Below are 288,358 nucleotides of genomic sequence, written 5' to 3'. Positions count from 1 at the left end.
TAGACTAAGCCCTCCTTCACCAAATGGCCTTCTGACATCTAGGTCAGAGGTCCTTGTTCGTCTGTTCTCTGGAGTGTCTCTCCCTTCTGCCTTCCCAGGCACATAAAAAGAATCTTCTCTCACTACAAGTGAGAGTCACACATGTGACATTCTTTGAATCATCTATATTTTACTAAAGATCAGTGAATATCATAAAACTTCCACCACAGTCTCTGAACAAAGTCTGCATACGTTTCCTACTGATTTACTCTGTGTTTTGATCAGATGTGGTAATGCAGACACCATTGTTGTTATACGTGCACAAACAGATCAATGACTTACTGCTTGTTTTCTTCTCCTTCTTTGATTTTCTATGCTGACTGACTTGTTGCACGCCGGTCTGTTGTTGTGGGGACATTTCCACGCCCCGAAACGTGACGCTGAACGAAACGAACTGTAATTGGTTGTTTGACATGTCGGTCAAACGGCCTTATGGGCGGGCCTTGGCCAAAGAAAGCTGCTATGAATTCCAGACCTTCAGCCGTCAGTCTGAAGGTCTGGCTACGCGAGACTACTGTCGCTCTGTCCGACAAGCTACGCCGCTCTCACGCCACACCATGTTCTCACGCAGTGATAAATACATGCGGAGCAGAGAGGACACTGGCACAACGCGCTGACAGACAGGACAGACCAGCTTACTTTTGATATTAAACAAAGTCTCACCTTTCAAATTTGATAATTTTTTTAAAGAAATTTAAACAATAAATACCGTTTTGTGGCTCTTTAATGTGTCTGACTGATCGCTGTAGAGCATTAGTTAAAGCTGCTCGTGTTCATTAATAGCATCAAATAAACATGAATATAAACATAAAAAGGAATGTTGTTTTAACCGCAGAAAGGCGTCAGTACACTTTGTTTTTCAAGTTCAAATCCTCCCATGTTAATCTACTAACTCTCCTGATTGCTTTGTCGTACAAAATGGCGGATGGCGAAGTATGATTGGTCAGATCACCTGTCAATCAAACTCCCTGCGAAGGGTCAATTGTGTGCAAGATGGAGCAGAACTCAGAAAATGAAGTATAACTGGGCATGTATTTTTACTTTAACCTTTACGTTGTCCACACAGACAAAAAATCGGGCATGGTGTGTAGACTGTAGACATCAGCAAATGACACATCACCATGTGGACTGTCCACGAACTAGAGCGGAACGTGGAAAAGGGAACTATAGTTTCGGCTTAAGTCATTGAATCACTGACTCAACTGTGTATTGCTCAGAAACACAATGGTTGATTCTGCTTTCATTGTTTTTCATTGGCGGAGCAAGAAAAGACAAAGTAACCAGCAATATTGTGTATGAAATGTTTATTGAACTATATAAGCAGTGTCACACACGCTAAAGTACAGCTCTATTGGTTGAGTGATATTGCTGAAATAGGATCCATTCAGGAAGTAACAATAACTCGAATCCAACAACTGTGTGATTGAGTAACATCTAATAACCCTGGACTCATCTAAAATGTTCTAATCTTATTCCCATCTTCCAAGATGTATATCGCATTTGAATCGCAATGTGTGATCTATTTTGATAACAAGTATCGATGTACAGTGACCTAATTCTTGTATGACTAATATGTAGACAGTAGAGATGTTCCCTTTAGGTCACATTTATGTGCAAAAAGTAAATTTAGCTTCAAACCTATAGGAGTATATCCGTATATTAACAGTAAACCGTTTGTAAAAATGGATGTTGTTTGCTGTACTAATACACCTTTAGAATCAATTTAAGCTCAGAATATTCAAGGTCGTTATTCATCTTGAGCAAACGGAGCAATCTTCACACACACAACAGAAAGACCTCAATAACGTAGTGCTATCAGTGCTTTAGGTAGACCCTGCTTTTGTCACTTCCACTCTTTCTATTGTGAGCTCAGAAAAGCAGATGAGGAGATATCAGTGGCCCCGAATAAAGACCCCGTTGATATAATTCTGGTTTGTGGAGCCCTCAGTTTAGAGCCAGTTTTTGCACATGCTTGGAGATTCGAGGCTTCGCTTGGGCACTTGCGGACACAAGCAGAGGGCTTTAGAGCTTTAAAAACTAACTAAGTATGAACACTTTAAAAGACACAGTAAAAGTGCGGCCACGTTTACCGTTGTTCAGGGACTACGAACACTTTCCCCACACAGAACTGTGCTTCATGCATGGCTCCCCTATTGACAATTGCACGTGAAAATTCACTAATGTGACCGTGCCTGCAGAACATGTGATTTACTCAAAGCCTGCGCAGATCTTCACGATAGTATCCACAGGAACAAACCCTTGAGCCCTTTTATTCGCATTGAATGTAATAAGCTCTTTTTTTAAAAAGCTCTTTGAAACTCGATCTCAGCGCATGTTGATCTGAGATGCCCACGGGCACTTGAGCACCCACATGAATGCCACTGAAGGAAGTTATGTGATACTATATCTAATATGCAACTACTCCTTCCCTCACTAAAAAAAAACAACTCACATGTATTATATCACAAATGAACTCAGGTCTCCTTAATGCTAAAATAAAGGGGGGAAGTATAGAAGGGGACGACTCTTCAGCATGTAAAATCATTGATAAGAAGCCTTGAGAACTGATAATCTTGGGCCCTGTTTACTCCTGCTGTTAAGATGCACAGGTAGACCAGGGAGACACATTCCCATTTACACCTGGTGTTTTAATCCGTCTCTTTTGTCCACTTTCAAACACTTCTGTCTTGGTTTCTTCGAGGGGAGGGTTTATGGGCTGGTGTTTTTTTAATCTAATGGACAAAATAAGCTTGCGCAATTGACATGAATTCGTCCGGAGCAGACGGACTTCGCAAGACCACGCAGAACGCGGCGGGCGTGTTAGAAATCAGGAATGGCGCGAGAACATTGCGCTTGGTACGTTTTTCGTCTTCAAACCAAACTTGGGTCCTTTTGTGGCTGTTCGAACACATTCGACCACATGAGCGTTTACACTACGAAAGCAATCCGGTCGAATGCGGTGTCGACTACCTCCGGAAGTGGTCGAAAGTGGACAAGCTCAAAGCGCTTCAGACTGCGTTTACACCTGTATTTAGCGTCGTCCGCTTGTGATCCGATCAACCAAAACACATCTCAATAGCAGGTGTAAACAGGGCATTAGTTAATGCTCATGTAGCACCTGTTAGTTAATGCTCATGTAGCACCTGTTTCTTATTTTCTCCTGTTTATACTCTCTGTAAAAAAATCTCTCTATATATATATTTGCAGTATTTCCGTACAAAACTAGGATGTCATGTAAATGGTTTTGTATTATTCTTTGTGTTTGTTATTATTGTTGTTATTAATCAGAATGGCATCGACCTGAATCCACCATTTGGTGGAGTGTGTTGGGACATTAAACTGCTTCAGTCTCTGGCTCTGTTCTTGTTTATTTTTGCGTCAGTGTGTTATACACCCACTTTTTCAAATCCCTCTCCTCTTTCCATTTGTTGTGTCCAGAACAATGTTATTGTGTGTATTATTCCATTGAGTTCCATTGAGCACAGATACAATCCTCCTTCTCTAAAATGGGCTCCTGTTGTTTTGTGTCCAGACTCTGGTAATCTATAAAATGGAGAAAAGACGTTTATTTGTCAGACATACCAGCATCATTTCGAACATAAATGTAGAGGGCTGACTTCCTCAGGAAACACACTGCTAGCAAAAGTGTGAAGACCTTTGGTTTCTAGTGTCTTCGATGTCAAGAGAGATTTGATATCAGTGTGCAGATGCAAATGTACAAAATGCATCTAAAGGTCCAGATAGACAGCACATGTCTAGGTATTTGCTCTATCGGGTTATTTATCTCAGATTATGTGCGCTTACCCTCATTTCGGTTGGTACATCCTTTAAGAGATTCATAATGTTCTTCGCTTTCTTTAAGATCTGTGACACATAAAACAATAATCTCTTAAAACACATCACGAAACAATTACATTTTATAAATAAAAAATAACAGACTAAAATCAAACTAACTGTTTAACAACATGCAGCGTTTGAAATGTACTTTTTATGACCATCATTAATTAATGCAATATTATTGCTTGCCTTTTTCGACTGTAAGATCAGTAGTTTCGGCCTCTTGCATCTCTGAATTATGTCGGTATGAAACATGGAAACTGGAAAATTAGGTTGATGTGTAAATGCTGAAACATCTTTATATGAGTGGAATTCTTGATGACAATGTAAAACAAATGAATGATACCTTGGTTTAAGATGAATGTGTCTCCAGTACAGATAGAGAAAAAGCGCAGATGCAATGACAGCGATCCACATTGCTATAGCAATACTGAGGAGAGGATCTTTGCCTGCGCAATTCTTCTCAACCGTTGCATTTTCTTCAATGCCAGAAACATTCACTGGGGCAATTGAACAAAAATGTAATTAAATAAATGTTGCTCTGAATATTACATAGGCCTAATGCAGCTCTGTTTTATGTAAAAAAGCGTAAAGGTGTAAAATATACATAATGGATTGGAATCAGACCAATTTTATGCATGAAATGAAATCAGTCTTACCTGGGGCATCATGAGACATTGTTTCTGGTGTCATCAAAAAAATTATTTTAGAATTTGCATTATATTGTGGTCCAAATGCATTCAGTAACACAAGAATGCAAATGATATAATTTTTATTTGCACAACAAAGTGTCTTGTTAAAAGTGTGTGGGCGAGGGGCGTTAATGAAGTCAAAACCTCAGTTTCCTGGGTGTCCATTCCTTTAAATGTCCATAGCAAAAACTGAAGATTATTGCCTCGTGACCACACGTTTGACTCTAGTCTATGTTTACTGGGCAATGGTAATTGCAATTAATTAACTGTAAAATGACATATACTTTTAACACAATCAGTGTGTTGTTCCTCTTGACACTGGCAGTGTTAAGATCTTTACACTACCTTACCATAACAATTTGTGTCAGAGATCAGCTATTTTTGAACTATCTAACAAAGAGTGTGCAATAAAAAAGCACACGCATATAGTTCAAATTTATTACATTTAATTTCTACATTGACAAAGTCAATATTCCCAATCATTTGAAAGACTTCCACAACAACCTATGGTTTATACATTCTTCATCTCTGCCATCACCCTCACTTCTATCCTCCTTCCTCATCTTCTTCCTTTCTTACTACGACCTCATTTTCTGATGCACTATCATCAATACTTTCTGGAAAGGGTACAGCTTTTCCTCTGTCTTCTATAAAACGTATACATCTAAAACACAGGCTATTATACTGCCTGCCAGTACTGAACAATAGTGCCAGATACACAGACAATGTACACAGAAAAAATTACCAAACACTTGACCAAAAGCCCATTTAGATGTACAATAATATTTATATGCATTTTCTAGTCTGAAATTAACTCATGCCTTGACAGCATGTGAGCTAATATGCTAATGTCTTAACTTCCTTGTTGCTAAAAATGTCAGGCACATTGCAAATAGATTTTAATTGTATTGGCTGAAGGGGATGTCATATAATATTACTAAAAAAAGTTGTGTTGTTGTTGTTGAATATTATTATTATTATATTTTAAATACATGTAATTTTAAAATATGTAATATTATTTTATAAATGATGATGTCCCATAGAGGCTTAAACAAGTTTATACGTTGGATTAAAAAAAATAAAAGAAAAAAAATAGTTATTTAAAAGAAATGAAGTGGTATGCAAGTGAGGGTGAAAATAAATCTGTGATAATCTAAGAAACTTTTCACATTGTTGTAGAACTTTGTAGCGTGGGAAAACGTCTCAGGTTACAACTGTAACCTATGTTCCCTGAGAACAGGGAACGAGACAATACGTCATCGACGCTATGGGGAAACGCCTCAGGCGTGACAGGTGTCTGAAATCACAATCAAATCACGGCAATCACATTGACCGGCGACAGCCCGTGAATCATTACGTGAATGATTAACGTGCGACCTGGAAGTATATAAGGGCGCCTTGCAAACATGACAAATCATCCTTCGTCTGAAGGGACTGTTTGGTAGGCAGGCCCCGAGGCATGGCAGGGAGACGTATTGTCTCGTTCCCTGTTCTCAGGGAACATAGGTTACAGTTGTAACCTGAGACGTTCCCTTTCGAAGGGAACTCAACAATACGTCATCGACGCTATGGGGAACGATATACCCACGCCGCCATGCTAAGGGGAGTGCATGCCAGGAGGCAGTGACAACTGTCAGAACCAGCAAATTCAAATGAAATGCAAGAACCACTCACCCTCAGGTCACACTGGGCTGTCAGTGACAGCATTCCCTACGGTCATAGCCCAAGCTATAAGCCTAACAGGAGGAACTCCAAATATGTAATCCGAAGGCCTACCTGTGCCTGCTCAAAGGCCTAGGACCACAACTTCAATTTAGAAGGGGTCCCTTCTAGGGAATGTGGCTAGGGAACCCGAGGGAACCCCAGCCAGTCACTATACGGGGAAATACCACCCGAAATGCCACCAGGACGGCCTGACCTGGTGTCACTACGTCGGACACTACAGTCTGGCCAAATTCCTGTCTGTCTGGAGACAGAGCCTCTGGACATTTGCCTTAGGTAAGGCATCCAACCCGAGGGACTGCGAAGCTGGCAGTGAAACCTCAGCCCGGATCTCAGAGACGGGATATCCTGGAGAGTATGACTCAGCATAGTGCTTTAAACCCTTGCTAGAGAGGGGAGTTTCTCTACCCGATCCACGGATCTACCCAGTGTCTGTGTTTGAAACACTGAGGAGGCCTGTGAAGGCCTAGGGGCTGATCTAACTGGGAGGCCTCACGAGAGGCCTACGACCGTCTGACCAGACTCAGGAGTCCAAACACTCATAGAGACCCTCAGTGAGGGGAGCAATGGACTGACTGGTAGGAAACCAGGCTGTAGGCAGAGTAAGAAGTTCCGGGAGGGAACCAGTAGCAGAGGACGAACACTTTAGTTGAGCCAGGGCGCGAGCTCGCTTTTAGCAGCGGCCAAATAAGGCCAGCTGAACTGATAGCAAGCGGCCACTAGCTTCCAGAACCCAGCATCGTTGGGGAACCACTCACAGGGAGGCCTGGCAAGGCCTACTACCTGATAACCACAGTAGGTGGGAGCTCATATTCAGGAAGGCCTGGTGAGGCCTGCAACCTGATAACCACAGTATGTGGGAGCTCATATTCAGGAAGGCCTGGTGAGGCCTGTAACCTGATAACCCCAGTATGTGGGAGCTCATATTCAGGAAGGCCTGGTGAGGCCTGCAACCTGATAACCACAGTATGTGGGAGCTCATAACCAGGAAGGCCTGGTGAGGCCTGTAACCTGATAACCCCAGTATGTGGGAGCTCTCATGACCAGGAAGGCCTGGTGAGGCCTGTAACCTGATAACCACAGTATGTGGGAGCTCATAACCAGGAAGGCCTGGTGAGGCCTGTAACCTGATAACCCCAGTATGTGGGAGCTCTCATGACCAGGAAGGCCTGGTGAGGCCTGTAACCTGATAACCACAGTATGTGGGAGCTCTCATGACCAGGAAGGCCTGGTGAGGCCTGTAACCTAGCGACCACAGTGTGTGGGAGCTCAAAACCAGGAAGGCCGGATGAGGCCTGTAACCTGATAACCACAATATGTGGGAGCCCACATTCAGGAAGGCCGGGTGAGGCCTGTAACCTGACATGTGGAAACTCATAACCAGGAAGGCCTGGTGAGGCCTGTAACCTGATAACCACAGTATGTGGGAACTCACCTTCAGGGAGGCCTGGTGAGGCCTATTACCTGATAACCCCAGCATGTGGTAGCTCATGACCAGGAAGGCCTGGCGATACTTGGGAGCTCACATTTAGGGAGGCCCGGAGCGGCCTACCACCTGATAATCACATTATGTGAGAACATGCCTTCAGGGAGGCCCGGTGAGGCCTACTACCTGATAGTAGGTCAGGCTAGCTGTCCAGTTGCCTGTCCTTTGGGCTTGCCTACAGGGAGGCCTGGTAAGGCCTACTACCTGATAGCCACCGTAAGTGGGAATTCACCTTCAGGGAGGCCTGAGGAGGCCTACTACCTGATAGTAATCTTAAACAACTGGTAGCTATGAGCCCTGAATCTGGGTGACAGTTCGAAGGCGGCCTGTTAAGGCCAGCCCACTGGGGACTCGCCTATCAGGGAGGCCTGGTTGGGCCTACTAGCTGACAGCAAGTCAATCTGCTCCAAGGTACACTGTTGGGAGTCATACCACACCAACAAGTATGTCCCACAATGTTGGGACTCACTTCCGAGGAGGCCTGTTTAGGGCCTACTACCCATCAGTGAGTCAACTGCCCGAACCGCCAAGGCCAGCCACATGAAGTGAGCTGGCCTACAGCGCCCACTTGGGGGCTGCCCATACAGGAGGCCTGCTGAGGCCTACTACCTAATGGCGCAGCCTTCGTTGGCAGATAAGCTGTTTACACAGCGCCTACAGCATTCTGGTACCTAATCACATTGCCCATGGCAGTGTACTCAGCAAGAGCGCTAGCACCCTTTGAGCGAGGGGAGTACAACATACGCCACTCTGCCTCAATGGAGGCCCCAGAGCCAGGGGCCTACCATCTGTAAGCATGGGCGTCAGCTCATGGCAATGCTCTGGCTTCAGGGGAGCGTACTTCGCTAGAACTTTCCGCTCAACCCGAGCCATAGTGGTGCGAGGTAGGATAATACAGAACTGAAAGTGAAGGACTCAGACCTGCCCTGTATCACAGGGGAATACTCTCCACCTCACCCTGAGGTTTACCAGGGTGCGGGCCCGCCAGTGGCTCTAGGGGTGACAGAAAAAGTATCTGTGCTCAACCTAGGGGAGTGGGGCTTGTTTGTGAGCCAACCACCTACAACCCGACGCTCGAGCAGTAGCTCAGCGAGGTGAGTAAAGCCTATACTGGCAGCCCATATCCGTATGCTAGTTCTGCACGGCAGGGTCGGGCAGACAGACCCAGCCTCTTCGTGAGGCGAAAGGCGGCCTAACCCTGCTCAATAAAGACCTTACCCAGGATCTTTACAAACCATGCCTCTGCACCACGCTGCATTACTCTTGTCGCCCCAGAATGCAGAGAAGGGGGCGGGCCTTGGCCTAACGACTCCCATTGGAGGAGGCTGTCATACAGGGATGCTAGGAACCTATATTCACACAGTGAATGTTCAGAGGCAGAAATGCTTAAGCAGAGCGCCTCCACTATCCCTGGCACAGCCTAGGCCAGCTACAGAGGCGGCCCTGGTGAGGGCCAGCCTGCAAGCATAGATCTACCTGAGGGCTCGGAGGAGCCACAGCCTTACTAGAAAAATAGTTATTATTTCATACAACTGGCTGCAGAATCGCTCAGCCCACTGAAAACCCAAACAGAGCTCAAGGGGGCGATGTACTCAGGAAGTCAGACGGTCCCATGTACCGGACATAAGATCTATCTGAAGCACTAGCGTCAGTCTATACTCCAAGATGAAAATCCTAAGGGAGGGAGACCAACTACCCTACCCTGAGGTGGCTAACAGCCCGAGGGCTGAGATAGTCGTTCTAGCCACCTAAAGGGGGACTTCAGGGCCCTAATAATCCAAAAATGTACCTTACATGACCCCATAGCTCTATACAGGGAACGAGGTCTGTAGAGAGATAAATTTTAGTGTTAGTTGCACACAAAATTACTCTTAAAGAAGACCACTCAGCTCACCTGCGGCGTGCGAAGTGAAGACTTACCAGACAGTTCTTTATGAACATGGGGTCTACCACCTTTACATGCCTGAAAGAGGCACTCTCCTAACCAAGCAGAGGCAGGCCAACAGAACATTGTTCTAACCATGAGCCCAGCCTCAGGCCTGATGTAGAAAGCGTCTGGGGAGTCGGGGAAGAGAGGAGAGGGCTAAAAAATAATCACGCCCTCAGGGGGAGGTGATCCATGCCGATGCTGTGTGCAATCGTGCTGGATCACCTCCCTCAGATCCCTCTTCTTGCGGGAGTTGCACCTCTACAGCGATCTACTCCTCCACGGAGGAGGCGCACGAGAGGCGACACTGGCTCTCTGGCCCTGTCTAAGGTCCCCGGACCATGATGGGCCAGGCCCTCCCGTCTGTCTGGGTGTGGATACGGATCTCAGCGGTATGTATTTGTCCTAATACAGCTGAGCGCGCCCTCGCCTCTCTGAACTTTCCAGCCACCGCCTACACGGAGGTGCCAAAAAGCTCAGAGGGCGAAAGCAGCGAATCGAGGAGAAAGACTTTCTCTCTTCTCCCCGATGTCGGCCAGGTTCACTCCGTGGCGCAGCTCAGTAACCGCCTCAGGGGCCCCACCCCCTGGACGAGATCCCCCAGCAGATTGGCCTGGTGTACCTGCAACACCGCCATGATGTGCAGGGTAGCACCGGCCTGACCCGCTGGCGTGTATGCTCTGCCATTCAACTGGCAGGGTTTGAGCTCTCAGTGTAGACGCCTGTCCAGACACGAGATAGTTGCAAACGTCTCGTCAATGGGCGGCATCGACACATACCCATGCTCTCCTATCACCTCAACATCAGTGAGACTAGCCCGCTGATGTCGGTGGACACGGGCAGAGTATGGGTTCTTCCATGTCCTCTTGATCTCAGTATGAGATCGGGAAGAAATGAAAGGCTCACCTGAGCTAGTGGTTTTATGACTGGGGAAAAAACGCTCTCATAGTGAGCGATTTTTCCCCTAACGTTACCATAAAACCACCAGTTCAGCATACACGGGGCAGGGTGGCTGAGAAGATTGATTATCACCACCCTCATCAGCCATCTCCTGTTTGTCCGGAAAAGCACTCACTGCTTAATCTCGTCAGCCGCCGCATCGCTTGAGAGGATTATACCCCTCTCAAGGCGATCGGCGGGCTTCATCTGGGATACCTTTTTTTTTTTTTTTTTTTTTTTACACCCAGACGCTGAGCCCTCTTCTCTCAAGGAGAGGGTCAGACGAGATCGGAGCGTTCTCAAAGAAAAACGCTCGCAATTGTACAGGCAGTTCCCTCAAGAACTGCCTGTGCGCGCTCTTCCTTCCCAGACAGAAAAAGCACAGTTGAAAACACTCAGCCTTCTCAGTGCATTTCATAAATACCTGATTTTCAAAAGCGGTTACAGACAAAACAGTCCCTGAAGACGAAAAGATGATTTGTCATGATTGCAAGGCGCCCTTATATACTTCCAGGTCGCACGTTAATCATTCACGTAATGATTCACGGGCTGTCGCCGGTCAATGTGATTGCCGTGATTTGATTGTGATTTCAGACACCTGTCACGCCTGAGGCGTTTCCCCATAGCGTCGATGACGTATTGTTGAGTTCCCTTCGAAAGGGAACCCAGACCACTTCCGGCAAATTTAGATTTGCTCTGCAAGTGGGTCTGGCAAAGAGCCCATTGAAACCCATTTCCAATCCGCCGAAATCGCGGCACCAATCAGAAACGTTTTACACGATGACGACAGAGCAGAGACGGTGACGCAGATTTTGTACATTACAGACATGGATGCCGCCGTGGAACATCACAACATCACTCGTTCGAATCAGCTAGCGCGTCTGTTTCAAGCGATTTAAAATGGTCATTTTCCGTCGCTCTGCATACGTCATGTCATTCATCGCTCTGATTGGTTTTAGATCTTTCCGACGTCCGTTGGTGACGCCCCTGTGGAAATGAATTGTCTATGGAGCTTTGCCAGACCCTTACCAGAGAATGTCTAATAAGGGGAGAAGGTTCACTCTCGCTACACTTCCGGCTTCTGACTGGTTGCAGTTCCACTCTGATTCCATATGAGGGCGCTCACAGGACGAGTGCAGAATGAATGGAGGTCTATGGAGCTATACCCCTCAAAATCCACTTTTCTCAAGATATAATTTTTTGTCTAGTAATTTGAATGTTGTATTCGAAAGGAGATCCAAAGAAATTGCACATTGCTGGGTGTTAGATTTTTTAGAGTCACTTATTTGCTTTAAAACGTCTTTCAAAATGTCAATGACGTCATACACATCGTACGACCAGAGATACTGCTTTACGGCAATCCTTCAGTCACTGTGGTGCTTTCGCGCTCTGCACTTTATTTTCTCTCGAGGCATCGCCAGCACAGCTGACACAGGTAAACACACGTGCTAGAAGAGTTTCTGCTAGAATACATTCTGTTCCCGCTTCGGATGCCATGATGCCATCAAGCGGTATCTCCGGTCGTAACCAGTCCTGCACTGACCAATCAGCGTTCATTAGCAGAATGCTAGCGTGTTATGGGCAACAACAACTCAACCTGTAAGAAATCGAAAGGACATAAGTACTCGTTCATTCAACTTTCGACCTATAACCCATGTTGAACTTGCCAAACCTACAATCAAATCTGAGATTTCTCAACGGCAATCGGCTGAAAGGGACAAATTTAGCCGTCTAGCCCCATAGACTCCCATTCATTTTGCACTCGGGGGTGATCGCCCCCAGTGGAACTCTGGTGGAACTACAACCAAAATTCGGTACAATAGGACTGAATAGGGAGTGAACAGGCTCTCCGTAGACGGGCTCTGCCCTTACTCAGTTACAACTGAGAGGGTCTGGGTTTTCCCAGGCTAGGAACTTTGATAAGTCTGACCAAACACGCTAACAGAGCGAGCAATGCAAAGATCCGACTCGTAAAACATGTGGAAACAGTCTTAACCTGATTCTTGTAATCGAATGTCTTAGAAATACTTAGGAAATGAAGAGTCTTTTTCACTCGCCCAATACTTTCATTCAACAACTGAAAAGGTGTCTTCTTCAAACAGCTGATCTCGGGTCAGTCACATTGATGCACACGGCAGGCGCCACTGCTCAGCTCTGTCTTTTGTCTGGCTTTCGTTGTGAGCATAATTTCATGTCGACAAATGTATTATACACATTACGTTTACTTGCTATCCCCCAAAAAATAAAAAGTGTTTAACGTGAGGGGGCACCCGGATTTGAACCGGGGACCTCTTGATCTGCAGTCAAATGCTCTACCACTGAGCTATACCCCCATCCGTACAACATAGCTCCACGGATACATACTTAAAGATCAGCCTAGGATCAGTGCAATGGGTTTTCGCAGTGTACATAATGTGTATATATGAATAAATATTCACATAATATATATATATGTTGTCATAAACAATAACATAACAATAACCTTGTATTAAACAACGACCAACAAATATTGCCGCAATCACATGATCACAGTATTTCCGGAGATTGACAGGAAGTGCATTTATGCTGATGATCGTCAAGAAGACTAAACTCGCTAGAAGATGGTAATGTGGAGCTCCATTTTGTTATTTCGTTATTGATTTCATTTTGTTTCATTTAATAAGGTTGTGGTGTGTGTTATTTCCTTGCTACCCATACAGTGTGAAAGTGTGTGTGCATTTGTTGTTAATAAAGCGCTTGTTTGTGTTGTGCAGGCGTTCAAGCTAGTTAGCTAGCATAGCACAATGGTTCGTGTTTGTTTATTTATATTCAAGGAAAGATTACGCGGGCATAATTTCCTTTTAAAAGTCTCGACCTTATATTATTTGCCGGGACAGAAATTAATAATATCAGAATTAATTGTGCCACTAAGTTGCTAGCTTCTAAATGAATTGTGATGTGTCATGGCCTTACTTTCACTTTGTATGAGCCTTTTCTGTTAAGACTGAAAACCTTAATGTAGCGTGGTAACGTTAACTGTCAAACACTCATTCAGGCCACAGTGAACTTCCACATCAGGTTTCTTTTCTGCATGATTCTATAATAATAATGCTATGTGTTTCTGCAGAATACTCGTGGTCTGCGCTCTCAGCTGAAGGACAGTGTTCCTGTCACGGGTCTGTGTCCACAGGCTGGTCCTTTTGGGGTCCAAGACTCTCTGCGCAGAGGGTGAGTTCTGCCCTTGTAAATCTGCAAATGTTTCTTTATGCGTATTTATATTCTAAAGATTTCATTTTTCTGTGATCGCAGGTTCTCTAGTGTAAAAAATGAGCTTCTACCGAGTCATCCATTGGAGCTCTCTGAGAAAAATGTAAGTAGTAAAGTAGTACATTGCCAATATACATGGTTCTTCAAAAGACATCTAAATGTATATAAATACATGTGTAAAACGGAGGGGAAAATTAAAGAACAGACCATATCAAGTAAAATATTGGTAGTAAATGATAATGCTCTTGCTAAGACCTGAAATATATAATGACACAATTTTAAACAGTCACATACATAAATATATTGCATCATTTTTAAATAACATACAATAGCACTGATTATGAAATGCAAACATTATTGTATATGCCATATAGACATCAGTTCATTACCACAATAAGCCTCTGTAACGTTTACAATAGTCATTAGCTCGATAAGTATTCAATGTATTTTTCTAAATTACATGTAGGCTTGTCACGATTGTTTAATCGTCTAATCATGGTTATTTGATGAGAGAACCTCAATAACGTCAATCACATTCTCCCAAAGAGTATAAAAAACACTGTTGTAAAGTATAGTCAAATGTCTTCCTTCATACTCAATGAAGGTTTGTGTGTTTAATCATACTGCATTGTTATATTACAATTTAAAATTTAAATGTTATTATATATGATTCCAAGAAATAAAAAAAACAACACATTACCGGTAGGCTCACACTGTTAGTGGCCTGAACAAAACTGAATTAAAATTGTGACAGTGTCTGACAGTTAATCATCAGCACAAAATTCATGATTGTGATTTATAACCAGCTAGGGCAACACTTAATTTTACATCATCTTTGCTACACATTACATGTACTTTCTATAGTAACAGGAAATTATGCAGAATTACAAGCAACTAACCCTATAGTAAATATGTGGGTTACACTTTATTTTAATGTGTCCTTGTTAGTGTAATTACTCAATTAAGTACTTTAGTAATAGTAATTTACTACATGTACCATATAATAAGGGTTAACGTTTGGTTTAGTTCTATGTAACTAATGGACTGTTTTTTTACTACAGGAACTATATGTAAAATGTGTAACACACTGGAAAATAAGTGTTACCAATGTGTTGTTCACCTTTACTCCTTACTTATTTGTGTAAGTACACTGTAACAAGGACACCTCTAAACAAAGTGTAACGGCTTGTACTGTGAAACCAGTTTCAGCTTAACCAGGACAAGATGAATTTCAACACACTAAGGAACATCCAGGGTCTCCACGCACCCCTCAAACTACAGATGGAGTACAGAGCGGCTAGACAGGTATCGTTTGACACATGCGAGTTAAACCATAAACACCCTATGCTCATCGTGTTTAAACGTTGCACTTGCCTTCGTTCAGATTCAGCGCTTGCCCTTCCTGCCCAGCTCAAATCTGGCCCTGGATACCCTCAGAGGTAGCGATGACACCATTGGCTTTGAGGACTTCCTCAATGGTACGAAGAAACATTCAACACGTTACCTGTCATGCTAGTTGCTTAAGTTCGCTTTATAAAAAATATGATACTGACGATTGCTGGTTGATTTGGACAAGTGATTTTTGTGTAGTATCATATGGTCATATGTAAACATTTTTTCCCCTCAGATCCTATCCAGTGTGAGATGATGGGCGATCCTCACATCATGACCGAATACAAGCTTGGCGTCCTGTGAGGATGGCGATTCAGCACAAGCCTGTAGATTGTGTTATTATATGCATTGTTTGACTGCTGTTTCTAATAAAATGTAAAATTTGAAAGCAGAAATAGTGTCTGTGGTGCAAAACATGACATGTAGCTGGACCTGGTTATGAATCTTGTTTATTAGAAGAACATTGAAACACTGTAAAATGGCTTGGATGCATATGAGGATATTACTTAAAAGTGAAGGCATAAAAACAGCATACATAATTTTGAGAGCACAATGATCAGGGTAAAATACCGATTTTATTTTTAAATCCTCAGGATTTGGACAAATCTGTTACATTTTGGGTTACAGCTTGTAATATTGTTTTTATATGTTGAATATTGTGCGCACTACTGAATTTATTACAATCATGCAAAGCAATTTACACAGATTACAAAATTGTGAAATTATAATGCTAAATCTTCAGGGCACACACTTTAACAACTCAAAAGTTAGCCATGCTTTATGATGCCAAAAATAAAAGGGCAGAATGACGACATTAGGAAAAGTTCAATCCTTTCAGTCCAGCTTTTCTTCCTGGAAGAAATCGGCAGAATTGAGATGTTCCTGAAATTTCTCGTATTGCTAAACGGATAGAAAGAGAGAGAAAAAGCAATCAGTGTGTTCATATACATTTAAAGGAATAGTTCACCCAAAAATTTGAATTCTCTCATTTACTCACCCTTATGCCATCCCTGGTGTAAATGACTTTCTTTCTTCAGATACACACAAAGAAGATTTGTAGGAAAATAATAAATCTAGGAGTCCATATAATGCAAGTGAATTGAGCTTTGGTTGACGCTTGAACACCCACACAGCGATCGTGATGTTCATTCATGTAACGCCAGTGGATGAATTAATGTCTTCCGAAGCGGAATGATAGATGTCCCCCTTATGATCCCTTCAATAAACAGTAAACTGGCAGCAATGATTTATAGTTAAAAAGTTTGTCTTACACACACACACACCTATCGTTTCACTTCAGAAGACACTGGGTCTCATTCACCAAGTATGCGTACGGAAACATTTGTGTGTGAAATCTGTTTATGAACATTTACACAAACAAATCATGATTACATTTTATCTTAAATATATTAAGAAAAGCTGCGTTAGCTTCAGCTGTGAGGTTTCTCTGAATAACGCAGACATGTGTATGTACAGCTGGCTAATAAAAGGACTGTAATCTGGGTCTATATAAAAGGTGTTTAATGTGTGTGAACTGGTTTTGAGAATGATATTTGGCATTGCTCGAGGATCTGGCAAGAGCAACATGTTTGACGAGAGTGAACACAGGCTGTAAAGTAAAGGGTGTGCGGAAAGCCCTTATTTCACATCACTATATCCATGGCAGGAGGTTCATCCTTGAAGTTGAAAAAAACACACGTCCGTAATGCACCGCAGACGTGTGCAGTGTGAATAAGGGGTTATATGGAGATGGTTTGAGTGTGTTTTATGCAAATGACTAACCTGCTCATTGAGCATACTCCAAATTGACTAACAATAGAACGAGATTAAGGCCGTGTGTCCACCAAAGCGTTTTTTCACGCGGCTGGCGTGTTTTTTCAATGGGAGCGTCGTGTTTTTAAGACGCCATGAGCGTAACGAGGTGCTGAGCGTCTTTTTTTTTACAGGTCGCCGAGATTTGAAGAATGTTCAACTTAATTAAAACAGCGCTCATCACTGTCACTTTTTACCCAACCGTCCAATCACAGTGGAGGAGGGGCGGGACTAATACCACACCGACCAACCGTCACATTCTGCTTGTACAACGTCAACAGATGACAACAACAAGCATAATAACAGAACAAAATAATTGAAAATATGATCCAGAGAAAATACGTTACATTGTATCGACATTTTAATATAGAATCAACACAGAAACAAAATATGTGTGAAATTGGATACTAGTAACACTTTCGCGGATATTCCGTATCATAACAAGCAGCAAATGTCTCAACTGCAAAAATACGCTCTCAAGCGCTCACAGCTCGGCGTTTTCAGCTGGCTAAAAACACTTTGGTGGACAAACGGCCTAAGAACAAACTCATGCGCGTACGCACGTGTTGTGAATTAGGCAGAGGTTTTTTGTGAGAAGTTCTCCTGTGCTAGCAAATACGAAATCCACGCAATTATTGGTGAATGAGACCGGTTGATTATCCACTGGGTTCATACGGATTACTGTCACGATTGATGCGTGTGGTTTTTCAAGCGTCAGCCGAGCAGCAACCATTCAGTGCCATTATATGGACTCTCAGAGTCAGGGGTGGCCAAACTCGGTCCTGGAGGGCCACTGTCTCCAACTTGGAGACGACACACAACTTGCCTCAACACACCTGCCTGGAAGTTTCTACTAGAATGCCTAGTAAGACCTTGATTAGCTGGTTCAGGTGTGTTTAATTGGGATAGGAGCTGAACTCTGCATGACAGTGGCCCTTGGGTGAACTATCCCTTCAAATAGCTTTTAAAGGCACATAAAGAGCAGGTTTCCATATTCCCACCTCACTGATCCAGCCTCCATCCTGTAGTTTGGTAAACACCTTGTTGACTGTCTCCTTAACTGGTTCGTCGTCCTCTCCTGTTTCCCCTTCCTGTATTTCCTTCTGAGCTTCTAAAGCTGTACGACACCTCTCAAACAGATGGTATTTAAAGTGCTTCAGGGCATGGTAGACCTCAGTACGACTGGCACAGACAGAGCCAACAAAGAAACTCTGCAATTGTTAACATAAACATTAGATCAAGAAGCATTCTAAATATATCTTCGGACCATTTATGACCAAATTGTACGAGTGAGTTGCATGGAAAACAACCTGGGCATCATCGGGCATGAACTGGTCCTCCTGCAGGGTGTTGTTGTGGTACAACTGGCCAGAGAGTCGCACGGAGAAGCGCCCCGTTCTGTGAAGCTCGCAGGCTTCACATCCCTTCGTCTGGATCCTTACCGTCACAACCCGCAATTTAGGATAACATTCTACCCTTTCCTTTTCATAAATAAAAACAATAAATAAACATGAAAGTATGTATATTAATCTACACCACACCATTACTTTCAATCTTCATATTAAAGAGAAGTGACTAATAGGAAAGCAAGCAATTATACATAGAAATGTGACATCTTTTCATGAAAAAGACAAAGAGAAACACAAAGGGCTTTTATTTTACTTTGTAGCGTTCTTTCCAGCGGCTCCTTTGCTTCAGGTTCTCCAGGCGAGGAAGAACCAATCGCTCATCAAAATGAAGCAATGATGATTTCATCTCTTGGGCGTATCGCTTCGTTCGTTCACCACCTGTAGTCATTGATACAAAGTGGAATTGTTTAGGGTCTGTAAGATTTTTTTAAATGTATTTGATTTAATCAAAAATATGAACATTTTCGTATTCTAATATATTTTAAAATGTAATTTAGTCCTGTTATGTCACATTCTGGCTTCCCAATACGTTACAACAGCGATGATCAAAAAACGTGGACAAGAGTGTCACTCTTTTTGTAAACTTTGTTCAATAGGAGTACCGTATGGTCAAAAATGACCAGTCATTTATGCCGTCCTCACCCGGGTGTTAATAATGCACGAGAGCAGGTGAGAACTGAACAACATACGTTGCTATCTGTGTTTGAACTAAACTCATTTAAGCCATGCTAATTTAAACATTCGAGTACAAGATGAAAAAGAACTTGTATACGCTGTAAGAAGATTTGTGTATACACTCATCCGAAGCACACACACGGAAAGCGTGTATAGCGCAAATATTAAGTCTTGCACTAATATGCCTAATGATCTTGCTGTCTGTGTTTTTAATGTTAATCAAACAACAAATGACAAATAAATCGCTCACTGCTCTTGACTGAATAGCTTTTGTAACTTTAATAATGATTTATCTTTATTTCATTTCTACAGTGAAGATTATATGCAATGTTGTTTTCCATTTGATTACTTTATTCAATTTCTATACCTGAAAACTACTGTTTGATACCTGAAAAACCTGAAAGGCACTGTTTATTGTATTTGTATCTTTGCTTTATAGTATTTATTTGTGTTGTTGCTTGTAGTTTGATTATTTGTTCTTATTTTCTTTAATTCTATTTGACAGTAGTCCTATATTCCCTGAACATAGAGCATAACAAACCGTACCAAAACCATGACCCTAAAACCGTGATAAAAACTGAACCGTGATAAAAACTGAACCATAACGCCCCTAATATATTTATATATATATATATACATACACACACACACATGTATATCCAGTACTAAGAAGAGAAGGAATAAAGTGATGAACATACTGTAAAGTGAACTGAGGAAAGTTGAGTCCAGGACATTGATCAGCAAGGCTTTGACCACCACCTGAAAGTGAGTGAGCTGCGATCCTGTGATAACTGTAACCAGAGTAGAAACAAATGAGATTTTATAATTCATTTCAATTAAACGTTAAAGACACATCTACACATGTTTCCAAACTGCCAATAAAAAACAAAAGCCACAACCACATAGTCTTACACTGGCGTGGAAGGTGAGAGAGAAAGTCCTTGTCTTTGGCCTTCCCCTCTTCCTCCTGCTCTTTGTCATTTTTCTTTTCATCTTCCTCCACAATAAAATCCTTCAGACTGTCATTACTATCAGCGAGTTTCTCCTCCTCGCTGCTGTCTAGAGGGCCGCCATTCTCTTCCACACTAGATTCATCACCAGTATCGTCTGCTTTGCTTTGCTCTTCAACTTTGTCCTTCTTGATCTCCTCTTTTTCCTCTTCCTCTTCTTCTGAACCCTGCAGAAAAAAATAGACAAGGTATCCAGTTCACCAATACTTTTTAAGCAACGCTGTTGTTTTTGTCATCATTACTATTATCATTGAAGATACATTATTATATTTGGTTTGACTACCCTTTGCGTTTAAAGCAGCTTTCGTCCTTGGTACACTTGCAAATAGTTTCTTCAAGCATCTTGGAGACGTTGCCGCAGTTCTTCTAGATTTAGGTGATGATACACAGGGCAACTTTTTGAGCAATGTTGCTGGGCAATGTTGCAGTCAACGGGCAACCAGACGAGACACAGGGCTGATCTAAATTATCCAGATAGAAATGTTTTGCCCATTTTCAATGGGAAAGTGCCCAAGCAACAATCGCTCTGCAAGATTGCCCAGCAACATTGCTCAAAAAAGTTGTCCTGTGTATCATCACCCGTACGACTTTCACACAGTACTGTATTTATAAAAGGAAAGTTATCCATTAAATTGGAAAGGTTTTGATCATTTGTATTTTTTGTTATTTGTAGGTTACCCCCAAACTGTATCAAATTGAGCAGGCAAACATGACATTGCCTGTAGCTGCATTGCAATGTAAATGACATATGTAAAGAGTTTTTTTTTTAAGGACTAAAGAGGTTATGGAGTTAACCCGTGAATGTTTAACTAACAGTTACTGTTTCTCAACTTACCAACGTCCTGCGCCTGCGCCGCGTGGTGCCTGACTTTCTTCTCTTTGACAGCTCCATGAGTTTATTCTTTCTCTCTTTTCTCTTGGCAGCAGCTTCTTTTACCTCTGCCTCTCTCTCCTTCTTCCGCAGAGCCTCGTCCTCGGAGTCCTCCGGCAGCCTGAGCCGTTTTCTCTGCAACACTCTCCTGAGCGGCTCTCCGCCGACGTCGCTCGAGGACTCGCTAGAATCGCTGGAACTGTCGTCGAGAGCAACAGGAGCGCTGGCGGGTCTCTTCCTCGGTTTACGGGACGCGGCGCGTTTCTCGTCCGTCTCGCTGCTGTCGTCTCCGTCACTCTCGCGTGCTCTGTACGAGCTGTCTGAGGAACCGGACTGCTCTTCGGAGTTCTGGTATTCGCTCCCTGAACTGACGCTGGTCGTGCTGCCGTACGAGCCCTCGTCGCTGTCTTCCAGCATTTCATCAACGGGGTTCACGCGCGTCTTTTTCTTGTCAATGCGAGACTTTGGGGGCGCACATTTTCGCCTTAACCCAAAAAGCTTTCCCACGCTTTTCATCATATTGACGGAGGAAAAGTGACACTTGGTTCAACAAGAGAAATATTGTTGTTATTTTTTTTTACTTCATCTATTTTAAGCCAGCTGTTATGTATCTACATACACATGATGAGCAACAGGATGCTGAATGCGCGTGCTGTCAAATTACATTCCGTCTCGTGGATGATTTTTAGCTATTTTTTTCTTATATTAAATCATTGATCCGAGCTTGCAGTTGCAGAAAAAGCCCAGTATATCGTTGTAATCAATATTTGACGAGTGATTTGAATAAATATGCTTATCAGCATGTATCATTCTTCTCCAGTCCGCTGCACGCGCCAATAACATGAGGGGGCGTGTCCGTGTTTTTGTAGATACGCACTTCCGGCGTTTCTCTTCACATCAGCTCGGACACTCGCGCCACCCAAAGACCAGGAGAATAGTTGTAACAGATTTTTATTCGCAAAAATGGGGGGTTATAGTTTTAATTGTTTGAATTTAAACATTGATAACAATATGAGGAAATTGTTTGAGAATAGTAGGCCTGGCTATAGTATAGTATAGTTTTCTTTAAAAGCTTCAAAAATCTTTCCTTTTAACACCGATAGTAATAACAAACTTCAGTTATCTGAACGTTCAGATTCCTATCAGTTCTTAAGGGTTAAATGATACCAATTTTAATGGAGTCAGATTAATAATTGAATTATGCTTGTCATCCTTTTTGTTCGGATTATTGGATGGAAATTAGCAGCGTATGCCTCCAGCCTTACACAACCAAACTGGCTATATAACAGTAATTCAAATTAAAGGCTGCACTGAAGACTTTTAAATACTCTTAAAATGACATGACACTTACAATGATATTTGAAGATGACTAAATGTCTCAGACCTGCACTCCTGTCATACTTTACGTGTGAGAAATACAAAGCACATGTAATATCCAGACCAGATTTTGGAATGACCAGATTTTAATATTTTTAGTAATATTATTTTAATATTAGAAGAAAATGAATATTATATACATTTTCCATGTTTTGAACTATATATAAATGTATATCTGACAGATAGGGAAGGGGGTGCACACATTTTTTTATTTTATTTTTATTCAACTATTAGAGTTTACAAAGGGGTGCACACATTCATTTTCATGAGGAAAGCGACGTCTTTGGCCCTCATGTGGCTGTGAGAGGAAACACAATCACTTCCCTCCAGACACTTCTGCAGGCGAATCATAACCTAATGGCCACTGACCAGCGAGTTTCAATCAGAGAATAAGGAATTGGGAAATTCAAACCTAAAATACGAATATGATCTCATATTTCTGAAGATTGTTAGAAACATCCAATTTGAATTATGAGTCTTGTTAAGTTGTCACAAGGGCAATTATATCTCTCCAACTATAAGGTTTTGAGACAAATAAAAGTCCAACAACACAAACGATTGTTTACTTTAGCAGTGGTTTTATCGGTTTCGAACAATAAGGTTTAAAAAAATATATAAAAATAATTCTGTCCTCCAATGATTTTTTTTAAATTCTGTACTCCAAACTAAAATATCATATTTTTGTAGCTGTTGTGAACACAATAAAACCACACTGAAATGCATTCAGAAAAGAGTTAACTATATATGCCATAAAGGTAGGCTATGTTTTACTAAATGGTTGAAGCATGTTCTAATGAAGGACTTTTTTTTCTGGAAGTTGCACTTGTCTTTTACGTTTGCCAGTAAGAGTTTACTTGGTTGTTTTCTCATTCGATATGCAAATTTGAACGTGTAACTCACACAATATTTACAAAATGCATTAATAGCATATATAAAAAACAAAAACAAAACAAAAAACATTTAGCCTACAATAATTTAGGAATAAAAGTGGAAAATGAAAAATGTAAATAAATTCAACTTGAGTTCAAATACAGTTAACTCTCCTTGGCCCCTATATGCTATTTTTTAGTCATGCAGTTAAACTTTATCTAAAAGAAAAAAGAAAGTCTAAGCTACAAAGTTGAATATCAGATTTTTATTTGCTATAGGCCTAAGGGCATTAATACATTGTATTAATTGATTGAGTTAAAACATTGAAAACAAAATAACAAGAGGAGAAAATATGTCATTAAAGACTGAGAGCAAGTTATAACGTAGACATGCAAATTAAGTTAAAACATGTAATAAAACGTTGCCTGTTATGATGCGAAAATAAATATCCCCTTATGCTTGTCAATGTAAAGTGCCAAAGCACAAAAACATTAAATTGTATTAAATTATAACAAACAAAATATTTTGGGAAAATATTCTTGCAATGCACTTTTTGCTTTAAATAGCTGTTTCATTTGGTTATTTAAAGCTTATGATAAAATTCTTCCATAATTTAGAAGCTAGTCTTTTGTGTGCAGGAAACTTTGTTTTATTTTTAAACAAATAGGCCATGCATTTTTATTAATAACAAAGGATGTCAGATTTAAATTTCTCAACAGTTTCTCAACCATTGTTTTGTTATGACCAGATGTGAATTGCACCATCAGAGCCTGCAGACAGAATGTATTCCCCCTTATGGTCAAAAATGACACTCTGAACGGCATCATCATGAGCTATTAGACTAGACATATGTAAAGATGCCACTTCTACTGTTTTCACAGAGCCATCGTTACTCGCCACTGCTAGCATTCTTCCATTTGGACTGAAGGCCACTTGATTGCTGGGATGAGGCCCAGCGTCTATGGATACCATTGCTGACACATTCCTCACATCCCATAATTTAACCACCCCGAAAGAGTCGCACGAAGCAATTGTGTCACCGGTGGCATTGAAGGTTGCGTGGTTGCATGAATGCTTGTGTCCGTAGAAAGTTTGGGCACACAATCCAGCGCGGGCATCCCAAAGAGAGAGGGTCTTGTCTGCCGAGCAGGTTAGTAGAATATTTGAGAAGGGCAGGAAAGAAATGCTGTTCACAGAGTCAACGTGTCCACGGAGAGTGCAGCGGCAACGCTCGCTATTCAAGTCCCACACTTTAGCAGTGTTATCCATGGAGCAAGAGGCCACAAAATCGCCACAGGAATGGAAGGAACAGCCCCAGGTGGCGTGGATGTGTCCCTCCAAACTGAGCATGCACCGACCTTGAGCGAAGTCCCAAATTTTAACGGTGGCGTCCCCACCTGTGGTAGCCAGGTAACCACCACTGGGATGGAAACTACAGGATGACAGCCAATCAGTGTGACCCTCGCCAGTCATGATCATCTCTCCCTCTGGTATTCCCCATAATCTCCAAAGCTGGTCATCACTTGAGGAGGCTACTATCATTTTACGGGGATGGAGAGCGAGGAAGCTTACTGCCATTGTGTGTGCTTTAAAAGACTTGGAGAGAGAGAAGTTGGCTGATTTGGTGTTGACAGAAGAGAAAGCTTTGATTTGAGGCAAGTAGGGATTGACGCGAGTGCTGGCTGGGAATTCTGAATCCTTAGGATGTTTTGTGTTCTTGTTGGGGTCTTTTATAGCATCGTATGATGCAATGTTGTCACATGGCGGGTGTGCTCCTTTCTGGGGTTTTTCTCTTTCCTGTGGAGGAGGGTTTGCAGCTTTTAGAGCTGTTCGAGTTCCCGGGGAAGAATGCGGGGTACGTAGAGAGTCTGGGTTCTGAACCTGGCTGAACGCTCTGTCTCTCTCCAGACTAACCAGCATCTTCTGTCTCACAGCTGTCTGATACTTCTCATTTAGCTGTCTAAGAGCAGGCTCGTAGGACGCATAGTGTTTCTTCAGCTTTTTTATGTCCTCAATAAGCCTATTCTTCTCTTGAACAACACGCTTGTGCTGCATCCTATGGAAGTCTCTCTCTCTTTGGAGCTTTACAATGGTTTCTCCAGCTTCAAATGCAGCCTGTTTATAACTATCCCGCTCTCTTTGTATGTTGTTTAGCTCATTGTCTAGGAGCTGGTTGTGTGTATAGGCATCAGGTACGAAATCCATTTGGTCTGTTTTAATTAAGCCTTTGTGAATCATCTCAAACCACTCTGTCTGGAAGCAGTCTAGTGTTCTTTTCATGCCCATTTTTACCAGATAATTGCGAAGAAAGTCGTCCACCACTTCAGGTATTTTAGGAACTGGATGTTTGGCTGAACTGACACTCTGTGTTGTGCATTCGGTCTGATCCCGCGCTGCTTTAACGGCAGTTTCCAAGTCCTCTTCCCCCTCAGTTATGCTGAGTTCGTCGTCGACAGACACTTCGTCGTATGTATATTCATCCTCGGAGTCCTCTGGAATTAAAACTTTTTCGAGGTAATATGGACCGTCGACGGATTCTTCAGCTGCCATTTTCACTTCAGCCGCTCTGTTGTGCTTTCCTAAGTTGTTTACTGTTTCCATGGTGAATACGAGAGCGTGACCATGAGAAATGTCCTCGTGTAAACACCGATACCATGAAAATATAATGCCTTGTTGTTGTTTTTCTTTTGTTTTTTTATTATTACCTTTTTACTTATTTAAGATATGAGAAACCTATGATTAAATTAACCATAAAACGGTCACAAACAGTTCGTGTTCAGGCATAAAAAAGCTATAACTTTTAAATAAACTTGACCTTGCATATAAGAAAACATTGTAACTTGGGAATTATTTGTGATTGTTTACTCAACAATCCTTTTCACTTTTTATTCCATTTAAAAAGGTAAATGTGTTGGCTTCATGCAGTAGATGGCGCTCAAGGCGCACTGTACTGAGCGCGTGAACTGAGTTCCACACTAAATCGGTTCTGTTCAAAGGTGTCTTTAGAATAGCATTCTCATTTCTTTCTTTCTTTCTTTCTTTCTTTCTTTCTTTCTTTCTTTCTTTCTTTCTTTCTTTCTTTCTTTCTTTAGCCTATATTAATAGGCGTGCATTTAAAAGTAACATTAGCCTAAATATAATGGCTACAACAATAATACAAATAGGCTATTAAATATTAGGCTATTATGATGATTATTAGGCTATTATTATTACTGTTAGCTATTATAATTAGGCTAGGCTATTATTACTGTTATTAGCCTATTAATGACATTCTGAAGTAGTCAATTTCAATCTGAAATGTGTTGGATAAATGTGTAAATTGTCAAATAAAGCGAAAGTGAGCACAGAGGCTGTGGCAGAGGCTTTTATCGGAGAACCAATCAGATGCGCTGGATCAGTTTTGGAAGCTGAAGCATCAGTACATAGGTCGCCGTGCGCGAGCTTTTGCAGCGATCAGTCAGTCTGAGCACCGCGACGCGCGCGCTCAATGGATTTTTGATTTCTGTATAGCCTTCATTAAAGCCAGAGATATGAGCAAAGAAGCAGAGGGGGGAAATCCAGACCAAACAAACTGCAAATATAAATCGCATCTGTTGTCCTCGTACTGCATCGACAGTATTCTAGGAAGGAAAAGTTCCTTAAAAGTTAAAGGTAAGTCGCTTATTATGATGCATTCCTGTTTTAGTTGTTTTCATGTATTGTGCACTTAATTATTGTTATTATTAACAAACATTATTAACTCAATGGTATTCAAGAGATGAAGCCTCTGCTTTAAATAAGAATTTATTTCTGTAGACTTGAAATAGGCCTATTCATTAGTGTGTAGCAAATATTGTATTACAATTAGCCTAATTAATAACAATGTGCAGTTATATAGGCCTACAGAGTAATTACGTACACTGTAAAATTAATTATGCATGACAACACGTTTTTTTAGGTTGCTTTAACTCATCAAAATAAGTTAAGCAAAGCTGTTAGTTAAACAAGATTCAACTAATTTAAGTCAGTTAATGTAATTTAAGTTGAAATGACTATTGATATTTTTTTTTACAGTGCAGCTTAAATAATGCTCATTAACACATCATATTAAATTAAACTGCACGGACATTATTTAAAAGTATAGTCTTTCCCTGTGTAATTAAATTATATTCTTATCTAGGACCTATAACTTAATTAACCCTATTGATAATAATTTAGATACATTATTTTTACTGACAGCATCACCGAACAGTTTGTGGTCCCTTCAAGCAGACATGCACCTGCCGCCGAAGCTCCGCCGCCCCTTCGCCGGGTTGACAGACTCCTCCACCATTCACACAAACGAAAACGAGGCAAGACTTCTACACACAGCTTGTGAAAAGATCAAAATTACTGAAGCCTCTCTAGTAAGCATCACTCGTGCTAGATCGTATCAGGAACATGCGTCTCTACAGTCCTGCAAAAACGCGTCCAGTCCCACGCCAAGACCGGAGGAGGAAGAAGCCGAGAGAGAGACAAATGTGTCTCCGAATCTATTGGGGCTTCAAGAACGAGACGCATATTTGAAGAATTGTGAGGAAACTACATTATCAGCGGGAAGTGACACTGAAGATGGGATGTTAAAACGAAAACAGAGGAGATACCGGACCACATTTACCAGCTATCAGCTTGAGGAGCTGGAAAGAGCTTTTCAAAAGACACACTACCCTGATGTTTTCACAAGGTAACGGCAACACTCCTGGCAAATAATTTGCCTTACATGTAGATTATCTAATGCTTTAACGTTATGCAATAAATAATAATAAAATTAAGTGATTTATTGGTATGGCATTATCCGTCACATCTTCAAGACAACAGTCATTTTCAGTATTTTAAAAAACACTTTTAAAGTTTAATAAAAAAAAATAAGTTTAGGCATTAATTATACATTTTAATTTATATTTCATATATTTTCGTTGCAATAGGTTGCCTATTCAAATCAGCCGTTTCATAGGGAATGTTTAGAAGGCAAAATATTGAATATTTGCTCACAAGAATGTAAACGAATAAATATCCAGGCTATATTATATTTTTATTTTATTTAGTTAAATTCATTTTCAATGTGAGTAAAAATAGAGATAAAGACTCGACCTCTCTCTCTCTCTCTCTCTCTCTCTCTCTCTCTCTCTAAAGGGAGGAATTAGCAATGAGACTTGATCTTACAGAAGCACGAGTGCAAGTAAGTCACTTTCTGATTCATCTCATCTTTTTCAACATTTAGTACTAGCCATGTTCTCTTTTACTCTTCATGACTGGGGCCACTTAAAAAGCATGTAACATTAACAAGATCACATAATTGGATTCTTAATTCTAAAAGTAACCGTTAAGTCTAATATAGCCTATCCTAAATATTGTTGGTATTTTAAATTACAATTCTACACAATGGCAATAATTCACGGGACAAACTATCGAAAATATAAGATTCATATTGAACATCAGACAGCCTACATACCTGACTTGTGGATTTGTGTATAGAAGCTTATTTCGATACACTGAAAAGCAACGTAAAAATAATATCTATAGGCCTATATGAAGATCTAGTGAGAAGTGGGCAATTAGATATTACGTCAGATAAAAAATGTCCAAGAATAGAAACATTCGTGTTTCTTTTATGTAGCTCTTTTATAAACTAAAGGCAACTTTACACGTGCCTAATTTATTTTATTTTTTTACTAAAGCGCGTTATTGTTCTGTTTATATTAGCACCTATTTTACCACTTTCATCAGAAATCAACCCTCTGTATTAAAGAGATAGTTCTCCCAATAATACACATTTATTTTATCATTGACATTTACTCCTCATAGTTGTTTGTTGCACAAATTTATTTTTTCTACGGAATACAAAATAAGACATTTTTAGAATATTTTTTTTTTCTTCACATTTTGTTTTAAAGAAGACGGAGAAAGTCATTCAGTTTTAGAAAGACATGAGTGACTGACAGAATATATATATATATTTTTAGGTGTTATTCTCAGTCATGACTGGTGTGTTATCAGAGATATGAGATGCAGAAATAATACAAGTTCTGTAACACTGCATTTTTGTGATATCCAAGAATATTCTATTTGAGCCTGTGGTCTATATTTTTCTTTGACTAAGGGAACAATTGGCAATAGCAACTTTATTTATATATAGCACAATTAAAACAACATAAGTTAACCAATGTGCTTTACAATGTCAGACAGAAAAAAATATATATATATGAAAGCACATCAATGGCAGTGGGACAAGATTTCTTTACCAAATGTACAAACTGTTCTTTTTACTTATTACTTGTAACTGACAAAAGCATTGTTTTCCTCTCAAGGTATGGTTCCAGAATCGACGTGCAAAATGGAGGAAACGGGAAAAGGCGGGGGTACAGTCACACACTCTGAGCCTACACTATCCTGGAACCCCCTCTGCTCCACAGTCCTTATGTCATTACCTAAGTGGGAATCCTTTTGTCCCAAACCCGCATCCAGCTATTGATTCAGCTTGGCCTGGCCCCCTCCAAAGACTGGCTCATCCACCCCCAAACTCTGCTTCCCCTCACGGCTTCAGTGCTCTGTTAGGGGCGGCCATGTTTAGACATCCCGCTTTCATGAGTCCCACTTTTGGAAGGTGAGCCTCATCTGCATGTTCAACACAAATTAACAATTAGGTTCCGTTTCACACTATAATTGTCTGTTTCTACATTTCACAACAGACTATTTACAAGCTTAGGTCCAATGGCACTGCAAAGGATACCCCTTCCTGCCATCGAGAGTCCAATTCAACGCTCCCACCTCACCAACAACCTTCTCTCCTCTTCACCAGCCTTACCGTCCCTTCCAACGGTGGACTTCCGTGCTTCCAGCATAGCAGCATTGCGTCTCAAAGCGAAGGAGCATTCTGCTCAACTGACTCATATCACAGCGGCAGGAATAGCTGGAAAAGATGAGTGCTGAGACTCACTCTCACTTGAGAGATCAGACCAAAGTCAAGCAGAAGCACTAATATCTACTGAGTTATTATAGATAAACACATGTCTCTTCAGTCTCTGGAACTTTAGTCTTCTAATAATTCTTTCTTTGTTTATTGCTGGTTGTTGATGAGTGCTGAAAGTTTTTGTTTTCAACAGTTGTTGAATGAAGCATCTAGATATATTCATTCTGTTTTCATAATTGTAAATTGATACAACAAACATAAAACAGCTATATCTGAGCAAGTTAACAGGGCAAGTTGCTTTTACGTGTTACTGTTACACATCCAACACTTTTTCAAGGTTTGTTCTGTAACAGTGTTTTCTTCTACAAGTATACTCTACATAAGACATACAGTATTAGGATATTTTGAAAAAGGATGCACTTTCTGTTCACAGAATAGTACTAAAACAGTTTTGTTATGCTTGCCATGTATTATACCATGAGTTTTATTTATATTTATTAAACTTAGGAGCCATAATTCAGGGATGGAAATAAAATAACCATATGCTCAACTTGATGAATTAGCCAGGGAAATGTTAAGATAATGTGAAAATAAAATGAACTGAATCGAAAATGCTTTGTTTTGTCTTAATTTCTTAGCCTATTTAATGCATTCAATAAATGGACAGGTTAAAAATGTATAAAGACCTATATTGTTCAATTTCTGACCTAAGTGTAAAGGTAATTTTAAAACGATTACATCAGACATTTAAATATATATATATATATATTTTACATTAATTTAATGCAGATTCGGCCAACAAGCAGACGCGTTTGTTTTTAACGATGGCAACAGTTCGCTGATCTGATTGAGCGCTTTTTAATATCTTTATAGAGCCTATTTGAATCGACCAAATAAGTACTAATATAGTTAGGACGAATACGAGAAAATAAACATTTATTTTAAAATTATTTCTATTACCTTCTGTTACCCATTAGAACAAGGGCTCGCCTCTACCGCCATGGGACTTGCTGTGAAGAAAGGCAAAATTTAAAGCTTTAACACCTCCATAGGTGTCCATGTAATCTGGGCATTAATGCCCAAACTTGTTTTCACTATTCAAGCAAATTAAGAGGCTTACGCTTGTCTCAGCTTCCTACTGTCCTTTTTTCTTGTCAAAGGCAGTTGTTAAGTCGATGCCATTCGTAAAAACTTTTCTTTCTTTAAAAAAAAACTAGTTTAACTCCTTTCCAACTAAGCTTCATCCAATTAGTTTGGTGTATACGGTGATTTGTCATCTGATCAGTGAAAAACAGCATGTCGTTGGACCAGCGTGGGACTATGTGTGGCATTTTTGACCTAACATTGAAAGCAATGAATAATATAGCCTATAATGTCCTACTTAAGATCTGAAACGCTATTCAGAAACCACCATTCAGAGGTCTGCCCGTGATGACGTAGGGCTTTAACGCGGTAAAATGTTTGAATGGTCAATTTAAACCACTGATTACCAACCACGGATTAAGACACTTTCTATAAAGAAAGGAACTGAACATTTTTTCGGGGCTTGCTATTGTGAGACCTCTGGTTATTTGGTGACTTGAGGAGGAGTAGAAGGATTAGCAAGTATTACTATGGAAGTGCAGGTGTCTTTATAAGCCTTTTTTCAATCACAAACTGAATCACCTACTGCTAAAGTTGTATGAGAGCCCAATATATTGAACCCAAATTGATTAATTGCATCTAACATATAACTTTATTAACAAACTTTATTGTAAGATGCGATTAATCGATTTGACATCACTAAATACAACGTGTCCCCAATCTCTTGGGTTCTCATACAACTTTACATATCTATATACAATACAGATGTGTGATATATGTGCATGTTTGTGTATATATATAACACATTAACAAATGTCCTGACGAGGGGCAGCTCAGGCAGAACAGGAAGCCTCCAGGGTGGTACCAATGTTACAGGGAACCAAGGAGGTGGTGGTGGCGGCTCAGGAAACCTGGGAGGGACCAGATTCACAGGGAGCCAGGGAGGTATATCAGTTCAGGAAGCCAGGGAGGTGCATTAGCTCGGGGAGTCTGGGAGTGTGGGCGGCTCTGAGACAGCGGACCCTGGGGGCTGGAGCCGACACTGGAGCGGTCTCAGGAGGGCTGGAGCCGACACTGGAGCGGTCTCAGGAGGGCTGGAGCCGACTCTGGAGCGGTCTCAGGAGGGCTGGAGCCGACACTGGAGCGGTCTCAGGAGGGCTGGAGCCGACACTGGAGCGGACTCAGGGGGGCTGGAGCAGACACTGGAGCGGACTAAGGGGCTGGAGCCGACACTGGAGCGGACTAAGGGGTTGGAGCCGACACTGGAGCGGACTAAGGGGTTGGAGCCGACACTGGAGCGGACTAAGGGGCTGGAGCCGACACTGGAGCGGACTAATGGGCTGGAGCCGACACTGGAGCGGACTCAGGAGGGCTGGAGCCGACACTGGAGCGGACTCAGGGGGGCTGGAGCCGACACTGGAGCGGACTAAGGGGCTGGAGCCGACACTGGAGCGGACTAGGGGTTGGAGCCGACACTGGAGCGGACTAAGGGGTTGGAGCCGACACTGGAGCGGACTAGGGGTTGGAGCCGACACTAGAGCGGACTCAGGGAGGTTGGAGCCGACACTGGAGCGGACTCAGGGGGGCTGGAGCCGACACTGGAGCAGACTCAGGGGGGCTGGAGCCGACACTGGAGCGGACTCAGGGGGGCTGGAGCCGACACTGGAGCGGACTCAGGGGGGCTGGAGCAGACACTGGAGCGGACTCAGGGGGGCTGGAGCCGACACTGGAGCGGACTCAGGGGGGCTGGAGCAGACACTGGAGCGGACTCAGGGGGGCTGGAGCCGACACTGGAGCGGACTCAGGGGGGCTGGAGCCGACACTGGAGCCGACTCAGGATGGCTGGAGCCGACACTGGAGCCGACTCAGGATGGCTGGAGCCGACACTGGAGCTGACGTTGGCTGTAATGAAGTGCATAACGGAAGGAGATACTCAAAATAAATCTTTAATCCAGGAATCAAAAATAAACAGGAGAATAACTAAACAACAACAAACACACTGATGTCAAACAAAAACAATGCAAGACAAGGAACAGACAGAAACTGAGGGCTTATGAGAGCAAACAAAGGAGCTGATGATATAATTAACGAGACACACCAGGAATACTAAAATCAATCAGAAACCTAGAAACAAACAGGCAGTGAACAGAGGAGAACAACCTATTAGATTATCAATGAAACTCAGACATGAACAGAACAGAAACAGGTTAAAAACAACCTAGCACTCTTTTATAATATAACTACAGAACATATTATTCACAATATATATCATGCACAGAAAAAAAGCCTCAATATTTAATAAGACTATCAACCTGACAACATTAGGTTACAGCAACAAAAGTCACGTTTAAAGGTTAGATCAGTGTAAATAGGCCCACAACCACTTTTTACAGTGTGATTTCAACAGTCGCAATACCTCGATCCTAAAATGTTTACTTTTCTCTCTTGTTTTCTTGTTGAAATGAAAACTCATTCCACATTCCCTACTAAGAAATGAGCCAAGTCAACCCCACATGTCAAAAAATAAGAGATAGAGAATTACAAATGCAAAGGAACAAAATTCTTTCGAACTTGGAAGAAAACACCACATACGTCTTAAAGCAAAGATATGTATACATGGGGAAAAAAGCATGAAGGATTGAAAAACATGACTAGACAGACTGTAGGTTTTTATTCAAATGTCCTGAAATTGTACATGAATTAGTGCCGCATGGAACAAGTCTTTAAATTTATACATGCCACCTTAACCACTTTCACTGTTTCTTTTATTTCCTTTCTCTTTTGATTTCACAGTCATCTTGTTCACCACCACCTCTTATTGACCGGTTAGACCTACTTCTCCTCGATTACCGCTTTACCACATCTGCTGAACTGACCCCTCGGCTGTCTTTTGAAAATCTTTAACCCCACAGCCCTTTCTGTTTCCCTCAGCAGAAAGTGCTGCATGTAAATTTCCCTCAATCACAGCAATAGCAGGTATCTCCACTGGCTTCACTGTGAAGGGGAGCAATCAGGGATAATTGAGTGCCTTTCAGAGGGAGCCTGGAGCATTCACTCCCATTCAACACCCGTCCATTCACCACATAATCACTCTTTAAACACACCCAATTTTCTGGGGGGCAAAGTCCTGTTATAATTTTGCTTAAGTGTATTCGGAAATCATACCCCCTTTGAGCCGAGATAATTGAAATCAAATCCTTTTCATGGCTACTGACATTTTTTGCGCTGCCAATCCAGTGTAATTAATTGTTGAAAATTGAGCCTGAATATCGTTAAATAGAAGGCCATTATGTTTTGAAAGGGGTGAAATGATCTACCATGCAGCGTGGAGATGTCAACGTGTGCTTCAGTTAAATGTCTTTGTTTCCCATGACTGTTTGCTTTGTAAAGATTAACATAAATTGACTCATAGCATAAGTTTTACTCGAGTCTTAGAGGATGGACCCTTTCTTATTATTTGTTCTTTGAGCACTTCAGATTTCTGGATAAAAGGTGCATTTTCTTCGTGAATGTCCTGTTCTGTGCAGCTGTGCTTATGGCTGTCGCATGATTTACGACTGGACTGCATTTGAGTAAATTCGACATGATTTGCTGTGTGACGATCAGAGTCAAAGTGCTCTGGGCTGATGATATTATTTTTTTAAGTAGGCTAAGTGTACCAAAAAGAATAATATTCAAAATGTTTATTTCATTCTCAATTCTGCATTTCAAAGGGTTTATTTCAGACTTATTAATAATATATATCTCAAAAATGATATCCCTCTTTTTTTTTCACAGTTCGCCATGCTCGGTTTATGATTCTCTTATGCGTATTCATCTGTTTTTGATTGGCTAGAACCACAGTTGGTTTTCAATTCTGATTGCTTTGAAGCTGCATTCTCAGCTCCATCATTCCACTATTCGGTCATTTACTCGTGTTTTCTAGCTTTCGCTCATTCTCTCAGCGGTACCTCTAGTCATTTGAATTCTGATGTGACTCCTGCTGGGTTGAAACTATTGGGCAGTTCGTAGCGAACAGAGCAAAACAAATTCATTATATTGCATCACCATAATGGTAAGGCGATTATATATAGATGGGATGGCTACATGAAAATACTCCAAATGGACCAATCAGTGATCAGCTGACTGAAATCAAGATTTAGATTATGGATCAGGCCAATGGGGCTGATGCCCTGGGGTCTCTAAAATAATTTTGTTGCTCTATTACGGTACTAAGGTTCTTAAAGCGGAAAGACAATTTTCTAGTTTTAGCGTTAACTCTGTGTCTTGCTTCAGCTGGTCGTATCTCAGGTCAGAGGTCAGAACCTCATCACCTTTATGCAATTGTTCCACACAGGAACAAATATCTTTCTCCCCCTCCCCTCGCTCTCTTACCTTCTCCTTCTGCAATCGTGCCCTGTTCTGTGTCAGTTTCCATTATATAAAGTCATTGTAAAAGTGATTGCTAGCCTTTGAAAATCAGTGATGGGAAGTCAATCAGCTTCAGCACTCAAAACGACTGTAGTCTGATTACCTGGCTGAGAGTGTGAAGTGTACAGGGTTAGGAGTCTATGCTCATGCCACGGTTAGTTAACATGTCTCTTTTAAGGCCCTTTCTGTCTGTCAGTGTGAACGACAGAAATGACACACAAAAAAAACGTGGCTTGCTCATTTTGGACTTTAAAACACTCCCTCGTTGGTCAGTTGTCGACAATCATCTTTGCTGTGTAAAATTTGGATTACTTGCAGCAAATTTCTCTTCAGATTTTGTACAGAAATTCTGGCTTTTGTGGTACTGGCACCATCCTGAGGGAACTGATTTAAGGACAAATATGTTGGAAATTTAGTACTGTTATTTATGACAGGAACAACTTATGTCCTTCCCCGTCATTCCAAACAAAGAAGATATTTTGAAGAATGTTTTTGTCCATACATTGCAATGTAGTCCAAAACAACACAGAGTGCCACTGATATGCAAACAAACGCATTTTTCAAAATATCTACTTACGATCTCGTTACATTGAATGACTGCATACAGGCGATGCTCACAATGTCAGTGTTTAGGATTTCTAATTGTCCTGTTCACACAGCAGCTTACAATAAGGCTCGAGTATGAACGTGGAACGGGAGTCAATCCTGAAGCGATACGTATTCGATACCGACAATGACTACATTTGAGTCGTGCGCAGACCGCAAAACTGACGAGAGGTCCGGTGGAAATGTAAAACGCACAGTTGACACACAGCTCATATTTGCGTCTCCTAAAAGTTACCGAACCCACCGACAACTAGTTGTCTAGTCCGTTCACACAGCAAGACTTCGCTGAAAATGCTGTTGGGTTGTGAGTCCTGGATCATAGATTTTTATGACATCACCGCAGACTTCAGCTTCTCTGTCCAATCAAATGCTCTCTAGAATCTAAAGCGTCCCGCCCCCTATGCTATAAATACAACCTGGCCAAAGCGACCGTTGACACGTCACAGAGCAATATGGGTTGGAGATGTGTGTTCGGTTGCTAAACAGCTCGAGTTTTATTCCGTTTTACAACTGTTAAGAATGATATAGCCAGAATTTATTCACACCTCTGCTATTGAATCCAACAATCCAACAGCTCGGATTTGCTTCCATAGTATACTGTCAAGTATGAATTGCAGTCTGTGAGGTAAACTGAACCTATTGGCTATTTGAAAACAGGGAGGAGCCATTCAATATGTCCCGCCTTAGTTTCAGTGGAAATTACGTCAACACATCATACAAAGCTGCGTAGGCACTTCAGTGGGCCTTTAAATGTTATAATATGAGGTTGCAGTGCCAAACAGAGCTAAGCTCATTTTTGGTCAGACAGAAAGAAATTAAGAAAAAATGCAAGAAAGAGGATAAATTCCAGCCAGTGGGTCAATGACTATACCTTGCATACACCATGGCAGATATGAAGCAGGCAGCAAACTGAACTGTATTGAATTAAAAAATCATCTTTTATAGTTTGGTTGTTTCTTCTGTATCTTAATTTATATTATATATTTATATTTCTTACTATATTTTTCAGTTTAAGCATCTTTCTAGATCCTTTTATTTCAACATATAGACCCATTATCCACTATTGCAATTACGACCCCTTCCTCCAGCTTTGCAGGTAATTATGTATCACCGACTTTTGATGGTTGACATTATACATGCTAGACTGGTCTAACCACTGTGACTGAAACACTTTTCCTTTATAGACAGACCACATGTCCATTCTAGTATCCTTACTCTCAGTCCCCCACTGACTATGTCATTCAGATGGAATTATATCTCCTTTCCCAACCACTGCTGCCCAGCTGGTGCCCACGGGCAATTAGCCCAGTAAGCATAATTGCAGTAATTTGTTAAGCGCTATGGCAACCTCCATTTAGGCCCAGAAGTAAATATATGTCTCCAAGTGTGCAAGACGTTTATGGATGTTCAAGACAGACATACATAGGGCTCGGGAATGTACACATTCTAATGTAAATTTGCTTTAGTCCCACTAGAGTACAGAGAACTGCTAATAGGAACAGTAACCATGTGTCTAGTACAGTCAATACCAATGCTGATTAATGAGTGTCTTGTGTTTAGACAGCGTGCTTGTGAAGCCAAACTCACTGTCGCTATGCAAATACAACCAGCGCTATGAAGATTACTTTTGTCTTCTCGTCAAATAAAGAAGGATGTGCTAAGGGAGAAACAATTCGTCTTATAGCAATAGCGCTAGGATGGCTCTCTTTGCCGTTTGTCTGCCAAACGAGAGTAAATGTACAGCCGTGGCCAAAAGTATTGGCAGAGACCAATCATTGTGTTTCATAAAGTTTGCTTCTTCAACTGCTTCAGTTTTAAAGGCTTTTATTTGTAAAAACATTCAATATATGAAAAGAATGAATATTTACTTCTTCAAGGCCACTGCAATTCACTCTGGCATATCAGCTTCTGGGCCAAATCCTGGCTGATGGTGATCCATCCTTGCCTTATCAGTGCTCAAAGTTGATCACAATTTGTCTTTTTGACTTCTGCTTTATCCATTCACCTTTTGAGGATTGACAACAGGTTCTCTATGGGATTAAGTTTTGGTTGAGTTGCCTCCATGGACACGGATCCAAAACGTCAATGTTATGCTCTCCAAAACACTTCATTATCACTCTTGCCTTGTGACATGGTTCTCCATCATGCTGAAAAATGCATAGATCATTACCAAATTGCTCCTGGGTTGTAGGGAGAAGTTGCTCTTGCAGGATGTTTTGATACCATTCTTTATTCCTGGAGTTTTTTTGGGCAGAATTGTGAGAAAGCCCACTCCCTTGGATGAAAAGCAACCCCACACATGGATGGTTTGGGATGCTTCACTGTTGGCACATCACATCACCTTTTCTTCACCGGACAATCGATTTGTCAGACGTCCCAAACAGTTGGAAGGGGGTTTCATCAGGGAAAACAACTTTGCACCAGTCTTCTGCTGTTCAATTCTTGTACGTCCTGCAGGATTTCAGTCTGTCCTTGATGTTTTTCTTGGAGACAAGTGGCTGTTACCCTTCTTTAACACAAGGCCGTTGTCCAAAGGTCTTCGCACTCACACCCACCTGCGGCCAATACTGATCAAGCTCTGCCCTGCCGGTGACACAACTCCGAAGCCGACTCCTCAGTAGGAGACTGCTGGTCCTGACTCTTGCTGGACACTCTGGGACGTCCTGAAGCCACCTTCACTGGAGTTAAACCTTTCTACTTGAAATTCTTGATGATCCGGTAAATGGTTCTTTTCAGGTGCAATATTCTTCGCAGCAATTTCCTTGCACTTGAGACCATTTGGATGCAAAGCAATGGCTGCACATCTTTTTTGGAGGTAACAATTTCTAACACAAGAACACAATGATTCCCTCCTTTTATAGTAATCAATCTACACTTGTAATCCAATCAGAATGATACTGACTTGTACTCGGTCATACTTTCCCATGTGCTGATGATGTGATTAGTAAAATGATGCTGGTAATTTTGTACCAGGGCAAAAAAAAAAGAGAAGAAAAAAAAAGAAGGAAAAATTTGTGATTTTTTTTGTGTGTGAAGTAAACATTTTGGGCCAATGAAGCTTTTTGCAATTATGCATCTGATCACTCTGCACAATAATATAGATAATGCGAATCAAAACCACAACAAATGAAGCTGCAAACACATTACTTTCTTTCTTCTGTGGAACATAGAAGATATTTTGAAAAAAGTTTTAACTCATTTAAGTTGATTTACCTGTTGATTTCCCTGTGTGGACAAAAAACACCTTTTAAAACATCTTTTATGTTCCACAGAAGAATGAAAGTCATACAGGCATGGAACATGAGTAAATGATGACCAACTTTTTTCTGGATGAACTGTTCCTTTAATCATAATTGCTGTATTTTAAATAATGTTGCATACTGCCTAGAACTTTACTGTGAACAATTAAAAAAAATGCTTCACAATACAACACATGTTTTATATTGATTTGCGATGAATCGAGGTTTCAAATTGATAGTGTGTTATGTTAAAAATTACAACAGCTTGTAGGACACTTCCAAGAAGATCGATCAAAAGCATCAGGATATCACAGCATATGTGAAGAGATGGAAAATTAGGAAAATCTTTATCATCAGATCATTTCCCACGGATGAAATGCGTAAAAAAACAATCAGCAAATAAAATATGTATCATGTGGAATGTAAACCAGTTAACCAGTTATCTAAAAAGAAACAGCTGCAATTAAAGACTGACATAATGCACAGTAATATTGTGAAGTTAGGAGCCCCTGGTGGTGAACTTGAAACATTTCAGGCTATGCATGACTGAAAACGAAACACTATTCCAGTGTAATTGGTATATTTTTTTTTCTGTGGAATTCAATGTTTTAGGCCCAGGGAAGGAGATAACATTGAGCTCCACAAAAGTCAAAGCACTTACCTGACAACAACCTCAGATATCACTATTTTGTCATTTTGTGCGCACGCTGTAAAACTGCCCAAAGCTATGTATGAAAGTAGCCTATGAATGACTGCGTATAGGCTATATGTTAGCCCTGTGATTGACTAGCCATCTGTTCAGCATGCTATCAATGGTCCAAGATGCTGGGATAGGCTCCAGCATCCCTGTAACCCCTGTAAAAGTGGTCTGGAAAATCAGCAGTTTAGGATGGATGGATATTGTGTGCAGGAGTGTTTGTGTGCAGTAAACGCCTGTGACGATTGCTACTGACAACACAGAGAGGTTCATGTGTCCATTTGTAGGCACTAGATTAGCACCATTATTTCTGAACAAACACATACCACCTGTCCAAATCCCTCTGCTGTAGAGGTCACCACATGTAAACAAATCACTTCCAGTACCTAACATAGCCTACACACACAAACTTGAAGATAAAAGTGTAAAAAAAGAAAAAAGAACATTAAAGTAAATCAATAAAATTAAATAAAATAAATAAAAAATCGATTAAAATGAATAGATTTTTATTAAATTAAACAATATAGCTACACAGTAATAGAACAAACGAAATAATGTAACAAAATAGAAACTAAATATTTTCCAATTACTATTTTATGCACATTTGCAGAATTTTACAGAATAAATTTGGTCTTTATACATGAAAATATATAGCTGCCTTTTAAATTTTAGGATGGGGGGCCCTTGCACAGGATGATCATATTTGGGTGTCCATGACATCTAAAATATTGCAAACCCCTGCTTTAAAAAAACTTCAAACATATTCAATACTACCTTTCAGCATATCGTGTCATAAACATGCGGAAATTTAAATTTATTATAATTTTGTCACGGGTGGTTGCAGGTAAACAGATGATGAATAAAGTTCTAACACCAAGTTTATTAATAATGTTCCAAAAATGCAGGCAAACAGGCAAGAGCAACACACGAAACGTAGCAACAAACAGAGGAAAAGGAGGAACTTAAATCAGTGATAATGAGGAGATAACGAACAGGTGTGATGATCTGATGAGTGTCCATGGTTGAGTGGCGGGAAAATCAAACAGGAACACGTGATGAAAACAAACTGAAAGTCCATGAAAACCACACAGGGACAAACACAACTGAGTGAGTCTGACAAATATGCTGTTTGATTAGGACAAGGCCCAAACATGGATAAGCTGTTCACCAGTTACTGTCAGAAACAGGATCACAGCACTTTAGAAAAACAATTGGATAAGTCCATGTATACCTTCATGAAAGGATGTTTTTGAATAGCCCAAAACAGAGAGCATTGGCACATTTTTATTTTGAGTATTCAAAAATGGGTAATATTCACAGGCCTATATAATATTTTGTTCTGTCTGCATAACCTGCAGTATACTTCAGGAATGTTAGACTACTGTCTACATGTCTGATTTAAACACCTTTACTGTCTCTTAACAGACTAATGCAGTTATGTTTACAGCCTTTTTCTCTCTGCCAGGACATTGCAGACAGTACGAGTGTGTCTGCTTTTAACTTGACCGATAAACGGAGAATGATATATGAGAGGGATCACAGGGGCAGGCAGTGGAACAAACAGATGTCAGATACTGTAGGCCCACAATCCTAAATAGGTGGAGAGGTTTAACTTAATATATGAACAACACAAATAGGGCATGATGTTAAGGAAACCAAACAATCAAGTCAATTATCATCAGTAAATACATAACTTTTTGTTAAAAGTAACAAAAAGAAAGTCTGATTTATTCTTGTGAAACTGTTTGTTCTGTAAATGAATTAAAAATCCATTCACTGATTCAAGTCTCTGTAATTTTATTTCAACTTCGGTGATTCATTTTAGGGTATTGTAATATTTTATATACCCTCATTTAGATGGTCACTCATTACTTTCACTCAAACCCCTTTGTTTTTGTGCAGTTCTGTTTGTAGTTGCATCTTTTTAAAACCAGTAGCTTTAGTTTAACTAACTAAAGTTATTAGCTGGTGACTTGGTAAGATGCAGTTCCAAAGCAGCTTCCCCAAAACACCTTGAATGTCTTCCAGTTTGAGTGTGACGCTTCTGAGAAGGAGAATAAATAGAGACTGAAAGACAAGCGGTTGGTTGACCGTGGCAAAGTGAATGATTCTTATCCCGTGGTGAGGTGATGTTACTTTGAAAATGCACGACTGACACGTCCTCAACAGATAAAACAGTCACAATGGACTGAAGAATGACACGTTGACACAAGCTCCACATGTCGCTGTCTCAGACAGGAATGTCTACATCCAAAGGGACACTCAGGCTTAAAAGGTAAGCCTTAAAATTATATGGAGAGTGGATGCACACATATTAGATACTTTATTTAAGCATAAAGTTTTTTTTATGCTTTCTGAAATTTTCTGAAAATGTTTCAGAAAATGCTAAATGTGTATGATTATAATCCTTATAGTGGACTAGTACTGGACTAAATCGTACACAAAATAAAGCAACACTGCACATTTTCAGCTGATTGTAAAATTCTTCCAGAGTACGGCAGATCCGAGAACTTCTACCATTGAAAATCTTTTTCAGAGAATTTTCGGGTCATTTCAACACCCCCAAACCCCACAACTACCCGTTTCTTTGTCTATGTCTCTGGCTGAGCAGTAGAAGGCCATTAGGTGTGATTAGGCAGTGTTCTCATGGAACCCAAACCTGCCGTGCCTCCACAAATCCCCAGAAAGCCCCCTCTTATTTAATACAGCTGCCTGGGATAGCAGTGATGGTCATACTGGCATGCTGACACGGACACCTCAATAAATCAAGATGCTTCTATATTTTACTACCACACGACACTAACAATGATCTGACACCCGCCACAAAGAGCAAACATCCACACCGTAGGAATGCCCAGCCCGATCTCATCCCAAGGCGTCATATACTGACGCTTTTGACAAATCGTCTACATCCAACGCACATGGCACCCTTTAGCGTCAATATGAGACGCAGATAGATATGGGCCAGAAGGCGCCTCCTAGCGGTCTAACCCTAACCCTACCCCAGACCTAAACCCAACCATAACCGAACAAAGCTCTGTGCGTGTCATATTGACGCTAAAGGGTGCCATGTGTGTTGGATGTAGACGATTTGTCAAAAGCGTCAGTATATGACGCCCAGCGCCACAACAATTACTCAATAATATTCAGCTTTTTGACTTCAAATTCAGGTAAAATTTAAAGGAACACTCCACTTTTTTTGGAAATAGGCTCATTTTCCAACTCCCCTAGAGTTAAACAGTCGAGTTTTACCATTTACCGTTTTCGAATCCATTCAGCCGATCTCTGGGTCTGGCGGTAGCACTTTTAGCATAGCTTAGCATACATCATTGAATCTGATTAGACATTTAGCATCTCTCTAAAAAAAAATGACCAAAGAGTTTCGATATTTTTCCTATTTAAAACTTGACTCTTCTGTAGTTACATCGTGTACTAAGACTGACAGAAAATGAAAAGTTGCGTTTTTCTAGGCCAACGTGACTGCACTAAGTTTGTAATATCATTGCGCCGGCTGGTACGGCAGCAGTCGCAACATTTCATTTTCTGTCGGTCTTAGTACACGATGTAACTACAGAAGAGTCAAGTTTTAAATAGGAAAAATATCGAAACTTAATACTTGATACTTGATACTTAATACTTTTTTGAAAAGGATGCTAACGGTCTAATCAGGTTCAATGATCTATGCTAAGCTATGCTAAAAGTGCTACTGCCAGACCGGCTGATCGGATTCGAAAACAGTAAAACTCAACTGTTTAACTCTAGGGGAGTTGGAAAATGAGCCTATTTCCAAAAAAAAGTGGAGTGTTCCTTTAAATTTCAAATAACAGTATCAGAGATCTTACTATTCTTTTCACTTTGTGTTTTTTGCGTACTATATATGTGATTGCGGATACAGCCACTGACCTGATTCATGGTCTGATTCAACTGATTCATTCAAAAACACTGATTAAGTACAAACCAACTGACTGGCCTCATAAGTGAGTCATTGAATCAACTCAACTAACTTGTTTAAAAACACTGATTCTTTTGAAAACAAAGCAAGTGACTGGCCTTATGTTCAGACAACCATTATAATAAACTCAGTAAAACTTCAAATATTGGCTTAAGTAGGCCTACTGTAGATAAAAGTCTTACAATCCAAGTTGTAATTTGTGGCCCTTTGCATTTATATGTGGTTTAAAATGCGTCCCTCTTGGCCTCTGAACTTGAGTACCCCTGATTTAAATAGTGTATTATTTTCGTTAAGAATTATGTTATGAAACATACGGCCATGGCAATTCAACCTGCCATTCAACCCTCTGTGTTAAACGCTCACACTTCATTCAATATATATATTTTTGGAGATAATTATAATGCCTTAACTGACATTTAGTATTCACAGCCTAAATAATTTCCATCAACTTCTAGGAAAATGTCAATCAAAGTGACCAACCTTTTACACACCCAGAACTTTCCATGAATAACAAGAGGGAATGAAGCTGTTTGTCATGACTTAACTCCATTTTATCTTCCTGGAAACCTAGAGAGCACTGCCTGTGGTTATGAAAAACCTGTCACTGAATATAGAGCACTATGAGGTGCCATCTTCTTTCTTTCCATACTTGCATAGTTGATCCGCTCATACTTGCGGCAGCTGACCCCAGACCTACAAGGCGCACACACACACACACACACACACACACACACACACACACACACACACACACACACACACACACACACACACACACACACACACACACACACACACACACACACACACACACACACACACACACACACACACACACACACACACACACACACACACACACACACACACACACACACACACACACACACACACACACACACACACACACACACACAACTGATCAGATAATGGGGCTCATTTAACTCTGCACCTGCTCTTCAAAATACTCTAGGCTTAAAATGACACATAGGTAAGATTTCAAAGAGGAAACTTCAATTATAAGCTAGCTAACACATTTATGACTCATCATAGCACATAAACTTACATGGAAAAAAAACATGCAATAATACTCTTTAAAAGATTAAAGTGCTTACTTACCACCTCTTTGTTACCACCTTACTAAACCTGACAATAAATGTCATCCAGCTATGAAGAGATAATCTCATCCATATTTTCTCTGACAGGGTCATGATATTAATGAGGAATCGGAACGATGAATGGTATCATACGGAATAACAGTCTTTATTGTGATCCACAAAAACCATGAGAAATATAAACAAAAAACGCAAACTGAAATGAGAATGACAAGGGAGAAGGGACTGAACAAAACATGGATTTTAAATACAAGATGAACATAATGACTGACAGGTGATAATTATAGATAACCATAGAAACAAACAAGGAGATAATCAGTAAGAAAACCAGAACTGAACTGAGCAGAGAAGCAGGAACTAAACAAAACAGAAGATAAAAGTCCATAACCCGGACAATTATTATATTATACTGTATTATAAAAACGTATACTGTATTACATGGGCAAATTAGTTTTTGTGGAAAACTTGAATTACATTCAACTATTTCTTTCAAAGAAACAGCTGATATTGCATATGTCATCTTCCTGGTAACACACCAGGATATGTTTCTATTCATTTTGATTTCATCACAGTTCCCTGAAACCGGTGGTGCCTTAGGTTGCCTATGTCCTGCACAAGGCTAAATCTAGCTGGTGATTTACTTTGGCAGGTAATTGGGATAATCTGTCCACTAAATGCCCAACGCTTCAGACATGCCTCTGAGAAAAAGTGAGGTGGTTGTCTGCCATTTTGCTTCTGGACAGTAGCCTGCACAAGGCCGTTGACTATGAGCTTGAAGTGCTGACTAAGTTAATTTCAGACAAATGAGTGGCCTACCATGTATTTATAGAGTTGCAAGTGGTGAGTGAGGTGGTTTATTACTCTTAACACCTTATTCATTTAGCACAACAGTTATTTTGGCAGACGTATCAGTCTGTTGTTGACCTCTTTGTTCAAGGACAAGGAAACAATGGCCACATGATTAAATTAATCATATTGCTAATTCAAAATAAGCCATTTTCTTATTCTGTGTTTGAAAACCAAACTGCCTCATTGCATTAAATAGCACTACAACAACTCAAATAAAATCAGATCTTGGATAGTATGATCATGTTTGGTCATTAAAAACAGGTGCACACATGCCAGAGGTGATTGTTCATGCAAAGGAGACTGTAAACTTTTGGACACCCATGGAGAGGGACAGACTAAAGTAGTTCCTTCTCTTGTTTCGTCTTTCTCTGTCCTTTCCCCACTAACAAATTAAGTGTCATGCTTTAACAATGTTTCAAATGTGTCAAAGAGCTCAGAAGCACGTACAAAAATAGATTATGCATAAAACACAGCACATTTGTGAAGAATTGCGTCACTCACAAAGTTTGATATGTTTCTCACCTATTTTTGTTCACAATATTCTTCCATTTCTGTATGGTGGAAACATAAATCACTGAGATCACAAGATCGGCTGCCAAAAGAGGCTCACTACCTGGTATTTGTTTAACCAATCCAAGGTAAAAGTGGTTGTCTGTACTGTTAACTATCTCTGCCAGACGTGTACAAAATTCAGCATATAACTCAAAAATATAGAATATAGACAGATTACCAAAGAGATACCTCACATTATGAAAGGGGACACACTAAGAGGTAAAACTTTAAATCTAACCTGTTTTAAGTTAGTATGTTATGCTGACCTCTGCTGGTCATGATGTGGCTGCACACTCCTTAATTATTTGTAAAGTTACATTCTAAGGGCAGGAAACACTAGCATAGCATAGACGGTAGTTAATTCTGGCCCAAGCCTGCTCAGTTAAACAGGAAGGGGCCATCTGACCAAAGCATACAATGACCAACCACAGTTTTATGTGATTTAAGGGGCTGGTTATATCTAAAATGAATGACACAACACTAGCAGACCATCGTGCAAGTGCATAGTTCACCCAAACATTGGTCATAATTTACTCACTCGCATGTGGTTCCAAACCTGTATGACTTTATGGTTACAGTGTAATCACACAAATAAGTACTGAGTAATAAAAACATGTAGGCCTACATACTATAGGTTTAAGTAGGTACTATAGGTACATGTAGTACATAACAGGTTGATGTAGGCCTACTACATGTACATCATATATGGTTAGTTACTAATTCAGTACAATTTACTCTTATTGCTATCTAACTTGTAACAAGGACTAGTTACTTTGCAACTACATGACAACTAGCAGTTATCAGGGTTATGTTTAAGGGTATGTTTAGACGACAACGATATGCTTAACACTGAGAAGTTTTTCCTTTTGAGTTTTCCCGCGACAACACCATTGTCAAAACGATCCTCAAAACCCTGTATTCTGCTGCCAGGCCATTAGATGGCGATGAAACATTATAGACTGAACACGTAATACGCATGTCCATGACGTCATCGTCTTCGGAGTTTCACGTTTTTGTTGTTTGGACTTCATGGACATGGCCCCCCATCCCTCCCAGGGGGGGCAGTGTTCCGGAAGACACTGAAGCTTCCCCGGGCGCCGCCATTGGCTAGCGGACCCCCACCTGCTGTTAGCATTCCATTGACTCCCATTCATTTTGGCGTCACTTTGACAGCAAATAACTTTACATCTGAGGCGTTTAAAGACACCGTTTGTCCATTGTTTATTTCTAAAGAAACACGAAAATGTATAAAAGGCTCCATTACCTTGTATCTTACGTTATGGCCCCGTAGAAGCAGTTTTTGTAAAAAATAGGCTAACGATTGCGTCATAACCGCGCGACTCGTCGCGCAAGTCGAGAAATTACCGTATGGACAGGCAGAGAAGCTCGCAAGCAATCGGGAGGACGTGGAGGCATAAAGTCAAGGGAGAAGCCCATAGAGAGTGATAAAGTTGCTCCCGCTGCTAGCTCATGGACAGCTAATGCTCACGCTCTCCGTCTCTGCGAGATTCGGAAGGGAATGATTCAGATTTCTCTCGGGCAGCTACTAGAAGACCTACAGGTTGCTCACGTCACATCTACGTCGTCGAGCTCAGTTTGAGCCTGCGCAGTTCGCCTTGCGATCAGGAAGTGAGTGCTTCTAATTGACTTCACTTCTCTCCGTTGAAACCTATGGGGTCGCTGTGTCCAGTTTATATACTGTCTATGATCCCTCCCCCTGATCCTCCACCATTCCACCTCCCGCCTGGACTTTTGTTTTGTCCACTTGATTTAATTAAACATTTTGAATATTTATTTTATCCAATTTTGAATATCCATCAATATCCATATTGATATATCCATTGGTTTAGGATCTGAAACCTAACAAATACATTTGATATATTTTTTATTTAAAAGATGTTCTTGTGCTTTTTCTTTACAATAACTTGGTTTTATATTTTGATATATAATGCAAAAATATTCATACATTTTTAAGTTAGCATAAAGTGAATAGGTCACTATAATAGGCATATTTAATGTCTAGTGTATTACTGTAATGTAGGCCAACTGTTTGGAAATTAAAGTTATTACAAAAGTTATTGCCAACCAAAACTAAATAGATTTTTTAAAAGACAATTATCACAGCAAAAGTTCATATCACCTTTTTGTCCCTGGGCTCAGCATTGTGAAGGGAATGCTTGACATTGTGAATTTCCAGACATCCATCTACTCCACAATGAAGTAAAAAAAATCCAGACAAAAAATAAGCCCAAATGATATAGCATATACAGTATCCACAGGTGACTACAGAAGTCTGACTCCTGACTCCAACACCTTTTATGACTCTCACTCAAAAATTAAAAAACTTCTTCACATTTTCTTATGTAATTGTACACCAAAAGGTTAAGGTTGATTGGCAGGCTTCACAACTAGAATGCATGCAATGCCAGATGACTAAGTATATGCAATCCCAGATGACTAAGTATAAAGGAAACTATGATCCAGGCGGGGCCACCAAAGACAAATGAATGGAAAAAAGAGAGGCCAAGCTAACATTTGCCTGGTTGCAAATTAACCTGCAGTAGGAAGTAAATCCTAATGAATGGACATTTTGCCGTGAATAAAAGATACTAGGAGGTATATCAAATATTTACAATATGTATTTCTTTAATGAAGATAATTACAAATTCAAATATTTCTGCAGTTTACATGTACAGTATGTCCTCAAGATAACAAGCATGCTGGGTGATTAACAAGCTGGCCTACCACAACCCACAGTTGGTAAGGTTTTGCATGTACAGTATATAAAAAGTATACACACCCCTGTAAAAACAGCTGTTTTTCTCCAATGCATGTTGGCCACAATTATTGGCACCCCTAGAAATTCTTATGAGTGAAATATCTCTGAAGTATATTCCCATTCATATTTCAGTTTTTAGCACACCAGGGTGACTAGGAGCATGAAATTGTATAAATGAAGGCCATAACAGAGGCCAAATTCCATTAATCATCCATCACAATGAATAAAACGAAAGAATATAGTTCTGATGTGCAGCAAAAGATTGTCGAGCATCACAAAATAGAAAGTGGCTGTAAGAAAATAGCTAAAGCATTAAAAATCCCCATTTCCACCATCAAGGCAATAATTAAGAAGTTCCAATCAAGATGTTACAAATCTGCCAGGAAGAGGACTTGTTGTCTTAATGCATGGCGAGGAGGAAAGTTTGAGTGGGCAAGGACTCTCCAAGGATCACAGATGGAAAATTGAAGAGATTAGTTGAGTCTTAGGGTCAGAAAGCCTAAAAAAAGGTATCAAACAACCCCTACATCACCACAAGTTGTTTGGGAGGGTTTCAGGAAAAATCCTCCTTGCTCATCCAAAAACAAACTCCAGCATATTCAGTTGTCGGACACAACTGGAACTTCAAACGGGACCTGGTTCTATGGACAATTTAAACTACAAAAAGAGCTTTTTGGCAGATGGGTTCAGTGCAAACAGGTATAAAAAGTAAGCCATGCCCACGGTTAAATATACTGCTGGATCTTTAATGATGTGGCCTAATTTTTTGTTGTTGGAGGTTCTGCACATCTTGTTTAGAGACATGGTATCATGGATTCTAGCAAATACCAACAGATCAAAACCTGAATGATTCTGCTAGAAACTGTCAGGGCTCTGCCCTGGTAGCTTTATCGGTTGTGTCTTTGTTGAATGTTTCCATGTTTGTTTTGTGCTTGAGCACATGGCTTTGTCTTTGTTTATGTTGGCCATGTGCTTCCCTTGTCTTGCCCCCTCTTGAGTCAAGGGCTGCGTTCCAGTCCAAAAGTGTCATGCCCTTCACTTGCCAACTTCCCTCCGTTCACTCAGTACGTCATTGCTTGCGTTGCACGAGTGCCCACTACAGGCGGAAACTGCAATGGGCTGAACTGGAACGTCCTAAGCCCTTGATCACTAGGAATCAGCTATGGAGTTGATTTATTATTTAAAATGTTTCCCCTTTATGAATTTGTTTAATGCAGCATCCAAATGTAATATGGGTGTGTTTGGGTTGCTTTAAATTAAAATGAATATATCATAGAGTTGTTTGTTGTGGTGGTGATTAGACGAGATCTGTGGTGACGTCACAATCATACTGCATTGTGGGACATATATGTGCCTGAAGTGTACATATGAAGTAGACTCGCTCCCTCGGTCAAAATCGAGGAAACGAGAGTGTGTCCATATAAACTTCCCTCGTCCACTTCACGAAGTGGAACGCACTTCAAAATGGCGGCAGGGATTCCCCCGAGGGGAAGTGCTTAGGGAAGTTTGCAAGTGCGTGTCTAAAAGTTGACTGGAACGCAGCCCTTGTCTAGTCCTCATTTCACTAATTGTGTTCACTTGGTCCTTGTGTGCTTCACTTCTTTTATATTGTGCTTCCTTGCTTCTTGTCTTTGCTGGATTGTTGTGTTGCGTTCATGTCTTAGGGGCTGTAAAATTGTAAAACTTTTTATGCGTTTTGGCCGTTCGTTTACACGACAACAGCATTTTGGCTGCCTGAAAACGCAAAGTTTGTGCACGTTTTTGAAAACGGTCTCCGTGTAAACAACAAAAATGTAAATATTTGAAGACGATGACGTCATGCACATGCATATTACGTGTTCAGTCCAGACTCCACAGTTTCTCTTCGCCATCTAATGGCCTGACAGCAGAATAAAGGGTTTTTATTAGTTTTCGCGGATCCGTGTGAATGGGTATCGTTTTAACAATGGTGTCGTCTGTACGAGGAAAACTCAAAGGAAAAACTTTTCACTTTTAAGCCTGTCGTTGTCGTGTAAACGTACCCTTAAACTGTTGTTTAGTATGTTCTTACCCAGGTGTGATTGTCCAAAGTTCTTTCTGTAGCTTCTTGTATCCTTGCAGTTTTTCCTTTGGGGTTTTCTTAGTCTAACTTCTCTTTATTATTTAGCCTTTTGTCTTGTTTTACTTGAGCTATTTTAGTTTTTGTTTGGTTCTGTCTCTCGGATTTATAGATTTAGTTTCTGTTACTTTGGTTTTCTCTTTGATTTATTATTTATCCTGGGTTCACTCTCATCTATTACATAGCTTTCTCCTGTTGTGTACTTTACTTAAAGCGTTTTGTTTAGTTTTCTTCCCTTATATGTATATGTTTAGGTTTTCAGTCACATAACTCTGTGTTTGTCCTGCCTTGTATTTATTTAATATTTTAGTGGTTTTGTTTTTGTGTCTTGTTTCTCCCCTGTTGTGTTGTGTGTGTGTTCGAGTAACTGTCCAGCCTGAGACTACACTGACTGCTCGTTCGCGGGCTACTCAATCCTGTGCCCAAGTCTACTGTCTAGATCTTTGTTGTAAGACTGTCTCTGGACTGTGCAACTGTGACACACTTTATTGTTAATAAAACACCATTCACCACTCATCTCTGCGCTTGGGTCCTGTTATTTCCAGTGATTCCTGACAAGAAAAAAATGGGCTGTGGTTGGGTCTTTCATTAGGACAATGATCCAAAACAAACATTGAAATCAACATAAAAATGTGTCACTGAGCAAAAAAGAAATGCCATGGCCGTCCTAGTTCCATGACCTGAAACCCTATAGAAAATGAGTGGGGAGAAGAAGAACCAACATGGAGCTGGGAACCGGAAAGGATCTGGGGAGATTCTGTATGGAGGAATGGTCTCTGATCTCTTGTCAGGTGTTCTCCAAACTCATCAGGCATTATATGCGAAAACTCAGAGCTGTTATCTTGGCAAAAGGACGTTCCAATAACTGGGTGCCAATAATTGTGGCCAACGTGACCTAGAGAAAAACATTTATTTCATAATGAGATTACCCCTCACTTTCAATTGTTTTACTTCAATGAAAATATAGAATTTTGTTAATTTTTTTAATGGAATATTAAAAGGAAAAACAATGCAGATTTATTTTCACAGCCACCTTTGCTCATATTTATCAAGGGTGTGTGTTGGATAAATACAAAGTTCTGGCATGAAACTCTAGAGTCTAGATGGCACAGGCTAATATGTCCTTTAAATCACATCATTCTCTATAGGGCACAGCTGACTGGTTCCTGCCGTATCAGTAGCCAATGGGCTCGCTACTCAACCTTCAAATACTTAGGTAGCATTTGCCTTAGCATTTGCCTTAGCGCTTTCGGAAACCCTCCATCTTCCCCAGCTCCACCTGTATAGATCTGCTACAGGTAATTCATGTACACTATATTGTACAGCAGCAGCATGTCTTGCTTGCTCACAGCAGCGTGTCTGTGTATGTATTGGCAGTAGCAAGTCCCGTACTTGCTCTGCAGCAGCAGCAATAAAAGCAACAGCAGCGTTGCAGATCTATTCCACCAAGACCAAACATACAACATTATCATATCCATTTACCATGCCAAACACTCAGAGAGTTGTCATGACAGAACTGTCATGCTGAAAGGGGAAAGTTCTCTTTATTTTCAGCTTTCTGGCAGACGGCAGAAGGTTCTGTGCCGAAATCGACTGGTACTGGAAGCTATTCATTATTCCCTCCACCTTCACTAAAGCCCCAGTTCCAGCTGAATAAAAGCAGACCCAAAGCTTGATGTTGCCACCAACATGCTTTACCGTGGGTATGATCAGAGAATGTCTAATAAGGGGAGAAGTTTCACTCTCGCTACACTTCCGGCTTCTGACTGGTTGCAGTTCCACTCTGATTCCATATGCTCACAGGACGAGTGCAGAATGAATGGAGGTCTATGGAGCTATACCCCTCAAAATCCACTTTTCTCAGGATACAATTTTTTGTCTAGTAATTTGAATGTTGTATTCGAAAGGAGATGCAAAGAAATTACACATTGCTGGGTGTTAGATTTTTTTCAGAGTCACTTATTTGCTTTAAAAAGTCTTTTAAAATGTCAATGACGTCATACATATCGTACGACCAGAGATACTGCTTTACAGCAATCCTTCAGTCACTTTGGTGCTTTCGCGCTCTGCACTTTCTTTTCTCTCGAGGCATCGACAACACAGCTGACACAGGTAAATACACGTGCTAGAAGAGTTTTTGAAGACATTCTGGTCCCGCTTCGGATGCCACGATGCCATCAAGCAGTATCTCTGGACGTAATCAGTCCTTCACTGACCAATCAGCGTTCATTAGCAGAATGCTAGCGTGTTCTGGGCAACAACAACAACTAAACCTGTAAGAAATCGAAAGGACATAAGTACTCGTTCATTCAACTTTCGACCTATAACCCATGTTGAACTTGCAAAACCTACAATCAAATCTGAGATTTCTCAACGGCAATCGGGTGAAAGAGACAAATTTAGCCGTTTAGCTCCATAGACTCCCATTCATTTTGCACTCGGGGGTGATCGCTCCCAGTGGAACTCTGGTGGAACTACAACCAAAATTCGGTACAATAGGACTTAAAGGATAATTCCGGTATTTAACACCTTGAGTCTATATTGTAGTTTGTTTTGGATGAACAAGAGTGGTGGACAACATTTTTTTGACAATAGTTCCTCTGTCGAGTTTTTGACTATAAAAGAATTGGCCATGGACCCATTTAACATTGGAGTCAATGGGCATGTCCGAAAATGTCATTAAAACAACCTTTAACATTATTTTTCAAAACTGTGCAAATCACCGAGTGATTAGTGATGTTAGTTGATGTTCCAGAACCAAAAAGTGTTGCGAAATACAGTTTCTGTCGTGTTTTATTCGTCATTTTGTAAAATCCCATTGTTGAAAAAATAGTTCCACTATAGCAAAATAAACGGATTGGAATCATATATTGCGACGATATATTGTTTATAATCATTAACGAACACCACTAACCACTCGGTGAGTTTAACAGTTTTGTAAACGAACATTATTGGCTGTTTTAATGACATTTTCGGACATGCCCATTGACTCCAATGTTAAATGGGTCCATGGCCAATTCTTTTATAGTCAAAAACTCGAAAGAGGAACCATTGTCAAAAAAATGTTGTCCACCACTCTTGTTCATCCAAAACAAACTACAATATAGACTCAAGGTGTTAAATACCGGAATTATCCTTTAATAGGGAGTGGCCAGGCTCTCCGTAGACGGGCTCTGGTATGTTGTTTTTTTGCTGATGTGCTGACCAGCTTTCTCCTTATCTTCTCATCAATTTTGGGAAAAAAATGGTACAAGAACAGCTGAAATTTATTTGGACTTAACCTGAGTCACTTGAAGACAGGTGTACAATTTGACATGCTACATACCCAACTATAAAAGGGTGTACACACTTTTGCAGTAAAGCTATTTTAAGTTTTAGTAACAAAAGCACACAATAGCAGCAAAAGTGTTTTGCAATACAACATGAACACAATAAGTACACTGTACCAAACAATTATTTTTAAGGCAAGTTCATAGTAAAGGCACCTAATATAAAGCGTGACCAGTATTTCTAACTTTGATATTATTTTGACACTCCCCATGTGCAGAAGTTGTTGAGAGGCTTCCAGTAAATAAACAGAGACTCACGACAACAAATAGGAAGAACACAGCACGCAATATTCTTTTAAAACAATACATTTGATTGAGCCTAGAAAGTATTAAAGGCACATGAAAAACAACCTTTGCTCCTTTGCCTCGTCACAAGGGTCAGTGTGACTGGCCAGTTATCAGTACAGGAGTAAAAGCAAAGGCTTGTCACATATCTGGGTGAGTGCAACCAGTGCAAAGCCAAATAAGAGTAAACTAAAATCTCTGCAATGGCGAACAGGAAAAGAAATGGATCCCGTGCTAATGGTCGTGCTGGTCGAGGAGGAGTTCAACCACAGCAACAGCAGCAACGCAAGCGGCCACCTATTAAGGTTAGTTTGAACAACTAATAATATTATAATTTCATAATTTGACTATGCAGCATCTTTGGCTCTGATTTCTGTCAGTATGTAAAAATATGCTGGTAACATTATATATTGATGGTCCACTTTAAACCTTATACTGACTATAATTAACTTTGAAAGTACATGTCAACTTATTCTACTAACCCGAACCCTAACACCTAACCAAACACACAGTTCACTATTACCCTAATGAGAGTTAGTTGACATGTTACTTATACAATGTCTGAAGTGGACCATCGAAGTAAAGTGTAACCGATATTCTTAACCATGAAGAAAATAACTTACTGTGGTGAAATATGTATCCACTTTATATGGAGAAATCTATGAATTGTATGAATCAATGCTTTAAAATACACTGAAAATTAATTTGATGGATATATGAAACCAAAAGAGCAGCACATGGCTTTCGATCATTGGTATTTCTCTTACATAATCTATGAAGTTTGTTATCTGAGTACAGATTCCAAGCCTGATGCCTTCCTCTATAAAGTCACGGCAATTATTATTTATTTGATATACAGCTCATAGTTCATATCCACCAATCAGATCCATCAAGCAGTGGTGTGTGGTGTGGTGTGATTATAACTATCTATATCTGTCTGACAGTGGGGTTCTCTCCTGAACAGCTGATGGTTCTAAAGGGCAATTCCAACATCATAGATTATTGGGAATTTGTGCATACACTCATTCATGCACGTTTACCTGCATATTTATATAGCGCTTGCTCAGCTCCTCTTATCAAACAAGATAATTGCTCAAGGAGGTACGAAAAATCTCATTTGTGCATTTTGCAATCAAATTTTTGTATAGTATTTTAAGGCACGTTTACACAACAATGATGTACAAAAAAATGGAAGAGGTTTTTTTCGCGTACAGACGACAATGTTGTCAAAACGATCCCCGTTCACATGGATCCATGATAGCAATTCAAAACGCTGTATTCTGCTGCCAGGCAGCTTTAGATCGTTTTTTAGACCGTTTCATGTGCTTTACAGGACCTGATTCCAGTTTTTTTTATATTAACAGCCAATATTTCTCTGATAGGCTCTAAGAGAACCAGCCATTTTTGCTAAACAATCCGGCTGTGCCTCGGACACCCCGCAAGACAAAGTGACTTTAGCCCAGGCACGCCGTGGCACTCCAGGTGAGAGAAAGAGTCAAGTGTAGCGATACGGGTAAGAGAAAAGTTTTCATACAAACTGGTGAATCTAAATTGTCCTCAAAGTTTGTTTATTTGTTTTTTGTGCAGCTCATCGGCCCGTGCGAGTATATGCCGATGGAATCTTTGACCTCTTCCATTCGGGTCATGCCCGTGCTTTGATGCAGGCCAAGAATTTGTTCCCAAACACACAACTGATTGTTGGTGGTGAGTCACACTGGCATATGCACAGACTCTTGTCCAGTTTTGCAACAAAACCACATCTACACATCAGGTTAGACGCCGTATTAATTTAACGCAGATGGAAATGAGGCTGTGAGGGAAACAGTCTTTACAATGGGCCATTGTAAAGACTGTTTCCCTCACAGCCTCATTTCCATCTGCGTTAAATTCAATATGGCGTCTAACCTGATGTCAATGGCACACACCGTCCATTGGTCCTAGTGTCACAAACTGCTGACACAGTTAAGGATCCAAATGCAGCTTTATTAGGGCAATCCAGAATCATAATCCATAAAATAGGCAATAGGTCAAAATCATAGACTGTAAAATAAGGTGTCTGTGACATCACCTGTAGGTTTCTGAAGAGCATTCTTGAAGCACAAAGTGGGCGGAGCCACCGTCGCCATCTTGGCAGCACATCAACGCACGTCACTCCCGGATAAACGAAAATGGGCAAAGAGGCGGGATTAGCTGAGGTGACGTGACGGCTAACAGACAGCAGACAAACGGACTTAATTTTGCAATTTACACGGAAGAGATATAAAAATAAAAATAAATCACCCCCCTCACAGTTGTCATGAAGGGCAAAATTAGATATATAGACCAAAACCACTTTTTGTACCATGCTGTAAACATATTTTTTTCAGCTGTTAAGTTAGGCATTTTAACATGGGGATTCTATGGGATTGACTCTCTTTTGGAGCCTGTCTCTAGCGCCCAGTTGACGAATTTCAGTTTAAGCCACTTCCGTGTTGGATTCAAGAGAGAGATCGGAAAGTTGCCGGTTGATCAAAACACAGGGAAGATAATCCAAAATGACTGCAGGGCATAAAAACACAGGCAAACAGGCAAATTCAGGAAACTAGGCAGAAAGTCAAAACCAAAACACAGGTAACCAGAGGAAGCGCACTCAGAAATGCAGTGTGAAACTTACAAGACTTTGCAAAGAATGAGTGAAACCACAGGGCTTCAAACATATCAAACTTAATAAGTCCAGGCAATGGGTTATGGGAAATGCAGTTCATGATAGGAAATCCAAGGATTAGGGAGGAGTTCCCTCTGGTGGCGATCATGAGCACTCCAGCTGGTGGATGTGACGCCTAGATCACTACTTTCAGAACTGTTTTATAGGGTTTTTGTCTACTTTAAGCTTTTTTGTTTGTTTGTTGGAAAGATGTTTTGTCAGCTGAACAATCAGTATGTTGTTAAACAACAGTACAATCCATTGAACACACTTTATTCTATCTCTCCACCTCCCTAAAAGCTGATGTGCAGAAATAAAGCTGAAGACGTTTTGCAAACAGAGACTCGTCTCCATGTTCATGACTCTTCCCATGGACCCATACATTCCTGAGCGAAGGGGGACTGGGATTGTGGCGGCACTGAGAAATAAAGACATCATCTACCACTCTCACAGCCTCGTTTTCCTTCCTGTCAAAACATTTTATAATGGCGCTATCCTGACTAAGGTCTATTAGCTTCATGTCCAAAATTTGGAAAAGCCAAAGGTTTATTTGAGTTTAGTCTATTGTTTCATTGTCTTAAACCATGCCTGATGACTGCTCCATACCTTGTGTGTATCTCTGTCAGTTTGCAGTGATGCTTTGACGCACAAGTATAAAGGCTACACAGTGATGACGGAGGACGAGCGATATGAAGCCCTCATACACTGTCGTTATGTGGACGAGGTGGTCCGTGATGCTCCCTGGACCCTCACTCCTGAATTCCTTAAAAAACACAAGGTACATTAATATTCAGTTCACTGTAGTAGTAAAAAAAAAAAAATATTATTGAATTATGTCCATTTTGCGTTACCACAAAACTTTTCCCCTATTAACATACTGTATATAACACTCTTTAAAATCTTAAAATCCAAAAATTAACACAATTTGTAAATAATTTCATTCCATTATCTCAATTTTTACACAAGTTGTTCTGTTGACTGCATTTGTCAAGTTATTGTATGAAAAAATAATCAAAAGAAATATATATATTTTTAATAAATTTACATTGATATAAGTTTATTAATAACTACAAGCCAACATTTGTTGTCCCAAATAGTAGCAAGCTGCTAATGTAACGTGTTCTGCTTTGGTTTAGTTTCATTGTTCTGGTTTGCCTGTGTTAATTTCCTTGGTTGTTAGTTAGTTCTACACACCTGTTTCTGTTCAGTTGGTTACTCTCCCTTGTATTTAAGCCCTCAGTTTCCTTTGTTTCATGGTCTTGTATTGTTTATGTTAAGCGTGGTAAGCCTATTTCCTGATCTTCTGTCCTGTGAATCTCCTATGTCTTCCTAATGGAATTTACTATTAAAGACTCCTTTTGTTATCCTTTGTGATCCTTCGCTTACAAAAGCCTACACAGCGCCTGCCAGCTACTGAGTGACACCTTAATTTAGACTGCATTTGCAACCCTGTTACCAGTGCTATTTTAGTAGTTGATTTACTATTATAATTTTTGTTAATATTTGGTCATTTTTATATATATATATATATATATATTTGGTTTATTTAGTTTGTTATTTTGCTGTCTCAAATGCTGCATTGACAACTAGCTAAAATAAAACAAGTTTATGCATTTTTATATACCGGTATTTTATTTAACTTTGGTTAATGTTCAGTTAATAACCTTGCCTGTTAAACATTCGGTACCGTTTTCTATTTTTACTGTTTTATTATATTTACACAACATTTACTTTTTTTATTTTTTATGTTTTTGCTAGACACTTGCAAAATCACGTTTTTTTAACTGTATTTAGACAGGATTTTAAACTGTATTCTGTCCAAAACTTTAACAGTGTTGCAAAAATGGCAAATTACATAACTAATAGAATATAAAACCGCTCATTTCAAAATGAACTTGACATTCAGTTTCCATATATTGAAAAATGGGGGGAACGCTCTGTTTTAGGCTATATCATATTCATGGAAAAGTTCATCAAAAAGATAATTGAAAATGTGAATTCATGGTGTCATACCGATTTATTTATTTTCCTGTTCTCCTCAGATTGACTTTGTGGCACATGATGATATCCCATACACCTCTGCTGGATCAGACGATGTCTACAAACATATTAAAGAAGCAGGTAAATACTTTAACAGCAACCAAACTGCACAATTATAGAGCTGAGTCAAAGGACTCATGAGAATAAACTTCTTCTACATGACCTGTAAGGAATGTTTGTGGCTACTCAAAGAACGGAGGGGATCTCCACCTCTGATCTCATCACACGCATTGTTCGAGACTATGACGTCTATGTCAGGCGTAACCTGCAGAGAGGATACACAGCACGGGAACTCAACGTGGGCTTCATCAATGTAAGAAAGAAATTGTATGGCTTCAGAACACTTGGAATATACTAGAAAAGTAGCATTACTTTTATGGTACTTTATATGATCTTTGAAACACATCGCCAGCAAAAGAGTTGACAGGTCATTCCAAAATTTGCTAAATGTATCCTTCAGTGTTCAATGGATGACATTTGGTACGATATGAGGAAGAAGAAATGAAGATGGGATTTACATGTTTAGGTGAACTATTGCAACTCTTTTGATTGACAGGAGAAGAAATATCGTCTGCAACAGCAGGTGGACAGAATGAAGGAGACGGTGAGGACGGTGGAGGAGAAGTCCAAACATTTAGTGCACCGTGTTGAAGAGAAGAGCCACGACCTCATCCACAAATGGGAGGAGAAATCCCGCGAGTTCATCGGAAACTTCCTGGAGCTGTTCGGTCCAGATAAAGCCTGGGTACACTGAAAAAAAAAAAAAAGTGTTGTAGAAACAAATTTCTCTCAGAAATTGATAGTAAATTTCACAAACGATTACAAAGAAATGGCAAGTGACACACTGAATTAAAAGTAAGAGTTTGTACACTGCAATACATTTCATTATCAAGTATTTTTGTCTCTAGTAAAAATATCTAAACATTCTTAAATCAAGATACATTTACTTGATAAAAGATAAGACAAAAAGATTAGTTTTCTAAAAAATAAATTGATACATTCTTTAGAAAACAAGACTTAAAAGGGTTGGTTCACCCAAAAATAAAAATTCTGTCATTAATTAATCTTTATTTTATTTATTACTCTTTAACAAAACTCACATTAAATGTACAGTGTTATTTACCATTTTTCTAATTGATTTCTTTTGTCCTCTGTAGCACATGATCCAGGAGCGGAGTGGCCGTGTTCTCCAGGCTCTGTCTCCCTATCAGTCTCCAAGTACGTCGCCCAGCTCCAGTCCCACCAGAAGACGCTCTACATCGCCTGTCACCCACTGGTCCCCGCTTCCATTCACCGCCACCCAAAGGAGCCTCAGTCAGCAGTAGTGAGGGTGAAAATGAGGAGAATGTAGATGGATGCTGGCTCTACCTCCTGCACATCTAAGCAGGCACCTTCTCATTCTGTTTACTGTATTTTATGCACCAAAATGTTTCATAATTGAGATCTACAATGGCATGCTGCTCAAAGATCCAGACTGACCTCATAATTCTGTAGATGTTGTTTTTTTAAATGCCATGATTTATAATACCATTTAAACACAGAACTGTGCACTTTGTAACTTGTCGGTCAAGTTAAGGCCTGTTCACCCCAAGACAGACTAGAATAACTATGACTATATTAGCATCCAAACCAAGGGACCATAACGTTCTGTTTATTAAATGTCAGCAGCACAGTTGTCATCTGCTGCATTAAATGCTCAAGCTCTTTAAAGTTGGGTTCTGATTGTCTGTTAATGTTTTTAGCATTCATCAGCTTAAAAATTGTATAAGGATAATTGTGCCATTATCATTATAGCTGTGATGTCACTATTCTCACAGAATTAGAGTGATTAGTAAAACTTTATTGTTGTAATTATAAATATATATATATATATATATAACATATTTATGAATTATGTATTTTATTAAACACTATCCCAACTAACAACATGTTCTAAGAATGTTTCGCTAATGCTCTCTGAATGTTCAAATCGTCCAGGTTTTTAAATGTTTTAAATATTTTTTTCTTTGGTTATGTGAACATTTCATTTTGCAAACATTACAGTATTGTTACTTTTAAATGTTCACTGAACATTCTGAAACAAGTAGTAATATTTAAAAAAAAACGTTCCATGAAAGATGTCTAATAATGTTTTTATGCCAATGTTTTGAGAACATTATTGAAGACCATGGTAGTTTATAAAATGTGCATACAGACAGACGTTAAAATCCAGGCCAACGGTCATATTTTCAGTTTTTGATGTGTTTTCCTTGTGACAGAGAGTCGGAGTGCTGTAGGTATTTGGAAATCTAATCAATTCAAGGATTTGGACATTGACTGCTGCTCTTTAATGGTAATGATCAATTTTTTCTGAGTACGCTTGTTTCACAAATGTAGGACGGTTTCTACACAACATTTTATAAATGAGGCCCCAGATAACTTTGAGTAAACATTCTATTAAAGTTACTGGAAGAATGTTTGTTCATAACTGTGAGAGAACCTTGCCAGAATGTTAGAGTTAAAGTTCACCATTTGTCCCAATGTGTTAGAGTGTTTTAATAAACTGATTAGGTTAGATTTAACATGAGCTAAGAAGCACATAGCAAAATACGGCATGACACACTCATATAAGGAACATAACAAATATACTAATTTACGGTGGCCGAGAATTGCTGACAAATTTGATAGATGGATACTCACACTATGTCTACAGGGCAATACAGGAATATTTTGAAACTATAGTGCAAAATAACTGCATTATAAAAGCCTGTATTGCGAGGCATTATTGAAACATTGCTCTCAAGTACACATGCAAACCATAGCATCGACTGCTATAAGATTAGTTGCGAGTCACATGCTCTTACAAATGAGCGTCAATCCATTAGATCGTCAGTGATGAGCGTCAGTGCATTATGTGCATTCTTCTAACAGAAGAATATATAGCAATGCACTGAAATGAAAATATTTTAAAGGTGCATTAAGCAACTTTTCATGTTAAAAATACCAGTTTTCTAACCCATACATGCTTAAACAATTGCCTGATGGGCTGAATGAGCCCTTCTCTGATCACTGAGATTGTCTCTATAATCCTGTAAAGTAAAATAAATAAGAGGGATTCGGGCCGGAATTTTAGACTGGGCGTGACGTCATGCGCGTTCACGGCACGCTCACATAGCTATGTCTGGCAGGTTTGTGTATTCACCGGCATTCTCCGTAGAAGATGGATTGTAAGAGACCTGCTTGTAGTTCATTTCAAACACCAACGTAAACTCCACGTAAGATAAAAAAAGAAAAGAAAACTTTTGTCTAGTGCAACCAAAAGGGCCAAATAGGACTCAGACAGGCGTCGGAATAAGACGAGAGTAAACATAGCAGGCTTTCAACAAATGGAGAGATCTCCGGTCTGCTCTAGGGCTCAAACGGGATTTATAACTTTATTACCTCTGAAGACATTATGAACATTATGATTGTAAACAAAAGATTTGTGGCTGATGCTCCTTTGGTTATGAACAGCTCGTGCTCATGCAAGCGTGCGTGTGGTCCATGAGCGTGCACATCTCTGGCTGCAGTTTCGCTTGCCGCCAGAGGTGGCATAGTTCTGCAAAAACTCAGAATCTTGCGCTATGCTCCTTTAAGCAAAACAGGAAACTGAAAATCACAATTCATTAGCCAAATACCGAAAAGATCCGGGTACTGATGTAACCTCGGTTCCCTGAGATAACGGGAACGAGCATTGCGTGAGAGATTTTGATTGGGATTTTTGAGAGCCTGGTTGGTTCACGTCTGAATTCCACAAACAAATGGCCTTTCAGCCCACCAGAATGGGCGAGGTCGCATTATGTAAGAGATTTTCTCTATTACACTATGAGGAACGGCTGAAAAAGGCGTACCAGCGGAAAATGGATGCCTTCCTGCAAAACCGTAGCCCAGAGACACCTAGTGAGGAGGGCCCCAGGCAGGCAGTCCAGAAAGGGCAGACTCGGCTTCGGTGACCAGAGTCTGAGGGTGTGGTCATTTAAAAAAAAACCTGCCCTGAGGGGTGGGACTCACTCTAGGCCGACAGGACCCGTGCCTGAAGGGCCAGGACGTCCAGGTTGTAGAACCTGATAAAGGTGGATGGCGATGACTAGCCAGTCGCCACACAGATGTCATCCATGGATATTCCACCAGACCACGCCTAAGAGGAGGCCATTCCTCTGGTGGAGTGGAGTGCCACTGACTTGTAGGCTAGCACTATCACATCCACTATCCAATAGGACAGTCTCTGCTTCGTGACTGTGTTGGGACGAGGTGGATATAGCCTTCTGGCCCCTCAGAGAAATCTGACCATCAGGATAGTGTTTCCCAATCGACTGGCCGTGTATACTTTGAGCGTGAACGGAGTGTGTCCGCCGTCCAACAGCTACTGAAGAAAAGAGAGGATGGACTCGATCTCACAGGATATGGGGTCTATAAGCCGGGATGAGCACCAGCCGGTGCTCACCATAGGTGGAGACTGCACAACTCAGGTTGGGGTTGCCAAATTGACCATTTCGCCTGGGAAAGGAGGCCCCTTCTTGGAGGGATTGGGCCTGGCCTGAAAATGCTTCAAATCATGCGGAACATCAGGGGCTGGAGTTTCTATTCCCCTGTGGTGATCTGTTCCGGGACAGAATATCTGCTCCTACGTTAATGGAAAGCTTGTACTGAGTGGAGATTGTCCTGTGCCCAAAGAAGTAGGCATCGTGCCAGTCTGTTCAGTAGACGGGACCTAAGGCCACCCTGGTGGTTTATTTAGGCTACCACTGTCATGTTGTCTGACCGGACCAGGACATGGTACCCCCTGAGCTCCCGCTGAAATTCCTTAAAGGCAGGCAGTTGATGTGCCAGCTGGACAATTTTGAGGGAGCGATCCAGTAAAATCTAGGCCTGCATTTCAGACAAGTCAAGTACTGCCCCCAGGAACGTGATGCGTTGGCTGGGGGCGGACTCCCCTTTGACTCAGCGGGGAGAAATCTGCAATCACGCATTTCGTAAAGGTGCATGGAGTTAGAGACATTCTGAATGGTAGGACTGTATATTGGTGAGCAACCCCCTCAAATGTGAATCTCAAGAGTGGTCTGTGGTTGGGGGCTATCTGGATATGAAAGAAGGCGTCTTTCAAATCCACTCATATAAACCAATCCCCGGTGTGAATCGCGCTCTTGCAGTGAGAGCATCTGTCATTGATGAATGTGGCTTGTGTGGGAGTGGCCTCGGCAAGCAACGTGCTTAGAGGCACGGCATTAAAAAAAAAAAATCCTTTCTTCTTTTTAGAAGAAATTTGCTCTTCTGTGATTTCGCCGGAAAGCCGCATGGGAGAAGCCGTAGACTCCGCTGCAGGAGACTGTTCTTGGTGGCGAGTAGAGGCTTCTCTTCTTTGTCGTCAGAGTCAGCGAGCAGATGTGTCTTCGCGCTGAAGGAGATTAAATCTGACTAGATGGCCATTTCAGTGCGACTTAAATAGGCAGTCGGCCTCGCCTATTCCGGTGGGCTGAAAGGACGTGAACGAATCACGCTTCAGTATATTCCCATAGTGTAAGAGAGAAAATTTCTCGCACAATGCAGGTGAACCGTATCGAAAGGGAACTAAGAAACAAGTTATGTTGTTTCTTTACTTTACCAGTATCACTGCATAAGTAGAAACATATTTGATAGTAATTTTAATTTTATTAATAATTTACACTATCATTCAAATGTTTTGGATCAGTACGAAGTTTTCGAAAGAAGTCTCTTATGCTCAACAAGACTACATTTACAAGATTGAAATGTTATTACAATTAAAAATAACTATTTTCTGTTTAAATATATAAAAATGTAATATATTCCTGTGATGGCAAAGCTGAATTTTCCGCATTACTCCAATGAATCTTCTTCAGTGTCACATGATCACATTTTTGATGATTCAAAAATCATTGATATGCGGATTTGCTGCTCAAGAAACATTTATTAGTATCAATGTTGAAAATAGTTGTGCTTTGATAAATAATCATTTCAAAGGAACAGTATTTATTTAAAATAGAAATCTTTTGTAGCATTATAAATGTCTTCACTTTTGATCAATTTAATGTGTCAATAAAATTGATAATTTCTTCAGAAAACAAAATCTTCCTGACCCTAATCTTTTGAACAGTAGTGAATTCATAATTATTTATATAATTTGTAGCATTAAAATAATTTATCATACACTGTACAAATATATTGTTGGTTTAACTTCAAAAAGGTAAGTAACCTGATGCATTCAAATTTTAAGTTGATTGAAGTTAAACAATTTTGTTAATAAAATGGAGAAACTCAAAATATGTTATCTGAACCACATATATCATCTATGAGATTGATTTGACAAAAGAAAAAAATGTGTGATGATAAATCAGGAAAATATTTTTTTACAGAGTATAAAGCAAATTGCTAGAAAAAGCCACATGGTACATCAAACTAACAATCTACTGTATTCTCCACATAACATTCTTCCAACATCCTTCACACCCTCCCTGATGTAAAACTATTCACTCATTAAAGGACAAGTTCGGTATTTTACACTTAAAGCCCTGTTTACAGATCGTATCTGATGAAATAGAACGGTTAAGATTAAACTTTGGACACATGCTCCTGTCCCGAGAATTTTAGGTTTATTTTGCTTCCCCCCCCCCCACCCCCACAATGGTTGTCTAGGTGCACTGGCAGATTCCTTCCTAAAACACATTAAACTTTCGTTTACAAAGACGTGAAACTCACCGAGTGGTCAGGGGTGTTCACTGATACGATCCCAAAAAGAATAGCTGAAAAAGATGCATTCCAACAGGTTTTATCGTAGTTTTTGTCCAACTCCATTGACTTGTATTGAATGTGCTGTGTGAGGTACGATATTCCTCCGCCGCTTCTTCTGTGTATTCAATGAAATGCCAGGGGTTTGCTTGCAATTGGCAAAGGTGCATTATCGCCACCAACTGGTGTCTATTATTCAAGCTCTCAACGGAAGAATCTGGGTGTGACGCGTTTGGCAAAACAGGTCCACAAAAGCTAAATAAACCTAAAATTCTCGGGACAGGAGCATGTGTCCAAATTTGAATCTTAACCGTTCTATTTCATCAGATACGATCTGTAAACAGGGCTTTAAGTGTAAAATACCAAACTTGTCCTTTAAGTGTGACGTCATACGTCACCACTTCCGGGTCCAAGTGCTCGATCAGATGCCAAAGAAAACAACAAACACTGCTAATATACACTCACAGCGTGTTGTAATACTACCAAAAAATCATGATCCTAACGTTTATCTCCATACCGAAATCCCAGATGGCCAGGCAGTGATTCAACTTTCATAAATTGTTCAAATATTTATCCCCGGAATGCCGTGAGACTGCCATGAGACTACACAGAGACTGTAGTTTTTAAATGCTTACCTTAAAGGCTGTTGAGATAGTATTCTCAAGTGAAACGAGGCTTGCACCCGGAAACAGCATTCCTTACGTCACGACTTAATGTATTATTTTCAGACAGTTAGAAGTGGAAATAAGCAAGTACTAAAAAGGCCTAGAATCAAATTTCCTTATCTGGCAGTGTTCAGTATAGCCTGGCAGCTGTAAGCAGCTAGTTACTGCAGCAGGTATAATAAAGTCATCTTTTGGCTTTATATGTGGATGCATCTCGTGGGTCACTGCTCGGGTTACTCCAGTCATCAGCCTCAGGACCTGTCTGGTAATGTCGCCATGCTGACTTATTGAAGACTGGAAGACGCTCAAAAGATTCACTCGAAAGAGCCTGGAGAGAGCGGAGAGAGGCGACTTTTCTAGTCGAAGCTAATACTCACTGTAATCCAAGTGTCCCACAGATAGAAACGTCAATGCAATTACCTTAAGATGAATTACTGCATCTGTCCCGAGCCCTTCAATCGAGTACAAGTTCAAGTCTCCCTGAAAGTAGCGTGCATAGAGTCTAGAGATTGGCAACCCATAGCCAAATCCAGCCTGCAGAGACAATGTAAACAGGTTGCGTGAAACCACACATACATATAAACACAGACGTAAGCTGTGTGATGGGTATTTACCAGTGGGACAGCAGCTTGAGAGGAGTCCAGACGTGGTGTTGGGGCAGTGGAATACATATAATTGAAGAGACGATCAATCTTTCGTAAAGGGACACCCCCACCTTTATCACTAATCTTAGAAGACAGACACATTAGCATCAAATGAATAAAGTGCACGTGTTTTAAGATTTAAAGCTGAAGTCGGCAAGATTTTTTTTATCATATTCACTGAAACCGACACTATGCTCTGACAGAACAACATAAATTAGTCTGTTTTAGAAAAAACACGCGCTTCTACCTTCACATAGAGCCTGTTATTTGTTTTGCAAAAATCCACCGCTCCCGGTTCTTCTGGTCCAATCAGTGCTGGTCCGGGTCAATCACAGTTCGTGACCACGCCACAGATCCCCCTTCCCCCCTCGCGCACGTTACAATAGGGACTTTAAGCAACAGCAGCTGATGGAACGGCTACGGCAGCCGGAAGTAAACGGTTAACTGCCGTAGCTAAAGAACGCAAAAATCACTAAGCAACAGTAAAGAGTACGGCGTAGGGGATAATTTAATAATTTGACAAAATACAAATAAAGAAAGTGATTTTAAAAAGCAGGAGAGGGTTGCTTTGGGCATTTAATGATATACATAAACAATTACAATGCCACATACCATAAAACATAACATTAATTTTCTTAATCTTTCACGTAGTAACGACTACGGCAAATTGGCTGTTCTCCCGTAGTAGACGGTTACAGTAGAACGTCGCGAAGTAGCAGTTAAAGTCGCGCATGCGCAATAGAACACCAGAATGCCATTGCCGTTCAACCAGAGGCTGATGCTTAAAGTTCCTAATATCACATGCACACGCCTGAAGTTCGCAGGTGTGTTGGATTGTATGAAGCGTGATGGCGGAGAGAAAATCTACTAACAAGCTTCCAATTCCTTGGTTAACAACCAGAGCTAGGAGGTCCAAAACAACCAAGAAAAAGAAAAACACCTGTAGAGATCGATGCTAAAGAGACGGGCGTGTTCACAGAAAATCTGGTGCACGCGCACTGACGAGCATGAACTCGATGGGAGGGTGCACGGAGGTAGTGGGGGAGGGGCATGAGAGTTGTAAACATTCAAAATTTTGGCTCCTGTCAATCTGCCAGACTTGCCGACTGCAGCTTTAAGTAAGTCTCCATCAACATTTATGCTTTTGCGAAATAGGCATGTGTTGAACCTTTATTGAGAGGTCTTCTTTTCCCAGAGTAACCATTGCTTTCACTGGAGGAAGACCCTCACTGTTGTTTTCATAGAGCTCTACCGTTGCCCGCATGGAATTCTGCACATACATATACATAATATACGGACTTCCTCAAATTATTACTTTTTTAATTAAAAGGAATAAAATGACTTACAAAAGCCCCCCTAAAGTGTGATAATTTGAGAAACACCTAATTTAATTCCACTTAAAACGTCACTTAAAAATATAAGCAACTTTTTCGTGACACTTCATTATAGGGTTCATTTTGTTAACATTATTTAATGCATTACATAAAATTATTATTTTTTTAATAGCATTTATTAATCTATCTTGTTAATGGTAATTTCTACACATACTAATAATTGTGTTACAATTTGGAGTTACATTTCTACATATAGATTTCTAAATACATTTTTTATTTTATTTTATTCTAAACTGTTTTAATTATTCTTATTTCTTTTGATTATTTTAATTTCTTCTATGTAAAGCACTTTGAATTACCATTGTGTATGAAATGTGCTATATAAATAAACTTGCCTTGCCTACATATAGTAATGCATTTTTTTATTATTAATATTGAATTTAATTTTAATTAAAATGCATAACATGAGTTATTGTACAATTATCTAGTGATGGTGTTAGCTACATATGTGCCTAAATACCAGTAAACTAAGAAGGTTTTCTTTTTGGGGGGCTTAATGGCCTATGCTATTTGTGCCTGAGCCAATATCTTACCTAATTAGAAAGCGTACTATGTTAGCTCTATTAGTATGATAATTTAGTGTCATTTGATAATTGTCATTCAAAACCCTCTATCCTCCTATTTGTATATGTGAAAGATGAATAGATAACTAGACAGAGCGTGACAGCAAAATATGGTGAGCCCCAGTTGAATGTGTATACATGCGTGAAGCCTATTTCACTTTCATTTGTTCTCATATCCATGATGCTTAGTGGCTGTGTTCTCACAGCAACTATACAAACTGCTTGCTACTGCTGCAGTATAAACACAATAGCGGAACTGCTGATGCTTATATGATCAGTAATTTACTCCTGCATCGAATGCAGGACTGTAAAACATGAAGCTTATTTAAAACTTGTGTATGGTTGCTGATTTAGGAATTAAAAGGCAAACCACGCAATAACGCACAGTGATAAGGAGTAAAAAAAATTTCACTTGACTTAGATGTTGAATACTGGAAGTGCACTGCAAACTGCTACAGCAAACGCTGACCAAGTATTTGAAAGTTGATCCGCAAGCTTATTAGCAACTGATACAGCAGGAACCAGCTGTGGCCTACAGAGAACAACTGCTGCATCCGAAATTGCATAGTATGTATTTATTTTGAATAAGTAATTACTTCATGACCGTTAAAAAAGTATGTTCTATATAGTATGAGTGTGGGACAGAACAAGTGTCCATCATACGCACACTTCAGAATTTCACCTGAAGAAGGAGGTCATCAGGTATTTTTCGCCTACTCTTTGTACTGTGAATTTGGACATACTTCTTTTGTCACATACTGTTTTTCACCTAAATGGATAAATACTCTGAATGTTCTGTTCCAATCTGACTTCTGACCTGTAATGCTGCATGAAACATAATCATACACTGTTCGTTCATCGAACTGGCCCCGACTGAGCCTGGTTTCTCCCAAGGTTTTTTCTCCATTCTGTCACCTGATGGAGTTCCTTGCCACTGTTGCCTTGGCTTTTGGCTTGCTTAGTTGGGGACATTTAATATTCAACAATATTATTGATCTGCCTTACTTCAGGTGGACGATGACGCACTTTTCTTCTAAAAACAAACTTGCTGTATTATTTTCATGTTATCACTGTGAAGCTGCTTTGATACAATCTGTATTGTAAAAAGTGCTACATGAATAAAGGTGACTTGACTTGACTACTATATAGTACTATATGGTATGTGATTTCGGATGCAGCCAATGTGATTGCAAGCAGATTGAGTTAAGGACCTATCAGCCTGTGCCATCTAGAGTTTCATGACAGAACTTTGTATATCTGTCTATTTTTTTCTTCTAAAGTATTATGACTAAACACAAATGAATAATGAATCATAGTATATTTATAAATTAGCTTAAACCTAGATTAATAAATGCTGTAAATGTTGTTTGTCAATTTCTTCTTTGTTTGCACCTAATGCATAAACTAATGTTAACGAAATTGAACCTTACTGTAAAGTGTTACCCAGTTTTCCTTCTCCTTTCAAATGACCCCACTGTCTATTTCTCTTGCCTTGAAGAGCTCAAACAGCATGTGGAAAAGATGAGAGGGCACATAGACCACCTGTATAGGCTTCTTTGGAGTTTTGGCTAGCAGATAGAGTGAGATAAGACAAGAAGGCACAGATAGATTAAAAAAGCAACTATGATCTATTCTTATATGTTATTAAGACAATAAGAGAGATCACATTCTCACAGTTGAATTCCCCGATCTTTAGTTCAGGCGCCATCATGTAGTACTGCTCACAAAGCATCTTTGCTGTCTCATATGCATCTGGAAGGAGATATCAGAATCTTCAAAATGGTTTATGTTACGTATCTGTGCATTTTAATTCTCTTTAACGTACCTCTCACCACTTCAGCAACATTGCAGGCTGGGTCGATGCTTCCGATGTGTTTTGGTTGTGCAAGACAAGTGGCATCGCCAAACAGAAGAGCTGAAACAGAATAAAAGAGCTGCTTATGGCCATTCTTCAGGAGCTTGAGATCCCAGTCCTAAACGGTATCAGGACGTTTCTTCTGTCGTATTTAATTACTTAACATTTTTCCAACATGAATGTGATGTCACCCACTGTGCTGGTTGATGAGCATGCGGAAAGAAATGCGATTGGTGTAGAAGCGGTCAAGGAAGTACTGCACATTGCTGCTGATGAAGGGGTCGAAACCAAACTTCTCTTTATATTCGATGACACCCTGGGCCATGGTGGGCACCACGTCATTGTGCCTGTTCCGAATCTTAATCAGGATCTCTAGGAAGCTGAAGCCCACAATAATACGTTATTTACTACTGGAAGACTTTATTGAGACATCACACTTGCAGTTTAGTAAGAAAATGATACAATCAGCCCTGGTTCACTTAGCATTTTTAACACAGAACTTAAAAATGCAGAAAAAAGGGCTTTTATGATGTATTTTGTGACGGAACTTACCGAAAATCCATAACATTGCTGTGTGCTGGGCTAAAAGTGCTTGTTGTTGTATGTGCATACATATTTTTTTACCAGCTGAGAACTCACAAGAGAACTCACAACAGAGAGCTTATAAAGTATGTAAAGGAGCCAAAAAGGAATTGTAACAAACTGTAATAGACAACGTAGCTCTTATGGCGAGATAAGACATCACATCTCCTTTTGGGGAATTTAGATTGCATTCATATTTCAGTCGTACTGCACCAGAATTAATTTGGAAGCGGATGTTTTTCGGTCCATTTGTTCGGATGGCTGCTTTCACACTTATTCAAATGAACCGCACTAACAGAGCAATCGCACCAGAGTTCGTTTCAATCGAACCAAACCTGCCAAGTGTGAACACACCCATAAACAGGTTTGATCCATTATGCTAAACTAATACTATACTGCAGTGTTTTGGTCAAATGAATAGAGCTAAACATGTATTTTTAGTACAAATACACATCTAATACACTGACCTTTAGGCAAGAAATAAAGAAACATAGTTTACACTTTCCCAGGCAAAATTGTGTTTGCTGAAAAACAGGACAGCACGTTTGCGAAGGTTGGAGACTCACTCATTAAGGATGTGGGGATCCTCTGGACTTCTTGTCTCGTATTCTAACAGCTCTTCAAAGCTCTGGCTGTACCTGATACCAAAAAAATAAAAATAAACGTATTGTATAACACTGGCTCTTCCTTTCTTTATGGTTAAAACTACCCTGTCATTCCTCTCATAACCACTAGGTGGCGTATGTGGCTCAATAAACCACTGTAAAAATGAAAACATAGATTTTATTTATATCTAATTAATAAAAATGAGGCAACAGATTACAAGCAATATTATTAATTAAATTTAACAAATTAGAATTTAGTAATAATTAATCAAATTAATTCCTTAAATGTTAACCATTTAAAATTAGTAAAAATTACAAAATATATGTTATTGCCAACATTGAAGACACCTGATGTTAACAAGCAGAATCACTGAAGGAGAAAACTATAATTAAAGTCATCTCCAGTTATGGAGATTAGTGTGTGTTTTAGTTGGGCTCTTGACCCTTAAATTATTAACTTTAAGTTTTGTTTGGCTGCTGTACATGAGTTATAACAGCCAGATGAACAAAGAGAAAGGGTGATCTGATGGTGTTGGTTGTGTTTTAACATAATCATTATTTCACAATATATTGAACTGAATCACTGAGCTCATATAGAGTCCATTTCATGAGTTAGGGTTAACTTTATTAACTTTATCAAGAATCAGCCTGTGAATCTCAACAATGGTGACATTTATAAAGCATGTTGCAGTGCATTCTGGGTTGCACCAATCAAAACTCATTCATGGCTCCCATCATGCATTGCTGCATGAATAAATAATGAGCTTATGATCAGAGGTGATCTGTTTGTCACCATTGCTGAGATTCATATGCTAAATCTTGATGTCTGTGTGCCCAAATTTTTTTTTTTATATATATATATATATATACTTTATTGATATGATTTAAATTTCATTGAAAAGGCTAAAAACATTATGCAGCTAGAATTAATAAAATAAACCAAACTCATAAATTGGAATCTATATGAGTTCAGTGATTCAGGTCAAATGATTGTGAAATAATGATTATGTTAAAACACAACCAACACCATCAGATCACACTTTCTCTTTGTTCATCATCTGGCTGTTATAACTCATGTACAGCAGCCAAACAAAACTTAAAGTTAATAATTTAAGGGTCAAGAGCCCAACTAAAACACACACTGATCTCCATAACTGGAGATTACTTTAATTATAGTTCTTTCTTTTCCAGTCTAAGACACATTTTTTTTAAAGGGATAGTTAAAAAAAAAAAACTCTGTCACTGATTACTCACTCTCGTCTCGTTCACACCCGTAAGACATCTTCAGAACACAAATATTTTTGATGAAATCTGAGCTTTCTGTCCCTCCATTGACAGTCTATACAACTACCAATTTGATGCTTCAAAAAGTTCTTAAAGAGATCGCAAAACTAATCCATATGTACTGAGCGTTAAGAGATTTGATCGCTTTATATGATGAATTGAATTTAAACATTGATCAGCAAACATAAACAGAAGCTCAATCAAACCTGCATGATGCACAAGAACAATCCTCTTGCGGATGCTCATGTGTAACACAAAAATTAACCTCATTGGTTCTTGCAGAAGTTCAAAAGTTCTGTGTAACACGAGAATGAACCTCATTGGTTCTCATATGTCAAGCGAACATGCTTGAGCTTGCGGTTATCAGATCTGATGATGTGTGAGTTTTTTCCTTGGAAAAAAAATTGCCTCACATTTAGTATACACAGTTCTATGAATATGAAAATTAGCCCCGCCTCCACTCACTCCACTCGTTGACGATCACACGTTGACGTAATTGTTTACAAGGAAGTTTGTGACGTCAGAAACACCAGCGATTTCAAAAGTTTTCAGACTGTCTTTGGTTCACTGAGGGTTTTAAGGACAAAATACTCAGCAATGGTGTTGACAATGCACATGATTTGTCTTAAAGCATATTAAAAACACCACATGGACATATAAACAACATTGAAAGCTTGATTTTCAACACAGGGGGGCTTATGTGCATAAAAGCCTAAATTAAATCTGTTCGTCATATAAAGCGATTGAGTCTCTTCAGAAAATTTGGACTAAACCGCTCAATTCATATGGATTAGTTTTACAATCTCTTTATGAACTTTTTTAAGCGTCAAAGTGTCATTGCGTAGCTGTCAATGGAGGGACCGAAAGCTCTCAGATTTAATAAAAAATATCTTAATTTGTGTTCTGAAGATGAAGGAAAGTCTTACGGGTTTGGAACGACATGAGGGTGAGTAATTAATGACAGAATTTTCATTTTTGGGTGAACTAACCCTTTAAGATCTCAATATCTTTTCAGACAACCAGACTTTTACATATTTTATACAAAAATGGAATTCAAACGGTTTTAAGATGATCACTGAACGCCATACACTTGACATCAATGTTGCATACTACTATTAATCAATCATGGAATAATGCCTACTGTAACTATTTTCAGAAAATACTAGTACAGTATAGTATGCAGTGTAGTATTCCAGGACTTCAGCTTCATCCTGCATTTACGTTCTGCTTTATAACCTATGTGATGCTACTGTCACATATGTATTCAGAACACTCACTCTGAGCACTTTACAACAAACCCAGCCGCTGTTACTCACAGTTTACTCACAGCTCACACTCATCGTCACACCTGGCCACAGGGACGGATGACGCAGTCGTGCCCTGGCCACTGACCTATCAAAACTCCCCCAGTTCTCCGATTTCTCAGTGCGTATGGATTTAAGTGGTGCTCCGATTTCTCGTTGAGCGGGTGGTGGGGGGTAAGTCGGCAGGCCCCCCCAACCCCTATCACCCCCCTCCCACCCCCGGCAGCTTGTCCGGGCCGCCCTTCTTGACTAGTGCCCGGTTGGCCCGTGCGTTTATCCGTCCCTGCCTGGCCCTCACTGAGCCCTGCCCTCCTCACCAGGACTCCACCAGTTTGACAGACGGCTGGCTCTGAAGATTGGGGGGTAACAAGGTAACTTCCCTCATCGTATTGGCCAACCTCACTGCCAGTTCTTTCCGCAGAAACATGTAGGAGGTTTTTTCACATGCATTTTCCCTGCCTGGTTAAACAAGAAGCAAGAACAAGTTATTCTTTGTTATCCAATGATGCGCCTGTTTAGTCTGTGTGCATGAGTGATACAGCAGTATTACAACCATTGTTTAATGCCAAAGATTAGAAAAAGAAAGCAAAGTCATTATAAATATAATAAGAAAGTAGATAATGACCATGAATTGCAACAATCAATCAATCAATCAATTAAGGACACTGAGAAAGAATGTGACACCTCAAAATATATTAACATATAAATTATTCTGTACCAGTAGAAAGGAGATATAAAAAAATATATAAAAAAATAATAATAATAATAATAATGAAGCCACCCAATCGGTGAAATAACACAAATGGAAGTTGGGAATTAGTAAATTGTCTGCACACTCCAGTTTTGTTTAATCCACTAGGTAATATAGGTTCTCTTACGTAGAGTTCTCTCGTACTGCGTCGAAGAATGCTACGGGAAAGTATTTCTTTGTCGAGATTGAAGCCTAAAAATTAATCCTTAATTTTGTAAATATTGTAAAACGCTTTTCTGTAGCATACAACCCTAGGCGGAGCAATATCGCTCACCCATTGGCTGCTCCGCCAGAAAAGCACAGCCTATGCGAGGCCAGAGACGCTGACCAATGAGGGCGCTTCGCGCCCTTCTGCGTCACCTCCCGCCAAAACAGGCGTGGCCTAGGCCTATAAATACGAGCATAGCTGTCTAACACACTGATTTTTCTTAATTCACGAAGCTGCACGCATCGTTGGATTGGATTCGAGCCGCCACAGCCGTTTGGAACAGCACTTCAGCAGGACGAGCCTTCTCTGAAGCCGCCGCTCCCTGCTGCGCTTCTCCGGCGTGGAATATCCTTTTCACTTGTGTGTGTTTTGTGTGTGTGTTCGCCTACTGCGTCAGACACTTTTTCTCACAAAAGAGCAACGAGTGTCTTTTTTAAGATGTCTCGTGTTTCCTGCGGCTCCTGCCGAGCCGCGCTCATCGACGGGGACCACCACGAGCTGTGTGTTTCCTGCTTGGGCGAGGAACATGCAGCTATCGCTCTCGGTGATGGCGGCTGCCATCACTGCGACATGATGCCCATCGCGACTCTGCGGACTCGCCTTGCATCATTCACCGAAGCTGCTAACCCACCCCCTGTAGCGCCGCGCCGTAAGAAGCGCCGCGCTCAGCGGGTCCCGGAACCTCCATCCACGAGGAGCTCGCCGCCGCCACCGCCGCTAGCTCCTCTCAACACTTCGTTCGAGTCGCTCACCGACGGACAACAGCCGCAGCCCGCCGCTTTGTCCGTTATGGAGGACGACCAGCAAGCTGTATCTGAGGGAGATGACGACTGCTGTTCGCTTCTCGCTTCAGAGAGCGAGGGATGGGCGAGCTCCGTGGACCTCCCCTCCCCCGTTGTTCCGGAACGCCGAGGAGGGAAGATCAGCATTGAGGCAGAGCTGATGCGTCTGCTCACACAGGCCGTGTCGAGCCTCGGCCTCGAGTGGTCGACGCCCGAACAACCTGCTTTCAACCGGCTGGATGGATGCTTCCTTTCTGGAGAACGTGCTGCGCCACCCTCCAGACACGCCCCATTTCTTCCTGAGCTTCATGAAGAGGTAGCGAAATCGTGGAAGGCGCCATTTTCAGCCAGAGTACGTACTTCTGCCTCGCCAGCATTCTCCGTAGTGGACGGTGCTCGAGACAGAGGCTACCATGCTCTCCCTCCGGTCGAGGAGGCTGTAGCAACTCACCTTTGCCCACCCTCTGCTGGACGGCGGGCTAAGGGAGTCCTACCATCCAAAGCTTGCCGCACGTCATCAGCTTTGAACGGCCGCGTGTACTCCGCCGCCGGACAAGCTGCATCGGCGCTGCACACCATGGCGGTGCTTCAAATCCACCAGGCCAACCTCCTCCGCAAGCTAGACGAGGAAGGCCCGGGCGCGATCAGTGTTCCGGACTTACGTAGCGCCACAGACCTAGCTCTTCGTGCTACAAAGTCCGCCGCACACGCCATCGGCAGGATTATGGCCTCAGCTACTGTTTCTGAGAGACATTTGTGGCTGACTCTCTCTGAAATGGCGGAGTCGGAGCGCTCGGCGTTCCTCGACGCTCCCGTTTCAGCGACTGGCCTCTTCGGATCTTCCGTGAAGGACTTCGCGGACCGATTCGCCGAGGTACAGAAGACTTCGCAGGCCATGATACATTTCCTGCCAAAGCGCTCCAGTTCCGCAACAGGCCGCCCTAAACAGCCGCCTGCCCGAACTCAGCAGCGCCCCGCGCCCGCCGCACCGGCCCAGCAGCAACAGGCCCGAGAGAGACCACGGTCTCGCTCCGCCGGACGCCGCCCGCCACCGCGTGGTCCTCGGCCCAAGATCTCACTCAAGCCCGAGGCCTCGGCGACATCCTAGCCCTGCTAGGAAAAAGACGGTGTTCGGGTCCCGCTGCGGCCGGACTTCCACCCAAGATTCTCGCTTGTACAGCCCTAAGTTCCGTGTTTGTACCAGTGTATTTAGCAGCCAACAAACCGGCCGTAAAGCCCGTTTGCCTGCACACAAACGCCGTTTTCACGGCGACCCAGATAAATCTAAAAAAGAGTTTAATTTCTGGTGTTCCGGCCAAGGCCGATGGTGTAATGTGTGTAACTGCAATGCCCACCCAGTGCCCATTCATTCACACAAGCACAGCCCCGTTCAACACAGGGTTTGCACACATAAAATCGGCTCATGCCGATTGTGCTTTACATGTAGTGAGCGTGCCCACTGTCCAGTGCCCACAACCACTACACACTGCACGTTCCGCGGTTTCTGTAAAAACGAAACTAACGAACGGTCAGTCAGTACACAAACACAGTGTCCCCGGTGTTATAAATGTGCCCGCCACCAAGCGCCCACGTTTATTCACAAATATAACGAGCCCTATGGGGCTCGCCCCGCGCGCTCTCTCTCAACTCAGAGAGCCGAGCGCGCGCGGGATGCATTGTGTGTTAAACATGCCCCCCGCCTCACACGCCACGGCGTCCATGTTACAGCACACGGTTGCTCTCGTGTCGCCGCCATTTCGCGACCAGGGCCCAGATTACATTCAACCCCTAGTCACACGTGCAGATGCATGGGAAAGACTTCCCGGGGTCTCAGAATGGGTGCTAGAGACTATAAAAAGAGGCTATTCGCTACAGTTTCATCGACGCCCTCCCCGTTTCACGGAGAAAGTCGAAACCACGGTAAAAACAGAAGTAGCACACCTACTTCGAGCCGAAATAGCGAAGCTATTGAGCAAAGGGGCCATAGAGCCTTTATCTCAAGCTCAAAGCGAAGGGGGTTGGTACAGCAGATATTTCCTGGTACCCAAGAAAGACGGGGGTCTCAGACCCATTTTGGATCTAAGGCGTCTGAACAAAGCGCTAGCAAGGCGAAAGTTCAGAATGCTCACGACCAGAAAAATCCTCGCGCAGATTCGCCGAGGAGACTGGTTTATGGCGATAGATCTGAAAGACGCGTATTTTCACATACAAATTGCGTCACGTCACAGGCGATTTTTGAGATTCGCCTTCGAGGGCCGGGCATATCAGTACACAGTCCTGCCATTCGGCCTATCCCTAGCACCTCGTACATTTACAGTGTGCATGGACGCGGCGCTGGCACCCCTGAGACTCCGAGGCATTCGAATTCTGAACTATTTGGACGATTGGCTGATTCTGGCTCAATCGCCTTCAGAACTCGCTCACCACAAGACACTAATACTCGATCACCTCGAGTGCTTAGGTCTGAGAGTCAATTGGGAGAAAAGTTCACTGTTTCCCAGTCAAAGGGTCTCCTTTTTAGGACTGGATCTGAACTCGCTGTCTATGACAGCACAGCTGTCATCACAGCGCAGGCAGGACACCCTGCAAATGGCGAAATCCTTCTGCAGCGGCCATTTAGTGCCGCTCAAGAGATTTCAGAAAATGCTAGGCCTCATGGCTTCAGCCTCAGCGGTACTGCAGCTGGGCCTGCTGCGCATGCGCCCACTGCAGTTCTGGTTGAAAGCGCGCGTACCGCGCCGAGCATGGTTGCACGGTCGTTATCGCCTCAAGGTCAATCAGGAATGCATTTCAGCCCTGACACCATGGAGAGCGTCAGACTGGTACCGGTCAGGTGTAAGCCTGGGGACTTCCTCGAGCCTGAAGGTGGTGTCCACGGACGCGTCCACCTCAGGCTGGGGAGCACTGCTCGACGGCAGACCGTTCTTTGGCCAGTGGCCAGAACGAGCCAAACTACCGCACATAAACTGCCTGTAAATGATGGCGGTGGACTTTGCGCTGAGGCGTTTTTGTCCCCGGATAAAAGGGCACCACGTCCTGGTCCGTTCGGACAACATGTCGGTAGTAGCCTACATAAACCGCCAGGGGGGCGTGAAATCCCGAAACCTATTCAGGTTAGCGGAACGCATACTGGTATGGGCCCAGCACAACCTGCGCTCGTTGAGAGCAATGCATGTGCCAGGCCACTTGAATGTAGGCCCAGACAGACTCTCACGGAACAATGTTCCGACGGGAGAGTGGTCTCTACACACACAGACAGTGCGTCTGCTGTGGAAAACGTTCGGCAGAGCGGAAATAGACCTGTTTGCGAACCAGGAAAACGCTCACTGCCCAGAATTCTTTTCAAAGAGCACGAACGCGCTGGCCAGTGTCTGGCCCCGCCGTCCGCTCTATGCTTTTCCTCCTGTCTCACTCCTGCCTCAAGTGCTGGAGCGTATCGAGGAAAGCGGATGCGCGGTGCTACTAGTCGCTCCGTACTGGACGAATCAACCCTGGTTCCCAGTTTTGATGCGACTGAAGAGTACTGCCCCGTGGCCGATTCCAGTGAGGAGAGACCTCCTCTCGCAGGCCAAGGGCTCGATTTTGCATCCTCGCCCGGAGCTCTGGTCCCTACACGTATGGGCCATAAACGGGTACCCGCTAATCTCCCAAAGGGAGTGTTAGACACGATCGAACAGGCTAGGGCTCCGTCTACTAGACGGCTCTACGCTTCCAAATGGTCGGTGTTCTCTGGTTGGTGTTCAGACCAAGGTCTGTCACCACTTCAGTGCGGGGAAACGGAGATTCTCTCCTTCCTCCAAGAGCTATTGGATAAGGGAAGAACCCCATCCACGCTCAAAGTCTATGTGGCTGCCATATCTGCGTTCGTTAATCCAACGCTTGGCCATTCACTGGCCAGAAACGACCTGGTGGTCCGTTTCCTTAGAGGAGCCAGGAGGTTAAACCCTCCAAGGCCTCCTTCAGTCCCCGTTTGGGACCTTTCTACAGTGTTGAACGCTATGAAAGGGGCCCCTTTCGAGCCTATTCACTCAGTTGACATGAAACACCTGTCTTTCAAGACCGTGTTTCTTTTGGCTCTCGCTTCAGTGAAGCGCGTGGGGGATTTGCAAGCGCTCTCAGTTAGAGCTTCTTGTAAGGAGTTCGGGCCAAACGACTCTGTAGTCGTGTTGAAACCAAAGCATGGGTACGTACCTAAGTCCCTCAACACAGCGTTCAGGGCTCAGGTCATCTCCCTGTCGGCTCTGCCGGCCTCTGAGGACGGAAATAGCTCCCTTTGCCCGGTCAGGGCATTAAGAGCTTATGTGTCCCGCTCCGCTGTTTTTCAACAGTCGGAGCAGCTCTTTGTTTCGTTCAGTGGGCGCTCTAAAGGGCGAGCCGCGACGAGACAGAGTCTATCTCGATGGGTAGTGGATGCCATTGCGCTAGCCTACGCATCTAGAGGTTTGGAATGCCCCCTGGGCATCAGAGCACATTCTACGAGAGGCATGGCCTCTTCGTGGGCTTGGTATAGCGGAATCTCGTTACAAGATATTTGTATGGCGGCAGGCTGGGCCTCCCCGTCTACATTTATACGGTTCTATAACCTAGAGGTTCCTGCGTTGCAGGCTAAACTGCTCTCGGTCTAGAAGACTATGTTAGTGTTCCTGCCCCGCGCTGCGGCCCAGGTCACTTCAATGTTTAAGCATCACTCACTGACAATGTGTCCCATGAGCATGCTATTACCCCTCATATATATATATATATTCATATATATGTTATTATGCCCTTAGAGGCACTACTTAAAGGGATGATGCTATTTTTAGCCGCTCTTCCTATACTTCTTGGGGTAGGCACTTGTATGCCAGGGCGCGCGCGCCCTTAGGTGTCTGTGTCGGTCCAAGAACACACATGGCGGGTTACATAGGGTTCCCGTAGCGTTCTTCGACGCAGTACGAGAGAACTCTACGTAAGAGAACGTACTCGGTTACTAACGTAACCTCGGTTCTCTCTAGGAGAGGAACGAGTACTGCGTCTCATGCCATGCGTGTCCACGCTGCGTCGCTTTCGTGACGAAAATCAGTGTGTTAGACAGCTATGCTCGTATTTATAGGCCTAGGCCACGCCTGTTTTGGCGGGAGGTGACGCAGAAGGGCGCGAAGCGCCCTCATTGGTCAGCGTCTCTGGCCTCGCATAGGCTGTGCTTTTCTGGCGGAGCAGCCAATGGGTGAGCGATATTGCTCCGCCTAGGGTTGTATGCTACAGAAAAGCGTTTTACAATATTTACAAAATTAAGGATTAATTTTTAGGCTTCAATCTCGACAAAGAAATACTTTCCCGTAGCGTTCTTCGACGCAGTACTCGTTCCTCTCCTAGAGAGAACCGAGGTTACGTTAACCGAGTACGTTATATTTCTGTCTTTTCAAACTTTTGACTGGTAGTGTATGGTTGACATCATGCATAAAAAACACACACATTTGGACTCTTGAGATTTATTATAGATAGATTTAATGTACCTAATATACTCATAAAGCACGTATTATTTAGCCTTTGCAAAACTGGACCAGGCTCATGATGTTATAAAGTGATATGTGGGTCAAAATCACCATAAAGTGCCTTTGAGACCTCACAATTTCCTAAATAAAAATCTGAGATTTTCCATTTAACTTAATATGTGTTGTATTAAGGAGACCTTAGGCTGTTAGAAATGCATATTGGTCAAGCTCCATCACTTTTTTATAAATTAACTGCAAGCTGACAATATACGGGCAAACCATAACATAGGTCCACCCTGTCATGGACAAATTCAAAATAGAATAAATACATTTTCATTGCTTAGGGATTATAAAATGTAGATCTACAGAAAGATAATGTGTCCCTTTCCCAGCAAAACATTTTAGTTAATGGTAAAAGTTTTTTGATAATAATGAAATTACTGCCTAAATATGTATTGGTGACAGGGTGGACACAGGCTTGGTGACAGGGTGGACAATGACAGGGTGGACATTTTTGGCTAAAGTTAGCATTTAATTAGCACATGGTGTACATGCAGTTAGCAAAGTCATTCACTGTTGAAGCTGACTGTGCACTGCTTAAAATATATATTTTGAATTTCTGAAAAGTTTTTATATTAATTAATATTTCACAATGACAGGGTGGACATGTTAAGCTTGACAACACGCAACTACAAACACAATATGATGAAAATTAGGAAATATAAGTGTAGATACTTATTGTGTGTGCAGCAGATGTTTTAACCTCCACTGAAGAAAGACCAAATGGGGGAGGGGGTGTCACTGAGAACATCAGTTGGTTTCTTAAAGGGGCGTTAACCCCATAATGACAGGGTGGACGCCAATTTCAGGGACACATGCAAAATGCTTAATATTATTATGAAAATAAAATAGAAATAATCAAAATGACTTGTTTTATTAAATAACTTGTTGAGGACAATAAGTACATTCAAAAAGTGTTTTAATTTTATGTCATTTAACCACTTTTTATACTTACTGAAGTTAGCTGAGCAGCATGTGGGACATTACAAAATCACATATATCCAATCAAAGAAAATGGTATAAAATCAGAAAAACACATTTCAAGAGACTTATCATTGTACTTGTATGTGTGTAAATGTTTGGCCACTTATAATAATACCTCAGAATTTCATTATTTTGCATTATGTTCATGATGACTGAATGATTCTGATGAGGACACCAAAGGCACTTTATAGTGATATTGACTCACGTAACGGCGAGTCTATTTTTATTCAGTTGATAGCAGTGTTGTGCCAACGCTGAGCTTTAGCTTTCACTTGACCTTATATCACCTCAAGGTGAATATAGTCAACGTGTTGATTTAATCACTCAGAATATGTGGTGAAATAAAAACAATGTATTAAAAATGAGACACACAGCAGATATATCACTGATTCAAGTTCAGCACGAGACAATTCTAACGTTACATCAAACATTTTTTTTTTTTTTTTTGCATCATTGGCGGTTCTTTAACTCTAACGGTATGCGTTTATCCCAATGTTTCATTACTCACCAAAATCCAGGAATTGCTTGATTGACATCGGTGAGGGCGAAAACCTAGAAAAATATTCGATTTTGTGCGTGACATCTTTCAGCAAGTAGTTCAACAGTTTCATGTTTAGATCTGTCAACTTCCAAACAGCTCGAGTCGCGCTCCCGCGCTGCGCGTTCACTCATTCAACACTTTACGATCTATTTCGTTTCTATAGCGACAGTTGTGCGCTTGATATCGAGCAGAAGCTTGTGGCTCTCGTCACGTGACATGACAGCGCGTGCTATCACTTGCAGGGTTGATTACACTGGTTGTCTGGATGGATTGAGACATGGATCTGGAATGTAAAATATATACTTGTGCTAAATTCTTACTTTAAGCTTCTATTTTGTGCTCACTTGTACCTTATTATACGGGTAAATCCTTTAATATGAGATAATATATAAATAATTAGTGACTTTGGTTTTGAAGTTAAAAAAACATATTGAAGACAAATTGAATACACAATCAATAGAGCCTGCAGTTGTTGAACAGACTGGGTGGACGTGATTTCACCAAGTACAAAATGTTCTTGGCTGAATCAACATCTTTTTTGATCCTGGAACAACATTCCAATCAACCAATCAGATTTGAGGGACAAGCTTACAGTTTATGTCAAGTTTAGGCTTACAACAAGGGTTAGGTGCTTCTACATCAGTGTTATTCACCTGTCATTTCCCTCAGATTTTAGGGATAAGTTATGGGTCCATTTTTGGACAGGAATGTTGTTCCAAGAGGATCAACTAAATGATCCAGCAACATGTCTTGGCAAAATCAAGGTGACCGAACAGACTGTTAGAGTGAAGCTAACATTGCTTAACTGTTACTAGGCACATATAGCCCTATTTAAGACGTACAGGCTGCACATCAGTATCAAAGCATATACCGGTCCCAAGTAATTTATGCTCATGGTTTAAAAAAAAAAATTAAGTAAGTGTTTCTGCTGCCTTAAAATTAAATGCCTTAAAAAGTTTAATCAACTTGAAATGTGAAGTTGTACTAAGTGACAATTTGGATATTTGAGTTGACTACACTTAACATTTTCATCCAACCAGTGATCTAGCATGAACATAAAGAAACATAATAAATTACTTTTATTGAACTAGCACTTGATATCAGTGGTATTTGCCACTCCGTTAATAAATTGAAACTTATTTGATAATTACAAATTCAAATCAAGAGGCAATGGACCAAATCCAGAATAAACTGCAAAAAGTAAAAGCAACTTATATTATGGTTTAAAATTAAGTAAATAATATTTAAGGAAATAAACAATATCAATAATAAAAGTTGTATGAAAATGAATGCAGACTGTTAACAAATGAGAACATAACACAGATCTAAATGATAGAAGTTAAGTTACTAATTATTAGTAAACAAATAGGAGTTACTTATAAAGGAAATAAAGAGCCATCTTGTAGCTTGAACAGTAACACTAGCAATGCCGAGTTTTGGGTTCGATTCCCAAGGAAAGCAAGAACTGACAAAACCATATGCAATGCATGTCGCTTTGGATAAAAACATATGCCAAATGCATAAATGAAATAAGACATATTTGTAGCGAAGTCAAATGCAGCAAATTTAATGTTAAACAACTTTAGTTTGAAAACATGTTAGGTTAAATCTGACATGAAAAATAGATTAGTTACATATGCTTAAAAAAAATGAATAATTTAATAAGCCTATTACATTAATCCCAAGACATCCTCAATAGCAATTTAGGCGGTTACATAAGAGGTGATACCAAGGCAGTCAATAGAACTTGATATACAGTTATCTGCAATGTCAGCAACCATTAATCCTCACTGAACTACAGATACAGATGATAGAATAAGGGTCAGCTGTTATTTATGACAGTGATAGCCAGTGGAGGTGTTTGTAAATAGGTGGGATTGATAACACTAAGATTCTCTATTGATCTGATGACAGCACACACATCACGCTTTTGTTTGCATAAAAGTGTACATTTGTAACACACACATTATTGTAGTTTGAAATACATAAAATACTGTGGAAACTGTTCCAGATATCATCTTTTTACAAGCTTAGGGCTGAGGTCATTTTATTACCATTTCACACCAATGAGGCCTTTGCCAATTACAAATGTTATGAGCAGCAAAAACTCAAGATATGCCTTTCTCCTCAACATTTCTACTGCTGACTGTCTTTCTCTTTGTGTTATACTATTTTTGAGGTTATCTCCAATCATTATTCTTATTTAATGGGAAGTGTTTGCCAGATGTAATCTGTGTGAAGTCAAGTGTAAAGTCAAATGTGTCAAACAATAGGTGATGCAATAAGGTGTTGCACAATTAGATTTACATTAGTAAAGTGAATCAGAAATATTTTAGATGCTGCATGTGTAGGTCACTAATCAAATATATACTATAAAATAAAATGTATTATATTTACCACCAGCTAGAATGCCACCTGTCATTTTTTGTTAGGCTCCATAATATAAGTCATATAAAAGATCTACAATATGGATCTATATACACATTCATATGTATAAGTAAATCTATATATGTAAATATAAGTAAAAGTAAATCTCCCAGAAACATAACAACCTATTCCCTCTGAGTTATGAACTTGAAGTTCAGAGCAGTTTTAGCATAATAAGGAAGATAAATATATTATATCAGTGTATGACAAATAACAATATGCCTATATCCAATTTTTTCAGCAATTCTCACCAATTCATTGTCAGTAGTTGTTAAAAAAAAAAATTACATATGAAATAAACAATGGAGCTTATTATATCTTCTCACTGGATTTGTTTTATGTCCACAATCTGTCAAACACCTTAAAAATACAGATGTAATATTGTATAACATAATCATTGCCTTAAAGTAAAAATACATATTTTTTAATTAAAAACAATATCAAAGGTACAAATGTTGAAGCTATTAAGCAACAAATGTGGAAAGAAATAAAAAAGGACTTAATGGTATATATTTAGAATGGTGAATAAAGGTGATTGAAGGGACTTTGACCGTGGCATGGTTGTTGGCGCCAGACGGGCTGCTTTTCAGAAACTGATCTATTGGGATTTTTACGGCATGCACAACCATCTCTAAGGGTTTACAGAGAATGGACAGAATAAGACAAAATATCCAGAGAGTGGCAGTTCAGTGGGCGAAAATGCCTTGTTGATGCCAGAGGTCAAAGTAGAATGGCCAGACTGGTTCCAGCTGATAGAAAGACAACAGTAACTCAAATAAGCACTCGTCACAACCGAGGTCTGCATAAGAGCATCTCTGAACACACAACACGTCGAACTTTGAAGTAGATGGACTACAAGCAGCAGAAGAAGAACACACCGGTGTCACTCCTGTCAGAGAAGAACAGGAAACGGAGGCTATTCACACAGGCTCACCAAAATTAGACAATAGAGGATTGGAAAAATGTTGCCTGTTCTGATGAGTCTCAATTTCTGCTGCAACATTCAGACGGGGGGCAGAATTTGGCGTAAACAATATGAAAGCATGGATCCATCCTGCCATCAACGTTCAGGCTGCTGCATGTTGTGGTGTAATGGTGGGGATATTTTGTTGGCACACTTTGGGCCCATATATAATGTGTACAGGCTGCTTTAACTAACACACACACACACACACACCTGTGCCTGTCAACAATAAAGACAAGGATGTGTGCCAACACATCTGTGTCAATCACAACAGATCTAGAGTTACCCATAAAACCAGTTTTGCCTGTCTTTCACAGTTATGAGACAGTCTGGGCATGTTTTCCATATAGGTATGAAACTTGTCATGCCACATTATAGTGTACAGTGAAGCAGAAGGAAACAGAAAAGAAATGCTTTTCAGGTTTGATTCTTTGAGTGGGTTGTTCTCTGGGCGGTGTGGGAACATATGAATTTGATGACCGGCAGGTGGCTTAGAGCTATATGTGGAAACCAAGCCTAAAGTTACATGTTAATCAGCTAAGAAGCTCAGCACACTACAACTGCAGTCTCTCACTATACCACCAAGGATACAAACACTGAACGAGTCCTCTGTTCTATACACAACCAAACATTTCCTGCAGAAAGAGAAAGTAATGTCTAATGGGCTTGGGACATATCGATTCAAGTTATAATATGGGTTAATGGATAGATTAACTGCTCAGAGCTTTTTGCCATAGCCTTCTGTGATGCATGACAATGACGATTCTGTAATAAATCATTCAGTTCAGTAACTACTGAAGAAGACACCTCACAACTTGGAACTTGTTTTGTTTTGACCCCGCCCAGCCTGTTGTGAATGCTTCACACTATGTGAAGCCTGACTCATTCCCACAAATTCTTTTGAGCAATTCCCAGCGTAACATAGGTGGCTAAACTTACCAATAAAGCCACCTGCAAAAACAAATTACATACAGAAAAGAGAAAGATGACTTTCTTTACTAGATTTGCGATGTTGATAACTCTGGAAACGCATTATCATATTCCGTGAAAAGGGTCCATTGAAATGGCTGAATTTTGCCAAGTGAAATTTTGCTGAACATTTTCGCAGGAGAAATGTATATTTACCATTGTTCGGTGAATTTTCATACGTGAAATTGGTTAGGACTTCACTCAACCTGGAATTTAGCAAGAGTGTAAGATTTCCCCACACAGATTTTGTGCCTGCAACTAAACTTTTCTGGAAATTGGCTATTAACTTGTAGCTTGCAGATTTGAATGCTAGAACTCACAAATAATTGTGTAAACTAACTGTAGTAGTAGTGTAAATTTGATCTCATTTACAATTACAGTTAACAATTTTACAAGGTTTTAAGTACAATTTAGATAGGCTTATTGCTCCATCATCTCAATATTATTTGGTAAGTAATTGACTTGAGATCCGCTCTGACCGATTCAGCCAGATTCGTGAACGACTAGTTTCATCGGTTGATCCGATTCAAAAGATCCGAATCAAAAGAACGATTCGTTCACGAATCGAACATCGCCACAGTCTGTGCTGGTTGGATTGCAGTAGGAGCGGTGAGAGAGAGTGAGGTGAGAGAGAGAGAGAGAGAGAGAGAGAGATGAAAATCACTGCCCGGCCACAAGACAGACGGGCCACGCATGAAGAACTTTTACGGCCGAGGGGACATTGAAGGGCTGTCATATCTCGGGTGGATACAGAGAACGCCCGTGGTGTTGTTTAAAGAGCTAACTTACCCACAGCATTTCTCCCGTGTTTTCCACGAAGGGAAGGAGGTGAAAACTACCCGCCGCCATTTTTTTGGAAGTGACTGACTGGGAGTGGAGAGTTAGCTGTAAACTGGCCACAGCTGATTTAGTTTATATTCCCTGTGAGTCATCACCTTCGACACTGTCAGCCCGGACGGCCTGGATACTGTAAATACACCGACTCTTCTCAACTATACGAGCTGTCGAAGGTCCAAAGGAATAAACAAGAAGATAAATTGTTTACACGTTTCTCCTGAATTCTCACTAACTGTTCCTCCCAGGATTGCTGGTGTGGGCTAAGTTAGCCACATTAGCACGCTGAGGATTTCTCTTGGAGTCCAAACCTGGCCTGGTGGACGGGTGAGTTCAACTACACCCTCAAACGAGCCGTTTATCTATTCTTGTCAGGACCTTACAGATGTCTCGTTGCGGTTGTGTCGTTATTTTGTCGTCGTATGAAGTTGGCTAACATTCCACGAACTGCTCAGCTAACGTTAATATGTGGCTAAAATGGCTAAGTTGGATTCTGGTCTACAACTTTTCACGTTGTTTAATGCTGAAACAGCCAAACTGAAAATATACCCTCTTTAAATTAGTCTTCTCTCAAATAGCCGGTGTCACTAATGTGAGAGAGTTTTGTTGCTGGTTAGGTAATGGCAGCTTTATTTGTCCCAGCATGCAGGTTTAACAAACTTGATTTATTTTGGTGAAACTACTTTGGCATTCATAAAACTGAATGTCGAATGGACTGCTCAATTAGTGTTCAACTAACTAACGTTAGCCAAATGTTTAAATTTGGCAAATTTGTACCCTTCTTTGAAGGATTAAGGATTAAACCAATAGATGAGGGAAAACATGATGATTTTTCTTCCTGAAATGTAGGTTTTTGAATTGGCATTAATTTTTTTAACTTATTTTGTCAGTAATAATATCAGTTAACCACATTGTTTACAAGACAATGTCCAGTGTCGCATATTATTGCAATGACACTCCCTCCCAGTTTCACTGCACTGTTTCCAACAGCAGGCTTTGATAACTAAATAAAACAAGCCTTTTAGGGGCTTGTAGTATAATTTGCTTCCTCATATAAATTCTGCCTCTGTTATGACAAGTAATCATTTGATTAAAGTGCTGGTTTATCGAGCTGGGTATTCCCTTGTTGTGAGCCGCATTCAGCGCCGCATTCCTCTTCTCACAGTGTTGACATTGCGTAACACACACTGGACTGGCCAGCAGCTCGTGTACTCTTCTCCATACCTATTTAAAGCGTCATTCATGATAGTCACCTGGCCTAAGGACAATACAGTTCACCTATTAGCGTAGTCACCGCTATTTAATAGACCACTTTCAAACAGCATCGTCTCAGAGCTCAGCCTGAATATCGATCGCCTATTGAATCTGCGCTGCTCTTCCCATTCTTTGTCAATGTGGATCTATCGGTTTGTATTTACGAGATTCGATGTGCATATATGGAGTATAGCAACCATTTGCATGTTAAAATGTCTCTAAATGCATATCACATAGTGTCTGAATGATACGTATTTGTTTATATTGTGCTTAACAAGGGGCATGCGCTTGTTTTTGTGTCTGGTTGCAAGCCTTTCGAATGTGCTGTTACTGCTCGTGCTGTGTATTGAATGCTTAGTGCGTTTTCAAGGATGTGATTGTCTAGCAATTTTGTGTCCCTAAAATGTACACTTTTTTTTGTCCTTGTTTACCTTTGTGGTGAAGTGGCATATTCATGTTCGTGTAATTTTACAAATTTTGGGGGGATAAATTGTTACATATTTTATATAATTTTTTATTTTGTTTGATACTTTTATTAACCACATCTTGCTTTTTTATTAGGCTATATTATAGTAGTGAATAGTGATGTAAAGTGTTGCTAATGCTAAATGTGATCAGTTTAAGCATTAAGGCACGTATTTTCAACCTACCGTGGGATACATTTTAATGATCAATAATGATATTTTCAATAAATATTTTAATAGGTTCTCCTGCTGTAGGCTACCATATATAGTTATTGCAATGGCACGAGTAAGCAACAGCAATTACTTCTCTAGATTATCCATTATAAATCACTTTTTTTTGTTTGAACTCCTGTTCATCAGTTCTCTTTTTTTTCATTGGCGTCGATTGCAAATTCTGATTGTTCTTCGTTCACTTGCCCTTTCTCAATGTTGTATTATCTTTATGATGTGCTTTATTCCTTCTGTCGTTTGCTATTTTGATACTCGTTATGTGTGGAGTAGACTCATTTTCAGTTATCTCTGTAATGGAAACTGAAGTCACACTGCTTTGCCTAAAATATCTGAGATAAATAGCCATTCAGAATTGCACATTTTTTACAACATGTCAAGTTAGGCCTGCTTAATGCTAGGCTATATCAGCCTATTTTTGTAGTACTGTTTCTGTAGAGAGAACTAACATTTCTGGGAATTATAGCATGACAGTCATTTATGAGAGATCATGACCTTGCCGTGATTTGATTGACTTTATCTAACTATTTCACTTTTAATGTAGCCTACATAAATAAGCATCCATATCCGACATACACAGCATATTTCTGTCTCACAATCGCACATAGGCTATTCTGAAATGCCATTGAAGTTTAGTGACGCATGCATTTATCTAGCCAAGCAGATGGGAACTTGATGAGTGTGTGAGAATGTCACCTTTAGAGAATCAAACTGGATACCTGCACCAGGAAGGAGGAACCTTCTGTCATGTGAACACTTTAACAGCAGAGATCTTGATCAATACAGGAGGTTTCCAGTGAAGAACAGTCATGCTGTTTTGCACAAACAAGCTGGAAAGAACACGTCTGATGTTGTCTGGTATCGTTTTGACTCGTGTAAACCGCTTCATTATGACATTACCTGTTAAGAGAGGCAACCTTTTCTTTATCTGATAAACGACTGCAGGGATTTTGACAACGTTGTCTGTCCATAAATGTTTATTAATGTGACGAGGGAACCAGGAGGATGCTAACTCTGTGTTAGCTTGATGACCATAGCCGTCAAACTTGTTGACGCCACATTTTATCTAATCACAGAGGGAAACTTTATCGGGAAATAGCTTGGTCTTCATGCAAAGCTATTGTATAGCTTCAGAAAACCAAGTATGTACTGCACAAGTTGTATGAACTTAGATTTTGGATCTTGACAGCTGTGGTCACCAAACTGGCATTGTAGGGCTGGACGATTAATACAATATTTTTTAAAATTTGGCTTATGAAAACACAATCATCGAAAGAAAAAAAAAGTTTATTGTGCCACATTTCGTTGCTTTCCCTTTATTGCGCGTTTGCCCTTGCAGGATCTGTTGGTGGAACTACATGGACCAGCGAATAGGGATATCACGCTGAAGAAATTTTCACTCCGGCATATAAACTTGTGACCACACCGGGATTACCGATAGCACCAGGGGGAGGGGGGTTATTTTGAACAGGTGCTTGCTTTCCGCTTTTGAATTCGCAATGCGCGTACTCTGTGTATTATTCGTGGGCATTACAGGGAGCTGCTAGCAATATGCGGGGTGCTGAAATCGCTTATGAATGCACGCTCTCTTTTCACTTAAGCTTTTGCGATCGATCACACGTACATTGTGTATAGGGAGCAGTGGTACTGACCGCACATTGTACAAGATATTTGTCAAAGACACTCAGGATATGTTGCGCACTAGGTTGTAGGTGTTACAAAACAGACACTATTAAAAACTGAACGCGTCTGCTCAATTCAGAATGAGCTGAACGAGAGTCGCAGCAAAGATCAGCAGCAGGAGTCAGATTTAATTTATCGCATGACGAGTGAGAGGCGAACTGACTGACAATGGCGGAAGATTTGGTTTTGCTGATTTTCAGTGTTTTTATTCAAATTTTGTGTAAGTTATTTTATATTAGGCCTATTGCATGTATGCCATGCTTGTTCATTTTGTTGATAAAAGTTTTGCGATAAAAGTTAAAGCGAGTTCATTGTGCTGTTTTATGTTTTTCATTTAGAATAATAATGAACCCACCATTCAAGCGATTGCCGCCCCCCAAATAGCCGCTAATTTGAAAGCAAAAGTAAAATGCACACGGCATTTATGAGTGATTTTAAAGTGAGGTGGAAAAGAGGGATGTGTTTAATTTCCTCAAATCCTCCGCCATCGCCCTGCCTGTAGTCTCAGTCTCCTTACTCTTGTCATGTGATGTGACCAGTGAAATCTGACTCCGTCTGCACTGTGCTGCAACGCTACAGCTCGTGCTATATGAAGCAGAGCAGGAGCTTTCAGTTTCTAATTGTAGCGTCCGTTGTCTAACTGTATGGTCGAACACCGTGTAACACCGATCACCGCAGCAAGCCTACAAGCGAAGTATACTTTGGGGTTCGGATACACGCCTAAGCAGTCAAATACACAATGTCAAAATGCCTGTTTTGGCGAGTATTCACATAAAAATCACGTTCACTTTTCTTCAATAATTCTTAGAGGACTTTTTAAAATCGTGAAATTGCACTGGTATCAAAAATGTTGATACCCCAACAACCTTATTTCCAGAAAAAAAATAATTGATGTATAGCGCTATCATAAAATAAAAACTACTCGTATTACACTGACTATTCGACTAGTCGATTAAATCGACACTGCTGGTGCTTAGTCGACTTGGAAATGCTAGTTGTTTACATTTTATTTTGCACATTTAATGTTTTGTTTTATATTTTTTCAAAGGCTACGGTTAAATTACCGTCATGTTAATGTTGCACTTTTCTAAATAATATAGGCCTAGCCTACATTTTAAAATGTATGTCAGAACAGAAAACAAAATCATTTTGCATGCATTTGTTTTCATACCTGGCGGCTTCAGAGAAATGTCCACTCGAAGATGAGCAAGGTGAAGGCACATTTTAAAAGCCTACACAAAATCTTTCCATTTTCTTCAATGTCATGTCATGTAAAATTAGCATATAACAATTAAACTTGCTTGGCTTGTTATACTAACCGGTTAAGAGCGACAATGCAGTATGAAAGGAAGTATAAACTAGTTGACTTGTCGGATGCAACATTTCCGCTTAAAGTGCCTTTATGATGGATTTTTTTTTAAATTAGCCTGTATACCTTTCAAATTATGGGTGTTCAAAATAGTTTTGTGTTTTATGTTGTGTAAGTTTCCGGCTAACTGGCTAAATCCCGTTATTACTGGCTTACTGAAATACCTGCTATCAGCTGTGTACCCACTATTACCTAAAACTGCATCTAATAATGCAGATTGTCTGTCGTTCTTACTACTTTGAGTTTGAGCAAAGATAAAGGATGGAGCAAGATTTGTTTTTACAAACATTTATTTTACATCAGTCATTCACATTAGTGCTGGGCGAACATGTGCACCGTTATTGATACAGTTCCCGCATGTGCACCGCAATACATAAAAAATATACACATCGGTTTGTTGATGGACATACACTTGTAATGCTGATGTGAGGAATTACAGCTGCAACATCTCATAATGTACCTCAAAATGAGTAGCGTATCACTGAGAAACGTCCTGCTCAAGTCGTCCTTGCGCTGGAAGGTCGGGTTGAATAACTAGATCTTCCAATGTTTCATCATCGGACTCGAGCTATTCGGATTGTTATGGTAAAATTTAATTGACGTCATTGTTCGTTATGGTCTTTAGTTTATGGTGTGTACAATCGCTGAGATGTAGGAAGCCTCCGGATGGAGCTGACGTTTAGTTATGGGAATGGGCGTTTTTGTTTCAGACAGAAAAGCTGTATGCGGTAGACTAATCACAACAGACTGAGCTGTCTGGCCAATCAGAGCAGAGTAGCTCGCGGAAAGGAGAGATTTAGAGACTATACAATCCATCGAGTCCTTTGAGAAAATGTGGTGATGTGCAATGTATATTATGAGAAAATGAAACTGTTTTTTGACCTTTGATGCATGTAAACCTGTTGGAGACTCCAAACCAATATTAGAAGCCTTTAATATAGCATAATAGGGCCACTTTAAATGTTTATAAAATTAGTCCTTGTGCACATCCCCAGTTACAGTATTGACCAAAATAATAATAATGATTCTTTCCATAGGCTAATTGAGCAGCCCTATGTTTTTGTATTTTGTATTTACTCATCCTCGCTTCAAGCCATTCTATGTGTATTATGACTTTCTTCTTTCAGCCAAACACAATCAGCGTTATATATTAAATAATAATATTATAAGAAGCACATCCATCATAAAAGTAATCAATATGACTCCAGTGGGTTAAAGGGATAGGCCTAGGTCACCCAAAAGTTAAAATGATTAAAGAAGACCCTTTAATTCAGGGGTCACCAAACTCGGTCCTGGATTTCCGCTGTCCTACAGAGTTTAGCTCCAACCAGGTCCAACACACCTGCCTGAAAGTTTCTATGCCTAGTGAGACCTTGATTAGCTGGTTCAGGTGTGTTTGTGTTTAATTGGGGTTGGAGCTAAACTCTGCAGGACAGCGGCCCTCCAGGACCGAGTTTGGTGACCCCTCCTTTAATTTGTCGGGTCCGAGGTCACCCTTCCGCCGGAACTCGACTCTCTCGTGAACGCTTACGGCCGTTGCCAGAAGCCACTGGTTTTGTATGGATTACTTTTATGATGGATGTGCTATTTGGAGCTTCAAAAACTCGTGCTCTATTCAACACCATTTACAAAGCTGGGAAGAGCCAGGATATTATAACTCAGATTGTGTTCGGCTGAAAGAAGAAAGTCATATACGCCTAGGATGGCTTGAGGGTGAGTAAATTATGGGATAATTTTTATTTTTGGGTGAACTATCCCTTTAAAAGGGCTGTGTAAAGATTCTGCAGCATTTCTACATGACATGAGGATAGTAAATAACAAACTTATTCCTTTAAGGAAACAATGCAAGTATGTATAAGATGAGTTCGAATACCATGGTTAGCCTAGTTAAATGCCTCTGTGATTTGAATGTCAGTGCTGGTAAACACAAGAATACCAAATAATCAACTTAACTCCAAAGAGTAAAAGAAAAGGTCTAGCTGAGAGTTTATTTTTTATTCTTTCAGCATTATAGATTATTATTTATTTATTTATTCTTTGTTATAGTTGGTTTCCAACAGCACAGCAGAAAACTTTGTGTTAGTTATGAAATACTCCCTTTCAATCTATTTCATAACTCGCTGGAACAAACAGATGGCACTGATCGTTCGTTTACACTCCCTGGAAATCTGATATTCGCCAGTCAACAGTTTTTTCTTATTTTGAATCACGCCTGTAACTCCAGTTACTAGGCTAGATGTGATGGATAATCTCTTTTCGACTATTGCAATTTTTAATCTATGCATTTCCTGTTAGTGCTGTCTGGAAGAATGTCAGTATGGTTGCAGTCATTCAGCAGTAGCGTGACCTCAGAGTAAATTACATGCTCCAAAAAAAAATGTATCTGTCCTAGTTTGTTGTTTTCAGTGGTTTTGTAAATCAGCCGGAAAGGTGTTCTAAAAGCTGTTCTTTATGTCTACTCTCTTCTGAGTGTGTCGTTGAGAAATTAACAGCACGTTATGTGATGGGCGATTTAATTGTGGTGTGAATTCATTGCAGAGGTTAAGACCTGGCAAATCCAAACTCTAAATCCACACTGCTTATTGGAGATTAAGGCCCATAGACCCCTCTCACTTATTTTATTTTTTAAAGCATGTTGAAGGGAATTCCCACAGAGACTAACCAGATATCCTGGAGTTACTAGTCTGTGTCCCATACTTTTCTTGCTGAGCTTCTGTTCTGTCATGTACAGGCCTGCAGCACAACAAAATGTTGCTTATGAAAGACCCAGGCCTAAGTTAAAAATAGGGATGCATCGATCCGATATTCAGTATCGGTATCGGCTCCGATACTGCCATTTTTGCCGGATCGGGTATCGGTCGGACGAGGCCGATCTAAATCCGATATTGTCTGTATACTATTCTGTGCTATTGTTAAGCCCCACAAAAGGCACAAAAACATTATAAAGCACCATAAAGTTGTCCTGCACTATATTATAAGTGTTCGGAAGCCATTATATAGTATAATGTGAGATAGAAATGAATATTTAAGTCATTAAATTCAAGATCACGTACACTTTTCCCTCCGCTGCGGCTGTCAGTCATTCTCCATCCAGCATCAAACAGCGCGTCGCGTTCGGTTACGACGGACAACACGATGAACAACTCTCTCCAAGATGATTCAAAGTTACTATAATTATACTTGATCTGTAGATAAAGGTCCATGGTTTTGCATTAAACAACTTTATCTTGCTGGACTTTATTGCTGTACCGTAACTACTTTCTACCGGTTGTCTGTCTCTCACAACACTGCAGTCAGAGCATTATAATTGTTCTTCATGCGCACAGTAACTGACATTTAAAACTGTTAAAATAAAATGCTCAATAAACTATTGCATAGATAGATAGATAGATACTGTATAATACACTACGCATCATATCATATGTCTTTCCTTTGTGATTTGAACTATTCAATGCGGACTCAAAGCGCTGCGCGCTGTGACTCGTGTTGCTTCAAGCGCATCATTCTGCGCTCGGGATGCGCATAAGCATTTTGTGCCGCACTGTACTGGAGCCTTTCATGTCATAATACAGCGACGCAATGAACAATTATTAATAGCCTTTCTAGTTCTGTACTATCCATCATGTTGCTGCCTCATTAAACCGCTATGCTATACATTTAAAACATGTCTCAATTTTATAGTAGGCCTAGGCTATATATAAAATAATTAATATTTTTGATTTTTGTTATCTTGTTTTTCATGAATGTATTTTACAACAATACAAAGAGCAATGTGTAACGTTTTACCAGATTTAGTGTTACACTTATTGTCTCATATTTGTTCCTCACTAAATGTTTTTTTATGGTCAGATTTAATACAATTATTGTGCACTTGTGATTTTTCTAGACTAAATTTTACTGCTGAATTATCCACTAATCTAGTTTATAATAGCATTTCTGTCATAGATTATGATCATATTTTTTTTGATTTGTTGTTTTTCTTTATAATTAAGTTGTATGTATTAAGTAGCCTAGATTGTGTTTAACACACAAAAGAGTGATTATCAGTTCAACACACAGAGTTATAGAAATTCTACTTGATTAAAAAGAAAAAAACTGCCCTGGTATCGGATTGGTATCGGTATCGGTCGATACTCAGAATGTTTGGTATCGGATCGGATCGGTTCTGAAAAAATGGTATCGTTGCATCCCTAGTTAAAAAGCGGCATAGTCTTCTAGTTAAGCGCTCAGCTTTACTTGGTGTACTGCCTGCCACCCAGCATGCAATGCAACCCAGTTTCTTTTTCTTTTTAATGATATATTGTTCTGCTGATCATGACCATGTTTAGTTTAGATAATTTTCACTTTCATTTTGATCTTGTCTGAAATTCTCCAAATTCTCCAACACTGAAATACGGTTGTTGAAGACATTATCTATAAAAAGTAAAGCCTGTAATATAATGTAAGCACCAAGCAGATTTAGGAAGTTGGATTGCAAATGACAGTGTGAAGATCAAAATTGTACATTAGAAATATTCTCTGGTGCATAACAATATTCCCTACAGCCTTATAAATGCTGAGCTGTTTTCTGTTTGGTCCCAGAGGAGCATCAGTAAAGAGTAATTCAGCATTTTTTTTTCCAGTTAACTGTGGAATAGGCTGATGGTGTTTGATATTTATGAAGGGAATTTTTTTTTAATGAACCGAATCAATCAATGAAGTCAACTTGGTTAATTAGGCTTACTCAGCCTTGTGAGGCAAGATTTTGCCCTGTGGGGCTTGTTTGTCTGATTTCAAAAAAGTCATTACTGTACATGAAAAGCTTGGAATTTATGTGAAATATTGACTGTTTTTGCTGTCAGCCATCAAAAAATCTTTTTTTAAAGAAGTTTTTTTTTAATGTTAAAATACTTTCTCCTATCTTAATGTAGATAGAAGTTTAACTGTAATTGATTTTCAATTTCGTTATTGGCTTCCAACGATTATGAAGATATGTAATATGTAAAATGTTCATTGTGCCGCTGCTGCATTCCGTCTAGCACACCTTCCTTTCCTTCACAGCGGCTTTCGAACACTTTGTTCCTAACCAGCCGCGACGGCGATACGCGACGATTCTATTTAAGAAACAGAAAGTATGCTAATCTCAGGTAGGCTACTATTCATGTGCTTTTTTTTAATGTTAAAAGCGTCTGTGTGAGTTTGCATATCATTTTGTGTGTCTTTTATAGCCGTACTGAAAGCAACAATTCACACCTCATCTTCTAAATAAATAAAAGTGAACGTTCAAACTGTCAACTCATTGCTAACAGACAAGTGTATTCTATGACAAAGATTGTTTCAGTATCTCATGTATTTTTAATAGTATTGAAATGGTGTAATAATTTTCATCAATTTGATTATGTACTTATCCATTTAGTTGAGAGTGCCGGGAGCTTGCAGAGAAAGCCTACTCACTCATACTCTTCTGATTGGCTGTGAGTTTTGATTGACTACATCCCATCCCATAGTTGCATCATGTCTGGTGTGGACAGTCAAATTATTTGTCACTTGAATCTTATCGTATCCGTCTGGTTAGGAGATGGTGTAACATTCGCCTCCGTGCCAAATTATTAAAAACACGTTGCGCTGCCCGTGGCCGGGCACGAACAATACACGCGTGTATCAAACCATGACAAGTGAATTGAACGGTTAATTTTTTTCACTCCTGGTCTTAAACGTACACGGTTGAGAAAGAAAACGTGTGTGACAGTATATTGGATCTGTGCATTACCTAGCCTAGCTCTTAAAGTGACAGCAGCCTAATATATCTGCTGCTGTCTGTTTATTAATAACAAACAACAAATGACAAAAAAAAAAATCTCTCACTGGTCTTGACTGAATAACTAGCTTTAATAAGGATGAATCTATATTTAATTTGAACAGTAAGACTGCAGTGTTATTTTACATTTGATTATTCCTTTTTTTTTTTGGTGTAGGCCATTACTTATCTGAATACCACTGTTAGTATACATCTTCTTGAACTTTAAAACACTTTGTCTGTTTATTTAATTTGCGTGTTCGTTCTGTTGTATTTATTTGTCCATTTATTTTGTAATTAGTTTCTTTGTTCTTATTGAATTTCTGACTCAGGGCTCAACAATAAGCACTGCCCGACTGCCCGGGGCCAGCGTAAAAGACACTCGAGTCGGGCGAGTTGACTGAACTGTCACTTGCCCCATTGCGCAAGTGCTGCATCTTCACGGATGTTGATCATTTGCCATAAACGATCAGCCCCAGGTTGAGCTTCTTTTAACTTCAGCACTGTGTAGTGTGCAAGAAGCTGCAGTAGACATGCAGTGGTCAATCATGTCCGTCTAGCACGTTTATGTAGAAAAACATTATAGATAAACAGCGAATTGGCATTAAAAAACGAGTTCTGTTGGAATTGCTTCTAATACTGTCTTTAGAAAATCTACAAATGTAGTTCTCTAAAGGAGAAAGATAATAAATCCCAACATTAAGCGTTTGGTAGTCACCCTCCACGGCCTGTCTTGTGACTCGAGCTTCCCTTCTCTGTTATCACATGCCTAAGGAATACTTTTTGAAGGGCTAAATCTGTTGTTTACCCACAGATGCACTGACTAATGCAGTCACTGCAGGAGTGATCAAGGATAGTGAAAAAGCCAGTGGTTTTAACTGACATCACAATGGACTTTTTGGAATAAGTTTGCTTTGAGCAAAGTGCACAGGGTGCCAATACCTGTACCCTTTCCACACATTTCCAGCCAAAATAATAGGTTCTGCACTTGACCTTTAAGTAGAAATATGTTCAAATATTTGCAGTGAGGATGTGACATGCTAGGCAGCTACTCTAGACACCTTATTGATGAATTCAGTACTGAGTTTTATGTCTGACGGTTGCATAAAACGCAGCTTGTCATGGCATAAAGACTCATAACCTCCCTACAGATGAACATGCTACAAGTGTTATGTTAAAATGTAGTCAGTTGTGTCATCGCTTCGGCTCTCAAGTCCGTGGAAATACCATTTGAATGGAAAAGGGGTAACCTACCCACAATTGGTAGCTAATCAGCTCTTAATGGTTCGTGAATACGCCCAGAGTTTGACTGTTATTCAACACATTGCTTCAAATCCCTCCAAACCTGTATGAGCCTGAAGAGGTGATAAGAATGCAGCAGAGCAGGTCAATGTGAAAGCTGGGAGCACGTCGGCTGTCGTGCTGCGACATTACTGTATTTACAGCCTGTAAACAAAGGTCAGGTCACAGGTCGTTGTTTGGAATTAGTATCTAAAGATAAGACGGGTACTGTGGCCTCATGGTCTGTTCCTGTTTAACAAATCCACAGACGCTCATCTGGCTTATCTTGTATTTGCAGCTCAACCTACAGATTTGTAAAAGGAAAATAAAGCTCTGGGCAGGTAACTAGTGTTGACATAATCAGATTTTTCAATGTGTATCGATCCTGAAATATTTGAAAGTGTTCTGATATTCATTTTCCACAGTATCGATGCACGGACACCAGCTGCGCTTCATCTCTGACAAACCTGCCTCCTTTTAGGCCACGTTCACACTGCGAGCCTTGGTGCTCAATTCTGATTTATTGCTCAGATCTGATTTTAAAATAGCTGTGTGTTCACATTATTGTTTTAAATGTGGCCAATACCAGATTCCAGTGTGAACAGATCATTGTCCTGGACTGACCCGCATGCGCAAAAGAACAATAAAAAGATGACACGCAGCTAGGGGTGTAACGGTACATGTATTCGTACCGGACCGTTTCGGTACAGGACTTTCGGTACGGTGCACAAGTGCACCGAATGCAATCTTTCACGTAAATTAGGCTAGTTTTGTGTGCGGAACATGCGTCAATTCCGAGTTTCCACACGAACATATTAAGTGTCGGAAGTCTCCGCGTTGCACTGATTACATCTGATTAATCGTTTTTGTGATTCAAATACATGTAAAATATTACCATAACATCTGTCTTCCGGTGTGTGGAAATTTGTTTATGTTGCTGTGACAACGAAACCCGTGCAAGCGCGCCTGTGTTAAGAGCGCTGATGCGCTCATCTGTGGGCATTTCCGAATGCCTTCCTGTTAAAAGCGGGCTTTCCACACAAACAAACGTACACGTGTCATTAGTATGAGAAAAAAAAAATTGGATTTTAACTCTCGGGTCGGGCTTGGACATAAATATCGCATAAATGAAGATCACCACATACACGGCACGCTCGCTTTAGCCCAGCCTCTCGCTAGCTAGCGTCACGGCCAATATTGGTTTGAGAGTATTTTATTCAGTGGAGAACTTTGCAGCAGTATTTTATTTCTTATTCTTTTTTTATTTTATATCTTTTTTATTTATTAGCCTAACGTTATATTTTATTAAAAAGTGTGTTTAAAAAAAGTGTAAACAAATTGTTAAAAAAAAGTTTATAGTAAACAACCAGCAGTTTGATGTTTTGCATTTCTTTCCCTTACTGTACCGAAAATGAACCAAACCGTGACTTTAAAACCGAGGTAGGTACAGAACCGTGATTTTTGCGTACCGTTACACCCCTACACGCAGCACATACACTCTAGGGCCTTTCACACTGCGCTTAATCCTGGGGTTATCGTTGTTCTAAACCCCACTTTTAACCGAGCATTTCACACTTTAGCACTGCTTTTTACCCGGGGTTATGAAACCCTGCTCTAGAAGGTGTTAACTCGGCATTGCAGTGCCAAACTTGTACAGTGTGAAGCGATGCAGTGTTAGAATGTTACAACTAGATGCTAGCAACCCACAACCAATCACGTGCCTTATATTCACGCACTTTAGGCAGTCATGGCAACAACGCGCGATGCATATAAACAGTCGTTTCTGTGTATGATAGGAAAAATATCAAAACAGCGATGGAAAGCATTTTGAGTGAAGAAGAGACATCATTCTTACCTTTTTATAGTTCGAAAAGTTCATTCAGAAAAAAACTTTATTACAGTCAGCAATGTGTAATTAAGATGCGCAATGCTAGAGCCTTTATGTAAACGGGTCATATGCTGCATTTGTACAGTGAGTACCACTGACTCCGCAAATATGCAGTGGTTTAGGAATGTGCAGTGTGAACTGGCAATTTATGAATACCCAGGATTAACTGTTAACCCCGGGTATAGTATGAGCAGTGTGAATAGGTGAATAAAGATAACCCAGGATTCCGTTTACCCGGAGTTTAGAATGACCCAGGGTTAACTATTTAAAGTGTGAAAAGCCTACAAGGTACAAAAGCTGTCCCTGGGGCGGTACCTTTCCAAAAAGTACACTTTTAGGTATTAGTACACCTTAGGACAGGCATTAATGCTTCATGTAACTTTAAGATATCAATATACATCCTTTAGGTATAAAAGTGTACCTTTTAAAAAGGTACCGCCCCAGTGACCGCTTTTGTACCTTTTTTTTTCTGAGGGTGTACGAAAGTAAATACAGATGTCAGATGACATTAACTCTTTCCCCGCCATTGATGGAAATTTCTGTCATTTATGAGACAAAGCTTCCCCGCCATTGACGGAAATTTCGGTCTTTCCGGGTTTTCACTTTTATAAGGTAGGGGCGCTTTGACATCATCTGAAAGCGTACTGAATTTCTTGATCAAAAGATGTGAAGTAGCAGCAGAAACGAGCGATAGCATATGTAAGCAGATGCAAATGTAAAATAATGTGATCTTCAACATTAATAGCATACAGGACGTGGTATAGGACTGTACAGGCTGCAGAGTATGTGTGCGGAGTGGAGCGCCAACAATTTCCCCTCCGCGCTCTTAAGCGTTCAATAATCACTCCGATCCAGGTCCACCATTTCCCGCTCCACTCCTCACTTACTGATATCAAAAACACTTCTCCATCTTGACTCCCTGAGGAAATGTGTGGCTAAAGTATTTAAGGATGCTTTAAAAATCTCACCCAAAATCTGTTCATAAGATATAAATACTAGTAGAATAGTTTCAATGTGGTTTATTGGAACATTCCCGTGCAAATGTTTTTTTTTTCCACGACATGCCAAGCTTTATTACATGGTTATCTGCAATCTGCATTAAACGTTAAATATCATTGCTGCTTTTTGCAGTGCAGATTTTGTTTGAAAAGATGAAAATAATGTTTTTGTCAGTTATTTTATCTATGGGTCACTACATTTGTTACAGATTTCTGCTCATTCGAAATCAGATAAAGTAGCACTGTAAGACTGAACGCATTCGTGAGAGCGATTGAGTGTGTGATAAGTGCTACCTGTTTAAAATGTGCTTTCACTCGATCATATTCAGTAGCCTGTCTAGAAGATACAAACAAAACCTGTATTGGATTTAGGAGCACATATGGAAGTTGCCCAAATCTGAATTGAAAAGATCAGATTCCATGTGGTTTGTGCCGTGCGGTCATGACAATAACAGATCTGAGTCACATATGAGCAAAAGGGTTAGTCTACATTTACCTGAGGTCTGAACTTAGCCTTAATCTCTCTTTCATTCGCTCTCTCTTTCATTTGAATAGAGTTGGTGCTACAAGGCCTGAATTTCAGCATCATTTTCCCCCCCGCAGGTTTCGTGCTCACACCCAAAGCGCACACGCACAAACCTGCTTCTCAAACAGCTTGCGATTTCCCAATTGAGTTCTTTTACGCTGCTTTTGCTCTTAAACTGTCAAATACACACAAAAGGTCATGCGTTTGGTCTTAAAGGTCTGTAAGGAGTATTCTGTATTTAATATTTTACAATTGGACGATCCAGTGTTATTTTACATTTGAATACTTTGTTCAATTTCTGTAGTATTTCTGTACCTGAATATTACTTTTAGACCTACCTGAAAAACCTAAAGCACTGTTTATTCAATTTCCTTATTTTGTTGTTTGTATTTGTGCTATCATTTGTAATTTGTTTGTTTGTTCTTATTTTATTACTGACTGACTGTACTTTTTTTATTTTTTTTATTTTTTTTATAAATTCAATTCAAAGATTGAAATCAAGCTGCTGTGTATAACTTAAGCTACTGCACAACAAACACACAGCACAACAAAATTATATATATATAAAAACAATTTAGTGAGCAAACTTTTAGGCTAGGTGAGATTATTATTGTATGGTAATTGATCTCACAGGGTTCCTACGCAGTTCGGAAAAGTATGGAAAAATATTAGTTTTTCAGACCATTACCCCTATTCAGTTAAATATATATATATATATAACATTAATAAATATTCTTATTCTTAATAAAAAATAATTTCTAAAAATAAATGTTTTCATTTTCAAGCCTAAATACAAGTCTAAATTAAAATCTGTTCGTCATATAAAGCAATTAAATAGATTCAGAAAAAAACGATGGTGTGTTAGACACCCAGTCTTCTATTTTTGGTGTGATTCATTGTCAAAACAAAACAAGGATACAACTAAACATTTTTTCAAAATGTCTATAGCTGAAAGCCTGAAATAGTGTATTACATACGTTGATTATATTTGTTTACCTGCAGGTCTCTATGCGTACACTGCCTCCCTCTGGCAGATGAGTAACCAGCGGGGCCTGACGGCCAGATAGTCCCCTGCGAGCGCGGCGCGGCCCCGGCTCGCAGCATGCCCTCCACCAGCAGGGCAGGGAGTCTGAAGGACCCCGACATCTCAGATCTCTTCTTCAAGGAGGACCCCGAGAAGCTCTTCACAGACCTCCGTGAGATCGGTCATGGCAGCTTTGGCGCAGTCTATTTTGTATGTTTTATTTATATAATAGGATTTGTCATTTTAATGCATGCTACAGTACATTATGAAAGATTTGGGAGATTAAATTGTGAAATATCAGATGTGTATCTTGCTCAGGCACGGGATGCGCGGACTGCAGAGGTGGTGGCCATCAAGAAGATGTCCTACAGTGGGAAACAGTCTAATGAGGTCAGTTTTCCTACATTCCAGAGTCATTACATAGTCATCTCATGCAACAGTTTGGTTGTCGATTCAGCTTTTCCTTTTGAGGGTGGGCACAGTGATAGAAATGATTGCAATTACACTTCTGAGACTTTTTTGAAAGAAGCTTCTGATGCATTTATTTGATCAAAAATACAGTAAACACTGTAATATTGTGAAATATTACAATTGAAAAGAACTTTCTATTTTAATATATTATCAAATGTAATTTATTCCTGTGGTGCAAAGTGAATTTTCAGCATCATTACTCCAGTCTTCAGTGTCACATGATCTTTCAGAAATCATTAGGATATGCTGATTTATATATATATATATATATATATATCCTAATGATCCAAAATAAAAGAGAGATATTAATGGAACTTTTCTTTGATCAAAAGTGGCAATGAATAAACACATTTATAATGTTACAAAAGATTTCCATTTCAAATAAATTCTTTCTATTCATAAAAGTATGATTTTCACAAAAATATTAAGCAGCAAAAACTGTTTTCAGCATTGATAATAAGAACTATTATTAATTGTAATCAATTATTAGGACTTGGTATTATTAGTTGTCACAGGAATAAATTAAATTTTAAAATGTATTAAAATAAACAAAAAGCTATTTTAAATTGTAAAAATATTTCACAATATAACTTTTTTTACTTTTTGATCAAATGCTGCCTTGGTGAAAGAGAATTGGAATAATCAAGATTTCATATTTTTCATACAAACTAATATATATTTTAGTCTCTTAGTTTCATACTCACCAACTACTGTGGCTTGGCTCTCAAACAGTGACTTGGCTCAGTATCATACGAGCAAATTAAAGTCAATTGCTGAAGTCACATTAAATCTTCTGTAACACCTCAGATTGAAGTGAAGCACCAATGCCATTCATACTTTAGCTGGTGGCTGCATTTCCTTTGTAATTTCAGATTAGCAGTAATCGGATTACACATAATCTCTGCAAAGAATCCTTCAGAAGCTTTAAGGACTGACTTTCTTTTTCAGGACCTGTACTAGTAAATCAATATGTCCAGTCTGCTCTTGTCAATAGTGGATACAGTGATCCAGTGGAAAATTGAAATACATTGTATGCTTTTCCGGCCAATTTGAAAAAAGACTGTTTGACTTTGCTTTCTTCTCTACTTAGAAATGGCAGGATATCATTAAGGAAGTCAAGTTCCTCCAGAGAATACAACACCCAAACAGCATAGAGTATAAAGGATGCTACTTGCGGGAACACACAGCATGGGTAAGAGCTCTTTCTTTTTCTCTTCTGAATCACTCATTCTCACTATCACTCTTTGGCATGACATGTTAATGAGTGCATAAACACAATTTTAATTTGATCACCTTTGTTCCCCCTCTTCAGCTTGTCATGGAGTACTGTTTGGGCTCAGCCTCGGACCTCCTTGAAGGTAAGATGCCAATCATTTGGCTTCATGTGGAAGCATGATCAGTATTTCATCCAAAATGTGGGTGTTTATTTATTTATTTGTTTGTTTATTTCTTCAAAAATAAGTTCTGATCAAATCAAAGCTTTAAAGGCACAATATGTAAGATTTTTGCATTAAAATATCCAAAAACCACTAGCAGTGTCATATATTTTATTCACTTGTGTACTAACATTATCTCAAATGTTTACAACAATGTTTAAATCAAGAGAAATGTGCAGTTTTAATCAGAGCCATAGAGAGAAAGAGTTGCGACACTCCCATAGACATCCGTTGTAAAAAATGGCGGCGCTTTTAACCGCATACTTCCGGGATTTGAAGATCAGATTAGTTCCAAACACTGTCACTTGTGCATTGAACCCCATTCACTTCCATTGCTGCGCGTTGAGTTGTTCCAGAGGTAACTTGCTGAAATATCGACCTCTTTTGAATTGTCAACTGTCTATATTGTTTCAGAGGCCCTTTGCGATGCTTACACAGGTCTTCATTTGTACATGCACAGTGTAATTATTTATATTTTATCTTGGTTGTTTCAACCAATTTTCTAGCATTGCCTGCTTGCTAGTTAGCTAGCGCGACTTCGCCAGCTGTGAAGGTAGAATCTAATTAGTTCGGTAATGAATCGCTACCACCTTTATAGCAACTTTTATTTAATTAAATTTTTGGGATATACTAACTTCTCATTTGTTGTCTTGTGCGGCTTGTGAGCAATACTGGACAAATAGGATTGTTATGGCCATCACCAGTCCTGTCTGTTTCATGGATCACCTGCCCCTGGTTTTTGTTTTTCTTGGACAAGCACACATTTTTGTTGTCTGTCATTGTTTAATAAAAAAATATTTTATTTGAAAACCTTCATTTGTATCAGTGAAATTCGTTTTTAATCTGTTATAGTTTTGATAATATGTGTATGGCTTAATCTTAAAATTATATTCTTAGTCTTAACATGATCATGTTTCACGTTGTGGTCCTGGCCACTTTCATCAGAAGAAGTGAGCTAGCTTCTAAGCGAATACTGAACGGACCGCCACGACAGACCTCTTTGCGTGATCACGAAGGTAGGCTAATGGCTGAATCGGAATTTATAAGCAAAATCACGGGAATCAATAGCCTAATACAGCCCAGTTGTGCTAAAATAAATATCATGAGACGTCCATCATCAGATGAATGATATGGAAAAGTTAAGTTAGAGCCGCTAAAGCCAATGCTACTACCCATGCGAACATGAACACTAAGCTTTTCCCTCCAAAAATATAGCCTAAAACTTATCTAAGTAATATACAGTACCTCGTTGCCTCTCCAAATGCAAAACTGATATTAACAAAATGCAATGACAGCTGAAAAAGTACTTGGGTGTGTGTTTTATTTTATATTTTCCGTTCAATAATGCAATCGCTGCTGTCTGTCCCATAGAAGAACATGACAGCCAGCGTATGTTTTGGAACTATTGGGGCTTACGTGAACCACGTGACAGCCATAACGGCGACATCAAAGAGTGTCGCAACTCTTTCTCTCTATGGCTCTGGTTTTAACCAGTGTAATGTCCCTCCTCATTGCGTCGCCTGTCAATGGCGTCATCCTCGTTTTCCGCTTTTGGTGCCGTAGAAACCATGGCAACATGGCAAGTCTAATGAAAAAATGCGGAAGTAGTAATTTTAGCGTCTGGCATGCCACTCTGTTGTTGTTTTGTCATGGACCACAATCATTCATTATTGTTTGCAGCAGTTTTTGTCGCCCAAAAATAAATGTACCCAGAAGAGTTTTGAACAAGACGAGAAATATGGATCAAACAAGGATCAATATCATCGTGGCATTTCCTAACACCGTTTACAAGTCTATGGCAGTGTAATTAAATGCACAGTATGTGTTAAACATAACTTAAATAGTAAGTCAGCCTTTTTGCAAATGCTGTGGGTACGTTTAAATGTACTTTTAGTTGAATAGTTTTGTACACGTAAAACTGCGCTGCGTTACCCAACCATTTAATTCGACAAATAAAGTGACATGTATGAGTAGTAATTTAGCAATGAACATTACGTTACTTGCGGCTAATTCAAATGAAATAAAATAATGTGATCTAATTTAAAGGTTATAAAAGTCTATTTCATTTCATACCTCATTCATGAACATGATTTGAGTCCTGTCAACTCCCATCATTCCACACTCCTTCACAGCATCATCAAACTATGCCTTTTTTATTGTTTTGAATATCCGACCTCTAAAATGTATATACTGTGCCTTTAACATTTAGATTTATTATTACAAATAATAGAGCATAGTGCTAGCAGCACCAAGTCATGGGTTTGATTCCCAGGGAATGCATGAACTGACAAAATGTACTGTATATCTTCAATGCCGTGTACATCACTTTGGATAAAAGGTCTGTCAAATGCATTAATGTAATTCATTGTCACTTTGATGAACATGCAACTTTACTTTTTGTTTTTGTTTGTTTAGTTCACAAGAAGCCCCTTCAGGAAATTGAGATTGCAGCAATTACACATGGTGCTTTACAGGGCCTTGCATACCTTCATTCCCATAACATGATTCACAGGTTTGTGGGTTTTTCTTTTTCCTAGTAGTTGGGAATTGACTGGTTCCACAGGAACCAAATGAATTTCATGACATTGGTTCCGCTAATAGATTTTGCATTCTTGCTCTGAAGACCGGAAACCCTGTTGGAATACTCTGGGAGGGTTTCCTGCACATTTATTCAGTTGCGGCGGCACAGTGCAGTCTCTACTGAAATTGTTTTAGCAAGTATGCATTGAATTCAATGCAAGGGACGACAAACATACAGACCACTATAGTCTGATTCACGAACATATGGTTCTTATGGTCACAAAGTCTCACAAATAAAGTTACAATGAAACATTAGTAATAGATCTTTTTTTACCATGTTGTGGGGTACATCCGAGTATTACTGATTATGGAAAAAGAAAAAAAAAGTAGGACAGGGACTTGGTTCTATGCATGGGTTGTTGATTAGATTTTGAGATGTGGAAAGTCTTCACACTTCACACCTGTGGGTGTCAAAGAAAACGTTGATTATTCTGTGTATATTGTCATCTTAACTCAGGGATATCAAAGCTGGGAACATCCTACTGACCGAGCCTGGACAAGTCAAACTGGCAGATTTTGGTTCTGCCTCAATCGCCTCTCCAGCCAACTCTTTTGTGGGGACACCATATTGGTGAGCTGAGTAATATTGTAATATCTCGGAGTAATATTGACTCCCATTGACACAGCCTGGTTACTAACAAACCCGTCTCCTCTCAGGATGGCCCCTGAAGTGATTTTAGCCATGGACGAGGGACAGTATGATGGAAAGGTTGACATCTGGTCTCTTGGGATCACCTGCGTAGAACTAGGTGACGAAGAAGTGCTGCTTATCGTAAATTGAATTGTGCGTCTTTCACAGTGTGAAAGTCAAGCTTACTTTTGCCTCTCCCTTTTGCTGTAGCGGAAAGGAAGCCTCCTCTGTTTAACATGAATGCGATGAGTGCCTTATACCATATAGCGCAGAATGAGAGTCCCACACTGCAGTCAAGTGAATGGTGAGTCCTCGAACACAGGTTTTCAATCTTTTAGATGACCCCCAAATATGATCATACGGTCTCATCCTACTGTACTGTTAGATGTTTTAGTTATTTATATCAATTTATAATTTACTAAAGTCTTTAGTGATGATAAATTCAAACATGAAACTCTAGTGTTGTCTTAAGTAATTTATTGCAGGTTTTTTTGAGTCCTTTAGATACCACAGATACCCCAAATATGATCTTTCTCATGCGAGACCCCATCCAAAGGCAGCTATATTGTTTCATATCCGGAGAAACAATATATATATAAGGTGTACAATTGTATATTACAAATAGGTGTAAAATATAATTTGGAAAATATTTAGTTTCTTTCCTTTAAATTATTTCCCGTTTTGTTCTACTATTTGTATGATACTAAATAAATAGATTTAAATACATAAATAAATCTAGCGGCTTAGTCCAAATTTTCTGAAGAGACTCGATCGCTTTAAATGAGGAACATATTTAATTTAATTAACTTTATTTTAAAATATTGAGTGATTTCTGCATTAGCGAGTCGATTAACCTGCTGTGTTATTCTCTTTCCTCAGGACGGATTATTTTAGAAATTTTGTTGATTCTTGCCTTCAGAAACTCCCCCAAGACCGACCACACTCTGATGATCTGTTGCAGGTGTTCACTTTGCATTGAATTATCAAGAAATTTAAATAACCTTTTTGTTTGTTACTCTTAATACTTAATACACTTGAACACTTAGTTAACTGCCTTATTTTCTGCACTCTTTGCAAAAACAATAGCATGCGTTCGTCCTGCGAGAGAGGCCAGAATCTGTTCTGATGGATTTAATTTTGCGGACAAAAGATGCAGTCCGAGAGCTGGACAACCTGCAGTATCGCAAGATGAAGAAGATCCTCTTTCAAGAGTCCCACAATGGGCCGACCACTGAGACCCAGGAGGGAGATGAGGTGAGATCTCAAACCATCCCTACTTCCTGTGCTTTAACAATGATTGGCTCATATATAAATTGGAGTCCAAATGTCTGAGTGAAGAGTGTTCAAAATCAAATTTAAATGTACACTATGTAACTTTGGCCCTTTAGCGGTTAAAAAACAAAACTGCATGCATTTTGCGGAAGAACTTTGTTTTGGTTGTGCTTCGGCTATATAATCTGATTATCCTACAGCTCATAAAACATTCACTACTAGGCTTAATAGATATAACCAATTTAGATGAAAATGGATCTCAAGCTGACTAGAGATCCAAATTTGACTAGCTATACCCATTCATAGACACGGTACTTCCTTGAAAATACATTCCAGCACAGCGCTACGCCAATGAAATGACCCTGGGGACCAACTTTTCTTTATTTACGGATATGACGAGACGGGCGAGTGATGTATGAAATTACCCACAGTAAATCAGGGTAAAATAAAAACACGTTTTGGAAGAAGGATTGATGATATATTGACTAGTTATTTAAATAAATTTTTAACAAACAAAAAAAATATATCATAGTGTACCTTTAAAACTGAACACTTTTGGCAGAATGTTCTCCTTTTGTAAGCACAGGATAATCTTTGGGTCATTCTCAAATCCTGGTGAATAACATGACTATCAGGTTTTACACAAACTTGTAAGGTTTATGCAGTTTATTTAGTAATTTTTTTAAAAACTGAATTATACAAATTGTCAGTAATGTTCTGTCTTTTTAAACCAACTCAGTTGTTGTTTTTATATCACTATGATTACTGCTGTGCTCTGAACTGCTGTTTTTTTTTGTGTGTGTGTGTTCAGGAGTCGGAGCACAATACTGGTCGCACGGGCACAGTGAGCAGTGTGGGCAGTAATCAGTCCATTCCCAGCATGTCGATCAGTGCGAGCTCTCAGAGCAGCTCAGTGAACAGCCTTCCTGATGCTGCCGATGACAAGAGTGAGCTTGATCTGGAGAAAGACCACACTGTTATGTCTAACAGTTCGGTCATACATCTGAAGCCTGTACGTTCACACACCTCTTCTTAAAATATGACAGAAACTCAAATCAGAGATTCTTTATACTAGGTAACTGTGATCAGTGAATATACATGTTCCTGTTTTTGTGTCCATTAGGAAAGGGAGGAGGTTTACCCTGAGGATCCTGAAACACATCCTCGTCCCTCAGAAGCCCAGGCGCCACCTGCACAGCCCCCACAGCGCAAACACCATCGCAACCCTGAGCACTTTGCCACCATCCGCACAGCCTCACTGGTGAGCCAGTCAAGTCGGATCTGTACTGAAATGCTTCACAACCCTAATGTCCACTTCGGACTTGTCAAAACTAAATTGCTCATATTATAATCGATAAACCGTGGCATTGGTCGCTTCCAGTGTAGACACAGTGTAAAATGAATGACATCACAAGAATTTATTGTTCACTTCCAGTCTGAGGTTCTTGAAATGTTCAACATTCATTTCATTTTTCTTAAACGTCTCTTGATCATTTTTTATTCCTCTTCACTTTCCTTGTGTCCCTCCTCTTGCCTCTTTCAGGTAACACGCCAGATGCAGGAACACGAGCAGGACTCTGAGCTGAGGGAGCAGATGTCCGGTTACAAGCGCATGAGACGGCAGCACCAGAAGCACCTTATGGCCCTGGAGAACAAACTGAAAGCGGAGATGGACGAACACAGGCTGAGACTGGACAAAGAGCTGGAGGCCCAGAGGAACAGCTTTGCCAGTGAGATAGAGAAACTTGTGAAGAAAAACCAAGCAGCCATTGAGAAAGATGTAAGTGCTCACGAGACATGTCACATGATGGAATTCCACCTGAAAACTGCTCAGGAATCCGAAATTCCCCTCTTCCTCATATGCCATTCAAACAATGACCTAATCAAGTAATATCTTTCTTATACATAACTTGGCCAAAAGTATAAGACGCCCCTTTCTGATTAACTGTAAGTGAGACCCCTCAATTCCATTGAAGATTAATCTTAATGTTACATCATAAAATTACATTATTGAGAATGTGCTTCATACTTTGTTGCAAGGGGAGGTTCCTGTTCTGCTTCATTATGACAAAGGCTCTGTGCACAAAGCTATTCATATTTTATTTATTTATTTTACATTTTCATGAATATTGTCTTGAAGGCCAAGTCATTTGCCAATGATGAGAAGAAATTCCAACAGCACATTCAAGCCCAGCAGAAGAAAGAGCTCAGTAGCTTCCTGGAGTCACAGAAACGAGAGTACAAGCTACGCAAGGAGCAACTGAAAGAGGTATAAGCATATTTAAGCAAGGGTTTTTGTCCACCTATGAATCCACCAATTGTGTTTTTCGTCTTGGTGTAATTCCACCTAAATTGACCTCTATTATGAGATCTTTTTGCAAGAACAGTGCAAATTAATCAAGATAAGTGAAAAAGCAGGAAAGTGGACATGGTCAATACAGCTGAAAATTAAAGATGCACTGAAATTTCAGCGAACTAAAATTTTTTGTTTGTTTTTAGCTGAACTATGTTTAAGGGCCAAAATCCTTGACTGAGACATTGACATTTAATTAGTACTTCTCCTTAGGCTGGCTTTTTCGGGGATAATCTACAACAGGTAAACTTTGCTGTTTATAGTGCAAAATAAACATGAATGAACATCAGAAGGTATGTTGGAAGAAACAAGTTGCTGAAATGTATCATGTCTTATGTAATCGCTCTTTCAGTCTTGGAAAACGTCAATAAAACAGCTTGTTAACAATGTTACATCATTTTATATTTACCTCAAGATAGCAATTCAATGTCTGTAGCTTGTTAGCTAACTAGAAAACAACTCTAAGGAACATTTAGCTAAATATGTGTTGATCATTATTTGTACTTAACATGTTGTCTTCATTATTTAATGTATGTTTGAATAAATCTGCCATGAAAACGTACATCTTTATTATAAAAAGATGTACGTTATACTTATTTAAATTTCAGTAAAAAGTAAAAAAGTTTTCAGTAAAAACATTATAATATAATCAATGAAAAAGTTTATATAAAAGCACCTTATGTGCAATTGAAATAGTTATATAAAAATTAGTTTTGAGTGTTGATTATGAAATAAACTTTATTTTTGATTTTGGTTAACAACCTCGCATGAATGTTTCCCACACTGTTTAGGAGCTGAATGAGAACCAGTCCACCCCTAAGAAGGAGAAGCAGGAGTGGCTGTCGAAGCGGAAGGAGGACTTTCAGCACTACCAGGCAGAAGAGGAAGCCAACCTTCTCCGCCGACAGCGCCAGTACCTGGAGCTCGAGTGTCGCCGCTTTAAACGCAGAATCCTCATTGCAAAACACAATGTAGAGCAAGACCTCGTGCGGGAGGTAATGTTGCTTTTCCCAAACGTCTATTTTTATTATTGACTAATCTATCCATGATTCTTTCGACTAATTGGATTAGAACCAAAGAAGTCAAATATAATGACAAGAGGTTTTCTTGATCCAGGAGCTTAATAAGCGGCAGACGCAGAAAGATCTGGAACACGCCATGCTGCTCCGCCAACATGAGTCGATGCAGGAGCTGGAGGTGAGGCAGCTGGGCACCATCCAGAAGATGCGTTCAGAGCTGACCCGCTTGCAGCATCAGACTGAGCTCACCAACCAGCTAGAGTACAACAAACGCAGAGAGCGAGAGCTGCGCCGCAAACATGTCATGGAGGTCCGGCAGCAGCCCAAGAGCCTTAAGGTGCGTTTCCTTTTAGCCTATGCTTGTTTTTGTAGTGCATACCAGCCGCGGCTCGTCTGTAAGGGCCTGTGGGGCGGCGCCTCACCAAAATATTCATCCAAACATAGACATCTATTTACACTGAATTAACAATAAATTGTAAATATTTGTCAGATTTTCTAGACTATTTTGAGTCGTAAAGTTTAGCGCATGGATTCGGCAGGCGGGCATCACTGCCTTTGGGGCAGATTTCAGATTGACCGCTTATTTTCACATTACCTCGCATAAACCTCGCTCCAGACCAAGACGATATCAGTGCGCTTAAGCGATGTGTCTGCATCACGTCAGTAACTAGTTGGCGTGTCAAGTTAATTCAAGTCACCTTTATTCATATAGCGCTTTTTACAATACAGATTGTTTCAAAGCAGCTTTACAGTGATAACAGGAAAATAATGCAACAAAGTTTGTTTCAGCTATACAGCTGATCTAGAAGAAAATGGCATCATTGTCCAGCTTAAGTTCAGTGATGGTTCATTTTTGTTGTAAAAAACTTAGTTCACTTAGAACTAATTTAGTTCATTTTTATATATATATAGCCTCTCTGGAGAAAACCGTGATGTCATCGCCCAGTTCAGTTCTCATATAATAGTGTCAATGCAGGAAGATCAATAATATTGTTGAATGTTAAGTCCCAACTGAGCAAGCCAAAAGCGACAGTGGCGAAGGAACCACAACTCCATCAGGTGACAGAATGGAGAAGAAAAAAAACTTGGGAGAAACCAGGCTCAGTCGGGGGCCAGTTCTCCTCTGGCCAACGAGCGAACAGTGTATGATTATGATTCAGGCAGCATTACAGGTCAGAAGTCTGATTGGATCGGAACATTCAGAAGATTGGAGTCATCACGCCGGTATGGAGACGGGTTTGTTGAAGATCGGTGCCGAAGAACAGTGTGTCTGTTTTTCATATGTGGAGTTGTGTATCAAATTAATAAATATATAAATCCTTTAGTTTAAATGTGCTCATTTATATACAGTTGTTCTGTTGTGTTAGTTCTGAGAATAGACATGACATGATGTTTTCCTCACAGGAATTTACACAACATTCTAAAAAGACATTCGGAGGCAATAAATGCTACATTAAGGCAATATTAAAGGAGAACTCCGGTGCAAAATGAACCTTTGGTCTAATTACACATTGTTACCTAGTCAACCGTTATCTGAGATTTGTTTTCATGATTATCGAATGTAAATAGTTTTATCTCTAAAAACAGTTTAGCTTATAACGCTAGTATAACGCTAGTATATGGGGCTTAGAGTACTGACAAATAAAAATCGCTTGTTAATACCACTAACAAGGCTCAAAATAGCCCCACACTAACACGGTAGCATAATGAAGGTCCCTACCTTCAAACCGAAGCATTGAGAACTTTGACAGTGTCCAGACAGTTTAATAAGAAGATATTTTATACATACAGTCAACTTCACGTATACAAGCAGAATCCATCTTGGAAAAACAGACTCTATCAGTCGATCTACGAACCACCGATCCAAATGCGCTGAACTGTGTAGAATCTCATATGGTCCAGCGCATTTGGATCGGTGGTTCGTAGATCGATTGATAGAGTCTGTTTTTCCAAGATGGATTCTGCTTGTATACGTGAAGTTGACTGTATGTATAAAATATCTTCTTATTAAACTGTCTGGACACTGTCAAAGTTCTCAATGCTTCGGTTTGCATGTAGGGACCCTCATTATGCTACCGTGTTAGTGTGGGGCTATTTTGAGCCTTGTTAGTGGTATTAACAAGCGATTTTTATTTGTCATTACTCCATGCCCCATATACTAGCGTTATACTAGCGTTATAGGCTAAACTGTTTTTAGAGATAAAACTATTTACATTCGATAATCATGAAAACAAATCTCAGATAACGGTTGACTAGGTAACAATGTGTAATTAGACCAAAGGTTCATTTTGCACCGGAGTTCTCCTTTAAGATAGCAATCTATAGGTTTGTTGTGTGTAATAAAGTCTGTCAGTCATCATTAGAGCGCCACCCTCAGGCTGCATACTGCAAGGACATTAGAATCCTGCCAAAAGATATATAAAATATAAATATAAAGAATATAAAGCTTACAAAATGTGTATCATAAACTAGCGCCAAGACCGAGAATCTGCCCTACCTTGATTTAGGTTTAAGTTTACGCTTCTGGTGCATGCTAGTTTTGTGGTGCAAGTAAGCCTTTCCTCCTCTTTGATCTGTATCAGTCTAAAGAGATGCAGATCAAGAAGCAGTTCCAGGACACGTGTAAGATCCAGACACGGCAGTACAAAGCCCTGCGCAACCACCTGCTGGAAACCACACCCAAGGCCGACCACAAGGCTGTGCTGAAGAGGCTGAAGGAGGAGCAGACACGGAAGTTAGCCATCCTCGCTGAGCAGTATGACCATTCCATCAATGACATGCTCTCCACACAAGCTGTGAGTCCTCCCATCTTATGTGTATATCTTCATGTAAAGCCATCAAAGAAGGACGCCTATGTAATGCAGGAGGCGAAAATTTTATTTTTAATTGAAAAATCTTTTACACACCATTTCTAAATGTTACTCCACCTCCCGTCTTGCTCCTCAGCTGCGATTGGACGAGGCACAGGAGGCCGAATGTCAGGTGCTAAAGATGCAGCTGCAGCAGGAGCTGGAGTTGCTAAATGCCTATCAGAGCAAAATCAAAATGCAGACGGACTCGCAGCACGATCGTGAGAGGAAAGAGCTGGAGCAGAGGGTTTCGCTGAGGAGGGCTCTTCTTGAACAGAAGGTAACTGATACAAATCCAAGCAGCACACTACAGAAATTACAGGAGGAGAGCTGTTGACGTTCCAGAATAAGAATTAAATATGTAGGTCACCCAAAAATTAAAGTTTGTTTTTAAACTTTTTTTTTTCCCCCGGTCGAACACAAAGGTTGAAAGTTCGGAAGCATTTAATAAAAAGTTTTTTTGGAACGTGTTTAGCCTAAATTCATGTCAAATTCACTTATTGTGTTTTGCCATTAAAGATGTTGACCCTTCAATTTTGAAAAAAAAAAATCGACTTTTCTTTTATGTTCTAGAATCCGTAGAACATGATTCTACTTTTGTTGCAGTTTTAGAAGGGCATGAGGGTCAACATTTGAGACCGTATTTTGACTAAAGGCTGGAATACACTACATAACTTTTAAAATCTGAACTCTAGGCATCATACACTTGCCAACTGAGGTTCCAACCACTAAAAACCCTGGAGATGCATGACAAATAAAAACGATGTGTTCTAAAATCTGCTGAAAATATCAAAGATGTTATGCAATATTCTGTGCAATCTCTCAACTCTGACTGCCCAAAATCTGCAGAATAGCTCTGACTTTTAGCACACTCATCAGAAATCATTGTATAGTGTATTCCAGCTTTAACTATCCCTGTAGCAGCTGGCAAAATGTCATGTCATCATTGAAGTGTTACCTGATTCTATTTTGGTTTTGGTCAGATCGAAGAGGAGATGGTTGCCCTGCAGAACGAGCGATCAGAACGAATCCGCAGTCTGTTCGAGAAGCAGGCCCGGGAGATCGAGGCGTTTGACTCTGAAAGCATGCGTCTGGGCTTCAGCAACATGGTGCTCTCCAGCCTGGCTTCGTCCGACGGACACAGCCACAGCTTTCCAGGGGCCCAGAGTAGCTGGGGCTCTCAGCACGGTGCGGGCTCTCAGGGGTCACACTGGGGAGGGCAACATAGCGGCAGCCAGCACGGCCACCACCAACACCCAAGCCACGGTGGCTCTATCCAGCAGCCCTGGGGTCACGGTCTGTCTTCAGGGGGACCGCCTCCCTGGGGCCACCACGGGTCTGGAGGCAGTCAGCGCTCGAGTGGGGGAAGCAGTGGGCTACGGAACAGTCCCCAGGCGGTACGGCGGACCACCTCAGGGGGCCGCAGTGAGCAGGGGATGAGCAGGAGTGCCAGCATCGCCTCTCAGATTTCCAATGGCTCGCACCTGTCCTACACGTAAGATCCCCCGCTGCTCTCCCACAACACCCGTCTTGGCCTAAAATGCCATAGGGGAAGGGATAAAGGGGCACCATGGTCTTTTTTTTCTTTCTTTTTTTTAACACCCATTCCTTTGTTTCTAGTCCTGGAGATACATATTTTATACACATGGCAAGCACAAAATGCATTCACTGTAAGTTTCAGTTAGAGAATGTCTATATATTTAGTCCGAATATTCTGGCCTGTTTGATCAAACTTCAGCTAGAATCCAGAATGACAAAGTCATTTTTGCAGTGATGCGATGTGCATTTTAGAGCGTGTTAGATTTGATATGAGAATGTTAGTGATGGTAAGAATGAATAAATGAATGCTGTGTATTGTATGCAAGTCTTTATGCAGTGGGTTTTTATCATGGTCTTATTAGCAGGTTGTTTCGGCTGGCTTCGTTTGCAATGAGTGCGAGTTGAATGCATATGAATCCAAAAGGAAATGATAGGAATAGGTTGGATAGCAGAATGTGAGAGTATCAAGCTTTACAGTGCACTTGATTTTTGTCTAGCGTATTCTTTTATAAAGCACTAATGTTTTAATGTGTTGTTAAACCGTATGCTATTTTGTGCCAGAACAAATTTTAACTATGAAAAGAGACTGTGAAATTCCAAGATTTTGCTAAGAGTATTATTTTGATTATTGGATTATCGTGATTTTACAAGTTTGCCATGCATTGCCATCCCTCCACTTAAAAACTGTGGAGAGCAGGATGCCATTTTGCTTTTTGAAAACAAAGCTTAAAACTCTGATAATAAGCATAACGGGTTTGTTCCATTTCTACATGCCAAAAGGACATACAGTAGCAGTAGGTGGTTATAAGGTAGGTGCAAAATGACTACATTAATGTGAAGGTCTTGAAAAGTGGGGGTGTCTTGGACTGAATATGTAGAATGACACTTTAAAACAGGGTTTGCTATGTGAATGTACATAAGCATTAAAGCATGTTGGCAAGGTAGATCTTCCCTTCTGGATACCAGTATGACAAAAGCTGTTGGAAGTATATTAATGTTCGTTTTAGTCTTTTGATTTAGTGATGCCAAAGGTAACAATCACAACTATGCAAAAGGAGAATAGCCTGTCACATTCACGTCTTCTTTCACTGAGCGCAACATCCCAGAAAAGCACTTTACCATCCCTTTCTACTCTTAGTTGATCACTACAATCATATACGAGCAGATCTCCTGGACCCCGGGTGCCCCCTCCTCCCCTTTCTCAGGCTGGGTTTCACAAGAGCGTGTTGTGTGGATTTTAAGGGTGGGGAGGTCTAGGTTGGGTAGGCTTGAGACCGCTGAATGTTTTTGCTGGGCGGGCGGGTGGGTGCCGCTGCTGTCGTCCCTGCAATGCCTTGGTTTCTTCCATGCCCACCCCAGAGCTCCAGTGACTGCTGCCCCCACCCTCCAAACGAACACTTATCACAGCATGTAGAAAAACAAAACGTGATTCAAAATGCAATGAAAAACAAGGTTAGATAGCATATAAAACATTATGGTGGAAGGGTATACAGCCAGAAGACAGCTTTAAGTGAGATGTATAGGAAAACATTTGTGAATATTGTATATTTAGAAATTTAAATAAATAAATGAATGGAAATCAAGAGAGACCCAAGTTAAAACTAGACTAAAATTTAATTGCTTGAATGTGAAGATAAAAAAAATAAAAATAACTTGGTTTCTAATATTGATTATTTAAAAAGAGAAAAAATTATATATATATATATATACATATATATATATATACATATTACAGAGGTGTCAAGCGAAGCCAAAAAATATTTTATTTTCCTTGCAGTTAGATTCACACAGAGGATATCACTCTTTATATGGATTTTCCCATCGTCCTCTCTTTGCTTCTTGCTCTCCTTGCTTTCAAAGGTATGAATTACCATATTCACTCGTGCCAGTACTCATATTCTGTTATCTGTGAACCAACAGTGAACTTTAATTTTCTAAAAACATTAATGCCATGGGTTTTCTTTTGTTTCGGTCAAAAAAACGAGAAACATTTTCAACTGCCATCATGCCTATTACAGAAGAGCTTAAAAACATTTTATTTTTTTTCCAGGAAAAGAAATTCCGTTTTGGAATGTCTGTGCTGTCTACAATATTTATCAATTCTGAACACTATTTTTGGCACACTTCTGGTATATGCATGGGATTGCAGATTACATGAAGTTGCCTATCTCAGTCTGACTAACTAAACCAACTGAGCCAATGCATAGCCAATCCTAAAGATTTGGGCCAAGTGTAACAAATTAACATGAGATTATGTATAACATGCCAATCATCTAATCACATTCAGTACTCTAATGGACTCACTGGACCCGAGGAACAGCCATAGACTCAAAATGTGATCGTGTTTACTCTAGCAAACAGGGTCATGCAGGATTTTCCAAAGGAGAGCAGTGTGCCCTGTTATATGAGCATAGATTTCTTTGGAAGCTCTTAGCATCCTTGTTTTAATGAGCCTTTGAAACAGTGTGAAAACAACAGGATAAATAACCACGGAAGGTGGTACATCTCTGTACAGTGCGTTTACCAGTATTTCAACCATTTTCTTTTGACGGTCATCCTCTCATTTTTCCGGCTTTCAACATTATCATAGCAATCCATATATAACCTGTATTAAAATGTATAGATTGTGCAAAACTGAATGTTGGAGAGATTACATAAAGTTATGACTATTCATAACAAAAAAACACTTGCAAGTGAATTAAAATATACAAAAATTATGAAAACTTGAGGGGACAAATGTAATGTTTTGTTTGTAATTACTCCTTTTGTTGGCAGGGGGCTACTGGACAAATAAATCAACTGTAATAAAGTAATTTTAGTATATATTGGTTTTGTCATTTGTATCTTTTAACACACATTTGTGTATGTGAAGTCTACTTAAAAAAGTGTAGTCTTTCCTGTACGTACTTTGCATGATCATTGTTCAAGTTAATTAACAATATTGATTCCTTTGAACACGGTGCTCTTGAATTCAGATAATGAGTCCAAAAATGTGTTATAGAGATCTTTACTGTGGTATCATATCTATTGAGGAGAAATTGACTTGCATACATGAGTTGCTCAGCTCGCTCAAAGAAAATGGGATAGCTAAAGCTAGCATCTAATACTATAGGCTGATTAAGCCCCATGCCAGTCACTCAGTACATGTCGTACATCTCCATTTTGTTTGCTTTTTTAAATCTGTGTCTATTGTAATCTGCTTGCTCATTTCCACACAGCTGTGGTTTCCTAACTGAGGGAAACCTAATAGTTTTTAAACATGTTATGTGCCTCCTGGTATTTAGTTTAGCACTGCCAATCTACTATGATCTTATGATACCACCTGCTTCTCTCACTCAGCGAGTGTAGGATCTATTCCAAGTAAAATCCACCTGCTCTTCTTCAAATGTGAATCTGTCCGAGGGAGTTGAGATCTGGCGTCTTCGTGAACCTAAGATGGGCCTTTCTTTGCGGAGCAAGGTTGACCTCCTCCTTCTGGACAGCACAGCACTGGCGCTATGCCTCAGGCCCTGGCTGCCACGGTGTGCAACATCATCCTTGAACCCTTTCTTCTCTTCTACCCTGAAGAAATCGGCAACTACCCTAAAGTATTCCAACACCACAAAATGACTCCAGGAAGTAGTACCTCCATGTCCATCCTCATGAAGAAAGCCACAGTGGCCTCCCTGTTCTGTTATGGCAAGCAGAAAGTAAGGGCTATTATGAAAAAGTGCCTTGGGTACAGTGGAGAGAGGTGGAAGTAAAGGATCATCTCGGCTACACAAACAGAGCACTGGCACTGCCACTTCGTCTGCATCTCGCAAAGGTTCATTCCTCTCCCAATAACTTGCCCAATCAGGCTTTGTTGACGATCTTGAACGGTCCTTTACAACATGGTCTATTGAGTCTGACATTCTGTGATCGGACTGCTTGGTAGCACAGAACATGAGCTCTTCTATATCTTGCAAAGAGCTGGAGTGTAGAATTTTTGCTACATCCATCACAGAGCTCAAAGCAGTGGCGTACCTGTGGAAGGGGTCAAATGTTTAAATTCAAACAGTTTGTAATCCTAGTTGGCTTTAATATGGCAGGTTTGCACTGACATTTTATAACACCCTAACTTAGCTTGCAGATTTTGTACTTTTCCATTCACAAGATTCAGTTCACCTTTTTTTTTTTACTGTTTTTCAAAGCCAAAGATTTTCTTTTGTGGAACACCATAATGTTGCCCATCCGATATACAAATACACTGCAGGCCTTGAATCGCAGACAGGTGTAGATTTTTTTTTTTTTTATCAGCTAAGTATCTCTCAGGCATCAGAGATGCATTGGCACTTCTTTCAGATCACGGCTTTTGTCTAAAATCTCCATTTGACTGTCGCAAGTGGAAAATCACAGCTAAAATGATGTAGTGTGTGGGCAGCATAAGAGAAAATGGAATGGATTAATGCTGTAGGCCAAGAGTGCCCAATCCTGTTTCTAGCGATCTACCTACCTGCAAAGTTCAGATCCAACCCTGATCAAACACACATGTCTGTAATTATCACATGCTTAGATCTTATTTAGCTGGTTCAATTGTGTTTGATTGTGTTTGGAGCTGAACTTTTCAAGGTAGATCTCCAGGAACAGGATTGAGCACCATCAAAAATGGCCATAAAGCAGGCACCATAAAAGTAGTCCATATGATTTATGTGCCAAGTTGTGGCAAGATCATTATTAAAGGGATAGTTCACCCAAAAATAAAAAATACCTCATGATTTACTCACCCTCAAGCCATCTTAGGTGTATGTGACTTTCTTCTTTCAGACGAATGCAATTAGACGAATATTATAAAATGTCCTGGCTCTTCCAAGCTTTATAATGGCAGTGAATAGAGGAACAGATTTTAAAAAGTGCAGCCATCCATCATAGAAATACTCTACATGGCTCCGGGGAGTTAATACCCATACCTGGCGTACTGATGAACGCGGAAGCGCAGAGGATAGAGCAAAACACACCAGTCATGAATTAGAAGTCTAAAATGAGTTTTTTTTTTTACCACCATTCACTACCATTATAAAGCTTGGAAGAGCAATGATATTTTTTTTATATAATTCCGATTGTATTCATCTGAAAGAAGATAGTCATACACCAAGGATGACTTGAGGGTGAGTAAATCATGGGATAATTGGTATTTTTTGGTGAATTATCCCTTTAAGGCTCTCTAAATTCAGTCACACAAGGTTGCCTTGAGTGATGTCCAATGGCATAGGATGTTTCTTGAAATGCTGAAGTTGAATGAACTACTTTTATTATGGTTTCTTCCATTTCTAGAGATGTATCATTTTTAAGATATCTATTTCTTTAACCATTACCTTAACTGTACTACAGCAGTATATTCTGCAGTCCAGAATATTCATGCAAGATAACACCTTCATTAAAGATCAAAGGTCTACATCTCTGTGTAATTTGCTACCTGTTTATTTGAAGCTTGCGATAGATGAGGACTATCCAGTGATAGAGCCAAGGAAGCTCATACTCGAACCACAGCTGGCCATGAAACACAGGAGAGATGCAAGCAGCAGCCGTCAGGTAGGATGAAGAGCCACATTCCCCCAGATATGACAGCAGCAACCCTGATCCCGAGCCCTCACTTATTGCAAGCAAAGTTGAGGATGGATGATGATTCCGCAAGTATGCTACCGCTTGCACAAGGTCAGAAGGATTTCCAAACTCCTGGTAGTGTGGAGTGGTGAGCGGGCAACCACCTTGACCACGTCGATGGAACACCACTGGATAGAAACCCTGTTGCAAAGCCTGGTGGCACAATCTGATCAAGTGTGGCGTCACTCTGCCCAGGGCATTAGGAATTATAATAACAATAGCCGGATTGCTAGAGTGAAGGCCCAGAGCTTTTCCACCTGGATGATGATCCCTTTTGGCCTGAATTTGTGGCTCCATCAGACTCACAGCCCAGTCCAGGGCCACAATACCCCCGTCCTCTAGGAGAAGGTTATCCCTTTTAAAGCGGACTCCTCCTTGGAGTTCAGCACCTTCCTCTGTGGGCCACATGAGATGAGTGATTATCTGAAGATGAGGGTCGGCCTGAGGCCATCGTGCCAATGGAGGCTGGGTCAAGGCATGGCAGTGTTTCTTCAGGTGGCTGGCAAGGCCAGTGGGTTTACAGATCAGTCTGACCTCTGCCTGGCATTCTCCTATGGATTTGGAGATTGGAATATGCGGCAGTTTCAGGACTCTACAGGCCATAATCCACATACAGCGACCCAACTGCTGAACGGTACTATCTGCAAGATGGCAGATCCAGTTCAATCGAAGCAAAATCTTTACCAGGATCAGCATTAGAGAAGGTAGCAGGCAGAGAAAGAATTCCCACATTGCTGCGATTGCTCCGAAGTCTGTAACCTGTAGGTCTATCCAATGGAACAATGAACATACCTTAGCACTGAGGTTGGTGGGCAATGGTTTCCTCAAGTGAGCAAGTGGAAAAACTCAGAGCTTTAAACCAAATGTTCTGTCCTACTCTAACTAGTGCGTCAACCTAAATGGACTTGCACCTCCCCCCTCCCCATAGCAAACATCTCTACTCCCCCTTCAGAAATCATTAACAATTATTTGGTCCAAAGACTGTTTTTAGCTATAAGAAGCAGTGCATTAGCAATCTAATGAAACTAATGGAGGTTTTGCTACTTGAATGTCTGAGATTCAAGCCATTCTTTCCTTTACTTCTATCTGAACCCACTTCAAGTGCTGTGGAGGTGGGACACATTGACTATTAACAGTCTGAAATAGGTAGGAGACCTTGAGGATCTTGCACCCAAACCAGTACCCTTTGTCTCTAAGTTGTTTATATAATAGAAATGAGAAGTATATGGTCCTATAACTAAAAACTGAACAGAGAAACTGTTTGCTATGTGACTAGAAATAAATTAGCTAGTCTCAGGAAGAGTAATTACCCATGGTAAATGTGGTGTGTGTCTTTCCATTTTTATGAGTGGCAATGCATGTAACAACGGCAACATTTTGTACAAAAAGGGTTTTATTCAAACTACAATACTCAAATGATCCTCTACATAAAACAAAACAATGTCTTTGGTTTTGATATTTTGATGTTTCCCCCTAGAATAATATTTACATTTTGAAATGTTAAACAGAAGCCACATGAGTTTTAGTTCTGTTGGTCAAAGCAGGAAAGGCAGAGGCGTGTAAAGTGAGAGGTTAGTAGCAATTTAAGAATCAATAATGCAAGCACTCCTTACAGAAGAGGGACAAATGGAGACATGCTGTTTATGCTAACATTATTTTGCTTTCAATGTCAAATCATTATACTTCGAACAAAGTTTTGCCCAGGAGCAACCTGCATCTGCCTTAAGGAACAGTTCAACAAAAAAAGTAAGATTCTGTTCTCACTTACTTGCCTTCATGTCATTTAAATCCCACCTGATTTTAGTAGAGTTTTAGCATAGTGTTCAGGCTGTTTTTCAATACAATAAATGTTATTGTGTTTTTTAATGCGGTCAAACTTCACAAAGGAAAACTGTATAATACTAATACAATGCATTACAATTCCAATTCTACTGAAGTTATGGTCTATAAATAGTGTATAGACCAAAATGATGGTATGGTGCTTCTTGTGCCATGTTTGTTCCTCACACAAAGCAATCGTAAGGCTTCAGAGCACTTGGAATATATAGTCATATTAACCACTTTAATGCTAAAATGTTTGTGCTTTTTTTTATTTTTGGAGCTCAAAAGCCCTGGTAATCATTTACATTCATTGTGTGGAGAAGAGCAGCTTGGACATTCTACAAAACTTATTTTATATTTTACTGAAACAACATGGAGCAACATGAGGGTGAGTAAATCCTGACAGAATTTAGATTTTTGGGTGCACCGTTCCTTTCTGATGAAATGGCAGGAAGGGATGCGCAGAACTCTTAGGCCTACTCGGCTCATTATTACTGTCCTGACGTATTATTGGGTGAATTCCAAACGGCGTTTTTGCACCCTTGAAGGGCAGTTTGGGAAGAGAAAGCGTTCCAAAAGAAAGTGAACAACTGAATCCCTTCACGAAGGGCCCTTCCACAGGTCCGTTAGCCAAGGGAACATGCAATGGTCACTTCAATGAAGTGATTTAATAATTCACGGTCATGTTCTGCCCTTCGAAGTGAATAGTGCATCCTCACTTCCGAATGGAATTTGCCCATAGTCATGCCATAGATGTTGTTTGGCCAGAGCTGACTAAATAAGAGCTACATATGCTACCATCTGATCCCAAGTCCTGGTCTTTACAATGAGGTATGTTCACACAGAGACTACCAAAGACACTGTGGCTGTTAACCGCTGCAGCTACATTTCTTCTGTCATTCTTTGTCAGCGTTTCAAGGTTAAAAAGCGGTAAGTGCAAACAAGGATTTGTAAGTCCTAAAATGAAGGTGGTCTAGCCTACCCTTTACATAGCTGACATAAATGCTTCCTGATTTGATTCCTTAAGCATTTAAGGAATATAGCTAATACTGTGTACTACTACACAATATTAACAATGTTAATACAAAGCATCAGGAAAGAATTATAAGTGCCTTTGCTAAATGAAATCGCCTAATTCTCCAAAATGTAATGACTATAAGTGATTTATTCCAATTTAGAAAGAGCCTGTGAAGTCAAGTGGCAGTACAGCCACTTGAACTGTAGTTACTGTGTTGATAAAACTAAATCATAGCTGGGGTGAGTTGAGGTGGCTTGGCCTATCTGTGCTCATACTTTAGCTGTGAGAGTTAGCAGTGAATTGGACAGTGTGCACAGGATGAGTTAGTTTTATTCAGACTGTGCCATTAGTGTACTTGGAGAGCTTATTCTCCAAGTCACAGATTCGCTTCTCCTGAGAGAGAACTGTGGCCTTCAGATTTTGGATCTCCTCAACAAGCTTCTCCAACAACTGCGGCTAGAGTTTGAAAGATATGAAGAGAAAGTGGAGAAAGAAAGGATGGCAGGATGAGGAAATAGAAAGGAAGAGTAGTGGAAGGAGGATGGATAAGAGCAAAAAAGCAAGAGGAAGTCAAGGACAAACGGAATCAGGAAATGGAAAGACATGCTTAGCTTCTAGGGATGGGAATCGGAAGGATTTGAATGATTCTGATTCGGATTACGCTTGAATGGTTCTTTTACGATTAATAGAAATCAAGGAAGTATTGAATTTGATTTTTAAAAAGCTGATCCACACTATATTATAGCATTTACTATATCTATAGATAGATAATGTCTCCATGTAAACTAAAAAAACACGAATTTGTGAAAACGGTGACGTCATGTGCATGCAAATTACGCGTTCAGTCTTTTTCTTTACCAAGTGACATCGCCAACTACTGGCCTGGCAGCAGAATACAGCGTTTTTAATCGTTTTCATGGATCCGTGTGAACTGAGATCGTTTTGACACCTTTACGTGAAAAATGCGAAGGAAATATTTTTAGTTGAATTACATTGAATGTTTTTGTTGTTGCATGAACAATGTAATGAAAAGAACTGTCCATTTTTTTATTATATAATTTAGTCATAATAATATATCAGACATCAAGCAACAGCAAAAACATTCATCTGCTTTAGCACTATAGATTAAAAACCACAGAAAACACTATTACGTGAACCAATGATGTTACGCTGGTATGATGTTCTGACTTAAAAAAATAAAATAAATATTAGCCCAGTTCTGAATAAGATTCCCAGCCCTATTTGCTTTTAAAGAACTGTTGATAAAAACAGGTGGTGAAGGAACAAAAGCCATGAAAGAGACATTTTAAGACCAAGATTAAGCAAGATATTCTACTCACTGGCAAACTGCTTCCGTCTACAGCAGACATGCTTCTACGTGTTGCAGGTCTGGTGTCTAAAACGTTCTTCTTAGCCACTTTCAGCTCTCTGCTCTTTGGAGGAACATAGCCATCCCTCATGGACACTAGTATGGGGTCTGCGTCTCGTCCAACCATCCATTCTTCAGGTTCCACAGCCGGATCTGGGCCTGCTGTGTCTGGGTACAGATCATCCTGGAACAGGTCCGACTGGAATCATAAAAAGAGAAAGAGTTGACTTCTTCATCATCAGTAACCTCCTTTTGTTTCCAATACTTCCGTTTTGTTGGTGTTCTGCTCATTGTCATTCAGAATTAAAACGACCCTCATCAATGAGCAAGTGCTTACCTTTCTGGGCACTGTCATCATGATAGGCTCACACTTTCTCTCATGGAGTTTATATAATCTATATGATAAAAAAAGAAAAGGTGCATGAATGCTGAATGTGAACGTTTAGAATGCATTGATGAATTGTACACAAGAACACACAAAAAGAGTCCATTTTAGTTTTATATTGACCAAAATCCTTTCAAACTCAGATAAATTTGTAAAGACTGGAATGACACCAAATACTAAACCTTACATCAAAAACGCATGAGGTACACTACCATTTAAAAGTTTGGGGTCTGTAAGATTTTTGTTTTCTATTATGGTCGTCAAAGCTGCATTTATTTGTAAATATTATTACAATTTAAAATGACTGTTTTCTAGTTTGATGTCTTTAAATGTAATTATTCCTGTGAATGGCAAAGCTGAAAATTCAGCATACTCCAGTTTTCAGTGTCACTTAATCCTTGAAATCATTGTGATATGCTGATTTGCTGCTCTAGTAACATTTCTTATTATCAATTTTGAGAGTAGTTGTGGAGCTTAATGTTTTTGTGTACAAAAAAGCAATTTTGTTCAGGATTCTTTTCTGAATAGAAAGTTCACAAGAACAGTATTTATTTGAAAACGAATACGTAGGTAACATAAATGCTTTTACTGTCACTTTTGATCAATTTAATGTATCTTTGCTGAATAAAAGTATATTTTATATTATTAATATTATTTTAAATTATATTTCTTTCAAAAAAATCTTCTGAACCCAAACTTTTTAGTGATAATGTAAGCATAAGGTATTTGAATATACCATATATTAAAGTTCACACAAAAATGAAAATTCTGTCATTAATTACTCCCCTCATGTTAGACTCATAAGACTTTCGTTCATCTTCAGAACACAAATGAAGATCTTTTAATGAAATCTGAGAGATTTCTGTCCCTCTATTGACCACTACGCAACTACAACTTTGACTTTTCAAAAAGAGATCGTAATACTAAACCATATGACTTGAGCGGTTTTGTCAATTTTCTTTATATTTAATTTAGGCTTTTATTCACATTTAATCATTGATCAGCGAACATAAACAAGCTCAATTGAACCTGCTTGACGTGCGAGAATGACCCTCATTGGTTCTCGCACGTCAAGCGAACATTGTTGAGCTTGTTTGCCAGATCTGATGTGTGAGATGATTAATATATGTGAATACAAGCCTAAATTCAAACTGTTCATCATATAAAGCAATCGTGTTTCTTCAGAAAGTTTAAACTAAACCTCTCAATTCATATGAATTAGTTTTACGATCTCTTTGTGAGCTTTTTTTAAGCGTCAAAGTGATAGTTGCGTAGCTGTCAATGGATGGACAGAAAGCTCTCAGATTTCATCAAAAAGATCTTCATTTGTGTATGAAAATGGACGAAAGTCTTACAGGTTTGAAACGACATGTAAGTGAGTAATTAATGACAGAATGTTCTCTTTTTTGGGGGTGAACAATCCCTTTAACTCAACTAACACATATCAATGGATCAATATTCCAAATCAACAAGTATAATCATGCAAACTGACCTGGCAATCTCACACTTGCTGACATCCACTCCTCTCTTGGGCATGAAGCCCATTCCTCTCTGTGGCTCCTTGCTACTGAATGTGCTGATGTAATGAACATATGGAGGCTCCTCTGTGATCTCAAAATACCGAATACTGCTGTCACCCTGAGGAGACAGAGACAACGCTACAGTGCCAGCTGGAGTACCATAACAAATGAAGATGAAACATGGAGTCATACCTTGCCACTGAGATACACAATGTTAGTATCTGGATCATAAAAAGGCAATAAAACTCCATTACTTGTGTCCAACTCCAGTAATGCTATGGGCTCTTCAAAATTAGTCTAAAAGGACAAAAATGAACACCATCAGTTATTTGAAAGAAAACCAGGGTGGTGAAATCAAACATATAGAGGTAAATTGATAATCACATATACAGGTAAAAGCAAGCTTCCATGTTTACAATATGTGATGAGCCCTATTTATGTGTGTTTATATGTGAATAAAGATTTTTTTGAAGTTTTTGCATCTTCCAAGTTTTGATTACCAGTGAAAATATCAAAATGTGTGTTTGAAGATTAACCAAAGTCTTATAGGTATGGAACAACATGAGGGTGAGTAAATGATGATAGTATTTTCATTTTTGAGCGAACTGTCACTTTAATTTTGCTCCATTACCGGATCCCACAGGCCAAGCTCCCTCTGGCTCATCCTGGTGAAACCTGTGGTGAAAATGTTGCCCTCTTTGGTAAAAATAGCTCTCATTGGCCGGATCCCCTCATGTGGGGCCAGTCTTTCCTACAGGAGAAAAAAAAAGTTCACTTCAACCACCACATCTCTGTTAATCTTGACATTTTTGTTTTTTATTAGACATCTTAAAGAAATAGTTTACCCAAAAAGCCATCTTGCAGTGCACAAAGAAAGCGTGTGGGGATAAGTCTCTTTCGCAGTTTAATGCGTTTTTAATTACTCTTTTTAAAATAAAGCATGTCACGCAGTAGTAATAACCCTTTTGCAGAAGCTCAAACGTGCTGCGTAACACGAAAATTAACCTCATTGGTTCTTGCTGAAGCTCAGCTTGCTGAAGCTCAAACATGCTGCGTAACACAAGAATGAACCTCATTGGTTCTTGCTGAAGCTCAAACGTGCTGCGTAACACAAGAATGAACCTCATTGGTTCTTGCTGAAGCTCAAACGTGCTGCGTAACACAAGAATGAACCTCATTGGTTCTTGCTGAAGCTCAAACGTGCTGCGTAACACAAGAATGAACCTCATTGGTTCTTGCTGAAGCTCAAACGTGCTGCGTAACACGAGAATGAACCTCATTGGTTCTTGCTGAAGCTCAAACGTGCTGCGTAACACGAGAATGAACCTCATTGGTTCTTGCTGAAGCTCAAACGTGCTGCGTAACACGAGAATGAACCTCATTGGTTCTTGCTGAAGCTCAAACGTGCTGCGTAACACGAGAATGAACCTCATTGGTTCTTGCTGAAGCTCAGCTTGCTGAAGCTCAAACGTGCTGCGTAACACGAGAATGAACCTCATTGGTTCTTGCTGAAACTCAAACAAGCATTATTGGTTCCCCGTTATCCACAACTGATGTGTGAGTTGATGAATGTTTATATGTGAATAAAAGGCTAAATTCAATCAGTTCATCATATAAAGCAATAATATCTCTTCAGAAAATTTTAGACTAAACCACTTGATTCATATGTGTAGCTGTCAACGGAGGTACAGAAAGCTCTCAAATTTCATCAAATTGTGTTCCAAAGATGAACGAAAGTCTTACAGGTTTAGAATGACATGAGGGTGAGTAAATGATGACAGAATTTTCATTTTTGGGTGAACCAACCCTTTAATGTGTCTGGTCCAAGAGTAGCAATAGGTCTGTGGTTTTCCTACATACATACATGCCATAATACTTACCGCCACCACCTCGCTTTTCCGGGGATCGCACACTCGGAGGCGGCGGTCCTTGCAGGTGGTGCAGAACAGGCTGCCGTTGTAGTTCCAGCTGACGTTGTAGATGAGATCAGGATGGTCATCCATTGTGATCAAGGGTTCTCCAGTGCCCACATTCCATACGATGATCAGATTATCACTGCCTGAGACACAAGCACACTGAATTGAAGCTATCTTACATGGCGGGAAAACCACTAAGTAACCTTAAAAGTTAAAAGTGAGATGTTAAGGCAGTAATGCAGACTGATCTTTACCTGCAGTGAGGAGTATGTTGCGGGCAGTTGGGTGCCATTTGATGATGCCCACACGTTTAGAGTGACCCTCCAGCACCACAATGGGCTCGCTAATGGGGCGAGAGGGAGTGTGGTCAGGGATCTGCCATACCTGAGTAAACACAAATGTATTAGAGTAATAGTTCTCGACCAGGGGGACTCAGCTAACTTTCAAGAATTTTTTTAAAAAATATAATTAATTGCAATATTTTTAGATCATCCTGCAACCTGCTAGCCTGGGTTTCCCCATACTGCCTTTGCGCAGCGCAATTTTATTCACGCTGAAAGGCAGTCTGGATACCATGGACCAGATTTTCGCCTCATCTAGGGAACCAATCACAGAACGGGGAGGGAGCAGCAAGACGATGACGACATCTATGCGACACAACTAAGCAGTTTGTTTATATCTATGGATTCAACATGGCAGCAGACGCGAAGCTACCTTTTGATGCAGCCTTAGATATTGTTCTAAGTAGTTTAGAACGCAAGTTTATTTTGAAAAAAGAGCAGCTTTTGGCGTTAAACCATTTCTGGAAATTCGGTTGGAGCAACGCTGGCAGGATCTTCGTGATTCCCCTGACTCCGGCGCGACTGTCACCCCTAATAATGCTAACCTCTCGGATAAATTCGTGTTTTTTTTTAATAAAAACATGTCTGTGGAGTGTCCATATATACCTTCGACCCTCATGTTTATCTTGCACAAACGGCAATAGTCGCTGAACGTCATTGTTTACACAAAAATATCTTACCCATCGTCTTCTTCCTTGTCTAATTTCTGTCGCTCTACATACGTCATCTGGTATAATGGAAACGATTGGCTATGAGCTACGTACAGGCGCATTTGATAGACATTTTTAGCACCCAATAAACGGCGCCGGGCATTCGTAAACCACGCCTCAAATACGAGAAAATGTATATGTGGTTCTCAACGAGAATTGGGTCTGGCGTTAGCCAGGCTAGCAACATGCATGACTTATTATACATCATTTCTGTCATGACAACTCTCATGTGTTAGCATGGTCATGGATATGACAATGTTGATATGTTTAGTCTTGGCGACATAGATCTGTTACGCTGCTGCTGTACGGGACTTGCTACTGCCAGTACATACACGACACACTGCTGTGAGCAAGTAAGACATGCTGCTGCTGTACAATATAGTGTACATGAATTACCCGTAGCAGATCTATACAGGTGGAGCTGGGGAAGGTGGAGGGTTTCTGAAAGCACGCAGTACTGCTATAGCGAATGCTGAACACGTATTTGATGGTTGAACAGCGAGCTCATTGGCCACTGATACAGCAGGAACCAATCAGTTGTGCCCTATAGAGAATGATGTGATTTCTAGCAGATTGAGTTAAGGACCCATCAGCCTGCGCCATCTAGAGTTTCATGACAGAACTTTTTATTACATTTTTTATGAATATAATTATTAATATAATAATAATTTTTTTTTTGAAATATTGCTGTAGTAACATAATAATCAAGTAAGGTAAATAGTAAACAATAATAAAGTAAAGATAATAATTAGCCTCTCGATTCAACTTTTTGGGTATAGATATATTTTGGTTTGCCATATGTAGTGGGAACGTTCCTTTGGTGTTCAGTGAGCACAGCAGCAATGCCAGCACAGATGACAGCTGCAGTTAACCTCCTCTAACAGCAGTGCATACAGTGCATGCCATTCACGTTTGTAATGTAGTGTAATGAAATAGCTCTAATAGCATTCATATTTTATAATACATCTTAACATCGTCTTGCTCAACTTTGGGGAAATGCTTCTGATACCAGTTTTCAAAACATTATATACTGTAATACTTTTTAATATTTATACTCACATTTCAAAATGTCTGAATGTCAGTAGAAACATCAAACCAAGTGACATCTGCAAGCAAATACGTACTTCTAGAGTTCTCGTCAGGTTCACACAGGTATAACTCATCACTTTAACTATGCACTATGAACTATGTTCTTCTAAAGTGTGACCACCACTGTGTCCAAATCCTGTTTGTCTTGAATTTGAACAGTGACATACAGTAAGAAAAAAATAACTTGCTTGTCAATTTCACAAATAATTACAAAGAAACGGCAAGTAACATAGAATTAAACTTAAAAATGTAAAAGTAAACGGACTTAAATAGTTTAAAACATACTCCAATAATCTTTTATTTACAGCTGATTTAATTACATCTATTTCTAGTCATTCAGGTCTCAGCCTATTGGCCCTGAGTGAGACCTGGATAAAACCAGAGGACACTGCCACACCTGCTGCCCTCTCCACTAACTTCACTTACTCACACACCTCTCGCCTGATCGGAAGGGGTGGAGGTACTGGTCTTCTCATCTTAAACGATTGGAAATGTGATCCTTTACCACCTCTGTGTGACAACAGCTCATTTGAATCCCATTCAATTACCATCACTAGGCCTATTAAAATCCATTTTGTAGTTGTCTAGTGTCCACCAGGTCAACTTGGCAATTTCTTGGAGGAGCTTGATGTGGTACTCTCATCCTTCCCTGAGTCTCATCCTACTCCTCTCGTAGTTCTTGGAGACTTCAACATCCACCTAGAAAAGCCTCAGACTGCTGATTCCCACACTCTGCTTGCCTCATTCGACCTCAAACGAGTATCTACTGCGGCTACTCACAAATAAGGTAACCAATTAGACCTTATTTACATGCAGTACTGCTCCACTGACCATACACTGGTCACTCCGCTGCACACGTCAGATCACTTCCTCCTCACTCTCAGCCGCAACCTGCCTCAGAACACAGCACAAACTCCTCCACAGGTCACCTTTCGGCAAAACCTATGCTCACTCTCACCCTCTCGCCTATACTACTGTATTTGGTCTCATCCACACTTCCTCCACCTGATCAGCTTTTAACACTAGATACTAACAGTGCAGCTGATACTCTTTTCTCCACTTTAACATCCTGCTTGGACAACTTCTGCCCCCTTTTTTCCAGGCCAGCCCGCACCACACCCTCTGCCCCCTGGTTATCTGATGTTCTCCGCGAACATAGTTCTAAACTCAGGGGTACAGAGAGGAAGTGGTGCAATCGAAAGATCCTACTGACCTTGGTCTTTATCAATCCCTCCTCTGCTAATATCTCTCCTGCTAAAATGACTTACAATCACAATAAAATTAATAATTCTTCTGACTCTCGCATGCTTTTCAAAACCTTCTCCTCTCTTCTCAACCTTAGTCCTCCTCCTCCTCCTCCTCCATCAACCCTAACAGCTGACGATTTTGCCACATTCTTCATAAATAAAAGAACCACCATCAGCGGTCAATTTACCAAACCACAAATTGACACACACCTCTTACCAGCTAACACACACATTCTACCCTCTCTACTTTCAGAGGCAGAAGTCCAATCGCCCTACTTCCTGTCCGCTTGATCCTATTCCCACTAATCTACTTCAAGACATTTCTTCCTCATTTGTACCTGCACTTACCCACATCATAAACACCTCTCTTCACACTGGTACTTTTCCTACAGCATTTAAGCAGGCTCGGGTAACCCCACTGCTAAAGAAACCCACTCTAAATCCAGCACATCTGGAAAATGACAGACCGGTATCCCTTCTTCCATTCGTCGCGAAAACACTTGAACGAGTTGTTTTCAACCAGATCTCTTCCTTTCGTACACAGAACAACCTCCTGGACAACAACCAGTCTGGTTTCAAAAGCGGACACTCAACTGAGACTGCCCTGCTCTCTGTAATTGAAGCTCTGAGACGGGCAAGAGCAGCTTCCAAATCCTCAGTTCTTATCCTGCTGGATCTGTCTGCTGACTTTGACACAGTTAACCACCAGATCCTCCTGTCAATTTTAAAGACGTAGGGCACCTCGGGAACCGCACTACAATGGTTCAAGTCTTACCTCTCAGGTAGGTCCTTCAGGGTGTCGTGGAGGGGTGAGGTGTCCAAGACCCAACATCTAGCTACTGGGGTGCCTCAGGGCTCAGTGCTTAGACCACTTCTCTTCTCCATCTACATGACATCACTTGGATTTTTGATTCAGAAACAAGTTTTTTTCCTATCACTGCTACGCTGATGACACACAACTCTACCTCTCATTCCAGCCTGATGATCCGACGGTAGCTGCTCGCATCTCAGCCTGCCTGACAGACATTTCTGGCTGGATGAAGGACCACCACCTTCAACTAAACCTTGCGAAGACAGTTGCTTGTGGTTCCGGCCAAACCAACACTACACCACAACTTCTCTATTCAGCTATTTTCATCATTCATAACTCCATCAAGGTCAGCCAGGAACCTTGGAGTTGTGATTGGTGATCAATTGAACTTTACATACCACATTGCTAGAACTGCCCAGTCCTGCAGATTTGCCTTATACAACATTAGGAGGATCAGACCCTTCCTATCAGAGCATGCTACACAACTCCTTGTCCAAGAACTTGTTATATCCAGACTAGACTATTGTAATGCTCTCCTAGCAGGTCTTCCAGCTTGCACTGTGAAACCTCTGCAACTGATCCAAAATGCTGCAGCTAGAGTGGTCTTCAATGAGCCGAAGAGAGCACGCGTCACTCCCCTTCTCACAAAATTGCACTGGTTGCCAGTTGCCGCTCGCATCAATTTCAAGTCACTGACTTTTGCCTACAGAACAACCACTGGGCCTGCTCCCTCCTACCTAAACTCATTACTTCAGACTTAAGTGCCATCCAGAAACTTGAGCTCTGCAAGTGAACGCCGTCTTGTGGTGCCATCTCACAAAAGGCACAAAATCTCTTTCTTTGACCTTTTTATGGTCTGTTCCTTGCCGGTGGAATGACCTGCCCAACTCACCTGCCCACGGTGGAGTCCGTGGCCATTTTCAAGAAATGGCTGAAGATGCTTCTTTTTCGGTAAAACTTGATCCAATACTAAAACTTTATCTTCTATTCTATATCTATTATCTTTATTTAAAAAAAACAAAAACAACAACAGTTCACATACTGCGTTAGATTAAACTGGGAAGGGTCATAGCACTTGCATATTGTTGTCCTATTGTTAGTTTAACTGCTTCTGGTGTTCTCATTTTTAAGTCACTTTGGATAAAAGTGTATGCTAAATGAATACATGTAAATGTGATGTAAATGTAAACTCTGAAATGTTTTTTTTTCCAGTATATTGTTTTATCATTTATTTATTTGATCTATCATTAACCCTAACCCTAACCCACACTTATTTCACCTTTATTTAAGACAAATTTTACTTTTTTTATGTTTTTCTAATGTAATGACATTTATACATGGGGAGTTTAGGGGTGCGTTCACGCCATGTCGTATCTACCATAAATTAATCACGAGATTTCAACTCGTAATTTTCTGAGAGCTCCTACTGTACTATACCACATAACTATGTGTTACCACAGTGTTACCACAGAAATGCATAATTTCCAGTACAAAGACGCCAACAGCTCTGAGAAGAACGTCATTACGGTAATTACGACATGGCGTGAACGCAGCATAACTGTCCAAATCCTTTATAGGGTCACTGTATACAGAACTGTTTGAGCATGAGGACATGCACATGTACCAGTGTGTGCTGAAAATGAAATGACTCATCCCTATAGACACCTCAGACCCATCTTTCCTTGTCTGTCATTACCACTGGCTTATTTGAGAACAGGTTTCTGGCTAAGCACTCCCTTCTAACATGTGTTTATAAATACCAGCTCCTGTCCCATGCCTGGACCGTTAACTCCAGTCATCACCCTTCATATTAACACTATTGACAGTCACTGTGATCTTTCCCTCCAGTGTGAGCAGGTATATGGAGACATGCTTAAAAAAAAGGCAACTGATACATGTTTATGACTACAAGGCTAGTTGAGATGTTAATGAACTTCATGATGATTACCATGGAAGTGGTGTCTTCAGAGCAGCTGGCCAGGATGTTGTCATTGTGAGGACACCAGTCAATGTCCAGAACAGGTCCTGAGTGTCCAACCACTAGAGGGTAGTTTTTGTCCACTCGACCCATCTATAGCATAGAAAAACATGGAACAAAGGATAATGTTAAGACTTGTTCTTCAAAGAAGTCTCTTTTGCTCACCAAGGCTGCATTTATTTGATGAAAAATACAGTAAAAAAACTGTAATATTGTAAAATATTATTACATTTAAATGAACTATTTTATATTTTAGTGTATTTAAAAATATATTTTTGTCCTGTGATGGCAAAGCTCAATATTCAGTGGCACATGATCCTTCAGAAATCATAGTGCCATGCAGATATGGGGAGAAAAATATTATTTTTGTGCTCATGAAACATGTCTTATTATTATATCAATGTCAAAAACATTGAACGTTTTTTTTTTTTTTGGAAACCATGATACATTTTTTCATGATTATTTGATGAATTGAACGCTTAAAATAACAGTATTTATAACAGAACTCTTTATTAACATACATTTCTTTACTGTCATATTTGATCAATTTAATGCATCCTTGCTAAATAAAAGTATTAATTTCTTTCAAATAAAATCTTACTGACCCCAAACTTTTAAACAGTAGTGTATACAGCTAAAAACGTTTAGCTTGCGTCCCACATTTGACATGCAACCCTGTCACAGCATAATTTCCCCCATCAATAAATGAAAGATTATTATAATTGTGACACAGGATTCAGGAAGTCATTTAATTTGGCCCCTTTCTACAGCCCAGCTCATTTTCTAAAATTTTACAGAATTTGAAGCCTGTTGTTCGTCAAGCTCAACTATTCAACCCTGTTACCAAAGTGTAAACAAAATTATCAAATATTTTCTTTAATTTATGGAGAAAAATAAATCGTTTTAATGTTTAGTGGTACAAAATCACACAAATCACACAATAAAAACATGTAAATGTATCCCAAGTTTTGTTGCAGTTTTGCTAAATAAATAGACAATAAAACAGCTCTTTTAATATTTATTTTGACATTTTCTGAAGGTTAAGCTCCACCTTTCACTGACACACACACACACACACACACACACACACACACACACACACACACACACACACACACACACACACACACACACACACACACACACACACACACACACACACACACACACACACACACACACACACAATTCTTAGTTTATTTTTCCACCCTTATTTTGGAAAGGAATTCTAGTAACTCTATAAGGACTCTGATGTACCTTTGATGTTATTTGGTTATTCGTGTTGAGCTAATGTAAGCACGTGTTGTCTCTGTGTTCGGCTGCTCCTTCTCCAGTCACTCCCCTCCTCATACTCCTGGTGTGTATTTATAACCCTGTGATGAGGCGTTGAAAAGAGAGTTTTTCTTTTGGCCTGCCTGAGACTGAGCACAGGGGAGATGGCTAGCTGGGTATTTATAGCGTGTCTATCCAGGCCTGCTGATATATGCTCGTGACTCGGCAGAGAGGCTACACTAAAGGGCATTAACTGATGGACCCTTAGAGGATCAAGACAAACTCAAAAAACTGGACCCACCGATGTGATACACTGCTGTGGATCAATATATTTTGTTTGACTTTGAGTCGTCTGACTAAGATTGCACATGCATTAGGAACATCTAGAAATAATGTAAGATGTTTTAATATCCACATGAGTAGTCCTACATGTTTTATCGTGTAACCTACTTCAAAAGTATTATGAAGCCCAATTCAAAATATTGGGCCCTATTCTACCCTTCCGACAACCAATCTGCTTGGTCTGCAGATTGAATACACAAAGTACTGCTGTTTTCTCTGCGAATGGGACAGTCGTGCAAGAGATTCCCATTACATCATGAAATATTGGCCACTCTGACAGTCATTGAAACATGGGAGGAAAAGTGTTCAGCATCCAAGCACCCTTACACATCAAGCTGGGTCTGATGAAGAACTTTGTCAAGGCCATGGAAGAAACACAAGCAGCTTTCAAGTACCTCAGTGGAAAATTTTCAAGATGAAGTGAAGCCAAGATAAAGGAAGGTATCTTGTTGCTCCTCAGATTCGTGATTGAACTTCTTCGAGATTATGCATTTGACCATGAAATGATTCCAGTTAGAGGCAATATATTTCCTCAGAAACAACAAAGCAGACTACTACAGGTTGTTGGTTGAAAACCTTTTCAAGGCATACAAAAGCCTTGGTTGCAAAATGTCAATAAAGATACATTTTTTGCACTCTTATCTAGATTTTTTTCCACCGAGCTGCAGAGAAGTTAGCGACCAGCACAGCGAGAAATTTCACTGTTGCTGGACAGAGACATAAGATGCTCCATTTAATGAATACCAGAGACAAGTCATGAAGCGCAAAGTAGACACTGAATAGGACTAATCTATGAACAAAATAGTTTTTTGCCTTTTGTTTCATAATACATTGGATTGATGTAACCCTTTAGCTGATTCTTAAAGTGTTACATAAACAGGACAAGTGACAGGTACTATTCTCTAATGTGTCCAAATACCCAATGTATCTGTGAAATCCATTTATTTGAAATATAAATATTTTGTAATATTATACATTTATGAACTGTAATTTTTTAAATAATTTTCCTTGCTGAATAAAAATGTATTCCTTTCTTTAAAAAAAAGAAGATTTTTGAACAATAATTTTGTAATCCCTTTAGCTGCATCCCACATTTGACATACAGCCCTGACACTGCATAATTTCCCCCATTAATAAATGAAAGATTAAAATTATGTCACCTAGGCTAGGATGGCTGTGTTCATCAAGCTCAACTTAGTCAACCCTGTTACCAAAGGGGAAAAAAAATCAAACAAATATTGTTTTTAATTTATGGGAAATAAAAAATGATTTATTTATTTTATTCAATTGTTATAAATTGTTTAGTGCTACAAAATTACACGAGCCATGGTCTTAAAAAATAAACTAATGTAATGACATTTAGGAATTTTGTGTGTCCAAATACTTTTTGAAACCACTGTGAAACCACCTGTGAAATCCCAACAGGAACACCATATGCTTACATTTGTCATTGTCAGTTTAATGATGAGTTTTACAGAAGGTAGAAATAAGTATGGGTGCATTCTGAAGAAACCGGCAGATTTCAGAGGTTCTGAAACACGAGAGCAGACGTTGATGCGTGAACGTGCGTTGGAGATTAATATTTTGTAAATAAAGTGGTAAATTATGTATGTTTGCTTTTTTTTGCACAAACAAAGCACTCGCGCCACTCCATAATATTAAGTTTAAACCACTGGAGTCACATGGATTACTTTCAGGCTTTCAATGGAGGGACAGAAAGCTCTAAGATTTCATTAAAAAGATCTTCATTTGTGTTCCAAAGATGAATGAAAGTCTTACGGGTTTGGTACGTGAGTCAATTATAATTTTTTTGGGTTAACTAACTCTTCAATAAACTGTATTATAAATCTAGTTCCATCAGTATTTGTGATAAAATATTACAGATCATAAGATACATGGACATAAGATCTTCATATTGGCATAATGATTACCATTGCTTTGCTGATATTGTTGGCATAAAGTTCAACAGATAAGAAGAGATGGCAATGCATGTAGGGATTACATCAACTCACAAACGCTTACTTATCATCTCTAAACTCAGCTGCGGTATGTCACAGAAGTAGTTTCAGACAACATGCAACATGCAAGTTGTGTACCCTGTTTCCATGGGGTCCAAACCTTTGCCTCTATGAGGGTGAAATGGAAGCCCTGTGGGGGATGGGCACCCTTAACATGAGCCACGGTTGAGACTCTTGAACAAACATACCCATAAATATAGTCCCATGAAGATAAAAGAACAGACAAAGGGGTTACACTTTATTACGATGGTTCACTTTAGACATTCTACTCACAATAAGTAACTTTGCAACATATCAACTAACTCTCTGAGTATTAGTAGACTAGCAGTTTTAGGTTAGGGTGTGGGTTAGTAGAATAAGTTGACAGTAGATAGTCAATTGAATGTCTGTTGGGGGACCATCAAAATAAAATGTTAGCAGATATTAAGCAGACAGTCTACTAATACTCTAAAAAGAGTTAGTTGCCATGTAGTTGCAAAGTTACTTATAGTCAGTAGAATGTCTAAAGTGGACCGTCAAAATAAAGTGTTACCAACAAGGGTTACATATAACATCAATTCCATTGTATTTAGGACAACGGATAACAGACAATGCACTACCTCTAAAGACAAAGCAGAGCCCTGAACTTTACATGTTCGGGTTGTTCTCTCCTCAAGCCACTTACCTTTGAGAGAGGCAGGACAAGAAATGCTCCGCCGCCACTGGATTCCACTATAACTGCCATAAACTTTGGGTTAACCGCACAGAATGAGCTGTCCCATGTCACTTTGGAAACCCGAATATCATCATAACCTTGATCCGCCTTCACCGCCTGCCCAAAAACATGCCGGAACTTACTCTGGCGCACAATGCTGCGACTCATGGCTGTGAAAAACAGAGAAGGGTGTAAGAAAATATATGTGTATAATATATGTGTATATAAAATGAAATAGCCTTTATAATACAATATTTCATATTTATTATTTTGAGTAGTAAAGCTGCTCAGGAATTACTATCACACTGTTATTTGTTTGTGTTGACTATTGTCTGTTGTTTATTTCCCCTTTTTAATATGTCATTAAAATACATGCTGGATTTTTTTTTTAAATGTGAGTTTATGAAACAGATTTTGTCAAATTACAAGTATACTGCAACTATAAGGTTAGTAGCATAAATGAGAAATGTGTGGCTGATGAGACACAAACCTATAAACCTGTATTTTGTGATTTTTTTAAAATATTAAAACGTGTGTGTATATATATATATATATATATATATATATATATATATATATATATATATATATATATATATATATATATATGTGATAGTAATTATCTTGATATTGTAATATTTTATTTTAAAATGTATCATGTCAATGACGGTAATAAACATAAAATAAAACAAATTAAAATAATAAAAATGTAATTGCTTTAATAATGTCAGTAAGATACATTATTTGGTCCTCCTCAAACACTGGCTTGTTTAAAGTTTTAAATCCACAGCTTCATATTAAGATTACAGTATTACAGAATAATTTATATTAACATTGAACACATTGTTATAGTTATTATTAATAACAATAATAATAATTTAAGAATAATAATGAGGAAATATTTTGGAGACAGGGATAACTATGATACTGTACACTGTAGTTATCTTTTCTTTTAAAATCCCCAGGCTTTCTTCCAGTAAATTTTCCCCCAGTTGTCATAGGAGAGAGTATTATTTGTGGAAGTTTCAAAAGATCATTGACATAAACAAACACACATTCCACATCATCAACACAAAGGTACCCTAAATAGCGCCTACTGAACAACAGAACAAGTCATGGCTGGGCAAGAGCTTAAAAACAAATGATAACCCCATCAGTTTAACCAATTAGAAATTAGTCACAGGGATACAATGACTATCATGTATGACCCTTCTTTTTACAGCAGAAGTTAGCTTACAGGATTTACAGGAAAGAAAAAAAACTATTCTGAGGTAAGAAAGTAAAATGGATTAATAATATGTCTGTTACAGACCATTCTGTCTGGTTTGGGTGGGTTTTGCTCTTGTTTTAGTTCAGTTTCCTGTGTTTGAGTTTGGTTTCCTTGGTTTTTCATTGATGAAGAACACCTGTTCTCTATTTCATTGATTAGTTTGACGTGTTATTTAAACCCTGAGTTTGTTCAGGTTCATTGTCTGGGTGCTGGTCCTCCATATATGCAAAGTTGCTAAGATCCCCCGTACCACCAGGGAGCCCTTTATTCTCAAAAATGATTTAATGCCTATTGCTGTGTGGTTAATTGTGTAATGTGATTTTCGTAATATACAGTCTCCTGTCGGACGTGCATGAAACACAAAAAAATAATAAGAACGAGACGCTGTTCCCCAGGTGGCTTTCTGTCCACGCGATCATAGACAGAGAAAGCACGGACAAGAATAGGCTACATCGGGCTTTGGGCATGTTTTTAAACAAACAAATACACACAAAAATATGTCGAAATGTCCGTCTTGGTGAGTTTTCACTTAAACGCAGTCAGTAAGGCTATCTATTGAGTGAACATAAACAGTTGGGAAAGTGAATGAGAGAATAATTCACTGCACTTAACTGAATAACTTTAGTTACTTTAATAAGAATTAATGCATACGGTGAAGACTATGCAGTGTTTTATTTATTTTTACATTTTATTACTTTATTCAATTTCTGTATAGACGTATTATTAGTAGTAGGCTAAAATTATTTCATTCGTATCTTTTTTCTTTTGTATTTTTCCTATTGTTTGTCATTTTTTTAAATTATATTACTGACTGTTCACTTTCAGTGAAACTGCTCTGAGAGAACAGATTGGGGTTGGGGGTCATTTTGGGGTTCTCTTACGAGAGATACTCTCGTACTGCGTTGTCGTAACAACGCATTGGGGAAAATCCTTTTCCACGAGAATACTGAAGCAAAAAATTATCCTTAATTTTGTATGAATGTAAAGCGCATTGCCACAGCATACAGACCTAGGCGAGACAGCTCGCGCGCCTATTGGCTGCTGTGCGGCAAATGCTTAAGCCAATCGAGCGAGCCCTAGAGTGACGTCACACCCATGCCGAAACGGGCGTGGCTTAGGGCTATATATTTCGCTCACAGGCTTATGAACTCTGATTTTTAATCCTTCAGCGAGGACACCTCATCGCTGATCCGAGCCAAAGAAGCAAGCGCCGTCGAGAGAGCACTTCAGCGGGAGAAGTTACGACAAGCTGCTGGCACCGCCGCCTTCCAGCTGCGCGTTCCGGCGCCTATATCCTTTCTCTGCTCCTGTATTGAGTGTGTGTGAGTTCGCCGGCGCGACTCACACTTTTTTCCTAAAAGAGCGGCGTCTTTTTCAAGATGCCTACCTGCGGTTCGTGCAAACGAGCCACACTCAGCGATGGGGACCGCCACTGCGTTTCCTGCCTGGGTGAGGAACACGCGGCTATCGCTCTTGCGGATGGCGGCTGCCATCACTGTGAACTACTGCCTCTGGCGACTCTGCGGACTCGCCTGGCGTCGTTCCAGGAGCCCGTGTTCTCCGCTGTTGTGCCGCGCCGTAAAAAGCGCCGTGCACAGCGGAACCCCGAACCTCCGTTAAGCCGCCTAAGTTCGCCGGTGCACCCGCGAACTGTTTCTCCGGCTTCCTCAGCTTCGATCCCCGACGGACAGCGACCGCAGACTGCCACCGCTTCCGTCGACGACATCGAGGACGACGTCATCGATGCCATGCTGAGGGACGAGGACTCGTGCTCCGTTTGGCGTCCGGCAGCGAGGATTGGGCGAGCTCTGCGGACCTCGCGCCACCTGCCTCCACGCCAAAAGGGAAGAGAGCGAGCATCGAGGCGGAGCTCATGCGCGTTCTCACTCAAGCCACGGCGAGCCTTGGCCTTGAGTGGGTTTCGCCTGAGCAGCCCGCCCACAACCGGTTGGATGGCTACTTTCTGCCCGGGGAGAAGTCGACGCCTGTCTCAAAGCCCGCCCCCTTCCTTCCTGAGCTTCACGAGGAGGTCGCGAGAGCTTGGACTTCCCCGTATTCCACGAGGACGAGGTCATCTGTCTCTTTAGCGTTCTCCGAGGTCGACGACGCTAAGAGCAGAGGCTACCTTTCCCTCCCGCCGGTCGAAGAGCCTATCGCGGCCCACTTATGCCCGCCCTCCGCTGGACGGCGAGCTAAGATGTCGCTGCCCTCTAAGGCTTGCCGCACGACGTCATCCCAGCTCCGTCGCGCTTATGCCGCCAACGGACAGGCCGCGTCAGCGCTGCACTCCATGGCGACGCTGCAGATATTCCAGGCCGATCTCCTCCGCAAGCTGGACGAGAACGGGCCCGATGCGATCTGCGTGGCGGATCTGAGAAGCGCTACAGACCTGGCTCTTCGCGCTTCGGCTTGCCGCACGACGTCATCCCAGCTCCGTCGCGCTTATGCCGCCAACGGACAGGCCGCGTCAGCGCTGCACTCCATGGCGACGCTGCAGATATTCCAGGCCGATCTCCTCCGCAAGCTGGACGAGAACGGGCCCGATGCGATCTGCGTGGCGGATCTGAGAAGCGCTACAGACCTGGCTCTTCGCGCTTCGAAGTCTGCGGCTCAAGCCATCGGACGGAGTATGGCGGCGATCACCGTGTCTGAGAGGCACCTCTGGCTAACGCTCTCAGACATGCCTGAGGCGGAACGGACCGCGTTCCTCGACGCCCCGCTCTCCCCTGCTGGCCTCTTCGGGACCTCGGTGAAGGACTTCACCGACAGGTATGCTGAGGTGCAGAAGGCGACCCAGGCGATGAAGCACTTCCTGCCGAAGCGCTCCAACTCAGCAGCAGGCCGTGCGAAACCGCCTGCTCAGAGTTCACAGCCCAGATCGCCGCCCAGCTCCTCATCTCAACGCCGCCAGACGCAGAGCTCGAGACCGCGCTCTCGCTCTTCCGGTCGCCGCCCCGCGCGGCCCGCGACCGAAAATCGCGTTGAAGCCAGAGCCCCCGAAGACATCCTAGCACTACTAGAAAAGCGCCGGTGTTCAAGTCCCGCTGCGGCCGGACCCTCACCGAAGCTTACCGCTCGCCCAGTCCCAAGCGAAGTGACTGTTCCAGCGATCATTGCAGCCAACAAGCAGGTCTCATCGCCCGATTGCCTGCACACAACAGCTGTTTACACGGCTACCCAGATAAATCCTTTAAAGAGCGCATTTTCTGGTGTCCCGGCCACGGCCGATGCTGTTTCATGTGTAGTAAGACTGCCCACTGTAATGTGCCCACCCCTACACACAAACACGGCCCCACACACAGGGCCCGCGCACATAAAATCGACCCAGTTCGATTGCGCGTTAAACGTAGCACATGTGCCCACTACCCAGTGCCCACTAATGCTACCTCCTGCTCTTCGCACGGTTTCTGTAAAAACGAAACCTGCGTGCAGGCGCTCCGCTCCGGCGAGCGATGCTATAAAGGTGGTAAACGTGCCCGGTCCCCAGTGCCCACGTCCCCACACAAGCATCACGGTTCCTACAGAGCCCGTCCAGCCCTCCCTCTCCTGCCTAAACGCTGTCGAGGGGTCGAGCGCGGATTTTCTGCCCGCTGTCATCAGCGCGGCCCCGGCCTCAGATGTTGCGAGCGAGACATTTCTGTCACAGCTCACGAAAGCCGCTGTATCGCGAGTCGATCAGAGCACGCTTTTCACTCAGCCCCTAGCTACACGTGCAGATGCATGGGAGAAGCTTCCCGGGGTCTCAAAATGGGTGATCAACATCATAAAAGAAGGCTATTCGCTGCAGTTTCGCCGACGCCTTCGCCGCCACAAGGCGTGCGTCAAGACTTCGGTAGATTCAAATGTAGCACATCTACTTCGAGCCGAAATTCAGAAACTCCTGAGAAAAGGGGCTATCGAACCTTTATCTCAGGCTCAGAGCGAAGGGGGGCTTTACAGCAGATACTTCCTGGTACCCAAAAAAGACGGGGGTCTCAGACCCATACTAGATCTGAGGCAACTGAACAGAGCGCTTGTGAAACGCCAGTTCAGAATGCTAATGACCAGAAAAATCCTCGCGCATGTTCGCCAGGGAGACTGGTTTGTGTCAGTGGATCTAAAGGACGCGTATTTTCAAATACAGATTGCGTCACGTCACATGCGATTTTTGAGATTCGCCTTCGAGGGCCAGGCATACCAGTACAAAGTCCTGCCGTTCGGCTTGTCTCTAGCACCCCGTACATTTACGAAGTGCATGGACGCAGCACTCGCTCCCCTCAAACTGCAGGGAGTTCGAGTGCTGAACTATTTGGACGATTGGCTCATTCTAGCCCAATCTCATTCAGAGATAGTGGCGCACAGAGCCCTGCTGCTGAGTCACCTCGAGAATCTCGGTCTCACAGTAAACTGGGAAAAGAGTTCGCTATCCCCCAAACAGAATATTTCTTTTCTGGGACTGGAACTGAACTCGCTGTCCATGACAGCGCAGCTGTCACAACAGCGCACGCTACGTATTCAGCGCACGGTCAGCTCATTCCGCTACGACGCTGTTCTCCCTCTAAAGAGTTTTCAAAAGATGCTAGGTCTGATGGCCTCAGCATCATCAGTACTCCAGCTGGGCCTGCTACGCATGCGCCCACTGCAGATCTGGCTCAAAGGGAGGGTGCCATGCAGAGCATGGGCCACCGGTCGGCTTCGCCTCAAGGTCAATCAAGCTTGCGTTGCAGCTCTGAAACCTTGGAAGTCAAAAGACTGGTACCTGTCAGGTGTAAGCTTGGGGATTTCCTCGAGTCTGAGGGTGGTGTCTACGGACGCATCCAACGCAGGATGGGGAGCGCTGCTCGAGGGCAGACCGCTGTTTGGCCTTTGGTCAGAGCGAGAAAAGCTCTTCCACATAAACTGCCTCGAGATGTTAGCAGTGTGCAAAGCACTCACTCGCTTTCGTCCCCTAATTATGGGCTGCCATGTACTGATACGCTCAGACAGCATGTCGGTGGTATCATACATAAATCGCCAGGGCGGCCTCAGGTCCCTGTCGTTGTACAGGCTGACCGAACGCCTTCTGATATGGGCGCGCTGCAACCTCCTTTCACTAAGGGCGGCGCACGTGCCGGGGCACCTGAATGTTGGACCAGATGTACTGTCCAGGAACCGCGTTCCGGCAGGAGAATGGTCGTTACACCCACACACAGTGCAACTGTTGTGGAAGAAATTCGGCAGAGCAGAAGTAGACCTCTTTGCGTCTCCAGAGAACGCTCACTGTCTAGAGTTTTTCTCAAAAAGCAAGGACGCCCTGGCCCATCAGTGGCCGCGCCGTCCTCTGTATGCTTTTCCCCCTGTCTCCCTCCTGACCCAAGTGGTGGAGAGGATCAGGGAGGAAGGATGCTCAGTGCTGCTGATAGCTCCGCTGTGGTTGAATCAACCTTGGTTCCCAGCCGTGATGCAGTTAGCCAGCACCGCCCCGTGGCCAGTGCCTCTGAGGAGGGATCTCCTCTCTCAAGCAGGTGGTTCGATTTGGCATCCTCACCCAGAACTATGGTCCCTGCATGTGTGGGCCATCAACGGGTATCCGCTGACCTCCCTCAGGGAGTGCTAAACACGATCACACAGGCTAGAGCTCCGTCTACGCGACGGCTCTATGCGTCTAAATGGTCAGTTTTTTCTGGCTGGTGCACGTCTCGAGGCGTGTCACCCCCAGACTGCGGAGTAACAGAGGTTCTGTCCTTCTTACAAGAGCTGTTGGATAACGGGAGATCCCCTTCCACGCTCAAAGTATATGTGGCGGCTATAGCGGCTTTCTCTGAAACCGCGCACGGCCAGTCCATGGGAAGGAACGATTTAGTCATTCGGTTCCTTAAAGGAGCTAGAATCCACCCAGACCTCCCACAGTTCCCATTTGGGACCTTTCCACGGTGCTGGACGCCATGAAGGGTCCTCCTTTCGAGCCTCTTCAGGAGATTGATATGAAACACTTGTCGCTCAAGACGGTGTTTCTCCAGTGAAGCGCGTTGGGGACTTACACGCGCTCTCAGTGAGCGCGTCGTGCATGGAATTTGGGCTTAATGACTCCAGAGTCGTGCTCAAGCCTAAGCATGGTTACGTTCCAAAATCCCTAAACACACCGTTTAGGGCGCAGGTTATTTCCCTGTCTGCCCTTCCGGTCACCGGGGATGACATGGACGGAAATTTTCTCTGCCCAGTGAGGGCATTGAGAGCTTATGTGTCGCGCTCGTCTGCTTTCAGACAGACAGAGCAGCTTTTCGTTTCGTTCAGTGGCCGTCTTAAGGGATTGGCCACTTCGAAACAGAGCCTATCCAGATGGATAGTGGACGCTATAGCCCTAGCGTACGCATCCAAGGGCATTCAGTGCCCTTTGGGTGTTAGAGCGCACTCCACGAGAAGTATGGCTTCTTCGTGGGCTTGGTCGAGTGGGATTGCCTTACAGGATATTTGTATGGCGGCAGGCTGGGCCTCACCGTCTACATTTATCAGGTTTTATAACCTCGAGGTACCTGCCTTACAGGCCAAGATATTATCGGTTTGATAACCGTGTCTGTTAGACTGAAATTCAGTCGTCATTTCATGGCATTATTATGCTGAACTGCTGAGTGCAGTCAATTCTGTGCTGATCTGCTAAGCGCAGTTTATTGTGTACTGATCTGCTAAGCGCAGTCAATTGTGTACTGATCTGCTAAGTGCAGTCATCTTTATACTGATCTGCTAAGCGCAGTCAATTTTATGAGAGATGGTGGTTGGAACCCACCTCTTTCAGGATTCTCTGTGAGTCCTACAGGTGGTTGTGTACTATATGAACCCCAGCTCAGTGCTCTGGGTCTATGGTGTCGGATCACTGCACACACGGCGTCTTACAGGGTGTTCCCCAATGCGTTGCTACGACAACGCAGTACGAGAGTATCTCTCGTAAGAGAACGTACTCGGTTACTAACGTAACCTCGGTTCTCTCTAGAGAGAGGAACGAGTACTCCGTTTCTTGCCGTGTATGCGCTCTGGTTGTTTTCGCTTTAAAAATCAGAGTTCATAAGCCTGTGAGCGAAATATATAGCCCTAAGCCACGCCCGTTTCGGCGGGACGTGACGCAGGAGGGCGCGAAGTGCCCTCATTGGGTGTGATGTCACTCTAGGGCTCGCTCGATTGGCTTAAGCATTTGCCGCACAGCAGCCAATAGGCGCGCGAGCTGTCTCGCCTAGGTCTGTATGCTGTGGCAATGCGCTTTACATTCATACAAAATTAAGGATAATTTTTTGCTTCAGTATTCTCGTGGAAAAGGATTTTCCCCAATGCGTTGCTACGAAAACGCAGTACTCGTTCCTCTCTCTAGAGAGAACCGAGGTTACGTCAGTAACCGAGTACGTTTTTATGAACGCACTGAAAAGGTTATGCTAAGGGCCCCCAGAAGTCTAGGAACAGCACTGCATTGTATGTATTCTATTTTGTATCCAGTATTCTGAGAAGTGTTCTTTTGAGTTCTTTCGATTAAATCCAGCCTTTTATTTATCGTGATTGCAATCAGTGCTGACAATCATATTAATTAACCAACAAAGTATGAAAAGTCTTAGATTAAAAAACATTTACATGTTAACTTTTACTGAACAGAACTATAATCTGATTCCACAAAGTAGATGACCAGACATGTATTGCTGTGTTTTTAGATCCTTCCAAATCTTTTATCTAATAGCCTATTGTATATTTGTTTCCAATTTTGGCTGTTTTTAATTAAAACATTTGCCATAGGTTTACCATTTTGAATTAAAATTCTAGGTGGCTAGGGGATAACAATAATTATGTTGAACAAGCATCCGAATGATGGCTTTAGGTCTAAGTTGCAACAGCAGCGTGCAAAGTTTGAGACACAATTAAACGTATTTGACACTGATACTACACCACATAAAATTGTTAAACCCCCTTCAGAATGCAATATCTTTAAACCACACAACAGTGTGTCCCATGTGAAGGCCCTCTCACTGTCTTCAGACACGGTCAATTTCCTAATATAGTCATGCCAAACTAACCATGTGTCTCCCCTCTGTCCCCTCCAGACAAGATCCTTCCAAATTTACAAAGGGACAGAATGAAAATATGCGCACACCTTGTCTTTAATCATAGATATTCCTACATCAGCTCAATGATCTAGCAGAACGTGCTGCACTGATATGTTATGATGATGTCACATAGCCTGTATGTAACTATAACAGAATAGAACTTTACAAAACTAGACAACGCGCGTGTCGTCACAATGCAGCATTCCATCACGAGGAACTGTCAATCAAATTAATCACTTACCTCTGTCTTTGGGGAATATTCGCTGATGCTGTCTTTAAATTTGCTCTACCCCTTTCCCAAGGCGGTTAACGGCTCCTCTGGACGCTGCGCTTTTAGAAGCGTCTCGTTTATTCCAGCTCACAAACTTGTCACGGACTCGCAGAACTAGCAGGAGTTCGTCCTCACTAGTTGTTCCTGGACATCGAGAGAGAGAGAGAGAGAGAGAGAGTGGGGGGGGATTGGGGGGGGACTGGATAAGTGCACGGATGGGGTGTAGACTATAGGCTATGTATGGCAAGCCATTTTTACTACACATTTACACACATTTTGTCTTTCCTTATTGTTATAGCCTATAGGCTACATATGAAGTAAGGAAAAACTAAATGTGTTTAAATGTGTGTTGACATGTCCACATTCAAACAGCTTGGCCTTTTGCAGCAGAGTCACAAACAACTGACAGTCATTAGGCCTATGTAAATATGATTTTACAATGATACATGTATACATAATAAATTCGTGGCATCAGTTGCTTGGATCAGTTGCTCAAGCTGGATCTCCCATTCTTGGATCATTTTGAGTTAGACTTGTGAATTCAGTCAATTGTTAACAGGAGATCTGGAACTGGATCAACTGAATCAGTGAGTTGTTGATTCGAAAACAGATGCAAATGAATTGTTCAGTGGGATTTTTGAACCGATTTAACGCACCATTTTGTGCCTGGCCCTTTAAATGCAAATGAGCTGCTGCAGAGGACGGGGTTTCAAGAGTGTGTGTTAACAGCTGCGATTATCTAATGCAGACACACTAAAATGACAGAAACTGTTCGGCCTTTAATGTTAAAACGGAGTCAGACAGAGATGGAGAGACTCAAGAAGAAGTGACAACATGTAGACTGCAACAGGACGTCTCTGAATGGTCAGTTGATGAATTTATGTTGCTGATGTGGGGTGAATATGATGTGAATATCCTTCAATTAGGATATTCTGCCATAATCTATAAATCGCTCGTATAGGAACTGTTGTGAGATGCACACAGAGTGAATTTCTATTGAATGTGAAAAGATGTTAAAGTTTGATCTGACTCACAAATGTACTCTTATACAACAACTTTTCCTCTTCTCAACATGGACTGGTGTTCCCGGGGGAGGGTTTATGTACATTTTAGGGTTGCTGATGTCACTAACCCGGGAGGAATGTCGTGTAGTCAATACCAGCAGTTTGTTGTAGTCCTTTTCTTTAAAAACAAATGTCTTCCTTTGCTTTGAACTTTGAGCGGTGTAACTTGCAGATGTTGTTTATGCTCAAACAGCAACATTTCACACTAACTAAAGTTAGAAAAGTGAAATCATACTTTAGGCTACCACCCACAAAAAACAAACAAACAAAAAAAGCAACATTTTGAGCAAAAAGCTGAGAAATCACGTTTTTGTCAAAGACTAGCCTACATTCAGATGTGATTCAGAACGATGATAAAAAAAAAGATGGAGTAGATCGAGTCCATCAACACCCCTAATGCTTGCACAGTCCAAGTCCTGGGTCAACATTTCATTCAGTAAAATTAGGCAGTTTTGATTATATACTGTTTATTGTTGATGATCGCGTTATTTTACATATGCTTATGATTACTCATGTTATCGCTTGTTTCTGCATCTTCCTCGCATGTTTTTATCAGGAGATTTTTTAGATCTTTCAGAAGATGCGTTACAGCGCCCCCTAGTCTTTAACAGTGGAAACACGGAAAGCCAGAAAATTCCGTCAATGGTAATGAAAGAGTTAAATGTGAATATGGCTTGCCATAGAGTATGAGCAAGGGGGGTCAAGGCGGTCTGTCTATTTTCGAAGCGGCTGTCGGTGTCGGGCTATTTCTCTCAGGCCGGTGACAGGGCTATAGATTGCAGTGAGCACTCACTGAGGTCAGGTGGCTGTAAGCACAGCATAAATCCCTGCATTTTACTTTGATTTAACCCTCATCATTCTCTCCACTTTGTGACAAACCCTTCCCTCGCAGGTCAAAATGACCCGAAGCCCTAAAATTATACTTTTTTTTTTTTGTCCAGAAAGCTTATTCCATTTCATTTCGTTTTTTTATGCAATTTTTTTGGAGATATTTACTATTATTTTTTTTATTTACCTTTAAATTCCTAGATTTTATCAATAGATACAAATTTAAGCACATTCTTTTAACTTAAATTCAAAATACAATTTCATGCATAGCCGTTTTAATTCAGCTCAAAATATCATACATTAGGTGTCTCTGCCGACCTCTTGTGGGAAAAAAATATGATAATGATTCATGACTCTAGTCACTAGATGGCCTTATAGCTCTATAAGGATCAAATGAACTGTTCTACTGGATCCTAAAGACAGTTTCATTCAGTTTTTTTCCAACAGTATTCATTCAGATATCTATTTAGACATTATAAATTAATTAAATCGTTATTTTAATTCTGAATAAAAAATAAAATGCTGTTAATTTCACCATTTATTTTGCATGTGTGTGTGTGTGTGTGGTAGGGTTGGTGTTCTGCATTGTACATGTGTTAAAATATAACCACTTCATATCTGTGAGCATTCTGCATTGTGACTAATTGATTTTTATTAGGAATTCAATCCATTGTTTTTTTAATATGTACCCCCATTCACTTGAATTGAACTCCTAAGTGGACTAAAAAATCCTAGAGACTACATTTGGTAGGTCTGAGGAGATTTTTATGATTCTTCTTTGATAAAAGGTCCTCAGTTTTTAAAGTGTAGCAAGAATCAGTTCAACATTATTAACTATGTCCTGAACACTATGAATACCACCATACAAGTAAAACATTAAGATTAATACAGGGTTCCCACTCTTTTTGACCAATAGATCTCTATTACTTTCCTTGTCATTCATGATTACTGGATAATGATTATTATTTTATAGAGACTGGACTCACAAAGACCAATTTCTATTTATATATTCATTACAAACTTTGTACGAAAATTTACTTACCATGACATTTTAAGATTTGTAATTTCTTTAGACATCATACTTTTAAAATAAAAATTGAAGTGTTCTGGGCTTTTTTTTTTTAGGACCGTGGGAACCTGGTCATAAAATACCCCCTCCTCCATAATACAAAAAAATACTTTGTGAATTTGAAATCTTCTTTAATTGTCACAGTTTAAGCACAATAAAAAGATAAAATATTTTTCCAGTCTTACAACAAACAGAAAGACACATTTCAGTTTTCTTTCTTTTCTGCACTGTACAACAAACAGCCTTACAAACAACTCTAAATACATACTCCGTGAGCATGCTTCCAGAATACAAACCACAGTTTAAAAAAAAAAGTAAAACAATAATAAAAAGTGCATATTAAAATACCCCATGTCTCTTTTTTGTTGTCCCTTTAATAAAACAGAAAATGCTGAAGAAAGAAACTGCAGTGAAAACAGACCAGAAATACACACACGCCCATGTTTAAGTATACATATCATACACATCCACAAAATATACATACGCGCACTGAGGCCCATAAACTCTACATTCTACGAGTACCACAGAACGGATCCATTTCTCATTAAACCAACATGCATACACATATTAATCTCACATCTGTAATAATTTTACACTCACAATTACATGTCATTCTTTTCTGTATGTATTTAAACACACTCATCTATGGCTCTCCTTCAATCCCCAACACGCACACATATACTCACACACACCTCCAGAATCCAATTCAGCAGAGAACATTGTGGTTTTCGTTCATAGACTGACAGGTAAAGGATGAAGTGGTAATGTACTACCATAGTATGCAAAGAGCGACCTGATAGACACTGTGCAAAAAAGTATATCAGTCACAGCACTTCATTGTTCCTACAGAGCAGCAATTTTTCTACTCAAATGATGGGTCAGGATTACACGATTCCTATTTTTTGAGCCATCAATCCCACAAAAAAAAACATTCAAATCACATTGTGCTCTAAAATGTCCACATTTTGTTGATTTCCGGTTGGATAAGGCCCACTGAGGTATGCGTGGCAAGTTAAACGGATAGTTCATCCAAAAAAATTACAATTCTGTCAACGTATGGCGAAACATTTTTCCACAGAAGAAAGTCATACAGGTCTGTATTGACAGTAAATGTTGGCAGAATTATCCTGTTTGGATGAACTATCCCTTTAATCACAAATTCACTCTTGCACTCACAAACATACACTCACACATACAGAATAAAAGTCACATAGTGTGGTAAGGGTTAACAGTTCGTTTCTTCAGCCTCTGCAGGGGATGCGTCCTCCCATACTGTTGGCGTGTAGCCACGGGTATCGAGGCAGGAGCAGGTAACGGGGCGTAACCGGCCTCCTCCTGTGCATTATCCTCCCTCCAACATTGATTGGAGGGTGAGGAGAGTGGCAGTGGCATGGGCATGACATCACAGTCACTATACTCCGCCTCTTCAGTCTCATCATTATTCTCTTCGTGTCCGGGCGAATGAGATCCAGTGGACGAAGCAGGAGAGGCGGAGGAGGAAGGGAGAGCAGGAGTGCAACGGGGCAAAACACGCTTCTTTTTTGAGGTATCGTCACTGTACGAGTGGGGCCGTGGCTTGTTGGTGGGAGCAGGGAGTAAGGCGGGAATCAAGTCGAGCTCGTTCAGGTCAAAGGTCGAGAGCTCCAACGACCCAAGCTTGGCCAACGAGGCCGAGCGCTTCATCATTGAGGGTGGGGTCAGTCCAGCCTGCCGGATCCGAGCCTCCACCTCTTTGGTCCTCTCTCGCGTCGCCCGGCCCTTTCTATGCTCCCTCCGTGACCAAGGCTGGCTGAGCCTCCTGTCCGAGCAGCCACTTACCTGCCAGAGGAACGCCCCAAGCTCTTTCAGGGTCTCCCAGGTTTCTCTCATGTCCTTTGGACAGTGCACCAGGGGACAGTCAGAGTCAGTGTAACTCTCCTGCTCGGTGATCCCCTCAAGCTGGAGAAGCACACCTGGAGAAGAGCTAGATGAATCGGAATGGCTTTGTCTGGAGTGCGTGAGGTCGGTGTTCCTGTGCTCTCCCTCCCTGAGTCGTCTCTCACTTTCGCTTCCTGTTCGGTCCTCTTCGGCCGAAACACTCTCGTCTTTCTCCATCTTGTCCGCGTTGTTCTGAGGCTGGTGATGGTGTGTTGACACAGTGCTTGGATCAGGTGTGAGGTGTGTGTGGGTTGAGGTCTCCTCAGTTCTCTCTCTGCTGCTGGTGTTGACGGGGGAGTGTCGCGAGGGACATGCGGGGACCGAGGACACCGGTGCCACTGGCGAGACCACCTGCTTGATCTTCTGCTCAAGCTCCCTGGTGGCTCGCCGCACGGTGCCCTCTGGCCAGTCTTTCCCATGCTCCACCTTCTCAGTCTCAGCTTCTGCTGATGTGAACTCCTCTTCCTCACTGCTGCTACTGGAAACAGGTTGGCTGGTAGGAAGGGGGGGAGGGGTTACGCTGTGCTGTATGGACTCCATTTCTGAAACTATGTTATGGACTGTAACACTGCAGCTCTCCTGTAGCAGAAACACAGGAGCATGGGGTGGTCAGTTGTATTGAATATCTATGTCCATTACTTTGTGATTTAAAGGTGAAGTGTAACATTTTGTGCCTCCAGCAGAATTGTAAAAATAAGTAGATAAAATGTGAACAATGCTTGCCCGTGCTAAACCTTGATACTAGGGTGCTAGTAAACCTTAATTGCTATGGCATTCTGGGTGGTGGAATAAATTCATGGACCCATATAAAAAATAAAAAAAACATGTGACTTTTGTGTCAACTAGTCATGTGACTGAGGAGTTAGCTTAGAGAATAAAAGAAAACATGTTTCTCTGGTCATTCTAAAATGTGGGAGCCAAAACCTGACAGATGACTGGCTACCATTACTGAACCATCAAGTGAATGTAATAAAAGAGCCACAGTGGCTTTCCAGTCATTCCAACTTCCATTTGCATTAATATTTTGCACCAATTTCCCCAGAAGAGACAATTTTGTTCTTTTGAACACATCGGATGGAAACGCTGCTTTATTCCCAAGTTGTTTTTGGGACTTTCAGATTTGTGATATAAATTAAATTTACAACTGGGATGGAAACAGCTGCTGTTAGAACTGTTCAGTTAGTCAATATACGATTGGTGTTCTTTTAGTGTAAACGGGAACATGGAACTGGAATGGGTAAAAGCATTTTAAATGTCACAAAATGACACACTTCACCTTTCACTCTACGTGTGCATAAAACTCCAATGCACCTTCAGCAGATTAATCAACACCATGACAGATGAATGATCCCATGCAACATTTCTCATCAACGGTGGGTGGCAGTGTGGGGCATGAGACTTCACTCAAACATGGTTATGGTGAGACACGATATGAGAACGGATCCTGATTTTAATAAAGTTTGACACTTACTCTCTGGAACGTTATTGCCTTGCTGCAGGACGATAACATAATATTAAGACAGATACATTCAAAGATTTGTCCAGCTATCTAAATAAGCATTTTTTTTAAGTAATTCATAGAGATTTATTTATTTCATTGATGGTTAACACTGTGCTTTTGTTTTTTTCTGCAAGTAAGAAATTAATTAAACTTAAAATTATAGAAATTATAGAAAGGTAGCACATTAATGCATCATTATACTTTAAAGTAGCGGAAAAAGGTTATACTTTTAACGGAAAAGCTCCCCCCAAATGAAAATTCAGTCATCATTTACTCACCCTGTCGTTCCAAACCTGGAAAACTTTCCCCTCTGACTTTCATTTTATGACCCGTATTTAAAACATCTTTACTTGTGTCCCACAGAAGAAAGCAAGACGTACAGGTTCGGAATGACATGAGGGCGAGAAAACGGTGACAGAATTTTTCAATACTAATACGGGAAGTTTCAAACACTCCACAATCCCACCATTCTTCATTAACCCTTACCTTTTTCTGTTCCTCCTCTTTAATAGGGTTGTCAGGAAGTAACCGTTTGGTCTCTACGCTCGGACTTTTGTCCCGGGGTGCCTGCTGCGACGCCTGCTCAGAAGCCCCGCGGATTTGACCCTCCTGAGAAAGGCCCTGGAACTTCTCTCTGGCACTGAAGAAGTCAATGCGGTCTGTGCTTAGAGTGGAGGGAGGGGTGGTAGATGTGGCACTGGGGTGGTGGTCTTCATCACTGCTGTGACTTAACCCCGCGCAGTCCGTCTCCGCGTTAGGCACTTGCTGGCTGAGATCCTGCAGCCCTGAGGAGTCCGGGGCCTCTGTGCATGGCTCAGGAGTCCTACTCCTAACGTTTATAGATAAGAGGACCTTTGGACTAGACTTCTCCAAAGGCACAAGATTGGACACCTCAGGCTGCTCAGGCAGTACTTGATTGGCCTTTGCATCTGAGAGAAGCCTGGGGGACGAGGGTGGGTGATGTACAGCGGCGGGTGGATGAGGACGACCCAGCGAGACCGTCTCAGTTACAGTCACAGAGGTGACATCAGACCTGGCCTCTGGGACTACAGTGGCAGCCCTGGGTCTTGGGAAGAAGGGGGTCTCTGTGGGTTCATGGGGGTTGTCGTCTGGGTTCCCCAGGCCGTTGTAAAAGTGAGTATCTGACCAGGGTGTCGCACCAGGCGCCGCCTGCTCTTTAACTCCAGTGGGTGTGAGAGTCTGCAGTAGCTCCTGTATCGAGGGTGACGTCTGGCCGAAGGTCTGGTTACGGGAATTGGAGCGTCCGAGAGACTGTGCAGCAGTGGCTTTACAGAGCGGCTCGTGGTGGTCCGACAGATCACTATCCGAGTGAGAACGCCACAACTTATTGTGTCTCTGTTTGCTAGTATGGAGAAAAGAAAAAGGTAGAGTAAACAAAACATGCAGGGAGTGGCAATAACCAATACAATCAAAAGGAGGCATTAGTTTATGAAACTAACCGTCAGTGGAGCAATGTATAAAAGAACTAGAGGCGTCCAATACAATTTGGTGGCTGATATATTATTTGACAATAAATATGGAAAACTTACAGAAGATAATTCTAATTGATAAAGTGTGACTGTATAGTTGCTTGCTGTTTTGGTTTTTGTCGTAACATAACCTAAACAGTCTCATGTGTCAATATGCATGTGTGTACACAGTTCGTAAGCATGAGTTGAAAGAATACCATGTTTTTAGCCTAGTTGACATCACACGAGATCTAAGCAAAGTGTTACGTTGTGTTTGGGCAAGTTTGAGTGAGATCATCTGCTGTAAGTAGCAACATGCCATTTTCATATTCTGTGTGTTTCACACTGCACGAACAGTTGATTATCGGTCACTGTAGTTAATCCAGAAATTCCAGTGCATATTTTGCTAAAAAATATGATGCCGTTTTTGAAGCAAAATACTAATGAATTATAACAGTCCCGCAGAAGAGCAACGAGACACTCGCAGCACATTTGTCTTATTTCACACCCTCTGCTCTAATCAGATGAGCGACTATTGACTGTGACAGCACATTATTTACACACAGTACACATGACAGCTTGCGGTATCAGACAAAAGAAATGTCAACTATGGTATAAATAACTACCAAAAATTCATTGGCAGTTTTGTTCATCCCATACCATGGAAAACAGGATTTTTTTCTGGCTCTGCTAAAATAAAAGAGTATGCATTAATAGACATACTACTGTTTAAAAGTTTGGGGTCGGTCGGAAAGAATGTTTTTGAAATAAGTCTCTTGTGCTCACCAAAGCGGCATGTATTTGATCAAAAACACAGTAGAAGAAGTATTATTGTGAAATATTTTTACAATTTAAAATGATTGTGTTCTATTTTAATGTATTTTAATCCTGTGATGCAAAGCTGAATTTTAAGCAGCCATTTCTAGTCTTCAGTCAGTGTCACGTGATCCTTCAAAAATCATTAATATGCTGTTTTCTTTCTTCCTTCCTCTTTTACTTCTTCTTGATTTTCAATGTTTAAGACAGTTGTCCTTCTTAATATTTTTGTGGAAACCGTGATGCGTTTATTCAGGATTCTTTGAATAATAAAAAGTTTAGAAGAACAGCATTGATTTAAAATAGAAATCTTTTGTAACATTTTAAATGTCTTACTGTCACATTTTTTAAAATCAATTTAACACCCTTGCTGAATAAAATAATGTAATTCTTAAAAACAACAACTTTTGAACGGTAGTGTACTTTAAGTTTCATAAACCCAGATCATTTATGAAAACTAAGCTGCTAAAATGGGTCAGTCTGAAATAGTTGTTTTTTACATATTAATGTTACGATTTTAAAATGAACATGCGACCACCTAGTCGACTACATTTACACATTCAGTATTCAGCAAAATGTGTATAATATGGATCCATCTTTGGATTGAGTGGTTTTGTCAGACCTTAAAAAAAATGTGAATAACCCCATTCAGTAATTTTACAGGAAGTGCAAAGTGCATTGTGTTGCAAATGCATACCCAACCACACATGCACAAACCTACAATCTTTGAGACGCAAGCACACGTTCAAAGACGCACAAGTTACTAAGTGGAATGTGGTCGAACAGCCACTGTAACTTCTCAGAGAATACAATCAGAGCCCTATAATCAACTGTGTAAAGAACAGTGTCATTAACATGGAGGTGAACATGTCTACGGTCATTTAAGTGAGTGGCATACTTACATGTTTAAATAATTGAATGCACACAGACATTTCCGTCTATTCACAAACTTTCAAATGACATATTTACCTTGCCACCAGGATTCCCTGATACTCTTCCAGCTGTCTCATGAACGATGGGTTGGGTTTGGTGACGGCCCGCCGCTCTTTAACATACTCAAAGGCCTGCTGCAGGTCCCATCCGTACTCCTTCATGGCATATGCGATCACAGTGGAGGCCGAACGACTGACGCCCATCTTGCAATGCACCAGACACTTCGCCCCTGCTTTCCTGTAGGTATCAGATTAGTCTTGTGTTAAAAAAAAAAATGGATGTAGTGCTGATAGCCCATTTTAGTAAAGAAAAACTAAAACATAAGTTAACAATGAATTTGAATTTAGACTTTATCTGAAACCAAGGAGGAGAAAGAAACAAAGAGACTTTGAACCTAAAACTACCATTCATTTATACAAATGCTGTGCTCACATTATATCAGAATGACCGTCATTTCGAGTTTCTGACTGAAAACTGTTCATACATTGTCAAACCGGAGTCAGAAAATTCTGACTTCTTTTATCCTTATCATTTTTCTGGCTGTTATTTGATTTCTAAGTTCTTATTCATTTGGATTGTGAGCATTTGTATTATTCATTTGTTTCCTTGTATAAAATTGTTGAAATTGTTGAAAAGAAAATTGTGATTGTGTCGTCATTTAAAAAAATGTCAGCAATTGCAACAGTAATAGCTAGTAATAGACACCTCAACATATTTTTATATGCCATTTTATTATAGACAGTGTTACAACGTGTGCCATTTTGTTCTATTTTTCACGTACATATAAAGGAAGTAATTAGGGTTGCACAATATACTGTATTGAAAAATGCTTCCTCAATGTTACATTTTTCATACTTTGCAATGTTGTGATAGATAAATTAACTTGTAAACAATTATTTTATAATAATTGTATTATAAATTATTTTATAAAAAATTTTATAATTTTTTTTTATATATATATATATATTTTTTTTTTAGATTTTGAATTTCAATGTTGTATTAATATTGAATATAATAATGATTACAATAATTTTATTAGTTATCAGTTATATTTTATCAGTATCATCCAGATGTTTTATTTACGGTAGTTATATCCCTAGAATAATGTAGTGATAAAGTACATTTAGTTAATTTCTCCGATTACTCAGGGTTTTCAACTCACAATTGTGGTAATTCTGACATATCAAACGTAGCAGAAGTAGTTTGAAACAACTTTATAACAATGACAGCTAGAACAGCAGTGCAAAGTGCTCCAAAGTGAGCATAAGGAGGTTATTCCCACTCACTTGGCTCGAGAAATGAACTTGTAAGTGTCATTCCAGTAAGCCAGCAAGTCTGTGACCTCTTCATCGTAAACCCGGATATTGTGGTACTCAAATAGCCCTGGAAAGAAGTTATCGATCTCCCGCGTCACATTAAGGATATATTGCACCCTGATGGTAAACACAAAGACATAAATGAAAATCTGTATAATCATTAACGCCAGGAACAGATTTCAAAGTGAATATAAAAGATAACAGGTTTATGGCTAAAACATCAAAGTAGCTTCTATTGCAGGCATGAGAGTGCTTTCAGAGACGAGGATATCAACAAAACTCACCCGCTGTTTTGTAGTTCTTCCAGATTTGATGCATTCCATTCAGAACCCTATAATTATGTACAATTCAAAAATGACTGATGGTACAACTTAACTGAAATGTATGCTTAAAATGTGTGGGTGACATCACTCTCACCAGGTAAACATGCTCAAAAATCTCTGTGGGCCTGTCCATCTGTCCCAAGATGACGATCATCTCATTATCAATGTACTCCTTAAACTCCCGTAGGTTACACACCATCTGCATCTCCAGCTCCGTGCGGATCTAAACAGGAGTGTGTGTGTGCAGGTACAGCGTGAGCTGAGTACACGTGAGAAGATTCTACAGAATTAATAAAGTCATCCAGGAAGTGATTTTTACGATGTGTATTTGCATCATACATCTTTTGAGGTGACGTTCTCAAGGTCCTTCTGCATCATGATCTCTCTCAAGCGATTCTTGATGAGTCTCTCTGTTCTTTCTCGCTCAGTTGGCCTGAAAACACACACACAAATAAAACTTTCACAGTTCTGTTAAAGCTTCAATACCACTAAAAAAAATGTAAATAAATAAACGGTTTTGTTTAAACCTAACAAGCATCCACAAATTTGCAGGCCAATTATATGATTAATGAATGATATTTAGAGAAAGTGTCTTATTTTAAAGAGCCTCAATTATGCCTCGAATTTTCTTGGAAGGTCTCCCCCAATAGAATTTCATGCATCCAGGGTAAAAAAAACACTTTAATATTATTTTAATATACATTGCAGTATCACCTCTTTTCTCACAGTGTCTGAAATTCAATCAAGGATTCAGTCTCTCTATACCCCTCCTTTTCAAAAGCCTGCTCTGCTCTGATTGGTCAGATTGCACAATCTGTAGTGATTAGTCTGCTGCTTACAGTGTGTGTCAGAAACAAAACACCCATTACTATAAATTAAATTTCAGCTCCAGAGGCTTCCTCAGCACCTGATATGAACAGTAACAATGGCGTTGGTTTTAGCGTATCAATTCAAGCCCGAGTACAATAATGAAACATTGTCGAGCACTTTAATCTTTAAAACTTTGCAGACCTTTTACAAATCACAATCAGCTCTATTACACACGGCATGAAAGGTAGTATTCGAAAAAGCATAACAGGACACATAAAAAAAAAATATATGAAGTCAAAACTGGCTTCAATTCGCTCAAATTGCAGGACCACTGACAAATTAGTACTCACACATCAGAGAAGAGCACAGGCGAGTCTGCGCGGTGGGACTGCACGTCCTGCATGGCGTTCCACTCGTTGATGCGGGACTGATCTGAGGACATCTGGCTCTGGTAGTAGCTCACCCAGGTCAGGAAGAGGCTGCCTGGGAAGTAGTTATGACAGCGGGCCACTTCACAGGCCTTATGAAGAGACTGCAGGGCTGACCTGAGAAAAAGAGGTGCTCCATATCAAAACATGCAAACACCATATCAAGGTTGGACTGATACCAAACATCTTTCTTAGGTACAATAATAGCCCAGTTTTGATATTAATCAAAACCTTAAGTAAAAAATTAGGGCAAAGTGATTCAATAAATCAATATTAATGTCTAAGCACTCATATTAATCATTTGACTTTTTTCAAAATATATAATGTATAATTTAATCATACAGTAATCTATTTATAAATTAGATTTTCATAAAAAGGAACTGTATGCTCATCTAATTAATGAAATATATAACAAAAAATTAATTAAAAATATGTTAGCGGAACACAATTCTGCCATAAAATGACCAATTGAGGCCAATTGACTATTTTTGTAAAATATCTAACTATATTTGAATGAATCAGTTATCATGTCAAATTCAGTAAATGTGTTAAAAATAGTGGAACAAAATTTCGTCAACTGAAAAAAAAAAAGAAAAGAAAAAAAAGTGACATTTAATTTGCGTTTAATTTCCTGCAAACAATGTGGATAAGCTACAAGCAAACATGTCAGCTGTGTGGACAATATTGATTTCTCGATTTTAATTCATCTTCATTTTGGTGAACTGATGTTGATTACTATTATGCAAAAACAAAATGTTACTAAACACTATTTGTAGTGCACATTTCATCCAATAAACACAATCATCTTTGTGCTTTGTTACTTTTAATATGGAACAAAGTCTCTGCTTTCAAATTCGGTCAATTATATCAAATTCAAACAATAAATGTCTTTTTGGTGCTCTTTAATGTGACGTGACAGATCGCTCTCACGTGCACGCGCACGTGAACTAATCATTTCTTCCTCTTTACTACTAGTTACAGCACGAAATAAATATGAAAGCCTAAATGTAAATTTCACTGTTTCGGTTACAAAAACTAATTTCAGTGCATCACTACTTGAAACTATTTTTAATGAATCTCAAGAAGAAAAGAAAAGCACCCACCACATGGCTTGGACTGAGACTGGCTTGAATATGTGTATCCTATTATCTGTAGACACACTGAAACCCCTGTGAAGAAAACAGAGGGGTGAAACACTATCTGAGCAACCTACAGTACAGGAGAATCAGAAGTGCATCTGCCAGTATTTAACAGATATGCCACACCTACCCGTCACCATCCAGGTGGATCCGTGTGTCACTCCACAGAGGAAGCACCATGCCTATGGAAAAGGAACTGCAACACCCCCCAAAAATTACTTATTTGCTGTTAAAACATTTGATTGGTTTAAGTTAACAGTACAAGCAGCAGCACACACAGACCTGTCGGAAGGGCTGAAGTCCATGCCCAGCACCACGCTCTCTTCTGTGTCCTGTCTCCCATTAGTGGAGACCACCACCATGTAGCGGGTGCACTGGGGGAAGGTGCTCTCCAACCGCACAGCCTGTAGGGAAGGCAGAGAGGCCATTCAGAAAAACATTGTATCAATATATTAGTCTTTTAGCAGAACTTTTTGTAACACTTTTATTAAGCAAGGATGCATTAAATTGATGAAAAAAGGACAGTAAAGACATTTATAATGTTCCAAAACATTTCAATAAACAAACATTTTTTCCACAGTTGAAACAAAAATAACAATAGAACATGTGACACTGAAGACTGGAGATTTGACTGCTGAAAATTCAGCTTTGCCACATCACAGGAATACATGACATTCTAAAATCCATTCAAATGGAAAACGGTTATTTTAAATTACCATAATATTTCACTATATTACAGCTCTTACTGTATTTTTGTATAATAGAGTTAGATAAGAGACTTCTGCATTAGAGACTTCTTTCAAAAACATTTCAAAATCTTACCGAACCCAAACTTTTGATAGTGTGTATATTTTTTATTTTGTGTTTTACTACCATCTTGAATTAATTTAACTTATACTGTAATGTTTTGTAGTGTTGTCATCGCATGAAAGTTGTAAGCTGTCAACCGCACAGCCTGCATCGAAAACAATATTTTAGATAAGACTTTTAGCTTTTTATTATGATTTACATCTTCCCGTCTTCGATTCCACTAAAGTTGCTGCAATGCATTTTGGTATTTGAATTATCTATAAAGTATTCATGCAGTGTGGCTTGATGTTTTCCAAAACTTTATTGCCTACATGGGCAACTCACTAGGTTTTGGTAGAGAGCTAGCAACTGTGTGTGAGATTGTGTGTGGATCTCACCAGACGGATGTTGTCCTCTGGCCGCAGTAAAGTGAACATGGTCTGCAGGTGCTGCTGAAGGTCCCCTGTACAAAAAGAGTAAATCATTCATTAATAATAAATGGCCATATGCTTTTTATTTCCTTGTTTGCATGTGTTTTCTACTGGATGCCCATACCTGCATGTTTGCTGCGCTGTCCTGTAATTCTGGAGGAGCAGGATGAGGAAGAGGAGCCATTCCCCCGTGGAAGAAAAAGGGCGGCACCTTTCACTGTTAGAAAGCTCTCACTGATGCTGAGGACGGAGAAAGAGACAGAAATTAAGATCATGTGTATTTTTTTGAATGTGAATACACTACTGTTCAAAAAAAAAAAAAAAAACTTTATTCAGCAAGCAAATGTTTCTTGAGCACCCAATCAGTATATGAAAATGATTTCTGAAGGAGTGTGTACTCCTAAATAAGTTAATGAAAATGAGTGAGTGAATTTGGACACTAATGGCCCAGGTATACTTAGTTTTTTACATTCCCATCCGTTTTGCGCAGAGTTGAGTGCATGTGCCTCTGGCCGTGAGCACGGAAAGACGCGTTCGGCGCGTGCGCACTATCTAGTGGACTTTATTTTCAAGTGCTCAAATCACTTGCACACGTGCTGTTGTTCCCACACCGTCCGCACAGACACTAAAATTGGGCTGCACGCGTACAGTGTGCACGGATGTCCACGGATCTCGGAAACAATGTGCGGACCGTGCAGAACCCGGATACCTTTGCGCCTGAAGTGCTGCAGATGGGAGACTCTCTTCTAGTGAGATGTGGGGATTTATTAGGCCCAATTCTCACTTTGAATGGGTTTTCTCTAGTATCTAGCCATTGAATTAACATAGTTTGTAAATTCGTTATTTAGGTGCATCATGGGATTGAATGAGTACACTAATTCAATTGATAATATCCATTATGGTTTCGGACACCACTACAAATGGCTGTCCCCTTAAAATGTCCATTAATGGGGTTTTTTTTCTCCCATTATTTCATCCATCAGGTGAAAATCATAAGTCTAACTGGTTACTGCGTGATTTGTACATGTACATTTCTGAAATCCATTACTTGGACACAGTCGCCTCTGATAACAGATCACTCTAAACTGTAATAGAAACACATGCATTTTCTGTAAAGCTGCTTTGAAACTATGTATTGTGAAAAACTCTATACAAATAAATGTGAATTTAATTTAATTGAACTTAAGTACTTGAGCGCGCTCCTGGGATGTGTGTCAAGACTTTATGGGTGGAATACAATGGACTTATTGAACAATGTTTCTCTCTTTTTCACTTCCTTACAACGGCAGAAAGCTGGTTTAGCTCTAATTAATCACAATGAATAGCACAATAAATGGCAAAGGATGCACAATATTCCTCATGTATATTATTCCTTCCCAAGGCATATGGGAAAAAAAGGGCAGAGGCCTGGTTGATATACGTTAGTCGTGAGTTGAAACTTGCGATTATGGTAATAGTGTGTCATTTACAAAACACGCTCAAAGCAGTTGACCAATCACAACACCCTGGTCCAGCCGACCAATCAGAGCACACAGCAATTTTTGAAAGAAAGTGCTTCATAGAGAGAGCGTTAAAGACAGCCTGGGAGAAGTAAAAATGCAAAAAATGTTAAATATATGAAGAATAAGGTGTCTTTGAACATTCAAGCGTGAAAACCTATAGTAAACCCCAAAAACAAAATCGAGACTTTGTAAAAGGGCATAACGTGGCCTCTTTAAATAATGTGGGTGCGGGTTACCTTCTGACATTTTAAATACTATTTGCCGGCACTAAAAAAATGTATTTCATTTTTAAATTAGCCATCATAACTGTGTCTATCAGGTGAAAGAAACACTGTTATTTCTATATTTTCTATGAATGTCTCTGATGCGTTTTAAATCCTGAGTGGAACATGAGACACTGAGTTTAGTAGGGAATATGGGAGGACTCCTTTTTGAAGGCATTAGCTCACACACCGAACTCTCTGTCCAGGACGCAAACAAGAACACTCTGTTCCCCATCACTGCGACAGCTGGGGGATCTGTGTGTGCGAGTTTCTGTTCTTTGAATAATACCAAGCAACATATCTCCTTCCAATCAATGACATTCAGACTATGCAGACTGTAAAACAAGAGCGAGTGTGAATAGCGGAGAGAGCAGAGAAGTGAGAGAAGCACAGATTCATTTGTGCGTCTGCTTTTGAGTCATGTGCATAACCATATGTCTTTTTATGAGGGTGTTATTGTGTGTCGGCTCAAAAGCGTGAGAATGAAGTATTATGGGAGTGTGTACATGTGACTGTGTGTGTCTATTGTCTTCAATGATCTGTTGTTAATCATGAACCTGTTACTTTATTTTTTTATTACTACAATAAAGGAGCGTTTCTAATAGGATTTTATTGTAGCATATTTGGGCCTAAGAGCTTTCTAAATAAAAATAAATAATACATTCTGTGCTCTAAATGTTTCTGTGCAACAAAAATTTATTTTAAACAAAAGTTTGTATGAACAACTAGTCAGTAATTTGAACGATTTAAAGGGAAATTTTACACTTCACAATAAGGTTTCATTTGTTAACTACATTAGTTAAAGGTGCATTAAGCAACTTTTCATGTTAAAAATACCCGTTTTCTAACCCATACATGCTTAAACAATTGCCTGATGGGCTGAATGAGCCCTTCTCTGATCACTGAGATTGTCTCTATAATCCTGTAAAGTAAAATAAATAAGAGGGATTCGGGCCGGAATTTCAGACTGGGCGTGACGTCATGCGCGTTCACGGCACGCTCACATAGCTATGTCTGGCAGGTTTGTGTATTCGCCGGCATTCTCCGTAGAAGATGGATTGTAAGAGACCTGCTTGTAGTTCATTTCAAACACCAACGCAAACTCCACGTAAGATAAAAAAAAGAAAACTTTTGTCTAGTGCGTGCACATCTCTGGCTGCAGTTTCGCTTGCCGCCAGAGGTGGCATAGTTCTGCAAAAACTCAGAATCGTGCGCTATGCACCTTTAACATGCTCAATAAACATATTGTTAGATTATGTTAGTCAATGTATTAACTAATGTTAACAAAAATTCATTGTTGTAATGTGCTACCGTTATTTACTATATCATTATTTATGCACCGACGTCAGTTTATGATAGTTTTACGATACACTGCAAGTCATACAGTGTGATTAACAGATCAAAATTAAAGTCGCTATTCAGGTCCCCTTCATTGTAGCTCTTAGATCTCATCTGCACTTTCACATATTCACACTCTCTGTGTGACATGCACACCCTGTTCAAATACAACAAACATGCGGACAGCAGAGTTTTCTAACGTATTGTAACGAGTGGATCAGATTATCATAGAGGAAAAAAAAAAAATTGGGCAGTCAAGAAGATAACCAGAAGTTCAACTTATGACATTTTGATGAAAAATTATGAGGTAAAAATAAAATGTATTACTTGCACAAACTTAAGCCTAAAGTATACTTCAGTTTTTACATGAACTAACAGTAGCGCAGAGTTATTCAAACGGCGGACCGCGGGACAATTGCGCCATTTTACCGTTTTTAAGCTGTTTTGGCTCTCTGGGCCCTACATTCTCATCTTGGATGACTATTTTGAGTGTTTAGGATTTTTTTTCTTTTAAAAAGTGTACTATGGTCTGCCTTGATGGAAATGTATAACTGTTCCAAAAAAATATTTTCTGCACTTCCGCTGGGAAGAAAATATATAGACCGGACCTCTTGGCACTTTAATTGAATACCCCTGGATGAATCAATCCCAATAAAATCATTTAGAAAATAAATCATGACTTGATATTTCTGATTGTTCATCACACAAATGTGTGGCTTCTGAAAACTGGAATAAATGTTTTTTTGTGATTCATAGACGAAAAAGGTATAGCCTACAGGTTTGGAACGACATGAGGGTGAATTAATAATGACATTTCATTTCTAGGTGATTTATTCCTTCAAGTTTTACTAACCTTTCTAATATATACATTTTTAACATTGGTTTCAAAAAGTACACTAAAGCCCTATTCGGACAGGACTAGTATGAATTACAATTCTTATCACCCGACGTCTGTGTTTATCTCTGTGTTTATTACAGAGGTGGAATTGTGTGTTTTCTAAAGGTGGGCATTACAGAAGGTCATCTGCTGCGCTTGCATGCATCACATATGAAGTATAGGATTTTTTAATGAATTATTTATCGATCTTTTATTTATTATTAAAACCCTATTTAAATAAACTTCATATAAGTTTATAAAAGTAGCTGTTTATAATGAACCACATAAGTGAGCAGAAATGTGGGCAGTCTTTGCAGCTTAATAAATCTATTTATTAGTTTTAACATTTTATTTGGTTGGACACCATGCTGAAATGGAATGAAAGTATGCGGAAGATTGACGCACAAATGGTAGCTCAGGTATATAAAAAAATAAGAGGGGAAGCGTTAAGTATAATACCATATCGGCAATCACAGAGATTCGTAATTCGGACGGGATTCGATTTCTCAGAGGACCATTGAGTTTCCCAAAAAACAGTAGGTAATTTGCGCTGAAATTTTCACAGAAGTTGTGTGAGAAAAACAGACATGGCATATTCAGGGATTAAAGTCACAAAGTACGTTTGAGAAACACACATTTCTCTAATGTCCACCTCGATTTGGACATAATAACCTGCAGTTAAGAGCAATCTGAGTCGATTCAACAAGGAAGTTCCCAGTTAACTCCCAAAAATCCTTCTACTTTTGAAAACATTTTACACAATGTACAAACTATTCACTGAATACCCACCACAGTAACAAACTCAGAGAAGCATACAAATAAAGTGGCAGTTTTACAGGGGTCAAGAACTGTCAAACCACACTTCAATCTACGGTCGACTGTCTCCTCGCACTGTACACTGAAATAATAACACACATGGTTTCATTCAAGCAGTGGTTTGTGTGTTACAGCAGGAAAAGGGAGGGGAAAGACAGAAAGAAGAGATGACATGCGTGTAATGCCGAACCGAACACTTCATCACTTCACCGTCTCTATTGACAGCATCAAGTTTGAGTCATTATTGAAACCAGCTGCATGGGTGTTACTCTCCACGTACATTTCTGAATCAATTTCGATTTATATGAATCAAGAGAGTCTGCGTAATCAAAAGAATGTTTCTGAGAGAGTTTGTTTATTATAAATGCTTTAAAGGGTTAGTTCACTCAAAAATGTAAATTCTGTCATTAATTATTCACCCTCATGTCTTTCCAAACCCGTACGACTTTCGTCCATCTTCGGAACACAAACGAAGATCTTTTTGGTGAAATCAGAGCTTTCTGTCCCTCCATTGACAGCTACACAACAACCACTTTGATGCTTCAAAAAGTTTATAAACAGATCGGAACACTAATCCATATGAATTGAGCAGTTAATACAAATTTTCTGAAGAGACACAATCGCTTTATATGATGAACAGATTGAATTTTGGCTTTTAGTCACATAAACACTCAACAACCAATGAAGTTCGTTCTCGCCTAAATTAAATATGTTTATCATATAAAGCAGTAAAAGCTTTTCAGAAAATTTGTACTAAACCGCTCAATTCATATTGTTTAATTTTACGATCTCTTAACATTTTGAAGCGTCAAAGTGGGACAGAAAGCTCTCAGATTTCATTAAAAAGATCTTCATTTGTGTTTCGAAGATGAACAAAGTCTTATGGGTTTGGAACGACATGAGGGTGAGTAAATGACAGAATTTGCATTTTTGTGTGAACTATCCCTTTAAAACATTCAAAAGATGTCAATGTTGTACAGTATATGTAAAGACAAAAAGGCCACATCTTAGATCACACTTTGTAACAATGCTTAATTTACACATAAATCACCGTTAAAATGTAATGATGCTTCTGCGCCGGTACAGTGCCAGATTTTCACACTTAACGAGATCGTGTGGTCTGAGGCATGCTTGAATGGAACGAACGTTCGGTTTCTGCATAATGATAAAAACGTGTGCGCGGCAAGGACTTCCTGTTTACTGAGGACAGGAAGATGGTGTGGGAGTGAGGTAAGGTGTAAAACTATACTTTGTTTGCTTTGACTGCCTCAATCGCCATGCGACACGAATACATGCATATTTAGTTAGATAAACTGAACATCCTTCATTACAGGGAGCAACAGTTAACAGTCATGACAGCAACGATAAAGAGCTCAATGGCAGGGCTCCAGCCAAAAAAATTATTCAACCGATAGGCACCAATTTTTTGTGCCCCAAAAGAATTAACATCTTTAAATTTTGTCATGTGTTGTCACATCTGCCCTCCTTTTACAGAATCATCATTTTCATCCATCTTGTGGATGTCCTGGGAATTAAGATTCACTTAAAGTAGGAACTGAATTGCTTTTCCAACTTGAGAACTACATAAAGTTAAAAATTGTTTAGCTCCTTGCATTCTTTCTAATGTAGACAACAGGTTACATAAAAATATAAGGATTATGTGATATCGTGCATATATTTAGCAAAATGCTCCTTTCAATAGTTATTTTTCTAGCTGACTAACAAGTTTATGGGCATTGAATGGCTTTTCTGAGGTATATTTGACGTTATGTGACATGATTGTTCTCAAGCTGTTTAATACAAGCTCTTTCCAAGGTCGAAATGCTGTTTGGGCGATCTGCCAACCCACATTAAAGAACGCCAAAACGACATTTATTGCTTGTATTTTGTGATAAAATTGACAGAATTTGAAAGCTGAAATTTTGTTAATTGTTTACTAAAAGGTGCCAAATAAGTACATATCTTACTGCGATTATAAATGGCTGTGCTACAAATAATGTTCAGGCAGTAACAGAAAACAGCAAAGATTAAAAGATAATCTCACTGAGGTTTTTTTCCACTGTAACTTTGCTGCAAGTCGTCTCATTTTATTACGTCAACACAACAAGATGTGATGGGCTACTCATCACAGAACATGTAGGTAAAAAGACATGCAATTTTTAACCATAGCATGTACATTTATATTGTCGCCAGTGGCGATCTCAGCAAAAATATCACTCGCAAATTAATATTTTCAGTCTGGAGCCCTCAATGATATTGTAATACAACTGAACTTTGGAATCTAAGCATGAGAGAAAAAAGAAAAAATCTATTAAAATAAAATTAAAACAAACAAAAAAGGAAAGAAAAAAAAGAAAAGGACCCCAAAATGATCATGAGAAAAAAAAAGATATGAAATAAAAAGAAAACAAACATTAAATAAAAATATAGAAAATAAAAATCACAACATAAGGAAATAATTACATTTAAAGAAAAAATTATTTAAAACAAAAAAAGAAAGAAGAAAAAAAGATGAAAACAGAAAAGGACTTCTCCATAAATTTCAATGATAAAACCATATGCTGATCTTGTTCAAACTTACAACTGGTTGATGTTGTCCTGGTATATAAAGCCGCTTTGCAGCAGTATTTGTATTCCACCGTGTGCAGACAGGCATTCTGTGGAGCTGCTTAAAGCAGTCGCCAGACCACCTAAAGTCATCCCGCCGGACACTGAAGGAACCCTCACTAGAGCTTTTCCATCCTTCTACCACATGCTGAAGAAACCATTCAAACGGCAACTACTAGGTTCTAAGCGTGACTGAACGGATAAACGAATTCAGAGCAAATTTAGCAAGTCATCCTTAACATTTTTTTTCCTTGTTGTGTCTCTCTCAGTTCGGATCTCTAGTGTATCCATCTGCTCCACGAGTAAACAGGCAGACACTGAGACGGTGGGCGGAGTCAGAACACGTGCGCTAGTGGACAGAAGACTCCTTATCAACCGACAGAGTAAACACACACAAACTGGATTCAGAGCTCTCTGGAATACTAATCTTTTAAAGTCACACGTCTTTTACAAATAATAATAATCTGCCAAATGACGATTAATAAGGCTAACAAAACTATTTTAAAAGTTGGCACCCTGTGATAAACCAAAAATGTAACTGATGAAGCCACCAAATCTAGACAGTGTCTATACAGATTAAACTGTATCTGAATCAGTGTAAATAAATACACGAGACTAGGGACTATGGCATGTAATTATCTCAAACAAAGCTATACAATAGGAGGAAGCTACAATAAAAGTGAGGAAATTGCAATAAGTGCTTATAAATAAACTATTAGATGAACATGAGCGTGCTACAGCACGATCGAGGCTGTCCTATCTTCTGGTAAAAAAGGAAAGATGATGGAATTTCCTTTGGTAATCATAGCAATCATGAGACCCCTTGGTAGGGGAAAGGATAGGTCTTTTCCCATGGGTCGCACTCGCCCTTTGTCCTACCCAGTTTCCCTTGTTGTGACCGACTGAGCTAATGAAATCCTAAACCAAAGGTGAAACACAAGGCCTGTGTAAACATTTAGGTTGCCCGTCATGTGACAGTGTGCTATGACAATGTATTTAAACCAGTCCAGGTCGCTAGGGCCATCAAAACACAAATAGCGCTCTTATCAGTGAAACTTGTATATAAACAGTGAAAATTACTAGCAAAGCATTGGCTGTTGTCCATTCCAGTGCAGCATTTACTACACAGTTCTGCTATGAATTTTGATCACAGAATATAGTTGATAGTTTTGCCGCAAGAAACTCTAAGCTGATACACATTTTTATTATCATCCAGATTTTTATCCATTGACTAATTTTGTTCTGTGCACTGCAAACGCACACTAGCTTAAATGCAAACATGAGCAGCGATATTGATTATCAGGATCTGTCTCACATCATCTGTACAGTATAATCAATGGGACCAAACAGGTCAAAGTATCTTTTGACATAATTTACAAGGGGTTTTATGAACTGGTTTAATTAGGTAATGGCTCACATGGGTGACTGGAAAATGAGGACCAATCTGATACGATCTCAGAGAGCAACTGTGATGTTGTTTGTCAAACACTTTATGGTTAATTAATTTTAGGGGTGGTAAAATCTACATATTCTTTAAATCAGCAACACTAGTTTTGAGTTGTCTGAATGACAAACAAAGTGTCTACACCGGACACGACAGTTGTCGCATTGCGCTGAGTCGGTCTACACTAGATGTGACGGAGCGACCGTTGAAAATCTATTTGTTCTTCTTTCAGAAGTATTGTCACGATACTGAAATTTCAAACTTCAATATGATACCTTGAAAAATATAGATACCATTTTAGATTTCACGAGGAAAACTGCCATATATACCGCCATACAGATAATTAGTTATCTCATAATTTTATTCAAATTGCAAAAGACAGCACAAATAAAAACAATAGAATAAAAAGACAAATGAAATAAACATGGATTTAAGTTTTTCAGGTTGGGTCTAACAGTAATATTCAGGTAAGACATACTACAGAAATTTAAGTAATCAAATGTAAAATAAAACTGGATAGTTTTCATTGTAGAAATTAAATACAGATTAAAAGTTTAAAAAAAAAGTTTAGTCAAGAGCAGCGATTGATTTTCTCTTTGTCTTTTGTTCTATGATTGATATGACAGACAGAAGCAGGTTTATTAGGCTGCTGTCACTTTTAAGAGCTTATGCCAAAATATACTTTTACACAACATGCGTTTTCTCTCAATTATTACTTTCCAAAACTGACTGTATCTAACTGAATACTCACCAAGACAGGCATTTTGACATCATTTTGTATGTATTTGAGCGTATAAGCCCAAAAAGCCACGAAAAAGAAGTCAATTATGTGGAAGTCAATTTGGAATGTGGAAGCTTTTTGAGACGCGGCAATATAGATCACATGCTTTTGGTGTGAGCGCGAAACCTTTGGGAATGACAAATTATGCACAAAACAAGCACTATTAAACCAGAGCGAATGACACAAGTGAGAGGAGGCGGGTGCGTGTCAAACTGTCAACTCGCCGTCTGAGAGAAGAGAGTGAGAACGCGCAGCTAGTAAGGGTGTATCGATAATGCAGAAAAGGAGTATTGGAACGGTTTCAGATATTTCAGTATCCATGCATATCGAAAAATCTATATTTTTGACAACACTAGTCAGAAGTAGCGCAAAAGTTTGAAGTATGTCACAAATAGAACAAGGGATCAGTTAACTGTTGTGAATTTGTCATGTCGCGTCACATCCAGTGTAGACAGCATCGGCGATTGTAATGAGTTCTTTTTGCTTTTGTCGTGTAGGGGCGCTCACGTGGTGTCTTAAGGAAACCATCAATAATTTGCTATTTTTGGGTTAATAATATGACCCTGATCAGACATACTTTTTCCACAGGTGTTCACACAGTATGTGGTATATGGTGCACGATTGTACAAAGGCGTCTGCTTGCATGTGTGGCCTTAGCAGTGTTGTTTTAAAGGGAATGACTGTAGAGACATGACTTTTCCAAGAGGGTTTTATAACGTAAAAAATAATCAAATAAATAAATCGTCAACATTATCATCATGACCCATGCCTAATTTACATAGGTTGATTTTTTCTTATAAAGGAATTAGTCTATTTATTTTGCATACAGCAGATAACACCTTTCCTAAATAAAAAAAATCTAAATAAGCAACATTGGTAAAACTTGGGCATTCAATTATGTCATTTTATAGATGTGAGAAAAGGATTGCTCAGAAATTGTGGGAATATTATCAGAAGTACATATAAAACACAGCTGTTCATACATGAAAAACAGTCCAGTAGCACCTGCAGACCATCAAGAGGCCGTTCCACTAAACGCCATCAGAACACACGTGACTGACCCTGTGTCAATATGTATTTTACACAGAAGAAAGTTTATATTCATATATATGCAACAACATTTTTTTTTTTTTTAAATCTTCTATTCTATTCTATTCTATTGTAATTCTGCAATTCACCAAATGACTGAAATTTTAAAAAATACAATATATGAAATGACCACCATTCAAATGTTTGGGGTCGATAAGATTGTTAAGATGTTTTTAAAAGGACACTCTTATGCTCACAAAGTATAACAAAAATGTAAAAACAGTAATATTCTATATTTTCAGCAGCCCTTTCTCCAGTCGTCTCGAGTCACATGATCCTTCAGAATGAAATCATTCTAATATGCTGATTTGCTCCTCAAGGAACATTTCTAAATATCATCAGTTAAAAACTGTGGTTGCCAGAAATTCACAGTAAAAAAATACTGTGACAATGTGCAGTTTTACAGGATAGGCATATCCTTTTTAAACTATATTTAATTAAGTGATATAATGTTAACAAACTTATACCAAAAACTGCCTTTTTACCAAAATGAACCAATAACCACCACAATAATACAGGAGGCACAATAGAAAGCCATGATAAATCAGAGATCAGCAGCGTAAGCATCCTGTTCATAAAACATGGTCATCAATACTCGTATGGGCGGTGCACATGGTCATACACAAACACAAAACACCATCAGGGTAACACACAACGTGTTTCAGACTTGCTCTATTTACCACTGCCACATGCTGCTGATAAAATGTTATTCTATACTAACTTGCGTTGAAGCCTACGATTCAATCGCAGTCTACATACATGGGTCAATGACGTGACGCCTACTTTTTCTGTCCGATTGCATTTTTTTCAGGTAAAAATGGGTTTAAATGCATAAAAAGATATTGTATATTTGTAGTACCTCTCCCATGTATGTACTCACTTTAACTTTTCAAAAACCTTTAGTTTTTTTGTCATTTTTTTTGTTATTTAAAGTGTCAAAATATCATGTGGTGCGACTGTCCGGCCGTAACTTCTGTTTTGGAAACGTCTTTGATATTACTCTAAATTTATTCGAATGTATTTTCTGCAGTATTTGGCATGATTTCTAAAGTGTTTTGTAATCCTGTAAAAAAATTCAAAGCATTTATATTTATATTTCCATCAGAATATACAAACAAACTTTGTCCGATGATGTCCATTTTATGAAATATCATGTGGTGCGACCATCAAGGAACTACCATTTTGGGACTTTTATGTTGAAAACTATTCAAACACAGGAAGTTACATCATATACCAATTTACCAAGGACCTATAGAATCAGCAAGGATGCTTATAATTCTCTTAAATTGGAAAAAACAACAACCTTTGTAATGGTTGGTATGTAGTTACCACATTTGGATGTCATATGGTATGACCTCAAAACATGTTTCATATTAAAGTTATTTCTACAAATATATATAGATCTCGGAGAAGGTCCGAGACAGAGATTTTGTGCCTCTTTGAGATGGCACCACAAGACAACGTTCTCTTGCAGAACACAAGTTTCTAGATGGCACATAAGTCTGAAATAATGAGTTTAGGTAAAAGGGAGCAGTGCCAGTGGTTGTTCTCAAACGTCAGTGACTTGAATTTGATGCGAGCAGCAACTGAAATACAGATTTATTTATTTTAAACGATTTTAATCTATTTTACCAGATGCCACTGCCAAGCAAAGTCAAATTTCTGACCCTGCAAGAGCGGAATACCTTGCTAAGAGAGGAGTGAAATTTGTTTAAAATAGTGTTTAAAATAGCTGTTTTCTATGTGAATATATAGTAAACTGTATTGTATTCCTGTGATCAAAGCTGAATTTTCAGCATCATTACTCCAGACTTCAGTGTCACATGTTTCTTCAAAAATCCTTTAATATAATGATTTGCTGCTCAAGAAACATTTCTGATTATTATCAATGTTCATATTTTTGTGGAAACAGATACATTTTATATCAGGATTATTTGCTGAATAGAAAGTTAAAAAGAACAGCATTTAATTGAAATAGAATCGTTTGTAACATTATCTCTTTACTTTCACTTTTTAACAATTAAATGTGTCCTTGATTAATAAAAGTATTAGGCCTAATTACTTAAAAAAAAAAAAAAAAAACTATTGACCCCAAATGTTACCTGTGTACAATACTTGTATTTATATCTATAACATTATTATTTGTTAGAAAGAAATTCTAAGTCAAGTTAAATGAAATGGTGCACTTATGATGTGAATGGTGCAATGTGATTTTTATTTTAAAAAAACCGTTTATTAAATGTTTGTGTTCAGGAAAATTCTTTGAAATTTGTATAAAATCTGGTTTAAATCTATTTTTTTTATAAAATGTATTGTTTATTGATCTCTTTAAATAGATTTTTAACTATATAAGGTCTTCGTGTCATTTGGAGTGACCACTCATGTGGTGTGACCAATAAAAGCAATCACTGTATTCAATTTAAAAATAAATATATTATTTCTGTTGCTGAAATATGGATTACTGATACAGTATGCTTAAGTGAATGGTATTTTTTAATTGTTTTTAATCAGTTTTATGTGATTTACAGGAAAAATAAGTCTGTTAACTAGATTTAAGAAGGCAACTCTGAAATTATAGAGCAAAAAATTTGATCATTATTTACAAAAACTCAAAAGAAATACAAATACTTTGTGACTAAACACTTTAATTACTAAGAACTTGTAAAAGAAATGCTAAGCATGTTAAGGAAATTAATACATTTTAAGATAAATCACGGTCGCACCACATTACATTTTTTTTAAGGCTACGGGCCCGGCCAATTCATCTAGATGAAAAAACACTAAAATCACTTAAATTTAAAAAAATTTATGAATTTGTGTGTACACAACATCCTTAATGTTTGAACAAATGCAACAGGTATTATTATTTTTTGTATTTTAAAATGGGCTTGTCGAAAATCCTTATACGTCATTGACCCACATGTCGTACCCAGGTTTATTAGATCCATGCATGGCGTGCAGTGTGATTTATAATGATCTTATTAGATTGCTGGAATCGCACAGTGTGTAGCAGGCATAACACAGCCTATGAGTCACCTGCTTAAACAAATCGTATTTTTCTTTAGGTCAGTCTAACGACCACAGCTTAGAGACAAGTGTGTTTGAAAATTATCCGTGAATTTATATGGAACTAAGCTTTAGGAGCTTTCCATCTTTACTCTCCTCCCTGTTACGTTGCATTCGGAGATCGACTACTTTTGACTGACAAAATTCCAGCCACCGGAAACACTACTAACTGATAAAGTGAGTCGTACAAAACCTTTCTTTTTTAGTAAACTCTGTGTACACAAACAATTAATTCAATGCGCAATTTAATGTGTAGAGCCCCTGGTGATACTTCTAACACAGTTTCATGTTGTGTTGAGCCTTCTTAGTGTTTTAAAAACAGCGATGTTGATGCTATCATAGATAGGCATTTCATAGGCATCATAGGCATTTTTACCTAAAACGAAAATACGAGTGTCGTTTCCATTCTAATTACGGTATGCTTTTACATGAAAGTTTAACTCGGGTAGATAAACAAAAAGAGCCTAGGTTCAATTTTGGCAACAGTTACCCTTTAAGCAATAAATGGAAAGCAAAGTCACATTTTCCACTCCCAAATTGGACTTTTTGCTGATCCAAATGCATGCAGCCCTATTATTCATAAATCAGAATATATTAGCCTTTTTCAAGTACCTCAAGACAGAACAATATTACAGAACAAACGCCTTCTAAAAATCTACTTACATTTACTGAAATTATAATGTCAATGAACCAACAACACAAACATGTATAATTAACTCCAGTGGTTTTGGTGTTTCCCATTATCAGCTTCAGAAAAATACAAATTAATGCAAATCAATTAGATACAATTTATTCTGCTTCTAGCCTATATTAAGTAGGCTAGTATTATTAAGTGATGTGATATAAATATGCAAGCACACTAAAACTGTTAGGCCTGGGGTTAAATTATATATGTATAACTGATTTGTTATTCTACTGTTGACGATGAAAGAAATGGGAAATATTGGAGGATTCAGATGTTCTAAATCAACAACGATTTACGGAAACCCGAGTAAAGACAAAACTGGCCGAACTTGCTTGTTTGGTGTGTCTATGAGCAAACAAGAGGAAAAACTACATTGTGTTATCACAAAATGAGTCTCAAACTTAACTTGATTATATAACTATGATGTCACTGCTATCATGGTAATAATGTCCATAGAAATCAGAGCTGCAGCTCAATGATCTGTCAATCTGCATACTGTGTGTGTGTGTGTGTGTGTGTGTGTGTGTGTGTGTGTGTGTGTGTGTGTGTGTGTGTGTGTGTGTGTGTGTGTGTGTGTGTGTGTGTAAAGAGGTCTGATATCTGATGGCATATTCAATGACACTGATATATGAGAACTTTCCATCTCATTTGATACTCTCTCAAAAAAAAAATGGAAGTAAACACTTAATCTCTCATCATTTAGGGATGTCTGATTAAAATGTCACCGCTTTGCAACAGGAACACAATATGATATGCACATGAGACAAGAGCAAGTGAGGTATCAGTTTAGTTAAGATCTAAGATACTAAAGATCTGAGATACCATAGAGCTTATAATATCTGTATAGAAAATGATCTTATCACATTGTTACATATTTTCAACTTTACATTATGAAACAGAGATTTTTTTACTCTGATCTATTAAATGAATGTATTGCCGTTATGTCATAAATTAGGAGTCATTAGAAAGAATTTGTGAAGGTCCTTGTTTGTGTGACAGCGTAATGGACAACTTTTGTGACATGAAAGCAAGCCTTTTGTAACATCTTCACGTACCTCAAATATCTATCAATCTATCAATACATTCAATTGTCATTCCAGTTAAAACTGTATAAAACTACTGGATTACTATAAAGTATACATCAAGCAGTGTGTGCATTTTTATGTATTTTGATTATGATTATTTAATCACACATATTATGATTTATAGGTAAAGGTATTGGCACTTGCTATGTGAACACAAAAAAAATCATGGACATGATTCAAAAAGATTACATGGTCCAGAATAAAATAGTCACACTTGTGGTCCTCACGATTAAAAATGACCGCATTTGAAATGAATGGGGGATCTAGTGAAAACTTAAATTCATGGCTTTGATTTTAAATTAAGTTTTGATTTTGAAGTATATATTTAATATAAAAATTGAAAATAGTATATTTGTGCATTTTTCAACTACAAACGGAATATTATTTTATCACTTCAGCAAAAAAATTTCAAGTGTCGTCTTTGTAAAGAGATCAAACTTAAGTCTGTACTCTAAAGCATTCAAGATTTACGACAGTTTAAGTTTTAAATGTCATTTTCAGGTCAATGCTCAAAAAGTGAATGAATGGATTATAACTACAGCGTAAATATAATTTAGTTCCATTAAATCCCTAAAAATACAAAATAATAAGTATAAAAATATTATAGAACTAAAATATAGCCCAACACATTAATTTCAGTGAGATCTAAAAAAATTAGGGCACCAGATATGCGCACCACCCGCATACTCTAGGCCGTGTTTATATATATATATATATATATTTTTTTTAAAAAAGCGTACTGGTGAGAACAATGATCAAATGGTAAACCGGTCGATTGTCCGGTTTGAATATACTGTAGGTCCGATGACAGTACTGTACAACCATTGCATTGATGTTGTGTGCAAGCAGACAATATCCTAATGATCCTCCTCTAATGTGATCTACCCAACATTATGAAAAATACCATTGTATTTTGAAGGATAGAATATGAAGTAAATGGTAAGATTTGCATGTTTTGTTTTAAAAATGTTTTGTCAATGACCCGCTGAGTCAGTCAGTTGTATTTAAAATGCAAAAAATAAGTACGCCTATCAGTTTGCATTAAATGGCGTAAGGCTTCATTGAGAATTCATTTTTCTTTTACCTTCTGGGCTGAGACCGGCGGTCATCTTCCCCACTGCCAGACTCCTTTAAAAAAAAAAAAGAAGAAAAAAAAAGGGACACAGATTTATTATTCTTATTGATCTGTAGCATACCATATTACTCTCTGGTCGTAAAATTAGCTGCGTTTCCATTACCCTTCAAATTGTGCAAATTGAAATTGCAAATTTAAAATACGCCCATATATTGCAAAAAAGTTTTTTTTATTATGCTTGCATAAGGAGGTTTTTCAGGCAATTTGAAAAAAAGAGAGGAATATTTTGTAAAAACTGCCATCCTTGCCAATAAACGGATAGGCCTAAGTCACCCAAAAGTAAAAGGTTTATAATAGTTTAGTCACTGAAATTGTTCCAAACCTGTATAAATGTCTTTGTTCTGCTTGTACACAAAGAAAGATATTTGGAAGAATGTTTGCAACAAGCAGATCTCAGGCACCATTGACTACCATAGTATTTATTTTTCCTGCTATGGTAGTCAATGGGGCCCCAGATCTATTTGGTTACCAACATTCTTCAAAATATCTTCCTCTGTGTACAAGCAGAACAAAGAAATTCATACAGGTTTGGAGTTGGACCAACTTGAGGGAGAGTTAATGACGACCGAATTTTTGGGTGAACTATCCCTTTAATGTTTGAATAATACACCTATGTCTTTGATTAAAAATAATAGCTAGTGCAGTGGCTGAGATATACGTAAACCAACATCCATTCCCATGGTTTTTGGAATGACTTCTAGCGAGAGGAAACAAATATGTTTTAGTCACATAACATTGGTTAATGGAAACGTAGTCATTTCGCAATCAACATTTAGAAATATTGCAACAGTTTTGCGCAAATCCGTAATGGAAACCCGGCTTCTGAGGCTAAACAATAAAGATGAAAATGCAATGTAAAGATTAGCATCAAAATCAATATTTAATACAGTCTTTTAAAGATATCCGTTCATGGAGAGACAGACAGTGACACCTATTCAAATCTAGGGTTTCATTTTATAAAGTTTCCTAAAGTTAGATTTGGTTGAAGTTAACTTAATATTGTATTGCACATATTTTAAATTTTCAACAAAAATGTATTTGAAAAAAAGTGTGGAGACCCTTACTTTAATCCATGCATAGAAATAATCATTTTGTTTTTGCATGCATGCACTGATTATTTTGTGCACAAACAAGTACTGCTGGGGCTGACATTTTGCATTATTATCTATTAATTGGACATCACTGAAAAATCACGCATAACTTGAACAAGTACAATAATTGGTTCCCACATTTTGTTTGGGGAATGTCTTGTTCGGTGTACCTACTTTTAATCGGTCTAAGAATTCATGCAGCTTTCTTGCCAAGTTGCCAGTGATCAATAAATTATAACTTATACGGCTTATTAGGCCTTTCAAATGCTGCACCATTTATTTGGGTCTAACAGTTCAGATCAGTGCCTAAGCCCACATTATTATTAGTGGTGGGGGAAAACATTGATTCTGTTCAGTATCGCGACATTTTGCGCACGCTATTATATCGCTACAGTAGTGCAAAGTATTGCAATATTGATTTATAAAATTATCTGTTTTACTTTAGGATTTTCTCCATTGGTTTTCTCGGAGTTTACAGCACTTGTTGCGGTGCTTTGTTGTCATGCATTCAACAGCAAATTAAAATGAAAATGTATTTGTTATATTTATATATAAAATATGTATATATAATATAATTATATAAATGTATATACAGTATATAAATGCAATTATTCCTTAAATATATACATGAATGTGTGTGTATTTATACATAATAATTCTACACAGTACACACACATACATTATGTAAACACAAGCTTTTATTTTGGATGTGATTAATCACGATTAATCTTTTGACAGCCCTAATTTAAATACTTTTAAGTTATGTGCTGGGAGCTCACCATTCATGTGAGAGGTCTCCTATTCCGAGAATAAACACATCCTGTCCAATAATAAGGTCCTGTGTCCTGAATGTTCAAGGACAAAGTTTTTGCACTACCCTCCTAAGTTTTTGCACTTCAGTTAATGCTAAGATGATAATGTTCACATAATTAAATGTGACATTTGAAGTGAGTTGAGCAATATTGTAATACTATATTGAATCGTCACATTTTTGCCAATTCCCACCCCTAATTATTATATTCAGAAAAGATGATCAACTGAAGTAATGGGGATTTCATGCTAAATGCATTTGAACTTGTTAATAAGAGTTTGGAGTTTAAAGCCTAAAAGGTTTTAAAATGAACAGTTCGCCGTAGCATGCATGATGCATCTTTATTCCAGAACATATATAGACAGACAAAGCGAGAGGCACAATATTGTATTAAGACTGAATATGATTAAGGCTGACTGGATATTTAGAAACTTGTCTTGTTTTATACACATGACACAACCAGCTCAGTAAACACTGAAGAAACTTCCACCAGATCATTTGTGTGACAAGAACAATTCTATTGCAAAAATACAGGGGGGACATTGTTGTTTTTAATGAAACAGAGCCACATCCGTATTTGAAAAGCATTGCATCAATAAGCCTGAGATTTACCATGTTCAGAAATGCACTGAAAGCGCCAAAAAAGACGGGGCTATCAGAGAACCAATTCATCTCAAGTTACTCATGGCAGTCTGACATTATCCAAGATGGGCATGATTTTACATAAACCCAAATGAAAGCTCAGTGTTTTGCATTATGGAAATGTTTGACTCCATGAAATCTGTGTTTGAAGGAATTATTTGGTTTTAAGCAGAAAATGACAGGCAATCTAGACCTCCAAAATATTTGACTATATAATGCATGCATTCAAATAGTTTATAGTCATACACATAGTTCACATTTGTGTGTTAAAGCATAGCACAGCAAACTAAGACCGGATTTGTTGCATGTATTGGTACACCACAGACAGGCATCAAACAGGAGTCTGACACTCTCACATGAGATTTCTCGCAGACGTCGTCACATGATACAAGACCTTAGAAAGACCAACGAAATTGCCTATAAGAGATAACATTTGTCCACTGGTTACCTAACAGATGATTTTTAACAAACAAGTTGGAAGGAAGTGTCTTTGAAGTAACCTGGGGTTAAGTGTACTGCTCAAGAAGATAATAGTGAGTGAAAGCAGAAATTGGTCCCAGAACTTGAATCAACCCCACCTGGAACCAAACCTTCCAATTCTGTCATACTGACTCTTTACCAGCACCATCGTGGCTGCAGTTTCAGTCACTAAATAGACAACAGTGAAATATCATACGACTCTGTAGTGGTAAAAACAAATTGTCTTTATCTTTACATACAAATTTACATTTCTATAGGTTAAATTATGAAAAACAGGAGTCTAAGGACCCACAGAGGCTACAAGTGGTGTTAGGAAAATTTGAGACAACAAATAGTTTTCTTGTCACGACTATTGTATGTAGCGCAATATTATTATTGAACTTCTGCTGTCTAAAGATTTGAGGATTTATCACACATTTTATTTATTTATATTGACAGATCTTGCTTTAAATAGTAATAAAATAAAACAATCTGCATATAATTTTTGTTATTGTATGGAGTTTCTCCTTGAAATCATATTTATTTTGAAAAGAGCTAGGCCTAAGCTAATAAGTCTGAAAAAAAATATCTTCACGTTTATAATAATAATAGGTTGGCATGCTTTAATATTTTGTTTTAGTGGTATTTTGTTTAAATGTTTTTAATACATACAAAATATATAACGTTAGCTGTCTATATGGTGAGGGGTCCCTGACAAGGGGATCAACAAATATTGGGGTCATTTACATTTAAACAAAATTAAAACCCTTGCTTTACGTTATATTTAAAAAAAAAATGCCGCCTCCTGTTATTCAGTCTAGTTTTAGACGTTAATCATCACACATTTTTTCCTACTCTACACAGACAGCCCGTTTACTATAACTGGCTCAGTTATGTTTTTTTGGTTGCGTTTACTTCCTGGTTCCAGGATGACTTTCGTTTGAGGACCAATCACATCGTCATAGTCACCTTTGCATGTGAATATCACTATTTTGATACATTGTCAAAGAGAAGCTTTGAGTCATTTGAGCAATTATCAAACAGTTCCTGACTGTGACATGCCACTGCAAACAACCGGTAAATTTAGCAGAAAATCTCAACGACTGAGATACAGCTCATGTCGCACGCTCGCCAGATATTTGATGAGCCATATGGACAACAATGTAATTCCGAGTCTATATTTCACGCATGCGTGTTTCTCTAGCGTCTGAGGACAAACGGACCGTAGGAAACAGCGGAAATGAACCCAAAACTACCGAGGCGGTGGAAGGTGTCGGAGAAAAGAAAAGATGAGAGTCACTCACCGAAACGCACGGGCTGGATGTTGCGCTTGGAGTAGGCGACCGCTGCACAGTTACCAACGCCATTCAGGCTCCGGTAAACGGATACCTGAGAGAAACTGGTGGTGGCGAGACAGACATAATTGTGTCAGAGGAGATCAGCCGCAGCTCGTCCGTTGCTACTGCTCTCTGTCGCGCTTCCTCTCTGCGACTCCTCTGCGCCTGCGCCGGAACCGCCAGCTGTCAAGATTCAGTGGCCTCAAGCCATGGTTAACTGTGTGTGTACTGAACAAGCGAAATAAAGAGTTAAACAGCATTTTTAAAAGGTCCAGGTTGGGTTTCTCTTAATAATTTAGTCTATCTAAAAAAAATACCACATTTATATAAACTGCTATGAAATGCATTTAAAGCTAATTTAATGGTCCACACCAAAAGGAAAATTCTTTCATCATTTACTCATCATGACGTTTCTAACGTGTATTGCTCTCTTCTGTGGAACATAACATGAGATATTATGAATGTTGGTAACCAAACAGTTTATTTTTCCATTTACTTCCATTTTATGGACAAAACAATACAAGTCAAAGGGAACCGAAGCATTTTGATAACCAACATTCTTCAAAATATATATTTTGACCTCACACGAGGGTGAGAAAATGATAGCATTTTCATGTTGGTGTGATCTATCCCTTCAAAGCTTCCAACTATGGTTAATTGATTAATAATAGCTTTACATTTTCATGGTTAAAGTAATTAAATTACAGTAATTAATTACTTAGTAAAGCATCACACACACACACACACACACACACACACACACACACACACACACACACACACACACACACACATGTGCAACACATCTCTGTTTTCTCAGATGATGTGCAGACAGGAAATGGGTTTACAGACAAGCTGTGACTTTTCTTTTCTTTTGCTCGTAACCTCCACTCCCACACTGCTGCTTCACACATGCCAAAGCAAATGCAACTCAGTTCTTTGTAGGTCATGTGATACTCTCAAAGATGAATAGATAGTAGGCCTACAGTTTATTTTGCTTCATGGCCAGTGTGAAGCCACCCAAAGCATTTGACACACACAACTTGTCCAGAGTTTACCCAAAGCGTTTACCCAATCCAGTTTACCCAATCCAGCGTTTACCCAAATCTCTCTGAATGGCATTAACAGTGAGAGAGATTAGGATTACTGCAGGTGTAACAGAGTTTGGGTTAATACTGAGATACAATACAAAGAATTCCATCCACTTGAACTAACAGTAGGACACATTACAGAAAGAAAAACTGTTTACAGAAATCTGTAAAAATGTCAACTCTTATTTTTAAATGGACAAAAATCAATTATGGATTGATAAACATACACATAATAGAAATAAAGAACTGCTGTACCCAATAACAAGTTACAAAAAGTGGACCCGACTTTTAACCATATCAACTTTTGCAATAGGCATATACATGGTCTTACTTACATAATAGAAAAACATTAACAACACCTATAAGATTCAAATATATATGGTAATACAAATATAATACTGTACTGTCTGTTCTGTAAGAATGACAGCAACTTGCCAGGGGTGTGGTTCTTGGTGAATTAGGGATTTATTAAAGAGATTGTCACCATCTAGTGGCAGCCTGTTTTGTAACGGTTTCATTCCTGTTTTTTTGTTTGTTTGTTTTTTAGCATAGGCCTACATTAAAAACTTGACAATGGATATGCATTAAATGTAGCCTAGGCTATTTTAATAATTATGCAACAAATGTTTATCTCTCCATTTGCTTAAATTATTTCCTTTAAATGCCTCTATTTAAACATCTAAACCTTTAATTTTCCTTTCATTAAGAGTTTTAGCAGATGGTGAAACGGTAAAACAAATTTATAAATGTATATACACATTTACCATAAGTAGACATTTGTTTTCTCTAGGGAATCTACAAGTGCCTTATTACATGTAAATTCAGTTACTAAACATGATTAAACAATTTATGTACATTAATGTACAATTATAATCACGTTTCTATATATTTTATATTTGTGAAACGTTTTATGGACACTCCCAAAAGAAATGGGTCAAGTTGATTGTAAAAAACAGCAATATCGTTCGATTCGTATACGGTACTTTCACAAAAACGTAAACGTAATCAATATGACTAATTTTTAATCACACATAGGGTATTTTAATGTATCGTTGTTTTTTAAAATAATTGTGATTAATTACAATTCGATTCTGCGTTGTTGCTTTAACGTCGTATTTAACAGCAGTTATCGAATCTGCTGTACGCCAGATAGTTTTGGAAGCAAGATGGCGACCTCTGGTAAACAGTAAGTGCCTTAGTCCTAACTTACAGCTATTTCGTCCCCTTACACAAGACATATGAAGAAATTATAATTTATAATGATGGAGATGGAATTATGATTGTGTGTGCATGTTGTTAAAGAGTATCTTGATAAGAACAAGCTAATCAAAATAGTCCGAGCCACTGAGCTAATGCTGCTATCCCCAAAACACGTGAATACAATCATATTAGCCACATTATAAATCATAAATAAATTGTATTTACATGTTGCATTTTACTAAAATCTCTAATTTGCTCTACGTACTATAATATTTTTTGGTTGCAAACGGTCATTATATGAAATTGGGATGGGGTTTGCTTGGCTAACGTTGCCACTGCTGGAAAAATAATAAACACACACAGCTAAAACAAGCCTGCGCTGTTTAACTGGTCTTTGCTGGTTTAAGCTGGTATAGCTGGCATAGCAGTTATGATCATGCTGGGAGATCGACAGCCAACCAGCTAAGCTGATTTATTTCCCCCCTTTTTATACACATTTTCATATTATATATATAATATGAACATTTTAAACTAAACTTTAGTTAACCAGTACTTACTATAAAAACTAAGTCGTATTCATTCATACTGTCTTGTTTGCATTTAAGGTATGGGCTCATTTTGCCTCAGAAGAGTGCATCAAAATCTGCCCTTCTCTCACGCCCCTGTGTGTTTGGAGATGATTCTGATGATGAGGTGACAGCTTCAATGAATCCGAATATGACTTTCTCTACACTTAAGTCAGTGCACTGTAATAAAACACAATCTCTTATATTGTAGACCTCTGTTGGGGAGAGCTTGAAGAAGGAGGCAGCCAAAAAGAAGATAATGAAGCAGGTGAGCATGGAAGACATCCCAACAACCGTTGCGTAATTATGAGGTTAATGTTGTTGAAACCAGTTCTTTTGTTATACATCCCACTTTAGACCCGTCTTGAGATGCAAAAGGCACTTCAAGAGGACAGCACTGTCTATGATTATGACAACGTGTATGATGATATTCAGAAAGAGAGACTGGAAAGCAATAAAAAATTGCTAGGTGGCACAGATAAAAAGGTATATTTTAAAAATGTATTACAAAAAAAGTTGCTTTGTTTGTTTGTTGCATTCAATAGACATTCTTAGGACCAATTGACACCTAGAATTATAACTATATAAGCAGCATCCACACTAATGGACGATATTATTCTGTTTATTATAAGCATGTATTACAGTTTTGTCGTCTGCTACTTTAAATGCTCAAACTCTTTAAAGCAGGATGAATTCTGATTGGCTGTCTATGTTTTTATCATTCAGTAGCTGGAAAAAAATGGTTCTGAAAGTGAAATCATTTCTCTTTGTCGTTATCGTCATAGTGTGGACTTCCCTATTCGCATAGAATGAGAACGATTATTTAAAACTTTGAATGTATTATTCTAGTTATTGTTTTTGGTGTGGATGAACCTTGAGTTTAAATCAATAAAAGTCTATAGTATCCGCTGTTGTATTACTATATGATGCTTTGAAATAATATTTTTAAGTAGCACATGATCAATAGCTAATTGTTCACTTGAACATTTTCAGCCCAAGTATATTAACCAGCTGCTCCGTGCAGTGGAGGAGAGAAAGAAGGAACAAGAGCGTCGTGATGAGAGGAAAATTCAGAAGGAAAGAGAAGCAGAGGGAGAGATGTTTGCTGATAAAGAGGCTTTTGTCACCTCAGCTTATCGCCTGAAGCTTAAAGAAAGACAGGAAGAGTTGGAGAGAGAGAAGAGGGAAGCAGCGTTAGAAGGTGAGTTCTTGAAGTGTAATGCAGTGTTGTTATGAGTATTAAAATGGACACACTGAATAGTTTTCTTTTTCATTTTTAGCTGCGCTGGATGTCAAGAAGCAGAAGGATCTCAGTGGATTTTATAGACATCTTCTCAATCAGACAGTCGGAGAAGAGGCAATTCCTGATCGTAGTGCTCAAAGGTGAGGCATATCCACCTTATCTTGAAATGCGGAGGCAAGATATTTCTTTATTTGCGCTACACACCAGAGTTTATGACTATGATAATAATACCAGTGTTTATGATTACTGGAAGTGGCTGACACCAGAATCCTTGCAGATTATAAAAAAGTTCAAAATGGCTGCACCTGCTCTTACATTACAAATAAAGTGGATATGTTTAACATTGATAAGTGCAAAAGTTTATAAACCCCTTGTAAAACATGCAATATGCTTAACATAAAAAAACTGTAATTATATTAATTAAAATATAATTAATATATCTTCCTATACAGAAGATTCTAGGAATCTTCTGTATAATCTTCTGTAATTAAGGTTATTTTATGTATGTTGATGAATTTAAATTAAATGTTCATTTATGTGTCATGTAGTATGAGACGCGAGTTCAGTTCAAACAGCATCATATACAGTATCTGAAAAGGTTGAAGGGGGATAGTTTACCTAAAAATGAAACTTTTGTCATCATTTACTCACTTTCAAGTTGTTCCTCCTTCTGCTGAACACAAAAGAAGATATTTTGAAGAATATGGGTATGGATACAATGGAAGTCAATGGGGTCGGTCAACTGTTTGGTTACTAAAATTCTTCAAAATAACTACTTTTTTTGTTGAGCAGAAGAAAGAAATTCAAATTGAGGGTGAGTAAATGATGACAGAATTTTAATTTTTGGGTGAACTATTCCTTTTACTCTTATTCTTTGTTATCTGTCGCATTTTAAATTGCTAACTATTTGAAAGTTTGTGAAAGCTCTAATAAAATTATTAATCTTCAACTTGAACTTGTTTCAGAGAGGACAAAGCCACAAGCTCTGCAGCAGCAGAAAGGTCACCGACCCCGGAGCCCACACTGAAACAAAGAGACAGCGAGGCTGAATCCCACAGTGATGAGGACCAGAGTGATAACCGAGCAGTGTTCAATAAAACAACCACAAGCGGCAACCACTCAAAACGCCAATACAGACAAAAATCCCCTCATTCAGACAGTGGTGATGAGCAAGACCGGGAAAGGAAAGAGGTTAGAGAAAGAAGTCTCAAAGATAGAGACAGGGATAGGACAAAGGAGAAAGAGAGGATGAGAGACAGAGATAGAGAGGACAAGCACAGTCATAGAAAGGAGGACAGGGACCGCAGAAGAGAGAGGGAACGAGACAGGGACAGAGAAGAGGATAGAGGCAGAGACAGGAGGGAAAGGGACAGAGACGACAGACATGGTAAGAGGGACAGACGAAACAGCAGTCCAAAAGACAGAGAACGCGAACGGAAAGGAGAGCAAGATCGAGACAGAAGAGACAACAGCCCAAAGGACAGAGAACGGGACCGCAAAGGAGAGCGAGATCTGAGGGACAGAGAAAGCCAGAAAATGGAGCAAGAAAGCCAGAAAACGGAGGAAGAAAGCCAGAAAATGGACAGCAAAGGGAAAATCGGGGATGAAGAAAAGATAAGCGAGGGGAAAACTGACAATGCTAAAGAAGAAGAAAAGGTAATGGAAACTGAAGATAAAGATGAACCAAAACAGGAACCTAGTAAATTTGCTAAACGCAGCTGTGACCAGACTGTAAATTCAGCCAGAGAGAGATACTTGGCCCGGCAAATTACTCGTTTTGCTGCGAAGCCCTACATTGAAAAAGATGATGACTAGCTAATGGATTGACCATTATATCACTTTTGAAGACATTGTATGTTTCCCTCTTTGAAACAGGAAATATTGGTTTGGTAAAGGCAAATAATTGTAATACTTTATGGTTTATGAACGTGGGGAGAATTGACCTTGGCTTATTGGGTGCTTTTTTTGTGTGAATTTCACTTTAAATGTATAATTGTCCATTGGTGTTAATAAAATAAACTCAAATGGTACCAATTGTGGCAAAGCTTTTTAGGGGCCATTTACATGACATCGTTTTGAATTAAAAATGGAAAACTTGTGCGTTCTGGCCAAGCGGTAACCTTCCGTCTCTCTATTGAATCCAACACGGAAGTGACTTGAACTGCAATTCATCGACTGGCCACTAGAGACGGGCTCCAAAAGAGAGTCAATCCCATAGAACCCCCATGTTAAAATGTCCAACTTTACAGCAGAAACATGTTTACAGCCTTGTACAAAAAGTGGTTTTGGTCTATATAGCTAATTTTGCCCTTCATGACAACTCGATGATATGGCTTCTCACACAGAATAAGGCAGCCGAGTGTTTATTAGTCATGTTTAATCAATCAAAGAATTTCAATCTTCTGTTTATTCAGCTACAGCGTTGATGCCAGAAAGAGATTTCCTGGAATGATGTGCGTGATCTTACTTTTGCGGCGGGGGAAAATTGGCGTGTCTGCGCAAGACTCTCTCTGGCGTTCAAATGGAGCAGCATTTACTACTGATCAGCCGCACTGCACTGACGAGCTGCACATAGAATAATCGCAGCCTTTGCCAAATCGCATGTGGTTTCATTGCGATTAATCGTGTAGGCCTACGTCACGGACACTATGTCCATATTTTTTTCAGTCTATGGTTCTGGCCCTTGTCAGGCTATCACCAGACCCAGCTCAATCTTTTAAGATTGAACATTGGTCTGGGGAGTCTACTCTGTATTTTCTACTGCACAATAGGCGTGATCAACGGCATAGTTCAAAGGACTGTACGCAATTGGATAGTCCTTCAACCAATCAGCGACGCAAAACTCCAGGCAGGAAACGTGTCAACTAACGTGTTGGTTTGTAGCATTGATCAGCGGTTTGCTTTTTTTGCTCAATATGTTGCTTTTATTAACATAAAAGTTTAAAACAGTAATATCCTATACTAAACCTAAACCAATCTTGACAAACTATATATCATTTGAAAGCTTACAGTCTCGGTTTCATTTTTGGTGACTGATTTTTAAAATATTTTACAGAGGAGCCGTAATTTATCAATTTGTAACAAGAATATTTTCATACTCCTAGGCGTGTTCAGACCTTTATTTTGAAATTGTGATGAACATGAAACATCATGAAAGAATGGTAGAAACCTGTTTGTTTTCATGCCAAGAGTTCAAAAGATAGCATCCGTTCAATTGTTTTAGAAAAAAAGGTCTGAAAATGTTTTAAATATAAAGGAAAAAATTATATATTCACCATTTGTTATTCACCATTCGTGGCAGTGAGCTATAATGCACATACGTGTTCTTTTTATGTTTCTTAGAGGTTGAATTAATTTCAAAGTCTGCCAAACTTCCAATACTACTTCTGAATAGGATGTCTACTTCATAAATTGTATAAATAATGGTTCAGATCACTCAAACAACATATGGAAATGGAGGCACCCTTATATGGGCAGTAATGTCAACTAGTGAAAAAGTTTGGTACTGCACCCAAACAAAATCTCACTGAAAGCATGAGATATCAACCTTAAATTTGAAACAACTTGTTCATATTTTTGCCTTTGATTTTTTTGCAGTTTTAGAGACCACCAGGTTTTGAAAACATTTTATATAATTAAATTAACGTACATTTTTATAAACTCAAACTTCTATAACTTTTTTTTCTGTTTAACTTTAATTCTCTTCTATAAAAATCTGCCAAATGTCTTCCAAACAAAACCAATCTTACATCTATATTCCAAAGCATTCTTGAATTACAACCATTTAAGATCGGAATGTGCAATGTCCATTTAAAAAAAAGGGGGGGCTCTTAATAAGGGGTTAATTAAATCTACCCACATCAAGTGTTGATAATATTCAAGGTAGAATAAAACTGATTGTTGAAAAGTAGAGGGTCTGTTCTTTCGATGCATTGCATTTTCAGATATACAACAAAATATGGGTGCCATGAAACTTGAGGAAAAAAAAAAAAAAAAGTAAATAAAACACTGACGGTGACAGTTCACCCAAAAATGAATAACTCATACAGGTTTGGAATACTATCCCTTTAAGGTGTTAACACGTCTGCATTGTAGGCAACATTTTCTCACAATAACAATGTAGAAAACACAACGTGTGAATAAACTTTTATTGGGTTGAGGTTTTTCTTAAAGTTACAATGCAAAATAAATTCATAATACACAACTAAAAAAACAAGCAGCCGTCGTCTCAATCCTGTCGTTTGAAATCTGGTGGGCCAAAAAAACAACTTAGATAAACATTTGAGGACCATATTTCTGAAAAGCTTAACATTGTATAGAGTCAGAAAACCGTTTATCACCACTGATCAATCTGACGGTAATTCCAGCTATCAGTTTAGGTTTCATCATTATAAAGAACTCGGGCAGTATTTAAAGGGATAGTTCACTTTAAAATTAAAATTCTGTCATCATTTACTCACCCTCAAGTTGTTTCAAACCTGTATTTATTTCTTCTGCTGAACACAAAGATAGATATTTTGAAGAATGTCAGTAACCAAACAGTAGTCTGTACCCATTGACTTCCATAGTAGGAAAAAAAAAATACTATGTAAGTCAATGGGTACAGACTTCTGTTTGGTTACTGACATTCTTCAAAATATCTTTCTTTGTGTTCAGCAGAAGAAATACATTAATACAGGTTTGAAACAACTTGAGGGTGAGTAAATGACAGAATTTTAATTTTAAAGTGAACTATCCCTTTAAATGATATTCCTGCAGAACTCACCACAAATCTGCGAAGTCCTCATAGAATATCTGCAAAAGATAGACAGATTATTAAGAAACACATCATTCATGTGTGGGAATTACTCCTACATTTAGTGTGCTCAGAAAACCGTTTATCACCACTGATCAATCTGACGGTAATTCCAGCTATCAGTTTAGGTTTCATCATTATAAAGAACTCGGGCAGTATTTTAATAACATTCCTGCAGAACTCACCACAAATCTGCTGAATCCTCATAGAATATCTGCAAAAATAAACAGATAATTAAGGAACAGATCATACATGTGTGTGGTAAATACTCATACATTAGTGTGCTCAGAAAACCGTTTATCACCACTGATCAATCTGACGGTAATTCCAGCTATCAGTTTAGGTTTCATCATTATAAAAAACTCGGGCAGTATTTTAATAACATTCCTGCAGAACTCACCACAAATCTGTTAAATCCGCTTAGAATATCTGCAAAAGACGACAGATTGTTAAGGAACAGATAATACACGTGGGAAGTAAAGTTACTTCCACATTTAGTGTGCTCAGAAAACCGATCATCACCACTGAACCATCTGACGGTAATTCCAGCTATTATCAGTTTAGATTTCATCACAACACAGTATGAAAGAAAATTCTTATTGTAAAATAGTAGACACTGGGTCCATTGCGTCTTACCATAATTAGTCGTATATATTTTTTCGAAACTTATCCGAACACATATTCATTGCGTTGCAACTTCGGAACAGAAAGAACTAACACGCGTGCGCCTCGTGATTTATATACACGAGTCGCTCTATGACGTAGTCCTTCCTGTTCTTCTGGTATTGAAAACACTACGCGCGATCTGCTCATTTCTGCCAACTACTGGATTCATTTATAACCTAAAATAGTTTTATTTTTTTTTAAATCGTATTTTCGTTGATTATTTTGGGGGTATTGATTTCCTTTTGAGGTGTATCTTAGTTTGAGCCATTAAAACTGAAATGTAAATTGTCACCTTGTCATCATGTAGGCTATTATTATATCGGTAACTAATATACAAGCACCATTTCCCCCACAATTGTTCATTGTGGAATAATAAGTGTATCTTTATTAATAGGAAATATGTGTTATTTCAGGACAAAGATGTCTGGTCCATTTTACTGATTATGTATGGGGAAGGAAATGTCCTTATAACTTATAACTATAGTTATGACAAATTTGTGAAAAATACCATATTATTATGTGTACTCGGAAATTATATGTTTCTTTGGTAAAAGTTGGTCCTGATGGTTTGGTTCAGCTGGTTAAAGGTGCATTGTGTTAATCAACTGTGATTACAAGACTGAGTAATTCAATAATTCATTTTTTTTAATTTTGCGAAGGAGAGCTGTAATTTTGAAGTTTTAAGAACATTTGTAAATAGAGTTTACCCTTTTAAAGAGTGAAGCAGATATAGAATCGTAGGAACATTTATTTTATTTATACAAGTTCTCAAAACAATTCTGGGATGACCTTTATGTTTGGTTAAGTTTTAAATATCTAATAGACTTTTATTTTAAATCTATAATATATATATTTTTTTATTTTTTATTTTTATTTTATTACGATAGTGAATTATTTGTTTAAAAAATTTGGGATGTTGGCCATGCAGATTCTTTAAGAAACCTCATGCAAAAGAGCCATATATGTAATCTTCTGATATATTTTTGATGATAACCCCCTTGTGTTATATTTTATTAATGTATTTAGTTTTTTGTTTTTAATAATTAATAATTAAATAATTTATGTATTGTGTTTGCTGCAATTTGGACTTTTCGGAATTGTATTAAGGTATTAAATAATTGTATTTATTAGGTTTAGTTTTAGTAGGGTGGGAGTTGATTTTGTCCATAGGGAATTGATTGGGTGGTTCCATCCATTTTCTTCCGCTTATCCGGGGTCGGGTCGTGGGGGGAGAGATGCGCAGACTTCCCTCTCCCTAGACACTACCTCCAGATCTTCAGGGAGATACCGAGGCATTCCCAGGCCAGCCGGGAGATATAGTCCCTCCAGCGTGTCCTAGGTCTTCCCCGGGGTCTCCTCCCGGTGGGACGCACCCGGAACACCTCACCGGGAAGGTGTCCAGGAGGCATCCGGAACAGATGCCCGATCCACCTCAGCTGACCCCTCTCGATGTGGAGGAGCAGCGGCTCTACTCTGATCTCCTCCTGAGTGATCGAGCTTCTCACCCTAACTCTAAGGGATCACCCAACCACCTTGCGGAGAAAGCTCATTTCGGCCCCCTGTATCCGGGATCTTGTCGTTTCGGTCATGACCCAAAGCTCATGACCATAGGTGAGAATAGGAACGTAAATTGACCGGTAAATCGAGAGCTGCACCGATCCATCTGTCAATCTCCCGTTCCATCCGAGGTTCTACAATCGGCTGTATTCTCCTCTCCAGTACCCTGGCATAGACTTTCCCGGGTAGGCTGAGAAGTGTGATCCCCCTGTAGTTGGAACACATCCTCCGGTCCCCCTTCTTAAAAAGAGGGACCACCACCCCGGTCTGCCATCCCAGAGGTACTGTCCCCGACCGCCACGCGATGCTGCAGAGGCGTTTCAGCCAAGACAGCCCCACAACATCCAGAGACTTGAGGTACTCAGGGCGGATCTCATCCACCCCCGGTGCCTTGCCACGAGGAGTTTCTTGACCTCTGTGACTTCAGCTTGGGTGATGGACGAGTCCACCTCTGAGCCCTCAGCCTCTGCTTCCTCAATGGAAGACGTGACGGCGTGATTGAGGAGATCCTCGAAGTATTCCTTCCACCGTTCGACAACATCCCCAGTTGAGGTCAACAGCTGCCCACCTCCACTGTACAACAGCATTGGTGGGGCACTGCTTCCCTCTCCTGAGGCGCCTGGACGGTTTGCCAGAATCTCTTCGAGGCCAGCCGGTAGTCCTTCTCCATGCCCTCACCGAACTCCTCCAGGCCCGAGTTTTTGCCTCCACAACCAGCCGGGCTGCACTCCGCTTGGCCTGCCGGTACCCGTCAGGCTGCCTCAGGAGTCGCAAAAGCCAACCATTGGGTGGTTGTGGTTTGCTATTGCTGTGATCTCATGTGAGTGACAAGAGGTTTGTTTGAGATGCGCCTTGCCTTGCCTGAAATGTTTGCGAGAGTAGGTGGCTGCAGTGAGGGGAGGAGTGAAAAAAGTGCAGGCAAGACGGACAGATCTCTCTTCTCGCAGTGGATCAGACCATAGATATACATAATAAAGGCTAGATGTCTTATGGCGGAGTCTTTAACGTCATCACCCAGTGGCCATCTGGTCACAGGCAAGCTTTCTGGCGGGCTCTGTGGTACCTGATGTAAGGTGAGTGATCTGCACGAACACAAATACTCTTATCTCGCTGAAATCTTGATGGATTTACAAACGGTTTGGTTTCTTACAAGCGTTATTATCGTGGCTATAATTCTGGATGCTTGAACATGTTGAAATATATAATATTATAATTATTCATAAGTAGCCTATGCAGTGTCATAACTACATCTCTGACATTTATAACAAACCAACCCGTTTGACAATTGGTAGACAATTGAGCAAGTGATGGTTATTTAAAAAGTACATGCACCATTAAAACACAATGTTACGAGTGAGCAAGCTGACTGTGACAAGATGGCCGCCAGGTGCGGACATCGATCTCCATTGGCCAGCAGCACGGACGAGACATCTTGCCTTTATTAGGCTTGTTTGAGATGCGCCTTGCCTCGCCTGAAATGTATGCAAGAGTAGGCGGCTGCAGTGATGGAGGAGTGAAAAAAGTGCAGGCAAGCCGGACAGTTCTCACTTCTCGCAGTGGATCAGACACCAACGAGATCAAAAGTTCAGAGTTCAGAGTTTTAAATTCAAACATTTTAAAGAGAACAATACATCACGGTTGTTTAAACCAATCAGCATTAAGCTATGTCGTCAGCAAGTCATTGATCAGCGCAGTGGTGGAGTGCAACTGCGCTCGACTGCAGAATCTGACACGTCCGCCTTGCGCGAGAGTTTTTTGACAAACATCAGCATGACATCAGAGCCAGACGGACCGCGCTCGGACACATATCTCTAAACGGCATGCATCTCGCGTTGATCACCAGTGATCAGTTCTGCGCAGATTTTGCTCATCTCAAACAAGCCTATTGTCAGTGTATGACATAAAAAAGTATATAGAGCCGCAATTGCTCTCACAGCACTTTGATGTCATACACCAAGTCGAATACACCTGTTGTTGCAAGAAGGCGGGAAAAGTTATTTGATTAAAGATGGAGGATCAAAATTAAAATTCAAGTCACTGACGTTTGCCTACAGAACAACCACTGGCACTGCTCCCCTGTACCTGAACTCATTACTTCAGACTTATGTGCCATCCAGAAACTTGCGTTCTGCAAGCGAGCGGCGTCTTGTGGTGCCATCTCAAAGAGGCATGAAATCTCTCTCTCGGACCTTTACCATGACTGTTCCCTGCTGGTGGAATGATCTGCCTAACTCAGCCAGAGCTGCTGAGTCTGTAGCCATTTTTAAGAAACTGCTGAAGACGTATCTTTTTCGGCAGCACTTGAGCACTTGATCCAGTACTACTAACACTTTCTTATCTATTCTAAAAAAAAAAAATTGAGTTGGATTGTACTGTGAAGGGCCATAGCACTTACATACTGTTGTCCTAGTTTAATTGCTTGTATTGTTTCTCATTTGTAAGTCGCTTTGGATAAAAGCGTCTGCTAAATGAATAAATGTAAATGTAAGATTATGCACAAAATATTGTGAAATATTTTATTGTAAAAAAAACAAAACAATAACGATGAGCATGGATAAATCATTTATAATAAATACTGCAATATTCCATGACATTTGATTTCATGGTGACTTTAGCATTGAGTTGTTATGTCCAAATATGATTCTTTAACAATTTAAAAAAAATAAAAGTAGCCTACATCAAGATGCTTTTGTAGAGGAGCTAGATTGCTTATTTTGAACAACCAGTAAATTTACCAAATTATAGGCCTACTGCTTATATGTTGATAGGCAGGTGCGTTAGTTCATACCAACTCTTTTCAAATGTCCAAAGGACATGTTTATATAGATTTCCAGATCAGGCAGTTGGCTGACAAAGTCTTGCACACTAATGTGTGTACGCATACCAACATCAACTTTTCCTGACTGAACATTTATATAAAAACATACGCTTTGTGCGTATAGCTAATATTTAACAAGAAGAAAAAGCCGAAGCGAATGGAAGGAACACGTGATGCGTGATGACGTCTGAGACAAATATGACGCGGATTGCTATCTGTTAGCTAGCTACGTTGTTTCCCTCCATCAACACTGAGCAGAGACAGAAAGTCAGCAAGTTGATGTCCTAAACTGACAACACCGGATTCACGTTTGCCATAAATATCGAGCCTTTCGAGCGAGAAACTCTTTATTGGACGTTTGGTTAAGGAATCACCGGATAATAAACGGTAAGACTGATTATATCCGCTTGTTAGATAAATTGCGTTCCCGAACCCGATTGCTAGCAGGTTAGCATTTCTAGCAAACCATGTGAATTTGAAAGTAGAAACTTTGCGTATGGCATTTTTGTATCTATATCGGGACTAAATAAATTGAAAGATTTTTGACAAATGTTATATATTAAATCGATTGGTAGCAGCTTGTTGACGCTTTAAATAAATGTATTTTAAAATTGAAACTTAAAGTTAGCACATGACGGCTACCTTTCTTTTTACTAGCTGCGTTGGTTACAGACTGGTTCGCTCAGGTTTAATCCGGCACAAACCAAAATATTTATGTAATGAAGTGTTATCGAGGTCAAGTCATATGTCAATCATAGAACCATAAAGGAAATTTAATAACAATTCTCACAGGCCGTAAATTCACTGGCACATGATATTTCTGGCGCCCAACGTTGCTAAAAGACATTAAATCTCACATGAAGAACAACAGACATGGCAAATTATTTACCTTAATTTAGTAAAGATTAAATACTATTTTACTTTAATGGATACTATTGTGTATTATGAAAGCTATTGTTCATTTATTTATATTGCTGACAACATTTAATATACATAAACAAAATGCATAAATGAATCCCCAATGTTTAAGATGATTATAGTGGAATTTGATTGTTTTGTCTTCTCTGAAATTGTTAACAAACAAAAAGTCATTAACATGATTATGTAATTAATTATTTGAAAACGTATTAAAAATGGAACAGTTTATAAAAAAAGTCTAAGTTTTACATATGTTATGTTTTGTATCATATTTGATACATCAGGCTTGCTTATATATAGTGTCAAATAGTGAGAATATGGAGTTGATATGAATACATGAGGCCCTAAGGTCCACTTCCTAAGTTCTCATAAGACAGGCAATCATTCCCAGCAGTTATCCATAGCAGGTACACCTGTCAGAAATATTTATTGCAACACTCCGCAGCATTGTAGTGAACAAAACAATGTTGTGACGCATAACCATTTAGGTATTTTGAACGGATTGATGTATATGTAAATCAGCTGAAGTGTATTTTGCTATTCTAGACCTGAAAGCTCTTCTCTTTTGTGTAGACATATGCAGGCTCTATAGCAGTGCACGATGTTCAACAAATCTTTTGGTGCTCCCTTTGGGGGAGGGACAGGAGGATTTGGGACTTCTTCAACATTTGGGCAACAAAGTAAGTTAATATAGCCTATGTGCTGAAGTATTTCATGTTTAGAGAAATGAGAGAACTAATAATTAATACTGTACAGAGAGACAAAGTAAGATTTTTTTTTTTTTTTTTTTTTTTTGCTACCTGTCATCAGATGCTGGGTTTGGAGCAGCAGGGGGCTTTGGATCTTCAGCGTTTGGTGCGACAAACAACACAGGAGGAGGACTTTTCGGGACCACCCAGAACAAGCCAGGTAATGCAGAATCTTTAAATACTCAAAGAATGAATCACTTCAAGTTTTAATTGAGTGTATATAGTGCTTTAATATATATATAAAGAGCTTTTTATTGATGGATACACTTGTATTTGATACTTATCTAAGGGTGTATTCACACCTGCCTTGTTTGGTTCGATTGAATCGAACTCTAGTTCGTTTCCCCCCTTGGTGCGGACCTTTTGCGCAGGTGTGAATACAGCAATCGAACTCGGGTGCGGACCAAACAATCTAACCGAGACCCAGCTGAAGAGGTGGTCTCGGTACGGTTCCAAACGAACTCTGGTACGGTTCGTTTACGATGTGAACACGAACCGACCCAATATCGGCCCAATATCAATATCGACCCAATATTGTTCGTTCAAGTGCGAAAGAGAATTCCATTCCGGCGCGCTGTCTGGCCACTACTGTTGCGCGTCTTTCTGCGCGTCGTGTGTGCATCATTGGCAGTGTTGTGCATGAACGCGTTCAATGAACGCGTTCATATTTTCGCCGAACGCTGAACTGAACTAATCACTTTTCATACAATGAACGTGAACGAGAGATTTTTCGAGAGAACTCATCTGATTTTTTGTACATTGCATAGCCTATTTGTTAGGATTTTAGTATCATAATGATTAGGCTAATAAATGCACGCACAATTATCCGTGAACTTGATTTGAACAAATGCCTTTCAACTTGTGTGTGCAAGTTGTATGTGCAGAAATTTGTACAAATAGAGAGTAGGATATGTAGGCCTACTATACTATTGTAGCCATTAAAAAAAGCGCGTTTCATATTTGTTAAAATATTATAATGTTGTTGTTTTTTTCCATTTATGTTGATTTATGAAAAGTGAACAGCACGACCGAGATAGGATGCGCAATATGAGACATGGAGCGGGTCAGACATGATTTTGACCGTTGAAGTTGAAGTGGTTATAGAAAGCCTTTCTTTAAAGTGAATTTCGTTTTGTATAAATTGTATCTTAATTTTAATAAATTTTTCATCAACCAATTGCCTGTATTTAATGAATAGGCCGACGAAACAAATATAACGGAGGGAGGCGCCCGCGCGCTCACTTATATTGCACGTGAACTAGAGCACATCCTAACTTAACGAAACTCAGTGTATGCCTCACACAGACATGACAAATACACCAAATACACAAAGCTTGAAATGTCTTTAAACGAAATAATTCAAAACGAAAAAAGAAAAAGGCTACTCTCTGATTATGTAGGCATAGCTAATCCATTATTAGGCTTAGCCTATTTATGTGCATTTCTCTCTATAAGCGCGTTCACACGGAGATGGCGATCGTCAACTTCATCTTTGCAGCCGAGTTGACACTTTTAGAGAAAACACTTGTTTATTAATAAAAATCAATACACGCGTCACCGGATTTACAGATGCAGGCACACATATTATTTCGAAATAACGAGATATTGTGTTGAAATAACATTATTATTAATAATAGCCTACATCTTTGTTAAAATAATTTAACAAATGAACGTGAACTTAGTTCATTTAAAAAAAATACTATATATAGGCTATATTTCTCTACTTGAGAATCCTTGTCCAATGAATGGACGACCTTAGCACACGTGTGGTTTTGTTCACACATTTTGGTTCACTTGCAAAAAGAGCAGTGTGAAAGCGAACTGTACCAAACAAAAAAAACAAAAACAATTATTTGGTCCGGACCAAAGCAAGTGAACTATCGGACTTTCCTGGTGTGAATACACCCTAAGATTTATGCAATGATTTATTTAGTGTGGTGCAGAGGCAACCTGCATGAACTAGGGCTGGGTGATAAATAAATTTTATCGATTAACTCGAATGTGTAGTTTACGTCGATTTTGTTTGAATGAAAATCGGTTTTCTCTTTAACATCCGCCGAAGCTCCCCTCTGGGCTCCCGTAGTTCCGAACGGGCTCAGCGTTTGCCATAGAGATACAGACAACGTGGGCAAATGAACAAGACCGCGGCAGACACGCTCTCACGCCACGCATCCATTTCCTCACACAGAGAAAAACGCGAAGCAAAGAGGACACTGACACCAACAGACGTCTTTAGAAGGTTACAAAATTCATACAATAAACCCCGTTTTGGCGCTTGTAAATGTGACGTGACAGATCTCAGTTCAAGCGGCACGTGAACCGATCATCTGTTACTCTTTTACTACTATCTTAGTTAATAGTAAATAAACACGAATGATCAAAAGGTAATTTGAAAGATAGTTCAACTTACCGAAATGTAATAAAATCGATCAGTGTTTTTCAAGAGAACAATGTCACGTAACGTTACATTTACCTCAGGAAAGCCATTTAAATTTGTTACATTTTCACTGTTTACAAAGGCAGGGCCTGCCATCTTGTCTTTTTAGCTTGTTGTTTCTGATTGCACTTTAACCCCAAGGGGGAAATCCAGATCAAATCCCAGAAGGGAAAATCAAAACAAAATAAAGTTAACTTGTTTTGAACAATTTCTTTGTCAGCAGATTGATTTTAAGTAGGAAAAAATAATAAAAAATAAAAAAATAAAAAAAATGTAAATCTGATTTTTTTGTGAAAAAATCTGGGATTTTTTTTTTAGGCCATATCGCCCAGCCCTAGCATGAACGCATTGGTGTATTATAAAACCAGTTCTCACCGATTTAAGCACTGCAGGTTAAGATGACGAGAATGCTTTACTTTAAATGTTAGTCTTTTGCAAAATAGTGTGCCGTGAATACATGGATGAATGGTGACTATGGAACAAAATAAATGTGTGCTGTAGAGTGAGTCATCTTAGAAGTGAATTTGCTGTGAGTCAAGTTGTGACTCGCTGAGAAGACTTATCTGAGGATTACTGATTTGAGGATGGTTTGGAAGGAAGACTTAATTAGAATCACTGATGTGCTACTACATAAGATGAGTGGTCCCATTTGTCTTGAAATATTTGTGTTTGTCCTCAGGTGGTCTCTTTGGCTCAAGCACTTTCAGTCAGCCCGTCACCTCTTCCACCAGTAGTGGGTTTGGGTTTGGTGCCCCTAGTGGCACATCAAACAGCCTTTTTGGAAGCACCAACACTGGAAGTGCAGGACTGTTTTCCCAGCAGAATAATGCCTTTGGTGCCAACAAACCAGCCTCATTTGGCAGTAAGTTTCCTGCTGTCTGTGTTGATAGATGTGTTTTAAATTTTTTTTTTTTTAAAGTGTCTTGAATTAAAAGATAAGCTTGAAAACAACGCACTAAATAACTGTTTGAATTGCTTTGCAGCTTTTGGTACCAGCACCAGTAGCGGTGGATTGTTCGGGACAACCAACACAGCATCCAACCCATTTGGAGGAACGTCAGGCTCTTTGTTTGGGGCATCAAGTTTCACTGCTGCACCTCCTGGCACAACAATCAAATTCAATGTTCGTTAAGACATGATTACACTTTTTCATATATATTTTTTTGTTTTCTTCATGGATGCACTTTGAGCTACCTGTTTTTTATACAAGTTTTTTTTATTACCAAAATCTCTTTTTTATTTTTTTTATTTTGTTTTGTTTTTTTACAGCCACCAACTGGTAGTGACACAATGGTAAAAGGTGGTGTGACAACCAGCATTAACACCAAACACCAGTGCATCACTGCAATGAAGGAATATGAGAACAAATCCTTAGAGGTAGGATGGATTCTCACTTTGTGGTAGTTTTAGTATGTGGCGACCTATTGAAGAAATTGTCACAATCACAGTGTCAGGTGCTTTGAAAAGAAATTGTCTGCAGAAAACACAAAATGTGTAACAAACCTGTTGTCTAGACTTTTGAGGATTTGCAGCCATGATAAAATATCTACCTTTGTTTCCTTGATCTAAGGAATTGAGGTTTGAGGATTACCAGGCTGGAAGGAAGGGTCCTTCAAACCCCATGGCAGCTGGCACAGGTGGTCTCTTTGGACCGACAGCCGCAGCTACTCCCAGTACTGGCACTGGACTCTTTGGCTCCTCAGCTCCAAACACTGGCTTCAACTTTGGCCAGAACAAGACTTCATTCGGCACGAGTAAGTACCTTAGTTTAGTTTAGTTTTTTGTTGTTGTCTTGAATATATGTGTTAACTTCTTGCACTGCAGGCACTGGGGCATTTGGGACAACCACAGGAAGTTTGTTTGGCCAGCCGCAGCAGCAGCAACAGCAGCAACAACAGCAGCAACAGCAGCAGCAGCAACAGCAGCAAGCTTCCAGTCTCTTCAAACCATTTGGCTCAGCCACCACCACACAAAACAACACTTTCTCCTTCGGCAACACCAATACCATGGGCCAGCCCAACACCAGCACCATGGTGAGTTCCAGCAGATGTACTTAAGATCAGTTTAGCAAATCAGTGCAGACTGCATATATTATTCATCTAAAATCAGGTCTATTCTGTGTTTAATACATTAATTTCATTTCTAAGCAGGGGCTGTTTGGCAACACGGCTGCCTCTCAGGCCGGAGGACTTTTTGGAAACACTAACACGAGTACTGCCGCAGGCTTTGGCACAGGAATTTTCGGTCAAACTAACACCGGCTTTGGGAATGTGGGTACACAGGTGATTTCTGATGGGGCTACAAGTAGCTGTTTTTTTTTTTCCTTAATTTTTTTCAAGTGTTACTTTTTTGCATTTCTTCAAAATGGTTAACTTGTGTCTTATTTCACAGAATCTTTTTGGTAATAAGCCTGCTGGATTTGGCACCACCACCACTAGTGCACCCTCCTTTGGTACAGGCACTGGTCTGTTTGCAAATAAGCCTACACTCACTCTAGGGGCTAACACGAACACCTCAACCTTTGGTGAGTCTTAATAAAGTTGTTTGTTAATGCTGATCAGTATTTGCTGCAATCAAATTTTGTCATCTCTGGTTGAAATGATGCCCACTACTTTCAAAACCAGTTCACACCTAGAAATGAAATGTTGGTGTTTCTATTTTTTTTTTTATAAGGATTCGGTGCAACTGGTGCTGGTGGGGGTCTTTTTGGGAACAAAACTGCTGCAACAGGATTGGGAACAGGATTGGGAACTGGCTTCGGAGGAGGTATGTTTCAGGGTGCTAGTTAACATTTTTTTTTTGTTTGTTCCTGTGAGAATTAAAACTGGCCTTCTGAGTATTTATCTGTATTTTTTTCAGCTGTAGGAACTGGCCAGACGTCATTGTTTGGGAACAACCAGAATAAGCTGGGCTCCACCCTGGGGTCAATGGGCACCTTTGGGACTGGAGGCTTCAACACCGGAGCCAACACTCTGAATTTTGGCGCTCCTCAACAGCCTGTGGGTCAGTGCAAATGCTTTATAAATTAATTCCCAAAAATGGTTTAAATCATGTTGATAAGTTAAGTAATGTTAGGTAGATTACTTTAAGGGTTTTGTAAAATAAATAACTGGTATACTGTGTTTTGTTCACAGCTCTGACTGACCCCAGTGCAGCAGCCGCTCAGCAGGCCGTCCTCCAGCAGCAGATCAATGCATTGGCCTACTCTCCTTTTGGAGACTCACCCCTCTTCAGAAACCCACTGTCGGACCCCAAAAAGAAGGAAGAGGTTTGATTTTTACAGTTTAGATGGTCCTTGCATCTAAAGGATGTTGTTGTAGGGCTGCACAATTTGGTGAAAAATATCAAATTGTGATTTGAAGATCCCAAAAAAAATCCAGTTTTGTTATTGTTTGTAGGGCTGCACAATTTGGCCAAAATTTGTGATTATACATCAATATGCCTAAAAAAATATTTTTTTTTTATTATTGCTAAAAAAAAAAAAGTGTTTATGAAAGAATATAGTTGTTTTCCAACTAAAGTGACATTTATATATTTATGGCTGTCTTAATTTCTACATTTTTAAAGGTTTAACTATCAAACAGTTGTTTTGACACAACAACAACACCCCCCCCCCCCCCCCCCCCTTTAAAACATATATTTTGTTGATAAGCACTTCTCATTACAAGTTTTGGAAGGTTGGTTCATGTTGCATTCCCAATTGGATGTTAAAGCGACCCAAACTGAGCATATGCAGAGATGGAGTTCATGTGGAGCAGCATTTACTGTAAAACCATGGAAAAATAATGTGATGTTCACTCACACTTTTAGTTATCTTTTGATTAATCATGCTGCCCTTCTTTTATTGAGCCACTCACCAATTTAATAAAACATCAGAGGCCACTCGTTTTTAACAATTTGGCACAGTATATGCACTGCTAATATATATTCTCCTTCATTAGCGTCTCAAGCCCACAAATCCAGCTGCCCAGAAAGCCCTGACTACCCCTACTCAATACAAACTGACCCCTCGTCCTGCCACCCGTGTGCGTCCCAAAGCTCTTTCCTCCTCTGGCTCCTCCAAATCTCAGCTCTTCGATGGGCTTGATGATGATGAACCCTCTCTTAACAATGGAGCCTTCATGCCTAGGTAAGAGCCTGACATCATAACTATAGGTACACTTATTGCACATGTAGGTCACAAGATGTAGTGCACTAACTAAAGTCTTCCTGTCTGCATTTTTAGGAAGAGCATAAAGAAGCTTGTGTTGAAGAACCTGAATAACAGCAGTCTGTATAACAACTCTGTGAACCGAGAGGTTGATGATTTAGCCTCCCCTTCAGAGTACCCACAGAATGGGCTCAGGTAAGTTGACACAAGTTCTCAACCGTTTTGATGTGAACTTTGTGAAGTAGTATTTTGCAGTCATTAAAAAAGGCAACCACAAATGTAATGTTTTCCTGTCACACTTCAGTCTGAGTATGGATGATGGAGAGACTAGAGAAGTCACTGTGGAGAGAAGTGGGGAGGATGATCTAGAGGTTTCCAAGTTCTACACCAACCCGATCTCTAAACCCATTCCACACGGCCAGCCAAGCCCCTTGCTACAGGACACCATCTCGGAGTTCAACATGCGGGGAACTGCCAGTCATCGCAATGGCTTGGAGGCCAGCAGTGAGGAGATCTCTCTGGCTGAGGATTCCATTCAGGAGGAAAGAGATGAGGAGCTGGAGGTTCAGAAACCTCCTCACCCAGCTGGTACGCTTGTCTCAGTTGATGTTCCTTAAAACATGCAATGTGTTTGATGGGATAGAAATCTTATTCTAATCTATCTTATTCTGAACTCTTTCAGGTATAGTTCTTTGCCGTGTAGGCTACTACACCATCCCATCCATGGAAGAGCTGGGAAAGATGTTGAATGAAAACGGGGAGTGTATTTTGGAGAACTTCACTGTTGGCAGAAAGGGTAAAACTACCATGCAAAAGAACAAATTATATTCCAAGTAGCCCACCCGTGGAGCATGACATAACAATGTGTTTTGTTGTTGTGGTTTTGCAGGCTATGGGTCCGTTTTCTTCTCTGGTGAGGTGAATCTTACCAATATGAACCTGGATGAGATTGTGTACTTCCGGCGTAAAGAGATAATCGTGTACCCTGATGACAAAGACAAGCCTCCTGTTGGAGAGGGACTAAACAGGTAATCTCAGGATTCAGCATTGCAAGCTATCAAGATGCAACCTACTGTGATTTATTAAGCTTCAAAAGGCTATGATTTTATTAAATAAATATTAGCGCTGCTTGTTTCAAAGTAAAAACGCAATGCTGTTGCCCATTCTACAGGTTTTTAGAACATTTCGCAATCTATGAAAACGTCTCTGGTTACTTACGTAACCTATGTTCTCTGAATAGGGAACGAGACGCTGCGGATAGCGCAGTGGGATATTCTCTGAATGTGCCGATTGTCTGAAGCCTATAGAATCACGCCAATTCATTGGCTGATGGCGTCCGCGCGACCTGGCTCCGCCCCGACGCACTCACGTCGCGTCATTGCATTCGCGCGCGCGCCATCTGCTCCTCAGATTTCTCTGCCGAAAAGAAAACTGTCAGCAGCGTGAAGAGCTTGGCCGCTAACGCAGCGTCTCGTTCCCTATTCAGAGAACATAGGTTACGTAAGTAACCAGAGACGTTCTCTTTCATAGGTTCACTCAACGCTGCGGATAGCGCAGTGGGAACGGACTACCAAACTCGCCAAGCTAGAACGCTTTATGACTGGTAACAAAAGAGACAACGACCAAGAAGAGTTCAAACAGAAAGAACCTGGGAACCCGGGGTCATGTCAAGATCCAAACTATAGAATCGTACAAAAGTGTGCGGAGAGGACCAACCTGCCGCAACACAAATGTCCTCCAAGAGTGCTCCTCTAAAAAGCGCTTGAGAAGACGCCACACTTCTGGTGGAATGAGCTCTAATGCTGAGGGGTGAAGGTAAGCCACGCACCCCGTAAGCCAACGAGATAGCCTCTGTAACCCAGTGGGAAATCCTCTGCTTCGATGCAGCAAGCCCACGGCGGCTAGCACCAAAGCAAACCAAAAGCTGGTTAGATTTCCTCCAACCGCCTGAGCGGTCTACATAAATCTTGAGAGAACGCACTGGGCAGAGCAAGTTAAGCTTCCTATCTTCCTCAGAAGAAAATGGAGGAGGGTGGAAAGCATTAAGGTTAACTACCTGTGAGCGAAAAGTAGTGGAGAGAACCTTGGGGACATACCCTGGTCTCGGCCTCAAGGAAACTTTGACCAGGCCAGGGGCAAAGTCCAGGCAAGACTCGCTAACAGACAGGGCTTGCAAGTCTCCCATCCGCTTTAATGAGGACAACGCTAGCAAAAGAGAAACCTTGAGAGTCAGGATCCTATCCGGAGCTGACTCTAAGGGCTCAAAGGGGGCCATCGTCAAACCCTCTAGGACAACAGAAAGGTCCCATGAGGGAACTCTAGGGGAGCGAGCCGGTTTCAGGCGCTTCACCCCACGCATAAAAGCAGAAACTAATCTTAATTTGCCCAGGGGAATCTCATCCGATTCCCTATGTGCCGCAATAGCTGCGACATAAACTCTGAGAGTGGTAGCAGCCGCCCCAGCAGCAAACTTCTCCTGCAAGAATTCCAGTACTGAACCAACAGGGCAGTTAACTGGGTTCCTATCATGCGCTAAGCACCAATTCTTAAAAACCTTCCACTTGGAAGAATACAGTCGCCTTGTAGAAGGGGCTCTGGCACTCGCAATGGTCTCCTGAACGTCAGTTGGGAGACCAGAGCTTAATGTTAACGGCCTTTGATCGGCCAAACATATAGCTTCCATATGTCTGGGCGAGGATGCCATATCTTGCCCTGCAGCTGTGACAGCAGATCTTCTCTGACTGGGATCCTCCAGGGGGAAGATTCCAGTAGAGGAATTAGCTCCGAAAACCATGGCTGAGATGGCCAGAACGGAGCCACTAAGAGGAGGCGGACTCCGCTCTCTCTCACTCTGGCCAAGACCGCCTGGATCAGTTTGACGGGCGGGAAGGCATAGAGTTCCTGCGTTGGCCAAGGGTGAGCGAACGCATCTATCCCCAATGGGGCCGGGGGACTCAGGGAGAACCAAAGCGGGCATTGGGACGACTCTTGAGATGCAAAGAGGTCCACCTCCGCCTCCCCGAAAACCTCCCAGATCAGGGCCACCGTCTGGCGGTTCAACATCCATTCCCCCGATCTGAGTTTCTGTCTCGACAGAAAATCTGCTGCGAGGTTCAGAACCCCTGGGACATGAACCGCTCTTAGGGAAAGGAACTTGCTCTGAGACCACAGGAGAAGGTGACGCGCATGCCTGTCTAGGGTGCGCGACCGAGACCCTCCCTGCCGGTTCACATGTGACACCACTGCCATGTTGTCTGTTCTGACAATGACATGGTGCCCCTCCAGGAGAGGGAGGAATTGCTGCAGAGCCAGGAAAACGGCTCTTAACTCCAGGCAGTTTATGTGCCAAGAGAGAGCCTCTCCAGTCCAGACCCCACACGCTGGTCTGCCCTCGAAAACTGCTCCCCAGCCGGTGAGAGAGGCATCCGTCGTAACCATCTGGCGACGAAATACCGCACCCATGCTGACCCCTTTCCGAAGAAAAAGAGGGTCCCGCCATACTGACAGGGCTCGAAAACAACTGTGCGATACCTTCAGTAGGCGAAGGGTTGACCCGGAGGGTCGAACCCCTGAGAGCTTCACCCACCACATGAAGGGTCTCATGTGGAGTAGGCCCAGCGGTAGTACAGAGGAGGCCGCGGCCATAAGACCCAGCATCCTGCGGCAGGTGCCCACTGACACATGATGGCCTAGTGAAAAACGAGCCAAGCATGTCGTCAGGCTGGAAATCCGTGCAGGGGCCAAGCGGGCCTGCATGAGAACGGAATCCATGTTCACCCCCAAGAAAACGGTGCTTTGAGCCGGAGCAAGAACACTCTTCTCCGAGTTCAACCTCAAACCGAGAGACTTGATGTGACTCAGAACAATGTCTCTGTGGTGGGCCACTAGCTCCCTGGACTGGGCTAAAATAAGCCAATCGTCCAGGTAATTTAGAACACGGATGCCCTGGAGCCGCAGTGGGGCCAGAGCTGCATCTATGCACTTTGTGAATGTCCTCGGGGCCAAGGAGAGGCCGAAGGGAAGGACCTTGTACTGGAACGCCCTTTCTCCAACGGCGAACCTGAGGAACTGTCTGTGTCGCCGAACAACCTGGATGTGAAAATAGGCATCCTTTAGGTCTATCGTCACGAACCAATCCCCTGGCCGAATCTGAGATGTGATAGCTTTCAGCGTCAACATCTTGAATTTCCCTTTGTAAAGGGCGAAGTTCAGTCGGCGGAGGTCCAGTATGGGACGCAAACCGCCGCCCTTCTTCGGGACCAGGAAATAACGGCTGTAAAAGCCTCTCTCGGATTCCCCTGGAGGGATCTCCTCTATTGCCCCTTTGAGAAGGAGGGAAGAGATTTCCTGCTGCAGTACAGAAGCCTGAATGGCGCTGTCTACTACAGTCAGAAAGACCCCGTTGAAACAGGGGGGATTGCGGCAAAACTGAAGAGTGTAGCCGAACCGAATTGTGCGAAGAACCCAAGACGATACCCCTGGTAAGCGCTCCCATTCTGGAAGGAAATGAGATAGAGGAAGAGGAATGTTGTAGTGCAGACGACATACCTGAGTGAGGGTGCCGTGTTGACGTTCCTGGGGTAAAGAGGTTGACTGTGCAGGAAGGCCGCTGGCGTCCTGGCACGTGACGGGAGGCATCGATGCTGGGGTCATGGTGACCCGGTCCGCCTGCTCCGGAGGAAAACGGAAAGTGCCTCCGAGGGTGCGGCTGGCAGTTATAGAGAGTGTGCGGGGTGAGGGGAGAAAGCAGAAAACGTCTCCTTCCTCCCGCACTGGACTGAGTCGAAATGGTGAAATATGGCCTGCACTTCGAGACACTCTGAGTGGCGAAGGTGACAGGGCAAGGAAAGGAGAGCTGGGGGGTGGGCAGAAACGTTTGCGCGGTCTGACCCAACCCTGAGAAGGCAGAGGAGCTCTCCTTTTTCCGACCGGAAGGTCAGGAACGGCTCTGGGCCGTCGAAGCGGTCGGTTTGTCGGACCGCTTCAATTGGAGGCGTTTGTGAGGCCGTTGACGGGGAAATGGGCGACCTCGGGCTCCCCAAACCGTGGTAGGTGGGGGATGTCCCTGTTCGCTCCTCCTGGAAGAGAACTCCGGTCTAGGAGAGGGACGTTCTCTGGGTCGCACCGGGGGTGGAGCAGAAGGTTCCCTAGCCCTCCTGGGCATGAACTGCCTGAACGCGGCCGACTGGGATTTGGAGGAGCGGAATTTCTCAACCACAGTGTTGACCGCCTCACCAAACAACCCCGTCTGAGAGATGGGGGCGTCCAAGAGGAAAACCTTCTCTTTGTCCCGTATTTCCGTGAGATTAAGCCACAAGTGGCGCTCCACCGCCACGGAGCCGGCCATAGAGCGACCTAAAGCACGTGCGGTATGCTTGGTGGCCCTTAAGGCTAGATCTGTAGCCTTACGAAGCTCCTTGACCGCTTCAGGGGTCACGCCGTCGCCCTCGTCCATTTCCTTCAGGACGTCCGCCTGGTAGGCCTGGAGAATGGCCATAGTGTGCAAAGTCATGCCTGCCTGCCCAGCCGCCATATAGGATTTTCCAATGAGAGAGGAAGTAGTCCTACATGCTTTAGAGGGAAGGAGGGGGCGCGACTTCCAGGACGGTGCAGACGACGGAGCAAGATGGTCGGCTAAAGTCTCCTCAATCGCCGGAATGGCGGAATAGCCCTGTTCCACAGAACCTACTAGGTTGGTGAAATCAGCAGCTGCCGCATTAGTGAGGCGCGAAGAGAAAGGCTGCTTCCAGGATCTGGAGATCTCATGATGCAGATCACTGAAAAATGGTAGCTTCCTCCGTTGCGGCCTAGAATTAGGGCCGCTGAGAAGCCTCTCGTCGAGTTTAGAGGATTGAGACTCACGTGGCTCGTCGGGCCAATCAATAGTGAGCTTCTCCGTAGCGCGCGAAAGCACGTCCACGAGCTCCGCGTAGGCCGCAGTAGGCCGCGCTTCCTGGCCGCTCGGCGGGATAACCTCGTCGGCGAGAGTAGGCCCGAAATCCTCTGAGTCGGATGCCTCGGTAAAAAGTATATCCTCCAGCCCAAAAGAAACCGCGTCGCGTGCTCCCGGGCTGGGGCGCAAATAATCATGTGAAAATTCGACTGGCATGCCACGTGCGTGCCGAGGGGAGGGAGGGAGAGAAAGAGCGGGGCTCGTCTGCTCGAACTCCACGTCCTCAAGCTCTACATCCGAACCCCAAGCCGCGGATCCTCGAGAGGCCTCGGGAGCGCGGCAGGGGGAGACGAATGATTCTCTCTCAAAGACCGCGAGCCGCGATTTGAGGGTTTTGAGCAACAAATTTTCACAGAATTTGCATTTAGAAGATCCTATAATAGCCTCACGCGCATGTGAAAAACCCAAACATTTAACGCACTTACTGTGTGGGTCGTCGTTAGCGATGTAACGAGCACATGGCGGAGTACAGCGTCTGTAATCCATGGCAGCTTCACCGTAAGGAGAAACAGAGTTCCGCTTAAACAGTCGCAGAAGCGCCGAGAATAATCCTTAGAGATAGTTGTTAGCTTTCAGAAAAACCACGAGCGAAGGGCAAACGTGACCGCTTCGTTCTGAAGGTAGAGAAATCTGAGGAGCAGATGGCGCGCGCGCGAATGCAATGACGCGACGTGAGTGCGTCGGGGCGGAGCCAGGTCGCGCGGACGCCATCAGCCAATGAATTGGCGTGATTCTATAGGCTTCAGACAATCGGCACATTCAGAGAATATCCCACTGCGCTATCCGCAGCGTTGAGTGAACCTATGAAAGAGAACTGTATTTATGCCAATTCAATTTATTTTTTATTTTTATACAGGCCTACAAGAAATTTAGGGCTGTTAAAATTAATACATTCATTTTGTGATACTTTTTTTGTTTTTTGAATCTGGATCGGTTTTGAATCCTCCTCAACCACTTCTCCTTATTAGTTCAACATAACATTGTTTTCTGTTACATGCAGACGTGCTGAAGTGACTCTAGATGGTGTGTGGCCCAATGACAAGACAACGTGCTGTCAGATCAAGAGTCTAGAGAGGCTGAATGAGATGAACTACGAGGGCCGGCTCGAGGCAGCCTCGCGCAAACAAGGTGCCCGCTTCTTGGAGTACCGACCCGAAACTGGATCCTGGGTCTTTGAGGTATGACCGCCTACACCAAGTGCTTCACTGTGCATCATTTTATTTTCTGACCGGTCTTGTATTGCAGTTATCTGTTGTCATGTATAATACATTGTGAGAATGTAACTGAAATCTCCTTTTACAGGTGGCCCACTTCTCAAAGTATGGCCTGCAGGATTCTGATGAAGAAGAGGAAGCCCCCCCGACCAAGCTGGACCTGAAGAAGCTGAAGACAGGGGTTCCCCCTGGGATGTCACAACTTCCACTGACCCAGCAGCAGATGGCGCCACAGGCTCAGGTAGACTGAGGAACGCACCGAGTCTGACACACATTGGTCTCCGGGGGCCACTCATACCTGCTGTGCCCCCCACAGTCCAGATCTACACTAGCAGCGGGGAGAGAGCAAAGAGTTTTAGTGGTTCAAATGCTTTTCAGCTGTGATGCAAAGAGATCGGAAGTTATTCAAATGCTGTGCACATATTTTAAATAACATAAGTTTACAAAGGAAGTTCATATAACAAAGGGAGTTGCCTTTTATCTAATATTTATAGTTTGTAAAGCTGACTTCCCCTTAGCCATTTGAAATTAGAAGGTGGTTTGAGTGTAAAGACTAGATCTTACATTTTTCAGTGAAATATTATTTGTTACACTTGTTTGAATGAAACTTTTACTTTTAAAACACAATAAAAAAGGGGTGATTCTGAATGTTAAGTGGAATAAGATGCAGCCAATCATTATTATTAGTGTATTTAATTATGTTTGGTTTCTTTTATCGTTGCCAAAATATAAAGTATATTTGTTGAACACGGGCAAAGAATTTGCTTGACCAGATGTATTTTAGCATTATTTTTTAACAGGTGATTTGAGTAACATTACATGCAATGTTTAAACGTGTGTCTGATCTGAGATATTCTACAGATATGAGCCCGTGGGCTTTCAGAATGTTTTATTTTGAAGTATAGCAGTGAAACTTAAAATGTATGAAAGACAGTGTGTGAATCTTTGATTTTGTCATGCATTTCATTGACAAATAAAAGTACAATTAAAGATAAAATGTTTGTGTCAGGACATTTAATGTGTACATAATGCTTCATAGCAATGTTTTAATTTGGCAGCAATGCCTGCCAAAATATTTGGTAAAAATGTTAACGGTCTGTCAGCATCAGTTTAATGATTACGCAGAACTGTACTCTGCACTCAGATCAAGAACAAAGACTTGACTTGATCTCTTTGTGTGCATATGTGTAGAGTACTGCAGTACTTGAGCTGCTCAGCCGCGTGTCGGAGTTGGACAGTGACATGGCCGACATTACTCAAGAGCATCACGCGGACAGTGTTTTGGGTGAGGAGGATGGAGAGAGAACTTCTTTGGAGGAGAACAAGCTGAGATCTGACACTCCTGTCGAGCATGAGCCCGTGTCCGCATCCAGCCAGATCGCTTCCTCAATGGGCATCAACCCTCATACCTTACAGGTAGCGTGCGTGTAATTGACTCCTCGATGGCAAAGACGTTGCGTTCTGATATCTTATTAACGCTGGTTTGTGTTCCACACAGATTATGAAGGCCTCTCTCTTTGCAGAGGATGATGAATGTGACTTGTTTCAAGAGCATGGTTCTTCAAAGCTCATACTGGATGTGGCTTCCCCCAAAGTTTTGCTTTCTGGACCTGGTCGGCCATCAAGTACGCCACTAATTAATTAAATGCAGTTTACATGCATTCCTGGCCAAAGGTTTTGGAATAATTAATGGTTTATAATCTGTATAAAGTATATCTTGTGCTCACTAATGCTGCATTTGTTTGATTAAAATTTTATATTTTAAAAATGTAATTTATTATTGTGATTGCAAAGCTGAATTTTTAGCAACCATTATTCCCGTCCTTTAGATTCTTCAGAAATCATTCTAATATGTTGATTTGGTGTTCAATTATAATCTCTCATTATTGGTACTCAATTATTAATAATGGTTCATATCAATGTTGAAAACAGTTGTACTCTTTTATATTTTTGTAGAAATCATGATACTTTTCAGCATGACAATTAACTTTGCCATCACAGGAATAATGTTTTCAAATGGAAAAGTTTATTTTTTTAAATTGTAATTTCACTATATTGGTTTTTATGCAGATTTGGTGAGCGATTTGAAACTACTTTGTTTTATATATATATATATATATATGTAAGTATTTTCTCATGTATTGTACTTTGAACATGTCTGATATTATGCCTTTTCCATTACAGTCGGAGCCCTGTTACAAACCAAGTTCACCTCAGGTGGAGGGCTTTTCCCCCAGTTCCCAGAGGCTCCTTTTGGTGGTATACCTCAGAAGCTTAGCAAGTCACTAGTGTCTGAAGCCCCATGGCCATCATTGGGTCCATCCTTCCTGTTGCCTGCCCCTCCTCCAGAACCTACGCTTCGGACCGTCGGGGCCCGTAGGCTAGGTGGACCAGTACCTCTGGAGGGCTCCGTAACTGTTGGGAAAGGCCGTTTATTGATGGACGCTGCTCTGTTCAGAGGCCGGTCTTTCAGAGTGGGCTGGGGTCCCAACTGGACACTGGTGCACTGTGGAGATCAACTTGGTGTCACAGAAACAATGAAGGAGCAGGCAGCAGAGAGCATGGGTTTTGGCTTCTTACCCAAACCAACCAAGAGCAAACAGTAAGTTTAACTTCTTCATAGTTTATCATTGAGAAAAATTATGTCGCTAAAATTAGTAATTTTCCCATATTTGCATCACACCAGGATCACTGAAAGTCTGTTTAAGGTGCATATGGAGCAGGTGGTCGGCCTGGAGCACAAGCAGTCGGCTGAGAGCCTTGCTCTTTACCACAGGCCGCTGGAGATCAGTCTAAAGCACAGCACAATCAACACAGAAGACTACTGTCCTTTCATTCAGCCAGCGAGAGGAGTGGACGCTCTGCATGGTTATGCGGAATGGATTGTGGAGGTCAACAAAGATACAGGAGGAGGGGATGGTATGAGGTTTTTAGTATTTTGTGTGTTTGTGTATATATTATTTATATATATATCATATATTACACAATTTGGGCTCAGTAAGTGTTTTTTATTGATCATAAGTGACCGTTAAATAATTTAGTGTTATAAAAGATTTCAATTTAATATAGGTCTGTTCTTTTGAACTTTATATTCATCAAAGGGTCCTGAATTTTTATTTGTTTCCACCAATATATTAAGTAGCACAACTGTTTCCAACATTGATAATAATAAATGTTTCTTGAGCTCCAAATCAGCATATTAGAATGATTTCTGAAGAATCATGTGACACTGAAAGACTGGAGTTATAATACTGAAAAATCAGTTTTATTATATAAAAGCATATTATATAATAAATAATTTTTGATCTTCATCATTAGCTGGCATGGCCCATTGGCAGCAAATTTGGACTCTGTGTGCTGCCCTGTGGGGTCGTCTTGGTGACCGAGATGTGGAGACTGGGCAATACTCGGACTACCAGCAGCAGCTTGAGAGGCGGAGGAGCTTCTCACACTGGCTCTCTGTAAGTGCAGCCGAGTGTATAGAGGAGGAGGTGGGCCGGGCTCTTCAGCGCAACCCCGCTGAGGCTGTATTCAGTTACCTTACCGGCCACTGCATAAGCAAGGCCTGCAAACTGTCCCAGAAGAGTGGTGAGTGTACACTATTTTTTTTTTCTGAATGCAGTCAAGCTGCATGCTGTACAGCAGCATTAGTGTTTCTAAAAAAGGCTATGTCTTTATAGGGGACCATCGCCTTTCACTGATGTTGTCTCAGGCTGTGGGCTCTCAGTTTTGTAGAGATCTACTGGCTCTGCAGCTCACTGACTGGAACAGGATGCAGACAGACTCCTTCATAGAAGAGGAGAGGCTGCGAATCGTTGCTTTGCTTGCAGGCAAACCAGTAAGTAAAAGAGTGCGCAGCAGTTTGTAAATTTAATGTGTGAGGCTTCCAGTTATTTTCAGTTAAAATTTTGGTCCACATTGAGTAAAGTGAACTCATTAGCTACGTTTACATGCAACCAAATAATCCTTTAGTAATCGGATTGACGGCTCAATCGGACTATAAAGCCTTCGTGTAAACACCTTACCTTAATTGATCCGAATTAAGTTTCGATCCGATTGAAAGGGGTGTTTTATTCCTTTTCTAATCCGATCGAGTGAACATGTAAAACTTAATCGGATTTAAATCTGAAAGGACTGTGCATGTGCAATGATGTTGAAATGGCGTAATGACGTATGACGCGCTGAACGAGCTGTTCTTCCAGTTGAATAAAGTGTCATATAAATGAGTGTCCCGTCATTCTGAAATTCTCCATATTCACTCTGCTTCTGAAGTGGAGTAGGACAACGTCCCACCAGTCCTTGTTTCGGATTCTCATCGACAGACGAGTGGTTTTGGGTGCGGGGAGGGGAGGGGCATTTTTACTGCGTGATAAATAAGCAGCACGACATAACGGTATATGCTCATTGTCTCCAAATTTAATGACCAGAAATGGATTAAATATTAAGTTGCTGCTTAAAACAAATAACCAATGTTGGAGAATAGTTAGTATGCGCAAACAGCAGGAAACTGTATATTCATGCAGTGTGCGCATGTCAAAAAATCTATTCCGATTTGAAGCTTGTGACAAACGCGCACATCAACCCGATCACATGTTTAGCGTTTATGTAAACACTGTTCGGATTCCTCAATCGGAATTAATTCAGTCCGGTTAAAACAAACGTTGTGCATGTAAACATGTAAGCCATTGTCATGTTCAAGAAACCAGTTTGAGATGATTTGAGGTTTGTGACATGGCACATTATCCTCCTGGAAGTAGCCATCAGAACATGGATACACTGTGGTCATAAATGGATGGACATGGTCAGCAACAATACTCATGTTAGCTGTGGCATTTAAGCGATGCAAACGATGGTACTAAGGGGCCCAAAAAGTGCTGAGAAAATATCCCCCTTACCATTACAACGCCAGCAGCAGCCTGAGCAAATACAAGGCAGGATGGATCCATGCTTTTGCTTTCATATTGTTTACGCCAAATTCTAACCCCCGTCTGAATGTCGCTAAATTTCTTATTGCAATATATAGTGCAAAGAAAAAAGTGAAGCCTTTTCGTACAGCCCTAATTTGTAATTTATTTGAATGAAGGTGTGGCAGTCAACAGACAGCGTTATAAACGTGTGCTCCGAGCTTGACTGGAAACGGTGTGTTGCTGTTCATCTCTGGTACATGCTGCCTCCCACTGCATCTGTAGCTGATGCTCTCGCCAAATACGAGTCTGCATTTCAGGTACCTCGCATCACACAATTTTTGAAAGCTATTTTAGTTTATCTTTGACAAGTATAACATTTCCTAATTGCACAACCGTTCAAAAGTTTGAGGTCGGGAGGATTATTTTTTTGTTGTAATTTCTCTTCTGCTCACCAAGGTTGCATTTATTTGATCACAAATACAGTAAAAACAGTAATATTGTTAAATGTTATTACAATTTTAAAAGGCTTTTTTTTATTGTATTAAAATCTGAATCTTAATATGCTGCTTTGGTGCTCAAGAAACATTTATTCTTAACATTAGCTATGTTACCAAGTTTCAACTGTTCAACTGTTTCAACAAATTTCAACTGTTTTTTAACTCATTAACTTGTTTCCTTTTGTAATTTATGCATGTCGTATGCAGATACGTTTTTCTTACTGAACCCCAAACTTTTGAACAAGTTCTTGTTGTTGTTTTAAATATTAAAATCCCTTAGGCAACTTTTTGTTTTGTTTAATGTCAGTAAGTGTTTTTGAAGAAATGTATTTACTTCCAATATAATTACTTACAATGGCAACTTGTCACAACAAGACCATAGCTTGCTTAAAGACTTTTGCACCTTCCTGTTGAGGGATGCTACTGATTCTTGATCAACTGTGTAAAGACGTTAAAGGGTTAGTCCACCCAAAAATTTTTATTCTCTCAATGACTCACCCTCATGTTGTTCCAAACCCATAAGACTCGTTCTTTGAAGCACAAATTAAGATATTTGAATGTAATCTAAGAGCTTTCTGTCCCTCCATTGACAGTACAGAAATACCAATTTGACGCTTTAGAAAATTCATAAAGAGATCGTAAAACTAATTGAGGGGTTTAGTCCCCTGAAGAGACATTATAGATTTATGATGAACAGATTTAATTTAGGCTTTTATTCACATAAAAACATTCATCAACTCACATATCAGTTGTGGTAAACGGAAGCTCAAGCATGTTCGCTTGACGTGCGAGAACCAATGAGGTTCATTCTCGTGTTATGCAGCACGCTTGAGCTTCTGCAAGAACCAATGAGGTTCATTGTTGTGTGTTATGCTGCATGTTTACGTTTTTTTCCGCAAGAACCAATGAAAGCATGTATAGTTGAGCTTCTGTATATGTTAGCTGGTTCATGTGAATGAAAGCCTAAATTCAATCTGATCATAATATAAAGCGATGTCCATTCAGGAAATTTGGACTAAACCACTTGATTTATATGGATTAGTTTTATGATCTCATTCTCTTTATGAAGTTTGAGGCAACAAAGTGGTAGTTGCATGTATTGTAAATGGCAGGACAGAAATCTCTGATTTCATTAAATAGATCTTCATTTGTGTTTCAAAGATGAGCATAGTCTAATGGGTTTCGTACAACATGAGGGTGAGTAGTTGATGGCATTTATTTTTTTAATATATTTTTCACTTGGGTGAACTAACCTTTAAGAGTAAGTGAATAAATTATATATTTTAAAATGCTGTATTTGTATGCTTTTCAGGGTTCAGAAGAAGTGAAAAGGTATGCTTGCCCTCCTTTACCTCCCTATGTAGATGAACTCGAGTTGTTGGGTTTGGATGAAGAGATGGATGAGACTGAATCCAAAAAGCCACTCTATGACATCTGCTTCCACCTACTTAAACTTTACAGTGACAGGTTCGTAATCACGTCCTCTTTGATTCTTGTTTTTTCTTTAATGATGTCCGCAGGCTGATTTTGCTCTTATACTATTTCCCCCCTCATAAGGCATTACAGCCTACAACAGCTACTTGATCCCAGCACAGTAACTGCTGATCATCTGGACTACCGGCTGTGCTGGCACCTGTGGAACGTGTTGCAGGCTCTTAACTACAATCACCTGTCCACCTCATGCCAGTGCTTGCTGCACACCAGCTATGCTGCCCAGCTGGAGAGTGCGGGATTTTGGGAGATGGCTATCTTCGTGCTTCTGCACATACCTGACTCTGGGTAAATGACGGCTCTCTTCTGAGTACTCATTTAGTTTGTGATAGTTTTTTTATTAGGTTGAGTGACTGTACGTGATAGAGTTGTCAAAAGTACTGACTTGGGTATCAAGTTGGTACTGAATTTAAAAAAAAAATCGCTCTAGCATTTTGAGTGCTGTTGAACAGATTCTTAAACATTGGCCATTGTTCACTCGCTCAACATGCATGTGTTTTATTGGCCATTGTGTTCACTCGCTCAACATCTGTCTGTGATTGGCTACAATGATCAACGCTTCAAAAACATGTTGTACATCTTCACCGAGCACTTACACAGATACACACAGGAGCGTTTGAAAGCAGGTGTATGTCAGCGGATCCCTAATATAACAGCTGATAGACTGATCCACTGATGCATACGGGAGCGTTTGAAAGCAGGCGAATCTATCGAAGTGCTTGGTGAAGAGCGTCAAAGGCATCAATTTACAACGTTTTTGAAGCGTTGATAAATGTAGCTAATCACAGACATGTATGTTGAACGTGTGAACACAACGGCCAATCAGGTGTTTAAGAATCCGTTCAAGAGCGCTTAAGTTTTTTAATTTGGTACTGAAGTCGGTACTTTTGACAACACTAGTACATGAGATGATTCCTATTTTATGTAATTGTGTGCAGACGTAGAGAGAGTGCAGTGCGGGAAATGCTCAACTTACACTGCCCCCTTGAGGAGACGGAAGAGTCAATGGAGAAGGAGCAATTTCTTACGGAAAAGTTGCTGATCCCCATCCAGTGGATCCATCAGGCCAAGGCCATCCGTGCCTGCAGAGAGGGAGATGCACATCGTGAAGCCTTGCACCTTTACAAGGCCGGCCACTGGAATCACTGCCATCGGCTGGTCATCCAGCACCTGGCCTCAGGTTCGAATAAGCCAAAAACACACACAAACATACTATTTATGCCTCAAATACGTTTTGTGTGCGACAATATAAACAACGCTTATTAATTTTGCCTGAGATTTCTACAAGTATTCACACTGGCCTTTACAGTGCAACTTGCTTGTACAGTCAGTCACACTACACTTTTCGTCCCATTGACTTCTATTCATATGCATGCAAACGCAGGATACGGGAAACACAGGCGCATTTAATAATTCGGGTTTGGTTATCTCGACTGTGAATTTGCATCACGTGAAGACGTGTGACCACTAAAAGATGAATCCATGATGACATGACCTCATGAAGCTTTGAAGCTACAGGTTTGTAGCGTTGCAGAAAAGTGGAGTAGATTTAACATTGGATTTGTTGAATTTGTTTCTAAAAAGATGCCGCAGAGTGTAACGTAATATTATAATCTATCAGGACTGAACATGCAGCTTTTTTCAGACATTGCAACAAAGTCTTGTGTGACCATCTCATAAGTTGCTGTCGCTGATTTTTTTTTCCTTTTCACACACTGAAGAGACAACCTGAAAATGCACTATAAACCTTTTAATCAACTCAATCTTTTGAAATATAGGATTTAATACAGTGCTTGAAGTGGGCACCTTATCTCACATGTCGCTGGTACTCTGACCATCCCAACCCCTGAATCCGATTTCAACCGAGGTTTACGATTAGAACGATTTCAAACGATTAGAACGCAATTCCAAGGCAGCATCGGGAGTCCCGGCACTCAACCCTCTTTGTTTGTCTTTTTTTTCCCTCAGACTGCATTATTAATGATAATCATAAGTACCTGTTGGAATTCCTGGAGGGGTTGGCAGTGCCAGAGCGCAGTGTTCAGATTCAGAGCTGGGACACATCTGGACGGGTCTACCTTGATTACATCCATGTCATCCAGACACTGCAGGACATCCAACAGGTAACCTGCTGCTGCTTCAGGAAAGTATGTTGCTTCAGTGGAATAAAAGTTTAACGTGATCTTCTATCTATAGGCTGAAAGCCCAGGTTATGCGCTGGAGCGACTGCATACAGAGGTGACGTCTCTCTGTGGGAGAATAGAGCTCCTCCCCTGCTTCAAAGCTAAAGACAGACTTGCCCAATCAGGTCTGAAATTATTTTCCTCTGTTTTGTTGGAAATGTATGCTGTAATAATGTTGCTGAAAAACTAGTTTAGATAATTTTCTTAGTTCATTTATGGGACCGGCTAGAAAACCATCTTAAAACCTTATTGGATTGATTAACAATATGAATCCTCACTATTACTGTAGAACTGTAACCTTGGTTTTCTTTTGCTTTATAGAGATGGCTAAACGTGTGGCTAACATCCTCCGAGTGGTTTTGAGTCTCCAGCAGGGTGGTGAAGGCACCCCGGATCCCCGACACATCCCTCTTTGCCAGCTTGCTCCACACATTGGACGTCTACCCATGCCAGAGGACTATGCTTTAGAGGAACTCCGCAGCCTTACTCAGTCGTACCTGCAAGAGTATGTTATCAGTCACTGAATATCAAGATATAGGTTTCTCGATCAGTTATGCAGAAGTAACATGAGTCTTGAGTGGAATTACCTTCAGCACTCCAATTATATGGCTGTTTCAGGCCGTGGTTGAACTTTCGATGCATATTTAGGCACAATACTTGTGAATAAAGCATTCCTTTGTGTGTTTGTGTTAGTTTTTTTTTTTTTTCAAATCCTGTTTTGTAGTCATAGACATGATGTGTGAGTGTCTTTTATAATTAAAGTATCTATTTGAATACATCTGTTGACTTGATCTGCCTAAGATTCTCAGAGGGAAAATGCCAGATTTGTCTATTCAGTTACATTGTGAAGTATCATCTGGTCCATTCAAAGCTATATTGTGTTGTGTTTAGGGCCTACCTTATACAATTCATAAATACATTTAAAAAAGTTTTCTTTTGACCGTTCTTTTCAGTCAGTGTTTTTAAAACTTAGTGTGACCATGTGTTGTATACCTTTTGTAAGTACAGTATTTTTATTAGTCTATACGTTGCAAGTGTGCTTCTGTGTAAGGATAAAGGTGACAGCCTGTTATGAGTTTTTTTTTTTTTTAAAGAGATTAAGCATTTACTTAACTAATCTCACCTCACAACAAAAATATATGGCGACAATAAACATGTAAAAGTGTGGGCATATCTATTTTTGTAGGGTTTTCAACATGTTGATCTGGAAAACCTTATTGTTAAAGGTTTACCTAATGTAAAACTAAATAAATTCAATGCTATTGATCAAAGAAAGTTCATAGAAATATATTTTGTGGTTCGTTCTAAAGTGTTCAACAATATGTGACTGGCGATTCTTATAAAACTTTAATTAAAGTCAACCTGACATCTCTTCTGACTAAGATAGGGTTTCGCTGATGTAATTACATTACAGCTTTATGTGAACCCTTCATCTGTTTTTTTTTTTTGTGTGTGCAACAAATGCCCCAGTAATGTGCTTGTTTCATGTAAGGTTTCTTTTCTAAAAACATTGTAAACATTAAACTTGGTTTATGACAGATTATGCTTCAGATTATTAAGGTTCTGCTCTTTGAATGAGTGTGTGTTTGAGTATTGCTGTGCATGAATGTGCTTAAATTTTTTAAATATACAACAACGAATAAAATACTTTGAATTTAACTAATGAAATTGTGTGTATTTTTTTTATGTATAGTAATTAATTAGTAGCAGAATTTCTAAGTATTTGATGGGTTCTGCCTTTAGCGGCAGAAATACGACCAGAAGATAGAGAGATGGATAGATACTTTCCCTTCTTTCCCCTTGGTTTCCTCTCAGTTCTCGTCTCCACTCTCCAGTCCCACGCATGTGTATAACTACAAGTACCACAACTACCACAAGAAATATTTTCAGACTCGAGTCGACTACCAGTAGGCTACTCCAGTATATCTAAGCTAGTAGTGAAACACTTCGTCATCGCTTAACTAGCACGCGACACTTCTCTCGCCTCGCGAGTTGCGCATGGATCTTGCGCTGTTTGCTTGGTCTCAATACGGTACTGAACTATGGGAATGTCTGAGAAATGCTGCATCTGCCTGCACGAGACCACAGAAGAGTTTTTATTCCTCATTCACGCCACAAAATGAATCCACGTGTCATTTTGACTTCTTTCCATTTGATTGCCACCATTGGTTTTATTCCAGGTAAGTTAAGTGCTCTTTTTATGAATGTTTATTCAGGCTTCCAACTAGGTATTTTTAGTTGTCATATATATGTAAGCTATATCTTAGTTTGAACAAGATCATAATTACTTATTGATATAACTGACATTGTTGTCGTAGTCTATGAGTCAACGTGACGCCTACATTTCTGTCCGATTGCATTTTTGTCAGTTAAAAAAATGCATCACTGCGGCTCAGACATCATTTAGTGAAGAAAGTAATTCAGATGATATTGTTTCGTCATCGACTCCTTTCCTGCATAAATACAAAAGATATATGGCTACCTCTCCCATGTTTGATTTCCAAAGTGTTTTGTAATCCTGTTCAAATCAAAATTGCAAAGCTTTTGTATTTAAAATTCCATCATACAAACAAACGTTGTCAAATGCTGTTTATGAATCGACCATCAAGAAACTACTTAGGGATTTTTATGTTCAAATCCAATAAAAGACTGGAAGTTGCATCACATACCATTTTGCCAAGGACATATGGAAGCAGCAAGTATTACTTTATTTTAGTATCACTTGGATAGGCTACTATTTTATACATAATCTATTTTACCAGATTTTACCAAGCAAAGTAAAAACCTCTGGCCATAGGCAGCGTTAATTCTGACCCTGCAGCAAGAGCGGAGTTACACCTTTCTAGGAGAAGAGTGAAATATTATTACAATTTTAAATAGTTGTTTCCTATATATAGTAAACTGAAATGTATTCCTGTGAACAAAGCTGAATTTTCAGCATCATTACTCCAGTCTTCAGTGTCACATGAAATATGAATCACTACAGTATTCTTAAGTTAATGGTATTTTTAAAACATTTTTAACCGTTTTATGTGATTTACAAGAAAAAAAAGTCTGTTAACTACATTTAAGAAGGGAACTCTGAAATAGAACAAAAAGAATAAGATAATTATTTAACAAATAATAATAATCATATACTTTGTTTCTAAACACTTTAATTTCTGAGAACTTATTCATCCAAATGAACCCCCCCCCCCCCCCCCCCCACTAAAATCACTTAATTAAAAAATGTAATATGAATTTATGTGTAACATTCTTAATTTTTTTAACTATTGCGTATTATTTTGTATTTCAAAATTGGGCTGTCGAAAATCTTTATACGTCATTGACCAAAGTGTTTCTTTGTATTTAACTTTTTTTCTTTTCTTTTTTTTAAACTTTTGGTCCCAGAGTTTATATTTAATTTGCTGTTGAGATTTTTTTTTTTTCTGTCTGTTTTTTTGGTAGATCTAGTCAAATAAATATAAACTCCATGTGATAAAGACTAAAGATGCTGAATTAAGATCTTGCATTTACAGTCAATTTCCACATTGTTCTCCTAAATACTCAGCATAGCATTGATTTACACAAATATCTCTCTAAGAGATTCTAAGATGGACATGTCCCATGCTACTCTAGAACATCTGTGTATTCAACCCTAACAACAACAACAACAGTGAACAGATGACAGCACTGATCTATAACTTAATGTATTCTCATCAAACTGATCTGACATGCTCTTCAAGAAGGTTGGCACACTGATAAATAATTAGCCTAGTGTTTATAATTCCATAGAGGCATGTAAAGACCAGCAGTCCCGGTATTACCTGGATTTTCTATTTAATTCCCTTTTCAGGTGCTTTTTTTTCAATTGTTATTAATTATGCACAAACGGGCCTCCTGTGATTGGTTCCTGTGTGTTTTGGTGACTAGAGGATTTGTAATTTACATATTGGCCATTCAACAATTGTGCTCATTCTAAGGTCCACAAGGAAACTTTAATAACTTGTAATGTCACATTTAAATTTACTGTCTTAAAAGTGTGGCAGTTGGCCAAATAGGAAGCCAATATATGACCCACAGAGTCCTTAAAGCATTTTTGCATTTTGTCTAAAGAAGCAACTTTGACACCAGTGTTCTTGCCCACAAGAATTTGATACTTTCGGAGCACTTGCTGCTCAGTTCATGCTGCAGGACAGCAGCGCTGCCAGCTGGATCTCACACATCCTTCTCACACCACAGCCTCCATTTTTAACTTTCATTTAAGCACTATTTTGTCTGGCGCTTGGAGTGAATTGATTTCGCCAGTGAAAGTGCTGACCACACTCATCCTCAAAGAACAGGAGGGGGTAACTGAGTAAATGTGCTTGTTCACAAGTTCCCCTGCTGCACGGCTGTAGGTCAGTCAAATATTGGCTGCAGTTTGAAAGGTTGTTGTAGCTCTCTGTTACTGGCACTTTTTGATAAAGCATGCTCGTTCATCGGGGCGTCCTGAGCTGGCAGCCAGACAAATCCAAGTGTCAGCAAGAATCAAGGGGATTTGGGAAATCAGTACAGGGAATATTTTCATTTTCTTCGACATTAAACGTAATTAAGCTAGTAAAATAGTTTGTGGTGTGGTGGTAATTCTCCAGAATTATTGTCATTGAGAGGGCACCATTACTGACTATAGAATGAAAAAGGGTTTGATGGGCTTATTGCCATAAATAAGATTAAGTGCCTCAAGTGCTCAGATTATTCTTTATCAGCCCTAGACACTCACCAAACTATTCCATCCCAAACCACCAAGCTTATTACGGATCTGAGGATAGCCGTTTTACTCAATATACTCATGAACCACCATTTGACTTTGTGCCTTAATTGATTAATCAATCTAAATCTAAATAAACCAAATCTAAATCACTTTCCTCTTCCTTTCCGGCAGTGTGTTTGTGTGCCCAGGGGAAATATGCGTTCAAGCTGCTGAATGATTTATTCGTGAATTACACCAGTGCATTGAGGCCTGTGGAGGACACGGACAACATCATTAACGTCACCTTGCAGATCACTCTCTCCCAGATCATTGATATGGTAATGACTCTCGGTCAATAACACATTCGCTCTCATTCTCTCTCTCTCTCTCTCTCTCTCTTTTTGATGTCTCATTTCATTGCCTTGCTCTTTACCTTTGTTTGAACTGAGCAAATACATCAACTCTGTTTCTTTTACTACAGGTGAATAGAGTAAAACTAGTTAACTAAATATCATACTGTATATTCCCCAGTTAATTAATACAGTAAGGCCATTCTTTTTATTTATTTTTATTTTAGAACAGAAATCTGAACACTGCCAGGTTCAGAATTAGGTTTTTATTTTCATGTACTTGAGTTTAAAGTTTTTACAAAGGACTACTGTACACCCAAAGCACTTTACAATGATGTCGGGGTCCCTCCTCAACCACCACCAGTGTGCAGCATCCACTTGGATGATGCGACGGCAGCCACAGTACAACGGCGCCAGTGCGCTCACCACACACCAGATACTGGTGGAGAGAGGAGAGAGAGTGATTGAGCCAATTCAATGGATGGGAATTATTAGGAGGCCATGATTGGTAGGGGCCAATGGGTGGAATGTGGCCAGGACACTGGGGTTACACCCCTACTCTTTACGAGAAATGCCATGGGATATTTAATGACCACAGAGAGTCAGGACCTCGGTTTTACGTCTCATCCGAAGGACGGTGCTCTTTGTCACTATAGTGTCCCGATCACAACACTGGGGTTTTAGGTCCCACACAGACCACAGGGTGAGCACTCCCTGCTGGCCTCACTAACACCTCTTCCAGCAGCAACCTGGATTTCCCAGGAGTCTCCCATCCAGGTACTAACCAGGCTCAACCCTGCTTAGCTTCAGTGGGCAACTGGTCTTGGGCTGCAGGGTGATATGGCTGCTGGATTTCTGCCTACAGGAGTCTTCTCTGTGACATCTTTTCCTTTTTCATTTTACAACAAAACTGTTTATATGTTCAAGAATAATAATTAAAGATTATGCAAACCTTGATAAACTTTTAATGAGACTTTTTTATTTTATTTTATACAATCTCTGGACATTTATAAGTCTGGCTATTACCAGACCAAGCTCAATCTTTTAAGATTGAACATTAGTCTGCCGAGTCTGCTCTGTATTTTCTACTGCACAAGAGGCGTGATCAACGGCATAGTTCAAATGACAACCAATCAGACGCGAAAACTCCAGGCGGGAAACGTGTCAACAAACGTGTTGGTTTGTAGCATTGATCAGCGGTTTGCAGAAGCAGCAATGGCATCGAGCGATTTTTGCAGGTTAAGCAAAAAAACATGAAAGTAAATAGGTATTTACACCCACTCGAGCGATTTGTCTGCTAAACGAAAGAAGCCATTGAGTATCGCCGAGAGGATTCGTCGCTTCTCTATTGTCGTCATCATGTTAAACCTGCCAATAGCACACCACCAGTTGGATAAGCCAGTTTGTGATTGGTCCACACCAGATTTGTAACGTAAGCAGGATAGAAAAATGTACAGGTTTCCAGCCTGAGCTTCAGGGCGAAATCAAATCGCCGGCAGATCGGGCTGGGTTTACCCAGTCTAGACATTTATATCACATAGACATTTTTAACTTTATGCCCCATAAAATAATAAAATGTCTTGTAATTCCTAAACTGAAAGCATGGTCATCATTCATACAACTATTGTCCGTATAAATTGCATTTAATATGTTTTTCAATCAATTTCTGACAAAAAATAATGTCACATAATTTTAGCTATTTTTAACTGATTTTGATATTTATTTTGCTGACTGGATTATATTTGTTAATATTATTATATAATATGAATATAATATTAATGTATTTGTTAAATCGTGAAATCCATCTTTATTTTCTAGGATGAAAGAAACCAGATCCTCACAACATACTTGTGGATTCGTCAGGTGTGGTTTGATGCCTACCTCACCTGGAATAAGACAGACTACGATGGGCTTGATACCATCCGTATACCTAGTAGTTATGTATGGAGACCCGATATTGTCCTATATAACAAGTAGGTCGGATTGGTATTGGGTTTCATCGATTCAGCCACAAATTGTATGTCATGTCCTGTCATCACTTTGTTGTTGCAAAGGCTGTACATTCTTATGAACTGCTTGTTCATGGGAGCGTACAGTAAGTTTTCTGTTTCCTCTTCTCATGGCAAACTGCACTACAGTGTTATCAGTCTTAACTCATTATTTTTCACGCACGCACGCACACATTTATATGTGTGTGTGTGTTTATTTATCTGCTCTGCAAAAAGTAATTTCCTAAAACAGCATTTTTGTCTTGTAAAAACATTTAAATGTACCTAAATACGATCAGTATAGCTAATTATTACGGTATGTTTGCAACTCCACATCTTAATTATTTTATACATACTAGTTTTGTGCGTCTGTGCTTGTTTTAAGCATACATTAACAAAAGTTACAGATGTTAAAAAAAAAGAAAGAAAAATAATCAAATTGCCAATGGGGTTAGAAAAGCTAATATTTCTTATTATATAACATTTTTATATTTATCTTGTTTTAATGATGTTTATATTTTCTGGAAAGCAAGACAAAAAGACAGTTAAGAAAATAATTTTTTGCAGTGTTAGACTAGTCACCAGTAAGAAGGAACTTATTCATGCATTCATTTTTGGTTTTAATTAGGGTTATGTGCTGACTATGACAATTATTTTCTTGATTTCCACCTTCTGCTCTCCAGTGCAGATGACCAGTTCTCTAGTTCTATGGAGACCAATGTGGTGATCCGCCATGATGGTCAGATAATGTGGGACCAGCCGGCAATATCCAAAAGCTCTTGCAAAGTGGATGTGTCTTTTTTCCCTTTTGATGCCCAGCAGTGCCGCCTCACCTTTGGCTCTTGGACCCACAATGGCAACCAGATGGACCTTCACATTGCCCTAGACAGTGCTGACCTTTCTGACTTTGTGGAGAACGTAGAGTGGCAGGTTCTGGGAATGCCTGCTAAGAAGAACGTTATTCTCTATGGCTGCTGCTCAGACCCCTACCCAGATATCACCTACACACTTCACCTGAAGAGAAGAGCATCCTTTTATATCTTCAATCTGCTCATTCCCTGCATGATGATCTCCTTCTTGGCTCCCCTGGGCTTCTACCTGCCAGCCGACTCTGGAGAGAAAGTGTCTTTAGGGGTCACAGTGTTACTAGCCCTTACCGTCTTCCAGCTTCTGGTCGCGGAGAGCATGCCTCCTTCAGAGAACGTGCCACTCATTGGTGAGATCCTGCAAAATAACTTTCACTTGTAATTGTTAGGGGTGTAATGATACCTTCATGTCATGATTTGATATGCATCACGATACTGAACATCTCGGTTATGTACATGTAACCCTTGTTCAGAGGGAACGGAGACGTTACGTTGTGACGACGAATGGGGTTTCGCTTAGAAAGCCTATCAACTTCGAGAATATAAAACGAGCCAATGGCAAGAAAAATGCCATGTGTCTGCGGAATTTGCATAGCGTAATTCCACCCCACCCTGTTTTCTCGCTGAGGAGCCGAGACTGAACTCAGGCGTTCCAGCGGTACAGCGGAAGTGGCAGGGAGACGTAACAAGGGTTACATACGTAACCGAGACGTTCCCTTTCGTAGTTACTACGAGTTACATCGTGACAACGAATGGGGTTCCCAGTCTAATCACGCCACCTCGGCTGTCTTCCGGTGCCCTGCGTAAGTCTGAGCTCCTTGTCGCGAGACTATCACGGACGAAGGAGTCCTTCTTAACACAGGAGGACGAAGGAGTCCTACTTAACACAGGAATACCAAGGTACACTGGGAAGCATATCTCAGTGGAAATATGCAACGCAATACCTGCCCGAAGGGAGGACTTACAAAATACACATATGAGCAAAGAGGGGGCTGCATATGGAGAACACTGGGGTATCCAGTCCGCAGGGTGGAATGTTTCAACCCCAGGGGTGGCAAGGTGGCTTGCCAAGGGAAAGACACATGTTCGGAGAGGCTTACACATGGGGAACGGGGGAATGCCCAACCGGGGAACCATGCACATGCCTAGCCATGTACACCTAGCCAATCACGAGGGCTGAGCAACCGGACAGCACTCTGGTGACGGCATCATGAGTGTAGGAGGAACTCAGGGTCTTTGGAGAAGAACTCATCTGAGTGAATAGCGCACGTATCCAGTCCTTGGAGTGGAATGGCGCAGCAAGCAGGCGGGTTGTATTACTGGCCCCTGAGGGCGAGTACACGAGAGGACACTGGCTCCACTCGGAGATTGTATAATCTTGCGAATATGTTGGATGTCGCCCAGCATGCAGACGTCTGTTAGCGAGGCGCCATACGCTAGAGCCCAAGAGGAAGCCACACTCCTAGTGGAGTGGACCTTCACACCAAGGGGGCATGGTTGACCTTGCTGCTGCTATGCCAAAGCAATAGCGTCCACTATCCAGTGAGACAACCTTTGCTTGGAGAGAGCCTTTCCCTTCAACTTCCCACCATAACAGACAAAGAGCTGAGGTCCTGAAACACTGTGTTCTGTCTATGTAAGCACGGAGAGCGCATACTGGACAGAGCGGTGCCAAGGCTGGATCTGCAGCGGGGAGTGGAGAACAAAAGATTCTCCAGGGTAAGAAGTGGCCCTGCTACCATCTCCTAAAAAAAGAACTGATAGCCATCTCTGAGAAGCCCGTCTCAGGGGCGCCGCTTAGCCTGGCGTTTAGCGGGGCCGGAGTGGGCTGGGGCGCCTTCCTGCGACCACCTCCATGGTAAGCCCGGGTAAAGGCTTCTGCTGGGGCTGAGCGGGAGCATGGACATAGTTTCTTTGTCTGGAGCGCCGAATGAAACCCTGGGGGCCGCCCACGACCTCACGGATTTCTGGACAGGGATTTCATCCAGGGTACTCGCGGGTTGCGACGTGCAAGAGGGGAGTGTGGGCAGAGGAAGCATCATCGGCGCTTTGTTCCACACTGTCACCCTAAGGTCACCCTGGCCACCAGCCGAAGTACTACCTCTCGTGGAGGGAGTAGATCGGGGTGTGGATGATGGGGTTCTAGTTTAGTCATTCAGTCTCGACCGCAGTGTCGCGATGGTCATGTTTCCGCTGTCACATGAGAACATGAGTCATCCACAAAGGCTGCCTTAGCGTGATCTAAGCCCATACACGCAAGGCAGCGTTTGTGCCCATCAAACTGAGAAACAGTCCGACCGCAACCAGAAGTGCACGGGCGAAACATCTTTAAAAAGACGTGCTACACGCAAGCTCTTTTGTGAGAGGGAAAACTCTGCAGAGGGTTGAAGTGACCACGGAGAAACACACGACTGGCAATCACTGCACAGACAGCAGGTAATGTGAAACTCGCTGGAAATCGCCATCAAACCAACACCTGGAGAGTAGCTCGTCTCGAAGAGTGAAGAGAGATGATCTCAGAATGGCTTGTGGAGTGAAGAATGCTCTTGGCTCCGAAGCGAAAACATAACTGCATGTTGCCAGCGTACTTCCTTTTATACCCACGAGGTGGGGTGGAGTTACGCTATGCAAATTCCGCAGACCAATGGCATTTTTCTTTTTATATTCTCGAAGTTGATAGGCTTTCTAAGCGAAACCCCATTCGTCGTCACAACGTAACTCGTAGTGACTACGGAAGGGAACTCACAATACTATTGCGATACTCCAAGACATTTGTTAAAAGGTTAACAAAAAATGTACTGTTGATTAAAATACAATATTTGGTATTAGATGAATGGGTGGAAATTAATAGGCTTGGACCTGGTTCTGGTAACCCAATTCACAAGAAAATGGTTACACCAGAATAAAAAATATTGATGATTCTGAATTTGAATCTGAAAATACAGAATTATTTTAGACGAATATGCTTGCACTCTGTCACAGACTAGATATATTTAAAATAATGTAGGCTACTTTTTACTTTTTACATTTGGGATTATCAAGACCCATAAATATTCCCCCATTGCATTATTATACATTATATTCAACATTATATAGTAGTTTAATGTAGTACTGACACTAAAACCCCCTAAACTTGATTTTTTTCTCACACAGAAATTTAAATTTTGGGTAAATTATACACACTACATATTGTCACTATCCACAATACATGTTGCATTTTTGTATTGCAATATATTGTAACACGATATATTGTTACACCCCTAGTAATTGTACAATTAGTTTTTATTCTAACATGCTGTGATTATTTTTTTTTGCTCAGTAAAGGGGTCCTATTATGCTTTTTAACTTTAGTTAGTGTGTAATGTTGCTGTTTGAGCATAACAAAGATCTGCAAGGTTACAAAGCTCAAAGTCCATTCCAAAGGGATTTTATTCAACTGAATGCACTTTCCAATAACTACAACGAACGGCTCGTTTGGACTACAACACGTTTTTTTCCGGGCTTTGTGAAGTCATAATGTTACTCATTTAAATAGTCCCCGCCCCCACGGAATACGCAAATAAGCGGACGAGGGCTGGTTGAGCTGCCTGCTATGTTAAAGAGACACTGTTTTTTCCACAATTAATTTGAATTCAATTCACAATTTCACCTTCCTAAGGCCGACAAACTTAGTGGTTACAATTTATCTTAAACTGTTCTTGAACATTATAATCCCAACGTTTCCAGCTTCCAGAACCAGAACGCAGGCTACACACAAAAGCTTCTCCTGAAATGGAGCAGTTCCCACTTTGTCGGGACAATCTGTTGTTTGTGGATCACAACTTGTAAGTATGTCTTATTATTTGTAGTTGCGTTTTCTAATAACAGTTCCAATTATACGTTTTATGTTGTTGCTACGCTCGCCTGCCAACATTAGTGTTGATATAATGTTCCCTATAGCTTTTGTAAGCTTTGGCTGTTCACCGCCCCTTAGTAAAACTAACCATGGCTTTGTGATCGATTACTGTTTGTATTACCATAGATTTCCAACAAATATCATGATTGAATAGTGTAACATCGTATCTAAAAATGTATAAGAAAATTACCCCCCCTCCAAAAAACAACAACAACAACAACATACAACTCTGAAAGTTCCTGTGAAATCTGTGCTTGCAAAGTCCGTGCATGAAATCCGTTCTGGACGATCCTCTTGTTTGTTAACATTTTCAGGGTCTGAATCGGGCTCAAATTGGTTTGAAATTGCCACCATCTTTAATATTTACACTAGAGAAGAACTCACAGTTATGGAGGGACGGGACATTTCCCGAACACACGCTAAGCACTGCCAATCACAACACATTGGGCCAGCAAACCAATCACAGCACATTTTGCACTTTGGAAGATGGGGCTTCTTTGAAAACGGAACTAAACAACGCATTCAGGCCTGACTGGGGAGAGAGGTGCTGCAATAATAAAATGTGTGAAAAATAATGTGTTTTTTTTAAAGGATATTCTAGTACACCCCAAAAACAAAACCCTTGTAAAAGGGCATAATAGGACCCCTTTAATAATCCCTTTAATAATTTTACTATTAATGATAGCAGTGCATAGCCTGTGGTTTTTGAACAAATTTTCAGCACAACACAGAATTCCCATTTATGCATTTGGCTGATGCTTTCAGTGGCTTCAGCATATACTGCATTAATAATGGTAAATCCAAGATCAAGTTACTTGAAAAGCAAAATTTGATAATAATAAGATAATAGTAAGACTTGCTTTCAGAGAATTTAACTTGAATTAAGCATAATCAAAATATTTTTAACAAGGTTTTTGACATTCAGGGGAAAAAAACAAGATATCGTGGTGTTGTAAAGCGCTGTAGTTGTTTAACTACAGTATTTCAATAATACGGAAAATACATTTACCAATAACATTTTAGTCTTCACGTGGCCAGAATTTGTTCCCATGATGTGATTATTACTCCCACAGCTTGTTATTACTCAAAAGAGGGAACAAATTAGTACAATGCGGCCATTATTGAATTCATTCTTAATATTTTTTTTCCGCATGTCGTGAAATACCAAGCGATTTTATTCTAAGTTTGTACTAAAGATCTACGTTCTATGTCAAGAATACGTTGACGCCATTATTTCTCTATCAAATACCATGACCATAAACAGTAAGTACCAATTTCAGTCTTACATTTGAGACAAAAGAGTGAAAAGAAATTGTTAAAGATAAGTCTACAATTAGGGGATATATGAAATCTGTACTAAATCTGAAGTAAATCTTCAGCTGAACAGCTTTTGCCCAATTACAGACTGATATTATTTTAGCAAGTTCCCAAATATCATCCCAAGTGTCATCATTAATTGGAATTGATAATTACTTTTCCCATATGTTCCAGGTATTCCGTATGTCTGTACAATTCATGCAGCATGAAGTAGAACTAAAGAATTTGACCTCAATTAACATCAAATAATGGACAATTAGAACCATATTTTTTCCATCACATCTTAAGTGCATGCTCTGTGTTAAAGTGTCTTTGGCTGGGTAAATCTGTTCTGGCACTTTTAGTTCCTACCCCAAAAAAGTGGGCACATGCTGTATAAATGTTTAGTCTTCTTTATTCAGCACAACATCCCCTTGGATTCCATTGGTGTGCAATTAAGGGGTTCACCAAAGAGAAAACCCCTCCACCCACAAGGCCTGAAATAAATAATGATCAGACTGTATGAAATGCAAATAGGCTGGTAGAGCAATAAACAATGTGCCAAGGGTCAATGATTTTAATGAGCCTTTCTAATGAATCTAGGGCCGCCTGCAACTGTGCCTTTTATTAGCAAACTCACTATTGGAGTTGTAGCCCAGTCAATGGTTAACATTGGAATAATTAACATAAACTTCCCTCTTGAGGTCAGATAATCAATGACTCAATAAAGAGATATTTAAAGAGTCATTGATTATCTGACCTTAAGAGGAAAGTTTATGTTAATTATTCCAATGTTAACCATTGACTGTGCCTTTTATTAGCATACTCACTATTGGAGTTGTAGCCCAGTCAATGGTTAACATTGGAATAATTAACATAAACTTTCCTCTTGAGGTCAGATAATCAGTATGACTCTTTACATATCTATTTATTGCTGAAAGCTTTGAAATGAAGTCTGCTATCTATATTCACCAATTCCAATGTTCCACAGGGAAATATTACATCGCCACAATGACAATGGTTACAGCTTCTACAGCCCTGACCATCTTCATTATGAACATTCACCACTGCGGACCAGAGGCCCAACCTGTTCCAACATGGGCATGTCACTTTATCCTGCACTACCTGGCTCGGATTTGCTTCGTCTATGACATGGGTGAGGGCTGCCTGTCTGCTCACACAGACAAACCTGAGCAAAAGGGAAGCAGCTGCACTATAAACGGCCAGGCCAGGGGCGAGGACTTCGCTCTGAGGGTACGAAACATTTCAGCCAGTGACGGTTGTTCACAAAAGATAAAAGATCAATTAAATGAGGATGTCAGTCCAACCTTATCACTAAGGCAAGCAAATGAGTGCCACACTGGCTGGACAGATGTTTCCTGTGTGGGCATTGACCATGGAGAGGTTGCGGGAGCAACAGGAGAGAGAGTGTTGGAGAGCGGAGCGACTGGAAAAGAATCGGCGAAGAAAAGGGAGATACTTGTTGAAGGTCAGTGTTTATGTCATCAGCAAAGCCTCTTGAGGAATATTGAGTACATCGCTAACTTTTATCATGAGCAGAAGGCCACACAGAGACGAAACGCGGAGTGGCGGAAAGTTGCCAAAGTCATGGATCGCTTCTTTATGTGGATATTTTTCATCATGGTCTTCCTGATGAGTTTGCTTATTATAGGGAAAGCTGTCTGAATGCTTGATATGAAAGACACCAGGGGCCTCATGCAAACAGTAAATGTTTGCAGGTCTAATGAATGAAAAGGTTTGCAAATGCAAAAATTTAAATAAAAAGAGAAAATATCACCAACACGGAACTCCCTTGTGAAAAAGAAGTGCACTTAATTGTACTAGTAGTGTACTTCAGATCTTAAAGGTATATTTAATTTTTTTTTTGTGTGCAAATAATATAAAATGAATTAAATAAAGGCCTCTTAGTGTACTTAAAGGGAGTACAGAGTGCACTGTAATAATGTCCAATTAAAATGTTAAATAGCAATTTTTAAGCACATTTTAAATAATCTAGTTACTTTTTTCCCCGTCTTGGTTTAAATAGTAGCCTACACTTATATTGATGTGTTGGGTTGACAAACTAAAGCACATGTAAAGTACTTGATTATAATTTAAAGTGTTATTCAATATTACATTTAAAGTTAATATATTTTAAATGTGTAACTACAAAAATGTTTTAACTACATGAAATTCAAGTTTCAATAGAAATTACATTAAAGCAAGGGCGTAGGTTTGGTCTCAGCTTTGGTGGGGACATCCCACCCCCACACCACCCCCTTATTTTTTCAGCCAATCAAATGACGGCGTTCCTTGTACTGTCGTACTGGCCATGGGAATCGATGCAAATAGATGCAACAGGGTTTTTTTCCTGGCTCAAAACCAGCGGAGTTGGTAAAATTCTGATGATGTATTTTATTAAAAAGATAATTTAACTTGTATTTTTCATATACCAACATATAGCCTACTCTGTTTTCCACAGTACTTTTGTGGGTGGACCTCGGTACCTCTAGGGGGGGGGGTCCGGGGGCATGCCCACCCGTTAGAAAATTTTGTACATTTTAAAGATAAATTCATTAATCTGGTGCACTTTGAGTCACCAGAATCCGCTGTTAAAAATAAATAATCCACCCGCCCAAATCTATGATATTCTCTGATTTAGATATCTGATCATCACATTACAATTATTCAAATGATCAGTTTTAAGCATGATAATATGGTAAAATGTCACACTGTAGTAGGGTGATTTAAAAATAACATATATTTAAAATAGCCTAAAAGTTCTTCTTTTGGCAAAATTACATTTCTTTAATAGCCTAAACCGAGGCGTTACTCCCTTCAAACTTAAATTGTCAATGTTTCATTACGTCATGTTGGAAAACAATCTTATCAGAATATATATATTTTTTACCTTTATAAAGGGCATTTCCCCCTAATTTTATTAAATGTAGGCTATGCTCAGCGCCAACGCTCCAACCACGCGCTGAAAAATTGCCTAATGAAAATAAATAATAATGCCGATATTATTTCAGTATAGAAACACAGACATCACGGGAGTCTCCCGCATATTGATAGCGGCTCACTGATGCCCGCGAATTAGTTAAAATCTCCCGGAATCGCGAGCGCGCCCGCGAGACAGAACAACATTATCAAGCTGCAGACTCGGAGCCTGCTGCATCTACAGTCCCGCACCCAGAGTCCCGCATTCTCAGTCCCCTCGTTTTTCGAGACAGCGCCACCTGCTGTTCGGAAGATCGTATAACACCCTTATCCAAATGCCATTGAAAACATTGGAATGCAAGATTACGGTCTCTTTTTATTTAAAGTTATCCAAATAAATATTTGCGTTCCCTGCTTAATGCATGTACCAAAAAAAAATAATAATCATTGTGTTCTCAAACTAACTAATTACCCAGTATTTATTTTTTGAGCGTGGGTGTAATTGAAAGGAAATTACTGATGTAACGGACACAAATACAGATTGAACTATCATCTGAAAAATATTATGTGATATTATATTGCTACAATGTTTTAGTTTGTTTTTGTACAATGTTTCAAATTCCATTTTTTCTTTCAGTTCAACATATAATGGTCTAATTAACATTATACCATGCTAACATTACAAAACCTGTTTTTTGGTATTTTGAATGTGAAGCAAAACTCAAATAATAGACAAAACACCAATAATAAACAATCTGTACTTTATTTAAAGATCACCTTAATCACTGTCATCTTGCTGTAAACAGGACAAAGCAAAGAAAAAAGGAAGAAAGAATTGTGTTAGTGACTTTATTTTTGTCTTCAATTGCATTCAAAAAACCTCCTCATTTATAAGTCGCTTTGGATAAAAGCGTCTGCTAAATGAATAAATGAATAACGTTAGCTATCAAAATATTTTCGGGGGAAAAAGGCGAAAAAACATACATTAACGGCTCAAATTTTGTTACAAACTATCATTACAAATATTAAATAGACTGTTCATATGTTGGTGTATCGATGAGCTATAAAGTAGTTTGATTAAAAAAGAAATCATTGAATAAAATTGACGATACTCACGTTTCGGTTCTTCACGTGTTTATCCCATGATGACATGTCATTATATAGATCAGTGGTTTATCCATGTGTTTATCCGATCCTATTTGATAGGTGGCGCTGTCTCGAAAAACGAGGGGACTGAGAATGCGGGACTCTGGGTGCGGGACTGTAGATGCAGCAGGCTCCGAGTCTGCAGCTTCATACTACTCAGACAGAAACTGTGCTCCAAACCGCGTAGCGCGTGCACGGCAGAGAGGAAGACAGAGCGAGACCGCGGCACCGCGCGCGTGTGCCTCAAGAAGCGCATGTAATATGTTTGATGGACACTGACACAGGACAGAATGGACACAGGAACCCAACAGAACCGTCACGGTGGAAAAAGTGTATCTGAGCATGTGACTGTCTATCCGAGTTTTGTCGAGAGCAGAAGCCGGCACCTAATTTGACGGAGGCGGCCGCCTCGTAATTCTCTCACAAATATTGGTGGGGACAATTTTGTCATTTTAAAATATTGATTGGGACTAGTACCTAGCGTCCCCCCCTAAACCTACGCCCATGCATTAAAGTATGTTTTAGTTTACCCTAAATGCTTTTCAGTACATTCAGCAGTACACTTTAAAGGGTCATTCCACCCGTGGAGATATTTCAAAATCGATACGAACCTAAAGGGATAGTTCACCCAAAAATGAAAATCCATTATTTCTGACGGCAAACTTGCGACCTTATTTCAGGTTTTTTTATTTATTATCTATTTTGCCTGTGTTAATGCTAATGCATACATTTTGGCACAGGTGTGTATTTTAAAGGAATTGTACTATTTCACCCCCATTTCCTTTATTTTGCACCTGGTACACAAAAATGTTCCACATATGACCTTAAGGACAAAAAATGGCTCCTTTGCAAATTTTAACCCTAGTGCCATTTAACTATACAATGACGGAATCTTTGTTAATAGACTTTAATTATGTCGGCAAGGCTTAATTTTTTGTTAATTTTTTCAAAAATTTTTTTTACCAGATGTTGCCATTTTCTCAAGTTTGGCCTATAAAGCAAATATTCGCTTTGTTCCGGTTTTCTCCTCATGCATAGTATAGAGCCAATTGGATAAATTATGTAGCTATAATTGTGTGGGTATGGATGTCAGAGTCTAATTTGTATGTGTGTGTAATAAAAAAAAATTGTGTGTGTGATTGTAATATTTGAAAGTTGCTGGCATCTAATAAGGAAAATTTGATACTGCGCCCACAAACAACATCTTACTGAAAGCTCATTTTTTGAGATATCAACCTAAAATTTGGAACACAACTTGTTTACATGGCTTTGATTTTCTAGCAGTTTTAGAGTTCAACATGTTTCATAAAATATATATTTTATATAAAACAATGTTCAGAAATAACTTCTAAACTTTTTTGTTTTTACTTTTGTTTTGTTTTACAACATTAATTTACCAAGGGTCTTTAAAATGAGACCAAACTTAAGTTTGACACAGACATTTTTGTTCTCTATGGACCTATGTGGTGTAACTTATTTTAATAAATTGTTCCAAACCTGATTGAATAATTGTTTTTCTGCTGAACACAAAAGAAGATATTTTGAAGAATATGGGTAACCAAACAGTTAATGGGCCCCACTGACTTCCATAGTATGGAGGAAACAAAAATACTATGGAAGTGAATGGGGTCCATCGACCGTTTGGTTACTGGCATTTTTTAAAATATCTTCTTTTGTGTTCATACAGAAATTCATATAGGTTTGGAACAACGTGAGGGTGAGTAAATGACAGAATTTTCCAGAACTATCCCTTTAAGTATATTCTTTTAAAGTATATTATATTCATACTAAATAGGCCTACTCTTTTTAAAAGTATGCTAAAGAGTACTTCCTTTTCACAAGGGCAAGCTGGAAATACTAAGTCTCATTTGTTCTCATGTCGTTGTATATTGTTGATGAATCCAGATTATTCTAAATGGGAGTGTGCGCCCACAGTAATTATTAATTAGTATAATACATGCCCAACCTGTCTTCATCTCTGCCCTTCTCAAAATCAGCTCAACACAATAAACACCTTTTATATAGGCCTGGACTATGTGGACTACTATTTTGAATAAATATGGTAAGATGTATTGCAGGTTCATTTAGTAATTCAATTACTACTAAAAACTAATATAAAGGGATACACATTTTAGCTTAACATATGGGCCCTATGCACAGCTGCACTACTTCCTGAACTTGTGCAGGCTCCTTTGTTTCCTGTCTGCCAGGATTGGCCAAACTGATTAATCCAGGTGTGTCTGATAATTGTTGTTGGTCAGACACACCTGGATTAATCAGTTTGGCCAATCCTGGCAGACAGGAAACAAAGGAGCCTGCACAAGTTCAGGAAGTAGTGCAGCTGTGCATAGGGCCTATTCCAGATTCAGTCTTTTTTATCCTAAAATGTAATCAGTTAGTGAATCAGACCCATTGTGTGCCAAACTGGATTTAAAAAAAATAAAAATCTGGTACAGGTTGGTACAGGACATTAAGTCCCTGCTCAGTTAGGTCACAAAAATAAACTTTTGTGTCCACAAAAGAATCCTTGTATTTATGTGTTAATTTATTGCATTGGCATTAGGTAGATGAACACATGTTTTTAATTAGCATTAAACTAATGTATCACATTATGTTTACTGACTTTATAGAAAGCCAAAAGCCAAGCAAACAGCCAATCAAGTTTTTTATTACATGGATGCACTCTAGTCTTTACTTCTCTTTACTTAACAGCTAAAGTCTTTACTCTAGATAGTTTCGAGCAGGAATATCACAGCATTATGTTTGCAATATTAAAAGGAGACACAAGAGGGAGATAATACATACAGTATATGGAAAGCTAATTGAAAGCTGTTGATTTATTTTTCTGTAAACGACATGGAGAAATGGAGATGCAGAGCAGAATGACAAATGGAGCCAAATCCAGAGTAACACTGACTGTTTCATATATAGGACTATTCCATAACGTTGGCTGTTACTGCATGTGAGCCATAGTACTGCCTGATTTGTGTGTGTGTATATATATGTGTGTATATGTATGTATATATGTATATATATATATATACACACACACACATATATTTAAAATACTATATGCACTACTGTATGGACAATATCATTAAATGTTTAGATACAGTATTTAATTGTTTACCTATGCTTAGCCAATGTCTGTGAAACAGAGGATGTTTGTTGGGATATTTGAATAAATCAGAAAGCTAAAACTGTTTGTGATGTCTTATGAATGTGTAGTGGGCAAATTTCAACCCTCACACAGAGTGTAAATCCATCAAAAATCCTCATTAAATGATTTAATCTCATACTTCACACAGAAAAGGACTAACATACATGCTCATCACCTTCAATAATTAGTTACTGGTGAGATTTATGCAATTAACCCTTTCAGCCTATTTTAAACCCCATTTAAGGAGGCGATGTAGTTACTGAACTTCTAATAAGTTTGCTGTCAGAAATAATGGATTTGATATAAATCATCAAATCACAACATTAAACATTCATTATTTCTTGCACCCCACCATCTAACCTTTTGCTCTGTGTGCTTTCACAGCAATGGTAAGGTTAATTAGCTCTTGGCTTCAACAGACCTCAGGAGGGATGGTAGAGATATAAAAACTACATTCATCACACAAAATGAGGGTTATTGAACTTCTTTGATTATAGAGCCTCCCTGAAACTTTCCAAATATCCCTTTAGAATTTAAATTAACCCTATAATTCCTTTCAAACTGTTTTTCTTACACTGCCATTCAAGTTTGGGGTCAGTAAGATTTTTTCTTTTTTGGAAGAAAATTAATAATTTTATTCAGCAAGGATCCATTCCATTATCCATAAGTCATATGTGCCTAGGATGGCTTGAGGGTGATTAAATGATGGGGTAATATACATTTTTCAACCTTTTAAAAATTATTCAGTTGAGAACATCGAGTGATTTTCTCCTTTTCTTTTGTTAACAATAATGACGGACAGCAGCAGGTTTATTAGACTGCTGTCCCTTTAAGGCTGAATGCGCAGATCCAATATACTGATAGACATCCAAAATTCTCCCAACTGTTATGTTCACCTAAGGCATAACCGACTGTGTTAATGTGAATACACGCCAAAGCGGATATTTTGACATAATTTTGTGTGTATGTGTCCGTTCAAGCACTCAGTACTCGTGCGCTGTCTGAGAGGTGGCTTTCTGAGTGTGCACAGAAAACGGGACTGAATTGAGCTCCCTTTCGCATTGTCACAATTTTTCAGGTATATTCATATGTCTGCTCTTCTCTTTCTCCCAGACATTTACATTTTTTATGACACTCGATTTATGCGTCGTTTGTTTGGGGGCGGAGCATGCATGGTCAGCTCTTGAGGGTCTGACTGTTTTCACTTTGAGCAGTTCTGCTCCTGCCAGGTGTTCTTCGAGAAGGCCGCCCAAGCATGCGGTCCTCGCAGTTCGGGTACTGCTGCTGCCGAGGCAGAGCGGTGACTTAGGTCATGGGGATGCAGGTGAATCTAGTGGAGGGGTTGAAGATGGGCTCTGCCTTTTCTCTGCTTTCACCCGCTAGATCCAGCTCTCAGGGGTCGGAAGCACGCTCAGAAGTTTCTTCCACCCTAAATGTGAAGGTCTGGTGCTGCAGCTGTCCAGCTCCGAGCTGTCCATCTGGCCATTGTACTGGAAGGCATCTCTCATTCATCTCTAAAGAGAGTAGGAGACCTTCAGGCACTGTCGGTTGCCCCTTCTTATTTAGAGTTTGCACCATGGTGAAAGTGTTTTCTACACCCTATACCGAGGTCCCTACTAATGTGGCGCGATCCATAGTGTTGCAGGCGTTTTGCCCTTCTCTCTTTCAGCTAAATTTCCGATGCCTTGTTAGGGCATTGGATGCTTATGTCCACAGAGCTTCCCTGTGGCAAAAGTCTGATCAATGGTTTGTGTGCTTCGGGTCACCAAGCAAAGCATGAGCAAGTGGATAGTCAAGGCTATCTCTCTTGCATATGAGGCTTGAGGACAGCCTTCACCAATGGCTGTCAGAGCTCATTCAACTAGAAGTATGGCGGGTATCCCTACAAGAAGTTTGTGATGTGGTGAGCTGGTCTTCTCCACTTACATTTGTGAGGTTTTACGGCCTAGACTTGGACACTGCACGGGGGTCCTGGGTGCTAGGTTGGGCTCTGCAAGATTCACACCAGACAGGCACTTGTCAGTATGGCAGAGTGGGTATTAACCTTCCCATAGTGACGTGATTTCCAACGTAGCACGAGTTCCCTTGAAAGGGATGTATAGTTATGACTGTAACCATGGTCCCCTTTGTTTTGATGTGTTGTAAGGAGAAGACACGAGACCCGTTCTAGGTTTGTATTATGTTGGTTTTATCTTATTTGAGCCCCACCCCGTAACTCCAACATTACATTTATGTGTCTACATTTATGCTTCAGGGTGCCAATAGGTGACTCATTTATTACATATTATGACATCCCCCTTTTTTTTCTTTTTTTTTTACATTCTGCAAAAGAACTTCAGTCACCTTGTATATAGCACACCATTATAAAACAAACGTGTATCACAGCACAGCATGATACCACAGCATTCTTTTTTTATTTTTTAAAGCATTTGTCACGACCTCCCCGTCTAGGGTTAGGAATGCCAATGACAAACAACGCATCAATTATGTTAATACATATGTCCCTTCTCCTGTCCCAGCTCACAAACAAATACTATGAAACGAAAGTGTCAAAAGTAAGCTTTTTATTAACACATGAATGAATAACAGGGAGCATGAATCTTCAGGAGGGGTTCAAGCCAAAATAACAAACAGAAATGGGTCTAACTAAAAGGGAATGAAATAATTTACCTAACAAAAGAAAACCCCAAAGAAAGTACAAAAGTCTTCCCTTACTCCCTAACTGACAATAAACAGGAGAAAACTACTCAAGAGAAAAGAAAATGGCAACCTCCTCCCTACGGCTTCCAAAGGAAACTAATTAAACATCAACCTAATGATATCAATCAGTAACAGCTTAAATAACAAGACAATATAAATAAAAGATAATGAAAAAGAGAAACTCATGATACCAAAGTAACAAGACAGATGTCCTCATAATTCAACGGTGAAAACCCCACACAGGGAAACCTCACTGAACGAACCACAACCACACTCCAACATTTATAACTCCAACAATAAGCCAAATGTCTGGGTCAGGAGATGAGGGGCAGAACGATGAGGGGCAGAACGACAACGGAGCTCCACGACGCGCCCCAAGAAGCTCTCTCGCATTGCCGTCTTTCTCAGCATATCAACACTCCCGCTCATCAACGTGATCTGCCGCAGCTGAACCCAATCAAGCCTGCACAGAAGGAGAGGGAGAGAGAGAGAGAGAGAGACAACGAACTGCACAATAACAAGTTACATGACAAAAATCAAAGAAATAATCAAATAAATAAAACATTACGTCCAGGGACGTAACACATTTGTCAGGCTTTCATTTAACATAACACTGTCCTTTGAACTGTGACATTGTTTAAACTTAAGGAAAAATCATACAACTACTCAAAAAGCCTTCTTGGTTTTGAGACTACTCGTCCACTTGCAGTTTTCACAGGTAGACTTGACAGCTCGGTAGGACTGACATCTCTTTTCAATGTTTGAGTGTCCATTACATGGTATTCCTCTGTGTTGTCACACCTATTTTGTTGAGTCACATTTGGATTGCCTGCGTCCTTCCTTGGTCACTTTGTTCTTTTGATTTCATTAATTTCATTAAAAAATTTCTGTTCCTTCTGTACACCTTCCCCTCAGGTCTTGGCTACTCAGAAAGTCCAGTAACTTCAGTTGGATTCCATATGCCATCTTGCCATATTCTTATATTGTCGCCAACCTGAAGTTTCTGAAGAGGTCTGGATATTTGGTCGAAATATTCCTTTCTGCTTCTTTTGTCTGCTTTCTAACAACTGCTGTACTGGGTTATTTACCATGCGAGGCTTCAACAACTCTGATGTAATCGCAAGTCTTGTTCTCAGTCTTCGACCCATCAACAGTTGGGCTGGAGATGCTCCAATATCCTCCATGGGTGTGCTTCTCAGGTTCAGCAGAGACAGGTAAGGATCTTTCCCATCAGCCCTAGCCTTCTTAAGCATATGTTTAACAGTCTATACTCCTCTTTTTGCTTTTCCATTTGACTGTGCGTGATGGGGACTTGAGGTTTTGTGCATGAATTCCCACTCTTTCGTAAAAGCTTGAAATTCACGTGAGCTAAACTGTGGCCCATTGTCTGAAATTACTGTTTCAGGAATTCCATGCCTGGCGAATTGTGACTTCAGATGGGTAATGACGGTTGCACTTCTTGTATCTGATCTCAGCCACTCTACTTCAAGGAATTTGGAGTGATAAGTGTAGATACTCCTGTTGGTCGAAGGTAAAGTCAACACCTATTTTCTGCCAGGGTCTTTCAGGAACACTGTGTGGATGTAATCAAATCAAATCAAATCAAAATTTATTTATAAAGCACATTTAAAATCAACCTTGGTTGGCCAAAGTGCTGTACTGTAAAGTAAGAAGAAAAAAATGCCTCTTTGGTTTGGCGTTTCTGGTGTGTGCTGCACACATCACAGTTGTTTACCATCTCCGTTATGCTTTGTGACATTCCAGGCCAAAAGAGCACATCTCTCGCTCCGTCTGCAGCTTTCTATGCCTAGGTTACTTTCATGAATTCACTTTAGGATTTCTGCTCTCATTGATGCTGGAACTATGAGCCATTCTCCTTTGAACAAAACTCCATCCACAACTGAGATTTCCTCTCTGAAGTTCCATTATCCTTGTATTTATTTTGCTGCTTGGCTCTTCATTTCAGGCCATTCATTTAGCACTGTCTCTGTGAGTTTTGTCAGAATCCTTCTTAGTTTCCTTTTTGAATTCATCTAGTTTCTCAATTGACACAGGTAAGTTTAACATTACCATATGCACCTGAGCTTCCGTTTCTTTATCAGGAGAACCGGTCTCTGGTAAGTGCGCTCTGGATAATACATCAGTTATATACATCTTCTTACCTGGTTTGTACTGTACGTTCACTTGATATTTTTGTAATCTCATTAACAGTCTCTGTATTCTAGCTGGAGCACTGCTCAACGGCTTTTTCATTACTGCTTCAAGCGGTTTGTGGTCGGATTGCATGTCTACCTCTCTTCCATAAAAATACTGATGAAAACGCTCAAACACAATCGCCAACATCTCCTTCTCTATTTGCGTGTAATGCTGTTCTGTTTCAGTCAATGCACGTGATGCATAAGCCACTGGCTTGTCTTCTTGTAGTAGAACGGCACCCAGTCCACTTTTAGATGCATCGACAGAAAGTGTTACTGATAGCCTGACATCATAGTTTCTGAGCAAGGGGGCCTCAGTGAGCAGTGTTTTCAATTTGTTAAATGCGCACTAATGTTCCTCCTTGCACTGCCAGGCAATATCATCTCTGGTAAGTACACGCAATGGCTCAGTATGTTGTGACCATGTTTGGAATGAACTTTGCGAGGTAAGTGACCATGCCTAGAAATTTCTCCACATCCTTTTTGCATTCTGGAGCGGCCATTTTTCTGACAGCCTCTATTTTGGTCTGATCTGGTTTCAAACCATCCTTCTGCGAAGATGTGACCGAGATATTTGATTTCCTCTAAGCCTATCTTGCATTTCTCTTTATTAAGCTTAAAGTTCTTGACCCTTGCTCTCTCTAACACTTGCCTCAGTCTGTAATCATGCTGCGCTTTTGTTTCTCCCCAGATCAAAAGCTCATCAATGTATGTCTCAACAGCTTCAATTCCCCCCAAAAGTTGCTTCACCGTTCTGTGAAAAACTTCTGGAGCGGAGTTGACCCCAAATGGGAGTCGGAGGAATCTGAAGCAGCCAAAAGGAGTGTTGAATGTACAAAGGCAAGAACTGGCTTCATCTAATTTGAGTTGCCAAAAACCTGAACTTGCATCCAACACTATAAAGTATTTGGCTTTTGAGAGTCTGCTAGTTATTTCCTCTACCGTTGGTAGCTGGTAGTGTTCTCTCATTACTGCTGTGTTGAGATATCAGGGGTCTAAACATATTCCTAATTTCCTATTAGACTTTTCCACAATCACAATGGGGTTGACCCACTAAGTGGGCTCTTCAATTCTCGCAATACTTTAATTTTTTCCATTCTTTTCAGTTCTGTTTTCAGGTTTTCTCTCAGGGTCACTGGAATTTTCCTAGGTGGATGAACTCTCGGAACCACATTTTCATCTATTCGGATTGTGTGCTCGCCTTCCAGGCAACCTATGCCCTCAAACACATCAGCATACTCCGTGAAGATATCCATTTTGTCACTTTTGCTCAATTCCATCACTCTCTGTATGAGCCCCATTTGTTCACATGCATTAATTCCTAATATTGGTTTAACATCTGATTTCACATCAATTAATTCCAGTACATGTGTTTTCTTTTTGTATTTCACTGTCCAGTTACACTTTCCTTCCACAGGTATTTTGTCTCCGGTGTAAATTGACAGTTTCACATTTGTGGGTTTTAGTATATTCTTTTTTACATGTGTGTGCTCCAATTTCAAGTCAATTGTCCATTCATCTGTCCCTGTCTGCATTTGCACTGCACCAACGAACAGACTAGGGCCCTATTTTAAGTGTCAAAGCGCAAAGCGCAAGTAACTTTGTGGGCGGATCCTGGATAAACGACTCTTGCGCCTGGCGCAAATCTAAAATGGGTTGGTCTGAAGTAGCTTCATTATTCATAGGTGTGGTTTGGGCGTAACAGGAAATAAACCAATTAGAGCGTCCTCTCACATTCCCTTTAAGAGCAGACGCGCTTGTTCCACGGCGGATCGCTATTATAACGGCGGATTTTCCAGCGCACGCCAGGAGCAGTTCACAGCCGAGGAGACCGATGCTCTCGTCAGGGCCGTAAAACACAGAGAAGTGACATTGGGGATGATGGGAGAAACCCACCCAAATTAGCTTCGGTTAAACAGGCGTATAATTTGGGTAAATGTGTAGCCTAATCTAGATTTAAAAAAAAAAAAATCTAGATAGATCTTTTTCACATCTTCACGGACACAACCTTCCTCGTGTGTTAGCCTAATATTTTTCCTTGTAATAATGTATGATTTGCAAAAATGAAAACTGCTGCGTCTGTTTATAATTATTAGAGAATCAAAGTGGATGCGCATTAACACGCTACATTATGGCCAAGCACGCGCCCTTAAAATACCATATCACCAACGCGCAACGCGCCACTGTCTTTAGACTGTTTTTATCCTGGTCTGTGGCGCAATTGCTTTCTAAAACTGGAAAATAGCACCAGGGGAGTTTTGCGCCGGAACACGCCTCCTCTTTGCGCTGAACCGCCCCCGCGAGCGCAAGTTCATTCCCTAATTTACCGACGTGCGTCTGTGGAGGGAAAAGTCCGCTGTGCGCGTGTGCAAAATAGGAATGATACATGCGTCGGTGTACAAAGTCAATTGCGCTGGGTGCAAGATCGGGCCCTAGGTCTCTGATCTGTGACGTCATCTGATATGTGACGTCATCATCATCAACCACATGTCACACTTATCGTCACTTATTGTCAAACTTATTGTCGCTTTATTTTCTTTAGTACTTTACTTCTGACACCATGTTTTGATGTGTTGTAAGAAGACATGAGACCCGTTCTAGGTTTTAGCCATGTTGGTTTTATCTAAAACTTAGCCCCGGCCCGTAACCCCAACATTACATTTATGCTTCAGGGTGGCAATAGGTGACTCATTTATTACATATCATGACACCCTTAAAAGGGAACAAGATGCTGCGTTGCCCTGCCATACTTCCTGTATGCCTGTGATCGACTTGTTCGGCCAATCAGGCCATGGGTTAGGTATCTTGTATTGAATACGCGTAAACTAATTCACACAGAGCCGTTCCCGTAGCATCGTAACTTCTGATGGATTGTCTCGTTCCCATTTCAGGGAACTATAGTTACAGTCATAACCTGAGACGTTTTCCACATTGAGAATGATAAGAAGTGTTAATTGAACACCACATCAGCATATTAATGATTTCTAAAGGATGGCTGTTAAAAATTCAGCTTTGCCATTACAAAAAATATATATAAAACAGAAAACTGTTACTTTAAAATGTAATGATATTTCACATTATTACTGTTTACAATATTTTTGATTAAATAAATGCAGCCTTGGTAAAGATAAGAGACTATTAAAAAACATTAAATAATCTTACTGACCCCAAACCTTTGAACGGTAGTGTACTGTATATCATATGACATTCCAGGAATTAACTTTTCCCATAAAGAATATGAATGTAATAGTTCCGCAGGTATGCTAACTTTCAAGCTTTAATTCTAATTGAAATGCTATAGACTATAAGAGTTTCTTCATCACCAAGACTGCACTTTCTGGTGATTTGCCTGGGAAGCAGGAATCTGGCCTTGCAGTTTTGACTTGATTGCAGTGCCACAGATCTTGCTGACTCCGGAGGAGCTTTGATTCAAGTAATCAAGAGTGCTCATGCGTGTCATGGCAGTATAGTTTGGAGGAAGGTCAGATAGAGGATCCTTCTCACGTAGGCAGTCAAACTGACAGGTGCATTTACAATATGCCACTCAAAAGGCCAAACCTAGGGTGAAGTATCAATCACTGCTCATGTCTATTGTGCCACAGCATTTTCTTTCAAGTTCAGCAGCTAAGCACATAAGAATCCTTTTTCTTTAAAACATTCGACTTGCCATTCTCCAAATTTTGTGGTAGCAGTGCTGCCAAATCAGCTAAATTTACTATTATTTACATTTTTCTAAAGCCTGCATACATTAATTTAGTGAACTGAATATATTGAATGTATATAATAATGTAACTTTCCTTTTTCAACACAAGATGGCATCATGTAGACATAGTAAATGTCCCCCTGGCCATTATTATTTACATCTTCCACACTAAAAATAAAATGACTAGATCAAGATAAATTAGGCCTGAAATTAAATGGGAATATATACAGTACACACACACACACACACACACACACACACACACACACACACACACACACACACACACACACACACACACACACACACACACACACACACACACACACACACACACACACACACACACACACAGTAACCTTATAATATATATCCTTAGTGCCTATCCCAAAAGCTGCACAACTGCATCAATTGCACATTGTAGCAAATGTTGTTGTTTCAACCATTTTGTTTCTTTAAAAGAAGTAAGATAAGACTGCTCAAAGAGCTTTATAGATAACAGGGAATACCTTAACCACCACCATATTATACAGTCAATTTACTGTAATATATATATTATTTTAGCCATTAGTTGCAATAGCTGCAACGCAAAATAACTAGCTAAAACCATTTTTTTGGGTGAAAATACTTACTTGCCTTTGCACAGTACTTATATATAGGCTATATATATATATATATATATATATATATATATATATATATATATATATATATATATATATATATATAAAAATATATATATATATATATATAGTATATATGTGTGTGTGTGTTTATAAAAGTTTCCTTTATATTATTTACATATATCTTTAAAACATTTTCAGCTTATAATAATGATAATAGTAGTCATGAATCCAATAAAACAAAACTATCATTTGGTAATCTTAATGAAGCACCATGAGAGTTGTTGCCAAGGATATAAAATGCACAACATCATTATGCATTAAATGGAAATTGTAAAAAAAAAAAAACCTTGAAAATGACCGCATTTAAAGCCCCTTCTGTGTTTAATGTTTGTCACATAGGAAGATGCCAGAGTGACGACACTGACCCATGCTGAATATCAACTGTTAGAGACTATAGTCCTCGAAAGTGTATAGAACTTTCTACATTTCACTTAATATTTTATAGTAAGGTTGGTTTAATTTCTCTTCACATCCAGAAATTGTATTTATTTAATATATCATTTCTTTTTTAATGCAGTAACAAATCTAAACGTTGAAGGCACGATGTTATTTATTAATAGCAATATATAAAATAATAATATTTAATATATACTATGATTTATTCATAGTAAACAGTGTATTGTAAAAGGATTCTCTCTCAATTTTAATGTGGGTGCAAATACTTTAAAGACTACATCATTTTCAAGATATAGCATAAAACTTTATGTACTTTAGATAACCCCAACATACAGCATAAGTTGCATATTGGAAGACTTTTTTGTTTTGTTTTGTTTTACTGTTATTATCTACATACAGTATTTTCTTGACCAGGTCAGGATCTGCATGCGTGCATATCACCACAATGAACACCAGCAGGCCGGTGGAATATTTCATCCTCGATGGACTGAAGGACAGATACGTGCTGCCCATTTTCTTCACTGTCTATGTTACCGTTCTGAGTGGAAACAGCATGATCATTTACCTTGTTAGAACCGACCCCAAGCTCAACACTCCTATGTATTTTTTCCTTCATAATTTGTCCTTTTCTGATATTGTGTTCACGTCAGTGACCATTCCCAAAATGCTGTCGGTGTTCCTGACTGAGGTCAAGACCATTTCCAAAACAGGATGCTTTGTACAGATGTACTTTTTTCTCTCATTTGGAGTGACAGGGCGCGCTTTGCTGACTGTGATGGCGTTTGACCGGTACGTAGCAATCTGTAACCCCCTGCGGTACTCAACTATCATGACCAGGCGGCTCTGTTTTCTATTGATATTTGCTGCCTGGGGTTTTGGGTCCGTTATGGTGCTGCCCCCAGCTATTTGGGCGACTCTGCTGCCTTACTGCGGGCCTAATACTGTTAGGCACATGTTCTGCGATCACTCCTCAGTAGTGAGCCTTGCCTGTGTAGACACCACCAGGAATGGCATTTTGTCCTTAACAAACGCACTCATTGCACTTCTCAGTACATTTCTTTTCATCTTAATTTCGTATGTCTGTATTGGCAAAGCTATGAGAAAAATGAGCAAGGCACAGCAGCTCAAAGTTGCGGGCACTTGTGTGTCCCACCTGACAGTGGTGTGCATCTCGTACATTTCAGCCGCATTTGTGTATATCTCATATCGAGTAGCTAAATTTGACCCAGATGTTCGTATAGTCATCGCTGTGCTGTACTCTGTGCTCACACCCCTGCTGAACCCCATCATTTACAGCTTAAGGAATAAAGAACTGCAAAACGCAATAAAGAGAGCGTTTTGTAGATGCACTATTGCTTCTAAAACCTCCAGAAAAACAGTTCCTTCTGTTGCTTAGAATCTGCATTCATTCTGCTTTTTGCATTCATTCTTCTGTATGAATATGTGTATGAATACGTGTGGAACAATAGATTCAAGTTACAATGTATAAGACCGAAGCAAATTGTATTTATTTGTTGATAAATATTTAAACCTGGTTATTGTGCATTTAACCTCATTCTTGTTTCATTTATGTATATCAACGTTTCTTAGTTTGTTTTGCGTTAAATCCAGAGGTGGACAGTAACAAAGTACATTTATTGAGTACTTAAGTACACCTTTTGAGTATCTGTACTTTACTTGTGTATAATTTTTTCTGGAAAATTTTTACTTTAACTTCACTACATTTGAAAGACAAATATCGTACTTTTTACTCCACTACAATTCTGTAAAGGTCCTTGAGTAGAAAGTAGTAACGTCAGTCAGGGGATGATTTTGGTGGCAGGGGTAGCATTTTGGTTGGAAATGAAAGTAGGGTTGACATCAGAACCTGACGTCAGTTTGACGTCAGAACCCGACATAACAGTAAGGCTAACATATTCATACTAAAAGCCAAAAAACTTCAAATAGGGCACTATTAGAGGGAACAGGCATTTGGGTGTCCGAAACCATTGTGGACGTTATTGAGTGCATTTATTCAATCTCACATTCAATCCCACTACTGGAACTGTGTTCTAGAAATAAATTTGATATTGATATGAGGGTAGCTATATGCAGGCATAGATTCAGAGGCATACAACAATAATAAAACAATGCATTTACATTGACTTTTTACTTAAGTACTTTTACAAACAAGTAGGCCTACTTCTGTACTTTTACTTAAAGGTTGTGTATGTAAGAATTGTCTAAAGAACTTTTTTCAAATTGGCTTAAACTGTCTTTATATTCCAATGTAAGTACTTTGAAAAAGAGAGTATAAAAATTGAGTGACTATAGTGTATTTAATCTTCAAAAAACACAGCTCATTAATTCCATTCGGGACGAAACAAGTGATTGGCTTGCGCGACTGTCACTCTCCGTCGCCATGAGTACCGCCGCTATTATTGGCTCTGCCCACGTGCGCGCAGTCGCGCACACCGTTTTTAGGCGGGAGTGAATGGAATTAATGAGCTGTGTTTATTGAAGATTAAATACACTAGAGTCACTCAGTTTTTTATACTCTCTATTTCAGAGTACTTGCATTTTAATTATGTATTGGTATATAAAGACAGTTTAAACAAATTTGAATAAAAGTTTTTTTAGACAATTCTGACCTACCCTACCTTTAAGTAAAAATTGGTCTTTACAACTTTTACTTGTAACGGAGTAATATTTGACCAGTAGTATCTGTACTTTCACTCAAGTAAGGAAGTTGTGTACTTTGTCCACCTCTGGTTAAATCTGTGTAATCCACATGGATGAAATGCAAATAAAATACATGTGCTTAATTTTAAATTTAGGCATGAATTATTTTGTTGTTAAATAAAAAATAATATAGACTGAATTAATTTTTCCACTTCTGAAAACAAAACTGAACATTTCTTTCACTCCATTGTATTTTCAGTATAGTGCGAGAATTCAACAGACCTATTTGTAGTGATATATTATAAATTGTTTGATTGCTTTTGTTTCCATTTAGGATATTATATTTGTATCCATTACTCCAATCATAAAAATTGTCAAATTGATTTCAGATTAAAATGTCTAATATGTTTTAGGATTGTTAAAGCTTCATTTGGAATTTTTCTGCATAATTACATAAAAAGCTTGTCTTGTAATGTCTTGTAATGTTTATGTCATGAGAAAATGTTACATTTAAAAATAATTATAAGAGAGTTGAAAGCTAAACAACAAACAACACTGTAGTTGAAACAAAATTTTTTTAAATTATTATTTATTTGTTAATATTTTTTATTGTCACAAATGGCTGCAGCAATGATGATTGGATGCAGGATATATGGGGTTTGAATTGTTGCATTATTCCCCCCAAAAAATAGATCCACAATTTTTTTTTAATAGTTTCACAATAACGAATAAAATTCACAAATAAATAAAATGAGTCTTCGCCTCGGATTTTCACAGTCCCTGACTAAAGACCGGCAGTCTTTAGGAATTTTACTGGAGTCTCGGCGCGCTCCCGTCGTCTCGATCGTTAAATGTGAGGGGATAATCTGCAGTCGGCGACCCGATTTATGCCAGTCTTTCTCTAGTCTTTCATATCAAACATGTTTGATATTATAGCAAGTCCTAGCGTAGTCATAGTGACGTAAAACAATCAACAACCAATAAATTTGTTCTCAGAAAACCGGAAACAGGAAGCCATCAGTCACAACAAAGAAACATGTCGACGGACGTGGAAACCCAACGAGCGCCAAGTAGGCGAAAATGGACCGTAGATAAAGAGGAGCGCCTTGTCGAGCACGCAAATGCGTCTCTCTCTATAGCACGCAGTGTGTTTATCGTGCAATTTATACGCGAAAATTAGTTTTTACGTGGATATGATACGCAGTTTTGCGCGTGCATATGATACGCACTTTATTGCGTGATATACACACGCACCCCACACCACTAATCCTACGCAAGCGTATAATACACACGCACCCCACCCTAAACCTACCCATGTGCTATCCATGCGTATACTATGCACGTAAAAACTAATTTTCGCGTATATATTACACGATAAACACACTGCGTGCTATATAGACGCATTTGGTGTGATCGGGTTGGGGCAGAGCAGCCGTGTCTTTTTGATGTAAACTGCCATTTATACCACGACAGAGTGGAAAAAGAAAAGAAGTGGACCGATATTGCCGAAGCCATCGACATGCCTGCATTTAAAATTACACCCTTTCAAGACATTTAGTTCAAACTATTGTTCTCATCATATAATGATATAGATTCATAACCCCCATATACAGTCATGTGAAAAAGTTAGGTCATCCCATTAAATGGTCAACTCTTTAAGAGATGTTCACATAACAATGTCTAATTAGATTTTTTTTCCTGGAAAAGAAAGTGATTTATTGTAATTAAACAATATAAATTAACATATTTTTACTCATCAAACAAAAAATATGCATAAAAATGCCTATTTGAATGGAGGAAAAAATGTGTTGTAGTCTTGTAAATAGTGTCACTACAAGATTCAGTGTTTGTAAAATCTTTAGTCTGAGAGTGTGAGTCTGTGAAACCAAGTCTTTAGATGTGAGCTGATAATCTTATAAAGTCTTTTCTAAATCTTTTCAAAGTCTTTAGGTGTACAGAAGGCATTACACGGATTGGAGACTTACACGTGTTCTCAGTGAACAACGATTGCATCGGTTTCGGTTCTGGTGACTGCAATGTCACTACGTTCCGAAGTCACTCAATACACAGTTCAGACCTTCCCTGCCCGCCTTATCTGTTGAGCCGTCAGCCTCAGAGCGCTGTTTGCCCGGTCAGGGCTCTGCGGATGTACGTGGATCGCTCGGCCGCCTTTCGTCAGTCGGACCAGCTATTTGTGTGCTTTGGTGGATGTAATGAGGGACGTGCTGTTTCACAACAGAGACTTTCTCACTGGACTGTGGACGTTATTGCATTGTCTGGGCGTACAAGATTGTCCCCTTAACATCAGAGCTCATTCTACGAGGGCGATTGCTTACTCATGGGCCTGGTCTAGAGGTATGTCTATCCAGGATTTATTTCTTGCTGCTGACTAGTCTTCTCAGAACACATTCTCAGGTTTTACAAGCTGGATGTACCTTCTGTAGCATCACAAGTACTTTTGGTGAGTTGAGTTTACTCACTTTCAACCACCTATGCATTAGTTACCATAGCTGCTAACTCTATGTTTATGGCTAATACGGTTGATACAGCTGTCACCGCAAACGCAGTCGACACTGTGTTTAACATGCTTGAGTGCTTATTGTGTTGTGTCTGCCCTGATCAGTGCCGCCTTTACTTTCATTGCGTTGGAATATGCAAATTTTGATAGAGTCGGAGCAGACGTCTCATTGGTCTAGTTCCGCCTATCAGATGCGAGTACTCTTTGTGACGCGGCTATTGGCTAGAACTGTCTCTTACGTGTGGGTGTGGTTTGACCCTGTTGTCAGAGCTTATCTTCACTGCTCTCACGGCGGGATTTTATACAGTTCCCATATACGTATATCACAGCTGACGTAATGTTGAGTTACTGCCTTAAAAAGGGAAAGTCTCCGGTTAATATCGTAACCTTGCTTCCCTGAATGGCGGGAACGAGACATTATGTTAGCCGCCATGGTCACTGTTTGATCAGCTGTGGGGCACTCTGGGGTGCGACTCTTTGAGGAGGGTCGCAACGCTGCCAGCTGCGTTCGCTGTTCAGGGCACCGAGGTGTCAGCGTCCCCATGCGATCCTCCAAGGAGGGTTGTAGAACGGTCAGTTCGGTTGTTCCCTGCCGGTTTGCTGCTTCAGGGCACTGAAGTGACTGTTCAACCAAATCCAGAGGCCAGTCTCGAGAGACTGGTGCCCTTAGCAGAATTTCTGGCAGCGTGGAAACTACTGCCACATATTTCTCAGTGGGTCCTGCACACTGTAGAACAGGGTTCAGAATTCAGTTCGGTTTCTCGTCCGCCCAGATTTCTAGGGGTCCTCCCCACAGTGGTGGACCTCGAGCAGGCTCTGGTTATGGAGCAGGAAGTGCTGACACTTCTGCAAAAAGGAGCTATAGAAGGGTTCCTCCTCCCAGAAGACAGTCAGGGTTTTACAGCCGCTACTTCATTGTTCCGAAAGAGGATGAGGGGTTGCGTCCTATTCTAGACCTGCGTCAATTAAACCACAGGTTTCAGAATCTCATATTCATAGTATGCTTACGCTAATATGATTGTGTCACAGATTCAGCCCGAGGACTGGTCTATCACAAGAGACTTGAAGGACGCTTGTCTATCCATACTCATCACAGGAGGTTCCTGAGGTTTGCTTTCGGGGGCGAAGCATACCAGTATCGGGTTCTTCTATTTGGCCTAGGTTTATCACCATGTATCCTTTACAATATGCGTGGATGAAGCTCTGGCTCCTCTGAGACTCCAGCGCATTTGCGTATTATACTATCGACGATTGGTTGATCCTAGCTCAATTTGAGCAGATGGCAGTTCGGCATCGAGATGTCGTTCTTTCTCATTTAAAGATGTTGGGGTTGCGACTCAACGCCAAGAAGAGTGTGCTCCTCCCAGCTCAGAGGCCCCCTTTTCCAGGTGTTATAAATGATTCGCTGTAAATGGGGTAAAACTAGGCCAGTCACTCACTGTGGAACAGTTTCAGACTGTTGGGTCTTATGGCATCTGCATCCAACGTAATTACTTTTGGCCTTCTGTACATGGGACCCCTGCAGTGGTGGCTCAGGGTTTTCTCCGAGGGGAAATCCGTTTTCGCATGATCAAGGTCACGCGGCTATGCCTACGTGCCTCGGTCATGTGAAATAACCTTGGTTCCTCGCCCAGGCCCAGTGTTGGGGGCTTCTTGTCGACGCTCATGCTATCGACGGATGCTTCCCTCACAAGTGGGGGGTGATCATGAGTGGTCACTCGGCGAAGGGTCTTTGGCAGGACCATCTCCTTTTGGCACATAATTGGCTAGAAGTGATGGCGGTATTCCGAGAATCTCAATACTTCCTGTCAGAACCGAGAGGTCACCATGTGCCTGTCCTTCTGGACAGCACACTGATGGTCTCGTATATCAGAGCAAATATCCTGTTGAGGCAGCAGGCAGGGGCTGAGGCCCGGGGAATGGAGACTTCACCCCGAGGTGGTGGAGCTTCTTTGGGAGAACTTCGGTTAAAACTTTGCCCTTGTGGTTATCCCTGACGCATCCAGCACCGCTTGGACTGGATGCGATTGTATTAGGTGTGGTCGAGGCTACACCTGTACGCATTTCCCGATATCTTTTGCTTCACGACGCAATCACGCAAGGCGTTCCCACCGCGTCTCAACGCAGCGTCTCGTTCCCTCTCAGGGAACCAGGGTTACATACGTAAACTGAGACGTTCCCACCTCTCAGAGAACCGAGGTTACAATAGTAACCAGAGATGTTTTATGTTTATTCATTAATAAACTGTTTGTGCACTTGCAAGTTAATCATTTATCCTGACATACACATGGTTTTACACCATTCTTTTGCAGTGTGGTATTGGTGGTGTACTAAAATAAACATTGTCACGCATGTATCTTACTTCTCCCAGCTGACTCCTGATGATTTAGAGGACAATTACTCCGAGTCGCCCCCTGTCGTTTCAAAGAATAGTTCAACGGTGAGTGCACCAAGTATAAATGCCTCGTTCGTTTGGGGAAGTGCGTGCGCAGGCAGCGGAGACTCACGCTGCGGAGCCAGGCGAAATTATAAACAAGGCTTTACGCATCTGTTTCTAGGTTTAACTATCTAATTATGTGTATATAAGCCCTTAGTTCCCTTTGTTTAGTATTTGGTCTTGTTTTGGTTTATGTGGTTAAACTATACTTAATTTATCATTGTGATCTCCTGAGTGTTCCATTTTGGACTGTTTGTTTGTTAAACTCCATTGTGCGTTTACTGCAACAGCTACACATTACAAATATAAAGATGAATATTTTTATTAACTGACATTAACAAATGAATAAATGCTGTAAAAATTAGAGATGCACCTATTGCAATTTATTCATTTGTTAATGTCAGTTAAAAAATGAATAAATGCTGTAAAAATCAGAGATGCACCTATTGTTTCTCAGAGTTTCTCAGAGTTACCTGCCGATACCGTTTTTTGCTGATTCTGATTTTATTTCTAAGAACTTCAATTGACAATTGAAAAAATCTACTGTTCTTTAATACTAAATTTTATTTTCATAAAAAGTAAAAATCAGTAATAAAATAAGAACAAAAAACAAATTGCAAACAACAGCACAAATAAATGTAATAGAATAAAGAAATAAGAAATTGGTCTAATATTAGGTTAATATTCAGGTAAATACTACAAAAATGTAAGTAATCAAATGTAAAATAACACTGGATAGTCTTCATTGTAAATTTTAAAATACAGATTAATGCTTATTAAAGTTAATGAGATATTAACTATAAAAAGTTACAAAAGTTATTCAGTCTTGAGCAGAGTGTTTATGTTTATGCATGGATCCAATATACTGTTCCACAACATGCGTTATCTTTCTCAACTATTTACGTTTCAAACTGACTGTGTTTAACTGAATACTCGCCAAGACGGGCATTTTGACAATTTTGTGTGTATCTGTAGCCTGGGTTTCCCCAGACTGCCTTTGCGCAGCGCGATTTTATTCTCGCTGAAAGGCAGTCTGGAAACCATGGACCAGATTTTCGCCTCGTTTAGGGAACCAATCACAGAACGGGGAGGGAGCAGCAAGAAGACGATGACGACATCTTTGCGACACAACTAAGCAGTTTGTTTATATCTATGGAGTCAACATGGCAGCAGACGCGAAGCTACCTTTTGATGCAGCCTTAGATATTGTTCTAAGTAGTTTAGATCGCAATTTTATTTAGAAAAAAGAGCAGCGTTTGGCGTTAAACCATTTCTCTACATACGTCATCTGGTATAATGGAAACGATTGGCTATGAGCTACGTACAGGCGCATTTGATAGACATTCTTAGCACCCAATAAACGGCGCCGGCGCATTCGTAAACCACGCCTCAAATACGAGAAAATGTACATGTGGTTCCCAGACCCAAGTCTCAACGAGAATTGGGTCTGGCGTTAGCCAGGCTAGTGTATCTGACCATTTAAGGATAATTTTCTGTACTTGTGACTAACAAGCTGTTTGAGAGGTGGCTTTATGTGCGCGCCATATAGATCAGTGCTGCAAGCTTTTAGTGTAAACGCGAAACCTGCAGGAATTAGTACAATTATGCACAATACTAGCAGTATTTAACTGGAGCAAATGAGACGAGCAAGTAAGAGGAGACGGGTGTGTGTCACTTCACCCTCTGAGAGAAGAGAGCGAGAATTTTGTTATTGCCTGTGATAAAAAAAGTGATTTTATCACTTTTGGCATAAAAAAAGGGGCCGGCTTGGAATCGGAAACACGTGAGTTATTGGAGAACTACCAGTCCAGGCCGAGCATGCAGAAATTCAGTTGATTCCGGTCCCTTGCTGGTTGATCGGTGGCGGTGCATCTCTAGTAAAAATATATTACTAATTGTTAGTTCATGTTAGTTAATGCATTAACTACGGTTAACAAATGAGACCTTATTGTAAAGTGTTACCGTGTTTTCTTGGTAGACTGTAGTAATAGATTGCCAAAGCCTAAGTATTTATGTAATTGCACGTAGTCTCCTGTGCCACTGAGATAAGTTTTAGATCCGCCATCTAAAAAAAGAGGCCTAGCCTGATCTAGCCTAAGGCTGAAAGAATTGACTCTATATGAGCAGACGCCAGTAAGCCATTACTGCACCACGTCGCGTAACATCTCATTCTTAGAAAAGTGGTTTTCTATAGTGGAAATAGTACACTCTTTTTGGAGTTTAGTCTTAACCCCAAGCACATCATAACAGCGAGGACGACATATCAATGCCGAATTGCCATCTCCTCAGACTGATCTAATCAACCAGTTGTCGAAATAATTTAGTACACGAATGGAGTCTCTCTCAGGAAGAGAAACACATTTTAATGCCTCTTTTGCTAAAATAAACTGCACTTCCTTCTCCAACAACTGAGCATGCTCGGTACTGAACTCTTTGGACAGCACTGCAGGGACACATTAGGCAGAAGTTGCCACACTGCCAAATAGTCTGAAAGGGGTATCAGTCTCTCGGGACTGACCTCTGGTGTAGGCTGATTAATATGCCCGGTTCCCTGAAATGGCTTACTGGCAGGGGAGAACTGAACATACTTCTCCAATAACTTCCTCTGAGGGAGTGAGCATCCCAGTTCCACAACATTCCCGGGTGGGGATTAGGCAAGAAGCTCACTGGAAACTGCTGCGGCCTGAAACACCAAAGGTGCTGAGCTTGGGATACAGGCATCCCAGTACAACTCCTAGGCTTTACCAACCAAGGAGGATGTAGTTTTGCATGCTTGGTGGGTAGCATTGGAGCTTTCAACCCTGGGTATCACCCCATACCCGTGTTCATTAACAGAGTAATTTGACAACAAGGGACCAGAAACACAAGCAAGAAAAGCATGGTCCAGAATCTCGACACCTCAGTGTCAGAAAGGAAGGCAGACTCCAACAAAGAGCACACATAAACACTAGGCAGTGTTAATTTAACATAGGCATTTAGCTGTGTACTGTTAGATCGTACCTGTTTCATTCATATATTACTGACAAATATGAGTCACATTCTGTTTATTAAAACAGTTACATAAATCATAACTATGTATGACTGACAAATATGAATCACATTCAGATTATTAGTTTGTTAAAAAATGGTTAAAACTATGTAATCCAAATGGATTTTAAAATTAAAGTTAAAATCATTTGAAATGAAAATAGTTTACATCAGTCAGTTTATGAAACAAATTTAATGAAAATTGTATGACAATAATTTCAGAATTGTCGCAGAATAGTCTGATGGAGAAATGTCTAACCCAATGTTATTTACCATATACTGTGTTTTATTTATGAGAAAAATAAACAATACAATGTGAAGAAAATACCCCCCCATTATTCTAGTAAAAAAAGCAGTAAATTTATATATTTATTTATTTTGACAAAGAAATAACTTTTTTTCTCCACCAAAGTTTAGCTACTTTTTGCCTTATTTCTTTGGTTTGTAAACCGTATACTAAGGGATTTAATCCTGGCGGTAAAATGTGGAACATTATACTAGTTAGTTTCCTGCTGTCAGAGTGTTCAGGAAAACGGTGGAGAAATGTCATGATAGCTCCAGAAAAAAACATGACTAAATAAACAGCTAAATGAGTGCTGCAGGTTTTTATGGCTTTGCTGTTGAGTGTTTTGTTTTTGCTACTTTTGCATACAACAGCAATCTTGACATATGTTATAAATATAGATACTGCTGAAAAGCAGAGTACAGCCACAGTATAAACAATTCCGTAAATATTATTTATGACCACACTTTCACAGGACAGTTTAAACAGCGAGGCATTGTCACAGAAAGGGTTTTCAATTGTAGATCTGCAGTGAGACAGTCGTACAGTGAGACCTAACATAATTGTCACCAAAAGAATGGCCAGGCCCCAAGCAAATACTGTTAGTTTAATTACCATCTTATTGGTCATTATAGCTGAATATCTAAGTGGATTACATATAGCCACATATCTGTCAAAGGCCATGATTATCAGCACATAGTGGCATGCTGCTATAAATACATGCACAAAATATGCTTGAGTAACACACTCCATATATGTGATATAGCGCTCTGAGGTTTCCTGTAAAATGTCTTGCATTAAGCGTGGCAAAATGACAGTGGTCCCTAGCATATCGTTCAGTGGCAAGTTACAAAAAAGAAAATGCATAGGATTATGAAGTTTCTTTTCCGTTGAGATCAAAACTATAATTCCAAAGTTTGATACCATTGTAAAGACATAAGCCAAGAAGAGCAGGATGAAAACTGGATAGGAGGACTGAGGTGTAACTTTCAGTCCCTCCATGAGGAGAACGCTGTGTCTGAATGTCAGGTTGTCCATTTGCAGCTCTTCTCAGAGTCTAAGGAGAAATAAACAACCAGACCTAGCATTTTATTAATAGCATTTCAAGTACTCATAAAACAAATAAATAAATGCAACATAGTAAAAAAACACAAAAACCCCCCACAAATATCTCACAAAGTGTAAAGTTTGAAACAACTGGTAGCTGACAAATAAAACTATACGGTAACACATTTTTTTACAGTGTCATTGTTACATACTGTTTGCTACATGTAGTTACTATAGTATAGTACTATAGTAACTATAAATTATTCATAATTACATGCAACTAACCCTGAAACAAATCAAACCATAATCCTAACCCTATAGTAAATACATGTAGTTACTTAATTTTACTCAGTATTTACATGTATAATTACAGTGTAACAAAAACACCTTAAAATAAAGTGTAACCCAATATACCTACCAATTGTCCAATTGATTTATTGCTATAATCATTGGATGGAACAGAACAGAAGGCAACTCTGTTATGTAATATAAGCATCAACTAGTCAAAACGTATAACATGTACTTCTCTAAAGAAAAAAAAATATTTGCGTTCACCTTTAAATATATTGTCCAGAGGTGTTTCTATGATGCTGTAATCAACCCAAAGAGAATTCTCCCACTTGGAACAGGGCAGGACTTCGGGGGCTGGGGGCCCTTGGGCTTAAGTTGTAAGTATGTTTGGACCCTACCTATGAAACAAATAACCTCAACTAGAACATCATTATTGAGTAGCACAACATACACAAAAATTGTAATATGCTTTGAGGTTCCTAGAACAATTAATATGCAAATTTCCTGTAATAAAGTCCACTGAAGGCGAGTACGGTAGAAGAACCCAAGTGCAGTTTATTCAAATAAACAAAAGAAACAAAGACTTGACTTGAAACATGGATTTGAAACAAAAACAAACATGAAGATATCTAGCCTATATAAAGTTTGGAGGTAATAATAAATGATCAATATAATACAATAAAATACAGCATGTGCTCTCTCAGTTGAGAAGATCAAAATCCTGAAATAACACCGAGCAATAGATTAACAGTATTTAATATTTATTGTCATATCTGTGTTCTCTTGTCAAATTCAATAAATTAAATCAGAATAAAAATACACTGTATGAGTCACATTTTGAGATTGTTTTTTACCCCTTTTCTGTTTTGTTCTATTCATGTCTCTGAGATTAATTGTTAGGGCTCGTTCGTTCACACAGAACGCGGGCAGTGTAATGGGGAAAAACCGCAAGGTCTCGAAGTGCGTTTTTTAAAAGTTGAACTGAGTTTAACTTGAGCGCAGCATTTATAGAACGCTGTGACATGCACAAGACACTGCAAAAGACATAAGATGCGAGTGCAACGGTCATACATGTCCGTCTAGCGCGTTTATGTTGTGGCAAAAACAATATTTAACAAACACAGCATCCCAGGCATAAGAAACATCATGATTACTTTGTCTTTAAAAGAGAAAGATATATGTATTCTTGCAAGAATAGTTCCCACTCTAGCCACACAGGCTAGCTGCAGGCTGGGGTGAAACCCCCAGCCCTCCCTTACTGACCAGTTTGTAGGCAGAAGTGAGACACAGATAGGTGTTTTGCTGGTAGTTTTATAATGTCCTTATCAAAGCACCCATCCCAAACAAAAGGAACTAAGGACCCCCATGGTTGCCTTAGCCCCTCCCTAGCCTCACCTCTGTCTCAGTGTCACACACACAGCTGTATCAATGTTACAACAGGAAAACTCAAAATTCAGAACATATGGCATTCATTTGTTAAATCGATTAAAATCAATGATATAGTAAAAATTCCATTACAGTTTACATAGAAAAACAATGGAAAAGTTGCACAAAGTTGAACGGCCCCTTAATCCAATTACTTCTGTCATCCTTAGTTCCCTGCCTGTTGGTTTCCATAGTTATGTTTGATTTTAGTATTTTGTTCAGGTGTGTTTTGTTAATTAACTCATTGGCTTCTTTTTATGCTGTTTTATAAGCCCTCAGTTTTAGTTAGATCCTTGGTCTGGTATTAGTCGTGGTTTAGCTGCTATTTTGTATTGTTTCTTCTGCAAATCACTGGTGAAATTAAATTAATGTTTTCTCTGGATTCTACACTCCTTCGTTGAGAGAGTCTTTAAGATACAGTGTGACAGAATCCCAGAGTCCAATAAGATGATTTCAGCAGGAGTTTCTCTTCGACCTGAAGATATTCTGTCCACTGTCTATCAGAATGGCCACAGTATTGAGATATATGTGGGGGAATTTATACAGTATTACCACTAATTAATCTGGGATTACCATTCTCTGATGGATTTGTTTTGGAGTGGACTGGACAACTACTTTGTTTACCAGTAGGCGGTCAGAACATTTATCTGCAGCAATATTTAGATATGTTACTTTGGATGTGTGGTTGGTGAGATCTCATCGCCCAGTGCCAAACCAAAGCCAAACATCTGAGCCAAGTCAAAGTCCCATTATTCCAAACCTACCCTCACATTTGCTCCTGCCCAAGAGTATGTTCCTAAAAGTACAATCTCCGTGTCTGTTTCTGTGAGTGAAATTCCTGAGTCCATTCCAGTGAGGGAAATTCCAGAGTCCGTTCCAGTGAGTGAAATTCCCGCGTCTGTTCCAGTAAGTTACATCCCTGAGTCCATTCCAGTGAGTAAAATCCGCCCGCTCCAGAGAAAGCAGTTCCAGAGCCCGCTCCAGAGAAAGCAGTTCCAGAGCCCGCTCCAGAGAAAGCAGTTCCAGAGCCCGCTCCAGAGAAAGCAGTTCCAGAGCCCGCTCCAGAGAAAGCAGTTCCAGAGCCCGCTCCAGAGAAAGCAGTTCCAGAGCCCGCTCCAGAGAAAGCAGTTCCATAGCCCGCTCCAGAGCAGTTGCAGAGCCCGCTCCAGAGAAAGCAGTTCCAGAGCCCGCTCCAGAGAAAGCAGTTCCAGAGCCCACTCCAGAGAAAGCAGTTCCAGAGCCCGCTCCAGTGAAAGCAGTTCCAGAGCCCGCTCCAGTGAAAGCAGTTCCAGAGCCCGCTCCAGTGAAAGCAGTTCCAGAGCCCGCTCCAGTGAGAGCAGTTCCAGAGCCCGCTCCAGAGAAAGCAGTTCAAGAGCCCGCTCCAGTGAAAGCAGTTCCAGAGCCCGCTCCAGTGAGAGCAGTTCCAGAGCCCGCTCCAGAGAAAGCAGATCCAGAGCCCGCTCCAGAGAAAGCAGTTCCAGAGCCCGCTCCAGAGAAAGCAGTTCCAGAGCCCGCTCCAGAGAAAGCAGTTCCTGAGCCCGCTCCAGAGCAGTTTCAGAGCCCGCTCCAGAGAAAGCAGTTCCAGAGCCCGCTCCAGTGAAAGCAGTTCCAGAGCCAGCTCCAGAGAAAGCAGTTCCAGAGCCCGCTCCAGAGAAAGCAGTTCCAGAGCCCACTCCAGTGAAAGCAGTTCCAGAGCCCGCTCCAGAGCAGTTTCAGAGCCCGCTCCAGAGAAAGCAGTTCCAGAGCCCGCTCCAGAGAAAGCAGTTCCAGAGCCCGCTCCAGAGCAGTTTCAGAGCCCGCTCCAGAGAAAGCAGTTCCAGAGCCCGCAACAGTGAAAGCAATTAGAGAGCCCGCTCCAGTGAAAGCCGTTCCGAAGTCCGCTCCAGAGCAGTTCCAGAGCCTGTTCCAGAGAAAGAAGTTTCAGAGCCCGCTCCAGAGGAAGCTGTTTCTGAGCTGCCTCTTCCTGTCCTGACATGATCGAGGAGGTTTCTGTATATGTTGCTTCTACTATGTGGGTTACACATCCACTCCAGCTCCTGAATCCGCTCCAGTGTCGGCTCCAGCCCCTGAGCTCAGCCTAGAGTCCGCTCCAGTCCCAGAGCTAAGCCCAGATAGTGCTGTGCTGACCGCTATGGCTATTGTGTGTGTGTGGGCTCCACATGGCACCTCCCTGGCTCCCTGAGCTACCAGCGCCTTCCTGGCTCCCTGCACCAGGGCGAGGAAGCACCTTCCATGAGGGGGATGTACGGCCACGTTTTGAGTTTATTTTTTATCTGTTTTTCTGTTCTGTTCATGTCTGAGTTTCATTGTTAATCTTCTAGTTTAATTAGTTCTGTCATCCTCAGTTCTCTACCTGGTTGGTTTCCATTGTTACTGATTGATTTGAATATTCTGTTCTGGTGTGTCTCGTTAATTGCTTGTTAACTCCGTTGTTTGCTGTGTTTATAAGCCCTCAGTTTTAGTTAGATCCTTGGTCTGGTATTAATCGTGGTTTAACTTTTATTTTTTTCTCCCGCTAGATTCTACACTTCTTTGTCAAGAGACTCTTTAAGATACGTGACAGTAATCAAATCATCAACAAATTCACTTAGATTTACACATACTGTTTAATACAACTCAGACATGGCATGAATTGCTTTACAGAGCAATAATAATTGCATGAATTGCATGATTGAAAAAAAAGGCTACTTATCACCAGTAGGTGGCGGCAAGTCACTGTCTTAATGAGTGGGTTGAATCCTTCATTCAACTGATATGTTCAAAATGCTAATCCTAGCAAGACAGAATAATGATTGGGCAAACATCAGAAGCACTAGCCGAGGAAAAGTTGTTTCTGTCTGGGTTAATGAGCGTTGAACGACTGGTAATCGCCTGGATCTCACAACTCCGAAACCGTTAGATACATTTTTCAAATAGACGCTATCTTTCCAAATAAACCACAGATTTGAGCTTTAAAAAACTACATTCTCGACTGAAACACTCTTAGAATTACATTTCGTGACACGATAACAGTAGTATTTTGATATTACGCGGGTTTTTTCCTCTGCTATTGACGCTTGCTGATGGTGCGAGATGCATTCTGGGATACCTGGCTGTCTCAAGTCCGCACAAGTCACCTCTCGATGCATCCTCGGTACAAGGGCGGATCAAGAACACATCCAGAGATTTTAACTCGACTTGGCTATGTGAACTTTGATTTGGAACAGTACTTGGGCAGCGATTGATGACGTTTCACAAGTCCACAAGAACAAGAACTGCTTTCTCTGGAAACGGCCTAGGCCTTTAGATTCCAATTTTTTAAATCAGATTGGTGCCATCTGGTGAGAGCAGTGATCATGAATATGATGCAATATCATATTGTATCCACTAGATAGATGTACAGCTCTCTGTAGAAAGGCTTGTGAATTCACCTTAGGCTAAGCCCCGCCCCCCTTAGTTACTGTTGCTACGTCCGTCAACTTCATCTGGGCTCTGGTTTGGTATCAACATGGCTTATGCTGTGACAGCTCTTCCTGCTGAAATTTTATCAAACTTTTATAAAGCAGCAAATAAAGTGTCCGATAGAAGTAGGCAAAAGGGGCTGCAATATGCGTTCAAAGGCTATATTCAAGACATACAGGTGAAACGCAAGCAACAACAAGGCATCCAAATAGAGGCAAAAGCATAATGGTCAGTCAAAAAATTTACCACCGCATATCCTACTAATCGAGACGGAGGCTGGGACTAACAATATCAAGGAGCAACACTGTTCATGCAAAGCTGGGTAGGTCTCTATTCACTTCTATAATAATTATTACAAAGCAAACGGACTACGCGAGTATAAAGTTGTATTTATTAGCAGTGTGTGCTAGCGTATCAACAATAAGGGTAGAGAACCGAAATCATAACCTAAAACAGCATAAAACTGTCTAACTAGTATAACTTCACAGTAAGGTTAAAAGCTAAATTTATCTTTAATCCAAAAACGACACTTGTCAGGATTTTACTTCGGTTTTGGGAAGGGAAAAAAAACGGACAACCCCCTCCAACCTCTCTGGGAAACGCGTATCTGTGTTACAAATGCCCCAGGCACAACGTTTAACCATATTTTTGATAAAACTACGACGGTAATAGCCTGCCGAGACTAAAAATATGAGACGCCTGTGTTAAAGTCAATGGAGCTCTGTGAAAAAGTGTCGGACCTCTGTGGGAGCTCGTTCTTGGCTGCGCTGTGATTGGTCAGTCTACATTCTAGGGTGTGGCTTAGCCAAAGGCGAATTCTAGTTGTTTTTGCACATATTTGCTTATTTTTTTTCAGGTTGTGGATTTGAATATATATTAAGAGATACAGTCAAACCGAACATTGCGTTAGAAAGAGAACAAATGGCACGTCACAGATAACAACTGAGTGCTGCAATAGGCCTGGAGGTTGTTACTAGGGAAGAATTCCATCCTTTGATCTTACTGTGTGTGTGTGTGTGTGTGTGTGTGTTCAAGAGAGAGACACAATGTTGTGATTTTTAAATTTTTAATGTGTTACAATGTCTTTCCCTTGGTTTTGATTTATTTATTTTATTTCACATTCTCAAAATGTGACTCTGTTACAGTCTCACCAGTCTCACATTTATCTATGTGTGTGTGTGTGTTTGTGTGTGTGTGCACGTACCTGTGTGTTCGAGAGAGACATAGTGTGTGACTTTTGCATTTTGGACCCAATGTCTCCCCTTTATTTGATTCATTGATTTTATTTCACATATTCTCATTTTCTCTGTTAGTCATCTGTGTGTGTGTGCGTGCGTGTGTCTATTTTGCCATCTTGATGGCTTACAGTCTCATGCCTTCATTGCTGCACAATTTTTTATTACTTATATCTGCCCAATTCACTACATTTAAAATAGCCCAGTTCCCAATCTGCTTATTTTCAGTGTATACTATTACCAAATAGATGCATAATAAAGGGTGTGAAATACTTCAAAAAATTAATATAAGATAAAGTGCTACAGTTTCCCCCCAATCTTCTCCCTGACAATCAAGGATAAGAATAGCATGCACAAAATGCCTCAGTGAAAAAGATACATGTGTATTTAAAAAAAATAAAAAAAATAATACAATACAGCAAGGTTTAGAGTTATATTATTAGTTGTTATATTGTCAAACAAACAAACAAACAAACAAACAAACAAACAAACAAACAAACATTAAACTAAGGATTCACCTTTTTTCTACACCAAAATTTTACAAACTTTTGTCTTATCTCTTTGGTTTGTAAACCATATACTAAAGGATTTAGTCCTGGTGGTACAATATGGAACATTATACTAGCTAGTTTCCTGCTGTCAGAGTATTCAGGAAACCGATGGAGAAAAATAAAACTAGCACAAGAAACAAACATGATTATATAAACAGCTATATGAGTGCTACATGTTTTGATGGCTTTGCTGTTGAGTGATTTGTTTTTGCTGGTTATACATACAGTAGCAATCTTGCCATATGTTATAACTACAGACCCAAGTGAGAAGGTAAAGACAATCACAGTATAAACTATTCCAAAGACATTATTTATGGCCACATTTTCACAGGACAGTTTAAACAGTGAGGCATTGTCACAGAAAGGGTTTTCAATGTTAGACCTGCAGCGAGACAGGCGTATAGTGAGACCCAACAGAATTGACACCATGAATACTGACAGCCCCCAGGCTGATGCTGATAGTTTAACCACCATTTTATTGGTCATTATAGCTGTGTATCGGAGTGGATTGCATATAGCTACATATCTGTCAAAGGCCATGATCATCAGCACATAATGGCATGCTACTGCAAATATATGCACAAAATAAGCTTGAATAACACACTCCACATATGTGATAGAGCGCTGTGATGTTTCCCTTAACATGTCTTGCATTAAGCGTGGCAAAATGACAGTTGTACCAAGTATATCATTTAGCGGCAAGTTACAGAACAGAAAATGCATAGGATGATGTAGATTCTTCTCTGTTGAGATCAGAATTATAAGTCCAATGTTGGAGACCATTATAAAGATATAAACCAAAAGAAGCAAGATGAAAACAGGATAAGAAGATTGAGTTGTAACTTTTAGTCCCTCCACGAGGAGAATGCTGTTTGTGAACGTCAGGTTGTCCATTGGCTGCCCTGCAGAATCTTATATCTATAGAGTACCTTACCAATAGAGTAACAAAAAAACTTGTCATTGTCATTAATAACATTTCGTCTGATACTGCTGCATTCCACTCTGCATTCACTGTTTCGATAAATTTATGATTGTTTAATAGTATGTTAAATGCATATATTCCAAATGGTTCACAAATGCACATCTTGTTATCTGAACATTTTCATAGTGAAGCACAGCATCAGCATGAACAACTCGTGTATCATCACATAGTAAATTGAAAAATCAAAGAACCTGGAAGCTGTTTTTTGCTACAAAGTTATGCATTGGATTATTTAGTTGTCTAATAAAACAATACTTACTCAACACCCTGTTATTATCAAGAAAGATGACAGTCAAGTTACTAGATGTTAAGTGAAAAACTGTTTACATGCCCCTTAGCTTTTATTTTGTTTAACAGTTCTGTGATGTTGTCATCATCCCACAGGGGAACACTGATTTATAGCCCCTGATGTCATGATCATAGTCACTGTATGCATGTAATGCATATTACACTGTATGATGTATGCGTTATAATGTATTCATGTCATTCCAAAACTGTATGCGTTTATTCTGTGAAACATAAAAGAATATTAGGATAAATGTTTAGTGGACATCAGTGAGCTTTAATTATATTTGGTTTACAGCATTGTTTAAAAAAAAAATTTTTTTTTTTTTTTTTGTTCAACAGAGGAAAGAAAATCAAACAGGTTTGGAATGACATTAGGATGAGTAATGACAGTTTTCGTTTTAAATTATATTAATTTAGCAATAGAACGCTTTGTATTTGCTGAGCCCTGTTTGGAAATTTAAACATAAAATAAAAGCATGAAGTGGCATGAACTCAAAAACATAAACATGAACATGAACATGACGCTTAACAACAGTGGTTACAGTTAACAATACTTGAACAATACTTGGCCTCGTCCTGCCACAGAAACCCCTCAGGTCCTACTCACCCGTTCCGTGTGGGCCTCGAATCTGGGTCTCCGGCGTGGGAGGCGGGCACTCTAACAAGGAGGCTAAAAACCGTAGTCTCCAGTGTCTATTGGTAAAGCGCCTCTTGAGATCAGGGGAGTGAGGTTTACCTTCACAGCTCTTACTAGCTGGCCTCCGTTACAGAAGGATAAATATTGATTAATACCTTGATTATAAATCACTTATTACAAATTACTCAAAAGGAAATATATTAAAGCGGCAATAGATTGCAGAATCCACCCCCTTCACCATTGTCACTTCCTCTCCATGAGCTGTAGTGGCTGACAGCGTGTTTAACTTTGTAAGCATCTTCCTCCCTTTTAACAGTTAAAATGGTAATACTCCTGTGGTTGCATGTGATGTAGCTCTGTAATTTAGGGGGAAATCTGATACCACTTATTTCCAGGAAAGTTGTTGCATTCCAGCTACTTGGATACAGTCATTTAAAACATGATTTCATCTATCCACAGCACCACTCGCTTGGGGCCAGTAAACACTGCAACAAATGTGTTTTATTCCTCTTTCAGCCAGGAAATCAGCGAATGCTGTAAACTGGCCGACCACTTGCGGTAATAATCCACCAGCGTAATAGCAAAGAGACAATCATGTGTGGACCGCCTGGCAGGTCAGCTGGCTGTAATGGGACTGGGCACGTCCCTGGATTTTGTCAGTGGACTTACAGGCGGAACAAGAAGCAATAATTGAATGCACATCATAGTCCATTCAAGGCCACCAGTACACTTCTCTTAGTCATTGTTTAGTTTGTACCATTCCCTGGTGTCCTTTGTGTGCCAAGTGAGTGAATTTAGAATGCAAAGCAACTGGCAAAACCAATCTCTGTCCTCTCATAAAATATTTATCATCCACAGCTACTTCATGACTGATCTGAAAGTATGCCATGAACGTTGGATCCATTTGTTTCTGTGTTTTAGGCCAGCCTTGTGTGATTTGGGGATGCAGCTTTGACAAATCTGGACAAGATTTGCACGCCTCGAGGAGTTACTTCATAGGAATGTCTCTTGAAAGGTCCTTTGAAATCACTGTGACCAGGCTTAGTTCCTCTCCCTGGCCAGCATCTGAATCAGGTAGCTGTAAGTGTGATAAACTATCAGCAAAAAACATTTATTTACTTGGTCTGTACTCCAGATTGTAGTTGAAATTGTAGTAGAGCAGTCTGGCCGACCAGCGAGCTATCCTCATTCCTGCTCTGTTCATTCCTCTGGTGGCCAATAATGTGGTCAGTGCTTGGTGGTCTGTCCTGTGTGCTCTGTCCTGAGTGATATAACTCTGGCGGACTGTGTACAGCAGTGTAGCCAGCAGCCATATCACCCTGTAGCCCAAGACTGGTTGCCCACTGATGCTAAGCAGGGCTGAGCATGGTTAGTACCTGGATGGGAGACTCCTGGGAAATCCAGGTTGCTGCTGGAAGAGGTGTTAGTGAGGCCAGCAGGGAGTGCTCACCCTGCGGTCTGTGTGGGTCCTAACACCCCAGTATAGTGACGGGGACACTATACTGCCAAAGAGTCTTTCGGATGAGACGTTAAACCGAGGTCCTAACTCTCTGTGGTCAATAAAATCCCATAAAATTAAATAAAATATGCCCATTGGCCACTGTCCATCATGGCATCCTAATCATCCCCATACACGGATTGGCTTCATCACGGTCTCCTCTCCACCAGTAAGCTGGTGTGTGGTGGGCGCAATATGGCTGCCGTTGCATCATCCAAGTGGATGCTGCATTGGTGCTGATTGAGGAGATTCCCCCCTTCTATGTAAAGCGCTTTGAGGTCTCAGAAAAAGCGCTATATAAATGTAACGAATTATTAATATTATTACAGCTCACTCAGGGGAGAAGCTAAGCTAAATAGGGCAGGTTCCGTCGCCAGTCGTGTGCGGGGCCTGTTCCAAGGTTGGAGTACATTCCTAAATGGCTCATTTTTGGAAACACTGGCTGTGTCCGAAATTGCCACCATACCCTAAATAGGGCACTATTTGAGGTGACAGCCATTTGCAGAGGTGTTGAAACCATTGTGGACGTTATCGAGTGCAATCCCTAATTCAATCCCACAATGCACCACAATGACGGCTGTACAACCGATAGACACTATTTATGTCTATGTGCTTAACGGAGAATACCCATAATGCACTGTGAAAGTCCAGAAGATGGCTCTCACAGCTGAATCATCCATTCATCCATTTCACGCTGGTCCAATGTGGCTACAGTGTAATATCATACAGGTATACATTCCTTTTAATTGATTATTAAATTGCTTAATTAAGGTTTATATATAGTTTCCATGACAGAGTTCAAGATAAATATTTTCATCTTACTACAGTTTTTCTAAGTTTCAAATCATTATTAAACAGCAAACACAAACTATGCACTACACACTCAGTGTCCTAATTCACTGCCTCAAGTGAACTATATTAGTGGACTAATGTAGGAGATAGTGAATGAGGGTATAGGAGGTGATTTCGGACACAGCCACTGATTCAGATTTATGGGTAAAATAACAAATGGAGTGGATGGATTTTTACCACAATAGGGTGGTTTTGTACACTAATAACATAAATATGTTCAAAAACAAAAAGGAAATTTTGCATAACGGGGCCTCTTTAAAAAACACCTTAGAATGCCCAACTTTTTGCACTGTTTGCAGATTACCATAATTATCATAACAAGCATGCATACTATTTTCATCATGAGCACCTTGAATGTAGTTCAGCACAAAAAAAAATCCTGAAACACACACACAATTACACAAACAAGTAAACAATAAGCAATAAATTAAGTAACATTACAGGCAATAAGACAAGTAAACACAATAGAACAAAGAAGCAAATTAAATAGTGCTTTAATTTTGTTCAGATATGTGTAGCCTATTCAAGTAAGAAATAATAAACAGAATAAAGTGATCAAATTTAAAACAAAAAACTGCATACTCTTCATTGTATGAACTAAATAAGCTACAAAAGCTATTTGGTCAAGAGCCGCGAGTGATTTTCATTCTGCTCTCCTTTATGCTGAGTGCTGATGAAAACTATTCCATATCAAACACACAATTTGTTGTTTTGCATTATCAAAAACAATCATCAGTTCAATCTACTCAAGCTGGTTTTACAGATATGAAGCAGACAAAAACTCATTTTAACAGAACATGTTTCATCAACGACAAAAATAGTTCACAATGTGTCTTTCTGCAACATTCGTAATATCTTCACCAAATTTGGCTCAGATCATCTTTCATGATATGGGTGGGTGTTCATGATTATTGATCAATATTATTTTGTGGAGAAAAAGTATGGGCTAAATCATTTTCACAGTAGCACTTTTACAATATTATTGATATTCTTATTTTCATCCAGAGAAAATTGCATTTTTTTTCTTTATAATTAATTTACTTTAGATTAACTTTATTTCTGTACCAAAACTTTACAAACTTTTGTCTTATTTCTTTGGTTTGTAGGCCATATACTAAAGGATTTAGTCCTGGTGGTACAATGTGAAACATTATACTAGCTAGTTTCCTGCTGTCAGAATATTCTGGAAAACGATGGAGAAAAACCATAGTGGCACAAGAAACAAACATGATTATATAAACAGCTATATGAGTACTACATGTTTTTATGGCTTTGCTGTTGAGAGCTTTGCTTTTGCTGGTTATGCATACAGTGGCAATCTTGGTATATGTTATAAACACTGACCCAAGTGAGAAGGTAAAGACAATTACAGTATAAATTATTCCAAACACATTATTTATGGCCACATTTTCACAGGACAGTTTAAACAGTGAGGCATTGTCACAGAAAGGGTTTTCAATTTTAGATCTGCAGCGAGACAGGCGTATAGTGAGACCTAACATAATAGATACCATGAATACTGACAGCCCCCAGGCTGATGCTGATAGTTTTATAACCATTTTATTGGTCATTATAGTCGTGTATCGCAATGGATTACATATAGCCACATATCTGTCAAAGGCCATGATCATCAGCACATAATGGCTTGCTGCTGCAAATATGTGCACAAAATAAGCTTGAATAACACACTCCACATATGTAATGTAACGCTCTGAGGCTTCCCTTAAAATGTCCTGCAATAAGCGTGGCAACATAACAGAGGTCCCTAGTATATCATTCACTGGAAGGTTACAGAACAGAAAATGCATAGGATGATGTAGATTCTTCTCAGTCGAGATCAGGATTATAAGTCCAATGTTACATCCCATTGCGAATATATAAACCAACAGAATCAGGATGAAAATAGGATAGGAAGACTGAGGTGTAACTTTCAGTCCCTCCACGAGGAGAATGCTGTTTGTGAATGTCAGGTTGTCCATTGGCTGCTCAAAACCTGCAAACAACATCACACAGACCTGTCATCATCAATAATAGCATAAAATTGCTACACTGTACAATGATGATTATACAAAAAAAATATGTTGTTGTAAATAGTCAATTCTAATTATAACATATTTATATATGTAACTCTATATATTATTTGCAAATCATACTACTTGCTGTCTTATCAGTTTTCATGGTCTATATTAAATGACCACCCCTTAATTAACACAATCAATCAACACAATCACTACATAGTAAATTTAAAATCAAAGAACATGCAGTCTGTTGTTGCTATAAAGTAATACCAATAGTTGTTTATTTTTACAGACTGCTTCAAGTTGTCAAGTTAACCAATTAATTAGCAGTCAATTCTATCAGTATTTCGGGTTACATGAGTATGACTTACTTTTTTCTGAAGAATACTTACGAGCCTTTGCCTTTAAATATGCGGTTCAATGTGACACTGTCATCAACCAAGAGGGGAATGGCATGACCAACTGGTTGCCATGAACACAGCCACTGAAACTGTAATGATATTGTTATGCTGAAATGGCCCTTGCTCTAGTTACCGGCAGGGGTCGTGTTTTTTGGCAACACTTTCTATGAAGCATGCATTTATAATGCAAGGGTATTCATAATGAAAATGTGTGTTTCTAACCGGGCGCTTCAACACAGCTGCTGAGTTTTTTTCTCTCGCAAAAGAGCTTGCATGCGGCACTTCTTTTTAAAGACGTCTAGCCCGTGTATTTCTGGGTGCGGTAGACAGATTAACCCTCTGGGGTCTGAGGTGTTTTCTGAGTCCTGGAGGTGTTCTGACATGCTCTGACATTTGAGCTTATTTCTGTTACTTGTGACATTTTCATGGCTAAAGTCTTATTACACTGTATTCAGAAAAAACTCTGCTACAATAATATGTCAGCAGCATGTATGGGACAGTTTGTAGTTTTGAGATAATGCCGTTTATGCGTGGTTTGTGAAAATAATTAATAAATTGAAATAAGGTCATGAAACCCATACTGATTATTTCTTCACAAGACTTTTGACAATTGTATCACGTAGCCTAGAATATTTTCTTCAAAACTATGTGAAAATCATCCTGCATACTCATTAGGATAAAACAATATATTGATTTAAAATTTGTAAGACACGTTTTGTGTAAGAAAGCTGTATGCGAGGTAGGTGTGATCTGATCTGATCACACCTTTGTGCTATTCCTGAAACTTAGTACATACCTGTCATTTCCATGTTGTTTGATTTTTCATTTTACCATGTTTTCATGTTCATGGTTTAAGTCAGCAGGACTCCATCAGTGGCATCTGTTCCCTGTAAAAACAACAACAACAATAACTGTGAACATGCTGATATCAAGATAACCTAAAGGGCTGCACACTTCTGGGAATACAATTTTAGATTTTTAAAATTGGGTTAAATTCATATATATATATATATATATATATATATATATATATATATATATATATATATATATATATATATATATATATATATATATATTCCTTAGATGTTATGAAATGAGATGTTTGGCGCGTTTTGCTTTTCAAAGCCACAGCGCAAGTGACTCAAACTCAAACTAGTAAAGGACAGTAAACGAGGAACGAGATGCTGTGTCGCCCTGCCATACTCCCTGCATGCCTGTGATTGACTTGCTTCGGCCTATCAGAAGCTAGCGCAGTCGGTTTTCAATGTGTGCTTTAGAGTTTCCTGGTCTATGAAGTCACCCACCTATGACGTCTCGTCTCACCATTGGACTGATTATGCTTCACGACTGTTACGACCTCTTATACAAATATTAACCCCAGAGAAATGAGAGACTACCGTAAAACTTCAAATAATAGCCCAGGCTTTTATTTTCCCAAATCGCCGAACTGCACCGGCTTGTATTTGAGACAGGCGTCTATATGAGACAGGCCTTTAATTTAGTGTTGAGACTTCACCCTGTGCTGCAATATACACTTAGTTTTACATTCATTTACACAAATCAGCTGGTTGAATGAAAAATGCTGATGCTATCGGATTTTCAGATGATATTCTCAATTCAGTTAACGGACGCTCTGAGATAAAGTGAATTCAGACTGCAGTGCAGACTAAGCAACGATTGTATTTAATTGTACAGTAGGCTACAATCATGCATGATCTTAATTCCATAATGTCCTTAAACATAAACATATTGCTGGCCATAAACTGACAAAGTGCGCGTCCGGTGTGCGATACCTCGAGTTGTCATAGACACGGCGCGGCGCTTCTCGTCCGGTGTGCGATACCTCGAGTTGTCATAGACACGGCGCGGCGCTTCTCGTCTGGTGTGCGATACCTCGAGTTGTCGTAGACACGGTGCGGCGCTTCTCGTCCGGTGTGCGATGACGCGAGTTGTCATAGATGCGGCGCGGCGCTTCTCGTGCGGTGTGCGATACCTCGAGTTGTCATAGACGCGACACGGCGCTAACTCTCTCTGCCTGCCTTGCTTGCGCAAACAGCTCCCACCCAAATGAGCAGGGCTCTCTTGCGTGCGCAATCTGCACCATAGAACTGGCTTAAACAGACAATCTGACAGGTTTTAGAAGATTAAATACTACACTAAAAACTAAACAAAAAAACAGTCCCGGCCTCTATTTGAGACCGGTCTTTATTTATCCAAACCTGTAGCCACACCACGCGTGTAAAAGAGACAGGCGTCTATTTGGGACTCGGTTATTATTTGAAGTTCCATTGAACAAAATTTAACAGCACGGACAACGACTAACAAAAAACACACAAAGATACAATTCAAAAGACAATTGTTTGCTGGCTAGCCCACAAGATCTGTCGACACTTCTTTCTCCTCCTCGTTGGCATTTATATTAGTCAGCTACATCAGTCAAATCACGAAAAGGTGCGTCCACCTAGAGAGATAGAGAGAGCGCACACACGCTCAAAAAGATAGAGCGACGCCACGACAGACAAGGGAGGGACAAAACAAAGAAGAAACAGAGACGCAGATCGTAACAACGACGCAATCACGCAGGGGCGTTCACACAGCGTCTTAACGCAGTGTCTCATTCCCTTTTCAGAGAACCAGGGTTACATACGTAACCTGAGACATTTTCCCTGTTAACATGCAAACCAGTGACAACGACAACACAAGTAAACCATGGAGTGTTTTCATGACTTTATTAATAAATCAGGCCATGCCCCTGTGTGACGACAAAACAATTATTTGCGTATCTGACTCACATTTGTTATGTCGGTTGTGATATTAAATAAAGCTTGCAACATGTCAGCGGGAAACTTACAGCTCCTATATCTTCTTATGCAGTAAAAGATGCAGCGTTTTGACTGAACCACTTCTACTTCTGCTGCACGAGATGAGAGGACATTTTTTATCATTTTCTGGGTCATGAAAGAATCTGCATTTGTGATATAGCCTATTTCCTTCTTCCTTTCCTGCAAAACGCTCACTCTGTCTGGATGTGTTTAATTCTGCCCTAAGGATGCGTTTCTGTCACATTTCACACATGCGCACCTCAATAAATCGGAGTAAGAGGCAAAAAACCTGTCTACCAGTTTATGCTTAAGCTGTTTTTTACCTTACTCCAATAAAAGAAAACGGGTTTCCGCGTTTACATGACCGCGTGCGTTGTCGGCTTATTAAGCATAAATCGTATGTTTTTTAATAAACTCTGACAACAAACTATACAAGTTTTAGGGCTGGACAATATGATATATATATAACATTATGAGTGATCACCCGTATTTAGACCTACCTATATTGTATTTATAAAAAGCGTTCACAGGCAAATTTTGCTTTATGTATTTCCACGGCGTCGAAATCAGGCACATATACATTTTCATTCATGAATCCTGCTGCATTTCAATATCCATGGATCACTGTATCTTTGGTAAGCTGTAAGGAACACTATATCGAGTCCAACTTTTACTTTAAACTGATAATCATTTGTTTTACCCACTTTCAATTCTTTTAGTTCAATAAAAGGTTAGATTTGTGCTCATTTTTTGAATGAAAGATCAAAAGGATAAACAATGCACATTTATTTATTTACAGCAATCTTTTGATCATATTTACCAGGGGTACCAATCATTCTGACCATAACTGTATATTTAACTGATGTAAATTAGATAAAATCCTATTTCTCTTTCTCTTTACATTATTCATGCCTTTTACGTTCCAAGTCATAAAACTTATGCCAGATTTATTAAGCTTGACTATTCCTTTAGCATTTTTCTGAGATGGGATAATGATACATACTCAATTAAGAAACTTCCTTTTAACTATTTATTCTGTAGATTTTCTAAATAAAAACAATGTACAATAAATTATGTTCAGTACAATTTAGGTTATAAACATAGATCCTTTACTGTAATAAATATATTGTAACACCTTGCCATGTGAGGACACTGATTTAAAGAACTAAATACTAAGAAGTAAAGTACTTGGTTATAAAGAACTTTCTAAAGACCCACTGACACAACTTTGTATGTATTCTTAAAGGGAAGTTACTGACTTGACATTGAGTGCTGATACCAATGTATAACCATTTAATCACATAATAAATCAAGACGTTCCTTTTACTCTGCACCAAAATTTTACAAACTTCTGTCTTATTTCTTTGGTTTGTAAACCATATACTAATGGATTTAATCCTGGTGGTACAATGTGAAACATTATACTAGCTAGTTTTCTGCTCTCAGCGTAGAGAGGGAAACGATGAAGAAAAATAAAAGTGGAGCCAGAAACAAACATGATTAAATAAACAGCTAAATGTGTGCTGCAGGTTTTTATGGCTTTGCTGTTGAGTGCCTTGTTTTTGCTGGTTATGCATACAGTAGCAATCTTACCATATGTTAGAAATACAGACAAAATTGAGAAAGAAAATAAAACCACAG

The 288,358-nt window shown here is 40.0% G+C and overlaps 19 protein-coding genes and 2 long non-coding RNA genes across 30 annotated transcripts in view; 9 read left to right on the top strand and 12 right to left on the bottom strand.

Moving 5' to 3' along the window:
• The window catches only part of apbb3 (amyloid beta (A4) precursor protein-binding, family B, member 3), a 23,997-nt gene extending 21,660 nt beyond the window's left edge, over positions 1 to 2,337 (top strand). Inside the window, exon 13 of one of the 2 annotated variants that reach the window (XR_013794712.1) lies at positions 210 to 2,337. The gene's annotated coding sequence lies outside the window, so the exon portion shown is untranslated. The other variant, XM_079586808.1, reaches the window with a different exon arrangement.
• A 10,833-nt stretch (positions 2,338 to 13,170) lies between these two features.
• On the top strand, positions 13,171 to 15,725 carry pomp (proteasome maturation protein). The gene is made up of 6 exons (XM_079587108.1): positions 13,171 to 13,245; positions 13,749 to 13,849; positions 13,931 to 13,991; positions 15,092 to 15,193; positions 15,273 to 15,366; positions 15,516 to 15,725. The coding sequence occupies exons 1-6, from the start codon at positions 13,243 to 13,245 to the stop codon at positions 15,581 to 15,583; spliced, it is 429 nt and encodes a 142-aa protein (XP_079443234.1). The 5' UTR covers positions 13,171 to 13,242; the 3' UTR covers positions 15,584 to 15,725.
• ccdc82 (coiled-coil domain containing 82) lies at positions 15,713 to 21,985 on the bottom strand. The gene is made up of 7 exons (XM_079587107.1): positions 21,022 to 21,985; positions 20,089 to 20,353; positions 19,875 to 19,967; positions 18,755 to 18,879; positions 18,403 to 18,573; positions 18,094 to 18,303; positions 15,713 to 16,180 (listed from the first exon to the last, which is right to left on the bottom strand). The coding sequence occupies exons 1-7, from the start codon at positions 21,574 to 21,576 to the stop codon at positions 16,115 to 16,117; spliced, it is 1,485 nt and encodes a 494-aa protein (XP_079443233.1). The 5' UTR covers positions 21,577 to 21,985; the 3' UTR covers positions 15,713 to 16,114.
• Positions 21,986 to 22,275: 290 nt separating this feature from the next.
• On the bottom strand, positions 22,276 to 26,233 carry spag16 (sperm associated antigen 16). Its single transcript, XM_079586154.1, has one exon. It carries the CDS (start codon positions 25,903 to 25,905, stop codon positions 24,043 to 24,045), a length of 1,863 nt encoding a protein of 620 aa, XP_079442280.1. The 5' UTR covers positions 25,906 to 26,233; the 3' UTR covers positions 22,276 to 24,042.
• A 450-nt stretch (positions 26,234 to 26,683) lies between these two features.
• arxb (aristaless related homeobox b) lies at positions 26,684 to 30,860 on the top strand. The gene is made up of 5 exons (XM_079586141.1): positions 26,684 to 26,955; positions 27,523 to 28,006; positions 28,456 to 28,501; positions 29,631 to 29,926; positions 30,012 to 30,860. Exons 1-5 carry the CDS (start codon positions 26,835 to 26,837, stop codon positions 30,250 to 30,252), a joined length of 1,188 nt encoding a protein of 395 aa, XP_079442267.1. The 5' UTR covers positions 26,684 to 26,834; the 3' UTR covers positions 30,253 to 30,860.
• Positions 30,861 to 55,173: 24,313 nt separating this feature from the next.
• pcyt1bb (phosphate cytidylyltransferase 1B, choline b) lies at positions 55,174 to 61,770 on the top strand. The gene is given in 9 exon segments (XM_079586076.1): positions 55,174 to 55,531; positions 56,609 to 56,708; positions 56,814 to 56,930; positions 58,536 to 58,687; positions 59,952 to 60,030; positions 60,120 to 60,262; positions 60,506 to 60,694; positions 61,107 to 61,228; positions 61,230 to 61,770. Coding segments are annotated over 9 exon segments (1,107 nt in total). The 5' UTR covers positions 55,174 to 55,429; the 3' UTR covers positions 61,333 to 61,770.
• Positions 57,302 to 61,203, bottom strand: LOC306984595. Its single transcript, XR_013794569.1, has 6 exons — positions 61,073 to 61,203; positions 60,468 to 60,699; positions 60,113 to 60,214; positions 59,923 to 60,007; positions 58,516 to 58,672; positions 57,302 to 57,433 (listed from the first exon to the last, which is right to left on the bottom strand). It is a non-coding gene; the product is annotated as an uncharacterized lncRNA (long non-coding RNA).
• Positions 61,771 to 65,604: 3,834 nt separating the features above from the next.
• On the bottom strand, positions 65,605 to 84,659 carry pdk3b (pyruvate dehydrogenase kinase, isozyme 3b). 3 transcript variants are annotated; one of them, XM_079586075.1, is made up of 12 exons: positions 84,372 to 84,659; positions 75,925 to 76,066; positions 72,981 to 73,052; positions 72,028 to 72,212; positions 71,803 to 71,892; positions 71,652 to 71,729; positions 71,469 to 71,545; positions 69,189 to 69,290; positions 67,991 to 68,104; positions 67,797 to 67,910; positions 67,080 to 67,704; positions 65,605 to 66,455 (listed from the first exon to the last, which is right to left on the bottom strand). In XM_079586075.1, exons 1-11 carry the CDS (start codon positions 84,472 to 84,474, stop codon positions 67,561 to 67,563), a joined length of 1,221 nt encoding a protein of 406 aa, XP_079442201.1. In that variant the 5' UTR covers positions 84,475 to 84,659; the 3' UTR covers positions 65,605 to 66,455; positions 67,080 to 67,560. The 3 variants fall into 3 exon arrangements, with proteins under 3 accessions (XP_079442201.1, XP_079442199.1, XP_079442200.1); XM_079586073.1 differs by having other exon boundaries at positions 65,882 to 66,555; positions 67,023 to 67,704; XM_079586074.1 differs by having other exon boundaries at positions 65,882 to 66,555.
• Positions 84,660 to 89,319: 4,660 nt separating this feature from the next.
• taok1b (TAO kinase 1b) lies at positions 89,320 to 121,915 on the top strand. 2 transcript variants are annotated; one of them, XM_079586184.1, is made up of 21 exons: positions 89,320 to 89,925; positions 106,068 to 106,299; positions 106,408 to 106,479; positions 107,651 to 107,752; positions 107,873 to 107,918; positions 110,412 to 110,508; positions 111,034 to 111,147; positions 111,234 to 111,325; positions 111,418 to 111,511; positions 112,087 to 112,168; positions 112,294 to 112,461; positions 113,291 to 113,491; positions 113,603 to 113,740; positions 114,023 to 114,259; positions 114,620 to 114,748; positions 115,046 to 115,075; positions 115,624 to 115,827; positions 115,949 to 116,188; positions 118,434 to 118,646; positions 118,798 to 118,980; positions 119,684 to 121,915. In XM_079586184.1, the coding sequence occupies exons 2-21, from the start codon at positions 106,168 to 106,170 to the stop codon at positions 120,197 to 120,199; spliced, it is 3,090 nt and encodes a 1,029-aa protein (XP_079442310.1). In that variant the 5' UTR covers positions 89,320 to 89,925; positions 106,068 to 106,167; the 3' UTR covers positions 120,200 to 121,915. The 2 variants fall into 2 exon arrangements, with proteins under 2 accessions (XP_079442310.1, XP_079442311.1); XM_079586185.1 differs by lacking the exon at positions 115,046 to 115,075.
• Positions 121,916 to 123,436: 1,521 nt separating this feature from the next.
• On the bottom strand, positions 123,437 to 126,706 carry LOC306984669 (protein ABHD15). The gene is made up of 2 exons (XM_079586187.1): positions 125,674 to 126,706; positions 123,437 to 124,244 (listed from the first exon to the last, which is right to left on the bottom strand). The coding sequence occupies exons 1-2, from the start codon at positions 126,591 to 126,593 to the stop codon at positions 123,575 to 123,577; spliced, it is 1,590 nt and encodes a 529-aa protein (XP_079442313.1). The 5' UTR covers positions 126,594 to 126,706; the 3' UTR covers positions 123,437 to 123,574.
• A 539-nt stretch (positions 126,707 to 127,245) lies between these two features.
• On the bottom strand, positions 127,246 to 154,212 carry coro6 (coronin 6). Its single transcript, XM_079586189.1, has 11 exons — positions 153,943 to 154,212; positions 144,363 to 144,562; positions 140,037 to 140,159; positions 134,145 to 134,274; positions 133,855 to 134,033; positions 132,606 to 132,725; positions 132,167 to 132,271; positions 131,947 to 132,092; positions 130,407 to 130,464; positions 130,041 to 130,268; positions 127,246 to 129,156 (listed from the first exon to the last, which is right to left on the bottom strand). Exons 2-11 carry the CDS (start codon positions 144,558 to 144,560, stop codon positions 129,034 to 129,036), a joined length of 1,410 nt encoding a protein of 469 aa, XP_079442315.1. The 5' UTR covers positions 144,561 to 144,562; positions 153,943 to 154,212; the 3' UTR covers positions 127,246 to 129,033.
• A 2,834-nt stretch (positions 154,213 to 157,046) lies between these two features.
• On the bottom strand, positions 157,047 to 190,021 carry ssh2b (slingshot protein phosphatase 2b). 2 transcript variants are annotated; one of them, XM_079586183.1, is made up of 15 exons: positions 189,801 to 190,021; positions 185,443 to 185,486; positions 168,930 to 169,045; positions 168,773 to 168,837; positions 167,868 to 167,989; positions 167,716 to 167,781; positions 167,550 to 167,615; positions 166,369 to 166,563; positions 165,548 to 165,641; positions 165,303 to 165,431; positions 165,170 to 165,216; positions 164,856 to 165,002; positions 163,606 to 163,806; positions 160,838 to 161,714; positions 157,047 to 159,429 (listed from the first exon to the last, which is right to left on the bottom strand). In XM_079586183.1, the coding sequence occupies exons 1-15, from the start codon at positions 189,861 to 189,863 to the stop codon at positions 158,140 to 158,142; spliced, it is 3,522 nt and encodes a 1,173-aa protein (XP_079442309.1). In that variant the 5' UTR covers positions 189,864 to 190,021; the 3' UTR covers positions 157,047 to 158,139. The 2 variants fall into 2 exon arrangements, with proteins under 2 accessions (XP_079442309.1, XP_079442308.1); XM_079586182.1 differs by lacking the exons at positions 185,443 to 185,486; positions 189,801 to 190,021 and adding an exon at positions 176,183 to 176,496.
• A 1,815-nt stretch (positions 190,022 to 191,836) lies between these two features.
• Positions 191,837 to 196,182, top strand: nsrp1 (nuclear speckle splicing regulatory protein 1). Its single transcript, XM_079586188.1, has 7 exons — positions 191,837 to 192,110; positions 192,730 to 192,817; positions 192,902 to 192,958; positions 193,048 to 193,176; positions 193,684 to 193,891; positions 193,971 to 194,073; positions 194,899 to 196,182. The coding sequence occupies exons 1-7, from the start codon at positions 192,091 to 192,093 to the stop codon at positions 195,746 to 195,748; spliced, it is 1,455 nt and encodes a 484-aa protein (XP_079442314.1). The 5' UTR covers positions 191,837 to 192,090; the 3' UTR covers positions 195,749 to 196,182.
• A 1,885-nt stretch (positions 196,183 to 198,067) lies between these two features.
• LOC306984677 lies at positions 198,068 to 199,469 on the bottom strand. 2 transcript variants are annotated; one of them, XR_013794592.1, is made up of 5 exons: positions 199,365 to 199,469; positions 199,129 to 199,157; positions 198,914 to 198,942; positions 198,699 to 198,727; positions 198,068 to 198,181 (listed from the first exon to the last, which is right to left on the bottom strand). It is a non-coding gene; the product is annotated as an uncharacterized lncRNA (long non-coding RNA). The 2 variants fall into 2 exon arrangements; XR_013794593.1 differs by lacking the exon at positions 198,068 to 198,181 and having other exon boundaries at positions 198,591 to 198,727.
• Positions 199,470 to 203,958: 4,489 nt separating this feature from the next.
• nup98 (nucleoporin 98 and 96 precursor) lies at positions 203,959 to 229,808 on the top strand. 4 transcript variants are annotated; one of them, XM_079586178.1, is made up of 33 exons: positions 203,959 to 204,156; positions 205,261 to 205,367; positions 205,498 to 205,596; positions 208,553 to 208,735; positions 208,857 to 208,996; positions 209,143 to 209,250; positions 209,444 to 209,627; positions 209,698 to 209,906; positions 210,021 to 210,155; positions 210,265 to 210,397; positions 210,547 to 210,639; positions 210,733 to 210,876; positions 211,008 to 211,141; positions 211,815 to 212,002; positions 212,099 to 212,218; positions 212,328 to 212,611; positions 212,706 to 212,819; positions 212,913 to 213,051; positions 218,977 to 219,154; positions 219,279 to 219,431; positions 220,382 to 220,606; positions 220,689 to 220,815; positions 221,375 to 221,792; positions 221,877 to 222,109; positions 222,509 to 222,778; positions 222,871 to 223,028; positions 224,274 to 224,414; positions 225,907 to 226,061; positions 226,152 to 226,373; positions 227,024 to 227,265; positions 228,054 to 228,208; positions 228,282 to 228,393; positions 228,590 to 229,808. In XM_079586178.1, the coding sequence occupies exons 2-33, from the start codon at positions 205,289 to 205,291 to the stop codon at positions 228,790 to 228,792; spliced, it is 5,478 nt and encodes a 1,825-aa protein (XP_079442304.1). In that variant the 5' UTR covers positions 203,959 to 204,156; positions 205,261 to 205,288; the 3' UTR covers positions 228,793 to 229,808. The 4 variants fall into 4 exon arrangements, with proteins under 4 accessions (XP_079442304.1, XP_079442307.1, XP_079442305.1 ...); XM_079586181.1 differs by having other exon boundaries at positions 203,970 to 204,156; positions 210,024 to 210,143; XM_079586179.1 differs by having other exon boundaries at positions 203,970 to 204,156; positions 210,024 to 210,155.
• Positions 229,809 to 230,016: 208 nt separating this feature from the next.
• LOC306984668 (neuronal acetylcholine receptor subunit alpha-10) lies at positions 230,017 to 243,333 on the top strand. The gene is made up of 5 exons (XM_079586186.1): positions 230,017 to 230,448; positions 233,172 to 233,317; positions 235,148 to 235,302; positions 236,001 to 236,533; positions 242,366 to 243,333. Exons 1-5 carry the CDS (start codon positions 230,328 to 230,330, stop codon positions 243,058 to 243,060), a joined length of 1,650 nt encoding a protein of 549 aa, XP_079442312.1. The 5' UTR covers positions 230,017 to 230,327; the 3' UTR covers positions 243,061 to 243,333.
• Positions 243,334 to 252,409: 9,076 nt separating this feature from the next.
• Positions 252,410 to 259,696, top strand: or6at1 (odorant receptor, family 6, subfamily AT, member 1; the record flags this gene model as incomplete). The annotated part of the gene is made up of 2 exons (XM_079587095.1): positions 252,410 to 252,534; positions 258,715 to 259,696. The coding sequence occupies 2 exons, from the start codon at positions 252,410 to 252,412 to the stop codon at positions 259,694 to 259,696; spliced, it is 1,107 nt and encodes a 368-aa protein (XP_079443221.1).
• A 9,620-nt stretch (positions 259,697 to 269,316) lies between these two features.
• LOC306984516 (olfactory receptor 8G17-like) lies at positions 269,317 to 270,264 on the bottom strand (the record flags this gene model as incomplete). The annotated part of the gene is made up of 1 exon (XM_079585959.1): positions 269,317 to 270,264. The coding sequence occupies one exon, from the start codon at positions 270,262 to 270,264 to the stop codon at positions 269,317 to 269,319; it is 948 nt and encodes a 315-aa protein (XP_079442085.1).
• A 6,907-nt stretch (positions 270,265 to 277,171) lies between these two features.
• LOC306984673 (olfactory receptor 8G17-like) lies at positions 277,172 to 278,110 on the bottom strand (the record flags this gene model as incomplete). The annotated part of the gene is made up of 1 exon (XM_079586191.1): positions 277,172 to 278,110. One exon carries the CDS (start codon positions 278,108 to 278,110, stop codon positions 277,172 to 277,174), a length of 939 nt encoding a protein of 312 aa, XP_079442317.1.
• A 4,400-nt stretch (positions 278,111 to 282,510) lies between these two features.
• Positions 282,511 to 283,458, bottom strand: LOC306984515 (olfactory receptor 8G17-like; the record flags this gene model as incomplete). Its single annotated transcript, XM_079585958.1, has 1 exon — positions 282,511 to 283,458. The coding sequence occupies exon 1, from the start codon at positions 283,450 to 283,452 to the stop codon at positions 282,511 to 282,513; it is 942 nt and encodes a 313-aa protein (XP_079442084.1). The 5' UTR covers positions 283,453 to 283,458.
• Positions 283,459 to 288,026: 4,568 nt separating this feature from the next.
• The window catches only part of LOC306984672 (olfactory receptor 52N5-like), a gene marked incomplete at both ends in the record, with an annotated part of 942 nt that continues 610 nt past the window's right edge, over positions 288,027 to 288,358 (bottom strand). Inside the window, one exon of the mRNA XM_079586190.1 lies at positions 288,027 to 288,358. This exon is cut by the window's right edge and continues 610 nt beyond it. Within this exon, the coding sequence (XP_079442316.1) occupies positions 288,027 to 288,358 (332 nt within the window).

Source organism: Phoxinus phoxinus (assembly GCF_949152265.1).
Source record: "Phoxinus phoxinus genome assembly, chromosome: 17".
NCBI lineage: Eukaryota > Metazoa > Chordata > Actinopteri > Cypriniformes > Leuciscidae > Phoxinus > Phoxinus phoxinus.
Note: the sequence above shows the minus strand (reverse complement) of the source record. Positions and strands in the feature narration are given on the sequence as shown.

Excerpts from the sequence above, each read along its gene's own strand:
- pomp (XM_079587108.1), top strand. Across the intron at positions 13,992-15,091 it reads TGGAGCTCTCTGAGAAAAAT|TTTCAGCTTAACCAGGACAA; the intron begins GTAAGTAGTAAA and ends CTGTGAAACCAG. Across the intron at positions 15,194-15,272 it reads AGTACAGAGCGGCTAGACAG|ATTCAGCGCTTGCCCTTCCT; the intron begins GTATCGTTTGAC and ends GCCTTCGTTCAG.
- ccdc82 (XM_079587107.1), bottom strand. The coding sequence starts at position 21,576 with ATGATGAAAAGCGTGGGAAAGCTTTTTGGGTTAAGGCGAAAATGTGCG. Across the intron at positions 20,354-21,021 it reads GGCGCAGGCGCAGGACGTTG|GGTTCAGAAGAAGAGGAAGA; the intron begins GTAAGTTGAGAA and ends TTTTTTCTGCAG. Across the intron at positions 18,880-19,874 it reads TTTCCTCAGTTCACTTTACA|GTGGTGAACGAACGAAGCGA; the intron begins GTATGTTCATCA and ends CAATGACTACAG.
- spag16 (XM_079586154.1), bottom strand. The coding sequence starts at position 25,905 with ATGGAAACAGTAAACAACTTAGGAAAGCACAACAGAGCGGCTGAAGTG.
- arxb (XM_079586141.1), top strand. The coding sequence starts at position 26,835 with ATGAGCAAAGAAGCAGAGGGGGGAAATCCAGACCAAACAAACTGCAAA. Across the intron at positions 28,007-28,455 it reads TACCCTGATGTTTTCACAAG|GGAGGAATTAGCAATGAGAC; the intron begins GTAACGGCAACA and ends CTCTCTCTAAAG. Across the intron at positions 29,927-30,011 it reads ATGAGTCCCACTTTTGGAAG|ACTATTTACAAGCTTAGGTC; the intron begins GTGAGCCTCATC and ends ATTTCACAACAG.
- pdk3b (XM_079586075.1), bottom strand. The coding sequence starts at position 84,474 with ATGAAACTGTTGAACTACTTGCTGAAAGATGTCACGCACAAAATCGAA. Across the intron at positions 72,213-72,980 it reads GATCCCCACATCCTTAATGA|CTTCCTAGAGATCCTGATTA; the intron begins GTGAGTCTCCAA and ends TGTGGGCTTCAG. Across the intron at positions 67,705-67,796 it reads ATGCAGTAATTCATCTTAAG|GCTCTTTCGAGTGAATCTTT; the intron begins GTAATTGCATTG and ends CGCTCTCTCCAG.
- taok1b (XM_079586184.1), top strand. The coding sequence starts at position 106,168 with ATGCCCTCCACCAGCAGGGCAGGGAGTCTGAAGGACCCCGACATCTCA. Across the intron at positions 106,480-107,650 it reads GTGGGAAACAGTCTAATGAG|AAATGGCAGGATATCATTAA; the intron begins GTCAGTTTTCCT and ends TTCTCTACTTAG. Across the intron at positions 110,509-111,033 it reads TCCCATAACATGATTCACAG|GGATATCAAAGCTGGGAACA; the intron begins GTTTGTGGGTTT and ends ATCTTAACTCAG.
- LOC306984669 (XM_079586187.1), bottom strand. The coding sequence starts at position 126,593 with ATGTGGGAATTCTTTCTCTGCCTGCTACCTTCTCTAATGCTGATCCTG. Across the intron at positions 124,245-125,673 it reads CGCAAGCTTCAAATAAACAG|GTACGCCACTGCTTTGAGCT; the intron begins GTAGCAAATTAC and ends CCCCTTCCACAG.
- coro6 (XM_079586189.1), bottom strand. The coding sequence starts at position 144,560 with ATGAGTCGCAGCATTGTGCGCCAGAGTAAGTTCCGGCATGTTTTTGGG. Across the intron at positions 130,269-130,406 it reads TGATGACAGTGCCCAGAAAG|TCGGACCTGTTCCAGGATGA; the intron begins GTAAGCACTTGC and ends TTATGATTCCAG. Across the intron at positions 129,157-130,040 it reads TAGACGGAAGCAGTTTGCCA|CCGCAGTTGTTGGAGAAGCT; the intron begins GTGAGTAGAATA and ends TTCAAACTCTAG.
- ssh2b (XM_079586182.1), bottom strand. The coding sequence starts at position 176,301 with ATGACTTTAGGTGGTCTGGCGACTGCTTTAAGCAGCTCCACAGAATGC. Across the intron at positions 166,564-167,549 it reads GTCTCAGTCCAAGCCATGTG|GTCAGCCCTGCAGTCTCTTC; the intron begins GTGGGTGCTTTT and ends TCTTTTTCTCAG. Across the intron at positions 165,432-165,547 it reads AGAACGTCACCTCAAAAGAT|ATCCGCACGGAGCTGGAGAT; the intron begins GTATGATGCAAA and ends ACTCCTGTTTAG.
- nsrp1 (XM_079586188.1), top strand. The coding sequence starts at position 192,091 with ATGGCGACCTCTGGTAAACA. Across the intron at positions 192,818-192,901 it reads GAGATGATTCTGATGATGAG|ACCTCTGTTGGGGAGAGCTT; the intron begins GTGACAGCTTCA and ends CTTATATTGTAG. Across the intron at positions 193,892-193,970 it reads GAGGGAAGCAGCGTTAGAAG|CTGCGCTGGATGTCAAGAAG; the intron begins GTGAGTTCTTGA and ends TTTCATTTTTAG.
- nup98 (XM_079586178.1), top strand. The coding sequence starts at position 205,289 with ATGTTCAACAAATCTTTTGGTGCTCCCTTTGGGGGAGGGACAGGAGGA. Across the intron at positions 211,142-211,814 it reads ACCCCAAAAAGAAGGAAGAG|CGTCTCAAGCCCACAAATCC; the intron begins GTTTGATTTTTA and ends CTCCTTCATTAG. Across the intron at positions 212,219-212,327 it reads TACCCACAGAATGGGCTCAG|TCTGAGTATGGATGATGGAG; the intron begins GTAAGTTGACAC and ends GTCACACTTCAG.
- LOC306984668 (XM_079586186.1), top strand. The coding sequence starts at position 230,328 with ATGCTGCATCTGCCTGCACGAGACCACAGAAGAGTTTTTATTCCTCAT. Across the intron at positions 230,449-233,171 it reads CACCATTGGTTTTATTCCAG|TGTGTTTGTGTGCCCAGGGG; the intron begins GTAAGTTAAGTG and ends CCTTTCCGGCAG. Across the intron at positions 235,303-236,000 it reads GATATTGTCCTATATAACAA|TGCAGATGACCAGTTCTCTA; the intron begins GTAGGTCGGATT and ends TCTGCTCTCCAG.